The following is a 288,358-nucleotide window of genomic DNA, read 5'->3' as shown; positions in this document are numbered from 1 at the left end:
GAGCACGTTTAACCCGGGAGTTCTTCCAACTCTCCAGGGTCAACCGTGCTCGTTTGAGAGAAATCCTAGGATGGGTGACCTCCTGGGAAGTTCTCCATTCCACCTATGGGACAAAACCGTGAGGCTTATGGCCAAAGCGGACAATTCCTCTAGTGGCTGGTTCCCGATCGTTACAACTCTCCAGGGTTAAACGTGCTCGTTTGAGAGAAATCCTAGGATGGGTGACCTCCTGGGAAGTTCTCCATTCCACCTATGGGACAAAACCGTGAGGCTTATGGCCAAAGCGGACAATTCCTCTAGTGGCTGGTTCCCGATCGTTACAACTAAGATCCGCCACGAGTTGGGGTGAATTTGAGCAATGCATACCCGGTGAAGTTTTAGGACCTCCTTGAAGAAATCATCCAGAGGGAACCGAAGACCGGCCTTTAACTGTTCCTCGTATACCATAACCAAGTCATTCTCTTCAAAGAAGTGATCGGCTCGGTGATCGCTGTGGCACCGAATAAGTTCGTACGAATCAGGGCAAATATTGTACTCCTGGCTAAATGATTGTAGATCGGACTCTTGTAAGATCGATGGCAGCTCATCCATAGGGAGATTCTCCCTCCCTGAAGAAGGTACGTGCCTTGATGGTATGACCCGCCCCTGACCTGGAACGGAGACCCTAGGAGGTTCTGTTTGCGCGCTTGGCCCGACCACTTCTTCTTCGTCAGACGACCATGAGAACTGAATCGAGGGAGGACTTGCCGCTCTTTGACCTTCGGCACCGCTCATTTCCAAAAGAAATAAAGAACTTAAACTAAAAAGAAGATCAAAGCCCTTACCGGAGTCTGATCGGCGTCGGAAGAACTTGAGAAAACGAGAGAACTTCGAAGTTGTGAGCAGGGGACTGAAAATGGAATGAGAGAACAACTGGCTAACCCCCCCACCCCTATTTATACTAGTCCGAGCATTTAATGCTCACGAGGCTCTAGGCAACGCATCGATTGGTGGAACTCGCCAGCTGTTCTGACGCTTCTCTCAAATATTCGAACATTCCAAAGAGATCGGTTAAATGGAGATCGGCATAATAAGTTGAATATCTTGAATGAAGGATTAGTTAAGAGTCGTTTTATTAGGAATCAGATCGGACAAATATCAGAGATCGGAAAATAATCAATAATTGAAGAAACAAGATTTTTATTTCCAAAAGATCGGATTACATCATTTGGGCGATCTCTAGGGATCGGATTACAATAAAGGTGTAACTACGTCATTTGGGCGATCCCTAGAGATCCGATTACATTGAAGGATTACATCATTTGGGCGATCTCTAGAGACCGGCGGGACATCCTATCTAAAGAGTCCCAGGTTTATAACTGATCCCAAGGGTGTCGCCGATCGGAGCTTAATCCGCTGTCGGAACACCCAATGTGGGAAGAAACCGCTGTCGAAACACTCAATGTGGAGAGAAGCCGAATGAACTTGAGGAAGCAACCGCCAAGGATCAGCGGAGCATCGGACAAGGTTATGCGATCACCGGGGTCGTAAATCTTCAGTCGAGGAATAAGGAAGTCCATCGGAGAGGGATCAAAAACCACAATCATGGCCGGAACGACCGCCGGAGCATCTAGAACTGTAAAAGAAAGAAAGAAGAGGAAAAATCAGGTGAAGGAAATATCTCCGTTGTCAGGGGTATATATAGGAGGAAAATGGGCATTTATTGCTGAGTAGAAAACGAAGCGAACGCCTCGGGAATCGAGGGGAAATTAATGCTTTGACCAGACCGGACCAAAGAAAGGGAGAGATCAGAATAATAGATTGAAAGACAGGAGATTAGCATGAGAGATCGAAATAGGAGCGTGTCAAGAAGAGGGATCGGAAGACAAAAGGAATAAGACAAATCCCAAATAACCGTCGTCAGAATCAGAGCCGAGGTAGTTAAAGCGTTGCAGGCGAGATCTCCACCGCATGCCTAAGAATCGCCCGCAATGCTGACAGGTGCCAGGGTATATCATGACAGTCCTGTACATCCCAATCCCCACCGTTGATCTCACTTGTAAGGACAAATCCGGAACCCTTGGATCAAGAGAGAAGACGACAATACCAGCGTCTTTCGCTCTTAGCCCTCAGATCGTTCCGGACGAGAAGATTTGGGACCGTCAGATTGAAAGAAGAAAAGGACAAAAATTCTGAAGAGTGATCTCAACCATTCATTTTGATTCTCTTTAATTCCTGAACATCCGATCATGTCCTTCGAAATCTTGACCCTCTATCTCCCTCAAAATAAATCCTGACCCTTCATGGGGAGCACCCGATTCCTATAAATACCTGCATGAAAAACTGTTCAAGGGACGGGAAAAAAAGAGAGGTGGTTATTATAGCGGGAGAACTCTGAAATTTGATTCAGTTTGTTACTCTGCTACTTTGAAGTTTTGATTAGAAAGACTTTTGAAACTAGTTTTCTGAAGTGTTTTCTTGAAAAGGATTCTGAATACTGAAACTCTACATTTTCAGCTTGTTCATCATCCGATCACACTCTCACTCTCAGCCTTTTATCATATCTGTCTTCATTCCCATTATCCAAGCTCAACTTCATTTCATTCGGTTTTTATCTCAATCTTACGGCATTTTAGCTAAGCACCCTTCAGGTCACAAAGAACATCAGCCCTCAAGCTAATCAGTCTGCTGTCTTATTACTATTTGTCACCTCGTAGTCATTTCAATAGATTTGGCTCCTTACTGGTAAGAGCTCATATTGCCATTTTGTTAAGCGTTTACGTTTACTTTCCGCATTCTCTTTGTCCTTTTTATGCATGTGATTTTCTCCAAGTTCATTTAGAGCCAAAGAACCTTAAAAATGTTACTCTCGAGTTTATTTCTTTAGTATCGTTTTATTAACCCTCGTCGTTTCTGAACGCAAATTTTCTAGTTCCTAGTAGCGTGTAAGTGGTTGGGTAAAATATAGATAACAGCAACTTACGGGTCTCTTTTGAGAGAAAGAGCCTGAATAATACGTCAGGAAAATAGCCACTATATTATACTGACGTAAATGGCAATTCGGCAAGATATCATAGAGTGGGATAAAATCAAAGTAAACGAAACAGAATAGGTCGGACATTCATAGGTACTGGTAAAGTGACCTTAGGGGAGGTCAGCAAAACTCAGTCCAGCTTCTCTTATTTAATCACAAAATATCAATTAGAAGCCTTACCCCCAGCACCTTAGAACGTCAGAATCCTTAGCTTTAGGACCTTATGACATGTAGCTGAAATTAAAATTTGGGAGATCGGAGAGATCTCATTAAGGTTCCTGTTAATTTAAAAAGAGATCGGAAGAGGGTTCTTATCCGATTCTCAACTCAAAATTTTAATAAAATAGAGATCGAAAGAGAGTTCTTATCCAGTCTCAAATCAAAATTTTAATAAATACTTAATAGAGATCGGAGGAGAGTTCTTATCCGGTCTCAACTCAAAATTTTAATAAATGCTTAATAGAGATCGGAGGAGAGTTCTTATCCGGTCTCAATTCAAAATTTTAATAAATATTAAATAGAGATCAGAGGAGAGTTCTTATCCGGTCTCAATTCAAAATTTTAATAAACATTAAATAGAAATTGGAGGAGAGTTCTTATCCGATCCTCAATCCTAAATTTTAAATACCCCAAAAGAGACCGGAGGAGGATTCTTATCCGATCTCCTCCCAGAATTTAAGAGAAATCGGAGGAGAGTTCTTATCCGATTCTCACACCTAATTTTAACCTATGCGCAAAACAATCCCAAAACCAAAAATGATATGCGACGTCAATTCACTAAGGTTGTCTCATTTACTTATGTATCTGGGTGATCCGAATTTAGTGAAAAATTAAAATCTCCTTTTGACAAAAGGATTAACATGTCCATTTAAGCCCTCCTAACTAATACAAAGTTAAATCTACTTACCCTTATTAAGGGACGAGGTGGGGTGCCTAACACCTTCCCCTCCCGTTTACGGACCCCGAACCTAGAATCTCTGTCTTGAAGTGGTTTCATTTCAATTTATTTTCACAAATGGTTTTCTTTAGTTACCCTCAAAACTAAGGTGGCGACTCCTCACTCTTTCCCACTTCGGTGAGTGATCGTCCAGGTGACCGCAAAATCCCTTGCGAAATCTACAAGTCTTATGAAGACACCAAAGCCCATAAATGACCATAAGCAAGTCAAACAGCTTGCACAAGTTCGGGTCCAAAAACTGGCCGAACCAAAATTGACCTAAAGTGACCTAAAGTGACCAATTTTGATGCATTTTGACCAGTAATAGTAAAATGACCATAACTTGGTCTACATAACTCAGAATGACCTGAAATTTTGCCCCGCATGCAATAAGACATAGATCTACAAGTTTATAGTTTTGATCAAAACACAAAAACTGAGGAAACTAGGTCGTCTGGCTAGGTCAAACTAGTATCCCAGAATCCAGCAAATTGCAAGAAAATGTAAGATACATGGAAATGAATTTGGTAACATGTACCAACCCTAAAAGACTATTGAATGTGACATATTAGTAACATTAAAACCTAATTTACCTAGAATGCATTGAGGGTCGACATATTAGGTTGACTAAGTAAATAATAGAATTCAGTGAATTAATTATCAAGCATTATCGTTAGAGACAGTTTAAATAAGTACTGAAACACTTCAAATTGTGTTTCTAAGTTAGCAAAGACTTAGGGAAAGGGAAGGAAATACTGAGTCAAGGCCAGGAGACAGTTATCAGAGGTTTGTGCACAATAAGTATTTTCTTTTGAATTTTTCAATTGAAATAAATTACGATTATTTATATGTTATTGTTTTAAATTGTGTTTGTGCACAATAAGTATTTCTTTTGAATTTTTCAATTGAAATAAATTATGATTTTTTGTATTTCATTGTTTTAAATTATGTTTGTGCACAATAATTTTGACTTCTCATTTTCTACTTAAAAATTTAATTGAACATTATAGTTTTAAATTGTGTCCGTGCACAATACTTTTATATTCACTGTTTTTACTAGCAAATTTATTTGGAGAAATGAGTTATGAATAATTTTTTATTGCTTTGGTTTTGGGAATATTATTTGGAAATTATTGTGTTGCCAACTTTGCAAATGGAAATTTTGAGATAAAATGTGATTTATGGTTTTTATGAAATATTATGATTTGAAATTGTTTTGATTCACACTTGGCATGACACTGTTACTATGTTCCTCCTTCATTTATGGGGTGAGTGTGATATATTCCTCTCTCTTTGACCTATCAGTCTGGGGTGAGTGTGATTATGTTCCTCCCTCTTTGACTTCCCAGTCTGAGGTGAGTGTGGATGAGTACTCATTATTCAGCTAGCTTCCTCCCTCATTGATTTCGATTATTGGGGTGAGTGTGTCTTATCGTGGTGTACAACACGGCATGTGCGAAAAAAATTGTGTCATGGACTAAATTGTGATATTGATTGGCAACACTGTATTCTTCAGTTATTTGATCAAATGGTGTTATTGATTGGCAAAACTGTATTATTCAGTTATTTGATCAAATTGTGTTATTGATTGGCAAAATTGTGTTACTCAGTTATTTGATCAAATTTGTATTATATGAACTTTGTAAATTTTGTGAACTATTTGATTTGTGAATTGTCAATAAAAGATTTATATATCGCATTTCAAATTGTTATTATGCACCACTGAGTAAATTTTACTCAGCGATAGCTTTTCATTGTTGTCGCAGGTAGACAGACTGACGGAGCAGTAAACTAGGCTGCTAGTACTACACTGAAAGATGATCGGGTATATTGAGTATACGATAGTTTGCATTTTGTATTGTAATGTATGTTCACTGTATGTATATTTTGTTCTTGGTTTTGAGCAGTTGTAAATTAAAATTGTATCAGAGCACGGTTTAGTGCATTTCTGGGTCTAGATAGAGTCCATACCATGCATTGCATTTATAAGAGTCGAGGTGACACTAATGCAGATCTGTTTATTTTTTCTTATTTTGATTAGGATATGGGCCCCACGTCACAGAGAGCAATAGATGAGGAAGTGGAGAGTCATGCTCCACCTGTAGCTGAGACTGGAGGTGCAACACCCTCCCTATAGCAACTTCGTACATTCTACTATTCCGTTAACCAATGTCGGTTCGGATAGCTAGAACGTCCGAAAAAATATTTAAACTAAAGTGAGGAATCATAATTAACTCAAATATTAACAAGAAAAATTTAGGAAACTAAACACATAATGGCACAACTTTGGTATCGAAACCTTGCCTAAAAAACCAAACCAAGTTGACCTAAAAATTACCCTAATCCGGGTGACCTGCAGACTGCTGGGCAAAATGACCAAATAAACAGTATTTATTCATTTGGTCATAACTCAGTGTATAAAGGTCCAATTGACCTGAAAATTTACCAGAAGAAAGCTGAGACATAGACCTACAACTTTCATGCAAAACACAAATCCAAATTCTGACCATAACCTAGTGAAATTGCCAACCAAACTTAGGTTACCAAATCTGGCAGAACCAGTTTTCCCAGAATTTTGGATTCTGTCCAATCTGGCCAGTTATGGTATTTAGGCCATAACTTGAGTTACAAAACTCCAAATGGAGTGATTCAAAAAAGAAAATGTAACTAGACAAAAAAAGGAACAACTTTCATGAAGACAATTTTACCAAATTCCTACTATACAAATAACCAATGGAACAGTAAATATGAGGCTTAAAATCTGAAAATTTTGAATAACTAACACTAATCTTAGAAATGGTATTGGCAACCAATACCAATAATTTTAGAATGCAAAATGTGGTATGTTGGGAGTATTAGAATCAATGTACCTATTGTCTATGTAAAAGTCAACATTTTAGTTGACTAATGAAATGAATAGTAACACCTAAACTTAAATTTCAAGAATTGTAAAATTTAAAAGTATAACATGCCCTAGTACACCTAGCAAGATTGGTTTGGATAGGTTGGCATGCCAATAGGGTTCAGTTAGTAGTACTGCACATGGCATTATGCCATTCTGTGATTTAATGGCTTTTAGCCATTCTGACACTATGTTGATACTTGGCCTTGTGCCTAATGTTATTACAGCTTATTAGCTGTTTAGTTGCACACCGGGAGATACATATGTGACCGATGGTGTGACGGCCCGAGGTACTTGATACCCAGTGTCAGTTTACCCGTTTATCCAGTCTAGTCGTCCAGTATAGGTTACTTGGGCAACAAAAATGAAAGTAAATAAATTTAATGAAATTATGAATATAAGAAGTACAAAATAAATAAGATTACCAATAATGATCGAAATATTGTCTGCATAAGACATCAGGACATGTATTGCATATTTATTTTTTGTTATTTCTTTTTATTTTATTATTGGCACCACTAAGCATTATTGCTTAGCGCGTTGCTTTTTACCACGCATAGGTTCTAGAGAGACCGACCGAGAGCCCAGTAGACCACAGACTAGGTGAGATCTTCTGCAGCTCTGCATAGTATTTGTGTCACCTCACCGTCATTAGTGCATTGGTAGGACACTAGGTTTTATTTTGGTATTTTGTAATTAACTTTTATTTTCTCATGTGTAATTAAGACTTATGTAATATATTTTAGTATTGATGTAAATTATGGAAATTGTGTTTATTAATGAACAAGCGAATATTTATTTATGACTTTTATATGAATTTCATATGAAATGAACGAATGAGAATGGGAGTATATATGAGAAATATTGGGATTTTGTTGATGAAATAAAGTTGGGATTGATTGAAAATTTTGGAAGTATTTTTCACAGGTTCCGAAGAATTGTTTTATCCATTTTTAGCTGGCACTCTACCGGATTTTCTATAAAATTTGCGGAACCTCAAATAAATTATAATTTCAATAAATGGCTTAAATGAATGATATTTCACGAATTATACTTCATAACTATGAAAGAAATAAATTAGAAAGAATAAAAATAGTTGAATTAAAATAAGGTGTTCCGATACACTGTGTGATATATCTTACTCGGCTATACAGTAGACGGGTAAGGGTTATCACATTTAGTGGTATCAGAGCACGGTTTAGGCATTTCTGGGCCTAGATCGAGTCCATACCATGCATTGCATTTGTAAGAGTCGAGGTGACACTAATGCAGATCTGTTTGTCTTTGTTATTTTGAATAGGATATGGACCCCACATCTCAGAGGGCAGTTGAGTAGGAAGTGGAGAGTCATGCTCCACCTGCAGCGGCTGAGACTGGGGTTAGATGAGAACCTGGTCTGCCAGCTCCAGTAGAGCCTGCTCAGCCTCCATAGGTCATGTTCCAGTAAATGGCTGAATTCTTCTGACAAATGGCTGGGGTAATGCCACCACCACCACCACCTCCATAGCAGAAATCACATTTGGAAAGGTTAAGAAAATTTGGAGTAGTGGACTTCTTTGGCAAGAGAGAAGATGATTTTGTTGCAGTCGAAAACTGGTTGAACAGAACAGGAAGGGTTTTAAAGCAACTCCACTGCACTCCAGAGCAAAACTTAGAAGCTGTTGTATCTCTGTTGCAAGACAATGCCTAACAATGGTGGGATACAGTATCTAGTGAAGTGTAGTCAAAACTAATAACTTAGGACTTCTTCCTCTCAGAATTCAAAAAGAAATATGTGTGTAGTGTATACCTAGAAGAGAGAAGAAGAGAGTTCATTAACCTGAGGCAGAGACAGCTACCAGTGGCCGAGTATGAAAAGGAATTTGTCAGACTGAGCCGCTACGGAAGGGAGATAGTCCTTAATGAGGCTGAAAGGTGTAAGAGATTTGAAGAGGGATTAAATGACAATATAAAGATCATGATCACTGCCTTGGGAATCACAGACTTCACCAAGTTAGTGGAAGCTGTAATAAAAGTTGAAAAGATTAGAATAAGAGAACAGACCAGAAGAGAGAGATAGCAGAAGAGGCGCCCGAGTCAGTCTAGTTCATCTCCTGTACCAGGAAAGAAGTTCAAAGGTCCACCTGCACAGAGTTCAGGTCAACATCAAGGTCAGGGTCAGTCTTAGGGGCCCAAGCCACAGTACACCCCTAGGAGAGGTCAGTCCATACCATCAGTGGGCAGCTCTCCAGGGACGGGGTTCAAGGGACCAACCCCAACATCTTCTGCATGTCCACATTGCCTGAAGTGGTATAAGAGGGAGTGTTAGAGAGTGACTGATGCCTGTTTAAGGTGTGGGTTGACAGAGCATCAGTTGAGGAACTGTCCACACAAAACTACTACAATTGCTCCAACACAAGCAGACAGACCTGCTCTTGCACCACAAAGGGGTAGGAAATCTGGTAAATCTGAGGCAATGGGACCATCACAGAGGCCTACATTTGAGCCAGCAGAGAGGCCTGAGGGTAGACCACCTGCCAGAGCCTATGCCATAAGAGCTCAGGAGGAGCAAGATTGTGACACCCCTTACCCGTCTACTGTGTAGTCGAGCAAGATATGCCACACAGTGTACCGGAACACCATAATTTATCTCATTAATATTTATCAGTTCTTAATTTATTTATTATAGTTATTAAGTGAAATTTATGAAATTGATCTCATTTAGATCATTTATTGAAATTATAAATTAATTTGCGACTCCAAAAATTTTATAGAAAATTCGGCAGAGTGCCGGCTAAAAATGGAGAAAACAGTTCTTCGGAACCTATGAAAAATACTTCCAATAATTTCCAATCATTCTCAAACTCCATTTGTATCACATCAATTTATAACAATTTCTTAACAATTCCTCCATTTGTCATTCATTCATTCCACATCATCATCATGCTCAAATCATAAATAAATTCTCATATGTTATTTAAAATCACAAGTTACAAATACTTACATTAATACAAAATTATATTACATTTGTTTCAAATTTACACGATAAGATAAGAGTTTAATTACAAAACCTACAAAAATTACAAAATACAAAATGGGACATAGTGTCCTACCAATGCACTATAGCCTGTGAGGTGACACGGACACTAAGCAGAACTGTGAACGGCCTTACCTAGTTTGTGGTCTACTGGGCTCTCGGTCGGTCTCTCCAGAACCTACACGTGGCAAAATGTAACGCGCTAAGCAATAATGCTTAGTGGTGCTAATAATAAAATAAAAAGAAATAATAGTAAATAAATATGCAGTGCATGTCCTGATGTCTTATGCAGACAATTTTTCGATCATTATTAGTAATCTTATTTATTTTGTACTTGTTATATTCATAATTTCATTAAATTTATCCACTTTCATTTTTGGTTGCCCAAGTAACCTATACTAGATGACTAGACTGGATAAACAGGTAAACTGGCACTAGTTACCAAGTACCTCGGGCCGTCACACTATCGGTCAGAGATGTATTTCCCGGTGTGCAACTGAACAGCTAATAAGCTGTAATAACATTAGGCACAAGGCCAAATATCAACATAATGTCAGAATGGATAAAAACCATGAAATCACTGAATGGCATAATGCCATGTGCAGTACTGCTAACTGAACCCTATTGGTATGCCAACCTATCCAAACCAATATTGCTAGGTGTACTAGGGCATGTTACACTTTTAAAATTTTTAATTCTTGAAATTTAAGTTTAGGTGTTACTATTCATTTCATTAGTCAACTAAAATGTTGACTTTTGCATAGAAAATAGGTACATTGGTTCTAATACTCTCAACATACCACATTTTGCATTCTAAAGTTGTTGGTATTGTTTACCAATACCATTTCTAAGCTTAGTGTTAATTATTCACAATTTTCAGATTTCAAGCTTTATGTATACTGTTTCATTGGTCATTTGTACAGTAGAAATTTGGCAAATTCGTCTTCATGAAAGTTGTTCCTTATTTTGTCTAGTTACATTTCATTTTTTGAATCACTCCATTTGGAGTTTTGTAGCTCAAGTTATGGCCTAAACACCATAACTGGCCGGATTGGACAGAATCCAAAATTCTGGGCAAAACTGGTTCTGCCAAATTTGGCAACCTAAGTTTGGTTGGCAATTTGACTAGGTTATGGTCAGAATTTGGATTTATGTTCTTCATCAAAGTTGTAGGTATATGTCTCAACTTTCATCTAGTAAAATTTCAGGTCAATTGGACCTTTCTACACTGAGTTATGACCAAATGAATAAACACTATTCATTTAGTCATTTTGCCCAGGCAGAATGCAAGTCACCCGGATTAGGGCAATTTTTAAGCCAACTTCGTTTGGTTTTCTAGGTAGGGTTTCTTCACCAAAGTGGTGCCATTATGTGTCTAGTTTCATGTTCAATTGGCCTTGCACCAATTTAGCCTACACATCCCAAGTTATAGCTGCCCAAATAGGCTGGACTCACATCCAGACCTGCAGGTCACTCAAGGTCAGCATACCTAACGTCAATTCCCATGGCACAAATCACTTCATTTCCTAATCAAAAATAGCCAAATAGTCACTAATTGACCATTGCAACTTTAGTTTATGTCCATTTTCATCCACCACTAAAATTAAATTTCAAAACCCTAACCCTAATTGACCAAGCCTCCAATTCATGCATCTTACCCCTAATTTGCTATATTAATCATACAATTTATACTAGGGGCAGCTAATATGTCACTTTAAATTAAAGAATTCTCCTAACCCTAACTCATGTCAAGGCTGCCAAAATTTCATAGAACATAATCATGCCTTATTAAATCAATTTTTATCAAATTCTCAACTTAACTTAGCTTAAATTCATGTTTAAAAAGATGTAAAAGCAAAGAATATGGCACTAACCTCTTTGTGTAGAATTTTTCTTTATCTAACTTCAATTTTTCCTTCACTTTTTCCTCTTCAAATTGCTGCCTCTAACTTGCCCAAGGTGTAAGATCAATTTTTCATGTAGAGGTTATGAGGTTTTATGATGTAGTTGAGTGAGAAATGGAGCTTAGGTGATGCTTTAATGGAGGAAGAGAGAGGGAGGTGTGTTTTAACGAGAAGAAAGTGATGGATAGCAGATTTTTTTTTTTCCAATTTTAACTCATTTTATCCCTTTTTAATGAGTTTGCTTAATTGTGATTGGTGGAGAGTTAATTAATGACATCATGTGATATCATAATTTGAGTTTTATTTTATTTTTTTTTCTTTTCTTTTCTACTCATTTTCAATTCAATTTTTAGCAATATTTATTCATATTTTATGTCATAATAATTATTTACTTAACTGGACAAGTCGGCCAAAAATCATCTCTGAAGACGAAATGACAAAAATGCCTTCCGTTTGGCTTGATAGACTAAAATTGTCTGTACCGATTGAAAATTTTTTCTAAACCTTTTCTTGGCATTCTAATGCCATAGAACCCTCAATGACTCTTCTTGGGATCCCAAAAATTATTTTATGAATATTTCCCCTGGTCTAGGGCTCCTAATTGCGAGAACCGCAACTTCCTACTAGGTTACTCATTGCTTGGGCACCGGCTCATTTAACTTGGTTGTATTTTATTTCTAAAATTTTTCCTAAATTTTTATTATTAATATTTGAGTTAATTATGGTTCCTCACTTTATTTTAAATATTTTTCCAGACGTTCTAGCTGTCCAGACCGACACCGGTCACCGGAACAGTAGAATGTACGGAATTGCTATAGTGAGGGTGTTACAACTCTTCCTCTCTAATTTAAATTTCATCCTCGAAATTTACCTGTCTTAAGTAATCATGGAGTTGCTACCTCCTTGTTTCTTCACTTCCTTGTATCGCCTCATCAGTGTTTAGGTTTGGTGTAACACCCCCATTTGTATAGCCTGGTATATTTTACTATTCCAGTGACCGGTGTCGGTCCGGACAATTAAGGGGATTAGAACCACACTTAAGATAACTAGAGAAGCTATAAACACAAATAATTAGTAATTGCCAATTAGTTAAGTATAAATAAGAAAAATAGAACATAAGAAGTTAAACGAGCTGAGAGTCACAGCGATGGGTGATCTTCTCGGGAACGACTACGAAGTCAATCTAAACTCAAATTTCGAACCATAAAATGTGACACTGCGGTCCTTAGGACCCTTATGAACACAGTGGAAAGGAGAAAATCACGAAAAAGAACTGTTAAGCCAGTCAAATAATTAGGTCAGGGAGCCGAAAGAAATATGAAATTAATTGCAAACCAGGATGAACCGGCGAGGGGCAATTTGGTCAATTGACCCCGAGAGCTGACTCCTGACCTAACTGTCAAATAAAATTGGAAAAAAGAAAATCTTAGAATCGAGAATTAAATTAAAGAACTAATAGAAAAAAAAAGAAGAGAAAATGAAAAAGTTAAAAAGGTGTAGGAAGATGACATCATGCATGATATCATGCATGATGCCAAAAGTCATAATTAATATAATTAATTAAATTGGAATTTATGGTCTTCCTAAAGATAAAATACTTAAAAGAAAATAAAAAGAAAAAAAAATTAATTACTTCTCCTCCATTCTCGTCACCCCTTTCTCTCTCATTTCTCTCATTTTCTTTCCACCATTAACACCCATCTCAAGCTTTCAAAAGCTTGATTTTAATTTATAAACTCCCTAACTCCTTTAAGTAAATCTTGTTCTTGGACTTTGACAAGCATCTTGACAACAAAAAGAAGAGGAAAGAAAGAAGATTTAAAGAGGGAGAAATTCAACAAAAGAGGTTAGTGGTTAGTTTTTAATATAATGTTTAAATTCATAATTAAGTAGTTGAATTACACTAGAAATTGTAGAAAAATGAAATGAAATAAATTGTTGAAGGACCAAACCTAAATTTTAGTCAACTAGGGTTTGAGGATGTGTATGCATGAACTTAGTGAATTTAAAGGTGTATGTGAGCTTATTGGTGTTGAATGATCATGATTAAATGTTTTGAATTAGTTAAATGCAACAAGTTAGTAAGTTAGGGTTTTGGGACACTTAGGGTTAGAGACCAAAAATGTGAAAAACTTGTAAATGGTATCTTTGACCTAATGTGAAGTGAAAAATGGTCATTTGTGACCAAATGAGGTGTGTTAGAAGTGTTGGAATTAAAAGCCAATTCGGATTGGATAAGGTCATGTGCTGGCAGCATGACCAAAATTCCCTTTGAGGGACCAAAAATGAAATTTTACAAATCCAATGGATATGGGACCAATTGGGGATGAAAATAGGCACTAAATGACACAATTTTCATTTAGGAAGCCTGCCCAAAAAGTGACTAAAACCTAGTGAACAAAGTGACCGAAGTTGAGAAATCACAGGCTGCCACTGCACAAAGTGACCAAATGAACAGTGTTTGTTCATTTGGTCATAACTCGAGCTAGAAAGGTCTAAATGATCTGAAATTTTACCAGTGGTTAGATGAGATATAGACCTAAAACTTTCATGAAGAATACCAACCCAAATTATGCCATTAACCCAATCAAATTACTGAGCAAAGTTGGTGACCTGAATCTGCAGAACTGTAGGTTGCCATATGAATAGTAAAGTTTCAATGGCTATAACTCTCTCTAGAAAACTCCAATTTAGGTGATTCTTGAACCGATGGAAACCTAAAACATAGTAGAACATTTCATATGAAGAAAATTAGACCAAATTATGGACCTAACTGTTAGTAGTATGCCCTAGAGCATATCATTTAGTATGTATCTTGTACATATTTTAATAATAAAAGGCATTTCCACTTTTCCGTTTACATAATATATTTATGTGTAATAGAAAAGGTCCATTGATATTTTGTTAGAAATATTATTCTTAAGTTGTTAAGAATATGAGTGACAATATTTCTAGCACAAAGTATCATAAATAGGTTCACAATCAAGGATACTTCATAATAAGGACATGACTTATCCAGAAAGATTGTATTCATGTTTGTTCCCAAGTTATTTATATGAGATATAAATAAGATGGAATGGTGAGTCTCATGCCATATAACAAACTTGATAGGCACTTATAAATGATAAGTAGGCCGAACCAGTGACACTTATTACAAGCACATGGAGTTTACTCTTGTCAATGTTTTGTCATAAATCATATCAGTGCATATAATCTTTAGACCTGAGATAGCACAGTTATCTTGTATATAGGTAGTTTGAGTTTGATACTGCTTTCATACTTGTACTATGTATGGGTATATGGGCATGTGTTGGCTCCTGCTAGTTATATATGGAGGTAGGTGTTGATCAAGATGGAATCTGTTCCTCTAAGTAAATAGAGATAAAATCCTATGTTCATTTAATTGTTCTTGATGTTTCAAGTTCTGGCAGACAGATAGATTTATTGAGAAAGAGTTTACGATGAGAAAATCTTTTAATCAAGAACTGGAATTAAAAGAGAACATAATATTCATAGCAAATGGAGTTTGACATAAACCATGACTCGGCTTGAGTTGGGATTTTATGTGAGAGAGATTCTAGTGCATGGTAACATATGATTATAGGTTCATTTAAGGTAAATCTTATTACTAATTGGGTGGCCATGGCATGCTATGCTAGGTGTTAACCATGGTCTATGAGGTTCATAAAATGATTTAGAGAAATCATTTATGGTAAGAAAGAGTTCGGATGATATTAAGAGTTGATATCATGTCTCATTGCCAATTAGTGATGAGCCTAGTAAGTCACACACATACACAAGTTATCACCTATTTAAATATGATTTAATTAATTAATTAAAGAGTTTAATTGATTAATTAAATAGATTTGGTTTGCAATAAAATTGCAAAGTCCTAGCATGACTTGAAACCAAATCTAGATTATTGGATGTGTAGTATAAATTAAATTTATATTTAAAGTGTTTAAATATGAATTTAATTGATGAGAAATTAATTAATAGAGATTAATTAATTAATTTATATTTGATATAAATTAATTAGAAGAAGAAAATAATTATTTTGGGTTAAGAACTCAAAATTAAGACACGAGGCATATTGGTCATTTTGCAGTGTGACACGTGGCACCATGAGATGGTGACACATGGCATAACACATAAGCTTGCCAAATAATTTTAATCATGTAAGATGATTAAAATCAAGATTAAATATAGGTTTGACACTTGGCACAATGTGATTGGGTCACTTAAACCTAGAGCTAATCAAAAGGTGACATGTGGCTAGGGTTTAATGTGTTAACCTAGCTATTTAAGTGTGGTTATGAAAAGAAAAAATAACCAGCAGCCTCTCCTCTCCTTTTCACGCCACTTTGAGCCTCTCCAGCTATTTCTCTTCATCTCTCATCAATTCAAAGAGATTAGCCATCAATCTCTTGAATTAAGAACACTAGAAATTGTTTCTAGTGTCTGTTTACATCTCTAATCTCTTAAAAGGCAGAACTTGAATTTCTAATTAATAGAAAAGGCTTTAGAAGCTGTTCAAGGGCTGCCATAGGTGTTCTTGGTGTGGACAAGCTAGAGGGACAACATCGGTGTCACGAAGACGAATCTCAAAGCGCGAACACGCTGCAGCACATCAAGAGGTTAGTGTAATCGTTCTTGATTTAATCTAGGGTTCTAAAATTAATCTGATTAATTTTAAAATCTTAAATGGCAAATACAGATCCAAAAACATATTAAAAGAGTTTTAATATGTTGTTTATCATTGAAATCAAATAGATAAAAATAAATCTTGCATGGTGCATGTGACCCTAGGTGAAAATTTTTGAATTCAATGGTATAATCTTGTGTTTTCACGCTTCCGTTCCTTCAATTGGTATCGAGCCACTATATTTGCCATTTAGATTGTTGATTATATAATTTAATTGTGTGTTTGATCATGAGATCAAGAGATTCATTGCTGGTTGGATCATGAGATGTGGCGTCACACATGGTGAAGCCACCATTGGTGGCGACAACAATGGTTCCATGGGTGGTTCAAGGTTTGGCTTTTAATTCTGCAATTGTTGTATGATCTAAGGCCTATTCTTTGACTAATTAAAGTGTTTAATTAGTTGTTTTAATCACACAATTAAATTATGATTCAAATCAGAATTTTAAAAATTGTTTGAATGTGATTCAAATCTGAATTTTAAAAGTTGTTTGAATGTGATTCAAATCTGAATTTTTAAAGTTGTTTGAATCATATTTAAATCTGATTTTTTAAAATTGATTCAATAAAATTCAGATCTGATTTTTTAAAATATTTGAATGTGATTCAAATCTGATTTTTTAAAAAATGTTTGAATGTGATTCAAATCTGAATTTTTGAAGTTGTTTGAATGTGATTCAAATATGAATTTTTAAATTTGTTTGAATGAGATTCAAATCTGAATTTTAAATTTATTTGAATCATATTCAAATCTGGATTTTTAAGTTGAATATGAGATATTCAATTTAATTTAAGTATGTATGTTTTATTTAATTGTTAAATAGTGATATGCATGATGGATGATCATGGACTATAAAAGACCAATGTGATTGGATTTATTTCTTTTATGTTTCTTTGGGATTGTAAATTAATTAATTTATTTTAATTTATTTTGGGCATGTATTATTAAGTTTGTAATATTTTTGGGTTGTAATTTCATTTATTTAAGTTCTTGTAAATTCGCCTTGGTATGCCAAGGATTACTATGTAATATTGGATTGCAAGAAGTTCAAGGAGGTCAAGAGCATTGGTGGGACCAGTGGGAGGAATTCAATATCAAGTGTTGATTATGTACTCCTTCAGCAACTCTTGTAAAATAAATGAATGAAATGCACCTAGGAATGCCCTGATTCAATTCTTGGTGGCTCAGAATTGAATCCCTTAGAAAGTCCATGATCATACCATATTTACTGCTTATCCATGAATGCATGAGATGTATGGGAATGTATGCAATTATATGATATATGCATGCTAAATGGATAATGTGCAAAGTGAGACCTTAATAGTAATTAGGATGGCTATAAAATCTTCCAAACAAATGATTAAGTTGGAAATGGTATAATTAAAGTAATTATAACATAGGCCCTCCATTGGGCAATTATTTTAAGAAATTTTAAATAGTTGCATGAGATGCAATTAATTTAAGAGATTTTCTTAAGAATAATTGTTAAGCATGAGATGTTGTAAATATGTAAATGGTTTGGTGGCCAATATTGGATGTACCTGAGGACATTAAAATTATTTGCATAATTACTGGCTCAATGGGATCAACTTAACTAATGCAAGATAAGTCAATAATGGATGTACCTGAGATTTTGAGCATTAGGGGCTAGGTAAAGGATTGAACCTCACATGAGATGTGATGGGCAAAGAGTTGCTCACTTATAGTTTATTGTAATTCCAATAATGGATGTACCTGAGGATGATCAATAGAATTATAAGAATTCAATCACCCACTAGAAATCCATCCAACTAGGATTTCCGTTTTCTACTTTGGAAGTGTAGGGTTCGCTAAGTTAGTGGGAGGACCAATTTGATTAAAAGACCATAATCATTTTGGTTAATTACATGATACATTTACTAATTAATCTGGTTATTTTCTGCAATTAATTTTACGATAATAATGAGCACAAAACAACCACCACCATCCAATATCCTTGCAAGCATACTTGATCACAACAGTTGAGGACCTAATCATGCGATTGGCTAAGAAATTTGTAACTTGTCTGAACCTTGAACATATAGGATATGTTCTAGATTCAAATGTTCTGGTCCCTTACCTCCGGAGGCCACACAAGAGGAACATGAAACTTTGGACAAGTGGAAGGAGCATGATATGAGAGCTAAGTGTTACATGCTTGCTTCCATGAGTAATGAGTTCTGAAGCAACATGAGAACATGCAGTGCGAGTGAGATCCTCCTTCACCTACAAGAGTTGTATGGTGAGCATAGCAGAATGCTAGGTATGAGATATCTAGACAGCTATTCCAGTATTAGGATGACTGAGGGACAGACTGTTTGGGATCATGTCCACAAGATGATACGGCTGATTGAGCATTTTTAACATCTTGACTTAATCATTGATTTCCAACTACAAGCAGATTTGATCCTTGATCCTTCACGAGTCTTTTGGAAATTTTGTGACAAATTTCTATATGACTAAACAGAATGCACCTTAGCTGGTTTACTCAACATCTGGTTATTGCCCAAAAGAATATGCCGGGCAATAAAGGAAAAGAGGTAGCTTTGATTGCATTTTCTTCTCTTGGAAAGTCCAACAAGAAGAAGCGCAATAAGAAAAAGAAATCTCAGATTCCTGGTCCTTCCAAGAAAATAGCTAAACAGAAAAGGAAGATTAAAGCTGATAAAGGCAAAGGAAAGTGTCTCCACTGCCAACAGGAAAGTGTTTCCATTGCCAATAGGAAAGTGTTTCCATTGCCAGTAAGAAAGTGTTTCCACTGGCCAGAGTATAGTAATCTAAATGAATGCAATGCCATGGTGAAAACCAACTCAAGTTCAAAATATATTTGGCACTTAAGGTTATGTCATGTTGCAGAAGATAGGATTGCAAAATTGGAGAAAATGGGGATTCTATCCTCATTGGGCTCTGAGCCTACTCCAACTTGTGAATCTTGCCTTCAAGGCAAAATGACTAGAACACCCTTTGTTGGACAAGGGCTAAGAGCTGAAAATATTTTGGAACTAATACATAGTGATGTATGTGGTCCGTTTAAAGAAATGGTTAGAGGGGGCTTTCATTATTTTATTACCTTTACTGATGATAAATCAAGGTTTGGGTATTTGTATTTGATGAAATACAAACATGAATCCTTTGAAAAGTTTAAGGAATTTAAATCTGAAGTAGAAAATCAAACAGGAAAAAGTATTAAAGCTCTTCGATCAGATCGTGGAGGTGAATATTTGAGTACTGAATTTGATGAATACTTGAGAGAGCATGGCATTGTTTCTCAGCTGACTCCTCCAGGAACGCAACAGCTGAATGGTGTATCTGAAAGGAGAAATCGTACCTTATTGGATATGGTACGTAGTATGATGAGCTATACTGATATGCCAATCTCCTTTTGGGGATTTGCATTAGAATCAGCTTTATATATTCTGAATAGGATTCCATCAAAATCAGTTTCTTCCACACCTTATGAGATATGGCATGGAAGAAAACCAAGGCTTAAGCATGTTAAGATTTGGGGTTGTCCAGCTTATATCAAAAAGCTGAACACTAATAAATTGGAGACCAGATCAGAAAGAGGTCGATTTGTTGGATATCCAAAAGATAGTTTTTGATATTATTTTTATTTGCCTACTTCACAACAGGTTGTGATAAGTAGAGATGCCACATTTCTTGAACAACAGTTTGTTCAAGAAGGAGGCAAAGGAAGGCAAATAGAGTTAGAATTGGAGAATTCTGACCAACCAACAGATCAGATGGATATAGATCCATCTAGTCAACCTATACCCATTGATGAAACATCTACAGTTGTTCCTCGTAGAACAACCAGGGTATCTCACCCACCAGTGAGATATGGTTTTCTTCATGAAGAAGAACAAGAGTTGTCTACTCATGAAGAAGTAGATCATGGAGATGATCCACTTACCTATGAAGAAGCTATATCAGATATAGACTCTTCAAAATGGATTGATGCTATGAAATTCGAGATTGATTCCATGTATAAGAATCAAGTTTGGGATCTTGTTGACCCACCTGAAGGTATTGTACCTATAGGGAACAAATGGGTTTTCAAGAAGAAAATTGGTTCTGATGGAAAGGTAGAGACCTATAAGGCAAGGCTAGTAGCGACAGGGTTTCGCCAAAGGCAAGGAATAGACTTTGAGGAGACTTTCTGCTTTGTTGCCATGCTTAAATCAATTAGGATTTTATTAGCAATAGCTGCATACTATGATTATGAGATTTGGCAGATGGATGTCAAAACAACTTTTCTCAATGGATACATTGAAGAAAACATTTTCATGGAACAACCTAAGGGATTTGAATCCCAAGATGGTTCCAAGGTATGCAAGCTAAAGCGATCCATTTATGGGTTGAAACAAGCTTCGAGGAGTTGGAACATCCGTTTTGATGAAGCCATTAAATCTTTTGGTTTTATCAAAAATGAGGAAGAGCCATGTGTATATAAGAAGGTTAGTGAAGTGCTATCACTTTCCTTGTCTTATATGTGGATGACATATCGTTGATGGGTAATGATACGGTATGTTGGCGACTATAAAGGTATGTTTTTCAAATACATTCTCCATGAAAGACTTAGGGGAGGCAACCTATATTCTTGGGATTCGCATCTATAGAGATAGAGCGAAAAGGATAATTGGTTTATCACAAAGTCTATACTTGGAAAAGGTGTTAAAGAGGTTTAACATGCTTGATTCTAAGAGAGGATTGTTACCAGTGAGACATGGTATCCACCTTTCTAAAGAGATGTCTCCAAAGGCACCTGAAGAAAGAGATAAGATGGCCAGGATTCCATATGCTTCGGCTATTGGAAGTTTAATGTATGCAATGTTGTGTACTAGGCCGGATATCGCATATGCTGTTAGTTTGACTAGCAGGTATCAATCCAATCCAGGTTTGGAACACTGGATAGCTGTCAAGAATATTCTTAAGTTCTTAAGAAGAACTAAGGATTTATTCTTGATTTATGGAGGTGGAGACTTGCAATTGGATGGTTATCACGATTACGATTTCCAATCGGATATCGATGATAGAAAGTCTACCTCTGGATATGTGTTCATTTGTAATGGAGGTGTAGTCGGTTGGAAGAGTTCCAAGCGAGCACATTGCAGATTCCACTCACGAGGTGAGTATATTCTTTGCATCGAATCTTGCAAAAGAAGTCATTTGGATGAAGAAGTTCGTGTGAGAACTTAGAGTAGTTCCTTCCATTGAGTCGGTGGTTCCATTACCTTTGTGACAACAATGGAGCGATCATCTGAGCTAAGGAACCAAGGTCTCACCCAAAATCCAAACACATAGAAAGGCACTACCACATTATCAGAGATATAGTTGGGCAAGGCGATATAGCCATGCAGAAAAATAACATCAGCTAAAAAATTCAGCTGATCCATTCACTAAGCTTTTGTCACAAGTTCAGTTAGACCGACATCTTGAGAAGATAGGTCTAAGGTATTGTAATGAATGGCTCTAGTGCTAGTGGGAGATTGTTAGTAGTATGCCTTAGAGCATATCATTTAGTATGTATCTTGTACATATTTTAATAATAAAAGGCATTTCCACTTTTCCGTTTACATAATATATTTATGTGTAATAGAAAAGGTCCATTGATATTTTGTTAGAAATATTATTCTTAAGTTGTTAAGAATATGAGTGACAATATTTCTAGCACAAAGTATCATAAATAGGTTCACAATCGAGGATACTTCATAATAAGGACATGACTTATCCAGAAAGATTGTATTCATGTTTGTTCCCAAGTTATTTATATGAGATATAAATAAGATGGAATGGTGAGTCTCATGCCATATAACAAACTTGATAGGCACTTATAAATGATAAGTAGGCTGAACCGGTGACACTTATGACAAGCACATGGAGTTTACTCTTGTCAATGTTTTGTCATAAATCATATCGATGCATATAATCTTTAGACTGAGATAGCACTGATTATCTTGTATATAGGTAGTTTGAGTTTGATACTGCTTTCATACTTGTACTATGTATGGGTATATGGGCATGTGTTGGCTCCTGCTAGTTATATATGGAGGTAGGTGTTGATCAAGAAGGAATCTGTTCCTCTAAGTGAATAGAGATAAAATCCTATGTTCATTTAATTGTTCTTGATGTTTCAAGTTCTGGCGGAGACAGATAGATTTATTGAAAGAGTTTACGATGAGAAAATCTTTTTAATCAAGAACTGGAATTAAAAGAGAACATAATATTCATAGCAAATGGAGTTTGACATAAACCATGACTCGGCTTGAGTTGGGATTTTGTATGCAGAGAGATTCTAGTGCATGGTAACATATGATTATAGGTTCATTTAAGGTAAATCTTATTACTAATTGGGTGGCCATGGCATGCTATGCTAGGTGTTAACCATGGTCTATGAGGTTCATAAAATGATTTAGAGAAATCATTTATGGTAAGAAAGAGTTCTGATGATATTAAGAGTTGATATCATGTCTCATTGCCAATTAGTGATGAGCCTAGTAAGTCACACACATACACAAGTTATCACCTATTTAAATATGATTTAATTAATTAATTAAAGAGTTTAATTGATTAATTAAATAGATTTGGTTTGCAATAAAATTGCAAAGTCCCTAGCATGACTTGAAACCAAATCTAGATTATTGGATGTGTAGTATAAATTAAATTTATATTTAAAGTGTTTAAATATGAATTTAATTGATGAGAAATTAATTAATAGAGATTAATTAATTAATTTATATTTGATATAAATTAATTAGAAGAAGAAAATAATTATTTTGGGTTAAGAACTCAAAATTAAGACACGAGGGCATTTTGGTCATTTTGCGGTGTGACACGTGGCACCATGAGATGGTGACACATGGCATAACACATAAGCTTGCCAAATAATTTTAATCATGTAAGATGATTAAAATCAAGATTAAATATAGGTTTGACACTTGGCACAATGTGATTGGGTCACTTAAACCTAGAGCTAATCAAAAGGTGACATGTGGCTAGGGTTTAATGTGTTAACCTAGCTATTTAAGTGTGGTTATGAAAAGAAAACATAACCAGCAGCCTCTCCTCTCATTTTCACGCCACTTTGAGCCTCTCCAGCTATTTCTCTTCATCTCTCATCAATTCAAAGAGATTAGCCATCAATCTCTTGAATTAAGAACACTAGAAATTGTTTCTAGTGTCCAGTTTATCTCTAATCTCTTAAAAGCGAACTTGAATTTCTAATTAATAGAAAAGGCTTTAGAAGCTGTTCAAGGGCTGCCATAGGTGTTCTTGGTGTGGACAAGCTAGAGGGACAACATCTGGTGTCCTGAAGACGAATCTCAAAGGCGCAGACACGCTGCAGCACATCAAGAGGTTAGTGTAATCGTTCTTGATTTAATCTAGGGTTCTAAAATTAATCTGATTAATTTTAAAATCTTAAATGGCAAATACAGATCCAAAAACATATTAAAAGAGTTTTAATATGTTGTTTATCATTGAAATCAAATAGATAAAAATAAATCTTGCATGGTGCATGTGACCCTAGGTGAAAATTTTTGAATTCAATGGTATAATCTTGTGTTTTTCACGCTTCCGTTCCTTCACTAACTTGATCAAATTACTGAATAAAGTTGGATCAACAAATCTGCAGAACCAAAATTCTGCAGCATGAACAGTAAACGTAATTTGCTTATAACTTGAGCTACAAAACTCCAATTGGAGTGATTCAAAAAGAAGAATAAACTTAAGACAATAAGGAACATTTTCTATGAACAAAGTTTTGCGAAATTCCAACAGTAAACTGACCAATGAAACAGTACAATTAGGGACACCAAAATTAAAAATTTGGCAATTTTGCCTAAAAGACCTAAGTTTTGAGAAAGTGACCGAAACCAACAAGTTTGGTGATCAAAATGTGGTATGTGAGTGAAGTTGGAGTTCCCATACCTATTAAGCCTTAGAAAGTCAATAATTTGACTTGAATAGTGTAGTGAATAGTAACTCAAAACACAAAATTTCAAGAACGTCGAATTTAGCACGTTAGAGCTAGGTAAAAGTGAAGTTAAATTTATTATTGGATTTATGATAAGTTATGGTACTAAAAGACTGTAAAATTGTGTGTTTCAGTGGAAAAGAATACCGGGACAGAACCCGAGGAGTCGAGTCAAGGGCAACAGGCGACTCGTTTGAGGTTTGTGCATAACGTATACTTTTTATAATTATCTTCTGCATACTGTTTTGAATAATGTGAAATATTGAATTATGGCATTCTTATGATGTTTGATTTAAATTGTGAAAGTTATTATGTATATTTGAAAAAGATAAGTTTTGAAACCATAGTGTCAAGATAAGCTTTGAAACCACAGTGTCATGACCATACATTTGAACACCTCACTAGCACGACTAGTGGGGGTAATTAGTTCCGAATTTTGATTCCTTCTCTGGAAAAGTGTTGAGGTGTGCCAGTAGAAGAGGATGTGAATGGATATCCATATATTTGAGCTAGCTAGCCTTGTGATGTGATTTCTCTTTAGCCTCTGGCTATTGAGATTCTATTTGTTTCGAATGGCAGGATCTAACTGTGGGTTTTATGAAATGTGATTTGATACTTCAAAATGAAATTGTTTGGGATTAAAACCTCACAAATTATGTTTTGTGTTTAACTCGCATGCTCAGTTCAAATTTTGAATAAATGTGATTTAAGTTTTGCATAAAGATTATTTTAGTATGTTGTGCACCACTGAGTCCTAGTACTCGTGATAGCTTTATTCTTTGTCGCAGTCTGAGAGACTAGAAGAGTAGCAGACTGAGCTGCTAAGGATTAAAGATCATTCTGCTTGAAGTTATCGGGTATAATTTATACCCTAATTGTAAATATTTCTTTTGATGTATATATTGCACATAAATGTATGGACATGTAAAAATGGGTCTTGAGCAGTTTGTATAAAATTTGTATAAAGTTGTAATATATATTGTAGTTTGAAATTCTCTTAATGTAAATTTTGTAATAATGTATCTAAATTGTTTTGTTTCTAATGAATTATGAATGAAACTATTTTATTTAATTTGAATGAAATGGATTGCTAGTATTTTGATGATCATTGGATAGTGGATTTGAAATTTGAAAGTTAATAAATGTGTTGAGAAATTGATTGAGATTGAGTATGAAATTGAAGCAGTTGTTGAGGAAAATTTTTAGAAGTGCTTTTTATAGGTATTTGAATAATTGTTTTCTCAAAATACAGAGGGAACTCTATCAAAATTTTTATAAAATTTGCGTAAAAATAAAATGAGCCAAAAATATTAACCAGTTTTAATTTTAACTAAATGTTTTAAGTACTTATTAGAAAATGCTCACCACTTATCAAAAGTAAGAAAATTGTTTTAAAATCCCTTGTAGGGTACTTAATGAATTATCGGTAGGTGAAGTTCGGTAATTCATTAGGTATTCTACGGGGTCATGTTATGCCTTACAGAGGGGTAAGGTGTGACATGTTTTAGTGGTATCAGAGCAAATTTTTTTGAAGTATGTTTTAACTTAAGAATTTGTGTCTTTTTTTTGTTAAGTACAACTGCTCAATGTCCATAATTGTTACATATAGTGCATTATATCATGAATATGAACTAACGGGGGGAAATCTCCATGTGTTACTTTTTCAGGAGATACCCTAACTTCAGATTGAAATGGAAGAAGGGGATTGCTCAGTTGAGCGATGCTGTTGCCGAGGCACAAGGGGAAGCCCGGCTTTAGAATGTCGATGGATCCATAGCACCGGCCCATAAATGCTGCAATTTTCTACGGTTTGCACAGATGGCGGCAATGTTTCAACAAATGGTGAGGGTATGCTGTTCAAGCTCCACCCCAACCACACGGACACAACCACGCCTCGGCCAGACAGTATGACAAGTTATTGAAGTATGGGGCTCACGAATTTAAAGTGCAGTGGACCCTTTAGAGGCAGAGTAATGGCTTGAAAGAATGGACAAAGTATTTAAGAAGCTGCACTGCCAAGATGAACTAAAGTTTGAGTATTCTGTGTCGCTACTGCAAGGGGATGCATATGATTGGTAGAAGACCATCCCCACGGCTTAAATTTGAACCACTAGTCTTGACACAGGATGACTTCATCAGAGAGTTCAGACAGAAATACATCCCAGATGCATATGTTGATCAGAAGTTACAAGAGTTTCTGAGTCTAAAATAAGGGAACCGATCAGTGGCAGAGTATGAGAGGGAGTTCTCCCGCCTAAGTGAAAGAAAAATCAGAAAAAGCTAAGAAATCAGAAAAAGAAAAGGGGGAAAAGTCAGTAGAGCAGAGTTCTGGTGGTACCTCTGGAAAGAAAAAGAAGTTTAGTGGACCCAGCAGGGGTCGAGGTGGAAGAATTGGTAGGGGCCGATTTTCCGGACAGAGACCCCCTAGGTCTGATCAGCAGTCGAGCAGGGCTTCACATTTTGCCCGGCCCCGTGAGACTTGCGGCAAGATTCATGGGGGGGGGGAATGCTATTGGGCCACTGGAGCCTGTTTTAACTGCGGAGACAAGGGTCATTTAGCAAAAGACTGCACTAGTGCTCTGTCTTCGAGATATGGTCCAGCTCCTACTACTGCCGAGGGATCTATTCAGAGTCCTACTCCCAGAGGTTCACAGTCTGTTGGCAGAGGAAGAGGCAAAGGTAGAGCCTTTGCTTGAGCGATCGAGCCTGATTGGTCGATCGGGACAAGGAAGTGCTTCAACCAGAATCTACATAATGAGACAACGAGAAAAGGCTGAGACATCTGATGTGGTAGCTGGTACATTCTCTATCTCTGATCAAGATGTATTTGTGTTGTTTGATCCGGGTTCAACCCATTCATATATTAGTGCTAGCATAGTCAGTTCACTTGCTGTTCCATGTGTGCAAATGGGTTTTGAAGTGCTAGTAACTAGTCCATTAGGATAAGAGGTCCAGGTCAACAGAATCTATAGAGACTGTCCTTTGGTGATCCAAGGACATGTTTTCCTGTCAGACTTGATTGAAATGCCCTTCAGAGAGTATGATATTATCTTGGGCATGGATTGGTTAGCCAGGCATCACGCCATGATTGGTATGGCGAAGGCGGTCACTTTTGGTCTCCTGCATGCGGTGATATGGTAATACACGGGGAGAGGTATTTACTGCCATCAAACATCATTTCGGCTACACTAGCCAGAAGAATGATCAGAAAGGGGTGTGAAGCATACTTGGCACATGTGATAGACACCCAAGTGGGGAGCCCAGCACTAAGGGACATCCCTACTGTATGTGACTTTCCGAATGTATTTCCTGAAGAATTTCCAGGATTGCCTCCAGAAAGAGAGGTGCAGTTTGAGATTGATGTTATGCCTAGTGTGGACCCAATCTCCATAACGCCATATAGAATGGCACCTGCAGAATTGAAAGAGTTGAAAGTGCAGTTGCAAGATTTGCTTGACAAGGGCTTTATCCACCCTAGTGTGTCACCTTGGGGAGCACCAGTGTTGTTTGTTAAGAAGAAGGATGGCACTCTCCACTTGTGTATTGATTATCGGCAGTTGAATAAGGTGACAATAAAGAATAGATATCCATTGCCCTGCATTGATGACTTATTTGATCAGTTGAGGGGTGCAGCTGTGTTCTCCAAAATTGACCTGAGATCAGGTTATTATCAGCTGAAAGTATAAGAGCAGAGTATTCCTAAAACTGCCTTTAGAACCCGCTATGGCCATTATAAGTTTTTGGTTATGCCATTCGGGTTAACTAATGCTCCGGCTACTTTTATGGATCTGATGAACACTATCTTCAGACCATACCTCGACTAGTTTGTTGTGGTATTCATTGATGATATATTGGTCTATTCGAGGAATGCAGAAGAGCATGATAGACATCTGCGGATTGTACTGCAGACTTTGAGGGAGAAACAACTATATGCCAAATTGTCGAAGTGTGAATTTTGGCTGAAGGAGATATCTTTCTTGGGGCATGTAGTATCAGAAGAGGGCATTAAGGTAGATCCAAGTAAGATTGAAGCTGTCCTTAATTGGAGGCCACCCAGAAAAGTCACAGAAATTTGCAATTTTCTGGGTTTAGCTGGATACTACCGTAGATTTGTGAAGGGATTCTCCATGTTGGCATCTCCATTGACCAAGCTACTTAGAAAAGATGTGAAATTTCAGTGGACGGATAAATGCCAACAGAGTTTTGATGAATTGAAGAAATGTTTGACTGAAGCTCCAGTCCTGACTTTACCTACACCGGGTAAAGAATACACCATTTACAGTGATGCTTCTCACAATGGGTTAGGCTGTGTATTGATGCAAGGTCAAAATGTCATTGCCTATGCATCACGCCAGTTGAAACCGCATGAGAGGAATTATCCAACGCATGACTTGGAGCTTACAGTTATAGTGTTTGCTCTTAAGATCTGGAGACACTATTTGTATAGGGAAAAGTGTTATATCTACACAGATCATAAGAGTTTAAAGTGTTTGGGTACCCAGAAAGAGTTGAATTTGAGACAGAGGAGATGGTTAGAGTTGATAAGAGACTATGATTGTCTGATAGACTATCAGCCAAGGAAAGCTAATGTGGTGGCTGATGCCTTAAGTCGCAAGACTATGGCAAGTCTACGAGTTACTCCTTTGTCTTTGGTACATGAGTTAAAAACATTGCATGCCAGCTTAGAGATTAATGATGAGAGGCAGACAGCAGTTGCATGGCATGTACAGCCAGTGTTGATTGATCAGATCAGAATGGCTGCTCAGAATGATGAAAGGTATCAGAAGCTATTAGAAGAAGTCTGGCAGGGCAAGAAACTAGAATTCTCAATAAGAGATGATGGTCTATTGCTATACCAGGGTAGAATGTGTATTCCTAATGATGTTGAATTGAGGAAGATCATTTTGAAGGAAGCACATGAGTCTCCTTTTTCCATGCACCCTGGTGGCACAAAAATGTATAGGGGGCTAAAGGAGCATTACTGGTGGATGGGTATGAAAAGAGATGTGGCAGAGTTTGTATCCAAATGCCTAACTTGTCAACAAGTAAAGGCAGAGCATCAAGTACCCGCTGGGTTGTTACATCCACTACCAGTACCAGAATGGAAATGGGAGAGAATAACGATGGATTTTGTAATGGGACTTCCGAGGACACAGAAGAGTCATGATGCAGTTTGGGTCATTGTTGACAGACTGACTAAATCTGCTCATTTTCTGCCAGTTCGGATGGACTACAGTTTAGAAAGATTGGCCAAATTGTACATTGATGAGATTGTGAGACTTCATGGAGTGCCAGTATCCATTGTATCAGACAGAGATCCTAGGTTCACATCTAGAATCTGGGGTAGTCTTCAGAGAGCTCTAGGAACTAGATTGAACTTTAGTACTGCATTCCACCCACAGATAGATTGCCAGTCCAAGAGGGTAATTCAGACCTTGGAGGACATGCTACGTGCTTGTGTGATTGAATTTGAGGGCAGTTGGGATACACACTTGCCTTTGATTGAATTTGTTTACAACAACAGCTACCAATCAAGCATTGGGATGCCTCCATATGAAGCTTTGTATGGCAGAAAATGTAGACCCCCGTTATGTTGGGATGACGTGGGTGAAAGAAAGATGATTGGACCCGAAATTGTTCGGCAAACTGAGGAGAAAATCAGGGTGATCCGAGATCGACTTAAGCCTGCATTAGACCGTCAGAAGTCCTACATTGATTTGAAGAGAAGAGATATTGAGTATGCAGTGGGTGAGAAAGTTTTCCTCAAGGTTTCTCCTTAGAAGAGAATTATGAGATTCGGCAGAAAGGGAAAACTGAGTCCTCGCTTCATTGGGCCTTATGAGGTTTTGGAAAGAGTGGGTCCTTTGGCATATCAGTTGGCACTACCTCCAGAGTTGGAGAAGATACATAATGTTTTCCATGTGTCTATGTTGAGGAGGTATCAATCAGACCCATCTCATGTACTACCAGTAGAGGAAATTAAAGTGAATCCAGACCTCACATATGAAGAAGAACCCATACAAATTCTGACTTATGAGGTGAAGCAGCTACGGAACAAGCAGATACCATTGGTAAAAGTGTTGTGGAACCATCATTCAGGCTAAGAGGCTACTTGGGAACGAGAGGTGGACATGAGGAGACAACACCCACAGCTGTTCAGAGATTGATACCAGGTAAAATTTCGAGACGAAATTTATTTAAGGTGGGAGAGAATTGTAACACCCCCATTTGTATAGCCTGGTATATTTTACTATTCCGGTGACCGGTGTCAGTCCGGACAATTAAGGGGATTAGAACCACACTTAAGACAACTAGAGAAGCTATAAACAAAAATAATTAGTAATTGCCAATTAGTTAAGTATAAATAAGAAAAACAGAACATAAGAAGTGTAACACCCCTAAGTTCGGTAGTGCGTTCTACTGTTCTGGTGACCAGTGTTGTCCGGACAGCTAGGATGCCTAGAACTACACTTCGTTATGATTGAGGAGACATAAACTAATGAAATACAAGAAAAGAAAATACAAGAAAAACAAAGGAAAAATAATAGCAAAGAAATGTAACAAAGTTAAGCGAGCCAAGAACCCTAGCGATGGGTGACCGCACCGGGAAGTCACGGCGTGGACCGTTGACTAGCCCTGGACCGTGGGGAACCCTAAAAAATATTTTTAGGACTTAAAGAGACATCAATTGAAGTATAAATATCATTAGAAATATCAAAGAAAAATTAATTAATTAGTACAAAGAAAAGTGAGAAATCGAAAAAGCAGACAAAACCCGATTGTTAGAAAAATCGGGAATGCAACCCGAACAGGGGCATTGTGGTCATTTGACACCCTGAGTTGTCTTTTGACCTAAATGTCCATTAAAAATAAATAATATTACACTTGGAAAATATAATGAAAAATTAAATTAGTGGTAGCTAATATAAATAGCAAAAATGGGGAGTTAAATGTGGGAAAATGAAATTTATGAATAAACTAATATTAAAGGCCCTTAGTGCTCCACTCACCCACCAAAGTGGACCACTTATTCATCAATTTGGACCAGCAGATTGTCATCTTCCTCATTTCTCAAAATTTCAGCCGTGAACCTCCATTGAAGATACTCCATGGCCAAAGCTTAACCAAGCAATGCAACCATGATTTAGCCACATTTTTCACTAGCTTCCTTCACAAAAACTGTTCTACACCACTTGGGCAGTAGATAGGCAGCAAGAAGACCAAGTTTTGGAGAGGTTTTGAAGAGTTTCCAAAGTGGTAAGTTTGTGTTTTTGGTTAGTGCTTCATTAAAGTTAGTAAGAATGTTATGGGTACTTGAATTATGGAGAGATTTTTGAGGTTTGATGTTTAAAGGGGGATGTGTACTTTTAGCAGCCATGGAAACACTTTGAAGGCAGTTTATTTTTGCTTGTAAATGGTGAATTAAATGATTGATTAAATGTATATTGTGTATGAAATTGTTTGGGTGATGTATACTTAGTATATGTAAATGTGAATTGAAATTTGAGGCTTGGAAATTAATGGAATGTAAAGGTACCATTGCGGCAGTTTGTTAACTCTTGAGGAATGCTGAAATTCATGCTTGGTTTATGGAATAATGGTGTTGAATTGTGATAGTGGTTATGGCAGTTTGAGGGTATGTATGATGGTGTGAAGTTGAACATGTAAAAGTGTTATGGTTAGGTACTTGAGTTGTTGTAATTGAGTTGAAAAATTCTGCACTTTATGGTGTATGTTGAATGTAATTGTAAGCTACCAAAATGACCTATAATATGTTGTAAATTATGTTTAGGTTATGGTACAACTAGAATTGACGTGAATGTTGAGTTTGGTAAGTGTTAGGAGTGATCCTTGATGTGTATGAAAGAAATGCAATAAGGCAGTTTGAGTTTTAGGCCTAGAACTTTGAGTGTGTGGCTCCAATTAGTATGAGACCAATTGGAGGTGAAACTAGACAAAAAATGTGCCAACTTTCATGAAGAAAACTTGCCAAAATTCTACTTGCAAGGTAACTTGAAAAAAGACCAAATCCGGATTAAGTGCAAATAAGGCCTGAAAATTGACCATTTGGGCAGCAGTTAGTTTTTAGGCTATAACTCACTCAAAACAGGTCCAATTGACCTGAAATTTTGACCATGAATAGATAAGACCCATATCTACAAGTCTTATGAAGACACCAAAGCCCAGAAATGACCATAAGAAAGTCAAACAGCTTGCACAAATTCGAGTCCAAAAACTGGCCGAACCAAAATTGACCTAAAATGACCTAAAGTGACCAATTTTGATGCACTTTGACCAGCAATAGTAAAATGACCATAACTTGGTCTACATAACTCAGAATGACCTGAAATTTTGCCCCGCGTGCAATAAGACATAGATCTACAAGTTTTTAGTTTTGACCAAAACCCGAAAACCGAGGGAACTAGGTCGTCCGGCTAGGTCAAACTAGTATCCCGGAATCCAGCAAATTGCAAGAAAATGCAAGATACATGGAAATGAATTTGGTAACATGTACCAACCCTAAAAGACTATCGAATGTGACATATTGGTAACCTTAAAACCTAATTTACCTAGAACGCATCGAGGGTCGATATATTAGGTTGATTAAGCAAATAATAGCATTCAGTGAATTACTTATCAAGCATTATCGTTAGAGACAGTTTAATTAAGTACTGAAACACTTCAAATTGTGTTTCTCAGTTAGCAAAGACTCAGGGAAAGGGAAGGAAACACTGAGTCAAGACCAGGAGATAGTTATCAAAGGTTTGTGCACAACAGTTATTTCTTTTGAATTTTTCAATTGAAATAAATTATGACTATTTGTATATTATTGTTTTCAATTATGGAAATGTGTTTGAATGGATACTAATTGCTTGAAAAGAATTGTAAATAGTTTGAAACTGTGGAAAAATTGATTTAGTGTGATTTGTGAAAATTTGAAGTTAATTATGAATTGTGTTGCCATTTTGTGAATGAATTTATGACTTTAGAAATTTATTGGATTCTCACGAATCATTTGAATAAAATGTTTGGAATTGATTTTGTGTTCACACTTAGCATGACAGTATCATAGCATTCCTTCTCCATTTATGGGGTTGTGATCGTTTATTTTCCTTCTCCATTTATGGAGTCGTGAACGGTTATTTTTATAACTCTATTGTTAAAAAGTTGACGTGATCGGATGAGTACTCATTATATAGCTAGCTCCCTTCCTCATTGATTTCAATTAGTGGGGTTGTGATTGCTTTGTCGTGGTGTACAACGCGGCATTGATCGGAAATTTTGTGTCATGGCTTAAGTTGTGTATAAATTGGCAACACTGTGTTCTTAAATTATTCGACTAAATTGTGTTATTATGAGCTTTGATAATTTGTCAAATGGAGTTTAAATTCTTATTGACATTCACTGTCTTTTGAATTTAACTACGTTTTGATTATTGAGATTTATTGTGATATTGTGTTAAATTCCTTATGACATTCATTGTCTTGAATTTAACTATAGTTTTACGTATCTATCATTTATATGATTTCTGAATTGTGATTTAAAGTTGTATTTGGTTAATGTTGTGCACCACTGAGACATTGTCTCAGCGATAGCTTTCATTCTTTGTCGCAGTAGACAAGCGGACGAGCGTGAGACTAGGCTGCTAGTACATTCAGCGAGAGATCATCGGGTATATTGAGTATACCACATTTTGCATTTTGTACTGTAATGTATGTTCACTGTATGTATATATTATTCTTGGTTTTGAGCAGTTATAAATTAAAATTGTACATTGAAGTTGTAAAATAAATTATGAGTTATTTTGGCTTGTAAAAAAATTATACTGTATTTCTTTTATCTCAGTCTTTGAAAAAAAAAATTATGGATTTGAGTTGAGAAATATATTTTATTGTTTAACTGTTGAAGTTGAGATTGAGAAAAATATTGAAGTGCTTTTTACAGGTTTTTGAAGAACTATTTTATCCTAAATACAGATGGCACTCTGTCAAAATTTGTACAGGAATTACTAATAGTCCAAATGTGTTAGCTCTTTCACTTAAGGTCCAAAAAAAAAATTTTTTTTAACACCTGTAAATAGTGCTCACCACTGTAAAAGAAGTAAGAAAAGTTTTAAAATCCCTTATAGTGTATTTAATGGATTATCAGTAGACAAAGTTGGTAATTCTTTAGGTATACTATGGGATCATGTTATGCCTTACAGAGGGGTAGGGTGTGACATGTTTTAGTGGTATCAGAGCTAGTTTTTAAATTCTGTTTTCACCTGTAATTTGAATATTCTTTCTTCATAGTACAACTGCTCAATATCATTGTTTGATACATACAGTACATTACATTATAAATATCCACTAACGGGAGAAAATCTCCTTGTGTTATTTGTTCAGAAGATCTAAGATCCTCGCATTGACTATGGAAGAGGGTGATCGTTCAGTCGATCAATCTATTGAGGCTGAGGTGCAAGAGGATGCTGACCCTACATAATGTCGTGGTTCAAGAGCACCACCCGCATGATCGCGATTTCTGCTCGATTCGCTCGTGAGATGGTCAGTAATGTTCCAACAAATGGCTGGTAATGTGCCTACTCAAGTCCCAATACAGACACCAGTGGTACAACCACAGTCTTCTGCAAGACAGTATGACAAATTGATGAAATATGGGGCTACAGAGTTCAAGGGGACAGTAGATCCTCTTGAGGCTGAACAATGGTTAGAAAGGATGGATAGGGTATTCAAGAAACTACATTGCACAGAGGAGCTCAGATTTGAATACTCAGTATCTACGCTCTGAGGATGCTTATGATTGGTGGAAAACAATTCCCCACAGTCTGGTAGAACCTACAGTGCTAACATGGAATGACTTTCTCAGGGAATTCAGACAAAAGTATGTCCCCGATGCTTATGTAGACCAGAAACTACAAGAGTTCCTAAATCTGAAACAGGGAAGCAGATCAGTGGCTGAGTATGAAAGAGAATTTTCCCGCCTTAGCAATTATGCAGTAAATCTACTTTCTACCAGCAAGGAGAGATGCAAGAGGTTTGAAACCGGCTTGAAACCCTGTAACACCCCTATGTTCGGTAGTGCGTTCTACTGTTCCGGTGACCAGTGTTGTCCGGACAGGTAGAATGCCTAGAACTATACTTCAAGATGAGTGAGGAGACATAAAATAATGAAATACAAGAAAAAAAAATACAAGAAAAACAAAGGAAAAATAATAGCAAAGAAATGTAACCAAGTTAAGCGAGCCGAGAACCCTAGCGATGGGTGACCGCACCGGGAAGTCACGGCGTGGACCGTTGACTAGCCCTGGACTGCAGGGAACCCTGGAAAATATTTTTAGGACTTAAAGAGACATCAATTGAATTATAAATATCATTAGAAATGTCAAAGAAAAATTAAATAATTAGTACAAAGAAAAGTGAGAAATCGAAAAACAGACAAAACCCGATGTTACCGAAAAATCGAGAATGTAACCCGAACAGGGGCATTATGGTCATTTGACATCCCGAAGTGTCTTTTGACCTAAATTTCCATTAAAAATAAATAATATTACACTTGGAAAATACAATGAAAAATTAAATTGGTGGCACCTAAATAAATAGCAAAAATGAAGGGTTTAATGTGGAAAAAATGGGAGTTAAGCTTATTATATGATTAATTTGAGTAAGTGGACAACTAAGAATTATAATATGGATTAAATATAATCATAAGTGGGCATATTACTCCCACTCAAACATCATCTTCTCCATTTCCCTCAACCTTGCCGAAATGAAGAAAGATAAATCCTCCATTGCCGTTTTTCATGGAGCTTCATCCTCTCCTTCATTTCACTTCTAATCACCTAAGTGGCTTCATTAAGTTTTATCTCCACATCATAAGGAAGAGTTAGATACCAAAATCAAGAAGTTTAGTGAAGGTTTAACAAGTCCCAACCATAGGTAAGTTTGTATTTTTGAATATTGCTTTGTTAAACTTTGTATACATGTTATGGGTGTTTGATTTGTGAAGAAAATTTTCAAGTTTGAGGAGTTCTTGATATGTCCAATTTTGGACAGCCATGGAGTTCTATATTTGATGAAGTATTCTTACATATATTTGATGTGGATTCATGTTGAGTAGGGTGATTTAATGTCCTAGTAAGTTATTTCCATATGTAGTGGTAATGGTGCATTTGAAATTGAAGTTGAGGAAATTATGTGAAACTTTGGCAAGGTGGAGCATTTTTGCAGCCTTGAGACTCCATGATGAATGTATGAATTCATGAAGATATTGGCAGAATTATGACATTGAGGATTGATGGATATGTATATAAATTAGTTCTGGAAATTGTATGAAATAATGAGTAGTGTTTATGTGTAATTGTGGTTGTATTTGGACTTTATGAATTAGAGTTTTATTGGGTGTGTTAAGGATGTTTGTAATCAGCCCAAAGTGACTTTAAAGTGAAGTGGTATATGGTTTTGGTAATGTACCAAAACAGAATTGGGTTGAGGAGTGGATTTATGGTAAGGTAAATGTATAATTGCTACATATTTAAGCAAGGTAATTAAGGACAGTGTGCATTTTGGCCTATAACTCTAAATGTGTAACTCCAATTGGTATGAGACCAATTGGAGGTGAAACTAGGCACAAAATGTGCCAACTTTCATTGAGAAAGCATACCAAAATTCTGCTTGCAAGGTAGCATGAAAAATGACCAATTCAGATTAAGTGCAAATGAGGCCTGAAAATTGATCAATTGGGCAGCAGTTAGTGTTTAGGCCATAACTCACTCAAAACAGGTCCAATTGACCTGAAATTTTAACCATGAATAGTTAAGACCCATACCTACAAGTCATATGAAGACACCAAAGCCAGAAATGACCATAAGCAAGTCAAACAACTTGCACAAGTTTGGGTCCAAAAACTGGCCGAACCAAAGTTGACCTAAAATGACCAAATTTGATGTCATTTGACCAGCAATAGTAAAATGACCATAACTTGGTCTATATAACTCAGAATGACCTAAAATTTTGCCCCGCATTCCATAAGACATAGATCTACAAGTTTTTAGTTTTGACCGAAACCCGAAAACTGATGGAACTAGGTCGTCCGGCTAGGTCAAACTAGTATACCGGAATCCAGCAAGTTGCAATAAAATGCACTAAACAAGGAAATGAAATTGGTAACGTGTACCAACCCTAAAACACTATCGAATGTGACATATTAGTGACACTAAAACCTAATTTACCTAGAACACATCGAGGGTCGGTATATTAGGTGATTAAGCAAATAATAGCTTTCAGTGAATTACTTATCAAGCATTATCGATAGAGACAATTTAATTTAGTACTAAAACACTTTAAATTGTGTTTCTCAGTTAGTAAAGACTCAGGGAAAGGGAAGGAAACACTGAGTCTAGACCAAGAGACAGTTATCAGAGGTTTGTGCACAGCAACTATTTCTTTTGAATTTTTCAATTGAAATGAATTATGACTAACTGTACATTATTGTTTTAAATTGGGGAAATGTGTTTGAATGGATATTTATTGCTTGAAAAGCATTGTAAATGATTTGAAACTGTGAGAAATTATTTGAATGATATTGATGGATTCTTATTGATTGAAAAGTATTGGAAATGGTTTGAAACCACAGCTATCATGTATATTAATTGTATTCCTCGCTAGCTTGTCTAGTGGGACGAATTGAATTCCCTCTCTGGCTGAAGTGTTGAGGTGTGTGCCTGTTGAGGACGAATTGGATGAGTACTCATATTTTTCTAGCTAGCTATGTTATTCCTCATTAGTCATCGACTTTTGGGATGAATTGAACTTTTGAACATGATTAAGCTGTGTGTGATTTATTGATATGTATTGTGAGATTGTGAAATGAATTTAAACTCTTATTGATATATACTGTCTTTTGAATTCAACCATGATCGGACTTATTGAAATTTATTGTGATATTGAGAAATGGAGTTTAAATTCTTGTGGACAATTACTGTCTTGAAATTTACTATAGTTTTAAGTATCCACTATTTATATGATTTATGAATTGTGATTTAAATTGTATTTGGTTAATGTTGTGCACCACTAAGACATTGTCTCAGCGATAGCTTTTTATTCTTTGTCGCAGTAGAGAAATGACAGAGCAGGCCGCTAGTACACCTAGTGAGAGATTTTTCGGGTATAACGAGTATACCATATTTTGCATTTTGTACTGTAATGTATGACCACTGTATGTACATATTATTTTTGGTTTTGAGCAGTTGTAAATTAAAATTGTACATTGAAGTTGTAAAATAATTATGAGTTATTTTGGCTTGTAAAAATTGTATTATATTTCTTGTATCTCAGTCTTTGAAAAATCACTGTGGATTTAAGTTGAGAAATATGTTGTGTTGAGAAAAATATTGGAGTTGAGATTTGGAAATATATTGAAGTGCTTTTTATAGGTTTTTCTGAAGAACTGTTTATCTAAAATACAGATGGCACTCTGCCAAAATTTTTACAGAAATTCCAAATAATTCAAATGTGTTAGTTCTATCACTTCAGTTCAAAATGGTTTTTAACACCTGTAAATAGTGCTCACCACTGTAAAAGAAGTAAGAAAAGTTTTTAAAATCTCTTGTAGTGTATTTAATGGGTTATCGATGAAGCGGAGTTGGTAATTCATTAGGTATACTACGGGATCATGTTATGCCTTACAGAGGGGTAGGGTGTGACATGTTTTAGTGGTATCAGAGCAAAGTTTTTAAATTCTGTTTTCACCTGTTATTTGAATATTCTTTCTTCATAGTACAACTGCTCAATATCATTGTTTGATACATACAGTACATTACATTATAAATATGCACTAACGGGCGGAAATCTCCTTGTGTTAATTGTTCAGGAGGTCTGAAATCCTCGCATTGACTATGGAAGAGGGTGATCGTTCAGTCGATCATTCTATTGAGGTGAGGTGCAAGGGGATGCCCCAGGCCTACATAATGTCAGTGGTTCAGCAACACCAGCCCCTGATCTGCGATTTCTGCTCGATTCGCTCGTGAGATGGCTACAATGTTCCAACAAATGGTGGTAATGTGCCTACTCAAGTCCCAATCTGACCTTGATGGTACAACCACAATCTCCTACTAGGCAGTATGATAAATTGATGAAGTATGGGGCTACAGGTTCAAGGGGACAGTAGATCCTCTAGAGGCTGAACAGTGGTTAGAGAGGATGGATAGGGTATTCAAGAAATTACATTGCACGGAGGAGCTCAGATTCAAATACTCTGTATCTTTGCTACAGGGGGATGCTTATGACTAGTGGAAAACCATTCCCCACAGTCTGGTAGAACCTGCAGTGCTAACATGGAATGACTTTCTCAGGGAATTCAGACAAAAATATGTCCCTGATGCTTATGTAGACTAGAAGTTACAAGAATTCCTAAGTCTGAAATAGGGGAACAGATCAGTGGCTGAGTATGAAAGAGAATTTTCTCGTCTGAGCCATTATGCAGTGAGTTTACTTTCTACCAGCAGGGAGAGATGCAAGAGGTTTGAAACTGGCTTGAAGCCCAGTATCAGATTACAAGTAGTCGGCTTCAAACACACTAACTTCTCTAAACTTATTTGTCAAGCTCTAGAGTTAGAAAGAATTGAGTCTGAAGCTGCTCCTGAGAAAAAGAAATCAGAGAAGACAGAGAAAGAGGGAAAATCAGTAGAACGGAGTTCCAGTGGTCCTACTGGAAAGAGGAAGAACTATGGGGGACATGGCAGAGGTGGTAAGAAATCTGGTAGGGGAAGATATTCGGATGAAGCCTCCCTATCAGTCGCAGAGTACCAGAGGTTCCTACCCTCCCCACCAAAGTGAGACATGTGGAAGAAATCATTGTGGGATATGCTACAAGGCTATTGTAGCATGATATAACAGTGGAGTCACAGGACACTTTGCCAAGGAGGCGCACGATGAGTCGCAGGTTGGACCACCTCCTACTACTGCAGAAGGGTCAGTTCAAAGCCCTGTCACCAGAAGTTCACAACCACCCAGCAGAGGTAGAGGCAGGGGTAGAGGTAGGCCAGCAGGCAGCCAAGGAACAGTGAAACAATCAGAGCAAGACAGTGCTCCAATCAGAATGTATGCAATGAGACAGAGGGAAAAGGCAGAGACATGTGATGTTGTGGTTGGTACCTTCTCAACTTTTAACCAAGATGTGTTTGTGTTATTTGATCCGGGTTCTACCCATTCTTATGTGAGTGCTAGCATCATTGATTGCATTGCTGTTCCATGTACAAAAATGGACTTTGAGGTGCTAGTAACAAGTCTGTTAGGACAGGAAGTCAGGGTTAATAGAATGTATAGAGATTGTCCTTTGGTGATCCAAGGACACACTTTCCTGTCTGATTTCATTGAAATGCTCTTCAGAGATTATGATATCATCTTGGGCATGGATTGGTTAGCTAGGCATCATGCCATGATTGACTGTAGGCTGAAGACAGTCACTTTTGGCCTTCCTCGATGCTGATGATGTGGTAATACATGGGAAAGGCGATTATTACCATCAAACATCATTTAATTTGCACTAACGGAAAAATGATCAGAAAGGGGTGTGAAGCCTACTTGGCACATGTGGTAGACACCCAAGTGCGGAGTCCAGCATTGAAGGACATCCCTACAGTATATGACTTTCCAGATGTGTTTCCTGATGAATTGCCAGGATTACTTCTGGAAAGAGAAGTGCAGTTTGAAATTAAAGTTATGCCTGGTGTGGAACCAATCTCCATAACGCCATACAGAATGGCACCAGCAGAGTTGAAGGAGTTGAAGATACAATTACAAGAATTACTTGAAAAGGGCTTCATCCGCCCTAGTGTGTCACCTTGGGGAGCACCAGTGTTGTTTGTTAAGAAGAAGGATGGTACTCTCCGCTTATGCATTGACTACCGGCAGTTGAATAAGGTGACAATAAAGAACAGATATCCATTGCCTCGCATTAATGATCTGTTTGACCAATTGAAGGGTGCAGCGGTATTCTCCAAAATTGATTTGCGATCTGGTTATTATCAGTTGAAGGTGCAAGAGCAGAGTATTCCAAAAACTGCTTTCAAAACTCGGTATGGCCACTATGAGTTTCTAGTGATGCCATTCGGGTTAACAAATGCTCCAGCTGCTTTTATGGATCTGATGAACACTATCTTCAGACCATATCTTGATCAATTTGTGGTGGTGTTTATTGATGACATTTTGATATATTCAAGGAATGCGAGAAGAGCATAGCGGACATCTGCGGATTATCTGCAGACTTTAAGGAGAAACAACTATACGCCAAATTGTCGAAATGTGAATTTTGGTGAAAGAAATCTCCTTTTGGGACATGTTGTGTCGGTGAAGGGATCAAGGTAGATTCGGCAAGGTAGAAGCTATCCTTAATTGGAAGCGCCAGAACATCACGAGAAGTCGCGATTTTAGGTTTAGCTGGATATTACCGTCGGTTTGTGAAGGGGTTTTCTATGTTATCTTCTCCACTTGACCAAAGCGCCGGAAAGATGTAAAATTTGGTGGGTGATAAATGCCAGCAAAGTTTTGATGAGTTGAAGAGGTGTTTGGTGAAGCTCAGTCCTCACTTTACCTACTCGGGTAAAGAATACACAGTTTATAGTGATGCTTCTCACAATGGGCTAGGCTGTGTACTGATGCAAGATCGGAATGTCATTGCTTATGCATCACGCCAGCTGAAACCGCATGAGAGTAGCTATCCAACACATGATCTGGAGCTAGCAGCTATTGTTTTTGCTCTGAAGATCTGGAGACACTATTTGTATGGGGAGAAATGCTACATTTACACAGATCACAAGAGCTTGAAGTACTTAGGCACCCAGAAGGAATTAAATTTGAGGCAGAAGAGATGGTTAGAACTCATCAAAGATTATGATTGCTTAATAGACTATCAGCCAGGGAAAGCAAATGTGGTGGCTGATGCCTTAAGTCGCAAGACTATGGCAAGTCTCAGAGTTTCTCCTTTGTCCATGGTATATGAATTGAAAGCACAGCATGCCAGTTTAGAGATTGATGATGAGGGACAGACAATAGTTGCATTGCATGTACAGCCAGTGTTGATTGATCAGATCAGAATGGCTGCTCAGAGTGATGAAAAATATCAGAAGCTACTGAAAGAAGTCCAGCAAGGCAAGAAACCTGAATTCTCTGTGAGAGATGATGGTTTATTGCTACATCAGGGTAGAATGTGCGTTCCTAATGATGTTGAATTGAGACAGATCATTATGAAGGAAGCACATGGGTCTCCATTTGCTATGCACCCTGGTGGAACTAAAATGTACAGAGGGCTGAAAGAGCATTACTGGTGGATGGGTATGAAGAGAGATATAGCTGAATTTGTTTCCAAATGCCTAACTTGTCAGCAAGTAAAGGCGGAACATCAAGTTCCAGCTGGTTTGTTACATCCTTTGTCGATGCAGTGGAAATGGGAGCGAATAACTATGGATTTTGTTACAGGACTTCCAAGGACCGCAGTAGTCATGATGCGGTATGGGTTATAGTTGATGATTGACCAAGTCCGCTCACTTTTTGCGATTCGGATGGACTATAGCCTGGAAAGATTGGCCAGATTATACATATATGAGATTGTAAAATTGCATGGAGTGCCAGTATCAATTGTATCTGACAGAGATCCTAGGTTCACTTCTAGATTCTGGGGTAGTCTTCAGAGAGCCATAGGAACTAGATTGAACTTCAGCATAGCATTCCACCCACAGACAGATGGCCAGTCTGAGAGGGCTATTCAGATATTGGAGGATATGCTACGGGCTTGTGTGATTGAATTTGAAGGTAGTTGGGATACACACTTGCCTTTGATTGAGTTTGCTTATAACAACAGCTACCAATCAAGCATTGGGATGCCTCCATATGAAGCTTTGTATGGCAGAAAGTGCAGAAGTCCCTTATGTTGGGATGAAGTAGGTGAAAGGAAGATGATTGGGCCAGAAATTGTTCAGCAGACAGAGGAAAAGATCAGATTAATTAGAGATAGACTCAAGGCTGCATCAGACCGTCAGAAGTCCTATGTTGATTTGAAAAGAAGAGATATTGAATATGCAGTGGGTGATAAGGTATTCCTCAAAGTTTCTCCTTGAAGAGGATTATGAGATTTGGCAGAAAGGGGAAACTAAGTCCTCGTTTCATCGGACCATATGAGGTTCTGGAAAGAGTGGGTCCTTTGGCATATCGATTGGCATTACCTCCAGAGCTAGCAAGGATACACAGTGTCTTCCATGTGTCCATGTTAAGGAGGTACAGATCTGACCCATCTCATGTACTATCAGTTGAAGAGATTGAGGTAAATCCAGACCTCTCATATGAGGAAGAACCCATAAAAATTCTGGCTTATGAGGTGAAGTAGCTGAGGAATAAACAGATACACCTGGTTAAAGTGCTGTGGAACCATCATTCAGGTCAAGAAGCTACTTGGGAACGTGAAGAGGATATGAGGAGACAACACCCACAGCTATTCAGAGACTAATGCCAGGTAAAATTTCGAGACGAAATTTATTTAAAGGGGGGAGAATTGTAACACCCCTATGTTCGGTAGTGCGTTCTACTGTTCCGGTGACCAGTGTTGTCCGGACAGCTAGAATGCCTAGAACTACATTTCGAGATGAGTGAGGAGACATAAAATAATGAAACACAAGAAAAGAAAATACAAGAAAAACAAAAGAAAAATAATAGCAAAGAAATGTAACCAAGTTAAGCGAGCCGAGAACCCTAGCAATGGGTGACCGCACCGGGAAGTCACGGCGTGGACCGTTGACTAGCCCTGGACTGCGGGGAACCCTGGAAAATATTTTTAGGATTTAAAGAGACATCAATTGAAGTATAAATATCATTAGAAATGTCAAATAAAAATTAAATAATTAGTACAAAGAAAAGTGAGAAATCGAAAAACAGATAAAACTCGGTGTTACCGAAAAATCGAGAATGTAACCCGAACAGGGGCATTATGGTCATTTGACATCCCGAAGTATCTTTTGACCTAAATTTCCATTAAAAATAAATAATATTACACTTGGAAAATATAATAAAAAATTAAATTGGTGACACCTAAAGTAAATAGCAAAAATGAAGGGTTTAATGTGGAATAAATGGGAGTTAAGCTTATTATATGATTAATTTGAGTAAGTGGACCACTAAGAATTATAATATGGATTAAATATAATCATAAGTGGGCAGATTACTCCCACTCAAACATCATCTTCTCCATTTCCCTCAACCTTGCCGAAATGAAGAAAGATAAATCCTCCATTGCCGTTTTGCATGGAGCTTCATCCTCTCCCTCATTTCACTTCTAATCACCTAAGTGGCTTCATTAAGTTTTATCTCCACATCATAAGGAAGAGTTAGATACAAAAATCAAGAAGTTTAGTGAAGGTTTAACAAGTCCCAACCATAGGTAAGTTTGTATTTTTGAATATTGCTTTGTTAAACTTTATATACATGTTATGGGTGTTTGATTTGTGAAGAAAATTTTCAAGTTTGAGGAGTTCTTGATATGTCCAATTTTGGACAGCCATGGAGTTCTATATTTGATGAAGTATTCTTACATATATTTGATGTGGATTCATGTTGAGTAGGGTGATTTAATGTCCTAGTAAGTTATTTCCATATGTAATGGTAATGGTGCATTTGAAATTGAAGTTGAGGAAATTATGTGAAACTTTGGCAAGGTGGAGCATTTCGGCAGCCTTGAGACTCCATGATGAATGTATGAATTCATGAAGATATTGGCAGAATTATGACATTGAGGATTGATGGATATGTATATAAATTAGTTGTGAAAATTGTATGAAATAATGAGTAGTGTTTATGTGTAATTGTGGTTGTATTTGGACTTTATGAATTAAAGTTTTATTTGGTGTGTTAAGGATGTTTGTAATCTGCCCAAAGTGACTTTAAAGTGAAGTGGTATATGGTTTTGGTAATGTACCAAAACAGAATTGGGTTGAGGAGTGGATTTATGGTAAGGTAAATGTGTAATTGCTACATGTTTAAGCAAGGTAATTAAGGACAGTGTGCATTTTGGCCTATAACTCTAAATGTGTAACTCCAATTGGTATGAGACCAATTGGAGGTGAAACTAGGCACAAAATGTGCCAACTTTCATTGAGAAAGCACACTAAAATTCTGCTTGCAAGGTAGCATGAAAAATGACCAATTCGGATTAAGTGCAAATGAGGCCTGAAAATTGACCAATTGGGCAGCAGTTAGTGTTTAGGCCATAACTCACTCAAACAGGTCCAATTGACCTGAAATTTTAACCATGAATAGTTAAGACCCATACCTACAAGTCTTATGAAGACACCAAAGCCATAAATGACCATAAGCATGTCAAACAACTTGCACAAGTTCGGGTCCAAAAACTGGCCGAACCAAAGTTGACCTAAAATGACCTAATTTGATGCCATTTGACTAGCAATAGTAAAATGACCATAACTTGGTCTATATAACTCAGAATGACCTAAACTTTTGCCTCGCGTTCCATAAGACATAGATCTACAAGTTTTTAGTTTTGACCGAAACCCGAAAACCGAGGGAACTAGGTCGTCCGGCTAGGTCAAACTAGTATACCAGAATCCAGCAAGTTGCAATAAAATGCACTAAACAAGGAAATGAAATTGGTAACGTGTACCAACCCTAAAACACTATCGAATGTGACATATTAGTGACACTAAAACCTAATTTACCAAGAACGCATCGAGGGTTGGTATATTTGGTGATTAAGCAAATAATAGCTTTCAGTGAATTACTTATCAAGCATTATTGATAGAGACAATTTAATTTAGTACTGAAACACTTCAAATTGTGTTTCTCAGTTAGTAAAGACTCAGGGAAAGGGAAGGAAACACTGAGTCCAGACCAAGAGACAGTTATCAGAGGTTTGTGCACAACAACTATTTCTTTTGAATTTTTCAATTGAAATGAATTATGACTAATTGTACATTATTGTTTTAAATTGTGGAAATGTGTTTGAATGGATATTTATTGCTTGAAAAGCATTGTAAATGATTTGAAACTGTGAGAAATTATTTGAATGATATTGATGGATACTTATTGATTAAAAAGTATTGGAAATGGTTTGAAACCACAGCTATCATGTATATTGATTGTATTCCTTGCTAGCTTGTCTAGTGGGACGAATTGAATTCCCTCTCTGGCTGAAGTGTTGAGGTGTGTGCCTGTTGAGGATGAATTGGATGAGTACTCATATTTTTGCTAGCTAGCTATGTTATTCCTCATTAGTCATCGACTTTTGGGACGAATTGAATACCTCATTAGCCATCGGCTTTTGGGACGAATTGAACTTTTGAACATGATTAAGCTGTGTGTGATTTATTGATATGTATTGTGAGATTGTGAAATGAATTTAAACTCTTATTGACATATACTGTCTTTTGAATTCAACCATGATCCGACTTATTGAAATTTATTATGATATTGAGAAATGGAGTTTAAATTCTTGTGGACAATTACTGTCTTGAAATTTACTATGGTTTTAAGTATCCACTATTTATATGATTTATGAATTGTGATTTAAATTGTATTTGGTTAATGTTGTGCACCACTGAGACATTGTCTCAGCAATTGCTTTTTATTGCTGTCGCAGGTAGACAGACAGACAGGGCAGCAGACTAGGCTGCTAGTACACCCAGTGAGAGATTTTTCGGGTATAACGAGTATACCATATTTTGCATTTTGTACTGTAATGTATGACCACTGTATGTATATATTGTTTTTGGTTTTGAGCAGTTGTAAATTAAAATTGTACATTGAAGTTGTAAAATAATTATGAGTTATTTTGGCTTGTAAAAATTGTATTATATTTCTTGTATCTCAGTCATTGAAAAATCACTGTGGATTTAAGTTGAGAAATATGTTGTGTTGAGAAAAATATTGGAGTTGAGATTTGGAAATATATTGAAGTGCTTTTTACAGGTTTTTCTGAAGAACTGTTTATCCAAAATACAGATGGCACTCTGTCAAAATTTTTACAGAAATTCCAAATAATTCAAATGTGTTAGTTCTATCACTTCAGTTCAAAAGGGTTTTTAACACTTGTAAATAGTGCTCACCACTGTAAAAGAAGTAAGAAAAGTTTTTAAAATCCCTTGTAGTGTATTTAATGGGTTATCAATAGACGGAGTTGGTAATTCATTAGGTATACTACGGGATCATGTTATGCCTTACAGAGGTGTAGGGTGTGACAAACCCAGTATCAGATTACAAGTGGTCGGATTCAAACACACTAACTTCTCTGAACTTGTTTCTCAAGCCCTAGAGTTGGAAAGAATTGAGTCTGAAGCTGCTCCTGAGAAAAAGAAATCAGAGAAGACAAAGAAAGAGGGAAAATTAGTAGAACAGAGTTCCAGTGGTCCTACTGGAAAGAGGAAGAACTATGGGGGACACAGCGGAGGTGGCAAGAAGTCTGGTAAGGGAAGACATTCAGGACAGAAACCTCCTCTATCTAGTCAGCAGAGTACCAGAGGTTCCTACCATTCCCGCCAATGTGAAAATTGTGGAAGATATCATGGTGGGATATGCTATAAGGTTATTGGAGCCTGTTATAACTGTGGAGGCACAGGACACTTTGCCAAGGACTGCACCAATAGTCGCAGAGTTGGACCACCTTCTACTACTGCAGAAGGGTCAGTTCAGAGCCCTGTCACCAGAAGTTCACAACCACCCAGCAGAGGTAGAGGCAGGGGTAGAGGTAGCCCAGCAGGCAGCCAAAGCACAGTGAAACATTCAGAGCAAGATAGTGCTCCAGTCAGAATCTATGCAATGAGACAGAGAGAAGAGGCCGAGACATCTAATGTTGTGGCTGGTACCTTCTCAACTTTTAATCAGGTTGTGTTTGTGTTATTTGATCCGGGTTTTACCCATTCTTATGTGTGTGCTAGCATCATTGATTGCATTGTTGTTCCATGTACAAAAATGGACCTTGAGGTGCTAGTAACAAGTCCGCTAGGATAGGAGGTCAGGGTTAATAAAATGTATAGTGATTGTCCTTTGGTGATCCAAGGACACACTTTTCTATCTGATTTCATTGAAATGCCCTTTAGAGATTATGATATTATCTTGGGCATGGATTGGTTAGCCAGGCATCATGCCATGATTGACTGTAGGCTGAAGATAGTCACTTTTGGTCTCCCTCAGTATAGTGATGTGTTAATACATGGGAAGAGGCAGCTATTGCCATCAAACGTCATTTCGGCTGCACTAGCCAGAAAAAATGATTAGAAAGGGGTGTGAAGCATACTTGGCACATGTGGTAGACACCCAAGTGGGGAGTCCAGCATTGAGGGACATCTCTACAGTATATGACTTTTCAGACGTGTTTCCTGATGAATTGCCAAGATTACCTCCGGAAAGAGAGGTGCAGTTTGAAATTAATGTTATGTCTAGTGTGGATCCAATCTCCATAACACCATATAGAATGGCACGAGCAGAGTTGAAGGAGTTGAAAGTGCAATTGCAAGAACTACTTGAAAAAGGCTTCATCCGCCCTAGTGTGTCACCATGGGGAGCGCCAGTATTGTTTGTTAAAAAGAAGAATGGCACTCTTCGTTTATGTATTGTTTGACCTGGAGTCTGAATACTTTTATGTTAGTGTTAGAACTATATGTTCTGTTATTATTCCTTTACAGGGGAATAAATATTGATGCATTAGTGATTAGTCCTTTAAGATAAGGATTGTGATAATAAGTGAAATTAGTTTTGAAAGAGTTTATCGGCGAAAAGTATTTTCTGACACACCATAAATTATAAAGCTAATTGGCGAGCCTAGTTAATGTAAAGCAAGAGGACGTAAAAGTAAGATGCAGTAATGGAATTGCTCTAGATGAAGGCAAGGATGTTACTATTAGTAATTGCTAATGGATATTGTAATTAGAATAAGTTTGGATATCAGTGAATTCGAAAAGGATAAAAGATAGGAAAGTCTGATCTATTGGAATGTATCGTAGTAACTATGCAATATTCTTGATGTTTATACCGTAGTCGCAGACAAAGATTAACTTGAGATTATTGTGTAGAGCTACGTACTACCCGATAGTACACCTAGATGAGAATAGTTGCCAACGGCATCTGTTTTGGTATAGTTATGCCAGGACATAATTTAATTGTTAGAAATAAGTTTGAAAATCCTACTTAGGGATCTAAAACTCAAAAGTTAGATTATCGAAAGGTTATAGTTCAGTACAAAAGGAAGTAAGTTATAGAATATTGAAAGATAAAAAGAGTTATGGACGTAAAAATTCGAACAGTTGGTTCAGATATAACAAAGAAATGTTACGAATGTGAGGAAGACTATGACTAGAATGGTTAGAGGACCAATGACTAGATAAATGATTCTAACATGACCTCAAGGGTCATTCAAGAAGGAACATGAACCGAAATATTAGACAGCACAATAGTAAGAGAAGATTGGTGTTATACAAACAAAAAAAAATGTTGTACTAGATTATTGAAAATCTTATACAAATTTGAGGAGACGAAGATTATACGATCGTATAGAAAGGAGAAAATAAATGTATGACTATTGTAAGATGGCTATTGGGTAAAATTTCGCGGACGAAATTTATTTTAAGGGGGAGAGAATTGTAACACCCCTAAGTTCGGCAGTGCGTTCTACTGTTCCGGTGACCAGTGTTGTCCGGACAGCTAGGATGCCTAGAACTACACTTCGTTATGATTGAGGAGACATAAAATAATGAAATACAAGAAAATAAAATACAAGAAAAACAAAGAAAAAATAATAGCAAAGAAATGTAACCAAGTTAAGCGAGCCGAGAACCCTAGCGATGGGTGACAGCACCGGGAAGTCACGGCGTGGACCGTTGACTAGCCCTGGACCGCGAGGAACCCTGAAAAATATTTTTAGGACTTAAAGAGACATCAATTGAAGTATAAATAACATTAGAAATATCAAAGAAAAATTAATTAATTAGTACAAAGAAAAGTGAGAAATCGAAAAACGGACATTGTTGTGCACCACTGAGACATTGTCTCAGCGATAGCTTTTCATTGCTGTCGCAGGTAGACAGACGGATAGGGCAGCAGACTAGGCTGCTAGTACATTCAGCGAGAGATCATCAGGTATATTGAGTATACCATATTTTGCATTTTATACTGTAATGTATGTTCACTGTATGTATAAATTATTCTTGGTTTTGAGCAGTTGTAAATTAAAATTGTACATTTAAATTATGAGTTATTTTGGCTTGTAAAAAAATTGTACTGTATTTCTTTTATCTCAGTCTTTGAAAAAAAAAATTATAGATTTGAGTTGAGAAATATATTTTGTTGTTTAACTGTTGAAGTTGAGATTGAGAAAAATATTGAAGTGTTTTTTACAGGTTTTTGAAGAACTGTTTCATCCAAAATACAGATGGCACTCTGCCAAAATTTTTACATGAATTACTAATAGTCCAAATGTGTTAGCTCTTTCACTTAAGGTCAAAAAAAAAAAAATTAACACCTGTAAATAGTACTCACCACTGTAAAAGAAGTAAGAAAAGTTTTAAAATCTCTTGTAGTGTATGTCACACCCTACTCCCCTGTAAGATGTAACATGATCTCGTAGTATACCTAATGAACTACCGTACTTCTCCTACCGATAATCCATTAAATATACTACAAGGGATTTTAAAACAATTTTCGGGAAATTTACGTCATAGATTAAAATTTGGTGTTATAAAATTTTTTTCAAAATTTCGGCAAAGTGCCGGCTGTATTTTGAGAAAACAGTTCTTTAATCCTGCAAAAGAAAATGTTCCCCATATGTTTTCCCAAATACAACTTCAATAACTTCATTTCAATTCACAATAAACAATCAATTCATTTTCAAACTATTCTCATCATAAAGAAACATTTCATTGATTACAAGACTCAAAATTTATAATACAAAACTATTCAAGTAAACGAAATCTCAAATTTACATTTACAATAAATTACATTTACAATAATTTACATTTAATTACATACCAAAATATTTTACAAGAGTTTTTATACAACTGCTCAAATAATTTACATACATATTATTACATACATACATCAAAACCTGTGTACATGGGTATATCTATGATATACCTGGAGTTGATCTGAATGTACCTTCAAAGAAATTTACTCACTGCTCTATGCTCTTCTTACCTGCGACAGCATATAAAGCTATCGCTGAGTGGTGAACTCAGTGGTGCACAACTATAATTTAAAACATAGTACAATATACATTGACAAAAGTTACAGTAAATAATTTGGAAATCTGAATACTCATCAAATTCCACAACTCAAAATATTCATTGTCAATAATGTAAATCATTTGTATAAATGACTTTGATCACAAGATTCAATTTATCAAATCATGACTATCCATTTAAATAATTCTAACGAAATCAATTATACATAAACCATAATTGAAATCAAAATTCCTTACCATTCAAAAGCCATTCTGTATCTCAAAAATCATTATGTATTTCAAAAATCATACTGTATCTCAAAAATCATACTGTATCTCAAAAATCATACTGTATCTCAAAACTCATTCTTTATCTCAAAAATCATTCTTTATCTCACTAACTATGCAAGACTAATCCGAAAGGGCCATATTCGATGTGATTCTAACTCCCTATGGTCGGGGAGGTCGAATCAGATTCTAACTCCCTGTGGTCGGGGAGGTCGAATCATCGTGCACAGTACCATCACAATAATGAATCTTCCGCAAGGGCCATAATGATAAAATAAACTTAGATCTAACCTCACATCAGAGGAAAATCTAAGCCTGTTTACGTACCATGGAAATCAAAACACAACTAACTCCATTGTCTTCTCAACAAATGAGAGAGACGGGTAATAACCTAGTCAAGCATCTATAGTGAGATATAAAACAATGTCACAATCCTTTTAGTGAGCATAAATCACAATATAATTCGATTCAAAGTCAATTCCAATGTCCAATAATTTTTATGCTCAACACAATTCAAATAATAAATTTGCATGAAAATTACCATCACAATTCAAAACATGTTTTAGCACAATTTTCCAAAACATAATTTATTCAATCCATAACAATACTTAATACTTGTGAAAATACCATTTCACAAAGCTCATTTCATACATACTATAACAATTTCAATAATCATTGAATTAAATCCAATACTTGATAAACATAATTCATAAGGAAAATAAGTCATTTAATCATATAAAATATTCAGAAAAAAATCAATTAAAAACTAGTTGTGCACAAACCTCTGATAACTGTCTCCTGGTCTGGACTTAGTGTTTCCTTCCCTTTTCCTGAGTCCTTGCTAACTGAGAAACACAATTTGAAGTGTTTCAGTACAAAATTAAATTGTCTCTAACGATAATGTTCGATAAGTAATTCACTGAATACCTTTATTTGCTTAATCAACCCATATATCGACCCTCGATGCGTTCTAGGTATATTAGGTATTAACGTTCTTAGTATGTCACATTCGATAGTATTTTAGAGTTGGTTTGTGTTACCAACTCATTTCCTTGTTTAGTGCATTTTATTGCAACTTGCTGGATTCCGGGATACTAGTTTGACCTAGCCGGACGACCTAGTTCCTTCAGTTTTTGGGTTTCGGTCAAAACTACAAACTTGTAGATCTATGTCTTATTGCACGCGGGGCAAAATTTCAGGTCAATCCGAGTTAAGTAGACCAAGTTATGGTAATTATACTATTGCTGGTCAAATGGCATCAAATTAGGTCAATTTTAGGTCAATTTGGTCAACTTTGGTTCGGCCAGTTTTTGGACCCGAACTTGTGCAAGCTTTTTGACTTGCTTCTGGTCATTTCTGGGTTTTTGTGTCTTCATAAGACTTGTAGGTATGGGTCTTAACTATTCATGGTTAAAATTTCAGGTCAATTGGACCTGTTTTGAGTGAGTTATGGCCTAAACACTCACTGCTGCCCAATTGGTCAGTTTTCAGGTTTCAATTGCACTTAATCCGAATTGGTCATTTTTTTATGTCACCTTGCAAGCAGAATTTTGGTATGCTTTCTCAATGAAAGTTGTCACATTTTGTGCCTAGTTTCACCTCCAATTGGTCTCATACCAATTGAGGTTACACATTTAAAGGTATAGGCTAAAATGCATACTGCCCTCTATATGCCTTTCAAACTCCAATTCAAACACACATTTAACTTGCTCTACTTTAAATCCCCATACCTAATTCTGATTTTATACCATTCCATATTCATTTATCACTTCTTACTATGGTCAATTTGGACAGAATACAAATATTCTCAATACATCAAATACAACCCTAAACCACAAAGTCCAAATTTAGCAATATATGCACATAAATACACCTAATCATTACATATAATTTCCACTACTAATTTACATACACATTCATCAATCCTTGGTACCATAATTCATCCAATAATTTCATCAAATTAAGTACTCTTCATTGAACTTCAAGGCTGCCAAAGATTTCCATTAGCTACGGTCTTCAATATCTCTTACCAAGTTCCAAATTCAAATGCACTAATTTCACACATACACATGAATTAGCTTGACTACTCATATAATACCTTTAATTTCTTTAATTAACTTCAATCCCCATCATATATATGTGAAAACAATTCAAAGTTCTTTAATCACCATGGCTGCCAAAAATAGTACATAATAATAACCCATCAAAACCACAAAATTTCTTCATCAATTCACTTATCTCAAGCTTCCTACAAACTTTACTTAAGAAGGAAAGGAATTTGAACACTTACCTATTGTTGGAGCTTGATCAAACCTCAATTAATCTCCTTCAAATTACCATCAATCTCTTCCTTGTGATGTGGGGAGCAAAGTTAATAAAGCAAGCTTTGGGTTTGAGTTGAAAATGGTGGACTTTAGGAAGCTTTCAAAATTCGGCCATGGAGGAAGCTTTAAGAAAAACAATTCGGCTAAGGGGTTGATGAAGGTTGAAGATGGGTCTTAGTGGATATACACATGTCCCAAACAGCTTTTATACCTCCACTAATTAATATTAAATTATTTTAATACTTAAACTTTCCAATATTCTAAATTACACCCCTTTATTTCATCCAATTCCAATATTTTATTCCAATTTCATTTTTTTTTTATGAATTTTCAAAATTTAATACTATTTATTTTTAATGGAAAATTAGATCAAAATTCAACTTTAGGGGTCAAATGATCAAAATGCCCATATTCGGGTTATATTCTCGATTTTTCAGTAACACCGAGTTTTACCGTTTTCTCGATTTTTCACTTTTCTTTGTACTAATTATTTAATTTTTATTTGATATTTCTAATGATATTTATACTTCAATTGTTGTCTCTTTAGGTCCTAAAAATATTTTTCAGGGTTCCCCACAGTCCAAGGCTAGTCAACGGTCCACGCCGCAACTTCCCGTTGCGGTCACCCATCGCTAGGGTTCTCGGCTCGCTTAACTTGGTTACATTTCTTTGCTATTATTTTTCCTTTGTTTTTATTGTATTTTCTTTTCTTTTATTTCATTATTTTATGTCTCCTCACTCATATTGAAGTGTAATTCTAGGCATCCTAGCTGTCCGGACAACACTGGTCACCGGAGCAATAGAACGCACTACCGAACTTAGGGGTGTTACAATTCTCCCCCCCCCCCCCCCCATTAAATAAATTTCGTCTCGAAATTTTATCTGGCATTAGTCTCTGAACAGCTGTGGGTGCTGTCTCCTCATATCCTCTTCACGTTCCCAAGTAGCTTCCTGGCCTGAATGATGGTTCCACAGCACTTTAACCAGGTGTATCTGTTTGTTCCTCAGCTGCTTCACCTCATATGCCAGAATTTTTACGGGTTCTTCCTCATATGAAAGGTCTGGATTTACTTCAATCTCTTCAACTGATAGTACATGAGATGGGTCAGATCTGTACTTCCTTAACATGGACACATGGAAGACACTGTGTATCTTTGCTAGCTCTGGAGGTAATGCCAACCGATATGCCAGAGGACCCACTCTTTCCAGAACTTCATATGGTCCGATGAAACGAGGACTCAGTTTCCCCTTTCTGCCAAATCTCATAATTCTCTTCCAAGGAGAAACTTTGAGGAATACTTTATCACCCACTGCATATTCAATATCTCTTCTCTTTAGATCAACATAGGACTTCTGACGGTCTGATGCAGTCTTGAGTCTATCTCTAATCAATCTGATCTTTTCCTCTATCTGCTGAACAATTTCTGGCCCAATCATCTTCCTTTCACCTACCTCATCCCAACATAGGGGAGTTCTGCACTTTCTACCATACAAAGCTTCATATGGAGGCATCCCAATGCTTGATTGGTACCTGTTGTTATAAGCAAACTCAATCAAAGGCAAGTGTATCCCAACTACCTTCAAATTCAATCACACAAGCCCGTAGCATATCCTCCAATATCTGAATTACCCTTTGGTGGCCATGCATGCGTGGGTGGAATGATGTGCTGAAGTTCAATCTAGTTCCTAGGGCTCTCTGAAGACTACCCAAGAATCTACAAGTGAACCTAGGATCTCTATCAGATACAATCGATACTGGCATTCCATGCAATTTTACAATTTCATATATGTACAATCTGGCCAATCTTTCTAGGCTATAGTCCATCCGGACTGGCAAAAAGTGAGCAGACTTGGTTAGTCTGTCAATTATGACCTATACTGCATCTTGACTATTCTGTGTCCTCGGGAGTCTCATCACAAAATCCATAGTTATCTGTTCCCTTACAATGTTTCATATGGTGCCACTTGTATGCTAGCTTGACACTTATTAATGTATACAAATTCTGTTAGTGGGATGTATCTGTCCCATCTCCTCTCGGATTCAATGACACAAGTTCTCGATATATTCTTGAGGGCTTGTCACATTTTACCGATTATTATTATCATTTCATTTCATTATTTATAGGAACTCAATGAGTTACCGAATTTACCTGAATTACTTGTTTCGATTGTCCATCCATTTGAGGATGATAAGTCGTACTGATATCTTTAAGCTTATAGCAATTACTGCGGTACAGGTAATTCACATTAATATTAAATTATTTTAATACTTAAACTTTCCAATATTCTAAATTACACCCCTTTATTTCATCCAATTCCAATATTTTATTCCAATTTCATTTTTTTTATGAATTTTCAAAATTTAATACTATTTATTTTTAATGGAAAATTTGATCAAAATTCAACTCTAGGGGTCAAATGATCAAAATGCCCATATTCGGGTTATATTCTCGATTTTTCGGTAACACCGAGTTTTACCGTTTTCTCGATTTTTCACTTTTCTTTGTACTAATTATTTAATTTTTATTTGATATTTCTAATGATATTTATACTTCAATTGTTGTCTCTTTAGGTCCTAAAAATATTTTCCAGGGTTCCCCACAGTCCAGGGCTAGTCAACGGTCCACGCCGCAACTTCCCGTTGCGGTCACCCATCGCTAGGGTTCTCGGCTCGCTTAACTTGGTTACATTTTTTTGCTATTATTTTTCCTTTGTTTTTATTGTATTTTCTTTTCTTGTATTTCATTATTTTATGTCTCCTCACTCATATTGAAGTGTAATTCTAGGCATCCTAGCTGTCCGGACAACACTGGTCACCGGAGCAATAGAACGCACTACCGAACTTAGGGGTGTTACAGTGTATTTAATGGATTATCAGTAGATGAAGTTGGTAATTCTTTAGGTATACTACGGGATCATGTTATGCCTTACAGAGGGGTAGGGTGTGACAAGAAGTTAAACGAGCCGAGAGTCACAGCGATGGGTGACCTTCTCGGGAACGACTGCGAAGTCGATTTAAACTCAAATTTCGAACCGTAAAATGTGACGCTGCGGTCCTTAGGACCCTTATGAACACAGTGGAAAAGAGAAAATCACAAAAAAGAACTATTAAGCCAGTCAAATAATTAGGTCAGGGAGCCGAAAGAAATATGAAATTAATTGCAAACCGGGATGAATCGCCGAGGGGCAATTTGGTCAATTGACCCTGAGAACTGACTCCTGACCTAACTGTCAAATAAAATCGGAAAAAAGAAAATCTTGGAATCGAGAATTAAATTAAAGAACTAATAGAAAAAAAAAGAAGAGAAAATGAAAAAGTTAAAAAAGTGTAGGAAGATGACATCATGCATGATATCATGCATGATGCCAAAAGTCATAATTAATATAATTAATTAAATTGGAATTTATGGTCTTCCTGAAGACAAAATACTTAAAAGAAAAGAAAAAGAAAAAAAAAATTTAATTACTTCTCCTCCATTCCCGTCACCCCTTTCTCTCTCATTTCTCTCATTTTCTTTCCACCATTAACACCCATCTCAAGCTTTCAAAAGCTTGATTTTAATTTATAAACTCCCTAACTCCTTTAAGTAAATCTTGTTCTTGGACTTTGACAAGCATCTTGACAACAAAAAGAAGAGGAAAGAAAGAAGATTTGAAGAGGGAGAAATTCAAAAAAAGAGGTTAGTGGTTAGTTTTTAATATAATGTTTAAATTCATAATTAAGTAGTTGAATTACACTAGAAATTGTGGAAAAATGAAATAAAATAAATTGCTGAAGGACCAAACCTAAATTTTAGTCAACTAGGGTTTGAGGATGTGTATGCATGAACTTAGTGAATTTAAAGGTGTATGTGAGCTTATTGGTGTTGAATGATCATGATTAAATGTTTTGAATTAGTTAAATGCAACAAGTTAGTAAGTTAGGCTTTTGGGACACTTAGGGTTAGAGACCAAAAATGTGAAAAACTTGTAAATGGTATCTTTGACCTAATGTGAAGTGAAAAATGGTCATTTGTGACCAAATGAGGTGTGTTAGAAGTGTTAGAATTAAAAGCCAATTCGGATTGGATAAGGTCATGTGCTAGCAGCATGACCAAAATTCCCTTTGAGGGATCAAAAATGAAATTTTACAAATCCAATGGATATGGGACCAATTGGGGATGAAAATAGGCACTAAATGACACAATTTTCATTTAGGAAGCCTGCCCAAAAAGTGATTAAAACCTAGTGAACAAAGTGACCGAAGTTGAGAAATCGCAGGCTGCCACTGCACAAACTGACCAAATGAACAGTGTTTATTCATTTGGTCATAACTCGAGCTAGGAAGGTCTAAATAACCTGAAATTTTACCAGTGGTTAGATGAGATATAGACCTAAAACTTTCATGAAGAACACCAACTCAAATTATGCCATTAACCCAATCAAATCACTGAGCAAATTTGGTGACCTGAATCTGCAGAACTGCAGATTGCCATATGAACAATAAAGTTTCAATGGCTATAACTCTCTCTAGAAAACTCCGATTTATGTGATTCTTGAACCGTTGGAAACCTAAGATATAGTAGAACATTTCATATGAAGAAAATTAGACCAAATTATGGACCTAACTTGATCAAATTACTGAATGAAGTTGGATCAACAAATCTGCAGAACCAAAATTCTGCAGCATGAACAGTAAACGTAATTTGCTTATAACTTGAGCTACAAAACTCCAATTGGAGTGATTCAAACAGGAGAATAAACTTAAGACAATAAGGAACATTTTCTATGAAGAAAGTTTTACCAAATTCTAACAATAAACTGACCAATGAAATAGTACAATTAGAGACACCAAAATTAAAAATTTGGCAATTTTGCCTAAAAAACCTAAGTTTTGAGAAAGTGACCAAAACCAACAAGTTTGGTGACCAAAATGTGGTATGTGAGTGAAGTTGGAGTTCCCATACCTATTAAGCCTTAGAAAGTCAATAATTTGACTTGAATAGTACAGTGAATAGTAACCCAAAACACAAAATTTCAAGAACGTCGAATTTAGCACGTTAGAGCTAGGTAAAAGTGAAGTTAAATTTATTATTGGATTTATGCTAAGTTATGGTACTGAAACACTGTGAAATTGTGTGTTTCAGTGGAAAAGAATACCAGGACAGAACCCGAGGAGTCGAGTCAAGGCCAACAGGCGACTCGTTTGAGGTTTGTGCACAACGTATACTTTTTATAATCATCTTCTGCATACTGTTTTGAATAATGTGAAATATTGAATTATGGCATTCTTATGATGTTTGATTTAAATTGTGAAATTTATTGTGTATATTTGAAATGACAATGTTTAGCAAATTGTTAAGATAAGTTTTGAAACCACAGTGTCATGACCATACATTTGAACACCTCACTAGCACGACTAGTGGGGGTAATTAGTTTCGAATTTTGATTCCTTCTCTGGAGAAGTGTTGAGGTGTGCTAGTAGAAGGGGATGTGAATGGATATCCATATATTTGAGCTAGCTAGCCTTGTGATGTGATTTCTCTTTAGCCTCTGGCTATTGAGATTCTATTTCTTTCGAATGGCATGATCTAACTGTGGGTTTTATAAAATGTGATTTGATACTTCAAAATGAAATTGTTTGGGATTAAAACCTCATAAATTATGTTTTGTGTTTAACTCGCATGCTCAGTTCAAATTTTCAATAAATGTGATTTAAGTTTTGCATAAAGATTATTTTAGTATGTTGTGCACCACTGAGTCCTAGTACTCAGCGATAGCTTTATTCTTTATCACGAATCTGAGAGACTAGAAGGGCAGCAGACTGAGCTGCTAAGGATTAAAGATCATTATGCTTGAAGTTATCGATTATAATTTATACCCTAATTGTAAATATTTCTTTTGATGTATATATTGCACATAAATGTATGGACATGTAAAAATGGGTCTTGAGCAGTTTGTATAAAATTTGTATAAAGTTGTAATATATATTGTAGTTTGAAATTCTCTTAATGTAAATTTTGTGATGATGTATCTAAATTGTTTTGTTTCTAATGAATTATGAATGGAACTATTTTATTTAATTTGAATGAAATGGATTGCTAGTATTTTGATGATCATTGGATAGTGGATTTGAAATTTGAAAGTTAATAAATGTGTTAAGAAATTGATTGAGATTGAGTATAAAATTGAAGCAGTTGTTGAGGAAAATTTTTAGAAGTGCTTTTTACAGGTATTTGAAGAACTGTTTTCTCAAAATACAGAGGGAACTTTATCAAAATTTTTATAAAATTTGCATAAAAATAAAATGGGCCAAAAATATTAACTAGTCTTAATTTTAACTAAATGTTTTAAGTACTTATTAGAAAATGCTCACCACTTATCAAAAGTAAGAAAATTGTTTTAAAATCCCTTGTAGGGTACTTAATGAATTATCGGTAGGTGAAGTTCGGTAGTTCATTAGGTATTCTACGGGATCATGTTATGCCTTACAGAGGAGTAAGGTGTGACATTTGGCTCCTCCTGAGCCTCCATAGCATATACTTGTGGTGCCACCCTGACTTCGGGCCTTTCAACTATCTCAGAAACAATCTTCTGTTGAATGTCAATCGTTTCTGCTCTACCCGATCTTTTACCCCTTCGAACTGTAGGGGCAGGTCTATCAACTTGTACTGGAGCTATTGAACCACTCCTCTGAGGGCAATCTCTTATGAAATGATCCGTAGCCCCACACTTGAAACACTATCCAGTTAACAGTCGACACTCCCCTTTGTGTCTCCTACCACAGTGTATACATTCAGGCACTGAAGCTGATCCCCTTGTTATTGTGCCCGGGGAGCTAGCTATAGATATTCCAATATGGCCTCTCTGGCCCTGTGTTTGATCTTGTGAACCAGAACCTTTAAACTTCTTACTATCAGTCGGTATACTTGACTGCCCTGGTCCAAATTTCCTCTTACGCTGCCTATCTTTCCTATTCTGTTCACTTACTCTGACCCTTTCTACTTTTAGTGTGGCTTCAACTAATTTCGTGAATTTCGTAATCCCCAAGGCGGTGATCATTATTTTAATGTTGTCATTTAGCCCCTCTTCAAACCTTCTGCACCTCTCTGCTTCTGTGGGGACTATATCTCTTCCGTAGTGGCTTAGTCAGACAAACTCCTTCTCATACTCTGCTACTGATAACTGCCTTTGCCTCAGACTAATAAACTCTCTTCTCTTGTCTTCCAGATACACACTTCCCACATACTGCTTCTTAAATTCAGCGAGGAAGAAATCCCAAGTTATCAACTCTAGCCGGACCTCACTAGATATAGTGTCCTACCACTGATAGGCATCATCTTGAAGTAGGGACACAATACCCTCCAAGTTCTGTTCTGGGGTGCAATGCAGTTGCTTCAATACCCTTATGGAACGATTTAGCCAATTCTCAGCCGCCACCGAGTCATCTTCTTTTTTACCAATGAAGTCCATAGCCCCAAATTTTCTCAATTTTTCCAGATGGGATTTCTGCTGTGGAGGTGGTGATGGTGGCATAACCCTAGCCATCTTTCTGAAGAATTTAGCCATTTGCTGAAACATAGCTGGTGGAGGCTGTGCAAGCACTGCTGGTGCTGGTGGAGCAGGTTCTCCCTGGCCCCCAGTCTCAGCTGCAGGTGGAGCACGACTCTCCACTTCCTCATCTAGTGCTCTCTGTGACATGGGGTCTATATCCTAATCAAAATAACAAAGATAAACAGATCTGCATTAGTGTCACCTCGACTCTTACAAATGCAATGCATGGTATGGACTCTATCTAGACCCAGAAATGCCTAAACCGTGTTCTGATACCACTAAATGTGACACCCCTTACCCGTTTACTGTGTAGTCGAGCAAGATATGTCACACAGTGTACCGAAACACCATAATTTATCTCATTGATATTTATCAGTTCTTAATTTTTTTGTTGTAGTTATTAAGTGCAATTTATGAAATTGATCTCATTTAGATCATTTATTGAAATTATAAATTAATTTGCGGCTCCGAAAATTTTATAGAAAATCCGACAGAGTGCCGGCTAAAAATGGAGAAAACAGTTCTTCGGAACCTGTGAAAATACTTCCAATAATTTCCAATCATTCTCAAACTTCATTTGTATCACATCAATTTACAACAATTTCTTAACAATTCCTCCATTTGTCATTCATTTCTTCCACATCATCATCATGCTCAAATCATAAATAAATTCTCATATGTTATTTACAATCACAAGTGACAAATACTTACATTAATACAAAATTATATTACATTTGTTTCAAATTTACACAATAAGATAAGAGTTTAATTACAAAACTTACAAAAATTACAAAATACAAAATGGGACCTAGTGTCCTACCAATGCACTGTAGCCTGTAAAGTGACACGGACACTAAGTAGAACTGTGAACGGCCTTACCCAGTCTGTGGTCTACTGGGCTCTCGGTCGGTCTCTCCGGAACCTACGCATGGCAAAAAGCAACGCGCTAAGCAATAATGCTTAGTGGTGCCAATAATAAAATAAAAAGAAATAACAGTAAATAAATATGCAGTGCATGTCCTGATGTCTTATGCAGACAATTTTTCGATCATTATTGGTAATCTTATTTATTTTGTACTTGTTATATTCATAATTTCATTAAATTTATCCACTTTCATATTTGGTTGCCCAAGTAACCTATCTTTGGACAATCGATGGATAAGCAGTAACCGACCTTTGGGTATCAAGTACTTGGCCGTCACACCATCGGTCACGGATGTATCTCGATTGTGCAATGAGCGACTAATAAGTCAGTAATAACATTAGGCACAAGGCCAAGTATTAACATAATGTCAGAATGGCTAAAAGCCATGAAATCACTGAATGGAATAATGCCATGTGCAGTACTGCTAACTAAACCCTATTGGCACACCAACTTATCCAAACCAATCTTGCTAGATGTACTAGGGCATGTTACACTTTTAAAATTTTTGAATTCTTGAAATTTAAGTTTAGGTGTTACTATTCATTTTATTAGTCAACTAAAATATTGAATTTTTCATAGAAAATAGGTACATTGGTTCTAATACTCTCAACATACCACATTTTGTATTCTAAAGTTGTTGGTATTGTTTGCCAATACTATTTCTAAGCTTAGTGTTAATTATTCACAATTTTCAGATTTCAAGCCTTATGTTTACTGTTACATTGGTCATTTGTACAGTAGAAATTTGGCAAAGTTGTATTCATGAAAGTTGTTGATTATTTTGTCTAGTTACATTTCCTTTTTTGAATCACTCCATTTGGAGTTTTGTAGATCAAGTTATGGCCTAAACACCATAACTGGCCGGATTGGACAGAATCCAAAATTCTGGGCAAAACTGGTTCTACCAGATTTGGTAACCTAAGTTTGGTTGGCAATTTGACTAGGTTATGGTAAGAATTTGGATTTGTGTTTTTCATCAAAGTTGTAGGTATTTGTCTCAGATTTCTGCTAATAAAATTTCAGATCAATTGGACCTTTCTACACTGAGTTATGACCAAATGAATAAATACTGTTCATTTGGTCATTTTGCCCAAGCAGAATGCAAGTCACCCGGATTTGGGCAATTTTTAGGCCAACTTCGTTTGGTTTTCTGGACAAGGTTTCTTCACCAAAGTGGTGCCATTATGTGTCTAGTTTCATATCCAATTGTCCTTACACCAAGTCAACTTACACAACCTAAGTTATAGCTGCCCAAACAGGCTAGACTCACATCCAGACCTGCAGGTCACTCAAGGGCAGCATACCTAACTTCAATTCCCATGGCACAAATCACTTCATTTCCTAATCAAACATAGCCAAATGGTCACTAATTGACCATTACAACTTTAGTTTATGTCCATTTTCATCCACCACTAAAATTAAATTTCAAAACCCTAACCCTAATTGAACAAGCCTCCAATTCATGCATCTTACCCCTAATTTGCTATACTAATCATATAATTTATACTAGGGGCAGCTAATATGTCACTTTAAATCAAAGAATTCTCCTAACCCTAACTCATGTCAAGGCTGCCAAAATTTCATGGAACATAATCATGCCTCATTAATTCAATTTTTATCAAATTCTCAACTTAACTTAGCTTAAATTCATGTTTAGAAAGATGTAAAAGCAAAGAATATGGCACTAACCTCTTTGAGCAGAATTTTTCTTTAGCTAACTTCAATTTTTCCTTCACTTTTTCCTCTTCAAATTGCTGCCTCTAACTTGACCAAGGTGTAAGATCAATTTTTCATGAAGAGGTTATGAGGTTTTATGGTGTAGTTGAGTGAGAAATGGAGCTTAGGTGATGCTTTAATGGAGGAAGAGAGAGGGAGGTGTGTTTTAACGGGAAGAAGGTGATGGATAGCAGATTGTGTTTTCAATTTTAACTCATTTTATCTTTTTTTAATGAGTTTGCTTAATTGTGATTGGTGGAGAGTTAACTAATGACATCATGTGATGTCATAATTTGAGTTTTTTTTCATTTTTTTTTCTTTTCTTTTCTACTCATTTTCAATTCAATTTTTAGCAATATTTATTCATATTTTATTTCATAATAATTATTTACTTAACTGGACAAGTCAACCAAAAATCATCTCTAAAGACGAAATGACCAAACTGCCTTCCGTTTGGCTTAATAGACTAAAATTGTCTATACCAATTGAAAAAAAATTTTAAACCTTTTCTTGGCATTCTAATGCCATAGAACCCTCAATGACTCTTCTCGGGAGTCCCAAAAATTATTTTATGAAATTTCCCCCCGGTCTAGGGCTTCTAATTGTGAGAACCGTAACTTCCTACTGGATTACCCATCGCTTAGGCACCGGCTCATTTAACTTGGTTGTATTTTATTTATAAAATTCTTTTCTAAATTTTTATTATTAATATTTGAGTTAATTATGGTTCCTCACTTTAGTTTAAATATTTTTTTAGACGTTCTAGCTATCCGGACTGGCAACGGTCACCGGAACAGTAGAATGTACGGAATTGCTACAGTGAGGGTGTTGCAAAGATGCCCTGGACATCATCAGGGGTACGTTCTCCCTCTACAATACATCTGTGCATGCATTAGTGGATCCAAGATCCACTCATTCATACATCTGCGTCAACCCACCCGTAGAAAGGGGGATACTAGTAGGGGAGAGTGACCAAGACATTCTGGTCACTAATCCATTGGGCCACAGTGTAGTGGTGAACAAAGTATACAAAGGTTGCCCGTTAAGGATTCAGGGGTATGAATTCTTGGTAGACCTGATTGAGTTGCCTTTCCATGAGTTTGACATGATTTTGGGAATGGACTGGTTGTCACGTCATCAGGCAATGGTTGATTGTAAGTTGAAGAGAATCTAATTGAAAACCCCTGAGGGTAATGAGATTACAGTTGTGGGGGAAAGGACAGGTTTCTTGTCCAATGTCATCTCGCCACAGTTGCAAGAAAACTGATGAGAAAAGGCTGTGAAGCCTACCTAGCACATGTGGTGGATACTAGGCAGGCTAAGCCAGATCTATGTGACATACCCATAGTAAGAGACTTCCCAGAGGTGTTCCCTAAAGAATTGCCTGGCTTGCCACTAGAAAGGGAAGTTGAATATGCTATTGAGATACTGCCGGGTACAGCACCAATCTCTATTACTCCTTATAGGATGGCACCCACATAATTGAAAGAACTGAAAATCCAGTTACAGGAGTTACTAGATAAGGGGTTCATATGCCTCAATGTGTCACCATGGGGAGCTTCAGTACTATTTGTAAAGAAGAAGGATGGGACCTTGAGGTTATGCATCGATTACTGGCAGTTGAATAAAGTAATTGTGAAGAATAGATATATGTTGCCTAGAATTGATGATTTGTTTGATCAGTTGAAGGGAGCAGGAGTATTTTCTAAAATTGATCTCAGATCAGGATATCATCAGTTGAGGGTGAAGGATGCAGATGTGCCAAAGACTGCATTCATGACCCAGTATGGGCATTATGAGTTTCTGGTAATGCCCTTTGGCCTAACAAATGCACCAGCAATATTCATGGACCTTATGAACCGTATCTTCCATCCATACCTAGATCAGTTCGTAGTGGTCTATATTGATGATATTTTGGTGTATTCCAAACCCAAGGAAGAACATGATGAACATTTGAGGATTGTTCTGCAAACCTTGAGAGAAAAGAAGCTATATGCTAAGTTGTCAAAATGTGACTTCTGATTAAATGAAATTGCATTCCTTAGACACATATTGTCAGCTGATGGGATTAGAGTGGATCCCAAGAAAATAGAAGCAGTGATGGAATGGAAGCCTCCCAGAAATACAACTGAGGTTAGAAGTTTCTTGGGGCTAGCTGGGTATTACAGAAGATTTGTGAAGGGATTTTCCTTAATAGCTGCTCCAATGACCAAGTTGTTACACAAGAATGTCAGATTTGACTGGAATGATAAGTGTCAGACCAGTTTTGAGAAGTTGAAGGCTATGTTGACAGAGGCACCAGTGTTAACATAGCTAGTGTAAGGAAAGGACTTTGTAGTCTAAGTGATGCCTCTCATAATGGGTTAGGGTGTGTATTGATGCAAGAGGGGAAGGTGGTCGCTTATGCTTCTAGGCAGCTAAGGCCACATGAACATAATTACCCTACCCATGATCTAGAACTTGCAGCAATTATCTTCGCACTGAAGATATGGAGGCACTACTTGTATGGTGAAAAGTGCTACATTTACACAGACCACAAAAGTCTGAAATACTTGCCAACCCAGAAGGAGCTCAACCTTAGACAGAGGCGATGGATTGAGTTCCTGAAGGACTATGATTGTGTAATTGACTACCATCCTAGGAAGGCAAATGTAGTTGTAGATGCTTTGAGTAGAAAATCCATCACAGCTTTGAGATCATTGAATGCCCGTCTATCCTTGGCTCGAGATGGAGCTATTTTGGCTGAGTTACAAGTGAGGCCAAACCTGCTACAGCAGATTTTAGATGGGCAAAAGGTAGATGAGAAATTAATGACTATTGTGAGTAAAATCTCAGAAGGGAAAGCAACTGACTATGAGGTAAAAGCAGATGGGTGTCTGTACTACAAAGGAAGACTGTGTGTACCAGATGATGGAGAATTGAGAGCCAGTATTCTAAAAGAGGCACACCCCAGTGTTTATGCTATGTACCCAGAAAGTACAAAAATGTATCATGATTTGAAGCTTCAGTATTGGTGGCCTAGTATGAAGAAGGACATAGTTGACTATGTGACTAAATGCTTGACATGTCAGCAAGTCAAGGCAGAACATCAAGTTCCATCGGGTTTGCTACAGCCTATATGCATACCTGAATGGAAATGGGATCGAGTCACTATGGATTTTGTAAGTGGTCTACCTCTCACCCAGAAGAAGCATGATGCAGTATGGGTAATAGTAGATAGATTGATGAAGTCAACACACTTTCTGCCTGTTAGGACTGACTACTCACTGGAGAAGTTAGCAGAATTGTATATCAGTGAGATAGTTAGACAGCATGCAATTCTACTTTCCATCATATCTGATCGAGACCCAAGGTTTACATTGAGATTTTGGAAGAAGTTGCATGAATCCTTGGGTACACAACTCCACTTCAGCACAGCTTTCCATCCTCAGACGGATGAGCAATCAGAAAGAGTAATCCAGGTAAGCAATTGAAACCAATTGAACTAACATAAATATTGAACTAAAATGATAATAATAACATGAAATATATGTCAGGTCCTTGAGGGTATACTGAGGAGTTGTGTCATTGAGTTTGAGGGAAGTTGGGATAGATACCTCCCATTGGCAGAATTTGCATACAACAATAGCTATCAAGCTAGCATCCAAATGGCCCCTATGAAGCACTGTATGGGAGGAAATGTAGAACTCCAGTATGCTGGACTGAATTGGGTGAAGATAAACTGGTAGGGCCAGACCTGGTGAAACAAACTGAGGAGAAGGTAAAGCTAATCAAAGCCAATCTGGAGGTTGCCTCAGACAGACAAAAATCTTATACCGACCTGAAGAGAAAAGAAATAAAATATGCAGTGGGTGACAAAGTGTTCCTCAAGGTGTCACCATGGAAGAAGGTACTAAGGTTTGGAAGAAAAGGTAAATTAAGCCCTAGGTTCATTGGCCCATATAAAGTCATTGAACGTGTGGGTTCAGTGGCCTACAGGCTAGCTTTACCACCAGAGTTAGACAAGATCCATAATGTGTTCCATGTGTCTATGCTAAGAAGATATCGCTCAGATCCTTCACATGTCATCTCCATGGAAGAAATTGAAGTACAATGAGATTTGAGATATGAAGAAGAACCCATATGAATCCTGGCTCAGGAAGTGAAAGAGTTGAGGAACAAGCAGATTCCACTGGTGAAAGTGCTTTGGAGGCACCACAACACCGAGGAGGCAACTTGGGAAAGTGAAGAGACTATGAGGCAACAGTTCCCTCAACTGTTTGCATCAGGTAAATTTCGAGGACGAAATTTAAATTAGAGGGGAAGAGTTGTAACACCCTCCCTGCACCCTCCCTGTAGCAACTCCGTACATTCTACTATTCCGGTGACCAGTGTCGGCCTAGACAGCTAGAACGTCCGGAAAAATATTTAAACTGAAGTGAGGAGTCATAATTAACTCAAATATTAATAAAAAAAATTTAGGAAAAATTTTAGAAATAAAATACAACCAAGTTAAATGAGCCGGTGCCCTAGCGATGGGTAACCTGCAAGTGTGACCTGCAAGTCTGGATGTGAGTCCAGCCTGTTTGGGCAGCTATAACTTGGGTTGTGTAGGTTCAATTGGTACAAGGCCAATTGGACATGAAAGTAGACACATAATGGCACAACTTTATAGAAACCTTTCCCAGAAAACCAAATCAAGTCGACCTAAAAATTGCCCTAATCCGGGTGACCTGCAGACTGCCTGGGCAAAATGACCAAATGAACAGTGTTTATTCATTTGGCCATAACTCAGTGTAGAAAGGTCCAATTGGCCTAAAATTTTACCAGCAGAAAGTTGAGAAATAGACCTACAACTTTCATGAAGAACACAAATCCAAATTCTAACCATAACCTAGTCAAATTGCCAACCAAACTTAGGTTACTAAATCTAGCATAACCAATTTTGCCTAGAATTTTGGATTCTGTCCAATCTGGCCAGTTATGGTGTTTAGGCCATAACTTGAGCTACAAAACTCCAAATGGAGTGATTCAAAAAAGGAAATGTAACTAGACAAAATAAAGAACAACTTTCATGAAGACAATTTTGCCAAATTCCAACTGTACAAATAACCAATGGAACAGTAAATATGAGGCTTAAAATCTGAAAATTTTGAATAACTAACACTAAGCTTAGAAATGGTATTGGCAACCAATACCAACAATTTTAGAATGCAAAATGTGGTATGTTGGGAGTATTAGAACCAATGTACCTATTGTCTATGTAAAAGTCAACATTTTTGTTGACTAATTAAATGAATAGTAACACCTAAACTTAAATTTCAAGAATTGTAAAATTTAAAAGTATAACATGCCCTAGTACACCTCGCAAGATTGGTTTGGATAGGTTGGCATGCCAATAGGGTTCAGTTAACAGTACTGCAAATGGCATTATGCCATTCTGTGATTTCATGGCTTTTAGCCATTCTGACACTATGTTGATACTTGGCCTTGTGCCTAATATTATTACAGCTTATTAGCTGTTCAATTGCACACCGGGAGATACATATGTGACCGATGGTGTGACAACCTGAGGTACTTGATACCCAGTGCTAGTTTGCCCATTTATCCAGTCCAGTCATCCAGTATAGGTTACTTGGGCAACCAAAAATGAAAGTAAATAAATTTAATGAAATTATGAGTATAACAAGTACAAAATAAATAAGATTACCAATAATGATCGAAAAATTGCTTGCATAAGACATCAGGACATGCACTGCATATTTATTTTCTGTTATTTCTTTTTATTTTATTATTGGCACCACTAAGCATTATTGCTTAGCGCGTTGCTTTTTACCACGCAAAGGTTCTGGAGAGACAGACCGAGAGCCCAGTAGACCACAGACTGGGTGAGATCTTCTACAGCTCTGCATAGTATCCGTATCACCTCACCGTCATCAGTGCATTGGTAGGACACTAGGTTTTATTTTGGTATTTTGTAATTAACTTTTATTTTCTCATGTGTAATTAAGACTTATGTAATGTATTTTAGTATTGATGTAAATTATGAAAATTGTGTTTATTAATGAACAAGCGAATATTTATTTATGACTTTTATATAAATTTCATATGAAATGAATGAATGAGAATGGGAGTATATATGAGAAATATTGGGATTTTATTGATGGAATGGAGTTGGGATTTATTGAAAATTTTGGAAGTGTTTTTCATAGGTTCCGAAGAACTGTTTTATCCATTTTTAGCTGGCACTCTATCGGATTTTCTATAAAATTTGCGAAACGTCAAATAACTTATAATTTCAATAAATGGCTTAAATGAATGATATTTCACGAATTATACTTCATAACTATGAAAGAAATAAATTAGGAAGAATAAAAATAGTTGAATTAAAATAAGGTGTTTCGGTACACTGTGTGACATATCTTACTCGGCTATATAGTAGACGGGTAAGGGGTGTCATATTTAGTGGTATCAGAGCACGGTTTAGGTATTTCTGGGCCTAGATCGAGTCCATACCATGCATTGCATTTGTAAGAGTCGAGGTGACACTAATGCAGATCTGTTTGTCTTTGTTTTTTTGAATAGAACATGGACCCCACATCTCAGAGGGCTGTTTAGGAGGAAGTGGAGAGTCATGCTCCACCTGCAGCAGCTGAGACTGGGGGTAGGGGAGAACCTGGTCCGCCAACTCCAGCAGAGCCTGCTCAGCCTCCACAGGTCATGTTCCAACAAATGGCTGAATTCTTCAGACAAATGGCTGGGGTAATGCCACCACCTCCACAGCAGAAATCACATTTGGAAAGGTTAAGAAAATTTAGAGCAGTGGACTTCTTTGGCAAGAGAGAAGATGATTCTGTTGCAGCCGAAAACTGATTGAACAAAACAGCAAGGGTTTTAAATTAACTCCACTGCACTCCAGAGCAAAACTTAGAAGCTGTTGTATCTCTGTTGCAAGACGATGCCTAGCAATGGTGGGATACAGTATATAGTGAAGTGCAGCCAGAACTAATAACTTGGGACTTCTTCCTCTTAGAATTCAAAAAGAAATATGTGGGTAGTGTATACCTGGAAGAGAGAAGAAAAGAGTTCATTAACCTGAGGCAGAGACAGCTAACAGTGGCCGAATATGAAAAGGAATTTGTCAGACTGAGCCGCTATGGAAGGGAGATAGTCCCTAATGAGGCCAAAAGGGGTAAGAGATTTAAAAAGGGATTAAATGACAATATAAAGATCATGATCACTGCATTGGGAATCACAGACTTCACCAAGTTAGTGGAAGCTGTAATAAAAGTTGAAAAGGTTAGAATAAGTGAACAGACCAGAAGAGAGAGACAGTAGAAGAGGGGCCCGGGTCAGTCTAGCTCATCTCCTGCACCAGGAAAGAAGTTCAAAGGTCCACCTGTACAGAGTTCAGGTTAACCTCAAGGTTAGGGTCAGTCTCAGGGGCCCAGGCCACAGTTTACCCCCAGGAGAGGTGTAACACCCTCCCTGTAGCAACTCCGTACATTCTACTATTTTGGTGACCAGTGTCGGTTCGGACAGCTAGAACACCCGGAAAAAAAAAATTTAAACTAAAGTGAGAAACCATAATTAGCTCAAATATTAATAAGAAAAATTTAGGAAAAATTTTAGAAAAAAAATACAACCAAGTTAAATAAGCTGGTGCCCTAGCGATGGGTAACCTAGTGGGAAGTTGCGGTTCTCGCAACTAGGAGCCCTAGACCCAGGGGAAAATTCATAAAATAATTTTTGAGACTCCAGATAAGGGTCATTGAGGTTTCTATGGCATTAGAATTCCAAGAAAATGCTTAGAAAAAATTTTCAATCGGTACAGACAATTTTGGTCTGTTAAGCCAAACGGAGGGCATTTTGGTTATTTCATCTTCAGAGATAATTTTTGGCTGACTTGTCCAATTAAGTAAATAATTATCATGAAAAAAAATGTGAATAAATATTGCTAAAAATTTAATTGAAAATGAATAGAAAGAAAAGAAAAAAAATGAAGAAAAATGGGACTTTTGACATCATGCTTATGCAATTAAAATCCTTCCACCCAATCACATTGTGACACATGGCAATAACTCATTTAAAATGACTACATGGGTAGAAAATGAAAGAAAACAAATCAGTTTCTTTCATCTTCTTCAGCTACAACGAGCTAGCTCCAAGCAATCCACCATTGCCATCCCAACCAAGCTTCCTTTCCCACCATTTTACACCATAAAATCCCTTGCTCCTTTCATTAAAAATTTTCCTTACACCTAGAGCAAGTCTTGGGCAGCAAAAAGAAGGAGGAAAAGAGAAGTTCTCAAGCTTTGGAAAGTGCCTAAGTCAAGGTTAGTGCCAATTTCTTTTAAAATTTTTGTGTATGGCTGCCATTGAACATGATTTTGGTGTTGTAAACCATGGATTGTATGTGTATGAAAATTTTAGTTGTTGGGGTTAGGGTTCGGACACAAACTTAAGACTTTGTTCATGTAAGGATGAAAATAAGTTTTAATGGTCAATTAGTGACCATTTGAATGTGTATGATGAGGAAATGAAGTGAGTTGAGACTTGGCATTTGTGTATGGGTGAGCTACCTTGGTTGACCTGCAAGACTGAGCATGAGTCCAGCAAATTTGGGCAGCTATAAATGGAGTTGTAGAGGTTCAATTGGTGCAAGACTAATTGGACATGAAACTAGACACATAATGGCACAACTTTGGTGAAGAAAACCTGCTCAGAAAACAAAACTAAGTTGGCCTAAAAATTGCCCTAATCCGGGTGACCCGCATTCTGCCTGAGCAAAATGACCAAATGAATATTGTTTATTCATTTGTTCATAACTCAGCGTAGAAAGGTACAATTGACCTGAAATTTTACCAGCAGAAAGCTGAGACATAGACCGACAACTTTCATGAAGAAAATAAATCCAAATTCTAACCATAACCTAGTCAAATTGCCAACCAAACTTAGGTTACCAAATCTGGCAGAACCAGTTTTGCCCAGAATTTTGGATTCTGTCTAATCCGGCCAGTTATGGTGTTTAGGCCATAACTTGAGCTACAAAACTCCAAATGGAGTGATTCAAAAAAGGAAATGTAACTAGACAAAATAAGGAACAACTTTCATGAAGACAATTTTTCCAAATTCCTACTGTAAAAATGACCAATGGAACAGTAAACACAAGGCTTGAAATCTGAAAATTTTGAACAACTAGCACTAAGCTTAGAAATGGTATTGGCAACTAATACCAACAATTTTAGAATGCAAAATGTGGTATGTTGGGAGTATTAGAACCAATGTACCTATTGTCTATGCAAAAATCAACATTTTAGTTAACTAATGAAATGAATAGTAATACCTAAACTTAAATTTCAAGAACTGTAAAATTTAAAAGTATAACATGCCCTAGTACACCTAGCAAGATTGGTTTGGATAGGTTGGCATGCCAATAGGATTCAGTTAGCAGTACTGCACATGGCATTATACCATTTATGTGATTTCATGGCTTTTAGCAATTCTGACATTGTGTTGATGCTTAGCCTTGTGCCTAATGTTATTACAACTTATTAGCTGTTCTGTTGAACACCGGGAGATGCATATGTGACCGATCGTATGACGGCCCGCGGTACTAGATACCCAGTGCCAGTTTATTTGTTTATCTAGTCCAGTCATCCAGTATAGGTTACTTTGGCAACCAAAAACGAAAGTAAATAAATTTAATGAAATTATGAATATAACAAGTACAAAATAAATAAGATTACCAATAATGATTGAAAAATTATTTGCATAAGACATCAGAACATGCACTGCATATTTATTTTCTATTATTTCTTTTTATTTTATTATTAGCACCACTAAGCATTATTGCTTAGGGCGTCGCTTTTTACCATGCGTAGGTTCTGGAGAGACAGACAGAGAGACCAGCAGACCACAGACTGGGTGAGGTCACAAATCTGCCTAGAGTCAGAGTCACCTGTCATCTACAGTGCATCAGTGGTAGGACCTTTAGGTCCCTTTTGAAATTATGTTTTTGCATTTTGTAATAGGTAGTAGTTTGTGATTTGTAAATTATGAACTCATGTAAATAGTATATTTATGTAATCATATGTTGATGTACATATTTTGAAGAATTTTTTTAATTAATATAATTTGAGCATATCTTCAAGGAATTTTAGTTGATTTTGAATTTGAATGAAATTGTGGATTAATGTTGAGAACTTGAAATGATTGCTAATGTTGAGACCATGTAGATGGTTATTGGAGTTTGAGAATGATTGGAAATGATTATTGGAAGTGTTTTTCACAGGTTCCGAAGAACTGTTTTCTCCATTTTTAGCCGGTACTCTGCCGGATTTTTTATAAAATTTGCGGAACCTCAAATAAATTTATGATTTCAATAAATGACTGAAATGAATTACATTTCACAAATTATACTTCATAACTATGAAAAATATAAATTAGGAAGAATAAAAATAATTAAATTAAAATAAGGTATTCCGGTACACTGCTTGGCATAACTTGCTCGGCTACACTATAGACGGGTAAGAGGTGTCACATTTAGTGGTATCAGAGCACGGTTTAGGCATTTCTGGGCCTAGATCGAGTCCATACCATGCATTGTATTTGTAAGAGTCGAGGTGACACTAATGCAGATCTGTTTGTCTTTGTTATTTTGAATAGGATATGGACCCTATATCTCAGAGGGCAATTAAGGAGGAAGTGGAGAGTCATGCTCCACCTGCAGTAGTTGAGACTGGGGGTAGGGGAGAACCTGGTCTGCTAGCTTCAGCAACGCCTGCTCAGCCTCCACAGGCCATGTTCCAGCAAATGGCCGAATTCTTCAAACAAATGGCTGGGGTAATGCCACCACCACCACCACCTCCACAGCAGAAATCACATCTGGAAAGATTGAGAAAATTCAGAGCAGTGGATTTCTTTGGCAAGAGAGAAGATGATTCTGTTGTAGCCAAAATTTGGTTGAACAGACAGGCAGAGTTTTAAAACAACTCCACTGCACTCCAGAACAAAATCTAGAAGCTGCTATATCTCTGTTGCAAGATGATGCATATGAATGGTGGGATACAGTGTCAAGTGAAGTACAGTTAGAAGTAATAACTTGGGACTTCTTCCTCTCATAATTCAAGAATAAATATATGGGTAGTGTATACCTGGAAGAGAGAAGAAGAGAGTTCATTAACCTGAGGCAAAGACAGCTGACAGTGGCTGAGTATGAAAAGAAATTTGTCAGATTGAGTCGTTATGGAAGGGAGATAGTCCCTAATGAAGCTGAGAGATGTAAGAGATTTAAAGAGGGATTAAATAGCAATATAAAAATCATAATCACTGCATTGGGAATCACAGACTTCACCAAGTTAGTGGAAGCTGCAATAAAAGTTGAAAAGGTTAGAATAAGTGAGCAGACTAGAAGGGAGAGACAGCAGAAGAGGGGCCCGAGTCAGTCTAGCTCATCTCCTACACCAGGAAAGAAGTTCAAAGGTCCACCTGCACAAAGTTTAGGTCAACCTCAAGGTCAAGGTCAGTCTCAGGGGCCCAAGCCATAGTTCACCCCTAGGAGAGGTCAGTCCACACCATCAGTGGGTAGCTCTCCAGGGACGAGGTTCAGGGGACCAGCCCCAGCATCTTCTGCATGTCTGCATTGCCTAAAATGGCATAAGGGGGAGTGTTGGAGAGTGACTTGTGCCTACTTAAGGTGTGGGTCGACAGAGCATTAGTTGAGGTACTGTCCACGCAGAACTGCTACAACTGCTCCAACACAAGCAAATAGACCTGCTCCTGCACCACAAAGGGGTAGGAAATCTAGCAAATCTGAGGCAGTGGGACTATCACAGAGACCTGCATCTGAGCCAGCAGAGAGGCCTGAGGGCAGACCACCTACCAGAGCCTATGCCATGAGAGCTCAGGAGGAGCAAGATGCCCTACATATCATCAGGGGTACGTTCTCCCTCTACAATACATATGTGCATGCATTGGTGGATCCAGGATCCACTCATTCATACATCTGCATCAACCTACCCGTAGAAAGGGGGATACTAATAGGGGAGAGTGAACAAGACATTCTGATCACTAATCCATTGGGCCATAGTGTAGTGGTGAACAAAGTGTACAAAGGTTGCCCATTAAGGATTCAGGGGTATGAATTCTTAGCAGACTTGATTGAGTGCCTTTCCATGAGTTTGATGTGATTTTGGGAATGGACTGGTTGTCACGTCATCAAGCAATGGTTGATTGTAAACTAAAGAGGATTTCTTTGAAAACTCCTGAGGGTAATGAGATTACAGTTGTGGGGGAAAGGACAGATTTCTTGTCCAATGTCATCTCAGCCACAGTGGCAAGAAAACTGATGAGAAAAGGCTGTGAAGCCTACCTAGCACATGTGGTGAATACTAGGCAGGCTAAGCCAGATCTATGTGACATACCCACAATAAGAGACTTCCCAGATGTGTTCTCTGAAGAATTGCCTGGCTTGCCACCAAAAAGGGAAGTCGAATTTTCTATTGAGATACTGCCAGGTATAGCACCAATCTCTATTGCTCCTTATAGGATGGCACCTACAGAATTGAAGGAACTGAAAATCCAGTTATAGGAGTTACTGGATAAGGGGTTCATACACCCCAGTGTGTCACCATGGGGAGCTCCAGTGCTGTTTGTAAAGAAAAAGGATGAGACTTTAAGGTTGTGCATCGATTACTGGCAGTTGAATAAAGTGACTATGAAGAATAAATATCTTTTGCCTAGAATTGATGATCTGTTTGATCAGTTGAAGGGAGCAGGAGTATTTTCCAAAACTGATCTCAGATCAGGGTGTCGTCAGTTGAGGGTGAAGGATGCAGATGTGCCAAAAACTGCATTCAGGACCCGGCATAGGCATTATGAGTTTCTAGTGATGCCCTTTGGCCTAACAAATGCACCAGCGGCATTCATGGACCTTATGAACCGTATCTTCCATCCATACCTAGATCAGTTCATAGTTGTCTTTATTCATGATATTTTGGTGTATTCCAAGACCAGGGAAGAACATGATGAACATTTGAGGATTGTTCTGCAAACCCTGAGAAAAAAGAAGTTGTATGCTAAGTTGTCCATGTGTGACTTCTGGTTAAATGAGATTGCATTCCTTAGACACATAGTGTCAGCTGATGGGATTAGAGTGGATCCCAAGAAGATAGAAGCAGTGATGGAATGGAAGCCTCCCAGAAATACAATTGAGGTCAGAAGTTTCTTAGGGCTAGCTGGGTATTATAGAAGATTTGTGAAGGGATTTTCTTTAATAGTTGCTCCAATGACTAAGTTGTTACACAAGAATGTCAGATTTGACTGGAATGACAAGTGTCAAACCAGTTTTGAGAAGTTGAAGGCTATGTTGACAAAAGTACCAGTGTTAACACAGCCAGTGTCGAGAAAGGACTTTGTGGTCTATAGTGATGCCTCTCATAATGGGTTAGGATGTGTATTGATGCAAGAGGGGAAGGTGGTGGCTTATGCTTCCAGGCAGCTAAGGCCACAAAAACAGAATTACCCTACCCATGATCTAGAGCTTGCAGCAATTATCTTCGCACTGAAGATATGGAGGCATTGCTTGTATGGTGAAAAGTGCTACATTTACACAGACCACAAAAGTCTGAAATACTTTCCAACCCAGAACGAGCTTAACCTCAGACAGAGGCGATGGATTGAGTTCCTGAAGGACTATGATTGTGTGATTGACTATCATCCTGGGAAGGTAAATGTAGTTGCTGATGCTTTGAGCAAAAAATCCATCACAGCTTTGAGATCATTGAATGCCTCTCTATCCTTGGCTTGAGATGGAGCTATTTTGGCTGAGTTGCAAGTGAAGCCAAAGCTGCTACAGCAGATTTTAGATGGCCAAAAGGTAGATGAGAAATTAATGACTATTGTGAGTAAAATCTTAGAGGGGAAAGCAACTGACAATGAGGTGAAAGCAGATGAGTGTCTGTACTACAAAGGAAGAGTATGTGTATTAGATGATGGGGAATTGAAAGCCAGTATTCTGAAAGAGGCACACACCAGTGTTTATGTTATGCACCCAGAAAGTACAAAAGTGTACCATGATCTGAAGCTTCATTATTGGTGGCCTGGTATGAAGAAGGACATAGCTGACTATGTGACTAAATGCTTGACATGTCAGCAAGTCAAGGCAGAACATCAAGTTCCATCGGGTTTGCTACAGCCTATACGCATACCTGAATGGAAATGGGATCGGGTCACCATGGATTTTGTAAGTGGTCTACCTCTCACCCAGAAGAAGCATGATGTAGTATGGGTGATAGTAGATAGATTGACGAAATCAGCACACTTTCTGCCAGTTAGGACTGACTACTCACTGGAGAAGTTAGCAGAATTGTATATCAATGAGATAGTTAGACTGCATGAAATTCCACTTTCCATCATATCTGATCGAGTCCCAAGGTTTACATCAAGATTTTAGAAGAAGTTGCATGAATCCTTGGGTACACAACTCCACTTCAGCATAGCTTTCCATCCTCAGACGGATGGGCAATCAGAAAGAGTAATCCAGGTAAACAATTGAAACCAATCTCGGCTACACTATAGATGGGTAAGGAGCATCACAAAAGGTCAGTCCACACCATCAGTGGGCAGCTCTCTAGGGACGGGGTTCAGGGGACCAACCCCAACATCTTCTGCATGTCCACATTGCCTGAAGTGGCATAAGGGGGAGTGTTGGAGAGTGACTGGTGCCTGTTTAAGGTGTGGGTCGACAGAGCATCAGCTAAGGAACTGTCCACGCATAACTACTATAACTGCTCCAACACAAGCAGACAGACCTGCTCCTGCACCACAAAGGGGTAGGAAATCTGGTAAATCTGAGGCAATGGGACCATCACAGAGGCCTACATCTGAGCCAGTAGAGAGGCTTGAGGGCAGACCACCTACCAGAGCCTATGCCATAAGAGCTCAGGAGGAGCAAGATTGTGACACCCCTTACCCATCTACTGTGTAGTCGAGCAAGATATGCCACACAGTGTACCGAAACACCATAATTTATCTCATTAATATTTATCAGTTCTTAATTTATTTATTATAGTTATTAAGTTAAATTTATGAAATTGATCTCATTTAGATCATTTATTGAAATTATAAATTAATTTGCAGCTCCGAAAATTTTATAAAAAATCCGGCAGAGTGCCGGCTAAAAATGGAGAAAATATTTCTTTGGAACCTGTGAAAAATACTTCCAATAATTTCCAATCATTCTCAAACTCCATTTGTATCACATCAATTTACAACAATTTCTTAACAATTCCTCCATTTGTCATTCATTCATTCCACATCATCATCATGCTCAAATTATAAATAAATTCTCATATGTTATTTATAATCACAAGTTACAAATACTTACATTAATACAAAATTATATTACATTTGTTTCAAATTTACACGATAAGATAAGAGTTTAATTACAAAACTTACAAAAATTACAAAATACAAAATGGGACCTAGTGTCCTATCAATGCATTGTAGCCTGTGAGGTGACACAGACACTAAGCAGAACTGTGAACGACCTTACCCAGTCTATGGTCTATTAGGCTCTCGGTCGGTCTCTCCAGAACCTACGCATGGCAAAAAACAACGCGCTAAGCAATAATGCTTAGTGGTGCCAATAATAAAATAAAAAGAAATAACAGTAAATAAATATGCAGTGCATGTCCTGATGTCTTATGTAGACAATTTTTCGATCATTATTAGTAATCTTATTTATTTTGTACTTGTTATATTCATAATTTCATTAAATTTATCCACTTTCATTTTTGGTTGCCCAAGTAACCTATACTTGACGACTGGACTGGATAAACAGGTAAACTAGCACTGGGTATCAAGTACCTCGGGCCGTCACACCATTGGTCATAGATGTATCTCCCAGTGTGTAACTGAACAGCTGATAAGCTGTAATAACATTAGGCACAAGGCCAAGTATCAACATAATGTCAGAATGGCTAAAAGCCATGAAATCACTGAATAGCATAATGCCATGTGCAGTACTTCTAACTGAACCCTATTGGCATGCCAACCTATCCAAACCAATCTTGCTAGGTGTACTAGGGCATGTTACACTTTTAAAATTTTCAATTCTTGAAATTTAAGTTTAGGTGTTACTATTCATTTCATTAGTCAACTAAAATGTTGACTTTTGCATAGAAAATAGGTACATTGGTTCTAATACTCTCAACATACCACATTTTGCATTCTAAAGTTGTTGGTATTGTTTGCTAATACCATTTCTAAGCTTAGTGTTAATTATTCACAATTTTCAGATTTCAAGCCTTATGTTTACTATTCCATTGGTCATTTGTACAGTAGAAATTTGGCAAAGTTGTCTTCATGAAAGTTGTTCCTTATTTTGTCTAGTTACATTTCTTTTTTTGAATCACTCTATTTAGAGTTTTGTAACTCAAGTTATGGCCTAAGCACCATAACTGGCCGGATTGGACAGAATCCAAAATTCTGGGCAAAACTGGTTCTGCCAGATTTGGTAACCTAAGTTTGGTTGGCAATTTGACTAGGTTATGGTCAGAATTTGGATTTATTTCTTCATCAAAGTTGTAGGTATATGTCTCAGCTTTCTGGTGGTAAAATTTCAAGTCAATTGGACCTTTCTACACTGAGTTATGACCAAATGAATAAATACTATTTATTTGGTTATTTTGCCCAGGTAGAATGCAAGTCACCCGGATTAGGGCAATTTTTAGGCCAAATTCATTTGGTTTTCTGGGCAGGGTTTCTTCACCAAAGTGGTGCCATTATGTGTCTAGTTTCATGTCCAATTAGCCTTGCACTAATTGAACCTACACAACCCAAGTTATAGCTACCCAAACAGGCTAGACTCACATCCAGACCTGCAGGTCACTCAAGGGCAGGATACCTAACTTCAATTCCCATGGCACAAATCACTTCATTTCCTAATCAAACATAGCCAAATGGTCACTAATTGACCATTACAACTTTATTTTATGTCCATTTTCATCCACCACTAAAATTAAATTTCAAAACCCTAACCCTAATTGAACAAGCCTCCAATTCATGCATCTTACCCCTAATTTGCTATACTAATCATATAATTTATACTAGGGGCAGCTAATATGTCACTTTAAATCAAAGAATTCTCCTAACCCTAACTCATGTCAAGGCTGCCAAAATTTAATGGAACATAATCATGCCTCATTAATTAAATTTTTATCAAATTCTCAACTTAGCTTAAATTCATGTTTAGAAAGATGTAAAAGCAAAGAATATGGCACTAACCTCTTTGAGCAAAATTTTTCTTTAGCTAACTTCAATTTTTCCTTCACTTTTTCCTCTTCAAATTGCTACCTCTAACTTGCCCAAGGTGTAAGATCAATTTTTCATGAAGAGGTTATGAGGTTTTATGGTGTAGTTGAGTGAGAAATGGAGCTTAGGTGATGCTTAAATCGAGGAAGAGAGAGGGAGGTGTGTTTTAACGAGAAGAAGGTGATGGATAGCAGATTGTATTTTCAATTTTAACTCATTTTATCCCTTTTTAATGAGTTTGCTTAATTGTGATTGGTGGAGAGTTAACTAATGACATCATGTGATGTTATAATTTGAGTTTTATTTCATTTTTTTTTCTTTTCTTTTCTACTCATTTTCAATTCAATTTTTAGCAATATTTATTCATATTTTATTTCATAATAATTATTTACTTAACTGGACAAGTCGGCCAAAAATCATCTCTGAAGACGAAATGACCAAAATGCCCTTCGTTTGGCTTAATAGACTAAAATTGTCTGTACCGATTGAAAAATTTTTCTAAACCTTTTCTTGGCATTCTAATGCCATAGAACCCTCAATGACTCTTCTTGGGAGTCCTAAAAATTATTTTATGAATTTTCTCCCTAGTCTAGGGCTCCTAATTGCGAGAACCGCAACTTCCTACTGGGTTACCCATCGCTTGGGCACCGGCTCATTTAACTTGGTTGTATTTTATTTCTAAAAGTTTTCCTAAATTTTTATTATTAATATTTGAGTTAATTATGGTTCCTCACTTTAGTTTAATTATTTTTCTAGACATTCTAGCTGTCCGGACTGACATCGATCACCGGAACAATAGAATGTACGGAATTGCTACAGTGATGTTGTTACAACTCTTCCCCTCTAATTTAAATTTTGTCCTTGAAATTTACCTGACTTAAGTAATCGTGGAGTTGCTACCTCCTTGTTTCTTCACTTCCTTGTATCGCCTCATCAATGTCTAGGTTTTGCTCCTCCTGAGCCTCCATAACATATACCTATGGGTCCACCCTGACTTCAGGCTTTTCAACTATCTCAAAAACAATCTTCTGTTAAATGTCAATCGTTTCTGTCTCTAAAAATTTAGGGCTGTGGACTTCATGGGTAAGAAAGAAGATGGCTCGATGGTAGCTGAGAATTGGCTAGACCGCACCGTAAGGGTATTGCTGCATTGCACCCCATACCAGAACTTAGTGGGCGCTGCGTCCCTACTCCAAGACAATGCCTATCAATGGTGGGACACCGTATCTAGTGAGGTTCGGCCAGAGTTGATAACTTGGGATTTCTTCCTTGCTGAGTTTAAGAAGAAGTATATGGGAAGTGTGTACCAGGAAGACAGAAGAAAAGAGTTTATTAGTCTGAGGCAGAGGCAGCAATCAGTAGCGGAGTATGAGAAGGAGTTTGTCAGACTAAGCCGTTACGGAAGAGAGATAGTCCCAACAGAAGCAGAGAGGTGCAGAAGGTTTGAAGAGGGGCTAAATGACAACATCAAAATAATGATCACTGCCTTGGGGATTACGACTTCACAAAATTAGTTGAAGCCACACTGAAAGTGAAAAGGGTTAGAGTAAGTGAACAGAATAGGAAAGATAGGCAGTGTAAGAGGGAATTTGGACTAGGGCAGTCAAGTATACCGACTAATAGTAAGAAGCATAAGGGTTCTGGTTCACAAGATCAGACACAGGGCCAGAGAGGCCAGATTGGGATATCTATAGCTAGCTTCCCGAGCACATTAACGAAGGGATCAGCCCTAGTGCCAGAATGTATGCACAGTGGAAAGAGACACAGAGGGTAGTATCGACTGTTGACTAGAGAGTGTTTCAAGTGTGGGGCTACGGATCACTTCATAAAAGATTACCCTCAGAGGAGTGATTTAAAAGTTCCAACACGAGTTGATAGACCTGCCCCGACAATGCAAAGGGGTGGAAGACCTAGTAAAGCTAAGACGGCTGATATTTCACAAAAGATTGTTTCTGAGACAGTTGAAAAACCCGAAATCAGGGTGGCACCACGGGTATATGCCATGGAGGCTAGAGAGGAGCCAAACCCAGACATTGATGATGCAATACAAGGAAGTGAAGAAGCAAGGAGGTAGCAGCTCCTCGATTACTTAAGTCAGGTAAATTTCAAGGACAAAATTTAAATTAGAGGGGAAGAGTTGTAACACCCTCACTTTAGCCTTACCGTACGTTTTACTGTTCTGATGACCAAGGTCTGTCCAGACAGTTAGAATGTCTAGAATTATATTTAAACTAGAGTAAGGAGTCAAAAATAACCCAAATAATAGTAAGGAAAAATTTTAGAAATAAAATGCAATCAAGTTAAATGAGCTAGTGCCCTATTGATGGGTAACCCGAAAGGAAGTTGCTGTCTTCACAGCTATAAGCCCTAAACCCAGGGAAAAATTTATAAAATAATTTTTGGGACTCCAGAGAAGATTCATTGAGGTTTCGATGGCATTAGAATGCCAAGAAAATGTTTAGAAAAATTTTTAGATCAGTACAGATGATTTTGGCTCGATAAGCCAAACGGAGGGCATTTTAGTCATTTCGTCTTCAGAGATGATTTTTGGCCTACTTGTCTAGTTAAGTAAATAATTATTATGACATAAAATGTGAATAAATATTTCTAAAAATTTAATTGAAAATGAGTAGAAAAAAAAGGGAAAAAAATGAAGGAAATTTAGAATTATGGCATCACATTATGTCATTAAAATACCCCCACCCAATCATATTATGACACCTATCTATAAACTTAATTAAAAGCATAAAATGGGCAAAAAAATTGAAGAAAACAATTTGCTTCTTCTCTTTCCCATTTCCACCCGAACCCATTTCTTTCTTTCCCTCCATGGATGCTTATTCTTCTCACTAGATTTTCCTTGTAAATACACCATAAAACTTCTACCTTCCTTCATAAAAACTTGATGTTACATCTTGAGCAAGTATTTGGCTACCAAGAAAAGCCAAGAAAGTGAAGGAATTTGGAGTGAAAAAATTCTGCTCACAAGGTTAGTGACCAATCTCTCTTCCTTTCTTTTAATACATGTTTAAGGACTTGATTTGGATTAGGAATTGCAAGAAATTGAAAAAAAAAAAATCATAAGTTATGTACCCCTCTAATTTCAGTAGCCTTATGGTACCTTAGGGTATTAAGGATAAAATTGAATTATAGTTGTGAATGGAAGCAATTGAACATAAATTTGATGGATTAATGCATTAATTATGTGTGCATGAAGAATTGTAGTTGTTGGAGTTAGGGTTTGGGGCATAAAATTTGGATTTTTCTTATGTGTTGATGAATGGAAGTTCTAATGGTCAATTAGTGACCATTTGGTTGAGTATAATGAGGAATTGAAGTAAATTGTAGCTTTGGATTTGAGGTTGGGTGTGCTGCCTTGGGTGACCTGCAGGTCTGGATGTGAGTCCATCAAGTTTGGGCAGCTATAACTAGAGATGTGTAGGTTCAATTGGTGCAAGGCCAATTGAACATGAAATTAGATACATAATGGCACAACTTTGATGTAGGAACCCTGCCCAGAAAACCACAATAGACTGACCTAAAAATTTACCAAATCCGAGTAACACTTATTCTGCCTGAGCAAAATGACAAAATGAACAGTATTCATTCATTTAGTCATAACTCAGTGTAGAAAAGTCCAATTGACCTGAAATTTATATCAATGAAAATTTTATACAATTTAGAACAACTTTTATGTAGAACACAAACTCAAATTCTGGACTTAACCAAATAAAATTACTAGCCAAAGTTGACCTACCGAATCTAGCAGAACCAGAATTGCCCAGAAATTATGGGTACAGGTCCATCCATCCAGTTATGATAAAATGGCCATAACTTGAGCTACAAAACTCCAAATGGAGTGATTCAAAAAGGAAATTAAAGAAGACACATAAAGGAACAACTTTGATGAAGATAAGTTAGCTAAATTATCACTGTAGCTTAGACCAATGGAACAGTAAACTTAAGGCATAAAATCTGAAAATTTCAAATAACAAACAATAAGCTTTGAAATGGTATTGGGAACCAATGCCAACAATTTTAGGATATAAAATGTGGTATATTGGTGATATTAGGACTAATATACTTATTGTCTATGAAAAAGTTAATATTTTAGTGGACTAATGGGATGAATAATAACTATTGAACTTCAATTGCAAAGAATTTCATATTTAAAATTGTAATATGCCCTAGTAGGCCTAGTGTGATTGGTTTGGATAGGTTGGCATGCCAATAGGGTTCTGATATTAGTACTGCATATGGCTTCATGCCATTCTGTGATATGATAGCCTATAGCTATACTGATTATGATGTTATACTTGGCTTTATGCCTTATTGCTTTTATGGCTTATTAGCCATTCTATCTATACATCGGGAGACACATTATGACAGATGGTGTGATGGCCCGAGGTACCTGGTACCCAGTGCTAGTTTACCCGTTTATCCAGTCCGGTCAATTTATATAGGTTACTTGGGCATGGAAAAGTATAAAGATAATTGAATTGATTATTAAAGGAAGTAAGGAAATTAAATATCAAGATAAAGAACAAGAATGATTTTAATAAAAAGAGGCTCAAAATCATCATGAGAATGATTAATAAAATGCTAGGAAGAGTTAATATCATAAGATGTAATTAGTCTTCGACTAAACAATAAGTTAGTAATTATTTATTTCTTATAAGCACAATAACTAGGAAATTTTTTCTTTTATTTGCATATTATATTTTCTTGTATTATTGGCACCACTAAGCTTTATGCTTAGCGCGTCACTTTTGCAACACGTAAGTACTGAAGATTTGGCCAGAGAACCTAGTAGACTATAGACTGGGAGATTAGAAGTTTTGATCTGCATTTGAGTCCTGAGTGTCACCTCCTCAGCAGTGCATATTTTGATAGTGTCTCCGCTAGCTTGTATTTTATTTTTGATCATTATAATTAAATTTTGGATATGTAATGTAAATTATTTATTTTTGTACATTAAATGTGCACATGATGTAAATTAATACAGTTTCAAATTTTAAATTTGAATTGTGTATGTATGAAAATGATTTGAATTTCTTATGTATTCATATGAGTGAAACTTATTGATGTTTTGAATGAGAAAACGAATTTGAGAATATATATAAAGATAATTGTAATTGTTTCACACAAGTGGGAAATCGTCAAATTATTAAGAAATGAGGGGAAACTCCGTCAGTTTCTCCATAGAAATTTAATGAAAATTGAATGTAATAATTAAGAAGTAATAAATTGAAATAAGATAAGATACGGTGCTCCGGCACCGAGTGTGACATGCCTTGCTTGGCTGCACTGTAGACGGGTGAGGGGTGTCACAAGTATGAATATAAGAAATTGAGTTTTGACACTTTGAGAAGTGTATTGAGACTATTAGGTTTGAGTTGTTGAATATATTGAAATTGTTTTTGACAGGTGTAGAAGAACTGTTTGTCCAAATTACAGCTGGCACTCTGCCAGATTTTTGTTAAAAATTTTTGGCATACCACATTAATCAGATTTTAATAAATGGTGCAATTGACCTAAACCTTAGATAAAGATTTGTGAATAAATGAATCAAGAACTGAAATGATATAAGATAAGATAAGGTGCTCCGACACTCCATGTGACACACCTTGCTTGGCTACACTGTAAACGGGTGAGGGGTGTTATAATTAGTGGTATCAAAGCACAGTTTAGGCGTTCCTAAATATCGATAGATAGAATAAGATTGTGTGCATAACATGCATTGTATTCATAAGAGTCGATGTGACACTAATCCAGATCTATTTTCTCTGGTTATTTTAGGTTAAGGTGCGGATCTCGGTCCATAGAAAGTCATAGATTCGAAAAGGATAAGTATAGGAAAAATCTAATCTATTGGGATATACCGTGGTAACTACACAATGTTCTCGATGTTTGTGCTATAAGCTGCAGATTATAGTACCGACTTGGGACTATTCTGTAGAGCTACGTATTTCTAATAGTAAATCGAAAGGAGGATAAGATTATAAAGCTAGGACTAGTAAAATAGACTAAAGAGAAAGTGAAGTATTATAACATGAAAAAGTGAAAAGACAAGGAGATAGCGGTCCCTAGATTATTTACACTTTCGAGGATGAAATTCCTTTTTAAAGGGAAAGAATTATAACACCCTCACTTTGCATAGTCCATACATTCTACTGTTTCGATGGCTAAGGTCTGCCCGGACCATCAAGAAGTCTAGAACTACACTTAAATGATAGTGAGGAGATATAAAATGATGGAATAAATGATAAGAAAATATAAGAAAAATTAAGAGAAAATAAAAGAGATGAAATGTAACTAAGTTAAACAAGCCGGAACCGTAGCGATGGGGCATTTTGATCATTTGACACCTAGAGTTGACTTTTGACTTAAATGTCTTTTAAAAATAAGTGTTATTAAATTTTGAAAATGCCATGAAAATAAGAAATTTTACACATAATGTAATTAAGGAAAAATGAGGGCATTATTGCAATTATAGAAACTTTGAAATATTATAATGTTTAAATGATTTGGGTGGAGGTATATAAGCTTATAAAGTGACAAATATCACCACCAACTTCATCTTCTTCCCATCCCATTCTCTCTTGGCCGATTCAAGCTTCTCCATTTCTCCTCCATGGATGCCCCACATGCAAAGCTCCATTCTTCCATCCTCATGCCATAATCCTTATAATTTCTTTCATTAAACTTGGTCCACACCTCCTGGGCAGATTATAGGGAGCAAAAAGAAAGAGATTTGGTGAGGATTTGTCAAGCTCAAGTTGAGGTTAGTGCTAGTTTTACCTTTCTCACTTAATTAAACTTTGTATTAATGTTGAGATGAGTTGAATGGTTAAGAAATTTGAAGAATTGGATGAGTATTTGATGGGTCCCCATTTCGACAGCCGTGGAAGCTATGGGAAAGTGTTTAATTTGTACATGTAATTGATTATTAGTGAGGTTGATTAAGTAGTTACATGTATTAAGATTTAATGGTATGTGTAATTTTGAGGTTGACAAATTTGAATTAGGGTTTTGATTTTGATTTGGAGACTTTGGTTGTAATTGCTTAAAACTGACCAATTTGAGAATTGAAGAATGATATTAGAATGCTATGAATGCGGTATTGTAATATGGGAGATGGTGAAATTCAATTAGAAGTGTAAAGGTGTATGTAAGTTGAGTAATTCTTGAGGGCAGTATGTAATTTAAGTTATAACCTAAATTATGTGATCCCAATTGGTATGAGGCCAATTGGAGGTAAAATTAGACATATAAAGGACTAACTTTCATGTAGAAACCTTGCCATAATTCTGCCTAAAAATTTGAACTAATCCGGAATTGGCAATTTGAAACCTAGAATTTGACCATATGAACAGTAGCTACTCAATTGGCCATAACTCTCTGTAGACAGGTCCAAATGAACTAAAGTCTATACCATTGGAAAGCTTAGACATAGGGCTACAACTCTTATGAAGATACCAAATCCCAGAAATGTCATTAACCAAGTCAATTTGCTTTCCCAAGTTGGGTTACAAAATTTGTCCAGAATCGAATTGACCAAAATTTGCAATACAAAGGCAATCTATCCAGCTTTGGTAAAATGACCATATCTTGGTCTATACAACTCCAAATGACATGTAATCAGTGCCAAAATTTCAATAAAACATAAACCTATAAAATTGGTGATTGGACCAAAAACTATAAATCAAGGGAACTAGGTCAATTAATTAGGTCAAGCCAGCATACCAAATCTAGATATTGGCATAATTGACCAATAAATTCAGAATACTATTTTAAGCTTATCTACCACTAGAAAGATTCAATTGAAATGTGCCATACCATTCTAGAAAGCTAAGAAATAGAACTAAAATATTGCTTTAAACACTCTCCTCAAATTATGAATGCAATAAGCTTGAACTATAGGTCAAAGCTACTGACCTAATTGAGGACCATGCTAATGTAGGATACTTGAGTCTAATCTAGAAATGTGGCTATAATTAACCCTACAAGACTTGAAAAATTGCAACCAAAATTTTTGATTGACCATAAGACATAGGGCAACAAATCCTATGAAGAAGGCTAGGTCTAAATGTTACTACAAGCAGTCCAAATAAATTAGTAAAATCCAAAACCAAAAATGCCTAGTAAGGAAACCAAAATTCAGATTTGACCTAGTTATGGTTAATTGACCATAACTTGAGCTTTATAACTCCAAATAGAGTGATTCGAAAAGAGAATTAAAGAAGACACAATAAGAAACAATTAGATGAAGAAAATTTTGCTAAATTCCCACTATAGCTTAGTCCAATGAACAATAAACATTAGCCATGAAATCTGAAAATTTGAAATCACATATAATGAGCCTTAAATGAAGATTGGCAATCGATGCCAACAAGTGTTAACCTCAAAATGAGGAATCATAGTACAGCTAGAAAAACATATATGTTAAGTATGGAAAAATCAACATTTATGTTTAACTAGTAGTGTGAACAATAAACATAATGACTTAGTGAAACATATGAATGTGTGAATGGGACATTAGTCCTCATCATCAGGAAAAGGAAATCTGCTTTGAGTATAATGGTACTTCTGAACATCTAATGTGATCATTATGATGATACTTGTGATTCAGAAATCTGTGTTCCCATTAGGAACAGAATCAGTTGTGGTAAATTATAATTGAACTTATAATTAAATAATGATCTTTTGATACATAATAATGTTTAATGGTAATTATGTGCCCATGTATTGCCTAGACACATGTATCAGATTGGATAGATTGGCATACCAATAGGGTATCATTTGAGCAGTACTGCGTAACGCTTTATGTGTAGGCTTTATGCGTAGGGCTTTATGCCTGTATTTCTGGGGCTTGTACGCCCGATTATCTTATTATCTGTTAGCATGGCTTTTTAGCCATGTTGATTGTATCTGTTGTCATGGCTTTAGCCATCTTGATTGTATCTGTTAGCATGGCTTTTTAGCCATTCTGACCCGTTATCTAGTTTAGTCAATCTGTCATAGGTTACTTGGGCAGTGTAATTTATTGAAATAAATTAAGACTATTAGCAATTAAAAACATTAGAAAGTATTGAATGAAATGAGTAAAAGATTAGCATAGAAAGATAACTGAATTAAATATTACAAATGAAATTTCCAAAACCGAACAAACCTAAAATGCAATACTCTTAGAATAATTTGTATATTGAATATTATTACTGTAAAGTTATAAAATCTGTACACCCAAGAGGGACAAATTAGCATATGAGATAGTTAATACTAGAAATATCATACTAAATTGAATTGATTCCTAAATAGTTAAATTGTGCTTCATTCTTTCTTTATTTGTATATATTATTTCTCTGTTATATTATTGCACCACTAAGTAGCAATGCTGAGCGCGATGGAATTGTTTCCTCGCACAGGTACTGAAGATAAAACCCAGTAGACAGTTGACTGGGATTTTTGGAGTCCAGATCTGCAGAAGTGTCAGAAGTGTATAGAGTTGTCACCTCCTCAGCAATGCATGTAAATAGGGCTCATATTAAGCATATTATGTAAATTATACATTATATTTATTGCTTATATTGTAATGTGAATTAGCAAATTGTAATTTAATTTGTATATCATAAACTTATGTAATTAGTTGGCAAATTAAGTAAGTTAATGAAATTTGTGAATTCTAACATATGAGTTAAACAACATAAAAATGTATTTAATTGAATGTGAGATGGAAGTTGAGATTATTTGATCATGATGAGTATAAATGATATTCAGTTTGAGAATAGTATGAATATAAGAAATTGAGTTCTGACACTTTGAGAAGTGTATTGAGACTATTGGGTTTGAGTTGTTGAATATATTGAAATTGTTTTTGATAGGTGTAGAAGAACTGTTTGTTTAAATTACAGCCATCACTCTATCAGATTTTCGTTAAAAATTTTTAGAATACCATATTAATCAGATTTTAATAAATAGTGAAATTGACCTAAACCTTAGATAAAGATTTGTGAATAAATGAATCAAGAACTGAAATGATAGAAGATAAGATAAGGTGCTCCGACACTCTGTGTGACACGCCTTGCTTGACTACACTATAGACGGATGAGGGGTGTTACATATACCTTAAACAATAAAAAATAGAACCACAATCCAATCGGATTTTGAACTAAATCCATAAAATGCAAGAGATTATAATAAATTATTGATTACATAAGAACAATAATGAAAATAATGAAAAAAAAAATACACCATTTTTGTAATATAGACACATTAGTTAAAATCAAATCAAGATATTATTAAACATAAATTAAATTTAAATTGAATTAAAATTTACTTAATTAAATATTATTTTAATAAACATATTAGCTTAAAATCAATTTAAATATATTTAAAATTTGTTGTACTTGTTTCCATGCATACAATCTTATTATGGGTTGAAGTAAAAAGGAATTGTATTTATTATTAAAAATTGTAATTAAAATTTATTTTTTATAATATAAGATAAATAATAAACAATTAAACATGAGATTAGTATGTAAGCTAAGTAGAAATAATAATAAATTCGAATTAAAATAGAATATATTTAATTAAATATATTTTTATAAACACAATTGTTTAATTTCAATTCAAAATAAGAATTTGCTTTCCACCATATAATACAATCCAAGTAAATAATTTATGTTTATTGCAAATATTTATAATTAAAATTTAATTTTATAGTATAAAATAAATAATTAAAATTTTAAATAGTTAAACACGAGATTAGTAAACCAAATAGAAGTAGTAATATAAATAAAATTCAAATGGAAGTAAAATATATATTTAATTAAATATCATTTTTATAAACATTAATTTAATTCCAATTCAAGTGGAATTAGAATTTTGCTTTCCACCAAATAATAAAATTCAAGTAAATAGAATTTAGGTTTAATTAAAATACTAAAAATAATAATAAAAAAACAATTAAGTAGTAATTTAGTAATTACATTATGAGTATTTTTTATCGTTAAAAGTTCGCCCCCTCTTTCCTAAATTCATATAGATTATAAAATTATAGATAGATAGATTATAAATAATTTGAGATATATATATATATGTGTGTGTGTGTGCATATGCATTTCTCTGTTGATTACACCCTTTCGTTCCTAGGGTTGGTTGGTATCAGAGCTAGGGGGTGTACTTATATTGTTAATATGATTTGTTTTCTGAAAATTGCTTTGTCAATGGTGGAATTTTTCCAAGAATTTTGAGCTGGAATTAGATATGGCGGTACATCCCTAAGTGAGGCAGTAAAGTTTATAGTTCCCCTAGCTATTGTAAGAAAAATTTTATCTAAAAACAATAAAATTTTCAAAATGGATTCCATTTTCTGTAAAATTGCATCTCTTTCAAACTCTTCTACCTCCTCTTTAAAAACGAAAAGGATAATCAATAATGAAGAAATCACTATTAAAGATTTTGAAAAATCCATTGATAATTGGGAAATTCTAAAAATACAACAAAATCTTATTTACAAAACCTCCAAGTATAATTTTTTCAAAACAAATTTCACTATCAAAACCGAAAAAAAAGATATTCAACTTTCAAAACCTTTTGAAATTGTTCATCCTCTTTCTCAAAGCTCTTTACAAAAACACAGAGATAAACAGTACAAATATATTCACATAAGTTTAGTCTAAGTAGGAACTAAGCCCAAGAAGGTCTAAATACCTCTATTCTAGCAGTTCTTAGAGACTCTAGGTTTACGAACTTTCAAGATTCATTGCTAAGTTCGATTGAATCAAGTTTGTATAGTGAACCTATCTCTTTTGACTCTTTCCAAATTTTACTATTTCTTTAAGTGATAGAAACATTTTAAAATCTTTTGTTTTACAAATCAAAACTCACAATTATAAAATGACTGAAGGATCAATCCCTTTTGTTTTGATTTTCAAAGCCCATTACAAAGCTATGGTTTCTGCTTTTGCTACAAAACACCATTTCTGAAGCAAAAAAAGAGAAACTTTGCTCTTATAAACAGATCTTACAAAATCCAACACAGTCATTCTTAGACCCATTTTATGGAAAGACATAACCTTACCAAATGAGTGGATCTTAGAAGGTGCAGTTAAACTTAAACCTCCAGAGTCTTCAAAACCCAATACAAGTATAATGCAAATTACACAGTATATAGACGGTAGAGTCAAACTTAGTTTTGATCGAAAATCTACTAGTTCCAAGTATATAGATGATTCTTCAATATCTAGTACCATAGATTTAGGAAGAATTTCGCAATGATCCTCTGTTATTAACATACCTTTTATAAAACAATCTAAAGAACGATCAGACCAGAGTCTAGACCTTCCCTCGCCTAAAGAATTACCTTACAAATACAATCTAGGTTTTCTACATCAGATATTCCTAGCACCTCTTTACAAAACGTAACTTATACTACAAATATTCTCCACTCAGTTTATACAAATTTACAAACAAAAACCATGGAGCAATAGGTTTACCTCCAACCTTCCCTACCTTCTCTGCAGTTACAGAAAATGTTGCTAATGAGCTAAATCTTTTACAAAATTTGCTATAGATAAAAAAAACTCTTTGCAAATGATTTTTATTCAAAAGAAAATGAACAAAAGAGACTGTGATTTTTCAAATATTTTCTACAAAAAAGACATGATATACAAAAATAGTTTTATGAATTTGTTGAAACCCATGAAGTTTATATTTTATTCTTTGATTGGATTGAGATATATGCCTCTGAGAATTCTATCTCATACCCATTTACAAAAACTTTAAACCTTGTTACAGTTAAAAGTAAAAAACCAGAATGAAAAATCTCTGATGGTAGGAAGATAAAGTTAGATCATCCTCCTCTTAGACAAATGAAAGTAACCCATTTTGACCAGACTATAAAGGAAACCCCCTACAAAAAGGTAAATGAGAGTGATTCTGTGAATATTAGAAATATTATTCAACAGAATAATTTTACAAATGCCCATCTTTGTACCATAGGAAATCAACTTTGTAGAATAGAACAAGCTAAAAAAGTAGTAATTTCCTCTACTGAAACTCCAAAATCCAGTGATAAAAAACTAAAAAATTCTATTTTCAAACCCTTTCAAGTTTCCAAAACTAGCCAACAAGACATACAAAGCAGTAAAACGGTGTTCATGCCAGCCATTAAGAATCAACTCTACATATTAGAAGCGCCCACTTCTACTTCTGCAGCACCTGACACTCCCTAAACATCCCAGAGAAGTGTAAACATCCTAAAATAGGACTCATACCAATAAAACCCTAAAATAAATAGACTTTATTGGTAGAAAATAGAATCTCTTCCAGTGATAGCTCCAGACATAGATATAGAAAATAGACCAAATATTCTAACTCAGTTAAAATTTAATGCCTCCACTGTTTATGAATGGAACACAGATGGCATGTCTGAATACAATATCCTTGTTTGCTCTAAAAAATGACCATGGCAGTAAACGCTTATAAAACTCAAACAGGAACCTCAGATAAAGCCATTGTTGAGCTCCTAATAGTAGGATTCTTAAGACAACTCAAAGGATGATGGGATTATCAACTTACTCCCCAACAAAAAATGGAGATCTTAGGTTCAATCAAAACTGAGGAAGATGGAACACCCATACTTGATGAATTAGGACAAACAATTCAGGATGTAGTAGCTACCCTAATTGTTACAATCTCTTTACATTTTGTAGGTGACCCTTCTCATCTTAAAGACAAAAATGCTGAGCTCCTTTCAAATCTTAGATGCAAAAATCTCAGTGACTTCTAATACTATAAAAACACCTTTCTCACTAAAATAATGCTTAGAAAAGATTTAAACCAGCCTTTCTGGAAAGAAAAATTCATAGCAGGACTTCCAACACTCTTAGGAGAAAAGGTTAGAATAAAATAAAAAAAGCCTTTAGAAGCTCAATTCCTTATAATCTGTTAACCTATGGAGAACTAGGCAGTTTCACCTAGAAGGAAGGTTTAAAGATTTATCAGGATTTAAAACTACAAGAATACTTAGAATGGGAAATGAAGAAAACTCGCTAAGAACTAGGATCTTTTTGCAAACAGTTTGATATAGGAATAAAAAAACCCAGCTCTAGATTGTGGAGGAGGCTATAGCAAAAAATCTTATGAAAAATCATGCCACAAAAAATCTTTAAAAGATATTTAAGAAAGAACTTACAAAACAAACTTACAAAAAATGTCACCTATTACAAATGTAGTAAAAAAGGCCATATCTCCAAACATTGCAAAATAAACAGAAAACTCCAAGAACTTCAACTAGAAGAAGAAGTTATTAGCAAAATAACATCTCTTTTGGTTGAAATAACTGAGAACGAAACTAGTTCTTTAGAACTCACTAAAGACAATGAACCCTTATAAGTAGATGAGTTAGCAACTTCCTCTTCCAGTTTTAACTCCAATACAGAATCTGGACCAAATACAAAACAAGTCAACATGATTTCAAAAAACCAAGAATTCATCTTAGAAGTCTTAAAACATATTGAAAATCCCCAAAATACAAAAACGATTTTTGGACAAACTCCTCAAATCTTTTGAAGAAAAATTAGTTCAGACAACTTCACTTCTCCCTTCTATAAGCACAAACACATATGATCTCACCTATATACTTAGAAGGAAGAAAATTTCAAAATAACTAGTGACCATCTAAAATTTCAAAGAAGAAATAAAAACAATAAAATTTGAACTCAAAATTTTGAAAGAAAAACAAATAAAAGACTAAAAAATTCTCCAAAATTTACTTTTAAAACAAACCCAAGAAGAATTTGAAGGTGAAGAATGTAACACCCCCATACTAAGTGGTTTATACATTCTACTGTTTCGGTGACTAGTGTCTGTCCGGACAGTCAGGATGTCTAGAACTACATTTGTGTCATCTAAAAAAGCCATAACTAAAAATTAATAGAAGGCACATGAAGGTGAAATGGAAATAAGAAAAACAAAGCATAATCAGTTAAACGAGCCGAGGTCCCAGCGATGGGTGACCGAATCGGGAAGTGACTGCAAGCTCAGTTGCTACCCTAAATTCGTGTGGGACCCTATGACACCCTAGGCCTAGGGATAATTACAAAACTAATGGTAATGTGAAAACTACAGAAAATAATAGAGGGCAAGTTCAAATAATCGAATCAGAGTTCAGGAAGTAACCTAGTGCAAATGGAAAAATTGATCAGACCTGATAAGGGGCATTTTAGTTAATTCACTCTTAGAGGTAACTTTTGACCTAAATGTCCATTAAAATGTAGAAAATTAAAATATTGAAAACTAGATTAAAAATGAAGAGGTATGGTGGAAGAAGAGAAAAAAGAAAATGGAAATTTCATTTTTTTTTTTGGGAATTATGACATCATGATGATTATAGCATGACATAATAAAAAAATTATAATTATAATTATTTAAATTGTAGATAATTACCTATATTAAAAAAGGTTAAAAATAAAAAAAGAAAATTGTTGTCTTCTTCCCCAAATATTGCCATCTCTCTCTCTCTCACTAATTCTCTCAAAATTCCACCATTTTTGAGCTAGTAAAGCTTGACGAACCCACCTTTTCTCCCATCATTTCTTAGTCTATCACTTAAAACCTCCAAATTAAGCTTTAAGATGAAGATTGGGAGTTAAAGATTAGAAGAAAACCCAGAGATTTGAAGAATTGAAAGAGCTTCAATTAAGGTAAGAGTCCTATGAGTTAAACTTCATATATATGTGTTGAATTGCACTTGAGTATGGGGAAAATCAACTTAAGAATTGAAAAATTATGCATAGAACTCAAGCCATAAAATTCGGCCAACTTGATGGGAATTAGGGTTTGATGAATTTGAGTGAAACTAAACATTTAATTGAACTTAGGTGATGAGCTATATTAGTTTGTATGGTGAGAATGACATGAATTGTGAAATTGGAAAATTAGAGTTTTGGTGAAAAATTAGGGTTTTGAGTGTTGTTGACTATTTGGTGTGTATAATTTTCAATTTTGATCATTTAGTGTGCTTTGAATTGGGAATTGAGGAATGGGATTGAAAGAATTAAGGATTGTGGAATTGTTGAATTCTGGACCAATGAGTCCAGCAAGGTTAAATGGCCATAAGTAGAGTTGTGTTGCTCCAATTGGTGTGAGGCCAATTGGAGATGAAACTAAGGTCATAATGCCACATTTTTCATGAAGAAACCAAAAAACTGACCATAAGTTGGTCTAAAGTTTGCTTGAATTCGGAATTGGTGTTCTGATTCTAAATAGAATTGACCAAATGAACAGTAAATATTCAAATGGCCATAACTTTGTGTAGAGAGGTCCAAATGACCTGATTCTTGAACCCATGGAAAGCTTAGACAAAGTAGAACAAATTTCATGGAGAATAAAAACCTAAATTCTAACCATAACCTAATCAAATTACTAGTCAAAGTTAGCTCATTAAAACTGCTAGAACCAAAATTTGTCCAGAAATTCTGGACATGGACCAATCTAGCCAGTTATGGTAAAAATGCTATAACTTGAGCTACAAAATTCCAAATTGAGTGATTCAAAAAGGTAATTAAAGTAGATACATTAAGGAACAACTTTGATGAAGAAGGTTTAGTCAAATTTCTACTGTAGATTGGTCCAATAGAATAGTAAATATTAGTGACAAAAACTGAAATTTTAAAATTACTCCTAGAAAGACTTGAATTGTAATTGACAACTAATGTCAACAAGTTTACAACCCAAAATGTGGTATTAGCATGAAATTAGAATTTATATACCTATTCTTTATGAAGTACTCAAAAAAATTTACATGAATAGTAATATGAATAGTAACCACACAAACATCAAATGCAAAGAACTCAAACCTTATGAGACTTTACAAGTAAATTAAGTATGCAAAATTCAATTATTGGATTAATTATTAGAAATGATTTGGATGGGTATTGAAACACTTTAATTATGTGTTTTAGTTGGAAAGGCGCCCTCCAAGGAAGGAGGAAGAGTATATTAACTCAAGGCAAGCAAAGGAGGTTTGTACACAATAAATTTTAAATTCTTTGTTTCTACTAGAAAAGCTATTTGAATAAGTGTTATGAATAATTTTTTATTGTTATGACTTTGAGAATTTTATTTGAGAAATAATGTGTTGCCTACTTTGTAAATGAGAATTTGGAATGAAATATGATTTGTGAATTATATAAAATATTGAATGATATGGTTTTGAATTGGACTTTGAAATCACACTTGGCATGACAATTCTATTGTGTTCCTCCTCCATCTATGGAGTTGAGATTGATTATGTTCCTTCCTCTCTGGCTTACCATTTTGAGGTTGAGCTCAGATGAGTACTCATATAGCTAGCTAGTCACCTCTCTCATTAATTTCGATAGTGAGGTTGTAGATTGCTTTGTCGTAGTGTGCAATACGGTATTGATCGTGAAATTTTGTGTCATGACCTAAGTTGTGTTAATTATTGGCAATACTATTATTTATAATTTATTTTGATAAATTGTTATTAAAAATATTAGCATCAGCTTTGTGAACTATGATTATGAAAATTTTTAAATTTTTTATTACCAATGGGTGTTTGTATTTTTAGTGACTTTTAAAAATTATTGGTATGCATCACTGAGTAAATTACTCGGCGATGGCTTATTCTTGCTGTTGCAGATAGAGAGAAAGATAAAGCAGTAGAGTGAGCTACTTTTAGTTATAGTTAAAGAAATCTTTGGATCTTATACGGGTATAATGTTTATACCCTTGTAATTTCTTTTTGATTTAAATTATCTGTTCATATGTATCTATAGAACCAAATGAACAGTTGTATAATAAAATTTGTAATAAAATTATTTTGCTTTCTTTTCCTTGAATTGGGAATTTTATATATGAATTGCACTGAATTAAATGATATTGAGATTGCTAGAAATTGTGTTGGTTGAGATTAAATTGTGTTGAGTTTAAATGGAGTTGTTGGGAGTGTTTTTAATAGGTTTTGAAGAACTATTTTCTCGATTTCTAGCTGGCACTCTGTCGAAATTTCTATAAAATTTTTCCAATACTTAATTAAACAAAATTTTAGCTCATGACATAAACTTAAATTAAAGACTTTTTAATAATTATTCAACATTACCTTTCACTTTAAAAAGAATTGAATTGGTTTAAAATTCCTTGTAGTATATTTAATGGTTATCGGTAGGTGAAGTTTGGTAATTCATTAGATATACAACGGGATCATGTTATGCCTTACAGAGGGGTAAGGTGTGACAAAGAAGAAACTCAAAATGTAGAAAATCTAGAAAATATTCCAGAAGATTTTCTCTTTGCCTTAAAATAGATTACTTCTAGGAAATATTTGGTACAAATTATAATCACTTTCTTCAGAGATTTCAAAATCAACATAATTGCCCTTTTTTATTTGGGAGCAGATTTAAATTGTATCAAAGAATGAATTGTTCCAAAATAATTTCATAAAAGAACAAATGAAAAACTTTCAGCTAAAAACAATTCAAAAATGTTCATTAGTTATAAGATTGATGCCTCTATAGCTAATAGTAATTTTCTTATCAAAACTTCTTTTGTTTTAGTAAATGATATCCATCATAGTGTAATCTTAAAGATTCCCTTCATCCATCTAATTACTCCCTATAAAGTTAACTATGATAGTATTTCGTTCAAAACAAAAGGAAAAAAATCTTGTTTTCTCTTTTATAGAAAAACCAAAAACTAGAAATCTCAATCTTACAAAAGCTTGCTCCATTTATGAGAAGGAGATTAGTATTTTAATGGAAGGAAAATAAAAATATTTATAGTTTTTGAAATAAGATGCTTCTCTTCAAAAAGTCGAACATCAGTTACAAAATGAGTTAGTGAAACAAAAAATTTTAGATTTCAAAACCCAAATTGAAAAATAAATTTGTTTTGATTTTCCAAATGCTTTTTGGAGCAAAAAATAATATATGGTTGATTTACCATATGTAACATGCCCATACTAAGTAGTCTATATATTCTACTATTTCGGTGACGAGTGTCTGTCCGGACAATTAATATGTTTAGAACCATATCTAAGCCATCTAGAAAAGCCATAAATAAAAATTAATAGAAATCACATGAAGGTGAAATGGAAATAAGAAAAACAAAGCCTAATCGGTTAAATGAGCCAAGGTCCCAGAGATGGGTGACCGACCCGGAAAGCGACTGTGAGCTTAGTTGCTACCCTAAATTTGTGTGGGACCCCATAACACCCTAGGTCAAGGGATAATTGCAAAAATATTGGAAACTAGAAAACCATATAAATAAAAAGAAAACAAGCTCGAATAAATGAATCAGAACTCAAAGAGTTACCCAGCACTATTAGAAAGATGGATTGAACCGACGAGGGGTATGTTGGTCAATTCACTTCTAGAGGTGACTTTCGACCTAAATGTCCATTAAAAGGTAGGAAATTAAAATATTGAAAAAGGGATTAAAGATGGAGAGGTGTAGAGGAAGAAAAGAAAAAGAAAAGGAAATTCTAAATTTTAATGTATTTATGACATAAGCATGAGGTAAGCATGACCTAATTAAAATTATAATTTTAAATTATATAAATTTGGGGAAAATTATATATAAATGAAAACAAAAATTAAAAAGCAAAGTCCATCTTCTTCCTTCGTTAGTTAGGCCGGCCATCTCTCTCTTCTCTCTCCTCATTTTGTTGCATCTCTCAACCTCTTGAAACTCCAATTCTCTCCATAATTTCTCTACAAAAATAACAGAAAACCTCTAATCTAAATCAAAGAGAAGGTTTGGAGGAAGAAATTCAAGAAAAAAATTGAAGATTAAGAAGTTTGGGAAGAACACCATTAGAGGTAAGTGAACCATCTAGCTTCCTTTTCACTTCTTTTCTTGAAATTAAGTTTAATTTTGAAGATTTGAGTTAAGAAATTGAAGATAACATACATGTATGGAGGGATTAAAAATTTGGCCAACCATGGGAGGGAGTATGGTTTGAGGTGATTTGATGGAATTGAACATGTAATCTTGCTTAAATTATGGTGCGAGCATGATTTGAGTGGTGATTTGCATGAGAATTGCATGTGTGTATGAAATTAGGAAGATGGAAGATTAGGGTTTTGCTAAGAATTATAGTTTTGAGAAATGTTGACCAATTGATGTTTATAATGATTAATTATGGTCATTTAGTGTGTTTTGAATTGAGAATTGATGAATAGAATTGAGAAAGTGATGGTTGTTGGATTGCTGGAAATTCTGGACCTTAAGTCCAGTACATAAATATGGCCATAAATAGAGCTATGTTGCTCCAATTGGTGTGAGGCCAATTGAAGATGAAACTTAGGACATAAAGTCACATTTTTCATGTCGATACCCTACCCAAAATTGAACCTAACATGACCTAAAAATTTCTTGAATCTGGGTGACCATATACTGGACATGGAAAAATGACCATATGAATAGTAAATGGTCAAATGGCCATCACTCACTTTAGGAAGGTTAGAATGATCAGATTCTTAAACCATTAGAAAGGTTAGACATAGTAGAACATTTCTTATGAAGATCATGAGCCCAAATTTTGACTCTAACCCAACCAATTTGCTAGAACAAACTAGGTCAACAATTCTGACCAGAACCAAAACTAACCTGAAATTCTGGACTTAGACCTATCTAACCAGTTTTGGAAAAAATGCCATAACTTGATCCACATAATTACAAATATAGTCAAATCAAAGCCAAATTTTCTATAAGACCTAGAACTACAATTTTGGTGTTTTGACTAAAATCCAGAACCTAATGGAACTTGGATAATTTGCTAGGACAAGTCAGCAATTCAAATCCTAAAATTGAACTAAATAGCCATTTGACCTAAATCATATCTCCCACTAGGAAACTCCAATTGGGATGACCCAAACTGTTCTAAAAACCTAAGAAATAGGGCTACAACTTTGATTTAGAAACCTTACCCAAATTCTGAGGATAAGGACCTCAAATGTGAAATGCAAGAACACTAACCTAAACCTGAAATCCTGATATACTGGGTTTATGAGTCCAGGTCAGTTAAATTGCCATAACTCACCATACATAACTTCAAAAATTATGATTTTGAACCTGTGTGATCAGGACACATAAGGGGAAAACTCATATGAAGAACTATTTTCTTAAATTTTAGCTGTTACTCTGTCAAAATTTCTATAAAATTTTAGAAATACCGAATTAATTAAAATTACAATTTATGATAGAAACCCCATTTAAAAGCTCTTTAATAATTATTTACCATTACTTCAAACTTTAAAATGAATTGAATTCATTTAAAATTCCTTATAATATATTTAATAGATTATCGGTAGGCAAAGTTTGGTAATTCATTAGATATATTACAGGAACATGTCATGCCTTATGTAAGGAAAAGGTGTGACACCATATGAAAAAGATTTTGATGAAAAACAAATCCCTGTAAAAACCAGACAATTCCAAATAAATTTCTATCTTGAACAACATTACCGAATGAAAATTCAAGATTTAAAATCAAAAGGATTAATTACAAAATCTAGATCACCCTGGAGTTTTGCAGCTTTCTATGTAAATAGAAATTCAGAAATAGAAAGAGAAACTCCAAGGTAAGTGATAAATTACAAACCTCTAAACAAAGCTCTTAAGTGGATAAGATACCTCATATCAAATAAAAAAGACCTTTTACAAAAATTACACTCTGCATTTATATTTTCAAAAATTGACATGAAATCAGGATTTTGACAAATACAAATTCATCCAGAAGATAGATACAAAACTGCATTCACAATACCCTTTAGAAAATATGAATGGACAGTCATGATGTTTGGTTTGAAAAATGCTCCATCAGAATTTCAAAGGATTATGAATGAAATCTTCAATCCATATTCCAAATTTTGCATTGTCTATGTAGATGATGCTCTCATCTTTTCCAATTCTATTGAGCAACACTTCAAACATCTCAAAAAAAAATTTCATGTTACCAAAAAGAATGGATTAGTTGTATCCAAATCAAATATTTCTCTTTTGCAAACCAAAATTAGGTTCTTAGGTCATTATATTACCCAAGGAACTATAACACCTATTGAGAGATTTTTGGAGCTTACAAATAAATTCCTAGATAAAATCTTAGACAAAACTCAGTTGCAAAGAATTTTAGGAAGTCTCAACTATATTTTAGATTTTTGTCTAAATATAAGCCGTCTAGCAAAACCTTTGCATTATAGGTTAAAGAAAAACTATACTCCTTAGATAGAACAACACACTCAAGTTGTTAGCCAGATCAAATGACATGTCTAAAACATTCCTTGTTTACATTTAAAATATCCTTTAGCTCATAAGATAGTTGAAATAGATACCTCAGAGTTAGGATATAGTGGTATTTTAAAACAAGTTCAAAATGAGAGGGAATGCATCGTGCAATTCTATTCTGCACATTGGAATGATTGTCAAAAGAATTACTCAACCATTAAAAAAGAGATTCTTTCAATTGTCATGTGCATTACAAAATTTCAATGTGATTTACTCAATCAAAGTTTTTACTTCGCGCTGATTTTAAATGTAATGGTCAGGCTCCAACCACTAGAGGAATTGTTCACTTTGGCCGTAAGCCTCACAGTTTTGTCCTATAAGTGGAATGGAGAACTTCCCAGGAGGTCACCCATTCTAGGATTTCTCTCAAGAGAGCATGCTTAACCCTGGAGTTCTTCCAACTCTTTAGACCATTCCACCAAAAGGCGCCTCTAGTGATTAGTTTTCCAATTTTATATATCATTATTTTCCACTCCCATTTTGAAGTGGGACGTGTTTCCTATATTTCAGAGAGCTTTTCACTGCGTTTAACGGAATCATTGGGGCACTACCTTAGGGCCTTGTGGCCCACCAGCTTCCGCCACAAGTGTCCTCACTTGTCGCACGGTACTGAGGGAGCTTTCAGCTCTGATACCAATTGTAACACCCCTCACCCGTCTACAGTGTAACTGAGCAAGACATATCACATTCGGTGTTGGAGCACCCTATCTTATCTTACTTTATCTCTTTAAAAATTTTGAACTAGTTATATTTTAAAATAAATTAAATTCATAGGAAAAACTGACGGAGTTTCCCCTAATTATTACCGTTTGGAGTGTCTCGCTATTTACCTGTTTAAAAATCTCATATAAATTTTCAATAAAATAATACATGATCTCATCATCATCAACTTACATTCAATTCTTGCAACTAACATTCATGCGTATCCATTCATGCAAAATTCATATATCAAAATTCTCAAATTTTATTAATTTACATGATTTACAAACTAATTACATAAATTCATAATTTACGACATATGCATATGAAAGAGTTATTAATTTACATCACATACATATTAAATATATTTTCATAACTTACATTACATTACAATGTGATAACTATTTATAAAATACAAAATATATTAGTATGACCTATATTGGCCGTATCTACATGCATTGCTGAGGAGGTGACACCCTTGATCACTTTACAGATCCTGTGTCACACCCTGCCCCTCCGTAAGGCATAACATGATCCCGTAGTACACTTAATGAATTACCAACTTTGTCTACTGATAATTCATTAAATACACTATAAGGGATTTTAAATATTTTCTTACTTTTTTTACAGTGGTGAGCACTATTTATAGGTGTTAAAAAAAATTTTACTGAAGTGAAACCAGATAACACATTTGAAGTATTAATAATTTCTGTAAAAATTTTGGTAAAGTGCCATCTGTATTTTGAATAAAACAGTTCTTCAAAAACCTGTAAAAAGCACTTCCAATATTTTTCTCAATCTCAAACTCCAATAACAGTTCAACACAATAATTTCCTCAACAATTGTCAACACAATTCAACAATCAATTTTCCAGTGTTTCCAAAAGATGAGATAAAAGAAACATGTCACAATATTTTTACAAGCCAAAATAATTTACAATTTTAGTTTACAATTGCTCAAGACCAAGTACAATATATACATACAGTGCAAATACATTACAACAAAAACTACAAAATATGGTATACTCAATATACCCGGTGAATTCTCAAAATGTAGCATAAGCAGCCTACTCTGCTGCTCTGTCCATCTGTCTACCTGCGACAGCAATGAAAAAGCTATCGCTGAGTAAAATTTACTCAGTGGTGCACAATAACAATTTAAAATGCGGTATATAAAACTTTTATTGACAATTTACAATTCAAATAATTCACAATTTCATGTCACGATTTTCAAAGCTCATATAACACAAATTTGATCAAACAATTGAATAACACTGTGTTGCCAATCAGTAACACAAGTTAGGTCATGACACAAACTTTTCCGAACATGCCATGTGTACATCACGATAAGGCACGCTCACCCCACTAATCGAAATCAATGAGAGAGGAAGCTAGCTAGATAATGAGTACTCATCCACACTCACCTCAGACTAGCAAGTCAAAGAGGGAAGAATATAATCACACTCACCCCATAAATGGAGGAGGAACATAGTAATATTGTCATGCCAAGTGTGAATCAAAACAATTCCAAATCACAATATTTAAATACTTCATACAAACCACAAGTCATATTTTATCTCAAAACTTCCATTTGCAAAGTAGGCAACACAATAATTTCCAAATAATATTCCCAAAGCTAAAACAATAAAAAATTATTCATAACTCATTTCTCCAAATAAATTTTCTAGTAAAAGCAGTGAATATAAAAAGTATTGTGCACAGACCTCTGATATATGCCTCTTGGCCCTGACTCAGTGTTCCTTATGCTTCTCAATATCCTTTTCAACTGAAACACACAATTTAAAGTGTTTCAGTACTCAATGAATTTGTTTCTAGCAATAAAATCCAATATTTAAATTTTTTTTGTACTATTTCCTTCAATTCATTTTGTGAGTCAACCTATAATGTTGACCCTTGATGCACTCTAAGTGAGTCAATTCTAATGTTAGCAATATGTCACATTTTATAGCCCTTTAGTGTTGGTATATGTTACCAATTTCATTTCCAAGTGTATTGCATTTTATTGCAATTTACCGGATTTCGGTGTACTATTTTGACCTAGCCGGACGACCTAGTTCCCTCGATTTTCGGGTTTCGGTCCAAACTACAAACTTGTAGGTCTATGTCTTTGTCGACACCATATTTTGGCCGATCCTCCGAAATTAATAAACTTTGAAGCTGATCCCCAACACAGTACCCTTTACCAACCGACTACACTTTCGATCTCCCCACAAAAAGAATTTAATTAATACCAAGTCTCCAGGTCATTTAAAGCCTCACCGATGCCTCAAACCAATTCTCAAGTCCCCCGATCATTTAATTATATTTTCGATCTTTCTTGTCAAATAAAATTGAACCAACATAAGGCCTTCGTAACACCAGTCTTGTTGCCGGTCTCTCATTTAAAATTTGAGAATGATAAGGGTTTCGACTCGGTTTAAAGATGATCCTGATCTTAAGTGTTCAAAGCCAAATTTCTAATTTTAATTAAGTCCCGTTTCGTAACTGATCTCATGCATATTGTGTTTTCCGATCTCCTATACTTAGATTAATGATCACTTTTAGTTGTCATTCTAATATGTTCAAATAATCGAGTGCTTACGCAATTTAGAAATTTTTCGATCACAATCAATCATTGAATAAAAGGGGAACTTTCATTGCATTTCATTTCAAAATTTATACAAGTCATTCGGCTGGGGGATCTCCCCCAGCCAGAACTACATGTTCATTTTCTCTCTCACCTTCAGCCTCCCCTTCGCTATCCTCACCTTCGTCCTCGGGAGCCAGGTTGGCCATCCAGGAGAAGTCCTCCTCAGGATAACGTTTCTTGAGCTCAGCCAGGAGATCTTTATGAGAATTCACATAAGCGCCGGCCACTCTAGTCACCATTTCTTCTTCTTTCGCCTTGAGCTCCTCAGCAAGATGAGCGAGTTGAGCAGCTTCATCAGCTCAGAGCGCCTGAACTTCCCCGAGAACACGATCTCGCTCGGCCAGAACATGAGCTTGCTCGGCCAGCTTGTCCTCATAGAACTTCATCCGTCCCTCAATTTGAGATATGCAGTCCTGAGCGGACGAAAGTTGGGATCAGAGAGAAGACACTTCATAACCCATTTTCTCGACCTCTATAGCCAGGCGATGAGCCTTCTCCCGGACAATGTGCTGGTTCACCAAGCACTCCACGTTCAAGCTCATAGATCGGGTCAGGATGTCATCAAGGTTGTCTGAGGACAGCCTGTCCCGATCTTCCCGAAGACAGATGGAAGCCCCCAAGACCTTCGCCAAGCCCGAATTTTCCCGAACACTCCAATTCTTCTCCAGGGAATGGATTAGAACTTGAGCGCCGCGGGAAAGAGGCCTCATAGTAGTTTGGGAAGGGCCCCCTTCTGCACTTGGAGCGGCCGGCGGAGGTGGAGGTGGCTCTTCTTGGTGAGGTGGAGTTCAGACCACCTCTGTGATCAGTGGTCCGAAAGGTTGAGATGAGCCTTCCTGTATTTCCCCGGGCTCATGACCAGGTGTTTTAAGCAGCTCGGAGCGCTTCATCTTCCGTACCTTCCGAGAGATCTCTCTCTTCAGCTTCCGGCTCTCCTTAGAAGCTTCGCCACTTGCCATACCTGCACAAAGAAGAGGTCAGTGAGATCGCTAAGGTCCAAAGATCTGAGATATAGAAAATACAGCTGAAGCCCGCGATCTTGACCGGTGACCAGCTGCATAGTCCAATGGTGTAGCTCGGCCGTCACGGCATCCAAACAAGAGAACTTCTCTCTGGACGCCTGTTCCTTCAACTCCATCACCATTGCACCCTCTTCCCTATTTAGGGCGATGTGCTTCATAAGCAAAGGACTCGATGCGCCAACATGGGGAAGCCCTCAAAGCTGTTCGGAATTTTGCTCCTCAGGATAAAGAAGCGGTTCTTCCAATTCTTCAGGGAGGAAGGTAGATCGGTAAAAAGCCCACAATGGGGTTTCACCTGGAAGAACCAATACTTGTCGTCCTTGCGATGAGTTAAACGGTGCAGTTCAGCGAACACCTTAGCCGTGGGTTGGAGCTCCTTAGCTCGGCATAGGCCTCGGAAGGCTACTAAGATCCGCTACGAGTTCGGGTGAACTTGGGCGATGCACACTTGGTGATATTTTAAAACCTCTTTAAAGAAGTCGTCAAGAGGGAACCGTAGCCCGGCTTTTAACTGTTTTTCATACACCATGATCATGTCGTCCCTCTCAAAGAAGTGATCTGCTCGAAGGTCGCCATGACACCGGATAAGTTCGTACGAATCAGGCCGGATGTTGTACTCCTGGCTGAACGATTACAGGTCAGTTTCTTGCAAGATTGATGGCAACTTGTCCATGGGAAGATTTTCCCTCCCCGAAGAAAGCACATGCCTCGAGGGTGCTGGTTATCCCCGAGCTGGAACGGAGACCCTAGGAAGTTCAGGCTGCGCGCTTAGTCCGACCACCTCTACATCATCAGACGATCACGAGAACTGAATGGAAGGGGGGCTTGCTGCTCTCTGACCCTCGGCACCGCTCATTTTCAAAACAGAAAATTTAAACTAAAAGAAAGATCAAAACCCTTACCGGAGCTTGATCGGTGTCGGAGGAACTTGAGAAAATGAGAGAATTTGGAGGTTGTTTGCGAGAGACTGAAAATGACATGAAGGAGCAACTGGCTAACCCCATCCCTATTTATACTCATCCGAGCATTTAATGCTCACGATGTTCCAGGTAGTGCATCGGATAGCGGGACTCGCCAGCTGTTCTGACACGTCTCATGAATATTCCGGAGATTCCATAATAAGGTCAGTTAACTATGGAGCGGCAGATTAAAGTGTTTTGAATTACGGATCAGATAAGTGTCATTCAAACTAAGAGTTGGATCGGATAAATACTTCAGGGATTGGAAAATAATCAATGCAATAATAATAAAGCAACAGTTGTCAAAATAAATTTTATTTCCAAAAAGATTTGATTACATCATTTGGGCGATCTCAGGAGATCGGATTACATTAAAAGTCTAATCACATCATTTGGGCGATCTCTAGAGATCGGACTACATTAAAGGTCTGATTGCATCATAAGAGCGATCTTTAAAGATCAGAAGAGAGCGTGTCAGGAAGTAAGATGAATAGTAATCAAAATGATTAGTAAATTAAGATGAAGACCTAGAACCAATTCTAAGCTTAAATGCTTAGAATTGTATGACAAATATGGACTATGCATCCTAGTCAAAATTGTTAAAAAGAAATTTAGGCCATAAATTTGAAATCCATGAAATATTCATGGATTACTTGAAACATAAAAAATAAGTCACCTAATTGATGTGAATAGATAGTTAGGGCATACATGCCCATCACAAATGGAATTCATAAAATATTAGAAACTCAAATTGAAATATAAAATTTGTAATTATATAAGTAGATTCTTGAATGTATAAATGAGAAAGGAAAAATGTTTTGAATACAATGGTACATGTGAACAATTGTTTAGAATTGCGATCAATATGAATAACATAATGAATGGATAAATAAACCATATTAATGTATGAATGAGACATTAGTTCTCATTATTGTAAAGAGGAGAAGTATTTTGAGTACAATGGTATAAAAGAATAATGGATGTGAATTGTGATCATATAAATGATCAAATGAATGTATGAATTATGATTGAAATTTATCATAAAAAAAAATGAAGTCATAAAGCACAATATATTAACATTTTAAAATATCAAATGCCCTAGTATACCTAACAAGATTGGTTTGGATAGTTTGGCATGCCAATAGCGTATTGTGTTAGCAGTACTGCGAAAGGCTTTATGCCTGTATTCATGGCTTTATGCCCGTATTCATGGCTTTTATGCCCGTATTCATGGCTTTTATGCCCGATTATGTGTTATCATGGCTTTTTAGCCATACCGATCGCATACATGGTTGACGCTCGCGTCCCATGGTATGACGGCCCGAGGCAATCGCGGTCCAAAGCCAACGACCGTTATCGATCCACTGCCTAGTATAGGTTACTTGGGCGATCAATTAAAGTATTATTCAAATCAGCACTAAGTTAAGTTAAGTATAATGAAAATCGAAGACAATTAAATTAAGTATTGAATGAATAAGCAAAAGAGATTAGCAAAAGAAACATAACAAAAATATAAATTGCGTAATCGCATGCACTTGAAATACAATACAAATAGAATAAATTATATACCGCCAAGATATCTGAAAAGTTATAAACTAAGCACTTCCAAAGAGGAACAAACTAGTATATAAGATCGTTGATACTAGAAATACCATACCAAATTAAATTGATTCTTGAGTATCTGAATTATCATTTATTTCTTTCTTTACTTGTATAAATTATAACTGGATAAATTATTGCACCACTAAGCAGAAATGCTTAGCGCGATCGAATTGCTTCCTAGCGCAGCTACTCAAGGTAAAACCAGAAGACAGTCGACTGAGATATATGGAGTCCATATCTGTATGTCGTAAGAGTTCAAGATTGTCACCTCCTCAGCAATGCATGTAGATAGGGCTCATTTTATACATGTTATGTATATTGTTCATTCCTAGCACATTGTAAATTATTTGTATATCTTGTACAAAATAAACTCATGTAATTACCTATGAATTATGGAAGCTATTCAAAGTAAGTATTTTAGTATGTGAATTGAATTTGAGTTATAATGAAATTATACTTGTGAATATTGAGATATTGAAAATCTAATGAGATTTCTGAGAAATCTGAATACTATATTGAGATACATTATGTTTGAAAATTTTTGAGACTATTAAGTTTGAGAAATTGAGTATATATTGAAATTGTCTTTGGCAGGTTCAGAAGAACTGTTGGTCCAAATTACAGCCGACACTTTGTCGGATTATCGTTAAAATTTTTGAAATTTCCAATTTAGTTAGATTTTGATAAAAGTAAAAATAGCCTAAATCTTCAATAATGTTTTTGAATAAATAAATCAAGGACTGTAATGAAATCAGATAAAATAGAGTGCTCCGGCACACTGAGTGGCATAACTTGCTCGGCTACACTGTAGTCGGGTAAGGGGTGTCACAGCAGTGCATCAAGAGATTAGTGTAATCGTTCTTGATGTAATCTAGGGTTTTAAAATTAATCTGATTAATTTTAAAAACTTAAATGGCAAATACAGATCCAAAAACATATTAAAAGAGTTTTAATATGTTGTTTATCATTGAAATCAAATAGATAAAAATAAATCTTGCATGATGCATGTGACCCTAGGTGAAAATTTTTGAATTCAATGGTATAAACTTGTGTTTTTCACGCTTTCGTTTCTTTAGTTGTCTCCAACTGACTCCTCTAGGAACACGACAACTGAATGGTTTATCTAAAAGGAGAAATCATACCTTATTAGATAAAGTATGCAGTATGATGAGCTATACTGATATGCCAATCTCCTTTTGAGGATTTGCATTAGAATCAGCTTTGCATATTCTGAATAAGATTCCATCTAAATCGGTTTCTTCCACACCTTATGAGATATGGCATGGAAGAAAACCGAGTCTTACGCATGTTAAGATTTGGGGTTGTCCAGCTTACATTAAAAAGCTGAACAATGATAAATTGAAAAACAAATCAGAAAAAGGTCGAAGACGCATCTCAAAGGCGCAAATACACTGCAGTGCATCAAGAGGTTAATGTGTTTGTTCTTGATTTAATCTAGGGTTCTAAAATTAATCTGAGTAATTTTAAAATCTTAAAAGGCAAATACAGATCCAAAAACATATTAAAAGAGTTTTAATATGTTGTTTATTATTGAAATCAAATAGATAAAAATAAATCTTGCATGATGCATGTGACCCTAGGTGAAAATTTTTGAATTCAATGGTATAAACTTGTGTTTTTCACGCTTCCGTTCCTTCAATTGGTATCAGAGCCACTATATTTGCCATTTAGATTGATGTTTATATGATTTAATTGTGTGTTTGATCATGAGATCAAAAGTTCATTGCTGGTTGCAAAGCCAAGGTGACGGCACAAATGATGAACATCATGGTGCGCATGGTTGATGCATCACAATGGTGTGCAAAGGTAAATGGATGGTGAATGCACAATTGTTGTATGATCTAAGATCCATTTTATGTCTAATTAAATTGTTTAATTAGAATTTTTATCACACAATTAAATTATGATTCAAATCAGAATTTTAAAAATTGTTTGAATGTGATTCAAATCTGAATTTTAAAAGTTGTTTGAATGTGATTCAAATCTGAATTTTTTAAGTTGTTTGAATCATATTTAAATATGATTTTTTTAAATTGATTGAATAAAATTCAGATCTGATTTTTTAAAAAATGTTTGAATGCGATTCAAATCTGATTTTTAAAAAATGTATGAATGTGATTCCAATCTGATTTTTTAAAAAATGTTTGAATGTGATTCAAATCTGAATTTTTAAAGTTGTTTGAATGTGATTCAAATCTGAATTTTTAAATTTGTTTGAATGAGATTCAAATCTGAATTTTTAAATTTATTTGAATCATATTCAAATCTAGATTTTTAAGTTGAATATGAGATATTCAATTTAATTTAAGTATGTATGTTTTATTTAATTGTTAAATAGTAATATGCATGATGGATGATCATGGACTATAAAAGACCAATGTGATTGGATTTATTTCTTTTATGTTTCTTTGGGATTGTAAATTAATTAATTTATTTTAATTTATTTTGGGCATGTATTATTAAGTTTGTAATAATTTTTGGGTTGTAATTTCATTTATTTAAGTTTTTGTAAATTCGCTTTGGTATGCCAAGGATTACTATGTAATATTGGATTGCAAGAAGTTCAAGGAGGTCAAGAGCATTGGTGGGACCAGTGGGAGGAATTCAAGATCAAGTGTTGATTATGTACTCCTTCAGCAACTATTGTAAAATGAATGAATGAAATGCACCTAGGAATGCCCTGATTCAATTCTTGGTGGCTCAGAATTGAATCCCTTAGAAAGTCCATGATCATACCATATTTACTGCTTATCCATGAATGCATGAGATGTATGGGGATGTATGCAATTATATGATATATGCATGCTAAATGGATAATGTGCAAAGTGAGACCTAAATAGTAATTAGGATGACCATAAAATCTTCCAAACAAATGATTAAGTTGGAAATGCTATAATTAAAGTAATTATAATATATGCCCTCCATTGGGGCAGTTATTTTAAGAAATTTTAAATGGTTGCATAAGATGCAATTAATTTAAGAGATTTTCTTAAGAATAATTGTTAAGCATGAGATGTTGTAAATATGTAAATGGTTTGGTGGCCAATATTGGATGTACATGAGGACATTAAAATTATTTGCATAGTTACTGGCTCAATGGGATCAACTTAACTAATGCAAGATAAGTCAATAATGGATGTACCTGAGATTTTGAGCATTAGGGGCTAGGTAAAGGATTGAACCTCATATGAGATGTGATGGGCAAGGAGTTGCTCACTTATAGTTTATTGTAATTCCAATAACGGATGTATCTAAGGATGATCAATAGAATTATAAGAATTCAATCACCCACTAGAAATCCATCCAACTAGGATTTCCGTTTTCTACTTTGGAAGTGTAGGATTTGCTAAGTTAGAGGGAGGACCAATTTGATTAAAAGACCATAATCATTTTGGTTAATTACATGATACATTTACTAATTAATCTGGTTATTTTCTACAGTTAATTTTCTGATAAAAATGAGCACAGAACAACCACCACCATCTAATATCCTTGCAAGTATACTTGATTGCAATAGGTTGACAGGACCTAATCTGTCTGATTGGCTAAGAAATTTGAAACTTGTCCTGAACCTTGAACATATAGGATATGTTCTAGATTCAAATGTTCCTGGTCCCTTACCTCCAGAGGCCACACAAGAGGAACATAAAGCTTTGGATAAGTGGAAGGAGCATGATATGAGAGCTAAGTGTTACATGCTTACTTCCATGAGTAATGAGTTACAAAAGCAGCATGAGAACATGTTGAGTGCGAGTGAGATCCTCCTTCACCTACAAGAGTTGTATGGTGAGCACAGCAGGAATGCTAGGCATGAGATATCTAGACAGCTATTCCGTATGAGCATGTCTAAGGGACATAATGTTGGGGATCATGTCCACAAGATGATTCGGTTGATTGAGCAGTTGGAACATCTTGACTTCAACATGGATTTCCAACTACAGACGGATTTGATCCTTCAGTCCCTTCCTGAATCTTTTGGGAATTTTGTGACAAATTTCCATATGACTCAATAGGAATGCACCTTAGCTGGTTTACTCAACATGCTGGTTATTGCCCAAAAGAATATGCCGGGCAATAAAGGAAAAGAGCTAGCTTTGATTGCATCTTCTTCTGCTGGAAAGTCCAACAAGAAGAAGGGCAATAAGAAAAAGAAACCTCAGATTTCTGGTCCTTCCAAGAAAATAACTAAACAGAAAAGGAAGACTAAAGTTGATGGAGGCAAAGGAAAGTGTTTCCACTGCCAAAAAAGATGGGCACTGGAAAAGGAACTGCCTAGAGTATCTTGCTTTTCTGAAGGACAAGAAGGATACACCTTCGAAAGGTATATCCATATCTTGTTATTTAGATTCTGATGATACTCATAGTTCATCTACAGCTTGGGTTTTAGATACTGGTGCCAGTTCTCACATTTCTAATGATATGCAAGAACTAGCAAATAGTAGCAGCTTGCGTTTTCAAGATATTAGAGTCCGGATTGGCAATGGCTCAACTGTTGATGCTTTAGCCATAGGATTCAAATCTTTTTACATGTTTAGACATGTTTTGTGTTTGGATAATATTTTACATGTACCTGATGTTTTTAAGAACATCATTTCTATATCTAGTTTGACTAGAAATGGCTATGAATTTCAGTTCACAAATGATGTTTGCAATATTTATTTTGGAAATAAATATGTTGGTTCTGGTTATATGAATGATGGTCTTTATTATTTGGATAATAGTAACAAACACAAATTGAATGGAAGTGATCTAAAAGAATGCAATTCCATGGTGAAAACCAACTCAAGTTCAAAATATATTTGGCACTTAAGGTTATGTCATATTGCAAAAGATAGGATTGCAAAACTGGAGAAAATGGGGATTCTATCCTCATTGGGCTCTGAGCCTACTCCAACTTTTGAATCTTGCCTTCAGGGAAAAATGACTAGATCACCCTTTATTGGACAAGGGCTAAGAGCTGAAAATATTTTGGAACTAATACATAGTGATGTATGTGGTCCATTTAAAGAAATGGCTAGAGGGGGCTTTCATTATTTTATTACCTTTACTGATGATAAATCAAGATTTGGGTATTTGTATTTGATGAAATACAAACATGAATCCTTTGAAAAGTTTAAAGAATTTAAATCTGAAGTAGAAAATCAAACAGGAAAGAGTATTAAAGCTCTTCGATCAGATCGTGGAGATGAATATTTGAGTACTGAATTTGATGAATACTTGAGAGAGCATGGCATTGTTTCTCAGCTGACTCCTCCAGGAATGCCACAGCTGAATGGTGTATCTGAAAGGAGAAATCGTGCCCTATAGGATATGGTACGTAGTATGATGAGCTATACTGATATGCCAATCTTCTTTTGGGGATTTGCATTAGAATCAGCTTTGTATATTCTGAATAGGATTCCATCAAAATCAGTTTCTTCCACACCTTATGAGATATGGCATGGAAGAAAACTAAGTCTTAAGCATGTTAAGATTTGGGGTTGTCCAGCTTATATCAAAAAGCTGAACAGTGATAAATTAGAGACCAGATCAGAAAAAGGTCGATTTTTTGGATATCCAAAAGATAGTTTTGGATATTATTTTTATTTGCCTACTTCACAAAAGGTTATGATAAGTAGAGATGCCACATTTCTTAAACAACAGTTTTTTCAAGAAGGAGTCAAAGGAAGGCAAATAGAGTTAGAATTGGAGAATTCTGACCAACCAACAGTTCAGATGGATATAGATCCATCTATTCAACCTATACCCGTTGATGAAACATCTACAGCTGTTCCTTGTAAAACAACCAGGGTATCTCACCCACCAGTGAGATATGGTTTTCTTTATGAAGAAGAACAAGAGTTGTCTATTCATGAAGAAGTAGATTATGGAGATGATCCACTTACCTATGAAGAAGCTATATCAGATATAGACTCTTCAAAATGGATTGATGCTATGAAATCCGAGATTGATTCCATGTATAAGAATCAAGTTTGGGATCTTGTTGACCCGCCTGAAGGTATTGTACCTATAGGGAACAAATGGGTTTTCAAGAAGAAAATTGGTTCTGATGGAAAGGTAGAGACCTATAAGGCAAGGAGTCGACTATGAGGAGACTTTCTCGCCTATTGCCATGCTTAAATCAATTAGGATTTTATTAGCAATAGCTGCATACTATGATTATGAGATTTGGCAGATGGATGTCAAAATAGCTTTTCTCAATGGATACATTGAAGAAAACATTTTCATGGAACAACCTAGGGGTTTTGAATCCCAAGATGGTTCCAAGGTATACAAGCTAAAGCGATCCATTTATGGGTTGAAACAAGCTTTGAGGAGTTGGAACATCCGTTTTGATGAAGCCATTGAATCCTTTGGTTTTATCAAAAATGAGGATGAGCCATGTGTATATAAGAAGGTTCGTGACAGTGCTATCACTTTCCTTGTCTTATAAGTGGATGACATACTGTTGATGGGTAATGACACAGGTATGTTGACAACTATAAAGGTATGGTTGTCAAATACATTCTCCGTGAAAGACTTATGGGAGGCAACCTATATTATTGGGATTCGCATCTATAGAGATAAAGCGAAAAGGAATAATTGGTTTATCCCAAAGTTTATACTTGGAAAATGTGTTAAAGAGGTTTAACATTCTTGATTCCAAGAGAGGATTGTTACCAGTGAGACATGGTATCCACCTTTCTAAAGAGATGTCTCCAAAGACACTTGAAGAAAGAGATAAGATGGCTAGGATTCCATATGCTTCGGCTATTGGAAGTTTAATGTATGCAATGTTGTGTACTAAATTTGGATATCGCATATCTTTATTAGTTTGACTAGCAGGTATCAATCCAATCCAGGTTTGGAACACTGGATAGCTGTCAAGAATATCCTTAAGTACTTTAGAAGAACTAAGGATTTATTCTTGATTTATGGAGGTGGAGACTTGCAATTGGATGGTTATACTGATTCTGATTTCCAATAAGATATTGATGATGGAAAGTCTACCTCTGGATATGTGTTCATTTGTAATGGATGTGCAGTCAGTTGGAAGAGTTCCAAACAAAGCACGACTGCAGATTCCACTATAGAGGCTGAGTATATTACTGCATCAGATGCTGCAAAGGAAGCTGTTTGGATAAAGAAGTTTGTGACAGAACTTACAGCAGTTCCTTCTATTGAGTCAGCAGTTCCACTACAATGTGACAATAATGGAGCAGTCATACAGGCTAAGGAACCAAGGTCTCACCAGAAATCCAAACACATAGAAAGGCGCTACCGCATTATCAGAGAAATAGTTCAGCGAGGCGATGTAGCCATGCAGAAAATAGCATCAGCTGAAAATCCAGCTGATCCATTCACTAAGCCAATGTCACAGACTCAGTTAGACCGACATCTTGAGAAGATAGGTTTAAGATAGGTTTAGTATATATCTTGTACATATTTTCATTAATAAAAGGCATTTCCACTTTTCCATTTACATAATATATTTATGTGTAATAGAAAAGGTCCATTGATATTTTGTTAGAAATATTATTCTTAAGTTGTTAAGAATATGAGTAACAATATTTCTAGCACAAAGTATCATAAATAGGTTCACAATCGAGGATACTTCATAATAAGGACATGACTTATCCAGAAAGATTGTATTCATATTTGTTCCCAAGTTATTTATATGAGATATAAATAAGATGGAATGGTGAGTCTCATGCCATATAACAAACATGATAGGCACTTATAAATGATAAGTAGGCCGAACCAGTGACACTTATGACAAGCACAAAGAGTTTACTCTTGTCAATATTTTGTCATAAAGTATATCAGTGCATATAATCTTTAGACCTAAGATAGCACAGTTATCTTGTATATAGGTAGTTTGAGTTTGATACTGCTTTCATACTTGTAATATGTATGGGTATATGGGCATCTGTTGGCTCCTACTAGTTATATATGGAGGTAGGTGTTGATCAAGATGGAATCTGTTCCTCTAAATAAATAGAGATAAAATCCTATGTTCATTTAATTGTTCTTAATGTTTCAAGTTCCTAGCCAGGACATATAGATTTATTCAGAAAAGAGTTTCTGATGATAAAATCTTTTTAATCAAGAACTGGAATTAAAAGAGAACATAATATTCATAGCAAATGGAGTTTGACATAAACCATGACTCCAGCTTGAGTTGGGATTTTGTAACAGAGAGATTCTAGTGCATGGTAACATATGATTATAGGTTCATTAAAGGTAAACCTTATTACTAATTGAGTGGCCATGGCATGCTATGCTAGGTGTTAACCATGGTCTATGAGGTTCATAAAATGATTTAGAGAAATCATTTATGGTAAGAAAGAGTTCTGATGATATTAACAGTTGATATCATGTCTCATTGCCAATTAGTGATGAGCCTAGTAAGTCACACACATACACAAGTTATCACCTATTTAAATATGATTTAATTAATTAATTAAAGAGTTTAATTGATTAATTAAATAGGTTTGGTTTGTAATTAAATTGCAAAGTCCCTAGCATGACTTGAAACCAAATCTAGATTATTGGATGTATAGTATAAGTTAAATTTATATTTAAAGTATTTAAATATGAATTTAATTAATGAGAAATTAATTTATAGAGATTAATTAATTAATTTATATTTGATATAAATTAGAAGAAGAAAAATAATTATTTTGGGTTAAGAACTCAAAATTAAGACATAGGGCATTTTGGTCATTTCACAGTGTGACATGTGGCACCATGAGATGGTGACACATGGGATTACACATAAGCTTGCCAAATGTTTTTTAATCATATAAGATGATTAAAATCAAGATTAAATATAGGTTTGACACTTGGCACAATGTGATTGGGTCACTTAAACTTAGAGCTAATCCAAGGGTGATATGTGGCAAGGGTTTAATGTGTTAACCTAGCTATATAAGTGTTGTTATGAAATAGAAAAACAATCAGCAGCCACTCCTCTCCTTTGTCACGCCATTTTGAGGCTCTCCATCTATTCTTCTTCATCTCTCATCAATTCAAAGAGATTAGCCATCAATCTCTTGAATTAAGAACACTAGAAATTGTTTCTAGTGTCTTGTTTACATCTCTAATCTCTTAAAAGGCAGAACTTGAATTTCTAATTAATAGAGAAAGCTTTAGAAGCTGTTCAAGGGCTGCCATAGGTGTTCTTGGTGTGGACAAGCTAGAGGGACAACATTTGGTGTCTTGAAGACAAATCTCAAAGGCGCATACACGCTGCAGTGCATCAAGAGGTTAGTGTAATCGTTCTTGATTTAATCTAGGGTTCTAAAATTAATCTGATTAATTTTAAAATCTTAAATGGCAAATACAGATCCAAAAACTTATTAAAAGAGTTTTAATATGTTGTTTATCATTGAAATCAAATAGATAAAAATAAATCTTGCATGATGCATGTGACCTTAGGTGAAAATTTTTGAATTCAATGGTATAAACTTGTGTTTTTCACGCTTCCGTTCCTTCAGTTGTCTCCCATCTGACTCCTCTAGGAACACCACAACTGAATGGTTTATCTAAAAGGAGAAATCGTACCCTATTAGATAAAGTACGCAGTATGATGAGCTATACTGATATGCCAATCTCCTTTTGACTATTTGCATTAGAATCAGCTTTGCATATTCTGAATAAGATTCCATCTAAATCGGTTTCTTCCACACCTTATGAGATATGGCATGGAAGAAAAACGAGTCTTACGCATGTTAAGATTTGGGGTTGTCCAGCTTACATTAAAAAGCTGAACACTGATAAATTGAAAAATAAATCAGAAAAAGGTCGATTTGTTAGATATCCAAAAGAAAGTTTTAGATATTATTTTTATTTGCCTACATTACAAAAAGTTGTAGAAAGCAGAGAGGCCATATTTCTTGAACAACAGTTTATTCAAAAAGGAGGCAAAAGAAGGCAAATAGATTTAGAATTAGAGAATTCTGACCAACCAACAGATCAAATAGATATAGATCCATCTAGTCAACCTACACCTATTGATGAAACATCTATAGTAATTCCTCGCAGATCAACCAGGATATCTCACACACCAATGAGATATGGTTTTCTTCATGAAGATGAACAAGAGTTGTTTACTCATGAAGAAGTAGATAATGGAGATGATCCTCTTACTTATAAAGAAGCTATATCAGATATAGATTCTTTAAAATGGATTAAAGCTATGAAATCTGAAATTGATTCCATGTATAAAAACCAAGTTTGGGACCTTGTTAACCCACCTGAAGCTATTGTACCTATAGGGAATAAATGGGTTTTTTTAAGAAGAAAATTAGTTTTAATGGAAAGGTAGAGACTTATAAACCAAGACTAGTAGCGAAAGGGTTTCGCCAAAGGCAAGGAATCGACTATGAGGAGACTTTTTCACCTGTTTCCATGCTTAAATCAATTAGGATTCTATTAGCAATAGCTGCATACTATGATTATGAGATTTGACAAATGGATGTGAAAATAGCTTTTCTCAATGGATACATTGATGAAAACATTTTCATGGAACAACCTAGGGGTTTTGAATCCCAAGATAGTTCCAAGGTGTGCAAGCTAAAGCGATCCATTTAGGGTTAAAACAAGCTTCGGAGAGTTGGAACATCCATTTTGATGAAGCTGTTAAGTCATTTGGTTTTATGAAAAATGTGGATGAACCATGTGTATATAAGAAGGTTAGTGATAGTGCTGTCACTTTCCTTGTCTTATATATGGATGACATTCTGTTGATAGGTAATGACATAGTTATGTTGACAACTATCAAGGTATGCTTATCAAATACATTCTCCATGAAAGACCTAAGGGAGGCAACCTATATTCTTGGAATTCGCATCTATAGAGAAGAGCGAAAAGAATAATTAGTTTATCCTGAAGTCTAAACTTGCTAAAGAGGTTTAAGATGCTTGATTCCAAGAGAGGATTATTACCAGTAAGCCATGGTTTCCACCTTTCTAAAGAGATGTCTCCAAAGACATCAGAAGAAAGAGATAAAATGGCCAGGATTCCATATGCTTCGGCTATTGGAAGTTTGATGTATGCAATGATGTGTACTAGGCCGGATATCGCATATGTTGTTAGTTTGACTAGCAGGTTTCAATCCAATCCAAGTTTGGAACACTGTATAGCTGTCAAGAATATGCTTAAGTACTTGAGAAGAACTAAGGATTTATTCTTGATTTATGGAAGTGGTGACTTACAATTGGATGATTATACTGATTGTAACACCCCTATGTTCGGTACCGCGTTCTACTATTTCGGTGACCAGTGTTGTCCGGACAGCTAGGATGCCTAGAACTACACTTAGATATGGGTGAGGAGACATAAAATAATGAAATACAATAAAAGAAAATACAAGAAAAACAAAGGAAAAATAATAGCAATGAAATGTAACTAAGTTAAACGAGCCGAGAACCATAGCTATGAGTGACCGCACTGAGAAGTTGCGGCGTGAACCGTTGACCAGCCCTGGACTGCAGGCAACCCTATAAAGTATTTTTAAGACTTAAATAAACATCTATTGAAGTATAAATGTCATTAGAAATATCAAAGAAAAATTAATTAATTAGTACAAAGAAAAACGAGAAATCGAGAAAACAAAAAATCAGAAATGCAACCCGAATAGGGGCATTGTGGTCATTTGACACCCCGAGTTGTCTTTTGACCTAAATTTCCATTAAAAATAAATGATGTTACACTTGGAAAATGTTATGAAAAATTAAAATAGCGGTACATAATCTAAATAGCAAAAGATAAGAGAAAAATGTGGAAAATTGGAAAGTTTAACATTAAAATACCCTTTTATTCAATTAGTGCTCCACTAACACCACTTAAGTGGACCACTAATCAACCCTTGGATAGAAAAATTTTGTCATCTTCAATCTTGGGAAGAACCAGCCGAAACCTTGGTGAGAGAAACCTCCATGGCCAAATTGCATCCAAGCTCTCATTTCACCACTTTCAAGCCATAAATTCATGTAAGTCCCTTCCTTAAAAGTGATCCTCACACCATGGGTAGTAGATAGGCAGCAAGAAAGTTAAGTTTTGGTGAGGTTTTGAAGAACTTCAAAAGTGGTAAGTGAGTGTTTTCAATTCTTATTTCATTAAAAGTGTAACCAAGGTTGTGGGTAGTTGATTTGTGGAAGAAGTTTTGAAGTTTGATGTTTTAATGGAGATGTACCTTTTAGCAGCCATGGAAATTCACTATGAACAGCTTGTTCTTGCATGTAAATAGTGGTTTGAATGATGATTTAAATGTTTGATTGTATTGTAGTTGAATTCCATGAGTAAGGTTTGATTTGTAAGCTTGAAAATTTCAAATGGAGGTTGATGGGTATGTGTAAACTTGTGGCAGCCCCATGAAGAAGATTGAAGTGCTTAAGTTTCATGGAATAGTTTGTTGAATTATGTTACTTATGGTGGCAGCATGTGTGTGTGTTTAATTGTTAGGGTTTAAACATGAAATTGAGGTATGTTCATGTGGATTAATTATTGTAATTGGACTTGGAAAAATTCTGAGTTATAATGTGTATGTTGAGAGTGGTTACAAGCTGCCAAAATGACCAAAAATGTGTTGCTAAATCTGATAATGTTATGGTACAAACCAGAATTGTCATGGAAGAGTGAACTTGGTAAGCATAGGATGTGTAATTGGTAAAGGAAGAACAATGTGTAATAGGGCAGTGTATGTTTTGGCTTAGAACCTTAAGTGTGTGACTCCTATTGGTATGAGACAAAAAATTGAAGGTGAAACTGGGCACAAAATGTGCCAACTTTCATGAAGGAAGCTTACCTAAATTCTACCTAGAAGGTGACTTTAAAAATGACAAAATCCGGATTAGTGAATTGAAAGCCTGAAAATTGACCATTTGGGCAGCAGTTAGTTTTTTGGCCATAACTCACTCAAAATAGGTACAAATGACTTGAAATTTTTACCATGAATAGTTTAGACATATATCTACAATTCTTATGCAGACACCAAAGCCCAGAAATGGCTAGAACTAAGCCACATAGCTTGCACAAGTTCGGGTATAAAAACTGGCCGAACCAAAAGTGACCTAAAAATGACCTAAGCCTACCATTTTAGTGTATTCTGTCCAGCATTGGTAAATTGACCATAACTTGGTCTACACAACTCAGAATGATCTGAAATTTTGATTCGCGTGCAATAAGACATAGACCTACAAGTTTGTAGTTTGGACCGAAACCCAAAAACCGAGGAAACTAGGTCGTCCAGCTAGGTCAAAATAGTACACCGAAATCCTGCAAATTGCAATAAAATGCAATATACTTGAAAATGAATTTGGTAACATGTACCAATACAAAAAGGCTATAAAATGTGACATATTGGTAACATTAAACCTAATCCACTTAGAGTGCATCGAGGGTCAACATTTTAAGTCGACTAAGGAAAATAATAGAATTCAATAAATTAATTATTAAGCCTTATTGTTAGGGACAACTTAAATGAGTATTGAAACACTTCAAATTGTGTATTTCAGTTAGCAAAGACTCAGGGAAGGAGAAGGAAACACTGAGTCAGAGCCAAGAGGCATTTATCAGAGGTTTGTGCACAACTAGTTTTTAACTGATTTTGTTCTGAATATTTCATATGATTAAATGAAGCTATTTTTCTTATGTATAATGTTTATCAAGTATTGGATTTAATTCCATGACTATTGAAATTATTATAGTGTGTATGAATTTAGCTTTGTGAAATGGTATTTCCACAAGTATTAAGCATTGTTGTGAATTGAATAAATTATGTTTTGAAAAATTGTGATAGAACATGTTTTGAATTGTGATGGGCAATTTGCATGGAAAAATGCAAATTTGTGATTTGTATTGTTATGAGCATAAAAATTATTGGATATTGAAATTGACTTTGAATCGAATTGTATTGTGATTTATACTCACTAAAAGGATTGTGATATTGTTTTATATCTCACTATAGATGCTTGACTAAGTTATTACCCGTCTCTCTCATTTGTTGAGAAGACAATGGAGTTAGTTGTGTTTTGATTACTATGGTACGTGCACAGGCTTAGATTCTCCTGTTATTAGAGGTTAGATCTAAGTTTTTTTATGTTATAGCCCTTGCGGAAGATTCACTATTGTGATGTGTACTGTGCACAATGATTCGATCTCCTCGACCATAGGGAGTTAGAATCACCCCGAAAATGGCCCTTTCGGATTAGTCTTGCATAGTTAATGAGATAAAGAATAGTTAGTGAGATAAAGAATGGCTTTTGAGATAAAGAATGATTTTTGAGATAAAGAATGGCTTTTAAGATAAAGAATGGTTTTGAATAGTAAAGAATTGTGATTTCAATTATGATTTATGTATAATTGATTTTGTTGGAATTACCTTAAATGTTTGGTTGTGATTTGATAAATTGAATTTTGTTATCAAAGTCATTTTAAACAAATGATTTATATTATTGGTTATGAATATTTTGAGTTTTGGAATTTGATGAGTATCCAGATTTTTAAATTAATTGCTGTAATTTTTGTTAAGGTATATTGTACTATGTTTTAAATTATAGTTGTGCACCACTGAGTTCACCACTCAACGATAGCTTTGAATGCTGTCGCAGGTGAAAAGAGCATAGAGCAATTGAGTAATCTTCTTTGAAGACACATTCAGATCAGCTCTAGGTATATCATAGGTATACCCATGTACATAGGTTTTGATGTATGCATGTAATAATATGTATGTAAATTATTTGAGCAGTTGTATAAAAACTCTTGTAAAAGATTTTGGTATGTAATTAATTGTAAATTATTGTAAATGTAAATTTGAGATTTCATTTATTTGAATAGTTTTGTAATATAAATTTTGAGTATTGTAATCAATAAAATTTTTCTTTATGATGAGATTGGTTTAAAAATAAATTGATTGTTTATTGAGATTTGAATTGTGAGTTGAAATGAAGTTATTGGAGTTGTATTTGAGAAAACATATTGGGAGTATTTTCTTTTGCAAGATTGAAGAACCGTTTTCTCAAAATACAGCCGACACTTTGCCGAAATTTTGAAAAAAATTTTATAACACCAGATTTTAATTGATAATTTAAATTTCACGAAAATTATTTTAAAATCCTTTGTAGTATATCTAATGGGTTATCGATAGGCGAAGTACGGTAATTCATTAGGTGTACTATGGGATCATGTTACATCTTATGGGGGAGTAGGGTGTGATATGTTTTGTGGTATCAAAGCAATGGTTTTAAAGTAAACTTTGAACTGTGAATTTGAAATCTTTTTGTCGACAACTACAACTGCTCAAATGTTTGATACATATAGTACATTTACATCATAAATATGAACTAATAGAGAGAAATCTCCTTGTGTTGGTTGTATAAGAAATAGAAAATCCTGTGAAAAGATATGGAAGAGAAGAATAAGACAATAGAATAGTCTGTTACAGCGAGAGTACAAGGTGAGGCCCCAGTCCCTCAGAGAGTCAGAAGTCCGACTTTATCAGCCCCACCTGTACAAGTTACTGCACAAATGACCCAGCAAATGGCCACTTTCTTTCAAAAAATGGCTGATAATCTATCAGCCCAAGCCCAAGTACAAACCCAACCCCACTGTAACACCCCTAAGTTCGGTAGTACATTCTACTGTTCCAGTGACCAGTGTTGTCCGGAAAGCTAGGATGCCTAGAACTACACTTCAATATGAGTGAGGAGACATAAAATAATGAAATACAAGAAAAGAAAATACAAGAAAAACAAAGGAAAAATAATAGCAAAGAAATGTAACCAAGTTAAGCGAGCTGAGAACCCTAGCGATGGGTGACCGTGTTAGTAGTATGCCCTAGAGCATATCATTTAGTATGTATCTTGTCACACCCTACCCCTCTGTAAGGCATAACATGATCCCGTAGTATACCTAATGAATTACCAACTCCGTCTACTGATAACCCATTAAATACACTACAAGGGATTTTCAAAACTTTTCTTACTTCTTTTACAGTGGTGAGCACTATTTACAGGTGTTAAAACCTTTTTGAACTGAAGTGATAGAATTGACACATTTGAATTATTTGGAATTTCTGTAAAAATTTTGGCAGAGTGCCCTCTGTATTTTGGATAAAACAGTTCTTTATAAAACCTATAAAAAGCACTTCAATATGTATTTGCAAATCTCAACTCCAACATATTTCTCAACACAACATTTTTCTCAACTCAAATCCGCAGTGATTTTTCAAAGACTGAGATACAAGAAATATAATACAAAACTATTCAAGTAAATGAAATCTCAAATTTACATTTACAATAATTTACATTTAATTACATACCAAAATATTTTACAAGAGTTTCTATGTAACACCCCCGTTTGCATAGCCTGGTATATTTCACTGTTCCGGTGACCGGTGTCAGTCCGGACAATTATTGGGATTAGGGCCACACTTAAGACAACTTGAGAAGCCATAAACACAAATAATTAGTAATGTTTAATTAGTTGACTATAAATAAGAAAAACAGAACATAAGAGGTTTAACGAGCCGAGAGTCACAGCGATGAGTGACCTCCTCGGGAACGACTGCGAAGTCATTTTAAACTCAAATTTCGAACCGTAAAAAGTGACGCTGCGGTCCTTAGGACCCTTATGAACACAGTGGAAAAGAGAAAATCACGAAAAAGAACTGTTAAGTCAGTCAAATAATTAGGTCAGGGAGCCGGAAGAAATATGGGATTATTTGCAAACCGGGATGAACCGGCAAGGGGTAATTTGGTCAATTAACCCCGAGAGCTGACTCCTGACCTAACTGTCAAATAAAATCGGAGAAAGGAAAATTTCAGAATCGACAATAGAATTAAAGAACTAAAAGAAAAATAAATAGAAAAAAAAAAGAAAAGGAAAGAGGTTGGAAAAGTCAAAGTTGATGACATCACTAATGTTGTCATAAACAAATTTGTTAAATATTTATTAAAATTGATATTTATGGTCTTCCAAAGCAAAAACGTGTAAAGGAAAAACAAAAGAAAACAAAATAGAAAATCTCTTATTCTTTCATCTTCCTTGCCGCCCCATTTTCCTCCCAAGTTCCTCCATGAGTGGTCTTCCATGTAAGCTTACTTTTAAGCTTAATTTTCTTCACTTAATTCAAATAACTCCCTTAAAAACCTCCCTAGAGCTTATTGTTACAACTTGAGAAGAGGATTACAAGAAGAAAGAAGAGTTAAAGATAGGGTTTTGAAGCTTTAACAAAAGGTTAGTATGTTAAATTGTTACTTTTCCATTCAAATGCATGTTTAGGTAATTAAGTGAGCTAATAACTTAATTTAAATGAAACAAATATGGGGAAAGAATTAAATTGAAATTTTGGGCAGCTTGATAGGAGTATGATTTACATGAAATTGATGCATTAGAATGAGTTTAAAAGCTTTGATTAGTTGAATGGTTAAGGTTAAGTGCATTAGTTATGGTTAAATGCAAGAGTTAGTGAGTTTAGGGTTTCAATGCAAGGGTTTATGAACCAAAAATTGGAGAAATGCATAAAAGACATATTTGACCTATTGTGAAATGAAATAATGATCAATTAGGACCAAATAAATTGTATGGGAATGGTGGAAAATTTAGCTAAATTCGTAGGTCAATGGTCATGCTGCTGGCAGCATGACCAAACCCACTTTGAAGGACCAAAACTCAAATTTTACAAGTCCAATTGATATGCCACCAATTGGAGATGAAAATAGACATAAAAGAGCACAATTTTCATTAAGGAACCATGGCCAAAAACTGACCAAAACTTGGTGAAACAATTGACCAAAGTGAATTGATAGCAGGCTGCCCTGCACCAAAACTGACCAAATGAACAGTAACTGTTCATTTGGTCATAACTCGAGTTAGACAGGTCAAATTGACCTGAAATTTGGTCAGCGGTTAGAGGGCATATAGATCTAAAACTTTCATGAAGAACATCACCCCAAATTATGCCATTAACCCATTCAAATAATTGAGCAAAGTTAGGGTACCAAACCTGCACCTCTGCAGAAATTTCATTGAGCAGCAATGTTTGGATGGCTATAACTCTCTCTAGGAAACTCGGATTTAGGCGATTCTTGAACCGATGGAAACCTAAGACATAGTAGAACATTTCATATGAAGAAAGTTAGACCAAATTATGAACTTAACTTAATCAAATTACTGACCAAAGTTGAACCAAAATCTGCCAGAACCCAAAAGTGCAGTATGAACAGTGCACGTAAACAGTAAACTTATTTTGGCCATAACTTGAGCTACAAAACTCCGATTGAGGTGATCCAAAAATGAGAATACACTTAAGACAATAAGGAACATTTTCTATGAAGAAAGTTTTGTCAAATTTCAACAGTAGATCGACCAATGGAATAGTGCAACTTCGGAGCACAAAACCGAAAATTGGCAATTTTGCCAAAATGACCTATGCTTTGAAAAAGTGACCAAAACCAACAAGTTTAATGAACAAAATGTGGTATGTGGGTGAAGTTGGAGTTCCCATACCTATTAATCCTTAGAAAGTCAATTATTTGACTTAAATAGTGTAGTGAATAGTAACCCGAAACACAAAATTTCGAGAACGTCGAATTTAACACGTTAGAAATAGGTAAATGCGAAGTTAAAATTTATTTTGGGATTTATGTTAAGTTCTAGTACTGAAACATTGTAAAATTTTGTGTTTCAGTTGAAAAGAATATCGGGAAGGAACCCGAGGAAACGAGTCGAGGCTAAGGGACGACTCGCTTGAGGTTTGTGCACAATAAACCCTATTTAAGCATTTTATCCTTGAAAAATTGATTTATTACGCATTATGAATTTATGAACTTTTGTGTTGCCACCTTGTGATCAAATTGTAACTTTGGAAATGGATTTGATTTTTGTATGCAATATTTGAATGAAATGTTTGAAACGAATTTTTGATTCACACTTAGCATGACATTACTTATTATTCCTCCTCCATTTATGGGGTTGAGATCGTTTATTTTCCTCCCTCTCTGGCTTGCCAGTTGAGGTTGTAGATCGGATGAGTACTCATTAGCTAGCTAGCCACCTCCCTCATTGGTTTCGATTAATGGGGTTGAGATTGCTTTGTCGTGGTGTACAACACGGCATTGATCGAAAATTTTGTGTCATGGCTTAAGTTGTGTACGACTTTGGCAACACTGTGTTTATGCAATTGTTTGACTAAACTGTTGTTTAATATATTATTTGACAAAATGAGTTGTTATGAGCTTTGATATTTGTGAAATGTGATTGTGAAGTATTCAAATTATGTTTCATCAATAAATGATTTATGTATCGCATTTTAAATCTTTATTGTGCACCACTGAGTATGTTTATACTCGTGATAGTTTAATTTCTGTCATGAGATAAAAGCAAGGAGAAAGCAGCAGAGTGAGCTGCGGGATTGACAAAATCTTTTTGATCCCTTTTTGTACGGGTATTGTTTTATACCCTTATGGTTATTTTGATGTAAATACTGTAATGTCATAAGTATCAATGTAAATTGAGCAGTTGCAAATAAACTATAATAATATTATTTTAGATTTTCTTCTGTAAATTTGATATTTGTACATATGGATTTTCGGCCTTATGTTTTGTGAATGGAATTATTGAACATACTGAGTTGACAAATTTGACTTGGATTGCGAAACTGTTTTGAAATGGATTGACTTGAGTTGAATTGTGAATTATTGGAGGTTGGGAGTTGTAAAATAGTTTTGGAAGTGCTTTTTACAGGTATTTGAAGAACTGGTTTCTCAAAATACAGAGGGAACTCTGTCAAAATTTTTATAAAATTTGAGACAAAATTTGAATGGACAAAAATTTTTACTAGTATTTAAACTTTGAATAAATGGTTTTTAATTCTTATCAAAATGCTCACCACTTCCAAAATGTAAGAAAATTGTTTTAAAATCCCTTGTAGGGTACTTAATGAGTTATCGGTAGGTGAAGTTCGGTAGTTCATTAAGTATTCTACGGGAGCATGTTATGCCTTACTGAGGGGTAAGGTGTGACATTCTATACAACTGCTCAAATAATTTACATATATATTATTACATGCATACATCAAAACCTATGTACATGGGTATACCTATGATATACCTGGAGCTGATCTGAATATATCTTCAAGGAAACTTACTTACTGCTCTATGCTCTTCTTACCTGCGACAGCATACAAAGCTATCGCTGAGTGGTGAACTCAGTGGTGCACAACTATAATTTAAAACATAGTACAATATACATTGACAAGATTTACAGTAAATAATTTGGAAATCTGAATACTCATCAAATTCCACAACTCAAAATATTCATTGCCAATAATGTAAATCATTTGTATAAATGACTTTGATCTCAAAATTCAATTTATCAAATCATGACTATCCATTTAAATAATTCTAACGAAATCAATTATACATAAACCATAATTGAAATCAAAATTCCTTACCATTCAAAAGCCATTTTGTATCTCAAAAATCATTATGTATTTCAAAAATCATATCAGATTCAAAAATCATATCAGATCTCAAAACTCATTCTTTATCTCAAAAATCATTCTTTATCTCAAAATCATTCTTTATCTCAAAAATCATTCTTTATCTCAAAAATCATTCTTTATCTCACTAACCATGCAAGACTAATCTGAAAGGGCCATATTCGATGTGATTCTAACTCCCTATGGTCGGGGAGGTCGAATCAGATTCTAACTCCCTATGGTCGGGGAGGTCGAATCATCGTGCACAGTACCATCACAATAATGAATCTTCCGCAAGGGCCATAATGATAAAATAAACTTAGATCTAACCTCAAATCAGAGGAAAATCTAAGCCTGTGCACGTACCATGGTAATCAAAACACAACTAACTCCATTGTCTTCTCAACAAATGAGAGAGACGGGTAATAACCTAGTCAAGCATCTATAGTGAGATATAAAACAATATCACAATCCATTTAGTGAGCACAAATCACAATACAATTCGATTCAAAGTCAATTTCAATATCCAATAAAGTTTTATGCTCATCACAATTCAAATCATACAATTGCATTTTTCCATGAAAATTGCCATCACAATTCAAAACATGTTCTATCACAATTTTCTAAAACATAATTTATTCAATCCATAACAATGCTTAATACTTGTGGAAATACCATTTCACAAAGCTAAATTCATACCTACTATAACAATTTCAATAATCATTGAATTAAATCCAATGCTTGTTAAACATAATACATAAGAAAAATATGTCATTTAATCATATGAAATATTCAAAACAAAATCAGTTAAAAACTAGTTGTGCACAAACCTCTGATAACTGTCTCTTGGTCTTGACTCAGTGTTTCCTTCTCTTTTCCTGAGTATTTGCTAACTGAGAAACACAATTTGAAGTGTTTCAGTACTAAATTAAACTGTCTCTATCGATAATGTTTGACAAATAATTCACTGAAAGCTATTATTTTCTTAATCACCTAATATACCGACTCTCGATGCGTTCTAGGTAATTTAGGTTTTAGTGTCACTAATATGTCACATTCGATAGGATTTTAGGGTTGGTACGTGTTACCAAACTCAATTCTATGTATATTGCGTTTTCTTGCAATTTGCTGGATTCCGGGATACTAGTTTGACCTAGCCGGAAAACCTAGTTCCCTCGGTTTTTGGGTTTCGGTCAAAACTACAAACTTGTAGATCTATGTCTTATTGCACGCGGAGCAAAATTTCAGGTCAATCCGAGTTAATTAGACCAAGTTATGGTCATTATACTATTGCTGGTCAAATGGCATCAAATTAGGTCAATTTTAGGTCAATTTGGTCAACTTTGGTTCGGCCAGTTTTTGGACCCGAACTTGTGCAAGCTTTTTGACTTGCTTCTGGTCGTTTCTGGGTTTTGGTGTCTTCATAAGACTTGTAGGTATATGTCTTAACTATTCATGGTTAAAATTTCAGGTCAATTGGACCTGTTTTGAGTGAGTTATTACCTAAACACTCACTGCTGCCCAATTGGTCATTTTTCAGGTCCTAATTGCACCTAATCCGAATTGGTCATTTTCTTAGGTCACCTTGCAAGCAGAATTTTGGTATGTTTTCTGAATGAAAGTTGGCACATTTTGTGCCTAGTTTCACCTCCAATTGGTTTCATACCAATTGAGGTTACACATTTAAACTTATTGGCTAAAATGTACACTGCCCTCTATATGCCTTTCAAACCCCAATTCAAACACACATTTATCTTGCTCTACTTTAAATCCCCTTACCTAATTCAGATTTTATACCATTCCATATTCATTTATCACTTCTTACTATGGTCAATTTGGACAGAATACAAATATTCTCAATACATCAAATACAACCCTAAACCACAAAGTCCAAATTTAGCAATATATGTACATAAATACACCTAATCATTACATATAAATTTCCACTACTAATTTACATACACATTCATCAATTCTTCTATGTCAACATTCTGCCAACACTTCCATCAATACATACAATTATTCAAGGGTTCCCAAGCTGCCTAAAACCTTCTTCAACACCACATTGCCCTACAATTCATCAATTCTCATCCAAGTGCCAAAATCACCATATAAACATGAAGTAATTTACTAGGTTATTAAATCATCATAATCAACACCATTTCTCATCAATTATATGCACAAATATCTCATCAAAAACATGACTCCATGGCTGTCCAAAATGAAAACAACAATAACTCTTCAAACTCAAAATTTTCCTTCACAAAACCAACACCCATAACATGCACACAAAACTTAACAAAGCTATCTTCAAAATTATGAACTTACCTTATGCTTGGAGCTTGTTAAACCTTGCTTAAACTTCTCAAATTTAGTATCAAACTCTTCCTTGTGATGAGTAGACAAACTTTCATGAAGCCACTTAAGGGATTGGAGTTGAAAATGGGGAGGTTAAGTGAGCTTGCATGAAACGCCCATGGAGTTTTCTCTCACCTTCATTCACGGCAACTTTGGTACAATGGAGAAGATGAAATTCTCTGATGGTGTAATGGAAGTACACCTGCCCCACTATGTGTTTAATTAATCCTTTAATGGTCTACTAACTCCAAATAATCATATAATAAGCCAATTGTGCATTTATTCCACATTAACCCATGATTTTAGCTATTTGTATTAGGTACCACTAAACTAATTTTTCATTTTATTTTTGTAAGTGTAATATTATTTACTTTTAATGGACATTTAGGTCAAAAGACACTTCAGGATGTCAAATGACCATAATGCCCCTGTTCGGGTGGCATTCCCAATTTTTCGGTAACACCGGGTTTTGTCCGTTTTTCGATTTCTCACTTTTCTTTGTACTAATTATTTAGTTTTTCTTTGATCTTTCTAATGATATTTATTCTTCAATAAGGGTCTATTTAAGTCCTAAAAATGTTTTCCAGGGTTCCCCGCAGTCCAGGGCTAGTCAACGGTCCACGCCGTGACTTCCTGCATGATCACCCATCGCTAGGTTTCCTACGCTTAACTTGATCACATTTCTTTGCTATTATTTTTCCTTTGTTTTTCTTGTATTTTCTTTTCTTGTATTTCATTATTTTATGTCTCCTCCCTCATGTCAAAGTGTAGTTCTAGGCATCCTAGCTGTCCAGACAACACTGGTCACCGGGACAGTAGAACGCACTACCGAACTTTGGGGTGTTACATATCTTGTACATAATTTTATTAATAAAAGGCATTTCCACTTTTTCGTTTACATAATATATTTATGTGTAATAGAAAAGGTCCATTGATATTTTGTTAAAAATATTATTCTTAAGTTGTTAAGAATATGAGTGACAATATTTCTAGCACAAAGTATCATAAATAGGTTCACAATCGAGGATACTTCATAATAAGGACATGACTTATCCAGAAAGATTGTATTCATGTTTGTTCCCAGGTTATTTATATGAGATATAAATAAGATGGAATGGTGAGTCTCATGCCATATAACAAACATGATAGGCACTTATAAATGATAAGTAGGCCGAACCAGTGACACTTATGACAAGCACATGGAGTTTACTCTTGTCAATGTTTTGTCATAAATCATATCAGTGCATATAATCTTTAAACCTGAGATAGCACAGTTATCTTGTATATAGGTAGTTTGAGTTTGATACTGCTTTCATACTTGTACTATGTATGGGTATATGAGCATGTGTTGGCTCCTACTAGTTATATATGGAGATAGGTGTTGATCAAGATGGAATCTGTTCCTCTAAGTAAATAGAGATAAAATCCTATGTTCATTTAATTGTTCTTGATGTTTCAAGTTCCTGGCCAGGACAGATAGATTTATTCTGAAAAGAGTTTCTGATGAGAAAAATCTTTTGAGCAAGAGCGGGACTTACAAGAGCACATACTATTCATAGCAAATGGAGTTTGACATAAACCATGACTCCAGCTTGAGTTGGGATTTTGTAACAGAGAGATTCTAGTGCATGGTAACATATGATTATAGGTTCATTTAAGATAAATCTTATTACTAATTGGGTGGCCATGGCATGCTATGCTAGGTGTTAACCATGGTCTATGAGGTTCATAAAATGATTTAGAGAAATCATTTATGGTAAGAAAGAGTTCTGATGATATTAAGAGTTGATATCATGTCTCATTGCCAATTAGTGATGAGCCTAGTAAGTCACACACATACACAAGTTATCACCTATTTAAATATGATTTAATTAATTAATTAAAGAGTTTAATTGATTAATTAAATAGATTTGGTTTGCAATTAAATTGCAAAGTCCCTAGCATGACTTGAAACCAAATCTAGATTATTGGATGTGTAGTATAAATTAAATTTATATTTAAAGTGTTTAAATATGAATTTAATTGATGAGAAATTAATTAATAGAGATTAATTAATTAATTTATATTTGATATAAATTAATTAGAAGAAGAAAATAATTATTTTGGGTTAAGAACTCAAAATTAAGACACAGGGGCATTTTGGTCATTTCACAGTGTGACACGTAGCACCATGAGATGGTGACACATGGGATTACACATAAGCTTGCCAAGTGTTTTTTTAATCATGTAAGATGATTAAAATTAAGATTAAATATAGGTTTGACACTTGGCACAATGTGATTGGGTCACTTAAACCTAGAGCTAATCAAAAGGTGACATGTGGCTAGGGTTTATGAAAAGAAAAAATAACCAGCAGCCTCTCCTCTCATTTGTCACGCCACTTTGAGCCTCTCCAGCTATTTCTCTTCATCTCTCATCAATTCAAAGAGATTAGCCATCAATCTCAAGAATACTAGAAATTGTTTCTAGTGTCCTGTTTACATCTCTAATCTCTTAAAAGGCAGAACTTGAATTTCTAATTAATAGAAAAAGCTTTAGAGGCTATTCAAGGGCTGCCATAGGTGTTCTTGGTGTGGACAAGCTAGAGGGACAACATTTTGTGTCCTGAAGACGAATCTCAAAGGCGCAGACACGCTGTAGTGCATCAAGAGGTTAGTGTAATCGTTCTTGATTTAATCTAGGGTTCTAAAATTAATCTGATTAATTTTAAAATCTTAAATGGCAAATACAGATCCAAAAACATATTAAAAGAGTTTTAATATGTTGTTTATCATTGAAATCAAATAGATAAAAATAAATCTTGCATGATGCATGTGACCCTAGGTGAAAATTTTTGAATTCAATGGTATAAACTTGTGTTTTTCACGCTTCCGTTCCTTCAATTGGTATCAGAGCCACTGTATTTGCTATTTAGATTGTTGATTATATGATTTAATTGTGTGATTTGATCATGAGATGATTGATTCGTTGCTGGTTGGATCAAGAGGTGTGGCGGCACACATGGTGAAGCCACCATTGGTGGCGGCAACATTGGTTCCATGGGTGGTTCAAGGTTTGGCTTTTAATTCTGCAATTGTTGTATGATCTAAGGCCTATTCTTTGACTAATTAAAGTGTTTAATTAGTTGTTTTAATCACACAATTAAATTATGATTCAAATCTGAATTTTAAAAGTTGTTTGAATGTGATTCAAATCTGAATTTTTAAAGTTGTTTGAATCATATTTAAATCTGATTTTTTAAAATTGATTCAACAAAATTCAGATCTGATTTTTTAAAAAATATTTGAATGTGATTCAAATCTGATTTTTTTAAAAATGTTTGAATGTAATTCAAATCTGAATTTTTGAAGTTGTTTGAATGTGATTCAAATCTGAATTTTTAAATTTATTTGAATGAGATTCAAATCTGAATTTTTAAATTTATTTGAATCATATTCAAATCTGGATTTTTAAGTTGAATATGAGATATTCAATTTAATATAAGTATGTATGTTTTATTTAATTGTTAAATGGTGATATGCATGATGGATGATCATGGACTATAAAAGACCAATGTGATTGGATTTATTTCTTTTATGTTTCTTTGGGATTGTAAATTAATTAATTTATTTTAATTTATTTTGGGCATGTATTATTAAGTTTGTAATATTTTTGGGTTGTAATTTCATTTATTTAAGTTCTTGTAAATTCGCCTTGGTATGCCAAGGATTACTATGTAATATTGGATTCCAAGAAGTTCAAGGAGGTCAAGAGCATTGGTGGGACCAGTGGGAGGAATTCAATATCAAGTGTTGATTATGTACTCCTTCAGCAACTCTTGTAAAATGAATGAATGAAATGCACCTAGGAATGCCCTGATTCAATTCTTGGTGGCTCAAAATTGAATCCCTTAGAAAGTCCATGATCATACCATATTTACTGCTTATCCATGAATGCATGAGATGTATGGGAATGTATGCAATTATATGATATATGCATGCTAAATGGATAATGTGCAAAGTGAGACCTTAATAGTAATAAGGATGGCTATAAAATCTTCCAAACAAATGATTAAGTTGGAAATGCTATAATTAAAGTAATTATAACATAAGCCCTCCATTGGGGCAATTATTTTAAGAAATTTTAAATAGTTGCATGAGATGCAATTAATTTAAGAGATTTTCTTAAGAATAATTGTTAAGCATGAGATGTTGTAAATATGTAAATGGTTTGGTGGCCAATATTGGATGTACCTGAGGACATTAAAATTATTTGCATAATTACTGACTCAATGGGATCAACTTAACTAATGCAAGATAAGTCAATAATGGATGTACCTGAGATTTTGAGCATTAGGGGCTAGGTAAAGGATTGAACCTCACATGAGATGTGATGGGCAAGGAGTTGCTCACTTATAGTTTATTATAATTTCAATAATGGATGTACCTGAGGATGATCAATAGAATTATAAGAATTCAATCACCCACTAGAAATCCAACCAACTAGGATTTCCGTTTTCTACTTTAGAAGTGTAGGATTCGCTAAGTTAGTGGGAGGACCAATTTGATTAAAAGACCATAATCATTTTGGTTAATTACATGATACATTTACTAATTAATCTGGTTATTTTCTGCAGTTATTCTTCTGATAAAAATGAGCACAAAACAACCACCACCATCCAATATCCTTGCAAGCATACTTGATCACAACAGGTTGACAGGACCTAATCTGTCTGATTGGCTAAGAAATTTGAAACTTGTCCTGAACCTTGAACATATAGGATATGTTCTAGATTCAAATGTTCCTGGTCCCTTACCTCCAGAGGCCACACAAGAGGAACATGAAATTTTGGACAAGTTGAAGGAGCATGATATGAGAGCTAAGTGTTACATGCTTGCTTCCATGAGTAATGAGTTACAGAAGCAACATGAGAACATGCAGAGTGCGAGTGAGATCCTCCTTCACCTACAAGAGTTGTATGGTGAGCACAAAGAGAATGCTAGGTATGAGATATCTAGACAGCTATTCCGTATGAGGATGTCTGAGGGACAGAATGTTGGGGATCATGTCCATAAGATGATTTGGCTGATTGAGCAGTTGGAACATCTTGACTTCAACATGGATTTCCAACTACAAACGGATTTGATCCTTCAGTCCCTTCCTGAGTCTTTTGGGAATTTTGTGACAAATTTCCATATGACTCAACAGGAATGCACCTTAGCTGGTTTACTTAACATGCTGGTTATTGCCCAAAAGAATATGCCAGGCAATAAAGGAAAAGAGGTAGCTTTGGTTGCATCTTCTTCTACTGGAAAGTCCAACAAGAAGAAGGGCAATAAGAAAAAGAAACTTTAGATTCCTGGTCCTTCCAAGAAAATAGCTAAACAGAAAGGGAAGACCAAAGCTGACAAAGGAATTGGAAAGTGTTTCCATTGCCAATAGGAAAGTGTTTCCATTGCCAGTAAGAAAGTGTTTCCACTGGCCAGAGTATAGCAATCTAAAAGAATACAATGCCATGGTGAAAACCAACTCAAGTTCAAAATATATTTGGCACTTAAGGTTATGTCATGTTGCAGAAGATAGGATTGCAAAATTGGAGAAAATGGGGATTCTATCCTCATTGGGCTCTGAGCCTACTCCAACTTGTGAATCTTGCCTTCAGGGCAAAATGACTAGATCACCCTTTGTTGGACAAGGGCTAAGAGCTGAAAATATTTTGGAGCTAATACATAGTGATGTATGTGGTCCATTTAAAGAAATGGCTAGAGGGGGTTTTCATTATTTTATTACCTTTACTGATGATAAATCAAGGTTTGGGTATTTGTATTTGATGAAATACAAACATGAATCCTTTGAAATGTTTAAGGAATTTAAATCTGAAGTAGAAAATCAAACAGGAAAAAGTATTAAAGCTCTTCGATAAGATCGTGGAGGTGAATATTTGAGTACTGAATTCGATGAATACCTGAGAGAGCATGGCATTGTTTCTCAGCTGACTCCTCCAGGAACGCCACAACTGAATGGTGTATCTAAAAGGAGAAATCGTACCCTATTGGATATGGTACGTAGTATGATGAGCTATACTGATATGCCAATCTTCTTTTGGGGATTTGCATTAGAATCAGCTTTGTATATTCTGAATAGGATTCCATCAAAATTAGTTTCTTCCACACCTTATGAGATATGGCATGGAAGAAAACCAAGTCTTAAGCATGTTAAGATTTGGGGTTGTCCAGCTTATATCAAAAGTCGAACAACGATAAATTGGAGACCAGATCAGAAAAAGGTCGATTTGTTGGATATCCAAAAGATAGTTTTGGATATTATTTTTATTTGCCTACTTCACAAAAGGTTGTGATAAGTAGAGATGCCACATTTCTTGAACAACAGTTTGTTCAAGAAGGAGGCAAAGGAAGGCAAATAGAATTAGAATTGGAGAATTCTGACCAACCAATAGATCAGATGGATATAAATCCATCTAGTCAACCTATACCCATTGATGAAACATCTACAGCTGTTCCTCGTAGAACAACCAGGGTATCTCACCCACCAGTGAGATATGGTTTTCTTCATGAAGAAGAACAAGAGTTGTCTACTCATGAAGAAGTAGATCATGGAGATGATCCACTTACCTATGAAGAAGCTATATCAGATATAGACTCTTCAAAATGGATTGAAGCTATGAAATCCGAGATTGATTCCATGTATAAGAATCAAGTTTGGGATCTTGTTTACCCACCTGAAGGTATTGTATCTATAGGGAACAAATGGGTTTTCAAGAAGAAAATTGGTTCTGATGGAAAGGTAGAGACCTATAAGGCAAGGCTAGTAGCGAAAGGGTTTCGCCAAAGGCAAGGAATCGACTATGAGGAGACTTTCTCGCCTGTTGCCATGCTTAAATCAATTAGGATTTTATTAGCAATAGCTGCATACTATGATTATGAAATTTGGCAGATGGATGTCAAAACAGCTTTTCTCAATGGATACATTGAAGAAAACATTTTCATGGAACAACTTAAGAGATTTGAATCCCAAGATGGTTCCAAGTTATGCAAGCTAAAGCGATCCATTTATGGGTTGAAACAAGCTTCGAAGAGTTGGAACATCCGTTTTGATGAAGCCATTAAATCCTTTGGTTTTATCAAAAATGAGGATGAGCCATGTCACACCCCTTACCCGACTACAGTGTAGCCGAGCAAGTTATGCCACTCAGTGTGCCGGAGCACTCTATTTTATCTAATTTCATTATAGTCCTTGATTTATTTATTCAAAAACTTTATTGAAGATTTAGGCTATTTTTACTTTTATCAAAATCTAACTAAGTTGAAAATTTCAAAAATTTTAACGATAATCCGACAAAGTGTCGGCTGTAATTTGGACTAACAGTTCTTCTGAACCTGCCAAAGACAATTTCAATATATACTCAATTTCTCAAACTTAATAGTCTCAAAATTTTTCAAACATAATGTATCTCAATGCAGTATCCAGATTTCTCAGAAATCTCATTAGATTTTCAATATCTCAATATTCACAAGTATAATCTCATTATAATTCAAATTCAATTCACATACTAAAATACTTACTTTGAATAGCTTCCATAATTCATAGGTTAATTACATGAGTTTATTTTGTACAAGATATACAAATAATTTACAATGTGCTAGGAATGAACAATATACATAACATGTATAAAATGAGCCCTATCTACATGCATTGCTGAGGAGGTGACAATCTTGAACTCTTCTGACACTTCTGCAGATCTGGACTCCAAAAATCTCAGTCGACAATCTACTGGTTTTACCTTTAGTACCTGCGCGAGGAAGCAATTCCATCGCGCTAAGCATTTCTGCATAGTGGTTCAATAATATAACCAGAAATAATATATACAAGTAAAGAAAGAAATAAATGATAATTTAGATGCTCAAGAATCAATTTAATTTGGTATGGTATTTCTAGTATCAACGATCTTATATACTAGTTTGTTCCTCTTTGGAAGTGCTTAGTTTATAACTTTTCAGTAATACTAGCAGGTATATAATTTATTCTATCTGTATTGTATTTCAAGTCTGTACGGTTCTGCAATTTATATTTTTGTTATGTTTCTTTTGCTAATCTCTTTTGCTTATTCATTCAATACTTAATTTAATTGTACTGGATTTTCATTATACTTAACTTAACTTAGCTGCCTGAATTGAATAATACTTTAATTGACTGCCCAAGTAACCTATACTAGACGACTGGACTGGATAACGGGTCGTTGGCACTGGACACCGCGGGGCCTCGGGCCGTCATACCATGGGACGCAGAACGTCAACCACGTATGCAGTCAGTATGGCTAAAAAGCCATGATATCACATAATCGGCATAAAAGCCATGAATACGGGCATAAAAGCCATGGATACGGGCATAAAGCCATGAATACAGGCATAAAGCCTTTCCTTTCGCAGTACTGCTAAAACAATACCCTATTGGCATGCCAAACTATCCAAACCAATCTTGTTAGGTATACTAGGGCATTTGATACTTTAAAATATTAATATATTGTGCTTTATGACTTCATTATTTCATGATAAATTTCAATCATAATTCATACATTCATTTGATCATTTATATGATCACAATTCACATCAATTATTCTTTTATACCATTGTACTCAAAATACTTCTCCTCTTTACAATAATGAGAACTAATGTCTCATTCATACATTAATATGGTTCATTTATTCATTCATTATTTTATTCATATTGATCACAATTCTAAACAATGGTTCACATGTACCATTGTATTCAAAACATTTTTCCTTTTCTCATTTATACATTCAAGAATCTATTTATGTAATTACAAATTTTATATTTCAAGTTGAGTTATTAATATTTTATGAATTCCATTTGTGATGGGCATATATGCCCTAACTATATATTCTCATCAATTAGGTGACTTATTTTTCATGTTTCAAGTAATCCATGAATATTTCATGGATTTCAAATTTATAGCCTAATTTCTTTTTAACAATTTTGACTAGGATGCATAGTCCATATTTGTCATACAATTCTAAGCATTTAAGCTTAGAATTGGTTTTAGGTCTTCATCTTAATTCACTAATCATTTTGATTACTATTCACCATACTAGTCAACCAAAATGTTGACCTTTTTATACTTAATGGATATATTAATTCTAATTACACCAAGATCCCACATTTTGAGTTTTACATTTACTAGTATTAATTGCCAATTGCAATTTAAAGTCCCCTAGATGCATTTCTAATTTCAAATTTTGAATTTCAAGTTTTGGTGTCACTATTCACCTCATTGGTCAACAAAAATGTTGAATTTTGCATAGACAATAGGTACATTGGTTTTAACACTCCCGATGTACCACATTTTGCATTTAAAACTTGTTGGAATCAATTACCAAATCCATTTCCAAGCTTACTTCAAGTTTTCATGTCACTATTCACTTCATTAGTCAACTAAAATGTTGACTTTTGCATAGAAAATATGTACATTGACTTTGGCACTTCCAACATACTACATTTTTCATTTAAAACTTGTTGGTTTTGGTCACTTTCTCAAAGCTTAGGTCATTTTGGCAAAATTGCCAATTTTCGGTTTTGGTGCTCTGAAGTTTCACTGTTTCATTGGTAGATTTACTGTTGGAATTTGACAAAACTTCCTTCATAAAAAATGTTCCTTATTTTGTCTAGTTGAATTTCTTTTTTTGAATCACTCCATTTGGAGTTTTGTAGCTCAAGTTATGGCCAAAATAAGTTTACTGTTCACGTGCAATCGTTCATCTTTGAGATTTTGGAGTGCAGATTTTTGGTCCAACTTTGGTCAGTAATTTGATCAAGTTAAGTTCATAATTTGGTCTAACTTTCTTCTTATGAAATGTTCTACCATACCTTAGGTTTCCATCGGTTCAAGAATCGCCTAAATCCGAGTTTTCTAGAGAGAGTTATAGTCCTCCAAACATTGCTGCTCAAATGAAAATCTGCAGAGTTGCGAGTTTGAGCGATGAATCGTGACTGCCATTTGGGTTAGGTTCTGGTCATAATTTGGGATAGGTTTCTTCATGAAAGTTGTTTGTCTATGTCTTAACTTGTTGCTGTAAAATTTCAGGTCAATTGACCAAATCTACAGTGAGTTTTCATTTGGTCATTTCTGCAGGTGTTGTTGCAGGGGATCTGGATTGGGGCCAAGTTTTAGTCCTCTTGCTTTGGTCTTTTGGGCATGGTTTCTTCAGAAAAAATGTGTCATTATAAGCCTAGTTTCATGTCCAATTGGCCAAACACCAATTGGACCAACACAGCCCAAGTTATGGCTGTGTAATTGGATGGAATTTTCAGTCCCTCTGCTGCTGTCCTAGGGCAGCCTACATCTTCACTTTGCAATCCTATTTTTCAATCCAATTCATGGTCAACATACCAAAAATTGTCACTAATTGACCCTTATAATGTTCTTTCACAATTTCATAAGCTAAATCCAAGTTTCACTTCTCAAAACCCTAATGTCCAATTTAAATTACCCATAAACCTCAATTAGCACACTAATTCAACATCCATGCATATTCATACCTTAAACATCATTTCTATCCATTCTAAATTCATTAAAACAATCAACCACATCCTTCCTTAGGGCTGCCAAAAATTGAAGATGCCCTAACACATATAATTTACTTCAAATTCTTACAATTTCTTAACTTAAAATGATGCTCTAACAAGGATTAAAGGAGTGTGAGTGAAAGGATAGCACTAACCTCACTTTAACCTCTTGTAGGGCAGATTTCTTCAAGCTAAAACTTCACTTTCCTTCTTCTTCTTGGCTGCCAAAAGCTTCCCCAAGTGATATGGTCAAGGTTTAATGAAAGGGGTTAGGGTTTAGTAGTGGAAACAAGAGAGAAATGAAGCTTAAAGGAGCTTTAATGGTGGAACCTCTTCTCTCTCTCTCTCTCTCTCAACGTTTTTTTAGGCTGCCCAAGGTTGAAGATGCAGATTGGTTTTTCATATTTTTGGTCTCTTTTATCTCTTTTAATAAGTTTAACAAATTGTGATTGGTGGAGGAAATTTAAATGACATCATATGATGTCATAATTAGCATTTTCTTTTATTTTCTTTTCTTCTCTTCTCTACTCATTTTCAATTCAATTTCTAGTAATGTTTATTCATATTTTATGTCATATTAATTATTTACTCAACTGGACAAGTCGGCCAAAAATCACCTCTGAAGGTGAAATGACCAAAATGCCCTCCGTTTGGCTTAACGGGTCTAAATCGTCTGTACCAATTGAAAAATTTTTCTAGGTATTTTCTTGGCATTCTAATGCCTTAGGAACCTCAATGACCCTTCTCTGGAGTCCCAAAAATTATTTTATAATTTTTCCCTCGGGTCTAGGACTCCTCGTTGCGAGAACCGCAACTTCCCTCTGGTTACCCATCGCTTGGGCACCGGCTCATTTAACTTGGTTGTATTTTATTTCTAAAATTTTTACTATATTTTTCTTATTAATATTTGAGTTAATTATGATTCCTCACTTTATTTAAATATTTTTTTTTTCAGAAGTTCTAGGTAATGGGACCGAGTCACTTGGTCAAGACGATGGTATCTTGGAATTGCTCTGGGAAGGATGTTACAAGCCATGTGTATATAAGAAGGTTAGTGACAGAGCTATCACTTTCCTTGTCTTATATGTGGATGACATACTGTTGATAGGTAATGACACAGGTATGTTGACAATTATAAAGGTATGGTTGTCAAATACATTCTCCATGAAAGACTTAGGGGAGGCAACCTATATTCTTGGAATTCGCATCTATAGAGATAGAGCGAAAAGAATAATTGGTTTATCCCAAAGTCTATACTTGGAAAAGGTGTTAAAGAGGTTTAACATGCTTGATTCCAAGAGAGGATTGTTACCAGTGAGACATGGTATCCATCTTTCTAAAGAGATGTCTCCAAAGATACCTGAAGAAAGAGATAAGATGGCCAGGATTCCATATGCTTCGGCTATTGGAAGTTTAATGTATGCAATGTTGTGTACTAGGCCGGATATGCTGTTAGTTTGACTAGCAGGTATCAATCCAATCCAGGTTTGGAACACTGGATAGCTGTCAAGAATATTCTTAAGTACTTGAGAAGAACTAAGGATTTATTCTTGATTTATGGAGGTGGAGACTTGCAATTGGATGGTTATACTGATTCTGATTTCCAATCAGATATCAATGATAGAAAGTCTACCTCTAGATATGTGTTCATTTTTAATTGAGGTGCGATCGGTTGGAAGAGTTCCAAGCGAGCACTGTAGATTCCACTACTGAGGTGAGTCTATTCTTTGCATCGGATCTGCAAGCGAAGGCTGTTTGGATAAAGAAGTTCGTGACAGAACTTACAGTAGTTCCTTCCATTGAGTCAATAGTTGACAACAATGGAGCAGTCATACAGGCTAAGGAATTAAGGTCTCACCCAAAATCCAAACACATAGAAAGGCACTACCACATTATCAGACATATAGTTGGGCAAAGGCGATATAGCCATGCAGAAAAATAACATCAGCTGAAAAATTCAGCTGATCCATTCACTAAGCCTTTGCCACAAGCTCAGTTAGACTGACATCTTGAGAAGATGGGTCTAAGATATTGTAATGAATGGCTCTAGTGCTAGTGGGAGATTGTTAGTAGTATGCCCTAGAGCATATCATTTAGTATGTATCTTGTACATAATTTTATTAATAAAAGGCATTTCCACTTTTCCGTTTACATAATATATTTATGTGTAATAGAAAAGGTCCATTGATATTTTGTTAGAAATATTATTCTTAAGTTGTTAAGAATATGAGTGACAATATTTCTAGCACAAAGTATCATAAATAGGTTCACAATCGAGGATACTTCATAATAAGGACATGACTTATCCAGAAAGATTGTATTCATGTTTGTTCCCAGGTTATTTATATGAGATATAAATAAGAAGGAATGGTGAGTCTCATGCCATATAACAAACATGATAGGCACTTATAAATGATAAGTAGGCCGAACCAGTGACACTTATGACAACCACATGGAGTTTCCTCTTGTCAATGTTTTGTCATAAATCATATCAGTGCATATAATCTTTAGACATGAGATAGCACAGTTATCTTGTATATAGGTAGTTTGAGTTTGATACTGCTTTCATACTTGTACTAAGTATGGGTATATGGGCATGTGTTGGCTCCTACTAGTTATATATGGAGATAGGTGTTGATCAAGATGGAATCCGTTCCTCTAAGTAAATAGAGATAAAATCCTATGTTCATTTAATTGTTCTTGATGTTTCAAGTTCCTGGCCAGGACAGATAGATTTATTCAGAAAAGAGTTTCTGATGAGAAAAATCTTTTTAATCAAGAACTGGAATTAAAAGAGAACATAATATTCATAGCAAATGGAGTTTGACATAAACCATGACTCCAGCTTGAGTTGGGATTTTGTAACAGAGAGATTCTAGTGCATGGTAACATATGGTTATAGGTTCATTTAAGATAAATCTTATTACTAATTGGGTGGCCATGGCATGCTATGCTAGGTGTTAATTATGGTCTATGAGGTTCATAAAATGATTTAGAGAAATCATTTATGGTAAGAAAGAGTTCTGATGATATTAAGAGTTGATATCATGTCTCATTGCCAATTAGTGATGAGCCTAGTAAGTCACACACATACACAAGTTATCACCTATTTAAATGTGATTTAATTAATTAATTAAAGAGTTTAATTGATTAATTAAATAGATTTGATTTGCAATTAAATTTCAAAGTCCCTAGCATGACTTGAAACCAAATCTAGATTATTGGATGTGTAGTATAAATTAAATTTATATTTAAAGTGTTTAAATATGAATTTAATTGATGAGAAATTAATTAATAAAGATTAATTAATTAATTTATATTTGATATAAATTAATTAGAAGAAGAAAATAATTATTTTGGGTTAAGAACTCAAAATTAAGACACAGGGGCATTTTGGTCATTTCACAGTGTGACACGTGGGACCATGAGATGGTGACACACGGGATTACACATAAGCTTGCCAAATGTTTTTTTAATCATGTAAGATGATTAAAATCAAGATTAAATATAGGTTTGACACTTGGCACAATGTGATTGGGTCACTTAAACCTAGAGCTAATCAAAAGGTGACATGTGGCTAGGGTTTAATGTGTTAACCTAGCTATTTAAGTGTGGTTATGAAATGAAAAAATAACCAGCAGCCTCTCCTCTCATTTGTCATGCCACTTTGAGCCTCTCCAGCTATTTCTCTTCATCTCTCATCAATTCAAATAGATTAGCCATCAATCTCTTGAATTAAGAACACTAGAAATTGTTTTTAGTGTCCTGTTTACATCTCTAATCTCTTAAAAGGCAGAACTTGAATTTATAATTAATAGAAAAAGCTTTAGAGGCTATTCAAGGGCTACCATAGGTGTTCTTGGTGTGGACAAGCTAGAGGGACAACATTTGGTGTCCTGAAGACGAATCTCAAAGCGCGAACACTGCGATTGCATCAAGAGGTTAGTGTAATCGTTCTTGATTTAATATAGGGTTCTAAAATTAATCTGATTAATTTTAAAATCTTAAATGGCAAATACAGATCCAAAAACATATTAAAAGAGTTTTAATATGTTGTTTATCATTGAAATCAAATAGATAAAAATAAATCTTGCATGATGCATGTGAAGGAACGGAAGCGTGAAAAACACAAGATTATACCATTGAATTCAAAAATTTTCGCCTAGGGTCACATGCGCCATGCAAGATTTATTTTTATCTATTTGATTTCAATGATAAACAACATATTAAAACTCTTTTAATATGTTTTTGAATCTGTATTTTCCATTTAAGATTTTAAAATTAATTAGATTAATTTTAGAACCCTAGATTAAATCAAGAATGATTACACTAACGTCTTGATGTGCTGCAGCGTGTCTGCGCCTTTGAGATTCGTCTTTAGGACACCAGATGTTGTCCCTCTAGCTTGTCCACACCAAAAACACCTATGGCAGCCCTTGAACAGCTTCTAAAGCCTTTTCTATTAATTAGAAATTCAAGTTCTGCCTTTTAAGAGATTAGAGATGTAAACAGGACACTAGAAACAATTTCTAGTGTTCTTAATTCAAGAGATTGATGACTAATCTCTTTGAATTGATGAGAGATGAAGAGAAATAGCTGGAGAGGCTCAAAGTGGCGTAACAATTGAGAGGAGAGGCTGCTGGTTATTTTTTCTTTTCATAACCACACTTAAATAGCTAGGTTAACACATTAAACCCTTGCCACATGTCACCCTTTGATTAGCTCTAGGTTTAAGTGACCCAATCAAATTGTGCCAAGTGTCAAACCTATATTTAATCTTGATTTTAATCATCTTGCATGATTAAAAAACATTTGGCAAGCTTATGTGTAATCCCATGTGTCACCATCTCATGGTGCCACGTGTCTGTAATGAAATGACCAAAATGCCCCTGTGTCTTAATTTTGAGTTCTCAACCCAAAATAATTATTTTCTTCTTCTAATTAATTTATATCAAATATAAATTAATTAATTAATCTCTATTAATTAATTTCTCATTAATTAAATTCATATTTAAACACTTTAAATATAAATTTAACTTATATTATACATCCAATAATCTAGATTTGGTTTCAAGTCATGCTAGGGACTTTGCAATCTAATTGCAAACCAAACATATTTAATTAATCAATTAAACTCTTTAATTAATTAATTAAATCATATTTAATTAGGTGATAACTTGTGTATGTGTGTGACTTACTAGGCTCATCACTAATTGGCAATGAGAAATGATATCAACTCTTAATATCATCAGAACTCTTTCTTACCATAAATGATTTCTCTAAATCATTTTATGAACCTCATAGACCATGGTTAACACCTAGCATAGCATGCCATGGCCACCCAATTAGTAATAAGGTTTACCTTAAATGAACCTATAATCATATGTTACCATGCACTAGAATCTCTGTTACAAAATCCCAACTCAAGCTGGAGTCATGGTTTATGTCAAACTCCATTTGCTATGAATATTATGTTCTCTTTTAATTCTGGTTCTTGATTAAAAAGATTTTCTCATCGAAACTCTTTTACGAATAAATCTATACGTCTGGCCAGAACTTGAAACATCAAGAACAATTAAATGAACATAGGATTTTAACTCTATTTACTTAGAGAACAGATTCCATCTTGATCAACACCTACCTCCATATATAACTAGCAGGAGCCAACACATGCCCATATACCCATACATAGTACAAGTATGAAAGCGATATCAAACTCAAACTACCTATATACAAGATAAGCTGTGCTATCTCAGTCTAAAGATTATATGCATCGATATGATTTATGACAAAACATTGACAAGTAAACTCCATGTGCTTGTCATAAGTGTCACGGTTCGGCCTACTTATCATTTATAAGTGCCTATCAAGTTTGTTATATGGCATGAGACTCACCATTCCATCTTATTTATATCTCATATAAATAACTTGGGAACAAACATGAATACAATCTTTACGGATAAGTCATGTCCTTATTATGAAGTATCCTCGATTGTGAACCTATTTATGATACTTTGTGCTAGAAATATTGTCACTCATATTCTTAACAACTTAAGAATAATATTTCTAACAAAATATCAATGGACCTTTTCTATTACACATAAATATATTATGTAAGCGGAAAAGTGGAAATGCCTTTATTATTAAAAATATGTACAAGATACATACTAAATGATATGCTCTAGGGCATACTACTAACAATCTCCCACTAGCACTAGAGCCATTCATTACAATATCTTAGACCTATCTTCTCAAGATGTCGGTCTAGCGATGCGTGACATAGGCTTAGTGAATGGATCATTTGGATTTTGGTGATGCTATTTTCTGCATGGCTACATCGCCTCGCCCAACTATTTCTCTAATGATGTGGTAGCGCCTTTCTATGTGTTTGGATTTCTGGTGAGTCCTTGGTTCCTTAGCCTGTAAGACTGCTCCATTGTTGTCACAGTGTAATGGAGCTGGCGACTCAATGGAAGGAACTACGTAAGTTACATCACGAACTTCTTTATCAAGCGACTTCTTTTGCGACATCGATGCGACAATACTCGACCTGCGTAGTGGAATCTGCGATCGTGCTCTGTTGGAACTCTTCCAACCGATCGCACCTCCATTACAAATGAACACATATCAGGTAGACTTTCTATCATAGATAACTGATTTGAAATAAGAATAAGTATAAAAATAAAATTGAAAGTATCCACATACATAAATCAAGAAAAAAACCTTAGTTCTTCTCAAGTACTTAAGGATATTCTTGGCGACTATCGATGTTCCAAACCTGGATTGGATTGATACCTGCTAGTTAAACTAACAGCATATGCGATATCCGGCCTAGTACACAACATTGCATACATTAAACTTCCAATAGCCGAAGCATATGGAATCCTAGCCATCTTATCTCTTTCTTCAGGTGTCTTTGGAGACATCTCTTTAGAAAGGTGGATACCATGTCTCACTGGTAACAATCCTCTCTTGGAATCAAGCATGTTAAACCTCTTTAACACCTTTTCCAAGTATAGACTTTGGGATAAACCAATTATTCTTTTCGCTCTATCTCTATAGATGCGAATCCCAAGAATATAGGTTGCCTCCCCTAAGTCTTTCATGGAGAATGTATTTGACAACCATACCTTTATAGTCGTCAACATACCTGTATCATTACCCATCAACAGTATGTCATCCACATATAAGACAAGGAAAGTGATAGCATTGTCACTAACCTTCTTATATACACATGGCTCATCCTCATTTTTGATAAAACCAAAAGATTTAATGGCTTCATCAAAACGGATGTTCCAACTCCTCGAAGCTTGTTTCAACCCATAAATGGATCGCTTTAGCTTGCATACCTTGGAACCATCTTGGGATTCAAATCCCCTAGGTTGTTCCATGAAAATGTTTTCTTCAATGTATCCATTGAGAAAGGCTGTTTTGACATCCATCTGCCAAATCTCATAATCATTGTATGCAGCTATTGCTAATAAAATCCTAATTGATTTAAGCATGGCGAGAAAGTCTCCTCATAGTCTATTCCTTGCCTTTGGCGAAACCCTTTCGCTACTAGCCTTGCCTTATAGGTCTCTACCTTTCCATCAGAACCAATTTTCTTCTTGAAAACCCATTTGTTCCCTATAGGTACAATACCTTCAGGTGGGTCAACAAGATCCCAAACTTGATTCTTATGCATGGAATCAATCTCGGATTTCATAGCATCAATCCATTTTGAAGATTCTATATCTGATATAGCTTCTTCATAGGTAAGTGGATCATCTCCATGATCTACTTCTTCATGAGTAGACAACTCTTGTTCTTCTTCATGAAGAAAACCATATCTCACTGGTGGGTGAGATACCCTGGTTGTTCTACGAGGAACAGCTGTAGATGTTTCATCAATGGGTATAGGTTGACTAGATGGATCTATATCCATCGATGCATTAGTTGGTCAGAATTCTCCAATTCTAACTCTATTTGCCTTCCTTTGCCTCCTTCTTGAACAAACTGTTGTTCAAGAAATGTGGCATCTCTACTTATCACAACCTTTTGTGTAGGCAAATAAAAATAATATCCAAAACTATCTTTTGGATATCCAACAAATCGACCTCTTTCTGATCTGGTCTCCAATTTATCAGTGTTGACTTTTGATATAAGCTGGACAACCCCAAATCTTAACATGCTTAAGACTTGGTTTTCTTCCATGCCATATCTCATAAGGTGTGGAAGAAACTGATTTTGATGGAATCCTATTCAGAATATATAAAGCTGATTCTAATGCAAATCCCCAAAAGGAGATTGGCATATCAGTATAGCTCATCATACTACGTACCATATCCAATAGGGTACGATTTCTCCTTTCAGATACACCATTCAGCTGTGGCGTTCCTGGAGGAGTCAGCTGAGAAACAATGCCATGCTCTCTCAAGTATTCATCAAATTCAGTACTCAAATATTCACATCCACGATCTGATCGAAGAGCTTTAATACTTTTTCCTGTTTGATTTTCTACTTCAGATTTAAATTTTTTGAACTTTTCAAAGGATTCATGTTTGTATTTCATCAAATACAAATACCCAAACCTTGATTTATCATCAGTAAAGGTAATAAAATAATGAAAACCCCCTCTAGCCATTTCTTTAAATGGACCACATACATCACTATGTATTAGCTCCAAAATATTTTCAGCTCTTAGCCCTTGTCCAACAAAGGGTGATCTAGTCATTTTACCCTGAAGGCAAGATTCACAAGTTGGAGTAGGCTCAGAGCCCAATGAGGATAAAATCCTCATTTTCTCCAATTTTGTAATCCTATCTTCTGCAACATGACATAACCTTAAGTGCCAAATATATTTTGAACTTGAGTTGGTTTTCACCATGGCATTGCATTCATTTATATTGCTATACTCTGGCCAGTGGAAACATTTTCTTACTAGCAATGGAAACACTTTCCTGTTTTCAATGGAAACACTTTCCTGTTGGCAGTGGAAACACTTTCCTTTGCCTTTGTCTGCTTTGGTCTTCCTTTTCTGTTTAGCTATTTTCTTGGAAGGACTAGGAATCTGAAGTTTCTTTTTCTTATTGCCCTTCTTCTTGTTGGACTTTCCAGCAGAAGAAGATGCAACCAAAGCTACCTCTTTTCCTTTATTGCCTGGCATATTCTTTTGGGCAATAACCAGTATGTTGAGTAAACCAGCTAAGGTGCATTGCTGTTTAGTCATATGGAAATTTGTCACAAAATTCCCAAAAGACTCAGGAAGGGACTGAAGGATCAAATCCGTTTGTAGTTGGAAATCCATGTTGAAGTCAAGATGTTCCAACTGCTCAATCAGCCGAATCATCTTGTGGACATGATCCCCAACATTCTGTCCCTTAGACATCCTCATACGGAATAGCTGTCTAGATATCTCATACCTAGCATTCTCTTTGTGCTCACCATACAACTCTTGTAGGTGAAGGAGGATCTCACTAGCACTCTGCATGTTCTCATGTTGCTTCTGTAACTCATTACTCATGGAAGCAAGCATGTAACACTTAGCTCTCATATCATGCTCCTTCCACTTGTCCAAAGTTTCATGTTCCTCTTGTGTGGCCTCTGGAGGTAAGGGACCAGGAACATTTGAATCTAGAACATATCCTATATGTTCAAGGTTCAAGACAAGTTTCAAATTTCTTAGCCAATCAGCACGATTAGGTCCTGTCAACCTGGTGTGATCAAGTATGCTTGCAAGGATATTGGATGGTGGTGGTTGTTTTGTGCTCATTTTTATCGAGAAAATTAGCTGTAGAAAATAACCAGATTAATTAGTAAATGTATCATGTATTTAACCAAAATGATTATGGTCTTTTAATCAAATTGGTCCTCCCACTAACTTAGCGAATCCTACACTTCCAAAGTAGAAAACGGAAATCCTAGTTGGATGGATTTCTAGTGGGTGATTGAATTCTTATAATTCTATTGATCATCCTCAGGTACATCCATTATTGGAATTACAATAAACTATAAGTGAGCAACTCCTTGCCCATCACATCTCATGTGAGGTTCAATCCTTTACATAGCCCCTAATGCTCAAAATCTCAGTACATCCATTATTGACTTATCTTGCATTAGTTAAGTTGATCCCATTGAGCGATAATTATGCAAATAATTTTAATGTCCTCAGGTACATCCAATATTGGCCACCAAACCATTTACATATTTACAACATCTCATGCTTAACAATTATTCTTAAGAAAATCTCTTAAATTAATTGCATCTCATGCAACTATTTAAAATTTCTTAAAATAATTGCCCCAATGGAGGGCTTATGTTATAATTACTTTAATTATACCATTTCCAACTTAATCATTTGTTTGGAAGATTTTATAGCCATCCTAATTACTATTAAGGTCTCACTTTGCACATTATCCATTTAGCATGCATATATCATATAATTGCATACATTCCCATACATCTCATGCATTCATGGATAAGCAGTAAATATGGTATGATCATGGACTTTCTAAGGGATTCAATTCTGAGCCACCAAGAATTGAATCAGGGCATTCCTAGGTGCATTTCATTCATTCATTTTACAAGAGTTGCTGAAGGAGTACATAATCAACACTTGATATTGAATTCCTCCCACTGGTCCCACCAATGCTCTTGACCTCCTTGAACTTCTTGCAATCCAATATTACATAGTAATCCTTGGCATACCAAGGCGAATTTACAAGAACTTAAATAAATGAAATTACAACCCAAAAAATATTACAAACTTAATAATACATGCCCAAAATAAATTAAAATAAATTAATTAATTTACAATCCCAAAGAAACATAAAAGAAATAAATCCAATCACATTGGTCTTTTATAGTCCATGATCATCCATCATGCATATCACTATTTAACAATTAAATAAAACATACATACTTAAATTAAATTGAATATATCATATTCAACTTAAAAATCTAGATTTGAACATGATTCAAATAAATTTAAAAATTCAGATTTGAATCTCATTCAAACAAATTTAAAAATTCAGATTTGAATCACATTCAAACAACTTCAAAAATTCAGATTTGAATCACATTCAAACATTTTTAAAAAATCAGATTTGAATCACATTCAAATATTTCTTAAAAAATCAGATCTGAATTTTATTGAATCAATTTTAAAAAATCAGATTTAAATATGATTCAAACAACTTTAAAAATTCAGATTTGAATCACATTCAAACAACTTTTAAAATTCAGATTTGAATCACATTCAAACAATTTTTAAAATTCTGATTTGAATCATAATTTAATTGTGTGATTAAAACAACTAATTAAACACTTTAATTAGTCAAAGAATAGGCCTTAGATCATACAACAATTGCAGAATTAAAAGCCAAACCTTGAACCACCCAAGGAACCATTGTTGCCGCCACCAATGGTGGCTTCACCATGTGTGCCGCCACACCTCATGATCCAACCAGCAATGAATCTCTTGATCTCATGATCAAACACACAATTAAATTATATAATCAACAATCTAAATGGCAAATATAGTGGCTCGATACCAATTGAAGGCAGGCGTGAAAAACACAAGATTATACCATTGAATTCAAAAATTTTTGCCTAGGGTCACATGCACCATGCAAGATTTATTTTTATCTATTTGATTTCAATGATAAACAACATATTAAAACTCTTTTAATATGTTTTTTGGATCTGTATTTGCCATTTAAGATTTTTAAAATTAATCAGATTAATTTTAGAACCCTAGATTAAATCAAGAACGATTACACTAACCTCTTGATGTCTTTGCGTGTCTGCGCCTTTGAGATTCGTCTTGAGGACACGGATGTTGTCCTCTAGCTTGTCCACACCAAGAACACCTATGGCAGCCCTTGAACAGCTTCTAAAGCCTTTTCTACTAATTAGAAATTCAAGTTCTGCCTTTTAAGAGATTAGAGATGTAAACAGGACACTAGAAACAATTTCTAGTGTTCGTAATTCAAGAGATTGATGACTAATCTCTTTGAATTGATGAGAGATGAAGAGAAATAGCTGGAGAGGCTCAAAGTGGCGTGACAATTGAGAGGAGAGGCTGCTGGTTATTTTTTCTTTTCATAACCACACTTAAATAGCTAGGTTAACACATTAAACCCTTGCCACATGTCACCCTTTGATTAGCTCTAGGTTTAAGTGACCCAATCAAATTGTGCCAAGTGTCAAACCTATATTTAATCTTGATTTTAATCATCTTACATGATTAAAAAACATTTGGCAAGCTTATGTGTAATCCCATGTGTCACCATCTCATGGTGCCACGTGTCACACTGTGAAATGACCAAAATGAGCCTCTGTCTTAATTTTGAGTTCTGAACCCAAAATAATTATTTTCTTCTTCTAATTAATTTATATCAAATATAAATTAATTAATTAATCTCTATTAATTAATTTCTCATTAATTAAATTCATATTTAAACACTTTAAATATAAATTTAACTTATATTATACATCCAATAATCTAGATTTGGTTTCAAGTCATGCTAGGGACTTTGCAATCTAATTGCAAACCAAACATATTTAATTAATCAATTAAACTCTTTAATTAATTAATTAAATCATATTTAATTAGGTGATAACTTGTGTATGTGTGTGACTTACTAGGCTCATCACTAATTGGCAATGAGAAATAATATCAACTCTTAATATCATCAGAACTCTTTCTTACCATAAATGATTTCTCTAAATCATTTTATGAACCTCATAGACCATGGTTAACACCTAGCATAGCATGCCATGGCCACCCAATTAGTAATAAGGTTTACCTTAAATGAACCTATAATCATATGTTACCATGCACTAGAATCTCTCTGTTACAAAATCCCAACTCAAGCTGGAGTCATGGTTTATGTCAAACTCCATTTGCTATGAATATTATGTTCTCTTTTAATTCCAGTTCTTGATTAAAAGATTTTCTCATCAGAAACTCTTTTCTGAATAAATCTATCTGTCCTGGCCAGGAACTTGAAACATCAAGAACAATTAAATGAACATAGGATTTTAACTCTATTTACTTAGAGGAACAGATTCCATCTTGATCAACTCTTACCTCCATATATAACTAGCAGGAGCCAACACATGCCCATATACCCATACATAGTACAAGTATGAAAGCAGTATCAAACTCAAACTACCTATATACAAGATAACTGTGCTATCTCAGGTCTAAAGATTATATGCACTGATATGATTTATGACAAAACATTGACAAGAGTAAACTCCATGTGCTTGTCATAAGTGTCACCGGTTGACCTACTTATCATTTATAAGTGCCTATCAAGTTTGTTATATGGCATGAGACTCACCATTCCATCTTATTTATATCTCATATAAATAACTTGGGAACAAACATGAATACAATCTTTCTGGATAAGTCATGTCCTTATTATGAAGTATCCTCGATTGTGAACCTATTTATGATACTTTGTGCTAGAAATATTGTCACTCATATTCTTAACAACTTAAGAATAATATTTCTAACAAAATATCAATGGACCTTTTCTATTACACATAAATATATTATGTAAACGGAAAAGTGGAAATGCCTTTTATTATTAAAAATATGTACAAGATACATACTAAATGATATGCTCTAGGGCATACTACTAACAGCATGTGACCCTAGGTGAAAATTTTTGAATTCAATGGTATAAACTTGTGTTTTTCACGCTTCCGTTCCTTCAGACCGCACCGAGAAGTCACGGCATGGACCGTTGACTAGCCCTGGATCGTGGGGAACCCTGAAAAATATTTTTAGGACTTAGATAAATGTCTATTGAAGTATAAATGCCATTAGAAATATGAAAGAAAAATGAATTAATTAGTACAAAGAAAAGTGAGAAATCGAAAAACGGACAAAATCTGGTGTTACCGAAAAATCGGGATTGCAACCCGAACAGAGGCATTGCGGTCATTTGACACCCTGAGTTGTCTTTTGACCTAAATGTCCATTAAAAATATATGATTTTACACTTGGAAAATGTCATAAAAATTAAAATTGTGGTATATGATAATAATAGTGCAAGAAATGGGGTATAATTTGAGTAATTAAAACTTTAACATATAATATAATTAAATTATGATGAGTGGAGCACTATGGAGTTAAATAAATCATAAGTGGATAGAAATATCCTCTAACAAATCTACAATTCATCTTCTTCTCTTGAAAAGTCCCATTAGCCACATGAAAGCTCTCAAACCTCTCCCATGGCCGCCCACCTTCAAGCCATTACAACTCCATGATCAAGCCATCTTTTCCCACACTTTTCTTCATTAAAGTTTATCCTCATCTTGCAAGGAAGAGTTTGATAGTAATTTTAAGAAGTTTTGGTGAGGTTTTGAAGAATTTTCAAACTGGTAGGTTTGTGTTTTGAATTATTGTTTCATTAAAGTTTGTAAGGATGTTATGGGTACTTAAATTATAGAGAGATTTTTGAGGTTTGATGTTTAAAGGGGGATGTGTACTTTTGGCAGCCATGGAAACTCCTTGAGGATAGTTTATTCTTGCTTGTAAATGGTAGATTAAAAGGTTGATTATGTGTTTATATGTGTAGGAATAAATTGGATAATGTGTACTAAGTATATTGTGAATGTATACTTGAATTTGGAAGCTTGGACATTAATGGAAAGAGGTGTATGATTTGGCAGCTTGAATGGTGAACCATAAAAATGTTATTTCATGTTTGGTTTAGGGTGATTGAATTGTTAAAAATATTAATGTTAAATTGTGGTACTTGTTATGACAGCTTGTGTATATGTATGATGGTGTGAGGTTAGACATGTAAATGAGCTAAGTTAGGTGATTGAATTGTTATAATTTGAGCTTGAAAAATTTGGTACTAGATGGTGCATATTGAGGGTGATTGTACGCTACCAAAATGACCAACAATATGTTTTGAAATGTGTTTAGGTTATGGTACAAACCAGAATTGGCATGAATGTGTAGTTTGGTAAGTGTTAAAAGTGTCCTTGATGAGTAATGAATAAAATGCAATAGGGCAGTTTATGTTATGGACCTAGAACCTTATGTGTGTGGCTCCAATTGGTATGAAACCAATTGGAGGTGAAACTAGGCATAAAGTGTGCCAACTTTCATGAAGGAAGCTTACCAAAATTCTGCTTGTAAGGTAACTTGAAAAATGACCAAATTCGGATTAGTGCAATTAAGGCCTGAAAATTTACCATTTGGGCAGCAGTTAGTGTTTTGGCCATAACTTACTCAAAACAGGTCCAATTGACCTGAAATTTTGACCATGAATATTATGACCTATATCTACAAGTCTTATGAAGACACCAAAGCCCAGAAATGACCATAAGCAAGTCAAACAGCTTGCACACGTTCGGGTCCAAAAACTGGTTGTACCTAAAATGACCTAAAATGACCTAAAGTGACCAATTGTGATGCATTTTGACCAACAATAGTAAAATGACCATAACTTGGTCTACATAACTCAGAATGACCTGAAACTTTGCTCCGCATGCAATAAGACATAGATCTACAAGTTTGTAGTTTTGACCAAAAATCAAAAATTGAGGGAACTAGGTCGTCTGGCTAAGTCAAACTAGTATCCTGGAATCCAGCAAATTGCAAGAAAACGCAATATACATGGAAATGAATTGGGTAACATGTATCAACCCTAAAAGACTATTGAATGTGACATATTGGTAACATTAAAACCTAATTCACCTAGAATGCATCGAGGGTTGACATCTTAGGTTGACTAAGGAAATAATAGAATTCAGTGAATTAATTATCAAGCATTATCGTTAGAGATAGTTTAAATGAGTACTGAAACACTTCAAATTGTGTGTTTCAGTTAGCAAAGACTCAGGGAAGGGGAAGGAAACACTGAGTCAGAGCCAAGAGACAGTTATCAAAGGTTTGTGCACAACTAGTTTTTAACTGATTTTGTTTTGAATATTTCATATGATTAAATGACATATTTTTCTTATGTATTATATTTAACAAGCATTGGATTTAATTCAATGATTATTGAAATTGTTATAGTATGTATGAATTTAGCTTTGTGAAATGGTATTTCCACAAGTATTAAGCATTGTTATGGATTGAATAAATTATGTTTTGGAAAATTGTGATAGAACATGTTTTGAATTGTGATGGTAATTTTCATGGAAAAATGCAAATTTATGATTTGAATTGTGATGAGCATAAAAATTATTGGATATTGGAATTGAATTTGAATCAAATTATATTGTGATTTATACTCACTAAAAGGATTGTGATATTGTTTTATATCTCACTATAGATGCTTGACTAGGTTATTACCTGTCTCTCTCATTTGTTGGGAAGACAATGGAGTTAGTTGTGTTTTGATTACCATGGTACGTGCACAGGATTATATTTTCCTCTGATTTGAGGTTAGATCTATGTTTTTTATCGTTATATCCCTTGCGGAAGATTCATTATTGTGATGTGTACTGTGCACAATGATTCGACCTCCTCGATCATAGGGAGTTAGAATCTGATTCGACCTCCCCGACCATAGGGAGTTAGAATCACTTCGAATATGGCCCTTTCGGATTAGTCTTGCATAGTTAGTGAGATAAAGAAAGATTTTTGAGATAAAGAATGATTTTTGAGATACAACATAATTTTTGAGAAACATAATGGTTTTTGAGATACAGAATGTTTTTTGAATAGTAAAGAATTGTGATTTCAATTATGATTTATGTATAATTGATTTTGTTGGAATTACCTTAAATGGTTAGTTATAATTTAATAAATTGAATTTCGTGATCAAAGTCATTTTATACAAAAGATTTACATTATTGGCAATGAATATTTTGAGTTTTAGAATTTGATGAGTATTCAGATTTCCAAATTATTTGCTGTAAATTTTGTCAATTTATATTGTACTATGTTTTAAATTATAGTTGTCCACCACTGAGTTCACCACTCAGCGATAGCTTTGTATGCTGTCGCAGGTAAGAAGAGCATAAAGCAGTGAGTAAGTTTCTTTGAAGACACATTCAGATCAGCTCCAGGTATATCATAGGTATACCCATGTACATAGGTTTTGATGTATGCATGTAATAATATGTATGTAAATTATTTGAGCAGTTGTATAAAAACTCTTATAAAATATTTTGGTTTGTAATTAAATGTAAATTATTGTAAAGGTAAATTTGGGGTTTCATTTATCTGAATAGTTTTGTAATATTAATTTTGAGTCATGTAATCAATGAAATGTTTCTTTTATGAGGAGATTGATTTGATTATTGAGATTTGAATTATGGGTTCAAATGAAGTTATTGAAGTTGTATTTGAGAAAACATATTGGGAGTGTGTTCTTTGCAGGTTTTGAAGAACTATTTTCTCAAAATACATTCGGCACTTTTCTGAAATTTAGAAAAAAATTTTATAACACCAGATTTTAATCGATGATTTAAATTTCATGAAAATTATTTTAAAATCCCTTGTAGTATATTTAATGGATTATCGGTAGGCGAAGTACAGTAATTCATTAGGTGTACTACGGGATCATGTTACATCTTACAGGGGAGTAGGGTGTGACACTCACAAGGGCAACGTGAAATAGAGAAGAGGGAGAAACCTATGGGTCAGAGCTCGAATTGTCATCTGGAAAATAAAAGCAAGACATAAAAGAACAATTTCCTTTTTGGAAATGGGGCCAAACAGTGGCCACAAACTGTCCAAAGTAATATGCAAAGTTAAAATCTCGAAATTGAACCTAAAGAAAGGTTCTTGAAAAACATTATCGGCTTATCCCTACTAAGTCACTATAAACTAAATTACTTAAAACAGGTATGTGGGACCCACTTTCCCACTGTACATTGACATGGAAATTTCGTTATCACTACATGCTAAATCACATGAAATAGTGATGTGGGACCCACCTTTTCTACAATACATGGATATGAAGATTTTGTTAGACAATTGATAATGCTTAATTGCTCAAAGTAAACCTAGGCTTATGTATATTGTATGGATCGATTGGTATACCAATTAGGAATTACAGATAGCAGTACTGCCTACATGGAAAGTCATGGATTGACAATATATGGTTGACATGATTTTAAAAGACAATGAATATCGGTATTAGGGGGCTTGCAGGGATGGCGATACGTAACGTCTGCAAAGTGCTCTGATAGGTACCACCCAAGGGCTTGTAGGGACGGCAATACGTAACGCCTGCAGGTGCTTTGATAGGTACCCTTAATTGCCACCAAAGACAGAGAAGGGGCTTGCGGGGACGACGATACGTAACGTCTGCAAGTCCTTTGATAGATTACTTGAGCATAAATATAAGTAATGAGTTTTAAATTTAAATAATTACATAAAGAGACCACTTATATGACTTTAAAATACAGAGAAGGAAATAAGTGTGCAGATAAGATATTAGAAAACCTAGTCCATGAGGTTATAACGTAGTGACTATGTAATGTTCTCGATGTCTGTATTGTAAGCTGCAGATTATAGTACCAACATGGGATTATTGTGTAGAGCTACATGCTTCCTCGTGGTACAACAAAATTAGAATATTTATAAGTAATCTATAAATTGATACAATTACGCCCGAATAGAGTGCTATTACAGGAAATAAATGTGAAAATTTTAGTCAGAAATTTAAAACTTCAGAACTAGCCTGTCGAAAGGCTACACTTGTAAGGTAGCTGGAGTCAGTAACTCGGTTATAATAATGTGAACTACCTGTACCACAGTAATTGCTATAAGTTTAGAGATATCAGTATGACTTATCATCCTCAGACGGATGGATAGTCGAAACAAGTAATTCAGGTAAATTCTGAAACTCATTGAGTTTCTGTAAATAATGAAATGAAATGATAATAATAACCTATAAAATGTAATAAGAACTTGAGAATATATTGAGAACTTGTGTCCTTGAATCCGAGGGGAGATGGGACAGATACCTCCCACTAATAGAATTTGTATACAATAATAAGTGTCAAGCTAGCATACAAACGGCACCCTATGAAACATTGTAAGGGAACGGATAACTATGGATTTTGTGATAAGACTTCCGAGGACACAGAATAGTCATGATGCAGTATGGGTCATAGTTGATAGACTAACCAAGTCTGCTCACTTTTTGCCAGTCCGGATTGACTATAGTTTGAGAGATTGGCCAGATTGTACATAAATGAGATTGTAAAACTGCATGGAGTGCCAGTATCGATTGTATCAGATAGAGATCCTAGGTTCACTTCTAGATTATGAGGTAGTTTTCAGAGAGCCCTAGGAACTAGATTGAACTTTAGCACGGCATTCCACCCAGGGACAGATGGCCAATCTGAGAGGGTAATTCAGATATTGGAGGATATGCTACAGGCTTGTGTGATTGAGTTTAAAGGTAGTTGGGATACACACTTGCCTTTGATTGAGTTTGCTTATAACAATAGCTACCAATCAAGCATTGGGATACCTCCATATGAAGCTTTATATGGCAAAAAGTGTAGAATTCCCCTATGTTGGGATGAAGTAGTTGAAAGGAAGATAATTGGGCTAGAAATTGTTCAGCAGACAGAGGAAAAGATCAGATTGATCGGAGATCGACTCAAGGCTGCATCAGACCGTCAGAAGTCCTATGTTGATATGAAGAGAAGAGAAATTGAATATGCAATGGGTAATAAGGTATTCCTTAAAGTTTCTCCTTGGAAGAGGACATGAGGAGACAGTACCCACATCTGTTCAGAAACTGATGCCAGTTAAAATTTCGAGACGAAATTTATTTTAAGGGGGGGAGAATTGTAACACCCATATGTTCGGTAGTGCGTTCTATTGTTTCGGTGACCAGTGTTGTCCGGACAGCTAGGATGCCTAGAACTACACTTAGATATGGGTGAGGAGACATAAAATAATGAAATACAAGAAAAGAAAATACAAAAAAACAAATGAAAAATAATAGCAATGAAATGTAACCAAGTTAAACGAGCCGAGAACCATAGTGATGGGTAACCGCACTGGGAAGTTATGGCGTGGACCATTGACTAGCCATGGACCTTGGGGAACCCTGAAAAATATTTTTAAAACTTAAATATGAAGGAACGGAAGCGTAAAAAACACAAGTTTATACCATTGAATTAAAAAATTTTCACCTAGGGTCACATGCATCATGCAAGATTTATTTTTATCTATTTGATTTCAATAATAAAAAACATATTAACAACATATTAAAACTCTTTTAATATGTTTTTGGATCTGTATTTTCCATTTAAGATTTTAAAATTAATCAGATTAATTTTAGAACCCTAGATTAAATCAAGAACGATTACACTAACCCCTTGATGCACTGCAGCGTGTCTGCGCCTTTGAGATTCGTCTTCAGGACACCAGATGTTGTCCCTCTAGCTTGTCCACACCAAGAACACCTATGGCAGCCTTTGAACAGCTTCTAAAGCTTTTTCTATTAATTACAAATTCAAGTTTTACCTTTTAAGAGATTAGAGATGTAAATAGGACATTAGAAACAATTTCTAGTGTTCTTAATTTAAGAGATTGATGGCTAATCTCTTTGAATTGATGAGAGATGAAGAAGAATAGAAGAAAAGCCTCAAAGTGGCATGACAAAGGAGAGGAGTGGCTGCTGGTTGCTTTTCTTTTCATAACAACACTTAAATAGCTAGGTTAACACATTAAACACTTGCCACATGTCACCCTTTGATTAGCTCTAGGTTTAAGTGACCCAATCACATTGTGCCAAGTGTCAAACCTATATTTAATCTTAATTTTAATCATCTTACATGATTAAAAAAAATATTTGGCAAGCTTATGTGTAATCCCATGTGTCACCATCTCATGGTGCCACGTGTCACACTGTGAAGTGACCAAAATGCCCCTGTGTCTTAATTTTGAGTTCTTAACCCAAAATAATTATTTTTCTTCTTCTAATCAATTTATATCAAATACAAATTAATTAATTAATCTCTATTAATTAATTTCTCATTAATTAAATTCATATTTAAACACTTTAAATATAAATTTAACTTATACTATACATCCAATAATCTAGATTTGGTTTCAAGTCATGCTAGGGACTTTGCAATTTAATTGCAAACCAAACCTATTTAATTAATCAATTAAACTATTTAATTAATTAATTAAATCATATTTAAATAGGTGATAACTTGTGTATGTGTGTGACTTACTAGGCTCATCAGTAATTGGCAATGAGACATGATATCAACTCTTAATATCATCAAAACTCTTTCTCACCAAAAATGATTTGTCTAAATCATTTTATGAACCTCATAGACCATGGTTAACACCTAGCATAGCATGCCATGGCCACCCAATTAGTAATAAGGTTTACCTTAAGTGAACCTATAATCATATGTTACCATGCACTAGAATCTCTCCGTTACAAAATCCCAACTCAAGCTGGAGTCATGGTTTATGTCAAACTCCATTTGCTATGAATATTATGTTCTCTTTTAATTACAGTTCTTGATTAAAAGGATTTTCTCATCAGAAACTCTTTTCTGAATAAATCTATCTGTCCTGGCCAGGAACTTGAAACATCAAGAACAATTAAATGAACATAGGATTTTATCTCTATTTACTTAGAGGAACATATTCCATCTTGATCAACACCTACCTCCATATATAACTAGTAGGAGCCAACACATGCCCATATACCCATACTTAGTGTAAGTATGAAAGCAGTATCAAACTCAAACTACCTATATACAAGATAACTGTGCTATCTCAGGTCTAAAGATTATATGCACTGATATGATTTCTGACAAAACATTAACAAGAGTAAACTCCATGTGCTTGTCATAAGTGTCACTGGTTCGGCCTACTTATCATTTATAAGTGCCTATCATGTTTGTTATATGGCATGAGACTCACTATTCCATCTTATTTATATCTCATATAAATAACTTGGGAACAAACATGAATACAATCTTTCTGGATAAGTCATGTCCTTATTATGAAGTATCCTCGATTGTGAACCTATTTATGATACTTTGTGCTAGAAATATTGTCACTCATATTCTTAACAACTTAAGAATAATATTTCTAACAAAATATCAATGGACCTTTTCTATTAAACATAAATATATTATGTAAACGGAAAATTTGAAATGCCTTTTCTTAATAAAAATATGTACAAGATACATACTATGTAACACCCCTATGTTCGGTAGTGCGTACTACTGTTCCGGTGACCAGTATTGTCCGGACAGCTAGGATGCCTAGAATTACACTTCGATATGAGTGAGGAGACATAAAATAATGAAATACAAGAAAAGAAAATACAAGTAAAACAAAGGAAAAATAATATCAAAGAAATGTAACCAAGTTAAGCGAGCCGAGAACCCTAGCGATGGGTGACCGTACCGGGAAGTCACGGCGTGGACCGTTGGCTAGCCCTGGACCGCGGGGAACCCTGAAAAATATTTTTAGGACTTAAATAGACCCCTATTGAAGTATAAATATCATTAGAAATATTAAATAAAAATTAAATAATTAGTACAAAGAAAAGTGGGAAATCGAAAAACGGACAAAACCCGGTGTTACCGAAAAATCGGGAATGCAACCCGAACAGGGGCATTGTGGTCATTTGACATCCCAAATTGTCTTTTGACCTAAATGTCCATTAAAAATAAATAATATTATACTCGGAAAATATAATGAAAAATTAATTTAGGGGTACCTAATGTAAAAAGTAAAAATGGAGGGTAAATTGACTAATTATCACATTTAAACATAAAATATAATTGATTTTGTGTAAGTGGACCACTATGGAGTAAATTGAACACAAAAAGGGCAGGTGTAAACCCACTACACAATCTGCAATTCATCTTCTTCAATTGAGAAATCCCATTGCCGCATGAAAGCTCAAACTCCTCCCATGGCCGCCCACCTTTAAGCCTTTACAAATCCATGATCAAGCCATCTTTTCCCACACTTATCTTCATCAAAGTTTATCCCCACTTCACAAAGAAGAAGTAGATACCAATATTAAGAAGTTTTAGTGAAGATTTAGCAAGTCCCAACAATAGGTAAGTTGGAGTTTTTGATTATTGCTTTGTTAAAGTTTGTAAGGATATTATGGGTGTTTGATTTATGGAGAAATTTTTGAGTTTTGATGTTGAATGGGAAAGTGCACTTTTGGCAGCCATGGAAGCACCTTGAAGGCAGTTTATTTGTGCTTGTAAATGGTGAATTAAATGATTGATTAAATGTATATTGTGTAGGAAATTGTTTGGGTGATGTATACTTAGTATATGTAAATGTAAATGAAATTTAAAGCTTGGAAAGTAATGGAATGTAAGTGTACCATTGTGGCAGTTTTCTAACTCTTGAGGAATGCTGGAATTTATGCTTGGTTTATGGAATTATGATATTAAAATGTGTTGGTTGTTATGGTAGTTTGAGTGTAACACCCCTCACCCGACTACAGTGTAGCCGAGCAAAGTGTGCTACATTCGGTGCCGGAGCACCCTATCTTATCTTACTTTATTCCTTTCATATTTTGATCTCGATATATTTTAATATTAATAAATTTTTCGATGGAGAAACCAGCGGAGTTTCCCCTATTTTATTACCAGTTGACGTATTTTACTATTTACCTGTTTGAAAGTTTTAATAATATTTTACAAATAAAATCTCATCAATTATTTTCATAACCATCTCATAATTCACATCTCATTCATATATCTCAATTTCATATTCATTTCCATGCATTATCTATATATTTCAAATCTGTCTTCGAATCCATACAATCTCATTCATGCTCAAATCACATAAGTAAAATTTTCAAATTTCTTTAATTTACATAATTTCATAATTTACATGATATATAAATTAATTACATATGAAAAAGCTAATTTATTAAATTACATTACATTTCTATTAATTACCTGCTCATAATCTACATTATAATACAATATCTAGCATTTTATACTAAATACAAAATATGATCTATATGGGCCCTATCTACATGCATTGCTGAGGAGGTGACAACCTTGAATACTCCAGCTACTTCTGCAGATCTGGACTCCAAAAATCTTAGTTAAAGTACCTGCGCGAGGAAACAAACCCATCGCGCTAAGCATTGCTGTTTAGTGGTGCAATAATAGAACAAGAAAATAAAATATACAAATAAAGAAAGAACGAAGCATAATTTGAATATTTAAGAATCTGTTTAATTTAATACAATGTGTCTAATATTAATTATCTTTTGTTCTCATTTGTTTCGCTTTGGAAGAGTTTAATTCTGAAATTCACAGTGATAATGTACAACATACAGAATTAATAAAAATACTCAGTTTATATTTATATGGAAATAGAAGGCACATTTAAAATATTTAGTTAAGTTTTACCTATTTTTGCAACTCTTTTATCATTTTACTTAACAATTTTTTTTTTTTTATGTGGTTTGGATCATTTCATAATTCTAACTAATTCTTTTGAAGTCTTATTAACTCATTTATTTGATTTCTAATATTTTTAATTACTAATAGTCTTAATTTATTTCAATAAATTACACTGCCCAAGTAACCTACGACAGGCTGACTAAACTGGATAACGGGTCGTTGGCACTGGACACCGCGGTGCCTCGGGCCATCATACCATGGGACGCAAAACGTCAACCACGTATGCAGTCAGTATGGCTAAAAAGCCATGTTATCACATAATCGGGCATAAAAGCCATGAATGTTGGCATAAAGCCATGAATGTGGGCACAAAGCCATGAATACGAGCATAAAGCCATGAATACAGGCATAAAGCCTTTTGCAGTACTGCTAAAACAATACCCTATTGGCATGCCAAACTATCCAATCTGACACACATGTCTAGGTAATACAAGGGCACATAATATCATTAAATATTAATATATTGTGTTTTATGACTTTATTATTTCATGATAAATTTCAATTATAATTCATACATTCATTTGATCATTTATATGATCACAATTCACATCAATTATCCTTTTATACCATTTTACTCAAAATACTCCTCCTCTCTATAATAATGAGAACTAATGTCTCATTTATACATTAATATGGTTTATTTATTTATTCATTATGTTATTCATATTGATCACAATTCTAAACAATGGTTCACATGTACCATTGTATTCAAAACATTTTTCCTTTCTCATTTATACATTCAAGAATCTACTTATGTAATTACAAATTTTATATTTCAAGTTGAGTTACTAATATTTTATGAATTCCATTTGTGATGGGCATATAAGCCCTAGCTATCTATTCACATCAATTAGGTGACTTATTTTTCATGTTTCAAGTAATCCATGAATATTTCATGGATTTTAAATTTATGGCTTTAATTTCTTTTTAACAATTTTGACTAGGATGCATAGCCTACATTTGTCATACAATTCTAAGCATTTAAGCTTAGAATTGGTTCTAGGTCTTCATCTTAATTTACTAATCATTTTGATTACAATTCACCTACTAGTCAACCAAAATGTTGACTTTTTTATACTTAATGGATATATTAATTCTAATTAAACCAAGATCCCACTTTTTTAGTTTTACATTTGCTAGTATTAATTGCCAATTGCAATTTAAAGTCCCCTAGATGCATTTCTAATTTCAAATTTTGAATTTTCAAGTTTTGGTGTCACTATTCACCTTATTGGTCAATAAAAATGTTGACTTTTGGATAGAAAATAGGTACATTGGTTTTAACACACCCAACATACCACATTTTGCATTGAAAACTTGTTGGCATTAAGCATTAATACCATTTCTAAACTTAAACCAAGGGAAGCAGAATTTTCAATTTTTGAAGCCTAACTTTACTGTTCCATTAAGCACTGTTGCAATGGGAATTTGAGGAAATGGTAAACATGAAAGTTGTTCGTTATTTTGTCTAGTTGAATTTCTTTTTTTAAATCACTCCATTTGGAGTTTGTAGCTCCAATTATGGTCCAAAAACCACAGCTGGCCGGATTGAAAAAACTGCAGAATTACCAAATCTACAGTACCATGAACAGTGACTGCCACTGTCTTGTTGGATAGGTTCTGGTCATAATTTGGGATAGGTTTCTTCCTTAAAGTTGTTTTTCCATGTCTTAACTTGTTTCTGTAAAAATTTCAGGTCAATTGACCATATCTATAGTGAGTTATGGCCAAATGAACAGTTACTGTTCATTTGGTCATTCTGCAGAATTGGCTTGCAGGGTACCCGGATTGGGGCCAACTTTTGGTCCTCTTGCTTTGGTCTTTTGGGCATGGTTTCTTCAGCAAAAATGTGCCATTATAAGTGTAGTTTCATGTACAATTGGCCAAACACCAATTGGACCAATACAGCCAAAGATATGGCAGTCCAAACAGGCTAGACTCACAGCCTCCCTGCTGCTGTCACTAGGCAGCCTACCATTTCACTTTGCCATGCTATATTTCAGTCCAATTTATGGTCAACTCACCTCAAATGGTCACTAATTGACCATTAGAATGTTCTTTAACAATTTCATAAGCCAAGTCAAATTTGCACCCCCAAACCCTAGCCCAAATTCAAGGTTCACCCATATTACCTTGGTTTAACTCACTAATTCATTATCCACATGTATATATTCCTTAATCATGATCTTTAGTCCACTTTAAGTCCATCAAAACAATCAATCTTATCCCTTCCTTAGGGCTGCCAAAATTCAGGCCATGCATACACATAAATTTCATTCATTTGGCTTTCAAATTCTTACTCCCTTTTAAGTCTTTAACATGAAAATAAAGAGTTCTAAGTATATATGTGTACTAACCTTTAAGTGGCACTTCTTGGACTTGTATTCTCCTTAGAATTTCTCCTCTATGTGGCTGCCTAGAGCTTCCTTAGGGTGTGTGGATAAGTTTTAGTGAAGGTGACTTAGGGTTTTGGGGTGAGGAAAGCATGGAAATTGAAGCTTTAGAAAGTTTGTTAATGGAGGAGTGAGGGAGGAGGTGTAAAACGTTTTGAAGAAGGAAAAGGGCTGCTGTTCTTTTCACTTCAATTTTCTGCCCATTTGACTCATTTTAATTTGTTTATGGACATGTGTCACAAGGTGATTTGGTGAGAGTGCTTAGTGACATAAGCATGAGGTTAAAATTGCAATTTTAATTCATTTTCTTTTCTTTTCTTTGCTACTCATTTTCAATTCAATTTTTAGCAATATTTATTCATATTTTATGTCATAATAATTATTTACTCAACTGGACGAGTTGGCCAAAAATCGTCTCTGAAGGCGAAATGACCAAAATGCCCTCCGTTTGGCTTAACGGGTCAAAATTGTCTGTACCGATTGAAAAATTTTTCTAAATATTTTCTTGGCATTCTAATGCCATAGGAACCTCAATGACCCTTTTCTGGAGTCCCAAAAATTATTTTATGAATTTTTCCCCGGGTCTAGGGCTCCTCGTTGCGAGAACCGCAACTTCCCTCTGGTTACCCATCGCTTGGGCACCGGCTCGTTTAACTTGGTTGTATTTTATTTCTAAAATTTTTCCTAAATTTTTGTTATTAATATTTGAGTTAATTATGGTTCCTAACTTTAGTTTAAATATTTTTTCGGACGTTCTAGCTGTCCGGACCGACACCGGTCACCGGAACAGTAGAATGTACGGAGTTGCTACGGTGAGGGTGTTACATTGAGTGCATGTATGATGGTGTGAAGTTGGATATATAAATGAGCATAAATTGGTGATTGGATTGTTGTAAATTGAGTTGGACAAATTCTGCACTTATTGGTGCACATTGAATGTAATTGTAAGCTGCCAAAATGACCTATAAAATGTTGTAAATTATGTTTAGGTTGTGGTACAACCATAATTGGTTTGAATGTTAAGTTTGGTGAGTATTAAAAGTGATGCTTGATGTGTATGCAAGAATTGTAATAAGGCAGTTTGAGTTTTAGGCCTATAACTTTAAGTGTGTGGCTCCAATTGGTATGAGACCAATTGGACGTGAAACTAGGCACAAAATGTGCCAACTTTCATGAAGGAAGCTTGCCAAAATTCTGCTTGCAAGGTAGCTTGAAAAATGACCAAATCCGGATTAAGTGCAATTGAGGCCTGAAAACTTACCATTTGGGTAGCAGTTAGTGTTTAGGCCATAACTCACTCAAAACAGGTCCAATTGACCTGAAATTTTAACCATGAATATTAAGACCCATATCTACAAGTCTTATGAAGACACCAAAGCCCAGAAATGACCATAAGCAAGTCAAACAGCTTGCACAAGTTCGGGTTCAAAAACTGGCCGAACCTAAAATGACCTAAAGTGACCTAAAATGACCAATTTTGGTGCAATTTGACCAGCAATAGTAAAATGACCATAACTTGGTCTACATAACTCAGAATCACCTGAAATTTTGCCTCGCGTTCCATAAGACATAGATCTACAAGTTTGTAGTTTTGACCAAAACCCGAAAACCGAGGAAACTAGGTCGTCCGGCTAGGTCAATCTAGTATCCCAGAATCCAGCAAATTGCAAGAAAATGCAGTATACACGAAACTGAAATTGGTAACATGTACCAACCCTAAAAGACTATTGAATGTGACATATTAGTAACACTAAAACCTAATTTACCTAGAACGCATTTAGGGTCAACATATTAGGTTGACTAAGTAAATAATAGAATTCAGTGAATTAATTATCGAGCATTATCGTTAGAGACAGTTTAAATGAGTACTGAAACACTTCAAATTGTGTTTCTCAGTTAGCAAAGACTCAGGAAAAGGGAAGGAAACACTGAGTCCAGACCAGGAGACAGTTATCAGAGGTTTGTGCACAACAACTATTTCTTTTGAATTTTTCAATTGAAATGAATTATGACTATTTGTACATTATTGTTTTAAATTGTGGAAATGTGTTTGAATGGATATTTATCGCTTAAAAAGCACTGTAAATGGTTTGAAATTGTGAGAAATTGTTTGAATGATATTGATGGATACTTCTTGATTGAAAAGCCTTGGAAATGGTTTGAAACCGCAGCTATCATGTATATTGATTGTATTCCTCGCTAGCTTGTCTAGTGGGACGAATTGAATTCCCTCTCTGGCTGAAGTGTTGAGGTGTGTGCCTATTGAGGACGAATTGGATGAGTACTCATATTTTTGCTAGCTAGCTATGTTATTCCTCATTAGTCATCGACTTTTGGGACGAATTGAATACCTCATTAGCCATCGGCTTTTGGGACGAATTGAACTTTGGGACATGATTAAGCTGTGTGTGATTTATTAATATGTATTATGAGATTGTGAAATGGAGTTAAATTCTTATTGACATTCACTGTCTTTTGAGTTTAATCATGATTTGATTTACTGAAATTATTGTGATATTGAGGAATAGAGTTTTAAATTCTTGTTGACATTTATTGTGCTGAATTTAACTATGATTTTACGTATCAATCATTTAAATGATTTACGAATTGTGATTTAAAGTTGTATTTGGTTAATGTTGTGCACCACTGAGACATTGTCTCAGCGATAACTTTCTTTTTATTGCTGTCGCAGGTAGACAGACAGACAGGGCAGCAGATTAGGCTGCTAGTACATCCAGCGAGAGATTATCGGGTATAACGAGTATACCATATTTTGCATTTTGTACTGTAATGTATAACCACTATATGTATATATTGTTTTTGGTTTTGAGCAGTTGCAAATTAAAATAGTACATTGAAGCTATAAAGTAAATTATGAGTTATTTTGACTTGTAAAAATTGTATTATATTTCTTTCATCTCAGTCTTTGAAAAGTCACTGTGGATTTGAGTTGAGAAATATGTTGTATTGAGAGATATGTTGGAGTTGAGATTTGGAAATATATTGAAGTGCTTTTTTACAGGTTTTCTGAAGAACTGTTTTATCCAAAATACAGATGGCACTCTGCCAAAATTTTTACAGAAATTCCAAATAATTCAAATGTGTTAGTTCTATCACTTCAGTTCAAAAAGGTTTTTAACACCTGTAAATAGTGCTCACCATTGTAAAAGAAGTAAGAAAAGTTTTTAAAATCCCTTGTAGTGTATTTAATGGATTATCAGTAGATGGAGTTGGTAATTCATTAGGTATACTACGGGATCATGTTATGCCTTACAGAGGGGTAGGGTGTGACATACTAAATGATATGCTCTAGGGCATACTACTAACAAAATAAACATCAATTGAAGTATAAATGTCATTAGAAATATCAAAGAAATATTAATTAATTAGTACAAAGAAAAATGAGAAATCGAGAAAATGATAAAACTCAGTGTTACCGAAAAATCGGGAATGCAACCCGAACAGGGGCATTGTGGTCATTTGACACACCGAGTTGTCTTTTGACCTAAATGTCCATTAAAAATAAATGATATGACACTTGGAAAATGTCATGAAAAATTAAAATAGTGGTATATAATCTAAGTAGCAAAAGATAAGAGAAAAATATGGAAAATTGGAAAGTTTAACATTAAAATACCCTTTTATTCAATTAGTGCTCCACTAATACCACTTAAGTGGACCACTAATCAACCCTTGGATAGAAAAATTCTGTCATCTTCAACCTTGGGAAGAACCAGCCGAAACCTTGGTGAGAGAAACCTCCATGGCCAAATTGCATGCAAGCTCTCATTTCATCACTTTTAAGCCATAAATTCATGCAAGTCCCTTCCTTAAAAGTGATCCTCACACCATGGACAGTAGATAGGCAGCAAGAAAGTTAAGTTTGGGTGAGGTTTTGAAGAACTTCAAAAGTGGTAAGTGAGTGTTTTCAATTCTTGTTTCATTAAAAGTGTAACCAAGGTTGTGTGTAGTTGATTTGTAGAAGAAGTTTTAAAGTTTGATATTTTAATGGAGATGTACCTTTTGGCAGCCATGGAACTTCACTATGAACAGCTTGTTCTTGCATGTAAATAGTGGTTTGAATGTCACACCCTACTCCCCTATAAGATGTAACATGATCCCGTAGTACACCTAACGAATTACCATACTTCGCCTACCGATAACCCATTAGATATACTACAAGGGATTTTGAAACAATTTTCGTGAAATTTAAATCATCAATTAAAATTTGGTGTTATAAAATTTTTTTCAAAATTTCAGCAAAGTGCTGGCTGTATTTTGAGAAAACAGTTCTTCAATCCTACAAAAGAAAATTCTCCCAATATGTTTTCTCAAATACAACTCCAGTAACTTCATTTCAATTCACAATTCAAATTTCAATAAACAATCCATTCATTTTCAAACTAATCTCATCATAAAGAAACATTTCATTGATTACAAGACTCAAAATTTATATTACAAGACTATTAAAGTAAATGAAATCTGAAATTTACATTTACAATAATTTACATTTAATTACATGCCAAAATACTTTACAAGAGTTTTTAAGGAGGAAAGGAAGAGCTCCATTTCGGCCATGTGAGAGAATTGGAGAAGATGAAGTGAGTTAGTGGATTGTTCCTTGTCATCTTATGTATTTTATATGCCCACTAACTTACATTTATTATTATTATAATTCAAAGTTTCAATATTTGCAAATTAATCCCCCACTCTTCCTTTAATTGCATTTCATATTTAATTTCATTTTTCATGGGATTTTCAAAATTTAATACTACTTATTTTTAATGAAAATTTAGGTCAAAAGTCCACTCTAGGTGTCAAATGACCAAAATGCCTTTATTCGGGTCAAATTCAGACTTTTTCAGTATCACCGATTTTTGTGAGTTTCTCGATTTTTTTGTTTTTCTTTGTACTAATTATTTAATTTTTCTTTGATATTTCTAATACCATTTATTTTTCAATAGATGTTTATTTAAGTCCCATAAATATTTTTTAGGGTTCCCCGTAGTCCAAGGCTAGTCCACGGCCCACGCCGCAACTTCCTAATACGATCACTCATCGGTACGGTTTTGTCCGTTTAGCTTAGTTCCATTTTCTCTCTTTTATTTTTCTTGTATTTTCCTCTATTGTATTTCAATACCTTATATCTCCACACTAATATTTAAATATAATTCCAAGCATCCTAGCTGTTCGGACAGACACTATCACCGGAATAGTAGAACGCACTACCGAACATAGGGGTGTTACACTTCAGCTCTTCCGCACATTGTAGCTTCCTAAACACTTGTTCCATCCTTTCTAACCACTGTTCTACTTCCAATGGATCCACTGATCCCTTGAATTCTGTAGCCCCAAACTTTGTCAATTTCTCATACTGTCTTTCTAAAGGCTGTGGTTGTGCTACTGGTGCTTGAGTTTGGGCTGGTGTTGGCAAATTCCCAGCCATTTGCTGAAATAACGCAGCCATCTGCTGTGCAAACTGAGCAGGAAACTACCGTACTTGAGGAGCTAGAGTGGCTGACCACTCATATTCTGAAGTGCTGGGGCTTCCCCTTGTGCCTCAGCCTCAACAGACTGTTCAACGGAATGATCTCCTTCTTCCATTCTGATTCCAATAAGTTTCTACTCCTTGATAACAAACACAAGGAGATTGACCTTTGTGTATATTTAGTGCATATTCATGATGTAAATATGTCATATATATATAAGACACTTGAGCAGTTGTACTTATTAAAAGAAATAATCAAATTCACAATTAAAACATAGTTCAAAATCGTGCTCTGATACCACTAAAACATGTTACACCTTACCCCTCCGTAAGGCATAACATGATCCCGTAGTATATTTAATGAATTACCATACTTTGCCTATCGATAACCTATTAAATACACTACAAGGGATTTTAAAACAATACTATTTCTTTTTGAAAGTGGTGAGTACCTTTAACAGAAAATAAAAACTTTTATTTGAAGTTTAAATGTTAGGTAGAATTTTTGAAAATTTCTATTTTTCCACAATTTTGTAAAAATTTTGGCATAGTGCCATTTGTATTTTGAGAAAACAGTTCTTCAAACACCTATAAAAAGGCACTTCCAATAATTATTTTCACAACTCCCAACCTCCAAATATAACTCAGTTCAACACAATTCAATTCAAAGTCCACAATTCAAATCAAATTTTTCATCTCAAAATATTTCATAAATTCATCCACATTGCATTTTATATTTAATTTACATATACAGATATTAATTTACAGAAAGAAAATCCAAAATAATATTATTACAATTTACTGTACAGCTGCTCAACTTTACATTAGTACATATGACACTACAATATTTAAATCAAAATAACTACAAAGTATAAGTAAATACCCGTATAAAAAAGGTCAATGCAGTCATCTGTCTCAATAGCAGCTTATTATGCTGCTTTCTCCTTACCTTTATCTACGACAGTAAAATAAGTTATCGCTGAGTAAAATTTACTCAGTGGTGCACAATAAAAATTTAAAATATTGAATATAAAACATTCAATGTTAAATTATAAGTCAAACAAATCACAGTCCCATTTCACAGTTTTCAAATCTGTAACACCCATATGTTCAGTAATGCGTTATACTGTTTCGGTGACTAGTGTCTGTTCGGATAGCTAGGATGGCCAGAACTAAATTTAAATATTAGTGAGAAGACATAAAATAATGAAATACAAGAAAGGAAAATACAAGAAAAACAAAGGAAAAATAATAGCAATGAAATGTAACCGAGTTAAACGAGCCGAAAACCTTAGCGATGGGTGACTGCACAGGGAAGTTACGGCGCAGGTAATAGCAGACCCCAGGACTGCAGGGAACCCTCAAAATTTAGTTTCGAGACATAATTAAAGACTTATTAAAGTATAAATTTCATTAGAAATATCAAAGAAAAATTAATTAAATAGTATAAAGAAAAACGAGAAATCGAGATAACGACAAAACTTGGTATTGCCGAAAAATCGGGAATGCAACCTGAATAGGGGCATTGTGGTCAATTGACACCTCGAGTTGCCTTTTGACCTAAACATCCATTAAAAATAAATGGTAATAAAGTTGGAAAATGCCATGAAAAAAATGAAATATTATGTGTTGTATAAATAAGAAAAATTATGGGTATAATGTGGAATAAATGGAAGTTTAACATTAACTTAAATTCTTTAATCACTTAGTGGACCACTATGGAATAACTAAAGCATTAAAAAACCAGAATTTGTCCCACTAACATTCTGCATCACTCTTTCTTCCTCAAGTCCTCACCTTGCCAAAATCAAAATCCCTTCCAAACCACCATTGCCGGCCATGGAAGGACCTCCATGCAAACTTGATCAAGTCACCTTTTCCACTAGGTTCCTTCACTAAACCTTGTTTACACACCTTGGGCAGCAATAAAGGGGCAAGAAAGATAAGTTTTGGTGAGGTTTTGAAGAAGTCCAAAAGAGGTAAGTGGTTATTTTTAATCCTTATTTCATTAAAAGTATAACTAAGGTTGTGGGTAGTTGAATTATGGAAGAAGTTTGAGGTTTGATGAATTATTGGAGTTGAGCCATTTTGGCAGCCATGGAACCTTACCATGTACAGCTTATTTTTATATGTAAATGGTAGTTTGGGATGTTGATTTAAATGTTTAATTGTATTGAAGTTGAATTCCATGTGTGAAGTTTGAATGTTAAACTTGAAAAGTGAAAATGGAAGTGAATGTGTATGTATAAATTTTTGGCAGCCTAATGATGAAGATTGAAGTTTTTAATTTCATGAAATATTGTTGAAATATTGTACAAAAAAATGGCAGCATATATGTGTGTGGATAATAGTGATAAGGTAGGCAAAATGTTAATGGAAGTATGTGTGATAATTAGAAGTATTTATGTATATCCATTGTTGGGATTGAACTTTGTGAATTGAGACTACATTTGGTGTATTTTGAAGTGGTTATATTCTGTCCATGTTGTCCTATAATGTAGAGAATTGAATGGTTTTGGTTAGTGCCAAATGCAGAATGGTACGAGAAGTGAAAATGTAATTGGTAAACATGTGTTTGGTTTGGTGTTTGAAAAGCATGTAGAGGGCAGTGTGCAAATGGACCTATAACCCTAAGTGTGTGACTCCAATTGGTATGAGGCCAATTGTAAGTCAAACTAGGCACAAAATGTGCCAACTTTCATGAAGAAAGCCTAGCTAAATTCTGTCAAGAAAGTAACTTGAAAAATGACCAAATTCGGATTAGTGACTTGAAAGCCTGAAAATTGACCATTTGGGCAGCAGTTAGTGTTTTGGCCATAATTCACTCAAAACAGATCCAAATGAACTGAAATTTTTACTATGAATAGATTAGACCTAGAGCTACAATTCTTAAGAAGACACCAAAACCCAGAAATGACCATAGGCAAGTCAAATAGCTTGCACAAGTTCGGGTATAAAAACTGCTAGAACCAGAAATGACCTAAAAATGACCTAAAGTTGCCATTTTAGTGCAATTTGTCCAGTTTAAGTAAATTGATCATATCTTGGTCTATACTACTTAGAATGACCTGAAATTTTGACTTGAGTGCAATAAGACATAGAGCTACAATTTTGCTTCTTTGACCAGAGGCTAAAAGCCAAGAGAAATAGGACTTTAAACTAGACCAATGTAGCACACAAAAATTGAGAACTTGACATTTACATACAATGATGCTTGAAATAATTTGGCAATGAATGCCAACTTGTAAAAATAGTAAGTTGCACTATATTGGTAGCATATTGAAATGCAAAATGTGACATATTGGTAACATTAAACCTAATTCACCTAGAGTGCATCGAGGGTCAACATTTTAGGTTGACTAAGGAAAATAATAGAATTAAATAAATTAATTATTAAATCTTATTACTAGAGACAGTTTAAATGAGTACTGAAACACTTCAAATTGTGTGTTTCAGTTAGCAAAAACTCAGGGAAGGGGAAGGAAACACTGAGTCAGGGCTAAGAGGTTACACTTCAGAGGTTTGTGCACAGCAGTTATTTCTTTTGAAATTTTCAATTGAAATAAATTATAACTATTTGTCTGTTATTGTTTTAAATTGTGGAAATTTATTTGAATGATATTTGATGGATACTTATTACTTGAAAAATATTGTAAATGATTTGAAACCACAACTATCATGTATATTGATTAAATTCCTCGCTAGCTTGTATAGTGGGACGAATTGACTTTGAATTCCCTCTCTGGCTGAAATGTAGAGGTGTGTGCCTGTTGAGGACGAATAGAATGAGTACTCATATTATTGCTAGCTAGCTATGTTATTCCTCACTAGCCATCGGCTTTTGGGATGAATTGGACCATGGAATCACGATTAAGCTGTGTGTGTGATTTATTGATAATTATTGTGATATTGTGAAATGGAGTTTAAATTCTTTATGACATTCTTTGTCTTTTGAATTTAACTATGATTTTAAGTATCCACTGTTTATATGATTTATGACTTATGGTTTAAAATTGTATTTTCTTAATGTTGTGCACCACTGAGACATTGGCTAAGCGATAGCCTTTTCATTACTGTCGCAGGTAGACAGACGGACAGAGCAGCAGAGTAGGCTGCTTGTACCACATTTTGAGATTTCGCCGGGTATATCGAGTGTACCATATTATGTAGTTTTTGTTGTAATGTATGTGCACTGTATGTATATATTGTACTTGGTCTTGAGCAGTTGTAAACTAAAATTATAAATTATTTTGGCTTGTAAAAATATTGTGACATATTTCTTTTGTCTCCACTTTTGGAAACACTGGAAAATTGATTGTTGAACTGAGTTGATAATGTTGAGAAATTTATTGTGTTGAACAAATTTACTGGAGTTTGGGATTGTAGAAATATATGGAAAGTGCTTTTTACAGGTTTTTAAGGAACTGTTTTATTCAAAATACAGATGGCACTCTGCCAAAATTTTTACAGAAATTATTAATACTTCCAATGTGTTATTTGGTTTCACTTCAGTTAAAAAAAAAATTAACACCTATCAATAGTGTTCACCACTGTAAAAACAAGTAAGAAAAGTTTTAAAATACCTTGTAGTATATTTAATTGGTTATCAGTAGATGAAGTTGGTAATTCATTAGGTATACTACGGGATCATGTTATGCCTTACGGAGGGGTAGGGCGTGACAAAATAAAATTTATAATACAATTTTTTCAAATAATATTAAAAACACAGTGTTGCCAATCCATTCACATCTTAGGTCATGACATAAAATTTTCGATTAATGCCGTGTTGTACACCACGACAAAGCAATCTACAACCTCACTAATCGAAATCAATGAGGGAGGTGGCTAGCTAGCTAATGAGTACTCATCCAATCTACAACCTCAACTGGTAAGTCAGAGAGGGAGGAAAATAATCGATCTCAACCCTATAAATGGAGGAGGAATAATATGGTACTGTCATGCTAAGTGTGAATCCAAAATTAATTCAAAACAATTTATTCAAGTATTTCATGAAAAATCCAATCAATTTCCAAAGTCATATTTTCATTTACAAAGTGGCAACACAATTCATAATTAACATAGAGATTTCATAAAGCATACCAAATCAAAATTTCAATAAGAAATACTTAAATAGGTTTATTCTGCACAAACCTGATTTGAGTCATCTATAGGCCTTGACTCAATGTTCCTTATACTTTTCAATATCCTTTTTAACTAAAACAAACAATTTAAAATGTTTCAGTACTCAGTTAAATTATTTCTAATAATAAAATCCAATAACTAAATTTTCTTGGTACTATTCACTTCAATTCATTTCATTAGTCAACCTATAATGTTGACCTTTAATACTGACTAGGTGAATTAATTTTAATGTTACCAATATGTCACATCATTTGGGGTTTTCTGAACCAAGTTATGGTCATTTTACTATTGCTGATCAAATTGCCTTTTTATTGTGAACTTAGGTCATTTTTAGGTCATTTCTAATTCTAGCAGGTTTTATACCCAAATTTGTGCAAGCATTTTGACTTGATTATGGTCATTTCTGGGTTTGGTGGTCTTAACTAAAATTGTAGCCCTATGTCTAAGCTTTCCAAAGATGTAAATTTCAAATCATTTGGACCTGTGTACAAGGAGTTATGGTCATTTTTGTAAATACTATTCAATTGGTCAAATTTCAGGGTTGCAATGTTACCAATCTGGATTAGGTCATTTTTCATGTCACTTTTTGGACAGAATTTATTCTTCTTTCTTCATGAAAGTTGGCCTATTTTATGTCTAGTTTTGCCTCCAATTGGCCTCATACCAATTGGGGTCACAATTTTTCACTTATAGCCCAATTTGCATACTACCCTTACTAACCTAAATCTGTATTTGAGAATTTACACTTCTAATGTTTACCATTCACATTTCAATTTGGTCAAATGACCAACAACAACTCAATTTGGTAATTTGTCCAGCAACAACTCAGTTTAATGAAATAAAATGTCCAACAATAATTCAATACAACTAATATCCAGCCACAATTTAATTAATCAAGTATCTAGCAATTTAATCCATGTCCAAGTACAATTCAACTCTCCAAACCTAATTCAACTAATCAAAATCCATAAAATACAATCCATTACTCTTAAATTAACATTAATTATACATGAATTTAAGGCCCTCCTAAGCACATCAAGGCTGCCCAAATTGCTCATATACATCAAGCTTCCCAATTTTAATATGTGATCTCACTTTACATTCACAATTCACACATATAAATAAAAATCAAACTCTTAAACATTTAAGCATTCTAATTAACTTCATTACCCATCCAATTCAAGTGAAAACAACTCAAACTTCTTCAATATCCATGGCTGCCAAAAATGGAGCACCTCCATAACTCATCAAAACCTTAAAATTTCTTCATCAATTTACTTATCTCAAGCTTCACACAAACTTTACTTAAGAAAGGAAGTAGTTTGGACACTTACCTATTGCTGAAGCTTGTTAAATCTTCACCAAAATCTCTTGAAATTACTATCAACTTCTTCCTAGCAAGGTGGGGAGAAACTCTAATGAAGACAAGTTGGGGAAATGGTGGCTTGATTATGGAGTTTTCATGCATGAAAGGTGGGCGGCCATGGGAGGACTTCCTTCAAGCTTTGGTTCAGCCAAGATGGTGTTTAAGGAAGAAGAAGATGGTAGAAGATAGTGGAGAAATTCTGATTTTCTTAAGCCTTATATAGTCCATAGCGGTCCACTAAGGTTAAGATAATATTAGTTTAAGTAAACTTTTAATTACTCAAAATCTTACCCCACAATTTTTCTTATTTATACATTTCATTTTCAATTTCATTTTTCATGGGATTTTCAAACTTTAATATCACTTATTTTTAATGGACATTGAGGTCAAAAGCCAACTCTAGTTGTCAATTGACCAAAATACCCCTTTTTCGATTACATTTTCGATTTTTCGGTAACACTGATTTTTTTCGATTTCTCGATTTTTTGTTTCTCTTTGTACTAATTAGTTAAATTTTCTTTGATATTTTCTGTCACACCCTACCCCTCCGTAAGGCATAACATGATCCCGTAGTATACCTAATGAATTACCAACTTCTTCTACTGATAACCCATTAAATACACTACAAGGGATTTTAAAACTTTTCTTACTTCTTTTTACAGTAGTGAGCACTAGTGACAGGTGTTAAAAATGATCATTTACTGAAGTGAAACCAAGTAACACATTTAAAGTATTAATAATTTCTATAAAAATTTTAGCAGAGTGCCATCTGTATTTTGAATAAAACAGTTCTTCAAAAACCTGTAAAAAGCACTTCAAATATATAATTCCTCAATCCCAAACTCCAATAATTTGTTCAACACAATAAATTTCTCAACATTATCAACTCAGTTCAACAATCAATTTTCCAGTGTTTCCAAAAAAAAAAAAAAAAACTGAGATAAGATAAATTTATCACAATGCTTTTACAGGCCAAATAGTTTACAATTTTAGTTTACAACTGCTCAAGACCAAGTACAATATATACATACAGTGCACATACATTACAATAAAAACTACAAAATATAGTATACTCAATATACCCGACGAATCTCAAAATGTGGTATAAGCAACCTAGTCTACTGCTCCGTCCATCTGTTTACCTGCGACAGCAATGAAAAAGCTATCGCTGAGTAAAATTTACTCAGTGGTGCACAATAACAATTTAAAATGCAATATGTAAAACTTTTATTGACAATTTACAATCCAAACAATTCGCAAATTTTCAAAGTTCATATAACACAAATTTGATCAATAATTGAATAACACAGTGTTGCCAATCAATAACAAAATTTGATCAAATAACTGAATAACACAGTGTTGCCAATCATTAACACAATTTAGGCCATGACACAAATTTTTCTGAACATGCCATGTGTACATCATGACAAGGCATACTCGCCCCACTAATCGAAATCAATGAGGGAGGTAGCTAGCTAGATAATGAGAACTCATCCACACTCACCTCAGACTGGCAAGTCAAAGAGGGAGGAATATAATCACACTTACCCCATAAATGGAGGAGGAACATAGTAGCATTGTCATGCCCAGTGTGAATCAAAATAATTCCAAATCACAATATTTCATACAAACCACAAATCACATTTTGTCTGAAAACTTCCATTTGCAAAGTAGGCAACATAATAATTTCCAAATAATATTCCCCAAGCTAAAACAATCAAAATTATTCATAACTCATTTCTCCAAATAAATTTTCTGGTAAAAGTATTGTGCACAGACCTCTGATACATGCCTCTTGGCCCTGACTCAGTGTTTTTTATGCTTCTCAATATCCTTTTCAACAGAAACACACAATTTAAAGTGTTTCAGTACTCAATGAATTTGTTTCTAACAATAAAAGCTAATATTTAAATTTTCTTGGTACTATTCCCCTCAATTCATTTCATTAGTCAACCTATTATGTTGACCCTTGATGTATTCTAAGTGAATTAGGTTTAATTTAACCAATATGTCACATTTTATAGCCTTTTAGTGTTGGTACATGTTACCAAATTTATTTTCAAGTATATTGAATTTTATTGCAATTTGCTGGATTTCGGTATACTAATTTGACCAAGCCGGATGAACTAGTTCCCTTGGTTTTTGGGTTTCAGTCCAAAGTACAAACTTGTAGGTCTATGTCTTGTTGCACGCTGGGCAAAATTTTAGGTCATTATGAGCTGTGTAGACCAAGATATGGTCAATTTACCAATGCTGGACAGAATGCATCAAAATGGTAGGCTTAGGTCATTTTCACATCGACCAGTTTTGGTATCTGAAATTGTGCAAGCTATTTAGCTTGGTTCTGGCAATTTTTGGGCTTTGGTGTCCTCATAAAATTGTACATCTATGTCTAAACTATTCATGGTAAAAATTTCAGGTCATTTGGACCTATTTTGCATAAGTTATGGTCAAAACACTAACTACTGCCCAAATGATCAATTTTTCAGGCTTTCAAGTCACTAATCCGGATTTGGCCATTTTTCAAGTTACCTTCTAGGCAGAATTTAGGTAAGATTCCATCATGAATGTTGGCAATTTTTATGCCTAGTTTCACCTCCAATTGGTCTCATACCAATTGGAGTCACACACTTAAGGTTCTAAGCTAAAACACACACTGTCCTGCTACACATTCTTCAACACTTACCAATTACACATTCAATACTTACCTATTACACATTTAATACTTACCAAGTTTACCTTTCTTGCCAATTCTGATTTGGTACCATAACAATAACACACTTTACATCACATTTTGGTTATTTTGGGTAGCTTGTAACCACTCTCAACATACACATTATAACTCAAAATTTTTAAAGTCTAATTACAACAATTTAACCACATGAACATACCTCATTTACATGTCCAAATCCAAAAAATTATTCACATACACATGCTGCCACCATAAGCAACATAATTCAATAATATTTCATGAACTTAAACACTTCAATCTTTTTCATGAGGCTGCCACAAGTTTACACATATTCATCAACTTCCATTTTCACTTTTCAAGCTTACAAACCAAACCTTACATAAGGAATTTAACTTCAATACAATTAAACATTTAAATCATCATCGAAAAAACCATTTACATGCAAGGACAAGCTGTTCATGGTGAGGTTTCATGGCTGCCTAAATGGCTCAACTCCAATAATTCATCAACAACAAAAATTCTTCCATAAATCAACTACCCACAACCTTGGTTACACTTTTAATGAAACAAGGATTGAAAACACCCATTTACCTCTTTTGGACTTCTTCAAAACCTCACCAAAACTTATCTTTCTTGCTCCAAGCATGCTGCCCAAGGTGTGTGGATAAGGTTTAGTGAAGGAACCTAGTGGAAAAAGTGACTTAACTAAGGTTGCATGGAGCTTGGAAGATTTTGGCTATGGAGTTTTTCTCCCAAGGGTTTTCGGCTGGTTTGCTAAATGAAGAAGATGAAGGTATATTCTGCCACAAATCTGCTTAATGGTCCACTTTGAAGATGTTAATGGAGCACTAAAATCAATTATAATGTTTGTTTAACCAAATTTTCCATAATTCCCACATTTAACCTCTTTTCTTTCACTATTTACATAATGTATCTCATTTTAATTTTTCATGACATTTTCAAAGTGTAATATCATTTATTTTTAATGGACATTTAGGTCAAAAGGCAACTCGGGATGTCAATTGACCACAATGCCCCAATTCGAATTGCTTTTCAGCTTTTTCGGTAACACCGAGTTTTTATCGGTTTCTCGATTTTTTCTTTTTTCTTTATACTAATTATTTAATTTTTCTTTGACATTTCTAATACCATTTATTTTTCAATAGATGTTTATTTATGTCCCAAAAATATTTTCTAGGGTTCCCCACAGTCCAAGGCTAGTCAACGGCCCACGCCGCAACTTCCCGGTGCGGTCACCCATCGCTACGGTTTTTAGTTCGTTTAACTTGGTTACATTTCATTGCTATTATTTTTCTTTTTTTTTTCTTGTATTTTCCTTTCTTGTATTTCATTATTTTATGTCTTCTCACTAACATTTAAATATAATTCCAAGCATCCTAGCAGTTCGGACAAACACTGTCACTGGAACAGTAGAATGCTGTCGCACCTTACCCCTCTGTAAGGCATAACATGATCCCGTAGAATACTTAATGAACTACCGAACTTCACCTACCGATAACTCATTAAGTACCCTACAAGGGATTTTAAAACAATTTTCTTACATTTTGGAAGTGGTGAGCATTTTGGTAGTAATTAAAAATCATTTATACAAAGTTTAAATACTAGTAAAATTTTTTGTCAATTTTAATTTTACCGCAAATTTTATAAAAATTTTGGTAGAGTTCCGTTTGTATTTGGATAAAACAGTTCTTCAAATACCTGAAAAAAAGAACACTTTCAATAATTTTCTCAACTCCCAACCTTTAATTAATCTCAAATCAACTCAATTCAATTCACTTCAAAATAATTCCACAATCCAGATCAAAATTTATCATCTCAAAATATTTAATAACTTCACTCACAAGGCATAAAGTATGAAATTCACAAGTACAAATATAAATTTACAGAAGGAAATCCAAAAATAATATTATTACAATTTATTTTATAACTGCTCAACTTTACATTGATACATAAAGCGTTATAATATTTACATCAAAATTAACTACAAGGGTATAAAATAATACCCGTACAAAAGATCAGTGTGGTCCTCAATTCAATAGCAGCTCACTCTGCTGCTTTTTCCTTGCTCTTATCTGCGACAGCAAAATAAGCTATCGCTGAGTATAAAAATACTTAGTGGTGCACAATAAAAATTTAAAATACAATACATAAATCATTCATTGATGAAACATAATTTAAATATTTCTCAATCACATTTCACAAATTATCAAAGCTCATAATAACACAATTTAGTCAAGTATTTTAAAAAACACAGTGTTGCCAAAATCATACACAACTTAAGCCATGACACAAAATTTTTGATCAATGCCGTGTTGTACACCTTGACAAAGTAATCTACAACCCCATTAATCGAAATCAATGAGGGAGGTGGCTAGCTAGCTAATGAGTACTCATTCGATCTCAACCTCACTGGCAAGCCAGAGAGGGTGAAAAATAAATGATCTCAACCCCATAAATGGAGGAGGAATAATGTGATACTGTCATGCTAAGTGTGAACACAAAATCAATTCAAAACAATTTATTTAAATAATTTATGAGAAATCTAATCAATTTCCAAAGTCATATTTGCAATTATAAAATGGCAACATAGTACATAATTAATCACATAAGTGAAATTTTTTAGAATAAAATATTTAAACAAGAATTATTGTGCACAGACCTGATGTGAGTCACCTCTAGGCCTTGACTCAGTCTCTCAGAGCTTTCAAGTCTTTTTCAGCTGAAACACACAGTTTCACAGTGTTTCAGTACCATAACTTTGCATAAATCCAAATATAAATTTAACTTCACTTTTACGTAGCTCTAACGTGCTAAATTCAACGTTCTTGAAATTTTTGTGTTTTGGGTTACTATTCACTACACTATTTAAGTCAAATTGTTGACTTTTTAAGGCTTAATAGCAACCTTACCCACATACCACATTTTGGTCATTAAATTTGTTGGTTTTGGTCATTTTCTCAAAGCTTAAGTCCTTTAGGCAAAATTGTCAAATTTTCAGTTTTGGTGTTCCTAGTTGCACTGTTCCATTGGTCATTCTACTGTTAGAATTTGGCAAACCTTTCTTCATAGAAAATGTTCCCTATTGTCTTAAGTTTATTCTCCCTTTTGAATCACTCCAATTGGAGTTTTGTAGCTCAAGTTATGGCCATTTGAACCATGGCTGCCGGATTGGACACAACCCAGATTTTCTGGGCAATTTTGGGGCTAGCAGTTTTAGCTCACCAACTTGAGGTGGCCAAAGGACTTGGTTGCTGGCAGAATTTGGGCTTGTGTTCTTCATGAAAGTTCTAGTTCCATATCTCGTCTAACCTCTGGTAAAATTTCCGATTATTTTGAGCTGCCTAGATCGACTTATGACCAAATGAACAAACACTGTTCATTTGGTCAGTTTGTACAGGGACAGACTGAGATTTTCCGAATTGAGTCAATTTGTTCACTAGGTTTTGGTCACTTTTTGGGCATGCTTCCTAAATGAAAATTGTGTCATTTAGTGTCTATTTTCATCCCCAATTGGTCTCATACCAATTGGACTAGTAAAACTTCATTTTTGGTTCTTCAAAGTTGACTTGGTCATGCTGCCAGCAGCATGACCACACTCCCTCCGAATTTGACTTTAATTCCAACCATTCCAACACAACTCATTTGGTCACAAATGACCATTTTTCACTTCAAAATAGGTCAAACATATCATTTACCTATTTCTCCAAAATTTTGCCTCAAGACCCTAGGTCTCAAACCCTAACCACACTAATTCATTGCATTGAATCACATTTAAGCATTTCAATGTTACTACCACTTTCATACATGCTTACTAACAAATTTAATTCATTCAAAACACATCATATTCTCATACATCCATGGCTGGCTGAAATTCCCTTTGGTCCTCTACAAATGTTTTCTTTTGATTTTAATTAAATTTCTAGGTTACTCAAACCACAAACATAACCAATAAACTAAAATTTTCAATTTAGATTGCTTACCTCAACTTTGATATCCAATCTTCAAGTTTTCTCCTCTTTTCTTCTTTCTTTCTGAAGGGAATAAGGTTTTATGGAGTGATTATGGAAAAAGTTGGGATTTGGTAAGGGTTTCAAAGCTTGAAGACAAGCTTTAATGGAGGTTTAACTATGGCGAGGGAGAGAGAGATGGGCGGCGGCAACAAAGAAAAATAAGATGACCAAAATGATTTTTTTTTTCTTTTTATTTCTTTTATGGAATTTTTCTTATGGAAGACCAAAAAAAATCTAATTAATTAAATATATTAATTATTACTTTTATGGCATCATGCATGATGTATGCATGATGTCATCTCCCTACACTTTTTCATTTTCTTTTTTTTTATTAGTTTTTTAATTTAATTCTCGATTCCGAAATTTTCTTTTCTTTGATTTTATTTGATAGATAGGTTAGGAGTCAGCTCTCGGGGTCAATTGACCAAATTGTCCCTCGCCGGTTCATCCCGATTTGCAAATAATTTAATATTTCTTCCGACTCCCTGACCTAATTATTTGACTGACTTAACAGTTCTTTTTCGTGATTTTCTCTTTTCCACTGTGTTCATAACGGTCCTAAGGACCGCAGCGTCACATTTTACAGTTTGAAATTTGAGTCTAAAATGACTTCGCAATCCTTCTCGATAAGGTCACCCATCGCTATGACTCTCGGCTCGTTTAACTTCTTATATTCTGTTTTTCTTATTTATACTTAACTAATTGGCAATTACTAATTATTTGTATTTATGGCTTCTCTAGTTGTCTTAAGTGTAGTTCTAATCCCCTTAATTGTCCAGACCAACACCGGTCACCGGAACAGTGAAATATACCAGGCTATACAAATAGGGGTGTTACAATTCTCCCCCCCTTAAATAAATTTTGTCTCGAAATTTTACCTGGTATCAATCTCTGAACAGTTGTGGGTGTTGTTTCCTCATGTCCTCCTCTCGTTCCCAAGTAGCATCCTGGCCCGAATGATGGTTCCACAGTACTTTTACCAACGGTATCTGCTTGTTCCGTAGCTGCTTCACCTCATAAGCCAGAATCTTTATGGGTTCTTCTTCATATGTGAGGTTTGGATTCACTTCAACTTCTTCTACTGGTAGTACATGAGATAGGTCTGATCGATACCTCCTAACATAGACACATGGAAGACATTATGTATCTTCTCCAACTCTGGAGGTAGTGCCAAACGATATGACAAAGGACCCACTCTTTCCAGGCCTGATAAAACGAGGACTTAGTTTTCCCTTTCTACTAAATCTCATAATCCTATTCCAAGGAGAAACCTTGAGGAAAACTTTCTCACCCACTGCATACTCAATATCCCTTCTTTTCAAATCAATATAGGACTTCTGACGGTCTAATGTAGTTTTAAGTCGATCTCTGATCACCCTGATTTTCTCTTCAGTCTGTTGAACAATTTTGGGTCCAATCATTTTTCTTTCACCCACGTCATCCCAACACAATGGGGTTCTACATTTTCTGCCATACAAAGCTTCATATAGAGGCATCCCAATGCTTGATTGGTAGCTGTTGTTATAAGCAAACTCAATCAAAGGCAAGTGTGTATCCCAACTACCCTCAAACTCAATCACACAAGCCTGTAGCATGTCCTCCAAGATCTGAATTACCTCTCAGACTGGCCATCTGTCTGTGGGTGGAATGCAGTACTGAAGTTCAATATAGTTCCTAGGGCTCTGTGAAGACAACCCTAGAATCTAGAAGTGAACCTAGGATCTCTGTCTGATACAATGGATACTGGCACTCCATGAAGCCTCACAATCTCATCGATGTACAACCTGGCCAATCTGTCGAAACTGTAGTCCATTCGGACTGGCAGAAAATGAGCAGACTTAATCAGTCTGTTGATAATGACCCATACTGCATCATGACTCTTCTGTGTCTTTGGAAGTCCCATTACAAAATCCATCATTATTCTTTCCCATTTCCATTCTGATATTGGTCGTGGATGTAACAACCCAGTGGGTACTTGATGCTCTGCCTTTATTTGCTGACAAGTTAGGCATTTGGATACAAACTCTGCCACATCTCTTTTCATACCCATCCACCAGTAATGCTCCTTTAGCCCTCTCTACATTTTTGTACCACTAGGGTGCATGGCAATAGGAGACTCATGTGCTTCCTTCAAAATGATCTGCCTCAAATCAACATCATTAGGAACACACATTCTGCCCTGGTGTAGTAGTAAACTATCATCTCTGATTGAGAATTCTAGTTTCTTGCCCTGCCGGACTTCTTCCAACAGCTTCTGATACCTTTCATCATTCTGAGCAGCCATTCTGATCTGATCAATCAACACTGGCTGTACATGCCATGCAACTGCTGTCTGCCCCTCATCATTAATCTCTAAACTGGCATGTAATGATCTAAATTCATGTACCAAAGACAAAGGAGTAACCCATAAACTTGCCATAGTCTTGCGACTTAGGGCGTCAGCTACAACATTAGCTTTCCCTGGTTGATAGTCTATCAGACAATCATAGTCTTTTATCAAAACTAACCATCTCCTCTATCTCAAATTCAACTCTTTCTGGGTGCCCAAATACTTCAAACTCTTATGATCTGTGTAGATGTAACACTTCTCCCTATATAAATAATGTCTCTATATCTTAAGAGCAAACACAATAGCTGCAAGCTCTAAATCATGTGTTGGATAATTCCTCTCATGCGGTTTTAGCTGGCGTGATGCATAGGCAATAACATTTCGATCTTGCATCAACACACAACCTAACCCATTATGAGAAGCATCACTGTAAATTGTATATTCTTTACCCGGTGTAGGTAAAGTCAGGACTGGAGCCTCAGTCAAACATCTTTTCAATTCATCAAAACATTGCTGGCATTTGTCCATCCACTGAAATTTCACATCCTTTCTAAGCAGCTTGGTCAATGGAGATGCCAACATGGGGAATCCCTTCACAAATCGACGGTAGTATCCAGCTAACCCCAGAAAACTGCGAATCTCTATGACATTTCTGGGTGGCTTCCAATTAAGGACAGCTTCAATCTTGCTAGGATCTACCTTAATACCCTCTGCTGATACTATGTGCCCCAAAAAGGATATCTCCTTCAGCCAAAATTCACATTTCGATAATTTAGCGTATAGCTATTTCTCCCTCAAAGTCTGCAGTACAATCCGCAGATGTCTATCATGCTCTTTTGCATTCCTCGAATAGACCAATATATCATCGATAAATACCACAACAAACTGGTCGAGGTATGGTCTGAAGATAGTATTCATCAGATCCATAAAAGCAGCCGAAGCATTAATTAACCCGAATGGCATGACCAAGAACTCATAATGGCCATAGCGAGTTCTGAAGGCAGTTTTAGGAATACTCTGCTCTTGTAATTTCAGCTAATAATAACCTGATCTCAGGTCAGTTTTGGAGAACACAGTTGCACCTCTCAACTGATCAAATAAATCATAAATGCGGGGCAATGGGTATCTGTTCTTTATTGTCACTTTATTCAACTGCCGATAGTCAATGCATAACTGGAGAGTGTCATCCTTCTTCTTTACAAACAATACTGGCGCTCCCCAAGGTGACATACTAGGGTGGATAAAGCCCTTATCAAGCAGCTCTTGCAACTGTACTTTCAATTCTTTTAGTTCTGCTGGTGCCATTCTATATGGCGTTATGGAGATTGGGTGCACACCAAGCATAACATCAATTTCAAACTGCACTTCTCTTTCTGGAGGTAATCCTAGCAATTCATCAGGAAACACATCCGAAAAGTCACATACAATAGGAATGTCCCTCAGTGCTGGACTCCCCACTTGGGTGTCTATCACATGTGCCAAGTACGCCTCACACCCTTTCCTAATCATTTTTCTGGCCAGTGCAGCTGAAATGATGTTTGAAGGCAATAACTACCTCTCTCCATGTATTACTACATCACCATACTGAGGGAGACCAAAAGTGACTGTCTTCAGTCTACAGTGAATCATGGCGTGATGCCTGGCTAACCAATCCATACCCAAGATAATGTCATAATCTCTGAAAGGCATTTCAATTAAATCAGATAGAAAAGTGTGTTCTTGGATCACCAAAGGACAGTCCCTATATAGCCTATTTACCCTGACCTCCTGGCCTAATGGACTAGTTACTAGCACATCATAGTCCATTGGTACACACTGAATAGCAGTAGAACACATCACACTAGCACTAACATACGAATGTGTGGAGCCAGGATCAAATAACATATGTACATCTTGGTCAAGGATGGAAAAATTACCAGCTACAACATCAGATGTTTCAGCCTCCTCCCTCTGACGCATGTTATACACTCTGACTGGTGAGCCACTGAGTACTGGCTGGTTAACAGTGCTTTGACTTCCAGGAGTGTTACCAGGACCCCTACCTCTAGCAGTTGACTGTGACCCTCTAGGTGCAGAGACTTGGGCTGATCCTTCAGATGCAGTAGAAGGTCCAGACCGGCACGGACTAGTACAATCTTTAGCAAAATGTCCGCTCCCTCCACAATTAAAACATGCAGCGGTGGCCTTGAAACAAACCTCACTGTGAGTTCTACCACGAGTTTCACACTGTCGTACTGATAGAGCACCTCGGGGTGCCTGTTGGGTCTGCTGACCAGACCAAGGTGGTCTTTGGCCAAAAAATCTGCCTCTGCCAGATCTACGGGAGCTGGATCCCCTAAACTGTTTCCTCTTTCTAGAACCACTCTCAGATGCTTCTCCCGTAGTCTTTTCAGTCCTCTCTTTCTATTGTGTACCCTTCTTCACTGCCCCTTCTGATTCTATCCTTTCCAGTTCCAGGGCCTGTGAGATCAACTCAGCGAAATTCTGATGTCGGAAACCCACGACTTGCATCCTCAGATTTGGCCTTAACCCGGACTTTAACCTCTTACATCTATCTCTGGGGGTAGAGACTAAGCTTCCAGCATAGTGGCTTAGCCTTGAAAGTTCTCTCTCATACTCAGCTATGGTTCTGTCTCCTTGTTTCAAACTCAAGAAATCTTGTAATTTCATATCTACATACGCATCAGGAACCCATTTTTGCTTGAATTCCCTCAGGAATTTTGTCCATGTCAGAACAGGTGGCTCAACCAGGCTATGGGGGATGGTCTTCCACCATTCATATGCATCCCTTTGGAGAAGAGATACTGAATACTCAAATTTTAATTCTTTAGTACACTGCAGCTTTCTGAAAACCCGTTCCATTCTTTCCAACCACTGTTCTGCCTCCAGTGGATCCACAATGCCTTTAAACTCAGTGGCCCCAAATTTCATCAATTTTTCATATTGCCAAGCTGAGGGCTGTGGTTGTGCTATAGGTGCTTGCATTTGAGCTTGGGGTGGCACATTACCCGCCATTTGCTAGAAAAACGCAGCCATCTGCTGTATAAACTGAGCAGGGAACTACGATGCTGGAGTAGGAGCTGGAGTGGCTGACCCACTCATGTTCTAGAGTGCTGGGGCTTCCCCTCGAACCTCAGCCTCAACAGATTCTTCTACGAAATGATCTCTTTCTTCCATTCCATTATCCCAAAATTTCTACTTCCTGAGATCAAACACAAGGAGGTTGACCTCCGTTGGTGCATATTCATGATGTAAATACGTCATATGTATCAATTAAAGACACTTGAGCAGTTGTACTTATCAATAAAATATTCATACACATAGTCAAAATTTATTGAAAAAACATGCTCTGATACCATTAAAACATATCACACCTTACCCCTCTGTAAGGCATAGCATGATCCCGTAGAATACTTAATGAACTACCGAACTTCACCTACCGATAACTCATTAAGTACCCTACAAGGGATTTTAAAACAATTTTCTTACATTTTAGAAGTGGTGAGCATTTTGGTAGGAATTAAAAACCATTTATTCAAAGTTTAAATACTAGTAAAAATTTTTGTCCATTTTAATTTTGTCGCAAATTTTATAAAAATTTTGACAGAGTTCCATGTGTATTTGGAGAAAATAGTTCTTCAAATACCTTAAAAAAAAAAACACTTCCAATAATTTTCTCAACTCCCAACCTTCAATTAATCTCAAATCAACTCAATTCAATTCACTTCAAAAAAATTCCACAATCCCAATCAAAATTTATCATCTCAAAATATTAATAACTTCACTCACAAGGCATAAAGTATGAAATTCACAAGTACAAATATAAATTTACAGAAGAAAATCCAAAAATAATATTATTACAATTTATTTTACAACTGCTCAACTTTACATTGATACATAAAGCGTTTTAATATTTACATCAAAATTAACTACAAGGGTATAAAATAATACCCGTACAAAAGATCAGTGTGGTCCTCAATTCAATAGCAGCTCACTCTGTTGCTTTTTCCTTTCTCTTATCTGCGATAGCAAAATAAGCTATCGCTGAGTATAAAAATACTCAGTGGTACACAATAAAAATTTAAAATACAATACATAAATCATTCATTGATGAAACACAATTTAAATATTTCTCAATCACATTTCACAATTTATCAAAGCTCATAATAACACAATTTAGTCAAGTAATTTAATAAACACAGTGTTGCCAAAATCATACACAACTTAAGCCATGACACAAATTTCCGATCAATGTCGTGTTGTACACCTTGACAAAGCAATCTACAATCCCATTAATCGAAATCAATGAGGGAGGTGGCTAGCTAGCTAATGAGTACTCATCCGATCTCAACCTCAACTGGCAAGCCAGAGAGGAAGGAAAATAAACGATCTCAACCCCATAAATGGAGGAGGAATAATGTGATACTGTCATGCTAAGTGTGAACACAAAATCAATTCAAAACAATTTATTTAAATAATTTATGAGAAATCTAATCAATTTCCAATGTCATATTTGCGATTATAAAATAGCAACACAGTACATAATTAATCACAGAAGTCAAATTTTTGAGAATGAAATATTTGAACAAGAATTATTGTGCACAGACCTGACGTGAGTCGCCTCTAGGCCTTGAATCAGTCTCTCAGAGCTTTCAAGTCCTTTTCAGCTAAAACACACAGTTTCATAGTGTTTCAGTACCATAACTTAGCATAAATCCAAAAATAAATTTAAGTTCACTTTTACCTAGCTCTAACGTGCTAAATTTGACGTTCTTGAAATTTTTGTGTTTTGGGTTACTATTCACTACACTATTGAAGTCAAATTGTTCACTTTTTAAGGCTTAATAGGTATGGGAACTCCAACTTCACTCACATACCACATTTTGGTCATTAAATTTGTTGGTTTTGGTCATTTTCTCAAAGCTTAAGTCCTTTAGGCAAAATTGTCAAATTTTCAGTTTTGGTGTTCCTAGTTGAACTGTTCCATTGGTCATTCTACTGTTAGAATTTGGAAAACCTTTCTTCATAGAAAATGTTTCCTATTGTCTTAAGTTTATTCTCCTTTTTGAATCACTCCAATTAGAGTTTTGTAGCTCAAGTTATAGCCATTTGAACCATGGCTGCCGGATTGGACACAACCCAGATTTTCTGGGCAATTTTGGTGCTGGCAGTTTTGGGTTACCAACTTAGGGTGATCAAATGACTTTGTTTCTGGCAGAATTTGGGCTTGTGTTCTTCATGAAAGTTTTAGGTCTATATCTCATCTAACCTCTGGTAAAAGTTCAGGTAATTTTGACCTACCTAGCTCGAGTTATGACCAAATGAATAAATACTGTTCATTTAGTCATTTTGTACAGGGACAGACTGAGATTTTCCGAATTGAGTCAATTTGTTCACTAGGTTTTCGTCACTTTTTGGGCATGCTTCCAAAATGAAAATTGTGTCATTTAGTGTCTATTTTCATCCCCAATTGGTCCCATACCAATTGGACCTATAAAATTTCAGTTTTGGTCCTTGAAAGTTGACTTGGTCATGCTACCAGCAGCATGACCACACTCCCTCCGAATTTGACTTTAATTCCAACCATTCCAACACAACTCATTTGGTCACAAATGACCATTTTTCACTTCACAATAAGTCAAACATATCATTTACCCATTTCTCCAAATTTTTGCCTCAAAACCCTAGGTCTCAAACCCTAACCACACTAAATCACTGCATTTAATCACATTTAAGCATTTCAATCTTACTACCACTTTCATACAAGCTTACTAACAAATTTAATTCATTCAAAACACATCATATTCTCATACATCCATGGCTGGCTGAAATTCCCTTTGGTCCTCTAAAAATGTTTTCTTTTGATTTTAATTAAATTTCTAGGTTACTCAAACCACAAACATAACCAATAAACTAAAATTTTCAATTTAGATTGCTTACCTCAACTTTGATATCCAATCTTCAATTTTTCTCCTCTTTTCTTCTTTCTTTCTTGTTAAATTTCTTTCTCAAGGGAAGGGAATAAGGTTTTATAGAGTGATTATGGAAAAAGTTGGGATTTGGTAAGGGTTTCAAAGCTTGAAGACAAGCTTTAATGGAGGTTTAACTATGGTGAGGGAGAGAGAGATAGGAGGCGGCAACATGGAAAAAAAGGATGACCAAAATGATTTTTTTTTCTTTTTATTTCTTTTATGTAATTTGTCTTATGGAAGGCTAAAAAAAATCTAATTAATTAAATATATTAATTATTACTTTTATGGCATCATGCATGATGTCATGCATGATGTCATCTACCTACACTTTTTCATTTTCTTTTTTTTTTCTATTAGTTCTTTAATTTAATTATCGATTCCAAAATTTTCTTTTTTCCGATTTTATTTAACAGTTAGGTCAGGAGTCAGCTCTCGGGGTCAATTGACCAAATTGGCCCTCGCTGGTTCATCCCGGTTTGCAAATAATTCAATATTTCTTCCGGCTCCCTGACCTAATTATTTGACTGACTTAACAGTTCTTTTTCGTGATTTTATCTTTTCCACTGTGTTCATAAGGGTCCTAAGGACCGCAGAGTCACATTTTACAGTTCGAAATTTGAGTTTAAAATGACTTCGCAGTTCTTCCCGAGAAGGTCACCCATCACTGTGACTCTCGGCTCGTTTAACTTCTTATATTCTGTTTTTCTTATTTATACTTAACTAATTGGCAATTACTAATTATTTGTATTTATGGCTTCTTTAGTTGTCTTAAGTGTGGTTCTAATCCCCTTAATTGTCCAGACCGACACTGGTCACCGGAACAGTGAAATATACCAGGCTATACAAATAAGGGTGTTACAAATGCACTACCAAAACATAGGGGTGTTACGATTCGCCCCCCCCCCCCCCCCCCCTTAAAATAAATTTTGTCCTCGAAATTTTACCCAATAGCCATCTTATAATAGTCATACGCTTATTTTCTCCTTTCTATGTGATCGTACAATCTTCTTTTCTTTGAATTTGTATAAGACTTTTAACAATCTAATACAACATTTAATTTGTTTGTATAACTCCAATCTTCTCTTACTATTGTTCCATCTAATATTTCGGTTCATGTTTCCTTATTGAATGACCCTTGAGGTCATGTTGGAATTATTTATCTAGTTATTGGTCCTCTGACCATTCTAGTCAACAATCTTACTCACATTCGTAATATTTCTTTGTTATATCTGAGCCAACTGTTCAAATTTTTACTTCCACAATTTCTTTTTATCTATTAATATTCTATAACTTACTTTCTTCTGTACTAAACTATAACCTTTTGATATTCCAAATTTTGAGTTTTAAATCCCTAAGTAGGATTTCCAAACTCATTTCCAACAATAAAATTTGTTTTGTCATAACTATACCAAAATAGATGTTGTTGGCAATTATTCTCATCTTGGTGTACTATCGAGTAGTACGTAGCTCTATACAATAATCTCAAGTTAGTACTGTAATATGTAGCTTACAGTACAAACATCAAGAACATTGCATAGTTACTACGATACATTCCAATAGATCAAACTTTCCTATCTTTTATGTTTTTCGAATTCACTAATATCCGAAACTTATTCTGATTACAATATCCATTAACAATTACTAATTGTAACATCTTTGCCCTTATCCAGAGAAATTCCATTACTATAACTTACTTTTAGGTGACTAACAAATTTTTTTATTTGAGGGACAGCAGGAAGGCAAACAATACTAGCACAAACATAAAAGTACGCAGACCCCAGGTCAAATAATACATATATATATTAGTTACTAATTTAGAGAGTACCAGCAACGATGTCAAAAGTCTCAGCCTCTTCCCTTTGTTGTATAGTGTATAATCTAGCTGAAGCATCACCCTATTCTGGCTGATTCATAGTACTCTGACTTCTAGGTGTACTACCCCTACCTCTATCTCTGCCACTACTAACTGATGGTGAACTCTTTGGGGTAGAAACTTGGGTTGATCCCTCTAGTATAGCAAATGATCCAAAACTGCGTGGATTTATATAATCCTTAGCAAAATGACCAGTCTCTCTTATGGCTCTATAATATATTCCACTATGTGGTTTACCACAAGTTTCACAAAGTCGATCTGATAGTGCATTTCTGGGCTTCTGCTAAGTTTGCTGATTCGATCAAGGTGGTTTGTGTCCAGAAGATCTATCTCTACCCGATTCGCGTGAGCTAGATCCTCCAAAGTATTTCCTCTTTCCTGACCCACTATCAGGAACTTGATCAGTAGTCTTTCTAATTTTCTCTTTTTCTTCTGTACCCTTTTTAACTGTTTCTTCATTCTCAATTCTTTCCAGTTCCAGGGCTTGCGATATTAGCTCTGAGAAATTCTAGTGTCAGAACCCCACAAATTGTATTCTAAGACTAGGCCTTAACCCAGTCTCAAAACGTTTTACATCTGTCTTTAGGAGTGGTAAGGCTTCCTGCATAATGACTCAATCGAGAGAAGTTCCTCTCATATTCTGCCACTGTTTTGTTCCTTTGCTTCAGGCTTAAGAACTCCTGTAGCTTCTAGTCCACATAGGCATCTGGGACATATTTTTGTCTAAACTCTCTGAGAAAGTCATCCCATGTCAACACTGGGGGTTCCACCAAACTGTGGGGAATGGTTTTCCACCAGTCTTATGCATCCCCCTGTGGAAGTGAGACTGAGTATTCAAACTTTAGCTCATTGGTGCAGTGTAACTTCCTAAAAACTCTTTCCATCCTTTCTAACCATTGTTCTGCCTCTAGTGGATCCACTGTCCCCTTGAACTCAGTAGCCCCATACTTAATCAGCTTGTCGCATCGCCTAGTCAAGGTCGTGGGTTGTACCATCGTGTCTACAGTGGGGCTTGAGTGGGCATGTTACCAGCCATCTGTTGGAACATCGCACCCATCTGCTAAGCAATTTGAGTAGGGAACTGTGGTATTGAGGGAATTGGTGCAGCTGATCCACTCACATTTTGAAGGGCTAGGGCTTCTCCTTGTACCTCAGCCTCTATTGATTGATCGACTGAACGATTCCCTTCTTCCATAGTCGATTTGAGGATCTTAGACCTCCTGAACAATAACACAAGGAGATTTCCTCCTGTTAATGCATATTTATAATGTAATGTACTGCATGTATCAAACAATGACATTGAGTAGTTGTACTATGAAGGAAAAATATTCAAATTACAGGTCAAAACATAATTTAAAAACCTTGCTCTGATACCACTAAAACATGTCACTCCCTACCTCTCCGTAAGGCATAACATGATCCCGTAATATACCTAATGAATTACCAAGTTCATCTACTGATAACCCATTAAATACATTACAAGGGATTTTAAAACTTTTCTTACTTATTTTTACAGTGGTGAGCACTATTGACAGGTGTTAAAAATTTTCGTTTACTAAAGTGAAACCAAATAACACGTTTGAAGTATTAATAATTTCTGTAAAATTTTTGGCAGAGTGCCATCTGTATTTTGAATAAAATAGTTCTTCAAAAACCTATAAAAAGCACTTCAAATATATAATTCCAAACTCCAATAATTTGTTCAACACAATAAATTTCTCAACATTATCAACTCAGTTCAACAATCAATTTTCCAGTATTTCCAAAAAAAAAAGCCTGAGATAAGATAAATTTAGCACAATACTTTTACAAACCAAATAGTTTACAATTTTAGTTTACAACTGCTCAAGACCAAGTACAATATATACATACAGTGCACATACATTGCAACAAAAACTACAAAATATGGTATACTCAATATACCCGACAAATCTCAAAATGTGGTATAAGCAGCCTAGTCTGCTGCTCTGTCCATCTGTCTACCTGCGACAACAATGAAAAAGCTATCGCTGAAATTTACTCAGTGGTGCACAATAACAATTTAAAATGCGGTATGTAAAACTTTTTTTGAAAATTTACAATCCAAACAATTCATAATTTTTCAAAGCTTATATAACACAAATTTCATCAACAATTGAATAACACAATGTTGCCAATCAATAACACAATTTGATCAAATAACTGAATAACACAGTGCTGCCAATCAATAACACAATTTAGGCCATGACATAAATTTTTCTGAACATGCCATGTGTACATCACGACAAGGCACACTCACCCCAATAATCGAAATCAATGAGGGAGGTAGTTAGCTAGATAATGAGAACTCATCCACACTCACCTCAGACTGGCAAGTCAAAGAGGGAGGAATATAATCACACTCACCTCATAAATGAAGGAGGAACATAGCAGTATTGTCATGCCAAGTGTGAATCAAAACAATTCCAAATCACAATATTTCATACAAACCACATATCACATTTTATCTCAAAACTTCCATTTGCAAAGTAGGTAACACAATAATTTCCAAATAATATTCCCCAAGCTAAAACAATAAAAATTATTCATAACTCATTTCTCCAAATAAATTTTCTGGTAAAAGCAGTGAATATAAAAAGTATTGTGCACAGACCTCTGATACATGCCTCTTGGCCCTAACTCATTGTTCCTTATGCTTCTCAATATCCTTTTCAACTGAAACACACAATTTAAAGTGTTTCAGTACTCAATGAATTTATTTCTAACAATAAAATCCAATATTTAAATTTTATGGGTATTATTCTCTTCAATTCATTTCATTAGTCAACCTATAATGTTGACCCTTGATGCATTCTAAGTGAATTAGGCTTAATGTTACCAATATGTCACATTTTATATCCTTTTAGTGTTGGTACATGTTACCAAATTCATTTTCAAGTATATTGTATTTTATTGCAATTTGCCGGATTTCGGTATACTAATTTAACCTAGCCGGATGACCTAGTTCCCTCGGTTTTCGGGTTTTGGTCCAAACTACAAACTTGTAGGTCTACGTCTTATTGCACGCGGGGCAAAATTTCAGGTCATTCTGAGTTTTGTAGACCAAGATATGGTCATTTTACCAATGCTGGACAGAATGCACCAAAATGGTAGGCTTAGGTCACTTTTAGGTCATTTTCACTTCGGCCAGTTTTGATACCTGAACTTGTGCAAGCTATTTGGCTTGGTTCTGGCCATTTTTGAGCCTTGGTGTCTTCATAAGAATTGTATATCTATGTCTAATCTATTCATGGTAAAAATTTCAGGTCATTTGGACCTGTTTTGAGTCAGTTATGGTAAAAACACTAACTATTGCCCAAATGGTCAATTTTCAGGCTTTCAAGTCACTAATCCGGATTTGATCATTTTTCAAGTTACCTTCTAGGCAGAATTTAGGTAAGCTTCCTTCATTATAGTTGGCACATTTTGTGCCTAGTTTCACCTCCAATTGGTCTCATACCAATTGGAGTCACACACTTAAGGTTCTAAGCTAAAACACACACTGCCCTGCTACACATTCTTCAATACTTACCAATTACACATCAATACTTACAAATTACAAATTCAATACTTACCGAGTTTACCTTTCATGCCAATTCTGATTTGGTACCATAACATTAACACACTTTACATCACATTTTGGTTATTTTGGGCAGCTTGTAATGACTCTCAACATACACATTATAACTCAGAATTTTCAAAGTCCAATTACAACAATTTAACCATATGAACATACCTCATTTACATGTCCAAATCCAAACAATTATTCACATACACATGCTGCCACCATAAGCAACATAATTCAACAATATGTCATGAACTTAAACACTTCAATCTTCTTCATGAGGCTGCCACAAGTTTACACATATCCATCAACTTCCATTTTCACTTTTCAAGCTTACAAACCAAACCTTACACATGGAATTCAACTTCAATACAATTAAACTTTTAAATCATCATCTAAACAACCATTTACATGCAAGGACAAAGCTGTTCATGGTGAGGTTTCATGGCTGCCTAAATGGCTCAACTCCAATAATTCATCAACAACAAAAATTCTTCCATAAATCAACTACCCACAACCTTAGTTACACTTTTAATGAAACAAGGATTGAAAACACCCACTTACCTCTTTTGGACTTCTTCAAAACCTCACCAAAACTTATCTTTCTTGCTCCAAGTATGCTGCCCAAGGTGTGTGGACAAGGTTTAGTGAAGGAACCTAGAGGAAAAAGTGACTTAACCAAGGTTGCATGGAGCTTGGAAGATTTTGGCTATGGAGTTTTTCTCCTAAGAGTTTTCGGCTGGTTTGCTAAATGAAGAAGATGAAGGTATATTCTGGCACAAATTTGCTTAATGATACACTTTGAAGATGTTAGCTGAGCACTAAAATCAATTATAATGTTTGTTTAATCAAATTTTCCATAATTCCCACATTTAACCTCCTTTCTTTCACTATTTACACAATGTATCTCATTTTAATTTTTCATGACATTTTCAAAGTGTAATATTATTTATTTTTAATGGAAATTTAGGTCAAAAGGCAACTCGGGATGTCAATTGACCACAATGCCACTATTCGGGTTGCTTTTTGGCTTTTTTGGTAACACCGAGTTTTTATCGGTTTCTCGATTTTTTTATTTTTCTTTATACCAATTATTTAATTTTTCTTTGAAATTTCTAATACCATTTATTTTTCAATAGATGTTTATTTAAGTCTCAAAAATGTTTTCTAGGCTTCCCCGGGGTCCAAGGCTAGTCAACGATCCACGCCGTAACTTTCCTTTGCGTTCATCTATCGCTACGGTTTTTGGCTCGTTTAACTTGGTTATATTTTATTTCTATTATTTTTTTCTTTATTTTTCTTGTATTTCACTATTTTATGCCTCCTCACTAACATTTAAATATAATTCCAAGCATCCTAGCTGTCCGGACAGACACTGTCACCGGAACAGTAGAACGCACTACCGAACATAGGGGTGTTACATTTTCTAAGTCAATTATATCTCAATGGATGTTTATTTAAGTCTTAAAAATATTTTTCTAGGTTCCCTACGGTCTAGGGCTAGTCAACGATCATCGCCGCAACTTCCCAGTACGATCACCCATCGCTAGGGTTTTTGGCTCGTTTATTCTCATTACATTTTATTGCTCTTATTTTTTCTTTATTTTCTTATATTTTCCTCTGTTGTATTTCATTATCTTATTTCTCTTCACTAACATTTAATTATAATTCTAGGCATTTTAGATGTCCGAATAGACACCGGTCATCGAAACAGTAGAACGCATTACCGAATATAGGGGTGTTACATATTAAAAGTGTTTTAATATGCAATTGAGCATTGAAATTAATTAGGCACATAATGGATGTGGCATGATGCATAAAACCCTAGAAGAAATTTTTGAAATTCAATGCTCTAATCTAACAATTTACATGCTTCCACTCCTTCAATTGGTATCAGGGCCACTATATTTTTCCATTTAGATTGTTTAATATGAGATTTAATTGTGTGATTTGATTAAATTTGATTGATTCACTGCTGTTTGGTTCATCAATAGTGGCGGCATACATGATGGAGCCACCATAGGTGGCGGCACCAAGAAAGTGTAAAGTTCCTCTATGGTGCGCAAGGTAAATGGGCATCAATATACAATTGTTGTATATTTTTAAGGCCCATGCTTAATTAAATTGTTTAATTAGGAATATTAGTCACACAATTAAATTTTGATTCAATTGTTTGAATGAGATTCAAATATGAATTTTTAAATTTGTTTGAATGAGATTCAAATCTGAATTTTTAAATTTGTTTGATTGAGATTCAAATATGAATTTTTTAGTTGAATATGAGATATTTAATTTAATTTAAATATGTATTTTTATTTAATTGTTAAATTTAAATATGCATGATGGATCATCATGGACAATAAAAGACCAATGTGATTGGATTTATTTCTTTTATTTTTCTTTGGGTTGTAAAATAATTAATTTTATTTTTGGTGGCATGTATTATAAGTGTTGTAATAATATGGGTTGTAATTTCATTTATTTAAGGAATTTAAAGTCCCTATTCTTGTAAATTTGCCTTAGTATGCCAAGGATTACAATTTAATTAGATTACAAGAAGATCAAGGAGGTCAAGAGCATTGGTGGGACCAATGGGAGGAATTCAAGATCAAGTGTTGATTATGTACTCCTTCAGCAACTCTTGTAAAATGAATGAATGGAATGCACCTAGGAATGCCCTGATTCAATTCTTGGTGGCTCAGAATTGAATATCTTAGAAAGTCCATGATCATACCATATTTATTGTTTATCCATGTATGCATGAGATGTATGGGAATGTATGCAAGTATATGATATATGCATGCTAATTGCATTATGTGCAAAGTAAGACCATAAAAGTAATTAAGCCGACCACTAAATCTTCTAAACAAATGATTAAGTTGGAAATGGTATAAGTAAGGTAATTATATCATAGGTCCTCCATTGAAGTAATTATTTTAAGAAATTTTAAATACTTGCATGTGATGCAATTAATTTAAGAGATTTTCTTAAGAATAATTGTTAAGCATGAGATGTTGTAAATATGTAAATGGTTTGGTGGCCAATAATGGATGAGCCTGAGGACATTAAAATTATTTGCATACTGGCTCAATGGGATCAACTTAACTAATGTAAGATAAGTCAATAATGGATGTGCCTGAGATTTTGAGCATTAGGGGCTAGGTAAATGATTAAACCTCACATGAGATGTGATGGGCAAGGAGTTGCTCACTTATAGTTTATTGTAATTCCAATAATGGATGTGCCTAAGGATGATCAATAAGACTATAGGAATTCAATCACCCACTAGAAATCCATCCAACTAGGATTTCCATTTCCTACTTTGGAAGTGTAGGATTTGCTTAATTAGTGGGAGGACCAATTTGATTAAAAGACCATAATCATTTTGGTTAATTACATGATACATTTACTAATTAATCAAGTTGTTTTCTGCAGTTAATTTTCTGATAATAATGAGCACACAAAAACCACCACCATCCAATATCCTTGCGAGCATACTTGATCACAGTAGGTTGACAGGACCTAATCTTTCTAATTGGCTAAGAAATTTAAAACTTGTCCTGAACCTAGAACGTATTGGATATGTTTTAGACTCAAATGTTCCTCGTCCCTTAACTCCAAAAGCCACTCAAGAGGAACATGACACTTTGGACAAGTGGAAGGAGCATGATATGAGAGCCAAGTGTTATATGCTTGCTTCTATGAGTAATGAGTTACAGAAGCAGTATGAGAACATTCAAAGTGCAAGTGAGATCCTCCTTTATCTATAAGAGTTGTATCTATAAGAGTTGTATGGTGAGCATAGCAGGAATGCTAGGTATGAGATATCTAGGCAACTATTCCGCATGAGGATGTCTGCCACATGAGATCATTTCCACAAGATGATTTGGCTTATTGAGCAGCTGGAACATCTTGACTGTAACATGGATTTCTAACTGTAGACGGATTTGATCCTTTAGTCCCTACCTGAGTCATTTGGGAATTTTGTGACAAATTTCCATATGACTAAGCAGGAATACACCTTAACTGGTTTACTTAACTTGCTTGTTATTGCCCAAAAGAATATGCCAAGTAATAAAGGAAAAGAGGTAGCTTTGATTGCATCTTCTTCTGCTGGAAAGTCCAATAAGAATAAGGGCAATAAGAAAAAGAAACCTCAAGTTCTAGGACCTTCCAAGAAGATAGCCAAACAGAAAGGGAAGACTAAAGCTGATGGAGGCAAAGGAAAGTGTTTCCACTGCTAGAAGTATGGGTACTGGAAGAGGAACTGCCCAGAGTATAGCAATCTAAATGAATGTAATACCATGATGAAAATCAACTCAAGTTCAAAAATATATTTGGCACTTAAGATTAGGTCATAATGCTGAAGATAGGATTGCAAAGCTGGAGAAAATGGAGATTTTATCCTCATTGGGTTCTAGACCAAACTTGTGAATCCTGTCTTCAAGGCAAAATGACTAGATCACCCTTTATTAGACAAGGACTAAGAGCTGAAAATATTTTGGAGCTAATACATGGTGATATATGTCGTCCATTTAAGGAAATGGCTAGAGGCTGTTTTCATTACTTTATTACCTTTACTGATGATAAATCAAGGTTTGGCTATTCGTATTTGATGAAATACAAACATGAATCCTTTGAAAGATTCAAAGAATTTAAATCTGAAGTAGAAAATCAAACAGGAAAAAGTATTAAAACTCTTCGATCAGATTGTGGATGTGAATACTTAAGTACTGAATTTGATGAATACTTGAAATAACATGGCATTGTTTCCTAGCTGACTCCTCCAGGAATGCCACAGCTGAATGGTGTATCTGAAAGGAGAAATCGTACCCCATTAAATATGGTACTCAGTATGATGAGCTACGCTGATATGCTAGTCTCTTTTTGGGGATTTACATTAGAATCAGCTTTGCATATTCTAAATAGAATTCCATCAAAATCAGTTTCTTTCACACCTTATGAGATATGGCATGAAAGAAAACCAATTCTTAAGCATGTTAAGATTTAGGGTCGTCCAGCTTATATAAAAAAGCTAAACACTGATAAATTGGAAACCAGATCAGAAAAAAGGTCGATTTGTTAGATATCCAAAAGAGAGTTTTGGATATTATTTTTATTTGCCTACATCATAAAAGGTTGTGGCAAGTAGAGATGCCACATTTTTTGAACAACAGTTTATTCAAGAAGGAGCCAAAGGAAGGTAAATAGAGTTAGAATTGGAAAATTTTGACCAACCAACAGATCAAATGGATATAGATCCATCTAGTTAACCTACACTTATTTATGAAACATCTATAATAATTTCTCATAGATCAACCAAGATATCTCACACACCAGTGAGATATGGTTTACTTCATGAAGATGAACAAGAGTTGTTTACTCATGAAGAAGTAGATCATGGAGATGATCCACTTACCTATGAAGAAGCTATATCAGATATAGACTCTTCAAAATGAATTGAAGCTATAAAATCCAAAATTGATTCCATGTATAAGAATCAAGTTTGGAATCTTGTTGACCCACCTGAAGGTATTGTACCTATAGGGAATAAATGGGTTTTCAAGAAGAAAATTAGTTGTGATGTATGTCAAAACAACTTTTCTCAATGAATACATTGAAGAAAATATTTTCATGGAACAACCTAGGGGTTTTGAATCCAAAGATGGTTCCAAAGTATGCAAGCTAAAGCAATCCATTTATGGGTTAAAACAAGCTTGAAGGAGTTGGAACATCCATTTTGATGAAGCCATTAAGTCATTTGGTTTTATCAAAAATGAGGATGAACCATGTGTATATAAGAAGGTTAGTGATAGTATTATCACTTTTCTTGTCTTATATGTGGATGACATTTTGTTAATGGAAAATGACATTGGTATGTTGATAACTGTAAAGGTATGGTTGTCAAATACATTCTCCATGAAAGACTTAGGGGAGACAACCTAAATTCTTGGAATTCGTATCTATAGAGATAGAGCAAAAAGAATAATTGGCTTATCCCAAAGTCTATACTTGGAAAAGGTGTTAAAGAGGTTTAACATACTTGATTCTAAGAGAGGATTATTGTGATACCCCTTACCCGTCTACAGTATATCCGAGTAAGATATGTCACACGGTGTACCAGAACACTCTATTCTATCTCAATCATTTTTATTCTTCCTTAATTTATTTTTATCATAGTTTTGAATATAATTTATGAAATATAATTCATTTAAGTCATTTATTGAAATTATAATTTATTTGAGGTTCCGAAAATTTTATAGAAAATCCGTGAGTACAGCTAAAAATGGAGAAAACAGTTCTTCGGAACCTGTGAAAAACACTTCCAATAATCATTTCCAATCAATCCCAACTCCATTTCATCAATAAAGTCTCAATATGTTTTTCAACAACATTTCCATTTCTCAATCATTCATCTCATATTATAATCATGTAAAAGTCATAAATAAATATTCACTTTTTCATTCACAAACACAATATCTACTATTTACATTAATGCCAAAATACATTACATAAGTTTCAATTACATATGAGGAAGTAAAATTTAATTATAAAATATCAAAATAAAACCTAGTGTCCTACTAATGCACTGATGACGGTGAGGTGACACGGACACTATGCAGAGCTGCAGGAGGTCTCACCCACCGTGGGTTTCTTCGGGCTCTCACAAGATATCTCGGAACCTACGCATGGCAAAAGCAACGCGCTAAGCAATAATGCTTAGTGGAGCCAATAATAAAATACAAAGAAATAACAAAAAAATAAACATGCAGTGAATGTATCGATGACTTATTGTAAATAAATTTTCAATGAGTATTTGTAGTCTTACTTATTGTATACTTGTTATATTCATTATTTCGTTAAATTTATCCACTTTTATGTTTGGTTTCCCAAGTAACCTATACTGGACGACTGGACTGGACAAACGGGTAAACTGGCACTGGGTATCAATTACCTCGGGCCGTCACACCATCGGTCACATATGTATCTCCCGGTGTGCAACAGAACAACTAATAAGCTGTAATAACATCAGGCACAAGGCCAAATCTCAATACAAGGTCAGAATGGCTAAAAGCCATGAGATCACAGAATGGCATAATGCCATGTGCAGTACTGCTAACTGAACCCTATTGGCATGCCAAACTATCCAAACCAATCTGTTAGGTATACTAGGGCATTTGTCACTTTGGAATCTTTCAATTTTTGAATTTCAAGTTTTGGTGTTACTATTCCCTTCATTAGTCAACAAAAATGTTGAATTTTGTATAGAAAATAGGTACATTGGTTTTAACACTCCCAACATACCACATTTTGCATTCAAAATTTGTTGGCATTGATTACCAATACCATTTCTAAGTTTAAAATTAAAGGAGCAGAATTTTCAGTTTTTATACCCTATATTTACTATTCCTTTAGTTACTGTTTCAGTGGGAATTTGAGAAAATGATAAACATGAAAGTTGTTCCTTATTTTGTCTAGTTGAATTTCTTTTCTTTAATCACTCCATTTGGAGTTTTGTAACTCAAGTTATGGTCCAAAAACTACAACTGGCCGGATTGAAAAATTTCAGAACTAACCATATCTACAGTGCAGTGAACAGTGACTGAAACTGCCTTGTCGGATAAGTTCTGGTCATAATTTGGGGTAGGTTTCTTCATGAAAATTGTTGGTCTATATCTTAACTTGTTGCTGTAAAAATTTCATGTCAATTGGGCCATTCTACAATGAGTTATGGCCAAATGAACAATCACTGTTCATTTGGTCATTCTGCAGAATCTGGTTGTAGGACATCCGGATTGGGGCAAGTTTTTGGTGCACTTGCTTTGGTCTTTTGGGCATAGTTTCTTCACCAAAATTGTGCCATTATGTGTCTAGTTTCATGTCCAATTAGCCAAACACCAATTGAACCTACACAGCCCAAGTTATGACTGTCCAAACAGGCTGGACTCACAGCCACCCTACTAGTTTCACTAGGCAGCATACCAAATCAGTTTGTCATGCTATAATTCACTCCAACTTATGGTCAACTTATCTCAAATGGTCACTAATTGACCATTAGAATGTTCATTCACCATTACATAAGCAAAGTCCAAGTTTCTCTCCAAAACCCTAATTCCCCATTTCAAATTCACACAAAATACCTTAGTTAAACTCACTAATTCATTATCCATATATATATATACTTTAAACATCATCTCTAATCCACTTTAAACCCAAAAAAACAACCAGAATCACTACCCCCCAATAGGCTGCTGAAATTTACATTTACCCTAGAAGCATAATTCTCTTCAATTTCCACAAATTTCTAGCCTAACTTAGTGTCTTAAAATGGATATTCAAAGAAAGTAAGAGAAAGATGGCACTAACCTCACTTGTGACCTAGCTTGGACTTGCCCAACTTCAAAATTTCCTCAAATTTCTGCTGCCTTATGCTTCCTCGAGGTTTAGGGATAATTATTTGTGAAGGAAGTTTAGGGTTTTGAGGTGGAGAGCTTAGGGAAAATCAAGCTTGAACAAGAGCTTCCATGGAGTTTTTTTCTTCTCTCTCTCTCTCTAAACGTTTCTGCAACCCAAAGAGTGAAGATGGCTGTCCACTTTTTCAATTTTTATCTCATTTTATTCATGTTTAAGTAGTTTATAATGATGTGTCAAAATTTGGTTGGGTGAAAATATTTTAATTGCATCATGCTCATGTCATAAATATGACTTTTATTTCATTTTCTTTTCTTTTTCTACTCATTTTCAATTAAATTTTTAGCAATATTTATTCATATTTTAAATCATAATAACTATTTACTTAACTGGACAAGTCGGCCAAAAATCATCTCTGTCACACCCTACCCCTCTGTAAGGCATAACATGATCCCGTAGTATACCTAATGAATTACCAACTCCGTCTACTGATAACCCATTAAATACACTACAAGGGATTTTAAAAACTTTTCTTACTTCTTTTACAGTGGTGAGCACTATTTACAGGTTTTAAAAACTTTGGTGAATTGAGTGAAATAACTAACTCATTTGGTTTATTTGGAATTTCTGTAGAAATTTTGGCAGAGTGCCATCTGTATTTTGGACAAAACAGTTCTTCAGAAAACCTGTAAAAAGCACTTCAATAATTTTCCCAAATCTCAACTCCAATGCATTTCTCAACACAACAATTTATCAACTCAATTCCATAGAAATTTTTCAAAGTCTGAGATAAGGAAATATAATATAGCTTTTACAATCCAGAACAACTCATAATCATTTTACAACCTTAAGTTACAATTTGAATGTACAACTGCTCAAAACCAAAAACAAAATATACATACAGTGTCATACATTACAGTACAAATGCCAAAAAGTGGTATACTCGTTATACCCGAAATTCTCTCGCTGGAGGTATATGCAGCCTAGTCTGCTGCCTGCATCTCTCTACTGCGGCGACAATAAAAAGCTATCGCTGAGACAATGTCTCAGTGGTGCACAACATTAACCAAATACAATTTAAATCACAATTCATAAGTCATGTAAATAGTGGATACTTAAAACCATAGTCAAATTTAAGACAATAAAGGTCAATAAGAATTTAAACTCCATTTCTCAATATCACAATAATTTTCCATAAGTTAGATCAGGTTTGAATTCAAAAGACAGTATATGTCAATGAGAGTTTAAAATCCATTTCACAATCTCACAATACACATCAGTAAATCACACACAGCTTAATCATGATCCATAATTCAATTCATCCCAAAAGCCGATGGCTAATGAGGTATTCAATTCATCCCAAAAGTCGATGACTAATGAGGAATAACATGGCTAGCTGGCAAAAATATGAGTACTCATTCTATTCGTCCTCAACAGGCACACACCTCAACACTTCAGCCAGAGAGGGAATTCAATTCATCCCACTAGACAAGCTAGAGAGGAAACAATCAATATACATGATAGCTGTGGTTTCAAACCATTTCTAATGCTTTTTAATCAATAAGTATCCATTAATGTCATTCAAACCATTTTTCACAGTTTCAAACTATTTACAATATTTTTCAATCAATAAATATTCCTCAAACACATTTCCACAATTTAAAATAATGATATACAAATAATCAATATTTATTTCCATTGAAAATAATTCAAAAGAAACAGTTGTTGTGCACAAACCTCTGATATTTGTCTCCTGGTCTTGACTCGATATTTCTTTCCCTTTTCTTTGAGTCCTTGTTAATCGAGAAACACAATTTGAAGTGTTTGATTACCAAATTAAATCTCTATCGATGGTTTTTTGTAAATAATGCACTGAACTCAATTATTCGCTTAATCACCTAATATACCGACCCTCGATGCGTTTTAGGTAAATTAGGTTTTAGTGTCGTTAATATGTCACACTCGATAGGGTTTTAGGTTTGGTATGTTTTACCAAAGTCATTTCCTCGCTTAGTGCATTTTAATGCAAATTGCTGGATTCCGGAACACTGGTTTGACCTAACCGGACGATCTAGTTCCCTCGGTTTTCGGGTCTCGGTCGAAACTACAAACTTGTAGATCTAGGTCTTATTGCACGCGGTGCAAAATTTCAGGTCAATCCGAGTTAAGTAGACCAAGTTATGGTCATTACACTATTGCTGGTCAAGTGGTACCATTTTAGGTCAATTTTAGGTCAAATTGGTCAATTCTGGTTCGGCCAGTTTTTGGACCCGAACTTGTGCAAGTTGTTTGACTTCCTTATGGTCATTTCTGGGCTTTGGTGTCTTCATAAGACTTGTAGGTATGGGTCTTATCTATTCATGGTTAAAATTTCAGGTCAATTGGACCTGGTTTGAGTGAGTTATAGCCTAAATACTCACTGCTGCCCAATTGGTCATTTTTCAGGTCCTAATTGCACCTAATCCGAATTGGTCAAATTTTTAGGTCACCTTGCAAGCAGAATTTTGGCATGGTTTCTCAATGAAAGTTGGCACATTTTGTGCCTAGTTTCACCCCAAATTGGTCTCATACCAATTGAGGTTACACATTCAAGGTTATAGGCTAAAATATACACTGCCCTCAATATGCATTTCACACCCCAACTTCAAACACATACTCACCTTGCAAGGTTTACTTCCATACCCTACCAAACTGTTTTGGCACATTACCAAAAACATTTTCTACATTACATTAGCATTATTTTGGGCAGATTCCAATCACCCTCAACACACCAAATATCATTCACAATTACAATTTCTAAATACCATTACAACCACACCTAAACATTACAAACTTTACATACACTTTACAACATTCATTCACATACATATCATCAATCCTTCTAGGTCAATATTCTACCCACTCTTCCTTCAATATACACCATTTCCCAAGTGTCCACAAGCTGCCACAAATCATTCATCAACATCACATTGCCGTACCATATGCCAATTCCCATCAAATTGCATAATTCACCATATAAACATGCAATAACTCACTAAGTTACTAAATCACCATTATTAACATTCTTTCCCATCAATTATATGCACAAATACCTCATCATAAACGTGACCCATGGCTGTCCAAAATGAAAATAACAATAACCTTTCAAACTCAAAATTTTCCTTCACCAAACTAATACCCATAACATGCACAAAAACTTTAACAAAGGCTTTCTCAAAAATGCAAACTTACCTTTATTTGTAACTTGCTAAACCTTCACCAAACTTCCCAAAATTGGTATCAATATCTTCCTTCTGATGTGTAGACAAATTTTAGTGAAGAACACTAAGTGATTTGAGTTGGAATGAAGGGAGTTAAGAGAGCTTAAGTGAAACGGCCATGGATGTTTTCTCTCACCATCAATTCGGCATATTTGATGGAATGGAGAAGATGAACTATCTGGTGGGTTTAGTGGACTTACACCTGCCATACTTAATGTTTAATTAATCCTATAGTGGTCCACTAAGAAGAATTAAATCATATATTAAGTTAACTTTCCCATAATCCACATTTAACCCATGATTTTTGCTATTTAATTTAGGTACCACTAAACTAATTTTTTATTTTATTTTCTAAGTGTAATACTATTTATTTTTAATGGACATTTAGGTCAAAAGACACTTCGGGATGTCAAATGACCATAATGCCCCTGTTCGGGTGGCTTTCCCGATTTTTCGGTATTACCGGGTTTTGTCTGTTTTTTGATTTCTCACTTTTCTTTGTACTAATTATTTAATTTTTCTTTGATCTTTCTAATGATATTTACTCTTCATCAAGGGTCTATTTAAGTCCTAAAAATGTTTTCCAGGTTTCCCCGCAGTCCAGGGCTAGTCAACGGTCCACGCCGTGACTTCCCGATGCGGTCACCCATCGCTAGGTTTCCCGGCTCACTTACTCGGTTACATTTCTTTACTATGATTTTTCCTTTGTTTTTCTTTTCTTGTATTTCATTATTTTATGTCTCCTCACTCATATTGAGGTACGGTTCTAGGCATCCTAGCTGTCCGCACAACACTGGTCACCGGAGCAGCAGAACGCACTACCGAACTTTGGGGTGTTACAATCTCTGAAGACGAAATGACCAAAATGCCCGTTTGGCTTAACGGGTCAAAATTGTCTGTACCGATTGAAAAATTTTTCTAAATATTTTCTTGGCATTTTAATGCCATAGGAACCTCAATGACCCTTCTCTAGAGTCCCAAAAATTATTTTATGAATTTTTCCCCAGGTCTAGGGCTCCTAGTTGCGAGAACTGCAACTTCTCACTAGGTTACCCATCGCTAGGGCACTGGCTCATTTAACTTGGTTGTATTTTATTTCTAAAATTTTTTCTAAGTTTTTCTTATTAATATTTGAGTTAATTTTAGTTTCTCACTTTAGTTTAAATATTTTTCCGGACGTTCTAACTGTCCGAACCGACACTGGTCACCGGAACAGTAGAATGTACGGAGTTGTTACAAGGAGGGTGTTACAACTCTTCCCCTCTAATTTAAATTTCGTCCTCGAAATTTACCTGATGCAAACAGTTGAGGGAACTGTTGCCTCATCGTTTCTTCACTTTCCCAAGTTGCCTCCTCGGTGTTGTGGTGCCTCCAAAGCACTTTCACCAGTGGAATCTGCTTATTTCTCAACTCTTTCACTTCCCGAGCCAGGATCCGTAGAGGTTCTTCTTCATATGTCAAATCCGGTTGTATTTCAATTTCTTCCCTGGAGATGACATGTGAAGGATCTGAGCGGTATCTTCTGAGCATGGACACGTGGAACACATTGTGAATCTTGTCCAGCTCTGGTGCTAAAGCTAGCCTATAGGCCACTGGACCAACACGTTCAATGACTTCATATGGGCCAATGAACCTAGGGCTTAACTTACCTTTTCTTCCAAACCTCAATACTTTCTTCCACGGTGACACCTTGAGGAACACTTTGTCGCCAACCGTATATTCTATTTCTTTTCTCTTTAGGTTGGCATAAGATTTCTGTCTATCTGAGGCAACCTTCAGATTAGCTTTGATTAGTTTCACTTTCTCTTCAGTCTGTTTCACCAAGTCTGGGCCTACCAGTTTGTCTTCGCCCAATTCAGTCCAGCACACTGGAGTTCTACATTTTCTCCCATACAGTGCTTCATATGGGGCCATTTGGATGCTAGCTTGGTAGCTATTGTTGTATGCAAATTCTGCCAGTGGGAGGTATTTATCCCAACTTCCCTCAAATTCAATGACACAACTCCTCAGCATATCCTCAAGGACCTGACATATATTTCATGTTATTATTATCATTTTAGTTCAATATTTGTATTAATTCAATTGGTTTCAATTATTTACCTGGATTACTCTTTCTGATTGCCCATCCGTCTGAGGATGGAAAGCTGTGCTGAAGTGGAGTTGTGTACCCAAGGACTCGTGCAACTTCTTCCAAAATCTCGATGTAAACCTTGGGTCTCGATCAGATATGATGGAAAGTGGAATTCCATGCAGTCTAACTATCTCACTGATATACAATTCTGCTAACCTCTCTAGTGAGTAGTCAGTCCTAACTGGCAGAAAGTGTGCTGACTTCATCAATCTATCCACTATCACCCATACTGCATCATGTTTCTTCTGGGTGAGAGGTAGATCACTTACAAAATCCATGGTGACCCGATCCCATTTCCATTCAGGTATGCATATAGGCTGTAGCAATCCTGATGGAACTTGATGTTCTGCCTTGACTTGCTGACATGTCAAGCATTTAGTCACATAGTCAGCTATGTTCTTCTTCATACTAGGCCACCAATACTGAAGCTTCAGATCATGATACATCTTTGTACTTCCTGGGTGCATAGCATATACACTGGTGTGTGCCTCTTTTAGAATACTGGCCTTCAATTTCCCATCATCTGGTACACACAGTCTTCCTTTATGTCTGAGACACCCATCTGCTTTCACCTCATAGTCAGTTGCTTTTCCCCCTGGGATTTTGCTCATAATAGCCATTAGCTTCTCATCTACTCTCTGCCCATCTAAAATCTGCTGTAACAGGTTTGGCCTCACTTGTAACTCAGCCAAAATAGCTCCATCTCGAACCAAAGATAGACGGGCATTCAATGATCTCAAAGCTGTGATGGACTTTCTGCTCAAAGCATCAGCAACTACATTCGCCTTCCCAGGATGGTAGTCAATTACACAATTATAGTCCTTCAGGAACTCAATCCATCGCCTCTGTCTAAGGTTGAGCTCCTTCTGGGTTGGCAAGTATTTCAGGCTTTTTTGGTCCGTGTAAATGTAGCACTTTTCACCATATAAGTAATGCCTCCATATCTTCAGTGCGAAGATAATTGCTGCAAGCTCTAGATCATGGATAGGGTAATTCTGTTCATGTGGCCTTATTGCTGGAAGCATAGCGACCACCTTCCCCTCTTGCATTAATACACACCTAACCCATTATGAGAGGCATCACTGTAGACCACAAAGTCCTTTCACGACCTTTGTGTGTTAACACTGGTGCCTCTATCAACATAGCCTTTAACTTCTCAAAACTGGTCTGACACTTGTCATTCCAGTCAAATCTGACGTTCTTGTGTAACAACTTGGTCATTGGAGCAGCTATTAAGGAAAATCCTTTCACAAATCTTCTGTAATACCCAGCTAGCCCCAAGAAGCTTCTGACCTCAGTTGTATTTTTGGGAGGCTTCCATTCCATCAACGCTTCTATTTTCTTGGGATCCACCCTAATCCCATCAGCTGACACTATGTGTCCAAGGAATGCAATCTCATTCAACCAGAAGTCACACTTGGACAACTTAGCATACAGCTTCTTTTCTCTCAGGGTTTGCAAAATAATCCTCAAATGCTCATCATGTTCTTCCCTGGTCTTGGAATACACCAGAATATCATCAATAAAGACCACTACGAACCGATCTAGGTATGGATGGAAGATACGGTTCATAAGGTCCATAAATGCCGCTGGTGCATTTGTTAGGCCAAAGGGCATCATCAGAAACTCATAATGCCCATCTGGGTCTGAATGCGATCTTGGGCACATCTACATCCTTCACCCTCAACTGATGATACTCTGATATGAGATCAATCTTAGAAAATACTCCTGCTCCCTTCAACTGATCAAACAGATCATCAATTCTAGGCAACGGATATTTGTTCTTCACAGTCACTTTATTCAACTGCCGGTAATCGATGCATAGCCTCAAAGTCCCATCCTTTTTCTTTACAAGCGACCTTTGGAGCTCCCCATGGTGACACACTGGGGCGTACAAACCCCTTATCAAGTAACTCTTGCAACTGAGTTTTCAACTCCCTCAATTCAGTGGGTGCCATCCTATAAGGAGCAATGGAAATGGGTGTTGTACCCGGCAGTGTCTCAATAGCAAATTCAACTTCCCTTTCTGGTGGTAAACTAGGCAACTCTTCAGGAAATGCATCTGGGAAGTCTCTTACTGTGGGTATGTCACCTGGATCGGCTTCTTTGCCTAGTATCCACCACATGTGCTAGGTAGGCTTCACAGCCTTTTCTCATCATTCTTCTTGTAACTGTGGCTGAGATTACATTGGACAAGAAATCTGTCCTTTCCCCTACAACTGTGATCTCATTACCCTCAGAAGTTTTCAAGGAAATCCTCTTCAGTTTACAATCAACTATTGCCTGATGACGTGACAACCAATCCATTCCCAAAATCACGTCAAACTCGTGGAAGGGCAACTCAATCAGGTCTGCCAAAAATTCATACCCACAATCCTTCAGGGCAACCCTTGTATACTTTGTTCACCACTACACTGTGGCCCAATGGATTAGTGACCAGAATGTCTTGGTCACTCTCCCCTACTAGTATCCCCCTTTCTACGGGTAGGTTGATGCAGATGTATGAATGAGTGGATCCTGGATCCACTAATGCATGCACAGATGTATTGTAGAGGGGGAACGTACCCCTGATGATGTCCGAGGCATCTTGCTCCTCCTGAGCTCTAATGGCATAGGCTCTGGCAGGTGGTGCATTATCGAGCCTCTCTGGGCTCGAATCTGAGCCTCTGTGATGGTCCCACTGCGTCAGATTTGCCAGATTTCCTACCCCTTTGTGGTGCAGGAGCAGGTCTATCTGCTTGTGTTGGAGCAGCTGTAGTAGTTCTGCGTGGACAGTTCTTCAACTGATGCTCTGTTGACCCACACCTTAGCGAGCACAGTCACTCTCTAACACTCTCCCTTATGACATTTCAAACAATGTGGACATGCAGAAGATGCTGGGGCTGGTCCACTGAACCCCATCCCTGGAGAGATGCCCACTGATGGTGTGGACTGACCTCTCCTAGGGGTAAGCGTGGCTGGGCCCCGAGACCGACCACGACCTTGTGGTTGACCTGAACTCTGTGCAGGTGGACCCTTGAACTTCTTCCCAAATGCAGGAGATGAACTAGACTGACCTGGGCCCCTCTTCTGCTATCTCTCTCTTCTGGTCTGCTCACTTATTCTAACCTTTTCAACCTTTAATACAGTTTCCACTAACTTGGTGAAGTCTGTGATTCCCAAGGCAGTGATCATGATCTTTATATTATCATTTAATCCCTCTTAAAATCTCTTACACCTTTCGGCCTCATTACAGACTATCTCTCTTCCATAGTGGCTTAATCTGACAAATTCCTTTTTTATACTCGGCCACTGTCAGCTGTCTCTGCCTCAGGTTAATGAACTCTCTTCTTCTCTCTTCCAGGTATACACTACCCACATATTTCTTCTTGAATTCGGAGAGGAAGAAGTCCCAAGTTATTACTTCTGGCTGCACTTCACTGGACACAGTATCCCACCATTCATATGGATCATCATGCAACAGAGATACAGCAGCTTCTAAATTTTGTTCAGGAGTGCAATGGAGTTGTTTTAAAACTCTGCCTGTTCTGTTCAACCAATTTTCGGCTGCAACAGAATCATCTTCTCTCTTGCCATAGAAGTCCACTGCTCCAAATTTTCTTAGTCTTTCCAAGTGTGATTTCTGCTGTGGAGGTGGTGGTGGTGGTGGTGCTGGCATTACCCCAGCCATTTGTCTGAAGAATTCGGCCATTTGCTGGAACATGGCCTGTGGAGGCTGAGCAGGCTCTGCTTGAGCTGGCGGAGTAGGTTCTCCCTACCCCAGTCTCGGTGCAGGTGGAGCATGACTCTCCACTTCCTCCTCAACTGCTCTCTGTGATGTAGGGTCCATATCCTATTCAAAATAACAAAGACAAACAGATCTGCATTAGTGTCACCTCAACTCTTACAAATGCAATGCATGGTATGGACTCAATCTAGGCCCAGAAACGCCTAAACCGTGCTCTGATACCACTAAATGTGACACCCCTTACATGTCTACAGTATATCCGAGTAAGATATGTCACACGGTGTACCGGAACACTCTATTCTATCTCCATCATTTTTATTCTTCCTTAATTTATTTTTATCATAGTTTTGAATATAATTTATGAAATATAATTCATTTAAGTCATTTATTGAAATTATAATTTATTTGAGGTTCCGAAAATTTTATAGAAAATCCGGTAGAGTACTGGCTAAAAATAGAGAAAACAGTTCTTCGGAACCTGTGAAAAACACTTCCAATAATCATTTCCAATCAATCCCAACTCCATTTCATCAACAAAGTCTCAATATGTTTTTCAACAACATTTCCATTTCTCAATCATTCATCTCATATTATAATCATGTAAAAGTCATAAATAAATATTCACTTTTTTATTCACAAACACAATATCTACTATTTACATTAATGCCAAAATAAATTACATAAGTTTCAATTACATATGAGCAAGTAAAAGTTAATTACAAAATCTCAAAATAAAACCTAGTGTCCTACCAATGCACTGATGACGGTGAGGTGACACGGACACTATGCAGAGCTGCAAGAGGTCTCACCCAGTCTGTGGTCTACTGGGCTCTCGGTCAGTATCTCCAGAACCTACGCGTGGCAAAAGCAACGCGCTAAGCAATAATGCTTAGTGGAGCCAATAATAAAACACAAAGAAATAACAAAAAAATAAACATGTAGTGAATGTATCGATGTCTTATTGCAAATAAATTTTCAATGAGTATTTGTAGTCTTACTTATTGTATACTTGTTATATTCATTATTTCGTTAAATTTATCCACTTTTATGTTTGGTTGCCCAAGTAACCTATACTGGACGACTGGACTGGATAAATGGGTAAACTGGCACTGGGTATCAAGTACCTCGGGCCGTCACACCATCGGTCACATATGTATCTCCCGGTGTGCAACAGAACAGCTAATAAGCTGTAATAACATCAGGCACAAGGCCAAATCTCAATACAAGGTCAGAATGGCTAAAAGCCATGAGATCACAGAATGGCATAATGCCATGTGCAGTACTGCTAACTAAACCCTATTGGCATGCCAAACTATCCAAACCAATCTATTAGGTATACTAGGGCATTTGTCACTTTGGAATCTTTCAATTTTTGAATTTTAAGTTTTGGTGTTACTATTCCTTTCATTAGTCAACAAAAATGTTGACTTTTGTATAGAAAATAGGAACATTAGTTTTAACACTCCCAACATACCACATTTTACATTCAAAATTTGTTGGCATTGATTACCTATACCATTTCTAAGTTTAAAATTAAAGGAGCAGAATTTTCAGTTTTTATACCCTATCTTTACTATTCCATTAGTTACTGTTTCAGTGGGAATTTGAGAAAATGATAAACATGAAAGTTGTTCCTTATTTTGTCTAGTTGAATTTATTTTTTTGAATCACTCCATTTGGAGTTTTGTAGCTCAATTTGTGGTCCAAAAACCACAACTGGCCAGATTGAAAAATTTCAGAACTGACCATATCTACAGTACAGTGAATAGTGACTGCAACTGCCTTGTTGGATAAGTTCTGGTCATAATTTGGGGTAGGTTTCTTCATGAAAGTTGTTGGTATATATCTTAACTTATTTTTGTAAAAATTTCAGGTCCATTGGGCCATTCTACAATGAATTATGGCCAAATGAACAATCACTGTTCATTTGGTCATTCTGCAGAATCTGGTTGCAGGACATCCGGATTGGGGCAAGTTTGTGGTCCACTTGCTTTGGTATTTTGGGCATGGTTTCTTCACCAAAATTGTGCCATTATGTGTCTAGTTTCATGTACAATTGGCCAAACACCAATTGAACCTACACAGCCCAAGTTATGGCTGTCCAAACAGGCTGGACTCATAGCCACCCTACTGGTTTCACTAGGCAGCATACCAAATCAGTTTGTCATGCTATAATTCACTCCAAATTATGGTTAACTTATCTCAAATGGTCACTAATTGACCATTAGAATGTTCATTCACCATTACATAAGCAAATTCCAAGTTTCTCTCCAAAACCCTAATTCCACATTTCAAATTCACACAAAATACCTTAGTTAAACTCACTAATTCATTATCCATATATATATATACTTTAAACATTATCTCTAATCCACTTTAAACCCAACAAAACAACCAGAATCACTACCCCCCAATAGGCTGCTGAAATTTACATTTACCCTAGAAGCATAATTCTCTTCAATTCCCACAAATGTCTAGCCTAACTTAGTGTCTTAACATGGATATTCAAAGAAAGTAAGAGAAAGATGGCACTAACCTCACTTGTGACCTAGCTTGGACTTGCCCAACTTCAAAATTTCCTCAAATTTCTGCTGCCTTATGCTTCCTCAAGGTTTAGGGATAATTATTTGTGAAGGAAGTTTAGGGTTTTGAGGTGGAGAGCTTAGGGAAAATCAAGCTTGAACAAGAGCTTCCATGGAGTTTTTTTCTTCTCTCTCTCTCTCTAAACGTTTCTGCAGCCCAAAGAGTGAAGATGGCTGTCCACTTTTTCAATTTTTATCTCCTTTTATTCATGTTTAAGTAGTTTATAATGATGTGTCAAAATTTGGTTGGGTGAAAATATTTTAATTGCATCATGCTCATGTCATAAATATGACTTTTATTTCATTTTCTTTTCTTTTCTTTTCTACTCATTTTCAATTAAATTTTTAGCAATATTTATTCATATTTTAGATCATACTAATTATTTACTTAACTGGACAAGTCGGCCAAAAATCATCTCTGAAGACGAAATGACCAAAATGCCCTCTGTTTGGCTTAACGGGTCAAAATTGTCTGTACCGATTGAAAAATTTTTCTAAATATTTTCTTGGCATTTTAATGCCATAGGAACCTCAATGACCCTTCTCTGGAGTCCCAAAAATTATTTTATGAATTTTTCCCCAGGTCTAGGGCTCCTAGTTGCGAGAACTGCAACTTCTCACTAGGTTACCCATCGCTAGGGCACCGGCTCATTTAACTTGGTTGTATTTTATTTCTAAAATTTTTTCTAAGTTTTTCTTATTAATATTTGAGTTAATTTTAGTTTCTCACTTTAGTTTAAATATTTTTCCGGATGTTCTAGCTGTCCAGACCGACACTGGTCACCGGAACAGTAGAATGTACAGAGTTTTTACAGGGAGGGTATTACAATTGTTACCGGTAAGACATGGTATCCACCTTTTTAAAGAGATGTCTCCAAAGACACCAGAAGAAAGAGATAAAATGGCCAGGATTCTATATGCTTCGGTTATTGGAAGTTTGATCTATGCAATGATGTGTACTGGGCCGGATATCGCACATACTATTAGTTTGACTAGTAAGTTTCAGTCCAATCTAAGATTGGAACACTGGATAACTGTCAAGAATATCCTTAAGTACTTGAGAAGAACTAAGGATTTATTCTTGATTTATGGAGGTCGTGACTTGCAATTGGATGGTTATACTAATTCTGATTTCCAATCAGATATCGATAATAGAAAGTCTACCTCTGGGTTTGTGTTCATTTGTAATGGAGGTGTAGTCAGTTGGAAGAGTTCCAAACAAAGCACGACTGCTGATTCCACTATGGAGGCTGAGTATATTGCTGCATCAGATGCTGCAAATGAGGCTGTTTGGATATAAAGAACCCCAGTCTCACTAGAAATCTAAACACATAGAAAGGCGCAACCACATTATCAGAGAAATAGTTAAGTGAGGTGATGTGGCCATACAGAAAATAGCATCAGCTGAAAATCTAGCTGATGTATTCACGAAGCCTATGGCACAGGCTCAGTTAGACCGACATCTTGACAAGATGGGTCTAAGATATTGTAATGAATGGCTCTAGTGCTATTGGGAGATTGCTGGTAGTATGCCTAAGAGCATATCATTTAGTATGTATCTTGTATATATTTTATTAATAAAAAGCAATTTCACTTTTCCGTTTACATAATATATTTATGTGCAATAGAAAAGGTCCATTGATATTTTCTTAGAATTAAATGAACATAGAATTTTTAACAAAATATCAATGGTCCTTTTCTATTACACATAAATATATTATGTAAACAGAAAAGTGAAATTGCCTTTTTTTAATAAAATATGTACAAGATACATACTAAATGATATGTTCTAGGGTATACTACCAACAATCTCTCAATAACACTAGAGCCATTCATTACAATATCTTAGACCCATCTTGTCAAGATGTCGGTCTAACTGAGCTTGTGACATAGGCTTCGTGAATAGATCAGCTGGATTTTCAATTGATGCTATTTTCTGTATGACTACATCACTCGCCCAACTATTTCTCTGATAATATGGTAGTGCCTTTCTATGTGTTTGGATTTCTGATGAGGCCGGGGTTCCTTATATCCAAACAGCCTCATTTGCAGCATCTGATGCAGCAATATACTCAGTCATGCCTCCCCTAAGTCTTTCATGGAGAATGTATTTGACAACCATACCTTTACAGCTGTCAACATACCTGTGCCATTACCCATCAACAAAATGTCATCCACATATAAGATAAGAAAAGTGACAGCACTTTCACTAACCTTCTTATATACACATGGTTCATCATCATTTTTTATAAAACCAAATGACTTAATAGATTCATCAAAATGGATGTTCCAACTCCTCAAAGCTTGTTTCAACCCATAAATGGATCGCTTCAGCTTGCATACTTTGGAACCATCTAGGGATTGAAAACCCCTAGGTTAATCCATGAAAATGTTTTCTTTAATGTATCCATTGAAAAAAGCTATTTTGACATCCATTTGCCAAATCTCATAATCATAGTATGCAGCTATTGCTAATAGAATCATAATTGATTTAAGCATGGCAATAGGCTATAAAGTCTCCTCATAGTCGATTCCTTGCCTTTGGCGAAACCCGTTCGTGACTAGCCTTGCTTTATAGGTCTCTACCTTTCCATCAGAACCAAATTTCTTCTTGAAAACCCATTTATTCCCTATAGGTACAATATCTTCAGGTGGGTCAACAAGATCCCAAACTTGATTCTTATACATGGAATCAATTTTAGATTTCATAGCTTTAATCCATTTTGAAGAGTCTATATATGATATAGCTTCTTCATATGTAAGTGGATCATCTCCATGATCTACTTCTTCATGAGTAAACAACTCTTGTTCATCTTCATGAAGGAAACCATATCTCACTGGTTGGTGACATATCCTGGTTGATCTGCGAGGAATAACTGTAGATGTTTCATTAATAGGTGTAGGTTGACTAGATGGATTTATATCCATCTGATCTATTGGCTGGTCAGAATTCCCCAATTATAATTTTATTTGCCTTCTTTTGCCTCCCCTTTACCTCCTTCTTGAATAAACTATTGTTCAAGAAAAGTGGCATCTCTGTTTACTACAACCTTTTGTGATATAGGCAAATAAAAATAATATCCAAAACTCTCTTTTGGATATCCAACAAATCGACCCTTTTCTGATCTGCTTGCCAATTTATCAGTGTTCCGCTTTTTGATATGTGTTGGACAACCCCAAATCTTAACATGCTTAAGACTTGGTTTTCTTCCATGCCATATCTCATAAGGTGTGGAAGAAACTGATTTTGATGGAATCCTATTCAGAATATGCAAAGCTGATTCTAATGCAAATCCCCAAAAGGAGATTGGCATATCAGTATAGCTCATCATACTACGTACCATATCTAATAGTGTACGATTTCTCCTTTCAGATACACCATTCAGCTATGGCGTTCTTGGAGGAGTTAGCTGGGAAACAATGCCATGCTCTTTCAAGTATTTATCAAATTCAGTACTCAAGTATTCACCTCCACGATCTGATCGAAGAGCTTTAATTCTTTTTCCTGTTTGATTTTCTACTTCAGATTTAAATTCTTTGAACTTTTTAAAGGATTCATGTTTGTATTTCATCAAATACAAATACCCAAACCTTGATTTATCATTAGTAAAGGTAATAAAGTAATGAAAACCACCTCTAGTCATTTCTTTAAATGGACTATATACATTACTACGTATTAGCTTCAAAATATTTTCAGCTCTTAGTCCTTGTCCAACAAAGGGTGATCTAGTCATTTTGCCTTGAAGGCAGGACTCACAAGTTGGAGTAGTTTCAGAACCCAATGAGGATAAAATCCCCATTTTCTCCAGCTTTGCAATTATGTCTTCTGCAACATGACCTAATCTTAAGTGCCAAATATATTTTGAACTTGAGTTGATTTTCACCATGGCATTGCATTCTTTTAGATTGCTTGCATTCATTTTGTGTTTATCATTATTATCAAAACAATAAAGACCATCATGCATATAACCCGAGCCAACATATTTATTTCCAAAATAAATATTGCAAACATCATCTGTGAACTGAAATTCATAAGCATTTCTAGTTAAACTAGATATAGAAATGATTTTCTTAAAAGCATCAGGCATATACAAAATATTATTCAGACACAAAACATGTCCACACATGTAAAAAGATTTAGATCCTATGGCTAAAGCTTCAACAGTTGAGCCATCGCCAATCCGAAGTCTAACATCTCGAGAATGCAAGTTACTACTGTTTGCTAGTTCCTGCATATCATAAGAAATATGAGACCTAGCACCAATATCTAAAACCCAAGCTATAGATGAACTATGAGCATCATCAGCATCTAAATAACAAGATATAGATATACCTTCTGAAGGTGTATCCTTCTTGTCCTTCAGAGAAAGAAGACACTCTGGGCAGTTTCTTTTCCATTGCCCATTCGTCTGACAATGGAAACACTTTCCTTTGCCTCCATCAGCTTTAGACTTCCCTTTCTATTTAGTTATCTTCTTGGAAGGACCAGGAATTTAAGGTTTCTTTTTTTTATTGCCCTTCTTCTTATTGGACTTTCCAGTAGAAGAAGATGCAATCAAAGCTACCTCTTTTCCTTAATTGCCCGGCATATTCTTTTGGGCAATAACTAGCAAGTTAAGTAAACTAGCCAAGGTGTATTCCTGCTTAGTCACATGGAAATTAGTTACAAAATTCCCAAATGACTCAAGTAGGGACTGAAGGATCAAATCCGTCTGCAGTTGAAAATCCATGTGAAAGTCAAGATGTTCCAGCTGCTCAATAAGCCAAATCATCTTGTGGACATGATCCCTAACATTCTGTCCTTTAGACATCCTCATGCGAAATAGCTGTCTAGATATCTCATACCTAGCATTCCTGCTATGCTCACCATACAACTCTTATAGGTGAAGGAGGATCTCACTTGCATATTGCATATTTTCATGTTGCTTCTGTAACTCATTACACATAGAAGCAAGCATGTGACACTTGGCTCTCATATCATGCTCCTTCCACTTGTCCAAAGTTTAATGTTCCTCTTGAGTGGCCTCTGGAGGTAAAGGACCAGGAACCTTTTGGTCTAGAACATATCCTATATGTTTAAGGTTCATGACAAGTTTCAAATTTCTGAGCCAATCAGAAAGATTAGGCCTTGTCAACCTATTGTGATCAAGTATGCTCGCAAGGATATTGGATGGTGGTGGTTGTTGTGTGCTCATTATTATCAGAAGAATAACTGCAGAAAATAACCAGATTAATTAGTAAATATATTATGTAATTAACCAAAATGATTATGGTCTTTTAATCAAATTGGTCCTCCCACTAACTTAGTGAATCCTACACTTCCAAAGTAGGAAATGGAAATCCTAGTTGAATGGATTTCTAGTGGGTGATTGAATTCTTATAGTCTTATTAATCATCATCAGGCACATCCATTATTGGAATTGCAATAAACTGTAAATGAGCAACTCCTTTCCCATCACATCTCATGTGAGGTTCAATCCTTTTACCTAACCCCTAATGTTCAAAATCTCAAGCACATCCATTATTTACTTATTTTGCATTAGTTAAGTTGATCCCATTAAGCCAGTAAACATGAAAATAATTTTAATGTCCTTAGGCACATCCATTATTGGCCACAAAACCATTTACATATTTACAACATCTCAAGCTTAACAATTATTCTTAAGAAAATCTCTTAAATTAATTGCATCATATGCAAGTATTTAAAATTTCTTAAAATAATTGCCTCAATGGAGGGCCCATGATATAATTACCTTAATTATACCATTTCCAACTTAATTATTTATTTGAAAGATTTAGTGGTCAGCTTAATTACTATTATGGTCTCACTTTGCACATTATCCAATTAGCATGCATTTATCATATACTTGCATACATTTCAATACATCTCATGCATACATGGATAAACATATAATATGGTATGATTATGGACTTTCTAAAGGATTCAATTCTGAGCCACCAAGAATTGAATTAGGGCATTCCTAGGCGCATTTCATCTATTCATATTATAAGAGTTGCTGAAGGAGCACATAATCAACACTTGATCTTAAATTCCTCCCACTGGTCCCACCAATGTTCTTAACCTCCTTGATCTTCTTGCAATCCAATTACATAGTAATCCTTGGCATACCAAGGCAAAATTATAAGAACATGGACTTTAAAATCCTCAAATAAATGAAATTACAATCCAAAAATATTATAACAATTATAATACAATGCCACCAAAATAAAATTAATTATTTTACAACCAGAAGAAAAATAAATGAAATAAATCAAATCACATTGGTCTTTTATCGTCCATGATCATCCATCATGCATATATTACCATTTAATAATTAAATAAAACATACATTCTAAAATTAAATTGAATATCTCATATTCAACTAAAAAATTCAGATTTGAATCTCATTCAACCAAATTTAAAAATTCAGATTTGACTCTTATTCAAAACAAATTTAAAAATTTAGATTTGAATCTCATTCAACCAAATTTAAAAATTCCGATTTGAATCTTATTCAAAATAAATTTAAAAATTCAGATTTGAATCTCATTCAACCAAATTTAAAAATTCATATTTAAATCTTATTCAAAAAAAATTTAAAAATTCAGATTTGAATCTCATTCAACCAAATTTAAAAATTCAGATTTGAATCTTATTCAAAATAAATTTAAAAATCCATATTCGAATATCATTCAACCAAATTTAAAAATTCAGATTTGAATCTTATTCAAAACAAATTTAAAAATTCAAACTTCAATCTCATTCAAACAATTGAATCAAAATTTAATTTTGTGATTAAAACTCCTAATTAAACATTTTAATTAGTCATGGGCTTAATTATGGGCCTTGAAACCAAGCCCACACTCAAGCCCAAAAAGCATGCGCATGGTTGAATGAACCAAACCATGTGCACCAATGGTGCTTTACACTTTGCTGCCACATTGTTGGTCCAACCAACAATGAGTCAATCAACTTTTGATCAAATCACACAATTAAATCAGATATTAGACAATCTAAATGGAAAATATAGTGGCTCTGATACCAATTGAAGGAGCGGAAGCATGGAAATTATTAGATTAGAACATTGAATTCAAAAATTTCTTCTAGGGTTTCATGCATTATGCCATATCCATTTTTTACCTAATTGATTTCAATGTTCAATTACATATTAAAACTCTTTTAATACGTATTAGGATCTACATTTTCTATTTAAGATTTTTGAATTAACAAATTAATTCATTAGAATTCTAGATTAATACAAGAGTATGTGCACTAACTTTTTTATGCACTGTAGATGCGATTGGTACCTTTGGGAAGCACCTAGGACCCCAAATGTTGTCCCTCTAGCTCGTACACACCAATATTACCAATGGCAGCCCCTAAACCAGCTTCCCAAGCCTTGCCAACCAATTAGAAATTAGGGATTTGCCTTTAGAGAGGTTATAGATGTATATAGGACACTAGAAACAATTTCTAGCAATTTTAATTCAAGAGAATATAGGCAATTCTATTTGAATTGATGGAAGAAGAAGAAGAAGAAGAAGAGAGGAAGAAAGCATAGAGGTGGCGGCACCTTTGAGAGAAAAATCAGAATGTGTGTTTTATTCTTTCATTCTTTCCCTTTTATAATTAAGTCATCACTTAAAACCCTTGCCACATGTCATCACCTGATTGCATCTTAATTTTAATTGACCTAATCACATTAAGCCAAGTGTCAAAGCTAAACTTAATCTTGACTTTGATCATCTTGTATGATAGGAAGACAAATGGCAAGCTTATATGGTGCCATGTGTCACTATCTCACAGTGCCACATGTCATCCAGTGAAATGACCAAATTACCCTTGTATTTTATTTTTGAGTTCTTAATCCAAAATAATTATTTTTCCTCTTCTAATCAATTTATATCAAACATAAATTAATTAATTAATCTCTATTAATTAATTACTCATAATTAAATTCATATTTAAACACTTTAATTTAAATTATACTATACATCCAATAATCTAGATTTGGTTTCAAGCCATGCTAGGGACTTTGCAATCTTATTACAAACCAAGCCTATTTAATTAATCAATTAAACTCTTTAATTAATCATGTAACATCCTCCCGGTAGCAATTCCGCACAGTCTACTGTTCCGGTGACCAGTGTCGGTCCGGACAGCTAGACCTTCTGGAAAAATATTTAAACTAAAGTCAGGAATCATAATTAACTCAAATATTAATAAGAAAAATTTAGTAAAAATTTTAGAAATAAAATACAACCAAGTCAAACGAGCCGGTGCCCTAGCGAGGGGTAACTCAGAGGGAAGTTGCGGTTCTCGCAACGAGGAGCCCTAGACACGGGAAAAAATTCATAAAATAATTTTTGGGACTCCAGAGAAGGGTCATTGAGGTTCCTATGGCATTAGAATGCCAAGAAAATATTTAGAAAAATTTTTCAATCGGTACAGCCAATTTTGACCCGTTAAGCCAAACGGAGGGCATTTCGGTCATTTCGCCTTCAGAGGTGATTTTTGGCCGACTTGTCCAGTTAAGTAAATAATTATTATGACTCAAAATATGAATAAATATTTCTAAAAATTAAATTGAAATGTGGTAGAAAAGAAAAGAAAAGAAAAATAAAAAATTAAGCAAATTATGACATATTATGATGTCACTCACTTACTTCCAACCAATCACAATTAAACAACCTATTAATTAACAAATAAAAAGAGATAAATATGGCCAAAAACAAAAGCAAACAGCAGCCCTTCTTCTCCTTAGAAAAACGTTTTACACCCCCTCCCCTCTTCCTCCATTGAATCTCAACCAAAGCTCCATTTTCATCCTTATTTCACCACAAACTCTCCTAAGTCCTTTCACAAAAAACTTGTCTATACCTCTTGGGAAGTGTTTGGCAGCCAAGAAGAAGAAAGAAAGTGAAGATTGGGACTTGGAAAAATATGCCTACAAGAGGTTAAAGTGAGGTTAGTGCACATATGTATTTAAACTCCTTAATTCCATGTTAGAGATGTGTAATAGGTAAGAAATTGTGAAGTAAATGAACTAAACTCATGTGTATGAAGCCCATGGATTTCGGCTGCCCCTAAGGAAGGAACAAGATTGAGTGTTTTGATGGACTTGGAGTGCACTAGAGATTAGGTTTAAAGTGTATGAACATAAGGATAATGAAGTAGTTGGTTAATTAAGGTAAATTGTGTAAATTTTGAATTTAAGCTAGGGTTTTGGGAGTGAAAATTTGATTTGACTTATGGAATGATTAGTGGACATTTTAATGGTCAATTAGTGACCATTTAAGGAAAGTAAATCATAATTTGAAGTGAGCTAATGCATGGTAAACTGAAATGGGAAGGCTGCCAAGAGACAGCGAAAATGAGGCTGTGAGTCCAGCATGTTTGGACTGCCATATTCTTGGCTGTGTAGGTCCAATTGGTGTTTTTCTAATTGGACATGAAACTAGGCTTATAATGGCACATTTTTGCTGAAGAAACCATGCCCAAAAGACCAAAGCAAGTGGACCAAAAGTTGGCCCCAATCCGGATACCCTGCAAACAGCCCCTGCAGAATGACCAAATGAACAATAACTGTTCATTTGGCCATAACTCACTGTAGAATGGTCAAATTGACCTGAAATTTTTACAGCAACAAGATATGATATAAACAAACAACTTTCATGAATAACATCACCCCAAATTATGCCATTAACCCATTCAAATTATTGAGCAAAGTTAAGTTATCAAACCTGCAACTCTGCAAATTTTCATTTGAGCAGTAATGTTTGGATGACTATAACTCCCTCTAGAAAACTCGGATTTAGGCGATTCTTGAACCGATAGAAACCTAAGGCATGGTGTAACATTTCATAAGAAGAAAGTTAGACCAAATTATGAAGTTAACTTGATCAAATTACTGACCAAATTTGAACAAAAATCTGCCAGACCCAAAACCTCAGCATGAACAGTGCACGTGAACAGTAAACTTATTTTAGCCATAACTTGAGCTACAAAACTCCAAATGGAGTGATTCAAAAAAAGAAATTCAACTAGACAGAATAAGGAACAACTTTCATGTTTACCATTTCCTCAAATTCCCACTGTAAAAATAACAAATGGAACAGTAAAGATGAAGCACGAAATCTGAAAATTTTGTTCAATTAGCATTAAGCTTAGAAATGGTATTAGCAACCAATACCAACAAGTTTTAAACACAAAATGTGGTATGTTTGGGGTGTTAAAACCAATACACCTATTTTCTATCCAAAAGTCAACATTTTTGTTGACCAATGAGGTGAATAGTGACACCAAAAACAAAAATTGGCAATTTTGCCAAAATGACCTAAGTTTTGAGAAAGTGACTAAAACCAACAAGTTTTGAATGCAAAATGTGGTATGTTGGGAGTGTCAAAACCAATGTACCTATTGTTTATGCAAAAGTCAACATTTTAGTTGACTAATGAAATGAATAGTGACATGAAAACTTGAAATTCAAAAAATGTGAAACTTAAAAATGCAAAATGCCCTAGTAGGCCTAATGAGATTGGTTTGGATAGTCTGGCATGCCAATAGGGTATTGTTTTAGCAATACTTCGAAAGGCTTTATGCCGTATTCATGGCTTTATGCCCGTATTCGTGGCTTTATGCCAGTATTCATGGCTTTTATGCCCGTATGCATGGCTTTTATGCCTGATTATGTGATATCATGGCTTTTTAGCCATACTGACTGCATACATGGTTGACGTTCTGCGTCCCATGGTAAGACGGCCCGAGGCACCGCGCTGTCCAGTGCCAACGACCCGTTATCCAGTCCAGTCATTCAGTATAGGTTACTTGGGCAACCAAATGATTGGAAAAGTATAACTGTGAACTGATTATTAAAGAAAATACGAAAATTAAGTATCAGGAATGATTACAGAAATACAAGGAAGCTCAAGATCATGAAAAAAAAAAATTAACGAAATGCATGAAGAAGTTAATATCATAAAACATGATTAGCCCTCGACTAAACAATAAGTTAGTAATTACTCATTTCTTATGAACACAATAGCAAGGAAATTATTATTTTTATTTGCATATTATATTTTCTTGTATTATTGGCACCACTAAGCTTTATGCTTAGCGCGTCGCTTTTGCAATGCGTAGGTACTGAAGATTTGGACAGAAGGCCCAGTTGACCACAGATTCGGTAAGGTAGTTCACAGTTCTGCATAGTGTCCGTGCCACCTCACCATCCACAGTGCATTGGTAGGACACTAGGTCCCATTTTGTATTTTGAGGTTTTTGTAAATTTTGTAATTAAACTCTTATTTTATCATATGTATTTGAACAAATGTAATATAATTTTGTATTAATGTAAGTACTTGTAATTTGTGATTATAAATCACATGTGAGAATTTATTTATGATTTGAGTCTAACGATGATGTGAAATGACAAATAGAGGAATCGTTAAGAAATTGTTGTAAATTGATGTGATACAAAATGTGAATTGTATATGGGTACCATGAGATGAATGATTGAGAAATAAATGAAATTGATGAAATTATTCTGAAACTTTGTTGATAATTGGAGTTGGGATTGATTGAATATGATCATAGGAAGTGTTTTTCACATGTTCCGAAGAACTGTTTTCTCTATTTTTAACCGGTACTCTACCGGATTTTTTATAAAATTCTCGGAACCTCAAATAAATTATAATTTCGATAAATGGCTTAAATAAATTATATTTTACAAGTTATATTCAAAAGGAAGAATAAAAAAATGAATTAAGATAAAATAGAGTGCTCGGCACACTGAGTGGCATAACTTGCTCGGCTACACTGTAGTCGGGTAAGGGGTGTCACATTTAGTGGTATCAGAGCGCGGTTTAGGCGTTTCTAGACCTAGATAAACTGCATATCATGCATTGCATTCATAAGAGTCGAGGTGACACTATTGCAGATCTGTATTTCCTGTTTATTTTAGGTTAAGGTATGGAATAAGAGAGTGAAGAGACAATGAGATAGTGAATGGAGATGAGAAGGAGACTGTATTTAAGATGAAAAAGGATGAGTACATAACTGTTTGAGGATAGGATTGAGACCAAGGAGAAAGTGAAGTAGGATAACATGGAAAGGTGAAGAAATAAAGAGGTATTCCTTGACTATTTACATTGGGTAAATTTCGAGGACGAAATTTAAATAAGAGGGGAAGAGTTGTAACATCCTCCGGTAGCAGTGCACTTGATCTCTGTTCGGTGACGATGTCGGTCCGGACAGCTAGACCTTCTGGAAAAATATTTAAACTAAAGTCAGGAATCATAATTAACTCAAATATTAATAAGAAAAATTTAGTAAAAATTTTAGAAATAAAATACAACCAAGTCAAACGAGTCGGTGCCCTAGCGAGGGGTAACTTAGAGGGAAGTTGCGGTTCTATAGCGAGAGCCCTGACAGGGAAAAAATTCATAAAATAATTTTTGGGACTCCAGAGAAGGGTCATTGAGGTTCCTATGGCATTAGAATGCCAAGAAAATATATAGAAAAATTTTTCAATCGGTACAGCCAATTTTGACCCGTTAAGCCAAACGTAGGGCATTTCGGTCATTTCGCCTTCAGAGGTGATTTTTGGCCGACTTGTCCAGTTAAGTAAATAATTATTATGACTCAAAATATGAATAAATATTTCTAAAAATTAAATTGAAATGTGGTAGAAAAGAAAAGAAAAGAAAAATAAAAAATTAAGCAAATTATGACATATTATGATGTCACTCACTTACTTCCAACCAATCACAATTAAACAACCTATTAATTAACAAATAAAAAGAGATAAATATGGCCAAAAACAAAAGCAAACAGCAGCCCTTCTTCTCCTTAGAAAAACGTTTTACACCCCCTCCCCTCTTCCTCCATTGAATCTCAATCAAAGCTCCATTTTCATCCTTATTTCACCACAAACTCTCCTAAGTCCTTTCACAAAAAACTTGTCTATACCTCTTGGGAAGTGTTTGGCAGCCAAGAAGAAGAAAGAAAGTGAAGATTGGGACTTGGAAAAATCTGCCTACAAGAGGTTAAAGTGAGGTTAGTGCACATATGTATTTAAAACTCCTTAATTCCATGTTAGAGATGTGTAATAGGTAAGAAATTGTGAAATAAATGAACTAAACTCATGTGTATGAAGCCCATGGATTTTGGCTGCCCCTAAGGAAGGAACAAGATTGAGTGTTTTGATGGACTTGGAGTGCACTAGAGATTAGGTTTAAAGTGTATGAACATAAGGATAATGAAGTAGTTGGTTAATTAAGGTAAATTGTGTAAATTTTGAATTTAAGCTAGGGTTTTGGGAGTGAAAATTTGATTTGGCTTATGGAATGATTATTGGACATTTTAATGGTCAATTAGTGACCATTTAAGGCAAGTAAATCATAATTTGAAGTGAGCTAATGCATGGTAAACTGAAATGGGAAGGCTGCCAAGAGACAGCAGAAATGAGGCTGTGAGTCCAGCATGTTTGGACTGCCATATTCTTGGCTGTGTAGGTCCAATTGGTGTTTGTCCAATTGGACATGAAACTAGGCTTATAATGGCACATTTTTTCTGAAGAAACCATGCCCAAAAGACCAAAGCAAGTGGACCAAAAGTTGGCCCCAATCCGGATACCCTGCAAACAGCCCCTACAGAATGACCAAATGAACAGTAACTGTTCATTTGGCCATAACTCACTGTAGAATGGTCAAATTGACTTGAAATTTTTACAAAAACAAGATATGATATAGAAAAATAACTTTCATGAAGAACATCACCCCAAATTATGCCATTAACCCATTCAAATTGTTGAGCAAAGTTAAGTTATCAAACCTGCAACTCTGCAAATTTTCATTTGAGCAGTAATGTTTGGATGACTATAACTCCCTCTAGAAAACTCGGATTTAGGCGATTCTTGAACCGATAGAAACCTAAGGCATGGTAGAACATTTCATAAGAAGAAAGTTAGACCAAATTATGAAGTTAACTTGATCAAATTACTGACCAAAGTTGGACCAAAAATCTGCCAGACCCAAAACCTCAGCATGAACAGTGCACGTGAACAGTAAACTTATTTTAGCCATAACTTGAGCTACAAAACTCCAAATGGAGTGATTCAAAAAAAGAAATTCAACTAGACAGAATAAGGAACAACTTTCATGTTTACCATTTCCTCAAATTCCCACTGTAAAAATAACAAATGGAACAGTAAAGATGAAGCACGAAATCTGAAAATTTTGTTCAATTAGCATTAAGCTTAGAAATGGTATTAGCAACCAATACCAACAAGTTTTAAATACAAAATGTGGTATGTTTGGGGTGTTAAAACCAATACACCTATTTTCTATCCAAAAGTCAACATTTTTGTTGACCAATGAGGTGAATAGTGACACCAAAACCAAAAATTGGCAATTTTGCCAAAATGACCTAAGTTTTGAGAAAGTGACTAAAACCAACAAGTTTTGAATGCAAAATGTGGTATGTTGGGAGTGTCAAAACCAATGTACCTATTGTTTATGCAAAATTCAACATTTTAGTTGACTAATGAAATGAATAGTGACATGAAAACTTGAAATTCAAAAAATGTGAAACTTAAAAATGCAAAATGCCCTAGTAGGCCTAATGAGATTGGTTTGGATAGTCTGGCATGCCAATAGGGTATTGTTTTAGCAGTACTTCGAAAGGCTTTATGCCGTATTCATGGCTTTATGCCCGTATTCATGGCTTTATGCCCGTATTCATGGCTTTTATGCCCGTATGCATGGCTTTTATGCCTGATTATGTGATATCATGGCTTTTTAGCCATACTGACTGCATACATGGTTGACGTTCTGCGTCCCATGGTAAGACGGCCCGAGGCACCGCGGTGTCCAGTACCAACGACCCGTTATCGATCAGTCATCCAGTTTAGGTTACTTGGGCAACCAAATGAATGGAAAAGTATAACTGTGAACTGATTATTAAAGAAAATACGAAAATTAAGTATCAGGAATGATTACAGAAATACAAGGAAGCTCAAGATCATGAAAAAAAAAATTAACGAAATGCATGAAGAAGTTAATATCATAAAACATGATTAGCCCTGGACTAAACAATAAGTTAGTAATTACTCATTTCTTATGAACACAATAGCAAGGAAATTATTATTTTTATTTGCATATTATATTTTCTTGTATTATTGGCACCACTAAGCTTTATGCTTAGCGCGTCGCTTTTGCAATGCATAGGTACTGAAGATTTGGACAGAGGGCCCAGTAGACCACAGATTTGGTAAGGCAGTTCACAGTTCTGCATAGTGTCCGTGTCACCTCACCATCCACAGTGCATTGGTAGGACACTAGGTCCCATTTTGTATTTTGAGGTTTTTGTAAATTTTGTAATTAAACTCTTATTTTATCATATGTATTTGAACAAATGTAATATAATTTTGTATTAATGTAAGTACTTGTAATTTGTGATTATAAATCACATGTGAGAATTTATTTATGATTTGAGTCTAACGATGATGTGAAATGACAAATAGAGGAATCGTTAAGAAATTGCTGTAAATTGATGTGATACAAAATGTGAATTGTATATGGGTACCATGAGATGAATGATTGAGAAATAAATGAAATTGATGAAATTATTCTGAGACTTTGTTGATAATTGGAGTTGGGATTGATTGAATATGATCATAGGAAGTGTTTTTCACAGGTTCCGAAGAACTGTTTTCTCTATTTTTAGCCGGTACTCTGCCGGATTTTCTATAAAATTCTCGGAACCTCAAATAAATTATAATTTCGATAAATGGCTTAAATAAATTATATTTCACAAGTTATATTCAAAAGGAAGAATAAAAAAATGAATTAAGATAAAATAGAGTGCTCGGCACCTTTGGAGTGGCATAACTTGCTCGGCTGCTTGTAGTCGGGTAAGAGTGTCACATTTAGTGTATCGAGCGCGGTTTAGGCGTTTCTAGACCTAGATAAACTGCATATCATGCATTGCATTCATAAGAGTCGAGGTGACACTATTGCAGATCTGTATTTCCTGTTTATTTTAGGTTAAGGTATGGAATAAGAGAGTGAAGAGACAATGAGATAGTGAATGGAGATGAGAAGGAGACTGTATTTAAGATGAAAAAGGATGAGTACATAACTGTTTGAGGATAGGATTGAGACCAAGGAGAAAGTGAAGTAGGATAACATGGAAAGGTGAAGAAATAAAGAGGTATTCCTTGACTATTTACATTGGGTAAATTTCGAGGACGAAATTTAAATAAGAGGGGAAGAGTTGTAACATCCTCCCGGTAGCAGTGCCACTGATCTCTTGTTCGGTGACGATGTCGGTCCGGACAGCTAGACCTTCTGGAAAAATATTTAAACTAAAGTCAGGAATCATAATTAACTCAAATATTAATAAGAAAAATTTAGTAAAAATTTTAGAAATAAAATACAACCAAGTCAAACGAGTCGGTGCCCTAGCGAGGGGTAACTTAGAGGGAAGTTGCGGTTCTCGCAACGAGGAGCCCTTGACCCGGGAAAAAATTCATAAAATAATTTTTGGGACTCCAGAGAAGGGTCATTGAGGTTCCTATGGCATTAGAATGCCAAGAAAATATATAGAAAAATTTTTCAATCGGTACAGCCAATTTTGACCCGTTAAGCCAAACGTAGGGCATTTCGGTCATTTCGCCTTCAGAGGTGATTTTTGGCCGACTTGTCCAGTTAAGTAAATAATTATTATGACTCAAAATATGAATAAATATTTCTAAAAATTAAATTGAAATGTGGTAGAAAAGAAAAGAAAAGAAAAATAAAAAATTAAGCAAATTATGACATATTATGATGTCACTCACTTACTTCCAACCAATCACAATTAAACAACCTATTAATTAACAAATAAAAAGAGATAAATATGGCCAAAAACAAAAGCAAACAGCAGCCCTTCTTCTCCTTAGAAAAACGTTTTACACCCCCTCCCCTCTTCCTCCATTGAATCTCAATCAAAGCTCCATTTTCATCCTTATTTCACCACAAACTCTCCTAAGTCCTTTCACAAAAAACTTGTCTATACCTCTTGGGAAGTGTTTGGCAGCCAAGAAGAAGAAAGAAAGTGAAGATTGGGACTTGGAAAAATCTGCCTACAAGAGGTTAAAGTGAGGTTAGTGCACATATGTATTTAAAACTCCTTAATTCCATGTTAGAGATGTGTAATAGGTAAGAAATTGTGAAATAAATGAACTAAACTCATGTGTATGAAGCCCATGGATTTTGGCTGCCCCTAAGGAAGGAACAAGATTGAGTGTTTTGATGGACTTGGAGTGCAATAGAGATTAGGTTTAAAGTGTATGAACATAAGGATAATGAAGTAGTTGGTTAATTAAGGTAAATTGTGTAAATTTTGAATTTAAGCTAGGGTTTTGGGAGTGAAAATTTGATTTGGCTTATGGAATGATTATTGGACATTTTAATGGTCAATTAGTGACCATTTAAGGCAAGTAAATCATAATTTGAAGTGAGCTAATGCATGGTAAACTGATATGGGAAGTTGCCAGAGGCAGAGAAATGAGGTGTGAGTCCGGCATGTTTGGACTGCCATATTCTTGGCTGTGTAGGTCCAATTGGTGTTTGTCCAATTGGACATGAAACTAGGCTTATAATGGCACATTTTTTCTGAAGAAACCATGCCCAAAAGACCAAAGCAAGTGGACCAAAAGTTGGCCCCAATCCGGATACCACGCAAGCAGCCCCTCTGAGAATGACCAAATGAGCGATGGCTGTTCATTTGGCCATAACTCACTGTAGAATGGTCAAATTGACTTGAAATTTTTACAAAAACAAGATATGATATAGAAAAATAACTTTCATGAAGAACATCACCCCAAATTATGCCATTAACCCATTCAAATTGTTGAGCAAAGTTAAGTTATCAAACCTGCAACTCTGCAAATTTTCATTTGAGCGATAATGTTTGGATGACTATAACTCCCTCTAGAAAACTTCAGTTTAGGCGATTCTTGAACCGATAGAAACCTAAGGCATGGTAGAACATTTCATAAGAAGAAAGTTAGACCAAATTATGAAGATAACTTGATCAAATTACTGACAAAAGTAGGACCAAAAAAATGCCAGACCCAAAACCTCAGCATGAGCGATTGCACGTGAACAGTAAACTTATTTTAGCCATAACTTGAGCTACAAAACTCCAAATGGAGTGATTCAAAAAAAGAAATTCAACTAGACAGAATAAGGAACAACTTTCATGTTTACCATTTCCTCAAATTCCCACTGTAAAAATAACAAATGGAACAGTAAAGATGAAGCACGAAATCTGAAAATTTTGTTCAATTAGCATTAAGCTTAGAAATGGTATTAGCAACCAATACCAACAAGTTTTAAATACAAAATGTGGTATGTTTGGGGTGTTAAAACCAATACACCTATTTTCTATCCAAAAGTCAACATTTTTGTTGACCAATGAGGTGAATAGTGACACCAAAACCAAAAATTGGCAATTTTGCCAAAATGACCTAAGTTTTGAGAAAGTGACTAAAACCAACAAGTTTTGAATGCAAAATGTGGTATGTTGGGAGTGTCAAAACTAATGTACCTATTGTTTATGCAAAATTCAACATTTTAGTTGACTAATGAAATGAATAGTGACATGAAAACTTGAAATTCAAAAAATGTGAAACTTAAAAATGCAAAATGCCCTAGTAGGCCTAATGAGATTGGTTTGGATAGTCTGGCATGCCAATAGGGTATTGTTTTAGCAGTACTCCGAAAGGCTTTATGCCGTATTCATGGCTTTATGCCCGTATTCATGGCTTTATGCCCGTATTCATGGCTTTTATGCCCGTATGCATGGCTTTTATGCCTGATTATGTGATATCATGGCTTTTTAGCCATACTGACTGCATACATGGTTGACGTTCTGCGTCCCATGGTAAGACGGCCCGAGGCACCGCGGTGTCCAGTACCAACGACCCGTTATCCAGTCCAGTCATCCAGTATAGGTTACTTGGGCAACCAAATGAATGGAAAAGTATAACTGTGAACTGATTATTAAAGAAAATACGAAAATTAAGTATCAGGAATGATTACAGAAATACAAGGAAGCTCAAGATCATGAAAAAAAAAATTAACGAAATGCATGAAGAAGTTAATATCATAAAACATGATTAGCCCTGGACTAAACAATAAGTTAGTAATTACTCATTTCTTATGAACACAATAGCAAGGAAATTATTATTTTTATTTGCATATTATATTTTCTTGTATTATTGGCACCACTAAGCTTTATGCTTAGCGCGTCGCTTTTGCAATGCATAGGTACTGAAGATTTGGACAGAGGGCCCAGTAGACCACAGATTTGGTAAGGCAGTTCACAGTTCTGCATAGTGTCCGTGTCACCTCACCATCCACAGTGCATTGGTAGGACACTAGGTCCCATTTTGTATTTTGAGGTTTTTGTAAATTTTGTAATTAAACTCTTATTTTATCATATGTATTTGAACAAATGTAATATAATTTTGTATTAATGTAAGTACTTGTAATTTGTGATTATAAATCACATGTGAGAATTTATTTATGATTTGAGTCTAACGATGATGTGAAATGACAAATAGAGGAATCGTTAAGAAATTGATGTAAATTGATGTGATACAAAATGTGAATTGTATATAGGTACCATGAGATGAATGATTGAGAAATAAATGAAATTGATGAAATTATTCTGAAACTTTGTTGATAATTGGAGTTGGGATTGATTGAATATGATCATAGGAAGTGTTTTTCACAGGTTCCGAAGAACTGTTTTCTCTATTTTTAACCGGTACTCTACCGGATTTTCTATAAAATTCTCGGAACCTCAAATAAATTATAATTTCGATAAATGGCTTAAATAAATTATATTTTACAAGTTATATTCAAAAGGAAGAATAAAAAAATGAATTAAGATAAAATAGAGTGCTCGGCACACTGAGTGGCATAACTTGCTCGGCTACACTGTAGTCGGGTAAGGGGTGTCACGAATCAATTCAATCACATTTAAGTTGGTGATTATCTTGTGTATGTGTGTGACTTACTAGGCTAATCACTAATTGGCAATGAGATATGATATTAACTCTTAATATCATTAGAACTCATTCTTACCATAAATGATTTCTCTAAATCATTTTACGCATCTCATAGACCATGGTTGACACCTAGCATAGCATGCCATGGCCACCCAATCAGTAATAAGGAATACCTTTAAATGAACCTATAACCATATGTTACCATGCACTAGAATCTCTCTGTTATAAAATCCCAATTTGAGCTGGAGTCATGTTTATGTCAAACCCCATTTGCTATGAATATTATGTTCTCTTTTTATTCCAATTCTTGATTAAAAAGATTTTCTCATCAGAAACTCTTTTCTAATTAAATCTGTCTGTCCTGGCCAAGAACTTGAAACATCAAGAACAATTAAATGAACATAGGATTTTTTCCCCATTTACTTAGGGTAACCGATTCCATCTTGATCAACACCTATCTCCATATATAACTGGTAGGAGCCAACACATGCCTGTATACCCATACACAGTACAAGTATGAAAGTAGTATCAAACTCAAACCACTTATATACAAGATAACTATGTTATCTTAGGTCTAAAGATTATATGCACTGATATGATTTATGACAATGCAATGACAAGAGTAAACTCTACGTGCTAGTCATAAGTGTCATTGGTTCGGCCTACTTATCATGCATAAGTGCCTATTATGTTTGTTTTATGGCATGAGACTCATAATTCCATCTTATTTGCTTCTCATATAAATAACTTAGGAATAAATATGATTACAATCTTTCTGGATAAGTCATGTCCTTATTGTGAAGTATCCTCGATTGTGAACTAATTTATGATACTTTATGCTAAAAATACTGTCACTCGTATTCTTAACAACTTAAGAATAGAATTTCTAACAAAATATAAATGGACCTTTTCTATTACACATAAATATGTTATGTAAATAGAAAAGTGAAAATGCCTTTTTATTAATAAAACATGTACAAGATACATACTGAATGATATGCCCTAGGGCATACTACTAATGTGACACCCCTCACCCGTCTACAGTGCAGCCGAGCAAGGCATGTCACACTCGGTGCTAGAGCACCCTATCTTATCTTATCTCAATTTATTACTTTTTAATTATCACATTTAATTTTTATTAAATTTCTGTGGAGAAACTGAAGGAGTTTCCCCTAATTTCTTAATAATTTGATGATTTTCCACCTGTGTGAAACAATTACAATTATCTTTATATATATTCTCAAATTCGTTTTCTCATTCAGAACATCAATAAGTTTCACTCTTATAAATATATAAGAAATTTAAATCATTTTCATACATACACGATTCAAATTTGAAATTTGAAATTGTATTAATTTATATCATGTGCACATTAAATGTACAAAAATACATAATTTACATTACATATCTAAAATTTAATTATAATGATCAAAAATAAAATACAAGCTAGTGGACACTACTAAAATATGCACTGTTGAGGAGGTGACACTCGAGACTCAAATGCATATCAAAACTTCTAATCTCCTAGTCTATGGTCTACTAGGTTCTCGCCAAATCTTCAGTACCTACGTGTTGCAAAAGCGACATGCTAAGCATAAAGCTTAGTGCTGCCAATAATACAAGAAAATATAATATGCAAATAAAAGTAAAAATTTCTTAGTTATTGTGCTTATAAGAAATAAATAATTACTAACTTATTGTTTAGTCGAAGGCTAATTACATCTTATGATACTAAGTCTTCCTAGCATTTTATTAATCGTTCTCATGATGATTTTGAGCCTCTTTTTATTGAAATCATTCTTGTTCTTTATCTTGATATTTAATTTCCTTACTTCCTTTAATAAGCAATTCAATTACCTTTATACTTTTCTGTGCCCAAGTAACCTATACAAATTGACCAGACTGGATAAATGGGTAAACTAGCACTGGGTACCAGGTACCTCGGGTCGTCACACCATCGGTCACTATGTGTCTCCCGGTGTGCAGACAAAATGGCTAATAAGCCATAAAAGCAATAAGGCATAAAGCCATGTATAACATCATAATCAGTATAGCCATAGGCTATCATATCACAAAATGGCATGAAGCCACGCGCAGTACTGCTATCAAAACCCTATTGGCTTGCCAACCTATCCAAACCAATCACACTAGGCCTACTAGGGCATATTACAATTTTAAATATGAAATTCTTTGCAATTGAAGTTTAATAGTTACTATTCATCCCATTAGTCCACTAAAATGTTGAATTTTTCATAGACAATAGGTATATTAGTCCTAATATCACCAATATACCACATTTTATATCCTAAATTTGTTGGCATTGGTTCCCAATACCATTTCAAAGCTTATTGTTTGTTATTTGAAATTTTCAGATTTTATGCCTTAAGTTTACTATTCCATTGGTCTAAGCTATAGTGATAATTTAGCTAACTTGTCTTCATCAAAGTTGTTCCTTTATGTGTCTCATTTATTTTTTTTTTTTGAATCACTCTATTTGAAATTTTGTACCTCAAGTTACGGCCATTTTACCATAACTGGCCGGATTGACCTGTACCCAGAATTTCTGGGCAATTCTTGTTCTACCAAACTTGGTAGGTCAAATTTAGCTAGCAATTTTATTTGGTTAAGTCCAAAATTTGAGTTTGTGTTCTATATAAAAGTTGTTCTAAATTATCTAAACTTTTCATTGATATAAATTTCAGGTCAATTGGACTTTTCTACCTGAGTTATGACCAAATGAATGAATACTGTTCATTTGGTCATTTTACCAAGGCATAATGTGTGTTACCCAGATTTCGTAAATTTTTAGGTCAATCTATTGTGGTTTTCTAGGCATGGTTCCTTCACCAAAGTTGTGCCATTATGTATCTAATTTCATGTTCAATTGGCCTTGCACCAATTGAACCTAAACAACTCCAATTATAGCTACCCAAATCTACTAGACTCACACCCAGTCCTGCAGGTCACACTAGGCAGCATACCTAACTTCAATTCCCATGGCACAAATCACTTCACTTCCTAATTACACATAGCCAAATGGTCACTAATTGACCATTAGATCTTCCTTTCACCAATACATGAGCAAATCTCAAATTTTTGTCCCAAACCCTAACTCCAACCATTTCAATTCTTTAAACATATACAATCAATGGATCAATTCATACTTCCAATGATGCATACACAAAGTTTAAAGGATTAATTAACACTAACCTTGACTTAGCCAATCTCTAAGACTTGAAAACTCCACTCTTTCTCTTTCTAATGGCTACTTAGAGGTACTTTAAGGTGTGGGGTGAAATTTTAATGAAGAGAGGTTAGGGTTTTGCGGTGAAATAAGATGGGAATCAAGCTTGTAAAATGAGTTTCAATGGAGATTGAGAAAGAAAAGAGAGGCTGCCGATTCTTTTGGAGAAGAAGAACAGAATTTTTTTGATTTTTAACTCATTTTTCTTCCTTTTTAATCGATTTAAGGGTGGTTGTTGAAAGGTGATTGGAGGAGCTCTTTTTAATGACATCATAATGATGTCATAATTCATGTTTTCCTTCATTTTCCTTTCTTTTCTTTTCACCCAATTCAATTTTTAGCAATATTTATTCATATTTTATATCATATAAATTATTTATTTAACTGGACAAGTTGGGCAAAAATCATCTTTGAAGATAAAATGACCAAAATGCCCTTCGTTTGGCTTACTGAGCCAAAATCGTCTATATCGAGCTAAAAATTTTTCTAAGAATTTTCTTGGCATTCTAATGCCATCGACACCTCAATGATTCTTCTATGGAGTCTCAAAAATTATTTCATAAATTTTCTCCCGGGTTTAGGGCTCCTAGCTGCAAGGACCGCAACTTTCCACATACTTCTTTTTAAATTCAATGAGGAAGAAATCCCAAGTTATCAACTCTGGCTAGACCTCACTAGATACAGTGTCCCACCACTGATAGGCATCATCTTGGAGTAGTGATACAACACCCTCTAAGTTCTGCTCTGGGGTGCAATGCAGTTGCTTCAATACCCTTCTGGTGCGGTCTAGCCATTTCTCAGCTGCCATCGAGCCATCTTCTTTCTTACTCGGGAAGTCCACAGCCCCAAAATTTCTAGGCTCTTCTAAATGTTTAAACCAATTGGATTGGTAAATTTTTAGTTTTGATCCTTGAAAGGGACCTTGGTCCTGCTGCCTGCATAATAACCATATCAAATCTGAATTTAAACTCAATTCCAACACTTCCTACACACCACAATTGGTCACATATGACCATTTTTCAACTCGAACAAGGTCAAACACATCATTTGACCATTTCTCCAAATTTTTTATCCCAAACCCTAGGTCAAAACCCTAATTTCCATGTTTAATTCATTTGTTGAATTCTAAATGCATATTTGATATTTATACACTCATTCACACTTAACTAATTCATAATGTGCATCAAAATCTTCCATCCTCAAACCTAAACCCTAGCTGGCCAAATTTCTATTTGGTCCACCATGCTTAATTTTATTCACTTATTTGCTAATTCCAAGTGTAACTTAGCTATTTAAACATAAATTTGAAGAGAGAATGAAGAAAGAACACTAACCTTAAGTGAGCAAATTTTTTGACTATTCAAAACTTCTTCCTTTCTTTTTCTTTTTGTTGTCAAGCTACTTATCAAGGTCTAAATACAAGTTTTAGTGATGGAAAGTAGAATTTCTATGGTGGGATTTAGGGTTTATGAAGCTTGGATGTGGTGCTCCATTGGAGTTTTGGGAGAGAGCTTGGGAGAGAGAGATGGGGCGGCAAGTTTGGGAAGAATAAGACCAAAATTATATTGTTATTTTTATTTTCATTTTATGTCTATTTATCCAAATTTTGACTTAGTCAAATTATTTAATTAATTAATAATCATTTGTAAGGTCATGCTTATGTCACCCTATGATGTCATAACTTTCCATCTCTTTTCTTTTTTCTTTTTCATTTAGTTTTCTTTAGTTCTCTAATTTAATTCTCGATTCCGTAATTTTCTTTTCTCCGATTTTATTTGACAGTCAGTCAGGAGTCAGCTCTAGGGGTCAATTGACCAAATTGCCCGTCACTGGTTCGATCCGGTTTGTAAATAATTCAATATTTCTTCTGGATTACTAACCTAATTATTTAACCGACTTAACAATTCTTTTTCATGATTTTCTCTTTTCCACTGTGTTCGCAATAGTCCTAGGGACCGCGACGTCACATTTTACGGTTCGAAATTTGAGTTTAAATCGACCTCGTAGTCCTTGCCGAGAAGGTCACCCATCGCTGTGACTCTCGGCTCATTTACCTTCTTATGTTCTATTTTTCTTATTTATAATTAACTAATTGACAATTACTAATTATTTGCGTTTAGGGCTTATCTAGTTGTCTTAGATGTGTTTCTAATCCCCTTAATTATCCGGACCGACACTGGTCACCGGAATAGTGAAATTTACCAAGCTATGCAAATAGAGGTGTTACATTGATGATTTTGCTTATTAGCAAAATGGTCATGAGCAACTTTTGGTAGTGGATGAGTGATTGAACATAGTTAAGTAAGTGACATGTAAGAATTGTGCATGTATGAACATGAAAAATTAGACACTTGAACAACTTTAGGGTTTGCTCATGTAATGGTATGTTAACCTTGAAATGGTCAATTAGTGACCATTTGAATGTGTGTGAGAAGGAATTGAAGTGAGTAAGGGTGTTGGAGTTGAAATGGGGTGTGTTGCCTTGGTGACCTGCAGGACTAGGTGTGAGTCCAGCAGTTTTGGGCAGCTATAAATGGAGTTGTAGAGGTTCAATTGGTGCAAGGCCAATTAGACATGAAACTAGACACATAATGGCACAACTTTAGTGAAAAAACCCTACCCAGAAAACCAAACCAAGTTGACCAAAAAAATTGCCCTAATCTGGGTGACTTGCATTCTGCCTGGGCAAAATGACCAAATGAACAATATTCATTTGGTCATAACCTAGTGTAGAAAGGTCTAATTGACCTAAAATTTTACCAACAGAAATTTGAGACATAGACCTACAACTTTCATGAGGAAACGAAACCCAAATTTTGATCATAACATGTTGAAAAATTGACTTGCAGTCAATGTACAAAACACTATAGATTTGGTTCTGTCCAGAAAATTCTGGAAGTCTACAATCCGGCCAGTTATGGTGTTTAGGCCATAACTTGAGCTACAAAACTCCAAATTGAGTGATTCAAAAAAATAAATGTAATTAGACACAATAAGGAACAACTTTGATGAAGACAACTTTGCCAAATTCCTACTATATAAATTACCAATGGAACAGTAAACATAATGCTTAGAAACTGAAAATTTTGAATAACTAACACCAAGCTTAGAAAGGGTACTGGCAACCAATAACAACAACTTTAGAATGCAAAATGTGGTATGTTGGGAGTATTATAACCAATGTATCTATTGTCTATGCAAAAGTCAACATTTTAGTTGACTAATAAAATAAATAGTAACACCTAAACTTAAATTTCAAGATTTGTAAAATTTAAAAGTGTAACATGCCCTAGTACACCTAGCACGATTGGTTTGGATTGGTTGGCATGCCAATAGGGTTCTGATAGTAGTATTGCGTATGATGTATGGCTTCATGCCATTCTATGATGTGATAGCCTATGGCTATACTGATTATGATGTTAACTTGGCTTTATGCCCTATTGCTTTTATGGCTTATTAGCCATTCTGTTTGCACACTGGGAGACACATTGTGACCGATGGTGTGACGGCCCGAGGTACTTGGCACCCTATGCTAGCTTACCCATTTATCCAGTCTGGTCAATTTGTATAGGGTAGTTAGGCAATGAAAAGTATAATTATAATTGAACTGATTATTAAAGAAAATAAGGAAATTAAATATCAAGATAAAGATCAAGAATGATTAAAATAAAATAAAGAAGCTCAAAATCATCAAGAAAACAATTAACAAAATGCATGAAGAAGTTAATATCATAAAATATAATTATCCTTTGACTAAACAATAAGTTAGTAATTATTCATTTTTTATGAACACAATAACTAGGAAATTATTATTTTTATTCGCATATTATATTTTCTTGTATTATTGGCACCACTAAGCTTTATGCTTAGCGCGTCGCTTTTGCAACGCGTAGGTACTGAGGATTTGGACACAGAGCCTTATAGACCACAGACTCGGTAAGGCCATTCACAGTTCTACATAGTGTCCGTGTCACCTCACAGGCTACAGTGCATTGGTAGGACACTAGGTCCCATTTTGTATTTTGTGATTTTTGTATGTTTTGGAATTAAACTCTTATTTTATCATTGATATTTGAAACAAATGTAATATAATTTTGTGTTAATGTAAGTATTTGTAACTTGTGATTATAAATAACATATGAGAATTTATTTATGATTTGAGCATGATGATGATGTGAAATGAATGAATAACAAATGGAGGAATTATTAAGAAATTGTTGTAAATTGATGTGAGAATTGGAGTTGTCATTTGAACAATTATTGGAAGTGTTTTTCACAAGTTCCGAAGAACTGTTTTCTCCATTTTTAACCGGTACTCTGCCAGATTTTCTATAAAATTTTCGAAACCTTAAATGAATTTATAATTTCAATAAATGACTTAAACAAGTCAAATTTTACAAATTGCATTTTTTCACCATGAAGAAATAAATTAAGGAAGAATGAAAACGATTGAAATAAAATATGATATTCCAGTACAGTGTGTGGCATATCTTGCTCAGCTACACTATAGACGGGTAAGGAGTGTCACATTTAATGGTATCAGAGCACGGTTTAGGCATTTCTGGGTCTAGATAGAGTCCATACCATGCATTACATTTGTAAGAGTCCAGATGACACTAATGCAGATCTGTTTGTCTTTGTTATTTTGATTAAGATATGGACCCCAAGTCTCAAAGAGCAATACATGAGGAGGTGGAAAGTCCTGCTCTACCTGCAGCTAAGACTGGGGGCTAGGGAGAACCTACTCCACCAGCACTAGCAGTGCTTGCACAGCCTCCGCCGGCTATGTTTCCGCAAATGGCTGAATTCTTCAGACAGATGGCTGGGGTTATGCCACCACCACCACCTCCACAACAGAAATCCCATCTGGAAAAATTGAAAAAATTTAGGGCTATGGACTTCATTGGTAAGAAAGAAGATGACTTGGTGGTAGCTGAGAATTGGCTAGATCGCACTATAAGGGTATTAAAGCAACTGCATTGCACCCCAGAGCAGAACTTGGAGGGTACTGTGTCCCTACTTCAAGATGATGCCTATCAGTGGTGGGACACTGTATCTAGTAAGGTCTGGCCAGAGTTGATAACTTGGGATTTCTTCCTCGCTAAATTTAAGAAGAAGTATGTGAGAAGTGTATACCTGGAAGACGAGAAGAGATTTTATTAGTCTAAGGCAGAGGCAGTTATCAGTAACAGAGTATGAGAAGGAGTTTGTCAGACTAAGCCCCTACGGAAGAGAGATAGTCCCCACAGAAGTAGAGAGGTGTAGAACGTTTAAAGAGGGGCTAAATGACAACATTAAAATAATGATCACTGCCTTAGGGATTACGAACTTCACGAAATTAGTTGAAGCCGCACTGAAAGTGGAAAGTGTCAGAGTAAGTGAATAAAATAGGAAAGATAGGCAGCATAGGAGGGAATTTGGACCAGGGCAGTCAAGTATACCTACTGATAGTAAGAAGTTTAAGGGTTCTGGTTCACAAGATCCGACACAAGGCCAGAGAGGCTAGATTGGAATATCTATAGCTGGCTCCCCGGGCACAATAACAAGGGGATCAGCCCCAGTGCCTGAATGTATGCACTGTGATAGGAGACACAGAGGGGAGTGTCAAGTGTTAACTGGAGAGTGTTTCAAGTATGGGGCTACAGATCATTTCATAAGATTTCCCTTAGAGGAGTGGTTCAATAGCTCCAGTACAAGTTGATAGACCTGCCCCTACAGTTCAAAGGGGTAAAAGATCGAGCAGAGCAGAGACGGTTGACATTTCACAGAAAACTATTTCAGAGATAGTCAAAAGGCCCAAAGTCAGGGTGGCACCATAGGTATATGCTATGGAAGCTCAGGAGGAGCCAAACCCAGACATTGATGAAGCAATACAAGGAAGTGAAGAAGCAAGAAGGTAGCAACTCCATGATTACTTAAGTCAGGTAAATTACAAGGATGAAATTTAAATTAGAGGGGAAGAGTTGTAACACCCTCACTATAGCAATTCCGTACATTCTACTATTCCGGTGACCGGTATCAGTTCGGACAACTAGAACATTTGGAAAAATATTTAAACTAAAGTGAGGAACCCTAATTAACTTAAATATTAATAAGAAAAATTTAGGAGAATTTTTTGAAATAAAATACAACCAAGTTAAATCAGCTGGTGCTCTAGCGATGGGTAACCCAGTGGGAAGTTGCGGTGCTCACAACTATGAGCCCTAGACCTGGGAGAAAATTCATAAAATAATTTTTAGGAGTCTAGAGAAGAGTCATTGAGGGTTCTATGGCATTAGAATGCCAAGAAAATGCTTAGAAAAACTTTTCAATCGGTATAGACGATTTTGGCTAAATAATCCAAATGGAGGGCATTTTGGTCATTTCGCCTTCAGAGGTGATTTTTGGCCGACTTGTCCAGTTAAGTAAATAATTATTATAATCTAAAATATGAATAAATATTGCTAAAAATTTAATTAAAAATGAGTAAAAAAGAAAAGAAAAAAAAAGAAAGAAATATGGAATTATGACATCATATGATGTCATTAAAAGTGCTCCCACCAATCACCACTTACCAAGCCTTTATAAAACACTTAAAAAGGGATAAAATAACAAAAGAATAATCAGATTTCCCTCTTTTCTTCTTTACCCGGAAACCCTCTCCCAACCCAAACCTCCATGGAAGCTTAATGAAAGCTTCATAACTCACCAAATCTCACCTTGAAACCCTTACCTAGCTTCACAAAAAATTAATCTTGCAACTTGAACATCCTCTAGGCAACCAAAAGAGGAAGAAAAAAAGAAGTTTGGTTGGCTTAAAATTCAGCTCCAACAAGGTTAGTGTCCAAACTTTTACTATTTTGATTTAATTCATGTTTAATGGCATGAATTATATATGAATTATAAGAAAATAAAACAAACATATGTGTGAGTGTACACTTTACCAAATTTGGCAGCTAGGGCTATTTAGGGTTTGATGATTTTGCTTGATAGCAAAATGGTTATGAGAAGCCTTTGGTAGTGGATGAGTGATTGAACATAGTTAAGTAAGTGAAATGCAAGAATTGTGCATGTACGAACATGAAAAAATTGGACACTTGAACAACTTTAGGGTTTTCTCATGTAATGGTATGTTAACCTTGTAATTGTCAATTGGTGACCATTTGAATGTGTGTAAGAAGGAATCAAAGTGAGTAAGGGTGTTTGAGTTGAAATGGGGTGTGCTGCCCTTGGTGACCTACAGGACTGGGTGTGAGTCCAGCAGGTTTGGGTAGCTATAAATGCTGTTATAGAGGTTCAATTGGTGCAAGGCCAATGGAACATGAAACTAGGCACATAATGGCACAACTTTGGTGCAGAAAACCTGCCCAGAAAACCAAACCAAGTTGACTAAAAAATTGCCCTAATCTGGGTGACTTGCATTCTGCCTAGGCAAAATGGCCAAATGAATAGTGTCTATTCATTTGATCATAACTCAATGTAGAAAGGTTCAATTAACCTAAAATTTTACCAGCTGAAAGCTGAGACATAGACCTATAACTTCAAGAAACCAAACCCAAATTTTGATCATAACATGTTCAAAAATTGACTTACTGTAAGTGTACAAAATACTATAGATTTGGTTCTGACTAAAAAATTCTAGAAGTTTTCAATTCGGCCAATTATGGTTTTTAGCCCATAACTTGAGTTACAAAACTCCAAATGGAATGATTCAAAAAAAGAAATGTAACTAGACACAATAGGGAATAATTTTCATGAAGACAACATTGCCAAATTCCTACTATATAAATGACCAATGGAATAGTAAACATAATGCTTGAAATCTGAAAATTTTGAATAACAAACACCAAGCTTAGAAAGGGTATTGGCAACCAATACCAACAACTTTAGTATGCAAAATGTGGTATGTTAGGAGTATTAGAACCAATGTACCTATTGTCTATGCAAAAGTCAATATTTTAGTTGACTAATAAAATAAATAGTAACGCCTAAACTTAAATTTCAAGAATTGTAAAATTTAAAAGTGTAAATGCCCTAGTACACCTAGCAAGATTGGTTTGAATAGGTTGGCATGCCAATAGGGTTCTGGTAGCAGTATTGCGCATGATGTAACCACCCTATGTTTGGTAGTGCGTTCTACTGTTCCAGTGACCAGTGTTGTCCGGACAGCTAGGATGCCTAGAACTACACTTCGATATGAGTGAGGAGACATAAAATAATGAAATATAAGAAAAGAAAATACAAGAAAAAAAAAGGAAAAATAATAGCAAAGAAATGTAACCAAGTTAAGCGAGCTGAGAACCCTAGCGATTGGTGATCGCACCGTGAAGTCGCGGCGTGGACCGTTGACTAGCCCTAGACCGCGGGGAACCCTGGAAAATATTTTTAGGACTTAAATAGACACCTATTGAAGTATAAATACCATTAGAAATATCAAAGAAAAATTAATTAATTAGTACAAAGAAAAGTGAGAATCGAGAAAACGGACAAAACCCGGTGTTACCGAAAAATCGGGAATGCAACCCGAACAAGGGCATTGTGGTCATTTGACATACCGAGTTGTCTTTTCACCTAAATGTCCATTAAAAATACATGATATTACACTTGGAAAATATAATGAAAAATTAAATTAGTGGTACATAATGTAAATAGCAAAAATGGGGAGTTAATTATGGGGATAAGGAAAGTTAAGGTTAAACTAATATTAAATAATGGTTAGTGCTCCACTAACTTAGAATTGTGGGACACTTAAGAGCTAAAATGGGAAGAAATGAGTTCATCTTCAACCTCCTCTCAAACCAGCCAAATTTATCCTCCATGGGACTCCATGGCCACACCTTGAAGTCCTCCATGCATTCATGATCCAAGCTTCTAATGGTTATGGTTTCTTCATTAAAATTGATCACCATACCTTGGGCAGTAGATAGGCAGCAAGAAGACCAAGTTTTGGAGAGGTTTTGAAGAATTTCCAAAGTGGTAAGTTTGTATTTTTGGGTTATTGCTTCATTAAAGTTAGTAGGAATGTTATGGGTACTTGAATTATGGAGAAATTTTTGAGGTTTGATGTTGAACGGGGATGTGTACTTTTGGCAGCCATGGAAACACCTTGAAGACAGTTTATTTTTGCTTGTAAATGGTGGATTAAAGCATTGATTAAATGTTTATGTGTGTAAGAAATCATTTGGGTGATGTATACTTAGTATATGTGAATGTGTATTGAAATTTGAATGCTTGGAAATTATGGGAATGTAATGCATGAAATGGCAGCCTGTGTAACACCCCTATGTTCGGTAGTGCGTACTACTGTTCCGGTGACCAGTGTTGTCCGGACAGCTAGAATGCCTAGAACTACACTTTGATATGAGTGAGGAAACACAAAATAATGAAATACAAGAAAAAAAAATACAAGAAAAATAAAGGAAAAATAATAGCAAAGAAATGTAACCAAGTTAAGCGAGCCGAGAACCCTAGCGATGGGTGACCACACCGGGAAGTCACGGCGTGGACCGTTGACTAGCCCTGGATTGCGGGGAACCCTGGAAAACATTTTTAAGACTTATAGAGACATCAATTGAAGTATAAATGCCATTATAAACATCAAAGAAAAATTAATTAATTAGTACAAAGAAAAGTGAGAAATCTAAAAACGGACAAAACCCGGTTGTACCGAAAAATCGGGAATGCAATCCGAACAGGGGCATTGTGGTCATTTGACACCCCGAGTTGTCTTTTGACTTAAATGTCCATTAAAAATACATGATATTACACTTAGAAAATGTCATGAAAAATTAAATTGGTGGTACATAAATTAAATAGCAAAAATTAGGAGTTAAATGTGGAAATTGAAAACTTAGGATTATTTTAATGTTAATTTAGTTTAATGGAGCACTAAGTGGAGTATAAAATGGTGCTAATGGACAAGAAAGTGCCACTTCCACTTCTTCTTCCTCATTTCCATCTTCAAACCGAATTCATTCTCAAGCAAAAACCTCCATTGCCGTCAATAAGGGAACCTCCATGCATCCATGATCCAAGCTCCCAATGGTTAAGGTTTCTTTATTAAACTTGACCACCACACCATGGGCAGTAGATAAGCAGCAAGAAGACCAAGTTTTGGGGAGGTTTTGAAGAGTTTCCAAAGTGGTAAGTTTGTATTTTTGGGTTATTGCTTCATTAAAGTTGGTATGAATGTTATGGGTACTTGAATTGTGGAAAGAATTTTGAGGTTTGATGTTTAAAGGGAGAGCTGTATTTTTGGCATCCATGGAAACACTTTCAAGGCAGTTTATTTTTGCTTGTAAATGGTGAATTAAATGATTGATTAAATGTATATTGTGTAGGAAATTGTTTGGGTGATGTATACTTAGTATATGTAAATGTGAAATGAAATTTAAAGCTTGGAAATTAATGGAATGTAAATGTACCATTGTGGTAGTTTGTTAGCTCTTGAAGAATGCTGGAATTCATGCTTAGTTTATGGAATAATGATGTTAATTTGTGATAGGGGTTATGGCAGTTTAAGTGCATGTATGATGGTGTGAAGTTGGACATGTAAATGAGCATGAATTGGTGATTGAATTATTGTAAATTGAGTTGGACAAATTCTGCACTTGTTGGTGCACATTGAATGTAATTGTAAGCTGCCAAAATGAGCTATAATATGTTGTAAATTATGTTTAGGTTGTGGTACAACCAGAATTGGTTTGAATGTTGAGTTGGTAAGTGTTAAAAGAGATCCTTGATGTGTATGCAAAAATTGCAATAAGGCAGTTGTGTTTTAGGCCTATAACCTTAAGTGTGTGGCTCCAATTGGTATGAGACCAATTGGAGGTGAAACTAGGCACAAAATGTGCCAACTTTCATGAAGAAAGCTTGCCAAAATTCTGCTTGCAAGGTAGCTTGAAAAATGACCAAATCCGCATTAAGTACAAATAAGGCCTGAAAATTGATTATTTGGGCAGTAGTCAGTGTTTAGGCCATAACTCACTCAAAACAGGTCCAATTGACCTGAAATTTTAACCATCAATAGTTAAGACCCATATCTACAAGTCTTATGCAGACACCAAAGCCCAGAAATGACCATAAGCAAGTCAAATAGCTTGCACAAATTCAGGTCCAAAAACCGGCCGAACCTAAAATGACCTAAAGTGACCAATTTTGATGCAATTTGACCAGCAATAGTAAAATGACCATAACTTGGCCTACATAACTCAGAATGACATGAAATTTTTCCCCGCGTTCCATAAGACATAGATCTAAAAGTTTGTAGTTTTGACCAAAACTCAAAAATCGAGGGAACTAGGTCGTCCGGCTAGGTCAAACTAGTATCCCAGAATCCAGCAAATTGCAAGAAAATGCAAGATACATGGAAATGAATTTGGTAACATGTACCAACCCTAAAAGACTATCGAATGTGACATATTGGTAACCTTAAAACCTAATTCACCTAGAATGCATCGAGGGTCGACATATTAGGTTGACTAAGCAAATAATAGAATTCAGTAAATTAATTATCAATCATTATCGTTAGAGACAGTTTAATTAAGTACTGAAACACTTAAAATTATGTTTCTCAGTTAGCAAAGACTCAGGGAAAGGGAAGGAAACACTTAGTCAAGACCAGGAGACAGATATCAGAGGTTTGTGCACAACAGTTATTTCTTTTGAATTTTTCAATTGAAATAAATTATGACTATTTGTATATTATTGTTTTTAATTATGGAAATGTGTTTGAATGGATACTTATTGCTTGAAAAACATTGTAAATGGTTTGAAACTGTGGAAAAAAAAATTATTTAGTGTGATTTGTGAAAATTAAAGTTACTTATGAATTGTGTTGCCATTTTGTGAATGAAATTATGACTTTGGAAATTTATTGGATTCTCACAAATCATTTGAATAAAATGTTTGGAATTGATTTTGTGTTCACACTTAGCATGACAGTATCGTATCATTACTTCTCCATTTATGGGGTTGTGATCGTTTATTTTCCTTCTCCATTTATGGAGTCGTGATCGCTTATTTTTCTCCCTCTCTGGTTTACCAGTTAAGGTGATCGGATGAGTACTCATTATATAGCTAGCTCCCTTCCTCATTGATTTTGATTAGTGGGGTTGTGATTGCTTTGTCATGGTGTACAACGTGGCATTGATCGAAAATTTTGTGTCATGGCTTAAGTTGTGAATGTATTGGCAACACTGTATTCTTAAATTATTCGACTAAATTTTGTTATTATGCGATTTGATAATTTTTGAAATGGAGTTTAAATTCTTATTGACATTCACTATCTTTTGAATTTAACCATGTTTTGACTATTGAGATTTATTGTGATATTGTGAATTGGAGTTTAAATTCTTATTGACATTCACTGTCTTTTGAATTTAACCATGTTTTGACTATTGAGATTTATTGTGATATTGTGAATTGGAGTTTAAATTCTTATTGACATTCACTGTCTTTTGAATTTAACTATGTTTGGATTACTGAGATTTAATGTGATATTGTGTTAAATTCCTCATGACACTCATTGTCTTGAATTTAACTATGGTTTTATGTATCCATCATTTATATGATTTATGAAATTTGATTTAAAGTTGTATTTGTTAATGTTGTGCACCACTGAGACATTGTCTCAGCGATAGCTTTCCATTGCTGTCGCAGGTAGACAGACGGACAGGGCAGCAGACTAGGCTGCTAGTGCATTCAGCGAGAGATCATCGGGTATATTGAGTATACCACATTTTGCATTTTGTACTGTAATGTATGTTCACTGTATGTATATATTGTTCTTGGTTTTGAGCAGTTGTAAATTAAAATTGTACATTGAAGTTGTAAAGTAAATTATGAGTATTTTGACTTGTAAAAATTGTATTATCTTTCTTTTATCTCAGTCTTTGAAAAATTATTGTGGATTTGAGTTGAAAAAGAAATTGTGTTGTTTAACTGTTGAAGTGGAGATTGAGAATTATATTGAAGTGCTTTTACAGGTTTTCTGAAGAACTGTTTTATCCAAAATACAGATGGCACTCTGCCAAAATTTTTACAGAAATTACTAATAGTCTAAATGTGTTAACTGTTTCAAGTCAGTTCACAAAAAGTTTTTAACACCTGTAAATAGTGCTCACCACTGTAAAATGAAGTAAGAAAAGTTTTAAAATCTCTTGTAGTGTATTTAATGGGTTATCAGTAAACGAAGTTGGTAATTCATTAGGTATACTACGGGATCATGTTATGCCTTACAGAGGGGTAGGGTGTGACAGCCTGGTTTGGTGAACCATAAGGATGTTATTTTATGTTTGGATTATGGAATATTAATGTTGAATTGTTATGGTTGTTATGACAGTTTGGGTATGCGTGTGATGGTGTGAAGTTGGACATGTAAAAGTGTTATGGTTAGGTGATTGAATTGTTGTAAATGAGTTTGACAAATTCTGCACTTTATGGTGTATGTTGAATGTAATTGCAAGCTGCCAAAATGACCTATAATATGTTGTGAACTATGTTTAGGTTATGGTACAAACCAGAATTGGCTTGAATGTTGAGTTTGGTAAGTGTTAAAAGTGGTCTTTGATGTGTATGAAGGAAATGTAATAAGGCAGTTTGCATTTTGGGCTTAGAACCTTAAGTGTGTGGCTCCAATTGGTATGAAACCAATTGGAGGTGAAACTAGGTACAAAATGTGCCAAGTTTCATGAAGGAAGCTTGCTAAAATTCTGCTTGCAAGGTAGCTTGAAAAATGACCAAATCCGGATTAAGTGCAATAAAGGCCTGAAAATTTACCAATTGGGCAGCAGTTAGTATTTAGGCCATAACTCACTCAAAACAGGTCCAATTGACCTGAAATTTTTACCATGAATAGTTAAGACCCATATCTACAAGTCTTATGAAGAAACCAAAGCCCAGAAATGACCATAAGCAAGTCAAACAGCTTGAACAAGTTTGGGTCCAAAAACTGGCCGAACCAAAATTGACCTAAAATAACCTAAAGTGACCAATTTTGATGCAATTTGACCAGCAATAGTAAAATGACAATAACTTGGTCTACATAACTCAGAATAACCTGAAAATTTCCCCGCATGCAATAAGACATAGATCTACAAGTTTGTAGTTTTGACCGAAACCCAAAAACTGAGACAACTAGGTCGTCCAGCTAGGTCAAACTAGTATCCCGGAATTCAGAAAATTGCAAGAAAATGCAAGATACATGGAAATGAACTTGGTAACATGTACCAACCCTAAAATACTATTGAATGTGACATATTAGTAACATTAAAATCGAATTTACCTAGAACGCATCAAGGGTCGACATATTAGGTTGACTAAGGAAATAATAGAATTCGATAAATTAATTATTGAACATTATTCTTAGAGACAGTTTAAATGAGTACCGAAACACTTCAAATTGTGTTTCTCAGTTAGCAAAGACTCAGGGAAGGGGAAGGAAATACTGAGTCAGAGCCAAGAGACAGTTATTAGAGGTTTGTGCATAACTAGTTTTTAACTGATTTTGTTTGAATATTTCATATGATTAAATGACATACTTTTCTTATGTATTATGTTTAACAAGCATTGGATTTAATTCAATGATTATTGAAAATTGTTATAGTATGTATGAATTTAGCTTTGTGAAATGGTATTTCCACAAGTATTAAGCATTGTTATGGATTGAATAAATTATGTTTTGGAAAATTGTGATAGAACATATTTTGAATTGTGATGGTAATTTTCATGGAAAAATGCAAATTTATGATTTGAATTATGATGAGCATAAAAATTATTGGATATTGGAATTGAATTTGAATCGAATTATATTGTGATTTATGCTCACTAAAAGGATTGTGATATTGTTTAATATCTCACTATAGATGCTTGACTAGGTTATTACCCGTCTCTCTCATTTGTTGAGAAGACAATGGAGTTAGTTGTGTTTTGATTACCATGGTACGTGCATAAGCTTAAATTTTCCTCTGATTTGAGGTTAGATCTAAGTTTTTTTTTTCGTTATGGCCCTTGCGGAAGATTCATTATTGTGATGGTACTGTGCACGATGATTCGACCTCCCCGACCATAGGGAGTTAGAATCACATCGAATATGGCCCTTTCGGATTAGTCTTGCATAGTTAGTGAGATAAGAATAATTTTTGAGATACAACTTGTTTTTTGAGACACATAATGTTTTTCAATGGTAACGAATTGTGATTTCAATTATGATTTATGTATAATTGATTTTGTTGGAATTACCTAAATGGTTAGTTATGATTTGATAAATTGAATTTCGTGATCAAAGTCATTTTATACAAATGATTCACATTATTAGCAATGAATATTTTGAGTTTTAGAATTTGATGAGTATTCAGATTTCCAAATTAATTACTGTAAATTTTGTCAATGTATATTGTACTATGTTTTAAATTATAGTTGTCTACCACTGAGTTCACCACTCAGCGATAGCTTTGTATGCTGTCGCAGGTAAGAAGAGCATAGAGCAGTGAGTAAGTTTCTTTGAAGACACTTTCAGATCAGCTCCAGGTATATTATAGGTATACCCATGTACATAGGTTTTGATGTATGCATGTAATAATATGTATATAAATTATTTGAGCAGTTGTATAAAAACTCTTGTAAAATATTTTGGTATGTAATTAAATGTAAATTATTGTAAATGTAAATTTGAGATTTCATTTACTTGAATAGTTTTGTAATATAAATTTTGAGTCTTATAATCAATGAAATATTTCTTCATGATGAGATTGGTTTGAAAATGAATTGATTGTTTATTGAGAATTGAATTGTGAATTGAAATAAAGTTTATTGGAGTTGTATTTGAGAAAACATATTGGGAGCATTTTCTTTTGCAGGATTGAAGAACTGTTTTCTCAAAATACAGCTGGTACTTTGCCGAAATTTTGAAAAAATTTTATAACACCAGATTTTAATCTATGACTTAAATTTCCCGAAAATTGTTTTAAAATCCCTTGTAGTATATTTAATGGATTATCTGTAGGAGAAGTACGGTAATTCATTAGGTATATTATGGGATCATGTTACATCTTATAGGGGAGTAGGGTGTGACACATGATGTATGGCTTTATGCCATTCTGTGATGTGATAGCTTATGGCTATATTGATTATGATGTTAACTTGGCTTTATGCCTTATTACATTTATGGCTTATTATCCATTATGTTTGAACACTGGGAGACACATTGTGATCGATGGTGTGACGGCCCGAGGTACCTGGTACCTAGTGCTAGTTTACCCGTTTATCCAGTCCGGTCAATTTGTATAGGTTACTTGAGCATGGAAAAGTATAATTGTGATTGAACTGATTATTAAAGAAAGTAAGGAAATTAAATATCAAGATAAAGATCAAGAATGATTACAATAAAATAAAGAAGCTCAAAATCATCAAGAAAACAATTAACAAAATGCATGAAGAAGTTATTATCATAAAATATAATTAGCCTTCGACTCAAGAATAAGTTAGTAATTATTCATTTTTTATGAAAACAATAACTAGGAAACTATTATTTTTATTCGCATATTATATTTTCTTGTATTATTGGCACCACTAAGCTTTATGCTTAGAGCGTCGATTTTGCAACGCGTAGGTACTGAAGATTTGGACAGAGAGCCTAGTAGACCACAGACTGGGTAAGGCCGTTCACAGTTCTACATAATGTCCGTGTCACCTAACAGGCTACAGTGCATTGGTAGGAAACTAGGTCCCATTTTGTATTTTGTAATTTTTGTAAGTTTTGTAATTAAACTCTTATTTTATCATGTATATTTGAAAAAAATGTAATATAATTTTGTGTTAATGTAAGTATTTGTAACTTGTGATTATAAATAACATATAAGAATTTATTTATGATTTGAGCATGATGATGGTGAGAAATGAATGAATGACAAATGGAAGAATTATTAAGAAATTGTTGTAAATTGATGTGAGGATTGGAGTTGTGATTTGAACAATTATTGGAAGTGTTTTTCACAGGTTCCGAAGAACTGTTTTCTCCATTTTTAGCCAGTACTCTGCTGGATTTTTTATAAAATTTTCAGAACCTTAAATGAATTTATAATTTCAATAATTGACTTAAATAAGTCAAATTTTACAAATTGCATTTTTTCACCATAAAAAAATAAATTAAGGAAGAATAAAAACTATTGAAATAAAATATGGTGTTCCGGTACACTGTGTGGCATATCTTGCTTGTCTACACTGTAGACGGGTAAGGGGTGTCACACAAGACACTGGGAAGGAGAAAGAAAAAGTGAGTCAAGGCCAAGAGGCGACTCATTTGAGGTTTGTGCACAACAATTAACTTCTATTTGATTTATGATTTGAATTTTTAATTGAATAATTTATGAAATTTATTTATGACTTCATGGATATCGAATAATTTGCTTGACAACAAATTTTATGCTGTTAGCCTAAATTTTTGGAAATTAAATTGTATGTGAATTGATGGATATTTTGAGGTTTGGATAATTATTGAAATGGTTTGAAACCACAGTTTTCATGACTATTTGTTTGAATTCCTCACTAGCTTGCCTAGTGGGATGAATTGGTTTTGTATTCCCTCTCTGGCTGAAGTGTTGAGGTATGTGCCAGTTGAGGACGAATTGAATGAGTACTCATATGTTGTGCTAGCTAGCCTTGGTATTCCTCATTAGCCTTTGGCTAGTGGGATGAATTGGATATTGGAGTAATGATTAAGCTGTGTGATTTTTCAAATTTTATTTTGTGATTATGGAATGAAATTTGGTTTATTTAAGAAATTTTCTGTCTTTAGAAATAAAGCATGATTCTATATGTGTTAATATTCAAATTGATTTATCCTGGAAAAATTATGATTAATTGTTGTGTAAATTATTATTTTCATTAAGTTGTGCACCATTGAGTCTTTGGCTCAGCGATGGCTTTTTATTACTATCGCAGGTAGAGAGGTAGATAAGGCAGCGGAGTAGGCTGCTTGGGACTGAAGTGAATAGCATTTTGGATTTTTACCAGGTATATATATTATACCCTTATAAATTTTTATTTTAATGTATATGTAACTGTGTATATATGTAAATTTGGCTTGAGCAATTGTATAATAAATTTTAGAATTTATCTTTGATATGTGTAAATCTTTATAATGTAAAACTGTTATTTTTATTTAATGAAATATTTAAGTTTCTTTATATATTTGTCAAATAATGAATTGCTGAGATTGAGATTGTTGAAAATTGAGTTTTGTTAATAATATTGGAGTTTGGGACTGAGATATATATATTGGGAGTGTTTTTACAGGCTTCTAAAGAACTGTTTTTCCAAATTATAGACGGCGCTCTACCGAATTTTCTGTAAAAATTATGGAGATTTTAAAATAATTAAAAAATTTGATTATAACTTAACTTCAATTAAAGGTTTTTAATACCTGTTCAAAATTACCCACCACTTTAAAAAGGAATGGAAATTGGTTTATGATGGCATTGGGAAGCATGGTTAGGGCCTTAGAGGATGGATTTCAAAAATTTTATCTAGGGTTTCATGCATACATGCAAGTGTATTATGATCCTAGCCTTTCTCTAATGCCCTAAAGCATGTCAAAACACACTTTAAACATGCATTTGTGATTCATTTGCCATTAATGATTGAGGTTTAACAATTAAACCTAGCAAACTCTAACTAAAAGAGGGTTTAAAGACAACTAACCTAAAGGGGCATAGAATCAAACTTCTTGCTCCCTTTGGTAATCTCCAAGAGCACCACTTGTTGCTTCTCTAGCTTGTCTACCACAAGCTTCCACCAAGATCACCTTAGGCAGCCCAAGTCCTCTCTTTGATGCTTGCCAACCACTAACTTTTAGGGTATTTGCTTTAGGTGATATTCTAATGGATGTTTTAGGCTAGAAACTCTTTCTAGTGATTTTAATTCAAAAGGAAAACAAGCTTTTCCTTGTAAGTGTTTGAAAGAAAAACAAGAGAGAGAGGGGCACTCTTGTTGCCATCCAACATAGAAGAAGAAGAAGAAGATTCAACTCACTTGGTCTTCTTCTTATCTTGTATTTATATACAAAAGAGAAAAACCATTAAATGGTTGCCACATGTCACTTTAAGATTAAATCTTATTTTTTCTTGTTTTAATCACATTATGACAAGTGTAAAGCCAAGATTAAATCATCAAAAAGTTGTCTTCCATCATATGAAAGACAAGTGGCACATTTCTATAGGTGCCGCGTATCACCATCTCATAGTGCCACGTGTCACCATGTGAAATTACCATTTTGCCCTTGTATTGAATTTTGAGTTCTCAACTCAAAATTGTCATTTCTCCCTCAAATTAATTTATATCACATATAAATTAATTAATTATTTAATCTCCATTAATTAATCTCATAATTGAATTCATATTTAAACTCTTTAAATATAAATTCAATTTATATAATACATCTAATATGCAAGATTTGATTTCAAGTCATGCTAGGGACTTTGTAATCTTATTGCAAACTAATCTATTTAATTAATTAATTAAACTCTTTAATTAATCAATTAAATCATAATTAACTTGGTGGTTAACTTGTGTAGGTGTGTGACTTACTTGGCTCATTACTAATTGGTAATGAGAAATGATATTAACTCTTAATATCATTAGAACTCTTCCAACCCACAAATGATTTCCCCAAATCATTTTAGGCATCTCATAGACCATGGTTGACACCTAGCATAGTATGCCATGATCACCCAATCAACAATAAGAAATATCTTAAAATGAACCTTTAATCATACATCATCATGCACTAAAATCCTTTCGTATTATATCCCAATCCCATTAAGGGTCATGGTTGAGTCAAACCCCTTATTGTGGAATCTTATGCACTCATTTGAAATTAGATTCTTGACATATAAGACTTTACCATCAGGAAACACCTTTCCTGACAAAGTCGTCCGTCCTGGCCAGGAACTTATTCTTGTCAAGAACAGCTCAAATCCACATAGGACTTTTAACCCTGTGTACTTAAGGCTATAGATCCTCTCTTGACTGAACACCTATCCCAATATATGACCAATCTGAGCCAACACACACCGAAGTATCCATACACAGTACAGATATGTAAGTGGTATCAAACTCAAACCACCCATATAGGAGACAACCATATCATCTCAGGTCTAAGAATTATATGGACTACTATGACACAAATAACATTTTATTGACTCGAGTAAACGCCATGTTCATGTTATCTGAACATCATAAGTTCGACCTACTTATCTCATAAGTGCCCATTTTATTTATCTCGATATCTCATATCAGATGGCATGAGGCTCACCATTCCATATTCATCAGTATCTCATACTGATCAATGGAAATGAAAAGAAGTGACAGCTCTTTGGATATAATGTGCCCACCAAAATATCCTTTAGCTTCAAACTCTGATTTATAGCAAATGTCCCATGTATTCTGCCACTCATATTCTCATCTCATAAGAATAGAACACATAACATATTACTAATGGACAATTTCAAATAAATATGGTATTAAACAGACATAACATTTAAATGAAACGTTCATTGCCATTATAATATTTACAATGTTATTTATAAGTTACAAGATTAGTGCATGCTCTAAGGCACACATAACTAACAATCAACCACTTGGCCTATAGCCATTCATTATAGTATCTAAGACCCATCTTCTCAAGATGTTTGTCTAACTATTGCTGTGTCATGGCCTTGGTTACTGGATCAGTCGGGTTGTCAGCTGAAGCTACTTTCTGCATGGCAACATCACCATTTCCAACTATCTCTTTGATAATATGAAATCACCGCTCTATGTGGTTGGATCACTGGTGAGACCTAGGCTCCTTGCCTGAGCAATGGCTCCATTGTTGTTACAGTAGAGAAGAACTGCTGACTTAATGGAAGGAACCACTTGTAGTTCTGAAATGAACTTCTTGATCCAAACAGCCTCTTTTGTAGCATCACATGCATCACATATTCGGCTTTCCAACAAACGGCGCCTCCATTACACAAAAATACAAACCCTGAGATAGACTTTCTATCATCAATATCTGATTGGAAATCAGAATTTGTAAATCTTTCTAGTTGAAGTTCACCTCCTCCATATATCAATAAAAAATCCTTAGTCCTTCTCAAGTACTTAAGGATATTCTTGACAGCTATCTAGTGTTCCAAACCTGGATTGGATTGAAACCTGCTAGTCACACTAACAGCGTAGGCAATATCAGGCTTAGTACACTGATTGCATCAAATTATATAGACATTTAAAGTCAACATGCATTGCATTTTGTTAGCATTTAGTATCCTTTTATGTTTACTTTTTTGTGTCTTTAATATTATTTTAGAAAACATGTTAATCCAACTCAATTCATTGATTTTATATTTTATCAAGTGTTTTTACATTGTTCTAGAATCAAAGACAAGTTTGGAATAGATTTGGAGGTCAAAACGTGAAGAATACAGTGCCAAAAACATTACACTGACTGTGTAACTTCCTGGACCCCGTGTAACTCTCTGGACTGAAGAAAACGTGAAAAATGAAGTGGTAGAAATTTACACGGGGCGTGTATCACTACATGGCCCGTGTAAAGTCCTCTGACAGCAATTCTGATGCGACTTTTCTTCACTCTAACTTGACCCGGATGGACTCCTAATGCTTCTAGGACTCTGAAATTAGGGTTTTTTACACTAGATATAAATAGAACAAGTCAAGAATTGAGGGAAAGAGAGAATTTACATCCAAGAATAGAATTTTACATCGAAAAGAGTCGATTTACATTCAATGGGGCACATTAACCTCAAGGGAGGCAAGGGAGAAACAAGATATGCAAGATTGCTAGAAGGGATTTTCAACTGAAGTTCCAAAAGTCCAACGCTGCAACTCTCTTTCTGGGTTCTTTCACTCTATTTTCTTCTCATGTATTCTCTTTATCTTTTTATAAACTTGATTGTAAAACTCACCATGGGTGAGCAGGTTCTTTATTCTAGGGTTAGGGTGTAGCATTCAATTTCATTATGAATCTGATTTTATTTTATTTTGTACATTGGGTATTTTATTCTTTGATTCTATCTCTTGTGATCTTAATGCATGCTATGTGTTGGTACCCTCTTAGAATTGATTACAGATACTAATCAAAGGACTGAAAGGTGAAGGTTAATATTAGAAAATTAGGATTTTAAAGCAAGGAAATCTGACCTAGAGATAGGCTGATGACCTTTATGGAGTTCCAAAATTAATCAATGATCTTAAAGGGTTTTAATTAATTTAATCACCACAAAAGTAGGGTTCAGGTTAATTAAAATACACCTTGAGTGCCTTGAGAGAGGACTTAAGATAACTTAGGATTAATTTCCATCAAACTAATAATCTCCCATTTATTGAATGAATTAGATTGATTCTATAATTGATTGAAGTGTGAACCCCGGGCTTTAGAATGTTCCCATCCATTGGTATTTTAGTTTAGTTAATTATTTAGATTTTATTTCTTTTAATTTAGATATAATCATTAATTCACTACAATTCGATCGTCTAGATAATTAAAATCACTATAGTTTGGTACTCAACACGGTCCTCGTGGGAACGATACTCTACTCATTACTTTATTGCTTGTTAGCGATCTGCGCACTTGCGGTGGTTGCAAAACCAGCAAAACAAGTTTTTGGTGCCGTTGCCGGGGACCAGTGCTTGATATTGAATGATTAGTGATTTGATTACTCTAGACATTCTTATTTCTTTTATAGTTTATATCCAGTCTAATTTTGTTTTCACTTTGTTTTTCTTGTGAGGTCCATTGAGATGTTTCATCAACAAGTCATCACAAGTTTTATTCAACAACACAATGAACCATTTTACAATGCGTGGAGAAGATTTAATGAATTGGTAGAGCAATTTGCCAATCATTGTCTTTCAAATTATGAACTCACTCTCAATTTCTACAATGGTCTGGATGAATCGACAAGGAATTCGGTAGATTATGGAGCTTGGGCTACTGGTGATCATGTTCTTCAAATAAACCATGAGGATGCCATTCACTTATTGAATGACATGGCAGATTTTGATTGCCATTGGCATTGGGATCCTTCACTGCAGTGTTAGAGTCACCAATACCCTCCAGACATCTATCAACATAATATTTTACACCAACCATTCGAGCTGCAATTAAAGAATAGAGTGGGACTTGAAGAGCGATAGCTCCATTGGAAAATTTTGACAAACTAATGTTGAAACATGAGCTATCACTTTATGAAGAGGAATTAAATGAACAAAGTTGGTAGAATGAAGAAGCTTCATGGGAATTTGAGCTTATAAAAGAAATTGAGCCTCAAGAACAAAATTCCTATGAAGATGACTTACTAGTAGAGTTATCACAAGACCAGGAGTTACTTAAAGAAGAAATTGAACCTAAAGTTAAAGAAAACAACTCCTTTATTGTTAGTGGGTCATTAAAAGAGTGCTTACATGAAGACAAATTAAAGATGAAGGTGGTAGATGAAGAAATTAATGAGACAATCAATCTAAGTTCATTAATGATGCTTACACATATTCCACCAGAAGACCTTTTTCTATCATGGACATCTCCTACACCATCATACATCCCCTATGAGCTAAAACAGTCCTCTTCCTAAGCATATCATTCCAAGCCATGTGTTGTTCGTGCTATGTGCAATATTGATTCAGATCTTGCCAATCTTGAGGGTACCACAAATCAAGACCCATATGTGGTGTTATATGACAACTACTATGAGCGAAAACCACTTTTTGATCAGCAATTCTAAAAGGGGTCAAGCTAAAGATCATGAATTAGCACTTCTTGGGAGGCAACCCAACTTTTAAATTTAATCTTTGCATTTTTTTTTTCTTTTGTTTATCACCCTCCCAAACTTGATTTCGATATTTGTTCACTTTATAGGTTCAAGAAACACTTGAAAGAGCAATGGAGACTAAGCATACAAATCTTTGAGGGAAGGCATGGTTCAAGGGGGAGTATTCTATATCCATTAGCTTTTCCTTGTTATTATAATTATGATGTTTCTCTTGACTTGATTGTGCTATCTTGATGACATTGAGGACAATGTCAAATTTGATTTTGGGGGTGCATTTCATGCATTACATTCATATATTGCATTTCATCACCTTATTATGTCTATATTATATTTGTGCATCAAAAATTTAGAAAATTTTTACAAATTTTGAAAATTCTAGACTTTTTCAAAAAGCTTTTAACTTAGAATTATGACTAAAACCTTAATGAGCTAATGATTGGACTCTCTAGGAAGAGGAATGAATGTAACTGAACGGGTAAAAAGGCTTCAATATGTTGTTTATGAAAAGCTATATCACCTAAGTAGAGTTAAACTAGTTAAACCCCTTCATAGCCATTAATCTGTCACATTGAACATGCAAAATTAGGAACAAATTTTTGAAATACAAGAAAACCTAAAAATGCCTCACCAGCTCTAGAACATGTCTCTTGGACCTATCAAGGTGAAATCCTAGTATATGCTTGATGAAGAGATGATTAAGGCATTCTTTGATATTGTAACACCCTCACTGTATCCATTCCGTACATTCTACTGTTCTAGTGACCGGTGTCGGTCCGGACAGTTAGAACATCTGGAAAAATATTTAAACTAAAGTGAGAAGTCATAATTAACACAAATATTAATAAGAAAAATTTAGAAAAAATTTTAGAAATAAAATACAACCAAGTTAAGTGAGCCGGTGCCCTAGCGATGGGTAACCCAGTGGAAAGTTACGGTCCTCACAATTAAAAGCCCTAAACTCAGGAGAAAATTCATAAAATAACTTTTGGAACTCAAGAGAAGAGTCATTGAGGTTTTTATGGCATTAGAATGCCAAGAAAATGGTTAGAAAAAATTTTAGATCGGTACAGACGATTTTGGCTCAATAAGCCAAACTGAGGTCATTTTGGTCATTTCGTCTTCAGAGATGATTTTTGACCGACTTGTCCAGTTAAGTAAATAATTATTGTGACATAAAATGTGAATAAATATTGTTAAAAATTGAATTAAAATTGAGTAGAAAAGAAAAGAAAAAGAAAATGAATTAAATGGGAAATATGACATCACATGATGTCATTAAGAAGGCCTCCACCAATCACAACTCAACAAGCCAATTAAAAAAAGATAAAATGAAAAAAAATGAAAACAAATTCTGCCATTCATCTTATTCTTCAGCTGTTTCTCCCTTTTCTCTCCTTTCACCATTGTTATTCCAAACTTCTCACTAGAAATTTTGTCACACCCTACCCCTCCATAAGGCATAACATGATCCTGTAGTATATGTAATGAATTATCAACTTCGTCTACTGATAACCCATTAAATACACTACAAGGGATTTTAAAATTTTTCTTGCTTCTTTTTACAATGGTGAGCACTTTTGATAGGTATTAAAAAATTTTAACTGAAGTGAAACAAAATAACAAATTTAAGTATCAATAATTTTTGTAAAAATTTTGGCAGGGTGCCATCCGTATTTTGAATAAAATAGTTCTTCGAAAAAAAAAACCTATAAAAAGCACTTCAAATATATAATTCCTCAATCCCAAACTCCAACAATTTGTTCAATACAATAAATTTCTCAGCGTTATCAACTTAGTTCAACAATCAAATTTCCAGTGTTTCCAAAAGCTGAGATAAGATAAATATGTCACAATATTTATACAAGCCAAAATAATTTACAATTTTAGTTTACAACTACTCAATATATACATACAGTGCAAATACATTACAACAAAAACTACAAAATATGGTATACTCAATATACCCAGTGAAATCTCAAAATGTAGCACAAGCAGCCTACTCTGCTGCTCTATCAATCTGTCTACCTGCGACAATAATGAAAAGCTATCGCTGAGTAAAATTTACTCAGTGGTGGACAATAACAATTTAAAATGTGGTATGTAAAACTTTTATTAACAATTTACAATCCAAACAATTCACAATTTTTCAAAGCTCATATAACACAAATTTAATCAAACAATTTAATAACACAGTGTTGCCAATCAATAATACAATTTGTTAGTAATATGCCATAGAGCATATCATTTAGTATGTCTCTTATACATATTTTTATTAATAACAAGCATTTCCACTTTTCCGTTTACATAATATTTTTATGTGTAATAGAAAGGGTCCATTGATATTTGGTTAGAAATATTATTCTTAAGTTGTTAAGAATATGAGTGACAGTATTTCTAGCATAAAGTATCATAAATAGGTTCACAATCGAGGATACTTCATAATAAGAACATGACTTATCCAGAAAAAATGTATTCATGTTTGTTACCAAGTTATTTATATGAGATATCAATAAGATGGAATGGTGAGTCTCATGCCACATGACAAACATGATAGGCACTTATAAATGATAAGCTGGCCGAACCAGTGACACTTATGACAAGCACATGGAGTTTACTCTTGTCAATGTTTTGTCATAAATCATATCAGTGCACATAATCTTTAGATCTGAGATAGCACAGTTATCTTGTATATAGGTAGTTTGATTTTGATACTGCTTTCATACTTGTACTATGTATGGGTATATGGGCATGTGTTGGCTCCTACTAGTTATATATGGAGGTAGGTGTTGATCAAGATGGAATTTGTTCCTCTAAGTAAATAGAGATAAAATCCTATGTTCATTTAATTGTTCTTGATGTTTCAATTTCCTGGCCAGGACAGATAGATTTATTCAGAAAAGAGTTTCTGATGAGAAAATCTTTTTAATCAAGAACTGGAATTAAAAGATAACATAATATCCATAGCAAATAGAGTTTGACATAAACCATGACTCCAGCTTGAGTTGGGATTTTGTAACAGAGAGATTCTAGTGCATGGTAACATATGATTATAGGTTCATTTAAGGTAAACCTTATTAGTAATTGGGTGGCCATGGCATGCTATGCTAGGTGTTAATCATGGTCTATGAGGTTCATAAAATAATTTAGAAAAATCATTTATGGTAAGAAAGAGTTCTGATGATATTAAGAGTTGATATCATGTCTCAATGCCAATTAGTGATGAGCCTAGTAAGTCACACACATGCACAAGTTATCACCTAATTAAATATGATTTAATTAATTACTTAAAGAGTATAATTGATTAATTAAATAAGTTTGGTTTGCAATTAGATTAGAAAGTCCCTAGCATGACTTGAAACCAAATCTAGATTATTGGATATATAGTATAAGTTAAATTTATATTTAAAGTGTTTAAATATGAATATAATTAATGTGAAATTAATTAATAGAGATTAATTAATTAATTTATATTTGATATAAATTGATTAGAAGAAGAGAAATAATTATTTTGGGTTGAGAACTCAAAATTAAGACACAGGGGCATTTTGGTCATTTCACAGTGTGACATGTGGCACCATGAGATGGTGACACATGGGATTACACATAAGCTTTCCAAATGTTTTTAATCATGTAAGATGATTAATATTAAGATTAAATATAGGTTTGACACTTGGCACAATGTGATTGGGTCACTTAAACCTAGAGCTAATCAAAGGGTGACATGTGGCAAGGGTTTAATGTGTTAACCTAGCTATATAAGTGTTGTTATAAAAAAATAAAAGCAACCAGCAGCCACTCCTCCTTTTTCATGCCATTTTGAGGTTCTCCATCTATTCTTCTTCATCTCTCATCAATTCAAAGAGATTAGCCATCAATCTTTTGAATTAAGAACACTAGAAATTGTTTCTAGTGTCCTGTTTACATCTTTAATCTCTTAAAAGGCAGAACTTGAATTTCTAAATAATAGAAAAAGCTTTAGAAGCTGTTCAAGGGCTGCCATAGGTGTTCTTGGTGTGGACAAGCTAGAGGAACAACATTTGGTGTCCTGAAGACAAATGTCAAAGGCGCAGACACGCTGCAGTGCATCAAGAGGTTAATGTAATCGTTCTTGATTTAATCTAGGGTTCTAAAAATAATCTGATTAATTTTAAAATCTTAAATGGAAAATACAGATCAAAAAACATATTAAAAGAGTTTTAATATGTTGTTTATCATTGAAATCAAATAGATAAAAATAAATCTTGCATGATGCATGTGACCCTAGGTGAAAATTTTTGAATTCAATGGTATAAACTTGTGTTTTTCACACTTCCGTTCCTTCAATTGGTATCAGAGCCACTATATTTGCCATTTAGATTGTTGATTATATAATTAATTGTGCGTTTTGATCATGAGATAATTTATCCATTGCTGGTTGCAATAGAGGTGTGGCGGCATGCTTGAAAAACACCATCAATGGTGAGCATGGTTTGGCTTCCATGGGTGGTTCAAGGTTTGGCTTTTAATTCTGCAATTTTTGTATAATCTAAGGCATATTCTTTGACTAATTAAAGTGTTTAATTAGTAGTTTTAATCACACAATTAAATTATGATTCAAATCATAATTTTAAAAATTATTTGAATGTGATTCAAATCTGAATTTTAAAAGTTGTTTGAATGTGATTCAAATATAAAATTTTAAAGTTGTTTGAATCATATTTAAATCTGATTTCTTAAAGTTGATTGAATAATATTCAGATCTGATTTTTTAAAAAAATGTTTGAATGTGATTCAAATCTGATTTTTTAAAAAATGTTTGAATGTGATTCAAATATGAATTTTTAAATTTGTTTGAATGAGATTCAAATTTGAATTTTTAAATTTATTTGAATCATATTCAAATCTGGATTTTTAAGTTGAAAATGAGATATTCAATTTAATTTAAGTATGTATGTTTTATTTAATTGTTAAATAGTGATATGCATGATGGATGATCATGGACTATAAAAGATCAATGTGATTGGATTTATTTCTTTTATTTTTCTTTGGGATTGTAAATTAATTAATTTATTTTAATTTATTTTGGGCATGTATTATTAAGTTTGTAATAATTTTTGGGTTGTAATTTCATTTATTTAAGTTCTTGTAAATTCGCCTTGGTATGCCAAGGATTACTATGTAATTGGACTGCAAGAAGTTCAAGGAGGTCAAGAGCATTGGTGGGACCAGTGAGAGGAATTCAAGATCAAGTGTTGATTATATACTCCTTCAGCAACTCTTGTAAAATGAATGAATGAAATGCACCTAGGAATGCCCTGATTCAATTCTTGGTGGCTCAGAATTAAATCCCTTAGAAAGTCCATGATCATACCATATTTACTGCTTATCCATGAATGCATGAGATGTATGGGAATGTATGCAATTATATGATATATGCATGCTAAATGGATAATGTGCAAAGTGAGACCTTAATAGTAATTAGGATGATTATAAAATCTTCCAAACAAATGATTAAGTTGGAAATGCTATAATTAAAGTAATTATAACATAGGCCCTCCATTGGGGCAATTATTTTAAGAAATTTTAAATAGTTGCATAAGATGTAATTAATTTAAGAGATTTTCTTAAGAATAATTGTTAAGCATGAGATGTTGTAAATATGTAAATGGTTTGGTGGCCAATATTGGATGTACCTGAGGACAATAAAATTGTTTGCATAATTATTGGCTCAATGGGATCAACTTAACTGATGCTTAAGTCAATAATGGATGTACCTGAGATTTTGAACATTAGGGGCTAGGTAAAGGATTGAACCTCACATGAGATGTGATGGGTAAGGAGTTGCTCACTTATAGTTTATTGTAATTCCAATAACAGATGTACCTGAGGATGATCAATAGAATTACAAGAATTCAATCACCCACTAAAAATCCATCCAACTAGGATTTCCGTTTTCTACTTTGGAAGTGTAGGATTCGCTAACTTAGTGAGAGGACCAATTTGATTAAAAGACCATAATCATTTTGGTTAATTACATGATACATTTACTAATTAATCTGGTTATTTTTTGCCGTTAATTTTCTGATAAAAATGAGCACAGAACAACCACCACCATCCAATATCCTTGCAAGCATACTTGATCGCAATAGGTTGACAGGACCTAATCTCTCTGATTGGTTAAGAAATTTGAAACTTGTCCTGAACCTTGAACATTTAGGATATGTTCTAGATTCAAATGTTCCTGGTCCCTTACCTCCAGAGGCCACTCAAGAGGAACATGAAACTTTGGACAAGTGTTACATGAGTGTTACATGCTTGCTTCCATGAGTAATGAGTTACAGAAGCAGCATGAAAACATGCAGAGTGCAAGTGAGATCCTCCTTCACTTACAAGAGTTGTATGGTGAGCACAGTAGGAATGCTAGGTATGAGATATCTAGGCAGCTGTTCCGCATGAGGATGTCTGAGGGACAGAATGTTGGGGATCATGTCCACAAGATGATTCAGCTGATTGAGCAGTTGGAACATCTTGACTTCAACATGGATTTCCAACTACTGCATTTATTTGATCCTTCAGTCCCTTCCTGAGTCTTTTGGGAATTTTGTGACAAATTTCCATATGACTAAACAGGAATGCACCTTAGCTGGTTTACTCAACATGCTGGTTATTGCTCAAAAGAATATGCTGGGCAATAAAGGAAAAGAGGTAGCTTTAATTGCATCTTCTTTTGCTGGAAAGCCCAACAAGAAGAAGGGCAATCAGAAAAAGAAACTTCAGATTCCTAGTCCTTCCAAGAAAATAGCTAAACCAAAAGGGAAGACCAAAACTGACAAAGGCAAAGGAAAGTGTTTCCACTGCCAACAGGAAAGTGTTTCCATTGTCAGTAAGAAAGTGTTTCCACTGGCCAGTGAATAGCAATCTAAATGAATACAATGCCATGGTGAAAACCAACTCAAGTTCAAAATATATTTGCCACTTAAGGTTATGTCATGTTGCAGAAGATAGGATTACAAAATTGGAGAAAATGGGGATTCTATCCTCATTGGACTCTGAGCCTACTCTAACATGTGAATCTTGCTTTTAGGGAAAAATGACTAGATCACCCTTTGTTGGACAAGGGCTAAGGGCTGAAAATATTTTGGAGTTAATACATAGTGATGTGTATGGACCATTTAATGAAATGGCTAGAGGTAGTTTTCATTATTTTATTACCTTTACTAATGATAAATCAAGGTTTGGGTATTTATATTTGATGAAATATAAACATGAATCCTTTGAAAAGTTCAAAGAATTTAAATCTAAAGTAGAAAATCAAACAGGAAAGAGTATTAAAGCTCTTCGATCAGATCGTGGAGGTGAATATTTAAGTACTGAATTTGATGAATACTTAACAGAGCATGGCATTGTTTCCCAGCTAAATCCTCCAGGAACACCACAGTTGAATGGTGTATTTGAAAGGAGAAATCGTACCCTATTGGATATGGTACGTAGTATGATGAGCTATACTGATATGCCAATCTCCTTTTGGGGATTTGCATTAGAATCAGCTTTGTATATTCTGAATAGGATTCCATCAAAATCAGTTTCTACTACACCTTATGAGATATGGCATGGAAGAAAACCAAGTCTTAAGCATGTTAAGATTTGGGGTTGTCCAGCTTATATCAAAAAGCTGAACACTGATAAATTGGAGACTAGATCAGTCGATTTGTTAGATATCCAAAAGATAGTTTTGCATATTATTTTTATTTACCTACATCACAAAAGGTTGTGGTGAGTAGAGATGCCACATTTCTTGAACAACAGTTTGTCAAAGAAGGAGGCAAAGGAAAGCAAATAGAGTTGGAATTAGAGAATTCTGACCAATCAACAGATCAGATGGATATAGATCCATCTAGTCAACCTATACCCGTTGATGAAACATCTACAACTGTTTCTCGTAGAATAACCAGGGTATCTCACCCACCAGTGAGATATGGTTTCCTTCATGAAGAAGAACAAGAGTTGTCTACTCATGAAGAAGTAGATCATGGAGATGATCCACTTACCTATGAAGAAGCTATATAAGATATAGACTCTTCAAAATGGATTGATGCTATGAAATCCGAGATTGATTCCAAGTATAAGAATCAAGTTTGGGATCTTGTTGACCTACCTGAAGGTATTGTACCTATAGGGAACAAATGGGTTTTCAAGAAGAAAATTGGTTCTGATGGAAAGGTGGAGACCTATAAGGCAAGGCTAGTAGCGAAAGGGTTTCGCCAAAGGCAAGGAGTCGACTATGAGGAGGCTTTCTCGCCTGTTGCCATGCTTAAATAAATTAGGATTTTATTAGCAATAGCTGCATACTATGATTATGAGATTTGGCAGATGGATGTCAAAACAGCTTTTCTCAATGGATACATTGAAGAAAACATTTTCATGGAACAACCTAGGGGTTTTGAATCCCAAGATGGTTCCAAGGTATGCAAGCTAAAGTGATCCATTTATGGGTTGAAATAAGCTTCGAGGAGTTGGAACATCCATTTTGATGAAGCCATTAAATCCTTTGGTTTTATAAAAAATGAGGATGAGCCATGTGTATATAAGAAGGTTAGTGACAGTGCTATCACTTTCCTTATCTTATATGTGGATGACATACTGTTGATAGGTAATGACACAGGTATGTTGACAACTATAAAGGTATGGTTGTCAAATACATTCTCCATGAAAAACTTAGTGGAGGCAACCTATATTCTTGGGATTCGCATCTATAGAGATAGAGCGAAAATAATAATTGGTTTATCCCAAAGTCTATACTTGGAAAAGGTGTTAAAGAGGTTTAACATGCTTGATTCCAAGAGAGGATTGTTACCAGTGAGACATGGTATCCACCTTTCTAAAGAGATGTCTCCAAAGACACCTGAAGAAAGAGATAAGATGGCCAAGATTCCATATGCTTCGGCTATTGGAAGTTTAATGTATGCAATGTTGTGTACTAGGCCGGATATCGCATATGCTGTTAGTTTGACTAGCAGGTATCAATCCAATCCAGGTTTGGAACACTGGATAGCTGTCAAGAATATGCTTAAGCACTTGAGAAGAACTAAGGATTTATTCTTGATTTATGGAGGTGGAGACTTGCAATTGGATGGTTATACTGATTCTGATTTCCAATCAGATATCGATGTTAGAAAATCTACCTCTGGATGTGTTCATTTGTAATGGAGGTGCAGTCAGTTGTAAGAGTTCCAAACAGAGCAGAACTATAGATTCCACTATAGAGGCTAAGTATATTGCTGCATCAGATGCTGTAAAGGAAGTTGTTTGAATAAAGAAGTTCGTGACAGAACTTATAGTAGTTCCTTCCATTGAGTCAGTAGTTCCACTACACTGTGACAATAATAGAGTAGTCATACAAGCTAAGGAACTAAGGTCTCACCCAAAATCCAAACACATAGAAAGGCACTACCACATTATTAGAGATATAGTTGGGCAAGGCGATATAGCCATGCAGAAAATAGCATCAGCTGAAAATCTAGCTGATTCATTCACTAAGCCTTTGTCACAAGCTCAGCTAGACCGACATCTTGAGAAGATAGGTCTAAGATATTGTAATGAATGGCTCTAGTGCTAGTGGGAGATTGTTAGTAGTATGCCCTAGAGCATATCATTTAGTATGTATCTTGTACATATTTTTATTCAATCTCTTGAATTAAGAACACTAGAAATTGTTTCTAGTGTCCTGTTTACATCTTTAATCTCTTAAAAGGCAGAACTTGAATTTCTAATTAATGGAAAAAGCTTTAGAAGCTATTTAAGGGCTGCCATAGGTGTTCTTGGTGTGGACAAGCTAGAGGGACAACATTTGGTGTCCTGAAGACAAATCTCAAAGGCGCAGACACGCTGCAGTGCATCAAGAGGTTAGTGTAATCGTTCTTGATTTAATCTAGGGTTCTAAAATTAATCTGATTAATTTTAAAATCTTAGATGGCAAATACAAATCCAAAAACATATTAAAAGAGTTTTAATATGTTGTTTATCATTGAAATCAAATAGATAAAAATAAATCTTGCATGATGCATGTGACCCTAGGTGAAAATTTTTGAATTCAATAGTATAAACTTGTGTTTTTCACGCTTCCATTCCTTCACAACTTAGGTCATGACAAAAAATTTTTTCGAACATGCCGTGTTGTATACCATGACAAGGCACACTCACCTCACTAATCAAAATCAATGAGGGAGGTAGCTAGCTAGATAATGAATACTCATCCATACTCACCTTAAACTGGCAAGTCAAAGAGGGAGGAATATAATCACACTCACCCCATAATTGGAGGAGGAACATAGTAATATTGTCATGCCAAGTGTGAATCAAAATAATTCCAAATCACAATATTTAATTACTTCATACAAACCACAAACCATATTTTATCTCAAAATTTCTTTTTGCGAAGTAGGCAACACAATAATTTCCAAATAAGATTCCCAAAGCCAAAATAATAAAAAACTATTCACAACTCATTTCTCCTAATAAATTTTCTAGTAAAAGTAGTAAATATAAAAGTATTATGCACAAACCTGGTTCGAGTCACCTCTAGGCCTTGACTCAATGTTTCTTATGCTTCCCAATATCCTTTTCAACTGAAACACACAATTTAAAGTGTTTCAGTACTCAATGAATTCGTTTTTAACAATAAAATCCAATATTTAAATTTTCTTGGTACTATTCCCTTCAATTCATTTCATTAGTCAACCTATAATGTTGACCCTTGATGCACTCTAAGTGAGTCAATTCTAATGTTACCAATATGTCACATTTTATAGCCCTTTAGTGTTGGCATATGTTACCAATTTCATTTCCAAGTGTATTGCATTTTATTGCAAATTACCGGATTTCGGTATACTATTTTGACCTAGCCGGATGGCCTAGTTCCTTTGGTTTTCAGGTTCTGGTCCAAACTACAAACTTGTAGGTCTATGTCTTATTGCACGCGGGGCAAAATTTCAGGTCATTTTGAGTTGTATAGACCAAGATATGGTCAATTTACCAATGCTGGACAGAATGCACTAAAATGGTAGGCTTAGGTCATTTTTAGGTCACTTTTGGTTCAGCCAGTTTTGGTACCTGAACTTATGCAAGCTATTGTGCTTTGTTTTGGCAATTTCTGGGATTTGGTGTCTTCATAAGAATTGTAGATCTATGTCTAAGCTATTCATGGTAAAAATTTTAGGTCATTTGGACCTGTTTTGAGTATGTTATGGTCAAAATACTAACTGCTGCTCAAATGGTCAATTTTCAGGCTTTCAAGTCACTAATCCGGATTTGGTCATTTTTCAAGTCACCTTCTAGGAAGAATTTAGGTAAGCTTCCTTCATGAAAGTTGGCACATTTTTTGCCTAGTTTCACCTCCAATTGGTCTCATACCAATTGGAGTCACACACTTAGGGTTCTAAGCTAAAACATACACTGCCCTACTACACATTCTTCATCACTTACCAATTACACATTCTATACTTACCAAGCTAACTCTTTCATGCCAATTCTAGTTTATACCATACCATTAACACACTTAACAACACATTTTGGTCATTTTGGATTGCTTGTAACCATTCTCAACATACACATTATAACCCATAATTTTTCAAAGTCCATTTACACAATTTAACCACATGAACATACCCCATTTACATATCCAATTCAAATCTATTATACACATATACATGCTGCCACCATAAACAACATAATTCAATAAACCAAACAATAAAACAACACATTTCTAACCACACTTTAAAGTTGCCAATTCACCTCATGGAAAATATCTCCTTTAAATTGCTTTCAATCTTCCAAAACCAAGTACACCATTACACATACTCTTAATATACATTATCTAAATTATTTCTATACACATAAACACTTATACCAACATCTTAAACTACCATTAACAAGTAGAAACAAGTTACAAATACTGAGTTTCCATGGCTGCCAAAATGGTGGTTCTCCATTAATCCATTAAACTTCAAAATTTCTTCCATAAAACAACTCCCTACAACATCCACTCAAAGTTTAATGAAGCAAGATTGAAAAATACTCACTTACCTCTTATGGACTTTCCTCAAAACTCCACCAAAACTTCCCTTTCTTGCTCCCAAAATGTTTCCCAAGCTGTATAGAATGACTTTAGTGAAGAGGATTAGAGGATTCCATGGTTGGATCATGGATGCATGGAGTTTTAAGTTTGGCCGGCCATGGAAGTTTTTGGGAAGAGCTTGATTCGGCTGGTATGTTTAAAGGTTGAAGATGATGAATTTTCTATCCTGTTTAGCTTTTATAGGTGTCCAAAATTGCTGCATTAGTGGAGCACTAACAATATTTTAAAGATTAATTATACTAAGTTCCATTATTTGCATATTTAGCTCATTTTTTTTCTATTTACATATTGTATCCCATTTAATTTTTTTATGACATTTCCTAAGTGCAATATCATTTATTTTTAATGGACATTTAGGTCAAAAGACAACTCGGGATGTCAAAAGACCACAATGCCTCTTTTCAGGTTGCATTCCCGATTTTTCGGTAACACCGAGTTTTGTTATTTTCTCGATTTCTTGTTTTTCTTTGTACTAATTAATTAATTTTTTTTTTATATTTATAATGATATTTATACTTTAATAAGTCTTTAATTATGTCTTAAAACTAAATTTTGAGGGTTTTCTACAGTTCTGAGGTCGGCTACTGCCTGCGCCGTAACTTCCCTGTACGGTTACCCATCGCTGCGGTGTTGGCTCGTTTAACTTGGCTACATTTCATTGTTATTATTTTTTCATTGTTTTTCTTGTATTTTCATTTCTTGTACTTCATTATTTTATGTCTCCTCACTAATATTTAAATTTAATTCTAGGCATCCTAACTGTCCAGACAGACACTAGTCTCTGGAATAGTAGAATACACTACCGAACATAGGGGCGTTACAAATTCTCTTGAAAAATCACCATAAAACCTCGCACTCTCTTCACAAAAAATTTCCCTTACCACTAGAGCAAGCCTTGGACAGCAATTTGAAAAGCAAAAAGAAAGGTTTTGGCAAGCTTGGGAGTAGCTCCAACAAGGCTAGTTTCCAATCTCTTAGCACTTTTACTTGATTCATGATTAATGCCATGAGATAAGTACAAAATGTAAGAAAAACAAAATAAAAATCATGTGTATCCATCTCTATACATTTCAGCAGCCTAGGGGTGGTTAGGGTTTGATGAATTTACTTGAAGTAAAGTGTTTATGAGCTGCCCATAGCACGAGATGAGTGCTTGAACATGATTGTGTAAGTGAAATGCAAGTATAGTGCATGAATGAACTTGAGAACATGGACATTTGAATAACATTAGGGTTTGCTCATATAATGGTATGTTAACCTTGTAATGGTCAATTAGTGACCATTTGAATGTGTGTGAGGAGGAGTTGAAGTAAGTAAGGATGTTGGAGTGGAACTTAGGCATGCTACCCTTGGTGACCTGCAGGACTGGTTATGAGTCCAGCAGGTTTGGGTGGCTATAAATGGAGTTGTAGAGCTTCAATTGGTTCAAGGCCAATTGGATATGAACTTAGACACATAATGGCTCAACTTTGGTGAAGAAACCTGACCCAGAAAACCAAACCAAGTTAACCTAAAAATTGCCCTAATCCGGGTGACTTACATTCTGCCTGGGCAAAATGACTAAACGAACAGTATTCATTCATTTGGTCATAACTCAGTGTAGAAAGGTCCAATTGACTTGAAATTTTACAAGCAACAATCTGAGACATAGCTCTACAACTTTCATGAACAAAATAAATCCAAATTTTGACCATAACATGTCCAAAAATTGACCTGCAATCAATGTACAAAACCTACAGAATTAGTTCTGCCTAGAAAAATTTGGAAAATTACAATCCGGCTAGTTATGGTTTTTAGGCCATAACTTGAGCTACAAAACTCCAAATGGAGTGATTCAAAAAAAGAAATGTAACTAGACACAATAAGGAACAACTTTCATGCATACAATTTTGCCAAATTCCTACTGTACAAATGACCAATGGAACAGTAAACTTAGTGCTTGAAATTTGAAGATTGGGAATAAATAATACTAAGCTTTGAAATAGAATTGGCAACCAATGCCAACAACTTTCGAATGCAAAATGTGGTATGTTGGTGATATTTGAACCAATATACCTATTATATATTAAAAAGTCAACATTTTAGTTGACTAATGAAATGAATAGTAACTTTACATATAAAGTACAAATATTCAAGAAATGACTTTGTAATATGCCCTAGTAGGCCTAATGTGATTGGTTCGGATAGGTTGGCATGCCAATAGGGTTCTGATAGCAGTACTATGTATGATGTATGGCTTCATGCCATTATGTGATGTGGTAGCGTATGGCTACACTGATTATGATGTTAACTTGGCTTTATGCCTTATTGCTTTTACGGCTTATTAGCCATTCTATTTGCACACCGGGAGATACATTGTGACCGATCGTGCGACGGCCCGAGGTACCTGGTACCCAGTGCTGGTTTACCCATTTATCCAGTCTAGTCAATTTGTATAGGTTACTTAGGCATGGAAAAGTATAACTTTAATTGAACTGATTATTAAAAAAAATAAGAAAATGAAATATCAAGATAAAGATCAAGAATGATTACAATAAAATATAAAGAAGCTCAAAATCATCAAGAAAACAATTAACAAAGTGCATGAAGAAGTTAATATCATAAAATGTGATTAGCCCTCGACTAAAGAATAAGTTAGTAATTATTCATTTCTAATGAACACAATAACTAGGAAATTATTACTTTTATTTGCATATTATATTTTCTTGTATTATTGGCACCACTAAGCTTTATGCTTAGCACGACACTTTTGCTACGCGTAGGTACTGAAGATTTGGACAGAGGGCCCTGTAGACCACAGATTGGGTAAGGTCGTTCACAGTTCTGCATAGTGTCCGTGTCACCTCACATACTACAGTGCATTAGTAGGACACTAGGTCCCATTTTGTATTTTGTGATTTTTGTAAGCTTTGTAATTAAACTCTTATTTTATCATGTATATTTGAAACCTATGTAATATAATTTTGTATTAATGTAAGTATTTGTAACTTTGTGTTTATAAATAACATATGAGAATTTATTTATGATTTGACCCTGATGATGATGTGAAATAAATGAATGAAAAATGGAGGAATTGTTAAGAAATTGTTGTAAATTAATGTGATACAAATGGAGTTTGAGAATGATTGGAAATTATTAGAAGTGTTTTTCACAGGTTCCGAAGAACTATTTTCTGCACTTTTAGCCGTCACTTTGCCGGATTTTCTATAAAATTTTCGGAGCTACAAATTAATTTATAATTTCAATAAATGATCTAAATGAGATCAATTTCATAAATTTCACTTAATAACTATAATAAATAAATTAAGAATTGATAAATATCAATGAGATAATTTATGGTGTTCCGGTACACTGTGTGGCATATCTTGCTCGACTACACTGTAGACGGGTAAGGGGTGTCACATTTAGTGGTATCAGAGCACGGTTTAGGCATTTCTGGGTCTAGATAGAGTCCATACCATGCATTGCATTTGTAAGAGCCGACGTGACACTAATGCATATCTGTCCTTCTTATTTTGATTAGGATATGGACCCCACGTCACAGAGAGCACTAGATGAGGAAGTGGAGAGTTGTGCTCCACCTACAGCTGAGATTGGGGGCCAGGGAGAACCTACTCCACCAGCACCAGCAGTGCCTGCACAGCCTCCACCGGCTATCTTTCAGCAAATGGTTGAATTCTTCAGACAGATGGTTGGGGTTATGCCACCACCACCACTTCCACAGCAGAAATTCGATTTGGAAAAACTGAGAAAATTTGGGGCTGTGGACTTCATTGGCAAGAAAGAAGATGACTCGGTGGCGGCTGAGAATTGGCTAGACTGTACTATAAGAGTATTGAAGCAACTGCATTGCACCCCAGAGCAGAACTTAGAGGGTGTTGTGTCCCTACTTCAAGATGATGCTTATCAGTGGTGGGACACTATATCTAGTGACGTCCAGCAAGAGTTGATAACTTGGGATTTCTTCCTTACTGAATTTAAGAAGAAGTATGTGGGAAGTGTGTACCAAGAAGACAGGAGAAGGGAATTCATTAACCTATGGCAGAGACAGCTATCAGTGGCGGAATATGAGAAGGAGTTTGTCAGACTAGGCCGCTAGAGAAGAGAGATAGTACCCCCAAAAGTAGAGAGGTACAGAAGGTTTGAAGAGGGGCTAAATGACAACATTAAAATAATGATCACTGCCTTGGGGATTACGAAACTTCACAAAATTAGTTGAAGCTGCACTGAAAGTGGAAAGGGTCAGAGTAAGTGAACAAAATAGGAATGATAGGCAGCGTAAGAGGGAATTTGGACCAGGGTAGTCAAGTATACTTACTGATAGTAAGAAGTTTAAAGGTTCTGGTTCACAAGATCAGACACAGGGCCAGAGAGGCCATATTAGAATATCTATAGCTAGCTCCCCAGGCGCAATAACAAAGAGATCAGCCCCAATGCCTGAATGTATGCAATGTGATAGGAGACACAGAGGGGAGTGTCGATTGTTAACTGGAGAGTGTTTCAAGTGTGGGGCTACGGATCATTTCATAAGAGATTGCCCTTAGAAGAGTGGTTTAATAGCTCCGGTACAAGTTGATAGACCTGCCCATACAATTCAAAGGAGTAAAAGATCGGGTAGAGCAGAGATGGCTGACATTTCACAGAAGATTGTTTGTGAGACAGTTGAAAGGCCCGAAGTCAGGGTGGCACAACAGGAATATGCTATGGAAGCTCAGGAAGAGCCAAACCCAGACACTGATGAGGTGATACAAGGAAGTGAAGAAACAAGGAGGTAGAAACTCCACGATTACTTAAGTCAGGTAAATTTCGAGAACGAAATTTAAATTAGAGGGGAAGAGTTGTAACACCTTCACAGTATATATTCCGTACATTCTACTGTTCCGGTGACTGGTGTCGGTCCAAACAGTTAGAATGTTTGGAAAAATATTTAGACTAAAGTGAGGAGCCATAATTAACACAAATATTAATAAGAAAAATTTAGAGAAAACTTTAGAAATAAAATACAACCAAGTTAAGTGAGCCGGTGCCATAGCGATGGGTAACCCAGTGGGATTGCGGTCCTCGCAACTAGAGCCCTAGACACTGGAGAAAATTCATAAAATAATTTTTGAGACTCCAGAGAAGAGTTATTGAGATTTCTATGGCATTAGAATAACAAGAAAATGCTTAGGAAAATTTTAGATCGATGCAGACGATTTTGGCTCAATAAGCTAAACGGAGGGCATTTTGGTCATTCTGTCTTCGGAGATGATTTTTTATCGATTTGTCCAGTTAAGTAAATAATTATTATGATATAAAATGTGAATAAATATTGTTAAAAAT

Source organism: Hevea brasiliensis, chromosome 7 (genome assembly GCF_030052815.1).
Source record: "Hevea brasiliensis isolate MT/VB/25A 57/8 chromosome 7, ASM3005281v1, whole genome shotgun sequence".
NCBI lineage: Eukaryota > Viridiplantae > Streptophyta > Magnoliopsida > Malpighiales > Euphorbiaceae > Hevea > Hevea brasiliensis.
This window is presented reverse-complemented; position numbering follows the sequence as displayed.